A 248950-nucleotide genomic window follows, 5' to 3' on the forward strand; every position below is an offset into this window, starting at 1 on the left:
AATTCCTCAGGAGTGCTTTAGAGTTTACCCAGTTCTAAAGACTGAGTAATTAAAAAAAATAAAGTAAGGTTTTGTATGGTTGTCCACTAAGTTAATTGCATGACAAGTTTCAACTAAAATTTTACACAATAAAAACAATTCATGTTTTTGCTGAAGTAAAATTTTATGGGAAAGTTACTTCATCTGTTATCTTAGAAAATTTATATTTAAAACTTGTATTTTTTTTCTACCAGAAGGTCTCTAATTAGACATTAACCAATTAAAATCTTACACTTGATGTTTGATTTTTCCAGACTAACCAACAGGAGGTATATATTTGATGAGGATAGGGGATTATTTCACCACTTTAACAAGTGGCAAGAACTATCATGTGCAGATGCCTTACTCACATGGATAAATGGAAGTGTCTCAGATTCCATACAATAGAGTACTACATCTGCAAAAGTTGTTGCTATCTTAGTGGAGTGGAGCTCCAAAGAGCAGATGGCAAATCCTTTCTGGGAATTCTGCCACAAAAACTTCAAGCAAGATCTTTATTTTATTTAAAATGTTCAGAGCTAAGCATCAAACATTCCACAGACAAGGAACATAGAGAATAGTTGGGCTTCTGCAGCTACAGCAAGTCAAATTCTTTCTCCTGTACATATATATAATTCTAGTAATTCCTATCTGTCAATCTTGGTGGAGCTTTGCCTGTATACAGAAGAAGCAATATCTGATCTGGGTACTTTTCTGCCTTTGTTGTTGTTGTTGTTGTTGTTTTGTTTTGTTCTGTTTAGTTTTGTTTTGGTTTGTTTTTTTTTTTTAAAGTGTTTTTTGTTTGGATGGATAAAATATCTGATGGATGGTTTCAAATATCAGAAAAATGCTGTTTAAAATATCAGGCAACTATATTGTCCATTGTAGTATGATATTTCCAATTGGGATTATTTCAAAGGAAAAAGGATTTTGAATACCTCATGGAATCAGGCCCCTGTTGATTTGTGAATCCTTAGAAACCTAGCCACTTTATAAATAAAACAGTCATAGCACCATATTAATTCTGCTATATTTTGGACTTTATTCTCTCATTCACTTTTTCTAGTACTCAAGTTTAGCAAGTAATTTCAGCTGGAACATATTTGTGTTCACATTTTACTCAGTTCCTGTGAAAGTCCATTTTGAAATTTCATTTAATGACCATTTTGGCCTGATTAAAAGAAATAATTATTTTATTGATTATATCTGTGTTCAGTAACGGTCAGCTTAGAAACCACTGTCTATCAAACAATGCCTAAAGAATTTTCTTACTACTCTATTTCCTGAAGATTCAAACAGATATTTGAGCAATCTTAGCAATTCCTATGAATTTGTACCACATAAAAGCTTCCTGGTACAATGAAAGCTTTGTCACCCAACTTTCAGAAACTCTGTTTATAAAATGTCAGTAATTTCACATGAGCAAACAGCATATAAAGCCATTCACTGATAAGACAGCCCAGCAAACTTGTCAATCAAATCCAAGCCAGTCTCGCTGCCAGTGAGCTTCAAGACAAAGTTTAAATCAGATTTTCAGAGAAAACAGAAATTCTAGCAGAATTTCCAAATGACCGAGATAATTTCAGTGTGAGCAACAAAACACTGCCACCTAGGGAGCCAAAGGAAAAGCCAATTATCAGACATTTAAAAAAACCAACCATGAATGGCAGCATAAATTTAACTGGTGTTAAATTTAACTTAATGGAGTATAATTGTGATTTTTTTTTTTCAGTTACAGAGCCTCCTGATCCATTAAAAAACAAAAAACCTGTTATATTTCAGTGCATTTTCTTTTGAAGTTATTTTCTTTTTCCATATTTAAAATAAGGGCTACATCACATGCTGTGGGGATCACAGTGCATCCTTGCACAGACCACCCAGCTGGATTTACCTTGCACATCCAGTTTTGATGATGTCACAACCTTGCAATAAGCAACCCTGCAATATTTACTTTACTAATTCAGTTTAGATGTGGGAAGTGAGGGCCCTACTAAGTGCCAGTTCTGCAGGTTCCTCCCTTGTACCATCCTGCAGAATTGAAGGACACCTTTTTCTGGGACGGAGAGCAGAAGGCCTTATAACTACTTTTTTAGCAGTCTGAAAGCCTCTGTTCACGTGCAGCCCTACACAGCTGAAAGAAACAGTGCTGGTTTCAAAGAAAGTCTATAAAGATAACTCCTCTTTTTTTTTTTTTTTTTTTTTTTTTTTTTTTTTGTTTCATTTTTTTTAATTGGAAGACACACATTGACTTTGAATAAATATATAGCAGCTATACTGAGTTAAATTAAAGCTGCACAGACAGAACAAGATTCTTAAAATCTGGCATAGGTTGTCCTTTCGTTCTGTGCCGTACTCATCATCTCCTTAGAGGCACTTGTGTTCACTGCCAGCTGTCAATGTCCTGCAGAATTGAACTTCTGGTTCTGTTAAAACCCAATGTGAACATCTTCAGTTTGCATAAGAGCCAATGAGTGGAGGAGGTGTATTAACATATTTACATCATGATTATTTGACAATATGTTCCAAATCAGTACCCTCCAGTAAAAACTCCCAATGAAACAAACAAACAACTTATTCCAAACATTGTTTATTTCATTTCACACAAAACTGAATTTGATCTCTTCTTTCCCAGGGCAGCCCCTTAGAATACACTTTAAGTAAGAAAAATTCATCGATAAACATGATCATTCAACCAACCAGATCTTTCATCCCTAGAAACTCTAAAGTCAATAGATTCCAAAGGATGGCTTCGTTTTAATCATGAAGCAACCAGAAAGTAGGTGCTATTTACAGAATTGTTGCACTACCAAGTTAGCTCTTATGGATGGTCCTGCACTTAGTGATGCATCTGTCATCAGGGTTGCTATTTTTGTTGCTCTTTCCCCACTGATGCTCCCGGTGATAATGCTTTTGAAAGCCATTTCCTTTTCTGCTGATGCTACAGATTCTGCTGAGCTAATGAAAATACTGTGGTCGCTGCTAATGGCCCTGAACAGTACCTTCTCTCCCTTTCCCAAGTACTTCTATTTTTACTCTGATTTTACACCCCCGAGGGTCCTGGGAAAAAAGAAAATGGGTGGCACGTGGGTTAAGTACCTCACGGCCCCAGTGACCACAAACGACAGGGGGATGATTAGCGGGGTCTCTGCAGCTCTCCGTGTGCTCCAGACCGTCCCGGAGCAGGGACAATTCCTCGCCCCGCTTCCTTCCCCCAGCACCACAAAGGGGAAGCGCCGGGGCGGCTGCGGCTCTGTCACGCCGTAGGCGGCAGAGCTTTCCCTGCAGCCTGGCAGAGCTGGGGGTCGGTGTCACGGGGACTGGGCTGGCGTGCCGAGCCCCGGCCGAAAAGCAGGAAAGCTCCCAAAGCTTTCCTGCCTCACCCGGCTCAAGCTGGAGGAAAGGGGAGAGCGAACTCAACTCCCCTCCCCGCCTCGCCGCGGGCACCCGGGCGGCGCCCCCGGGCACGGCGGGCGGCGGCAGGGAGGGAAGCGGGGAGGGAAAGACGCAGGGAAGCGGGCAGGGAATCACGCAGGGAAGCGGGGAGGGGCGGCGGAGCGGCGCCAGCGCTGTCCCGCCTCCTCCCGCGGAGCCCAGGCTCCCCTCCGCCTCCATTTCCCGGCGTGCGGCGCGGGCGCGGGGCAGGAAGTCCCGTGCGCCTGAGTCAGGGGCGGCCGGCGATGGCGCTGGAGACCCTGTCCCCGGACTGGGAGTTCGACCGCCTCGACGACGGCTCGCAGAGTGAGCGCCCGCGGGGGGCGGGCCGGGCCGGCGGGGTGCGGCGGGAGTGCCTCGGGGCGGGGGGAGGCGCGGGCTGAGCGGACCCTGCTCCCCCGGACCGCCCCGCCGCATCCCCGCCGGGAACGGGAGGAGGAGGAGGAGGAGGAGGAAGCAGTGGCGGGAGCTGAGCGGGGTCGCCCTCCCCGCGGACCCGCCCCGCGCCCCGGCCGCCAGCCCAGCGCTGGTCCCGCTGCGGCCAGGCCTGCGGGGGTGGGCGGCCGCCGTGACCTTCTGTGCTCTCAGCGCCCTCTCCGTAGCTGCCGGGGTTGTTCTGGGGTGGGGAAGTGGCTTTTCCATCCTTGCCCCCTCGGGGGAGTCGCCTGCGGTGCCCCCCGTGCGGCGGGGAGGGCCAGGCTGCCTCTGCCGCCCTCTCTTTTCTCGCACGAACCGGACTCGTCGTGGGAACGGTGTTTCTTATCTTCCCGGGCATCTCTCGTGGCTCACGAATTTTCGCAGTGGCTTCCTTGGTTATCCAGAGAAGTCACATCAAGATATGTTGTGAGCAGTTAGTTGTATACTCAGCTTTCATTGGTAAAGGCTCTCTGTCACTGGAGGCGGGCGGTCACTTGCGGTTTCACCTTTAAAATAGAATTGAGTAAGATCTTCAGCGATGCTGAAGTCTTTCACGGTGGGTTCGTGTGCCCGTCAAAATCCACGTTTTACTCAGCCTGTGGAGGTGACCTAGTTTCTAAACAGGGAACTTATATGGTTGTCACACTGTAGTACACGCTGTAAATTGAACTGTGCCTAATTAATTATACCAGGTATTGCTGTGAAAATATGTCACTCATGGACCAACTGTTATCCCAGAGGATGATACTGTTGATGCCATGTTCGTTTAGTCTAGATTTCAGTGGAAACTGAAGTTGTCCTGAGCAGAGATTTTTATCAGTTTTCTGATTGTGGAAAGGAAAATGTAGCTTTTACTGAGAATGCCAGATCTCCGTTAGTTTGACCAGGACGTGAAATGAAACTCCAGAAAATTTCTGTGATTTAACATGCCCCATTATCACCATCTCAAGGGTGAAGAAACAGGCTGATCTTCCATCCAGAACAGCACACAGTGCTCTAGAGAAAAGCCAAAGAATAATTGTGTGACTTCAAAGGCATTTTTTCATTCTTCTTGTCTACTTTCACTTTGTATCGCTAACATTTAGTGATTACGACTTTCTCTTAGTAAGTCTAGTTTGTTACATCTCTGTCCTAGATATGTATGGCTATGGCACTTGCAAATCTTGCTGCCAATGAATATTGCCATTGAATATTGATATTGCTGATTTTGTGGAAGAAGTTAAGATTAAGTTGAAGGATCTGTGCTGCTGAGTTGACCTCTTGCACTGTTCCAACTATAATGCTTAAGTTTTATCACCTGAGGAGAAGCTAAATCAAACTTTATTATAAACACTTTATACCTTTTGAAGTATGTATGCTGCTCTGAAGAAAAGGATGATATTTGCTTTCTATTATTTAATGTTCTTCCTCTGCGTGAGTCAGTTTATTTAGGAAAAATGTTCTGCATCTTAGAAAGTTCTCTTATCTCCCAAGTAATTTTTTATTTGTGCAGCTGCCTATCTCTGTCTAGCTAAGAGCTTCCACTCTCTTATCTCACTAAGAAAGTGAGAAATTATTCCTGTTTCTTATTTTATAGATGATCAGTAGAAGATAGCAAATTGATCGCTGTCAATAATTGTTTGGAAGTATTTAATGACCTGTAGTGTTGCCCAAATCCATCATTTGTCTGCTGGAAAGTTGCTGAATCTCTAGCAGAGTGCTGTTGTGAGGTTTTGTTTGAGAAATGCTCAATATTTTTGTTTCATAGAAACTGATTTGAACAGCAGTGCCAATTTCCTACTCTTGTATGACTTAGAAATTTTTTCTGTTCATCCTTTAAAACTCCAGTATCTGTAGTTTTTTTTTGTTTGTTTGTTTTTAGTTTGTCTTTTGTGTGAAGGGAGGAGATATGAGGGGGGAAGTGCCAGAGTGTACCTCTTTAATGTCTTCCCTGCTCCAGCTTTTGTAGCAGTAAAGCACTGAAGCTGACACAGTGGCTGGTTAAAACCTCTTCAGCAGGTCTGTGCATCTATCAGTGTTTTACTGGTTTGCTGCAGCAGAGCTTAGGGAGGATACATTGGAAAGAATCTGAAGGATGAGATGGACTTGATGGAATAGAATAGTACAATAATACAGTTTAAGGGCTGCACATCAGTGCCTGGAGTGCAGCTGATGGAGAGTGTTTTATTCACTTTCTTCTTCTCCTACGTGGAATTTGGTCTCCTGATCTTGCCAATGCCTGTGCACTGTCTAGGCTGCAGCTACAGCTAGAACTCAATGGCACTAATGCCATTAATGTGGGAGAGTGTGCTGTGCTCCTTGGGTAGGCTTTACAGTCTGTGTGCCTTTATGGTTTGCGTTGCCACTGCTTTCAAAGTACTACCTTAAAATTAATACAGGTCTTCACTGCAGTCATTTCTCTTTCTGAGTCTCAACCTCCCTGTATGTAGTCCTTTTCATCTTTTCCTTATCAGTTTGTCTTTATTCATTCTTCCCTTTCTGCCTGGTGCAGTTTCTCAGTCAGATACTTTCTTTCTGCAAGGAATGTTCCAATGATGATTGACTGAGCAGTGCTCCCCCACTGAAGTAGCCATCAGCTACCATTTGGCTCAGTTGTTTGCAACGACAATGAGTAAGAGGTCGAACATGCAGAATATAAGAACAAAAGAATATGTTATTTTTAACTTTCTAGGCCAGTCTACTGCTGAAATGCTAAAAGGGCACATATAAAGCTACGTGACAGCTGAATTCTTGTGTAAGAAAAGTTCAGTTGTTCAGCTGACCTTCATTCTCTAACTTTTTTAAGATAATCCTGTTTTCAACAAATAGCAGAAGATCACAAGCTGTTAGATTTGTTGCCTAATTATGGGAAAGACACTTTAGTTTTCACATGAAAAAGGATGGTACTTCCTGAGTGTAGAAGCCTTGAACTGTAATAATTTACTCTGTGGCTCAGATTGTCCAGCAAAGTCAGTAATTGTGGATAATCTGGGGAGGAGTGGGGAGCATCTTAATATGGGAAATAAAAAAGATCGGGATAGAGAGCATGAAACTTTCTTTTGCACCAATTGCCTTTAGATTTACTTTGCTATTTAAGACCACTGTTGCTTGTGTTTGACCAGCTGAATGTTGGCCTTTGAACCTGTTTTTCCCTTTGAACCTACTTGCCCCTGACACTAACAGGACAGCTGTGCATTTCAATACCCAGCAGAAGAAAAATCCTGCCTGAGAAGGGTGAATTTGGAAGTGGGAGGGAATGACTAAAAGCCATAAGGTTTCCATGTAATGCTCAAATAACTCACTGAGAGGTACCAGGGAGAAATGGAAAGAGGATTGCTGGAAATGCAACTGCTACTCAGGCTGAAATGATTAGACCCGTTGCCTCAAAGTTCTTATATAAATGCATCTGTACTGGTTCAGCTGATGGGTAGGGTCACCTGCTGTGCTACAATTTCCACAGTAATTTCTTTGCTCAGCACTTTATGTGATTGTTAAGGTTTTAGTTTTACAATACATGTACGTGAAAAAAAAATTTCTGCATACTGCTTAGATGTTTGATACTCTTCAAGTAGTATTTGAATTTCTTTTAAACCAACAGTAAGTTATAGAATTTGTTTTTAAACAATAAGAACTTTGTATTTAATCTGCATTTTATTAAAGAAAAATGCCACAGCAAAATGAGGAATATAGGACTAAAGCTAAATAGCAAAGGATTAAATGTTTTTAATAATATTTTTTGATATTGTAGTTTATTGAATTGTCCGTAAAACTGTACAAATGTTATCAATTCTCAGAAATTCATGCTGAAGTGCAGCTGAAGAATTATGGAAAATTTCTTGAGGAATATACATCTCAGCTGAAGAGAATTGAAGATGCATTGGATGACTCTGTTGGAGATGTTTGGGACTTCAGTCTTGATCCCATTGCTTTAAAGGTCTTCATATATTTAATATACATTGCATCTGTTACTTTCCTAGTTTGTCCTTTCCTTCAAAATCTCTGAAGTAAAAGCTTGATGCATTTGTGCTCTTAAAAGTTTGACTTGTGAGTTTGAGAAAACCATCCAATACTATTTTAATTATCAAGTAATTAATAAGTTATTAAGTAATAAAACTATCCAATACTTTAATTATCAAGTAATTAATAAATTTAATTATCAAGTAATTAATATATGAGAAGAAGTTTCCACATTACTATGTTCTAGTCTTATGGATTCTAGCAGAAGTTGAATGAGTTTCTAATTCTTCATGTGTCAAGAAGGTTGGTTTCAGTAGACTTCTTCCCTGTGACTGTTAGTGTTTTTATCTGAGGGCTGGGGTTCTAGGAGAGCTCACTAATAGTTGTAAAACTGCACAGTGAATTATGTGTATATTTATAGGTTATGTTTTGACCTAATGGCCTTGGTAAAGTATTGGCTGTTTTCTTGGTCACAAATTCTCTGTGCTCTGTGGAGCATTAGCTTTTCCTCTTCACTGAATTTGCAGACGTAATTTAAAAGCACTTTTGTTGCCATGTGAAACTTGTTTGTGCTGAAGGTGCACTCTCAAGCAATCATCTCTCTGAATAATTTGAATAAATTATGTGTAGGGCCACCACAGTACTGCATGTTTATGGACTAGTCAAAATCAGGCTGACTTAAGATACAAATTGTCAGTGCCTGCATACAGATGTATTTTCTGCTTCCTGTTTCAAGTGTTTGGAATTATTAATTCGTGTTTTAGTTTTCCTGAGCTGTTTTTTTCTCCTACATATGCAATAATGATCATGCTTTTGCTTTACAAGTTTTGTAAGTAAATTGTTGTAAATGCTATGTAATATACTTGGTTATTTGCCTGTCTGCCTAAAGTGAAAAGAAAGGTATTTCCATGTTAAGGTGAAGAGTGAAGAGTTCCTGCAGTGCAGGTTGCTAATAATGTGCAATTGTGGCTCTCTGACCCTATTTGAGATTAAACTGGGGGGAATACTTGCCTAGTTGGATAAATGTATTTTTGACTAATGTTTTCTAAAGTTGCCGATATGTTTTTTTTCGTTTGATTGTTTTATGATTTTTTGTTTGCTTTTTATTTTAATTCTAGCTCTTGCCATATGAACAGTCCTCCCTACTGGAGCTCATAAAGACAGAAAACAAGGTAAGCACTTTATGCTAAAAGGAAAAAGGAAAGTTATTCAACCTCAACCCAAGCCCTCTAAATGTGAGCCTGTTTGTAATCTGTGCTATTTTTTTCCTCACTTCGAGTCTAGGTTCTAAACAAAGTTATAACAGTGTATGCTGCTCTTTGCTGTGAAATCAAGAAGTTAAAATATGAGGTAAATTCAGCTGACTTTTATTATTGTATATGAGACGGTTTGCAGTTTGGCATGCTAATCTATACATTTATTTTTATCAATAAAGAAACAAGATATGTCTGAATCTTGTAGCTTGACAGCTGAATTTTATTATTGTATATGAAAAGGTTTGTAGTTTGGCATGCTAATATATAAATTTATTTTTATCAATAAAGAAACAATATATGTCTAAATAATTTTGTAGCTTGATTACATATATCCTATTTATTAAAAAACAAATTTCTGCTTTCATTGTTAGGCAGAAACTAAATTTTATAATGGCCTCTTGTTTTATGGAGAAGGAGGTAAGTAGCTCCCTTTACTGTAAGAGCATGTAGTTTTATATTATTGCTTCAGGTTATATTAAATGCTACAATAACTGTGATTTTATTGTATGGATACATGCTTTCTCTGTGATGCACACCAAATAGAGAACTTGGAGGGTGTAGGGATCTATATTAGTGTCTTGTAGCTGTCCTGAGTTAGCTTAAGATGATAAGGTTTATCTGGAAAGCCCTACAGTAAGTATTGTTACATGAACAGGAATTTTTGTTGCAGCCTTATTTACTTGGGAAGTAGGGAGTGTGAGCTCCCTACAAACAGCTTGTCTACTGTAGCAGCTATTTTGCAAGGTATGGCATTGAAAACATATTTTTCACATGTAAAAACATCCTAAACTGAATTATTTCCTTTTGGGACTACATCTGACATGGGTTGTCATGAAACAATAAATCTGTGATTTAACTGCAGTGAACCAATGAAACCATTAATAAATAACTTGGCCCAAGTCCTGCCCTCTTCACTTATGCAATTGGTATTCCAAGACAAGTTGGAGTGTGTTGATTTCACGTCCCCTTCCAGTGCAGGTAGCTCACTCTACGTGTTTAGACCATGGCATAAGAGGGCCCAGGTCATTGTAAGTCAGTTCACAAATCATGAGACATTGCTTTAGGTGACAGCTTTTTGCCTTGGAGTTAAACTGGTAACTCCTGAATGACTGGCCTTAAGCTTCCACCTTAAGGGATACTAGTGTGGGAATAAGCACAGATCTTGGTCATAAGGAGGTGTAATAGAGTGTGACACAAATATCAGGGAATGTGAAATCTTTGAGCCTCGGACTGTTCATCATTCTTTTAAGTGCTTAAGGTTGTGCTTAAGGGGCATGGAAAAGTGGGGGATTTGCTAGCTGCTTCTGTGGGAGGTTTTTTGGGGTGTGTGTGTTCGGTTTTTTCCCCTTTTTTTCTTAGCAGACTTTCATGTCTTATCAGATACAGTTTTAAGTATTTTAAAGTCATATGCTGCCAAAATGATACTAGAAGATCCCTCAGAATTTTGCATGTCTCTAGAGTGAAAAATTCAGAGTATAGCAGATTATTATATTACAGCAGCAATTTATTCCTGATGGGTGTTGTGCAGAGAATGCTTGGGAATGGCAGGAACTGAAAGGTCAGCCTTCTGAGGGTTAGGTAGGAATGCAGAAATTATGTTCTTTATTTCCATATCCCTACTGGTAGTATTTTCTTTGATAACAGCAAACTTGCTTACTTTAAACAACTGGCTAAGTTACTGGCTCAAGGATGGTTGAAATTTAAACGTATACTATGCTGTTTTTTTCCATCTATGAAAAGAAAACATTTTTCCCCATCTTGTCTTTGCAGTAGCTAGGACTGGTCTAGGAACTTCAGGTAGTTGGGTAGGGTTTTCTGGGACATACACTGAAGAGATTCAAGGTTGCATAAAATGTGTAAATGGGAAGCAAAGCGATGTTTAGTTTAGTATCCTGTCCCAGAGCTCCATGTTAGAGAAAAATGGAGACTCCTATAATCTCTGACAGCTGTAAAAGAATATATTTTATGTAGCAAGAAGACTTGCATTTCTTAGGCAGGTAAACTTGTAATTTTAAGTGAGCTTTTCTTGCTCAGAGTGACCCAGAAGAAAAATCTCAAATCTATAGCATCTATCAGTTGTCACATAAAAAAGACAGTATTTCGTCAGGTGCTGTTCAAACCACTCCTGATGACTGCAACAGTTTGGCATGGCTGATGTGATTATTGTATTTCTGTCTTCTGTGTCATACAGATAATGCTGTGAAACTATGGTGGTAAGCCTGTTCTTTTGTGCAGAAGGATATGTAGGAAAAAGAAAATTAATTCTTTCTGGTTAATCACGTAGTATATTCTCTCAGGAAAAAAACATCTGGATGTTTCTTGCAGGATAAATACCTAGTATTTTAATGCAAATTTCTTAAAAATAGAAACATTTGTATGAAGTTACATAATACATATGCCCTTAAAGAATTATGGGGTTTATTATTTTTCTTTCAGGTGAACAGATTTTTCCCAGCTTTGTATCTAATTTATAAATGATGTAATTTTTAATGAAAAAGAAACTCCAAAAATAAGTCCACCACAGGAAAATTAGGAGGCTTTGAGGCTCCATCAATACACTTATAGTAGTGCACTCTGCTAGTATGAAAAATAAATGGCTTGGAGGGCAAGCTTCAATGTTAGTTTAGCAGGTACAACACAGGCTTTAGAAAGTGTTGACAAATGTTTCTCTTTCAAGCCACAGATTCCAGCATGGTGGAGGGAGATTGTCAAATACAGATGGGAAGATTTGTTTCTTTCTTGCAGGTAGAGTATGTTTTGATTGTTTTACTCCAATTATAAACTTAATTTTACTTGCAAAATGGATTTAACAGTCTGCCATATCCTGTTTGCATTTTGCTGAAAGGCATAGCAGTCATTTGATATGTCACTATGTTTTGCCTGCAGACCAGCTGATGTATCACACATTGTTTGGGGATTTTTTATACTTCTCTCTGGAAGTCTAATGAGAGAAGGAATTAGCAATTACTTTAAAAGATTTTAGTAGGAGAAGATAAATTGAGATTGCTTTTATCTGTAGTTAAAGATAGCTGTTTTTATGAGTTTGGTTAGCAAGTTCTGGTGTACACTGAACATTGGAAATGGGTTAATTGTTTTGTATGTTTGAGGTTTTTCAGCTGGTAGAAGAAAACAAAATCAAAGTATGTGCCTGAAAAAAATTGCTTGTGTCTCTTTCAAACATTTTTGGAAGAGCACTTATTTCTTATACAGTTTGGTTGTTCAGGATCCTTTGCATGAAAACAGGATCTGTTTTTATTCTGAGGATTTCGTGTGCTCTTAGGTTTCAGTCTATTGTGGAGTTTTTTGTCATTAATGTAACTTAAGCAACTGTTCCATTCCCAAAAATGTTTCTATTTTTATGCAATATTACATGTAATGAAATAGCTGCAGTGAAGTAGAGAATATAGAGGAAGCTTCCATAATGTTTAAACAAATTTGGATTTAACAAGAGTTAAAATTTATGTTCTGATTCCGCAGCATGGCACTAAACATTTACTGTGTCATGACAAGACAATGCTGTAGGAAGTAATTTCTGAACTTCCTTTACTGTGCTAAGTGCAGTGAATTGTTAGGATCTCTTGAGTTTTCTTTCTCATTTTCCAACCCCTTTGTCATATCAGCTTTGTAGGTTTCATACTTCTCTGTTTTGCTTATGGAGTTTGTTCTTTTTCAGCAGTTGGATTCTCCTAAATCCATTCAGTGTTCTACATCCCTAGATTAGGAAATGCTGTTCTGGTCAGTGTTACAAGCATATCCCCAGGGGTGGTGTGAAAATATGAAGTTAACAAAATGGTGAAAAGTTGCTTTTATAGAGCTAATGACCATGTGTTGGTTTTTTAGCTCTTCTGGGCTTTCTGGATTAGCTAGATGCAGTAGCTCAAATTTGCTAGGTCAAAAAGTTTTTAAAAAACATTATCAAAATAATACTCTGAAATACTACTTTAAAATTACAATCTTGTCTGTATAATGTAGCTGCTAATATGCATGTGCTGTTGAACTGGACTACTTTCCAGAAATTTTAAAATGGCAGCTAGTGCTGCTTCCCCAGGAAACAAGATATAATCTGTCTATTATTCCATCCTTCTGGAATCTGTTGTCTTATTTCAGCTGCATTTGTTAGAGCAGTACAAGTATAAGAAGTAATGTTTTGTGTAAACTGGTGACTAATAGGAGGCAGAAGCACAAATAAGATCTATTTTTGATGGAGGAGAAGATAGAATTCAGCTGTTAGCCAGTCTCCTGGCTGGCTGACTGTTCAGCCAGCGTGGGCTGTCTGCTATAAAACCATCTGTGTGTAGACTGGTTAGACTCATCACACGCTGACATCTCCCTGATGGGATTTGTAAGGTAAATTAATGAGCAGATATTACTGCAGGTAGGGGAAACTCATTAATTTATCCTGTTGTTCAAGGACTGCCATGTTAAAATCCATTATGGAAATTAAGATACTTCTTTACATGGTCAGAATTGACATGTTCTTACTCATTTTGTGTTACATAACCAAGCCTAAGTTCTGCCTTTGTCAGGCAAACCTTTCAAAGACATTGACTTTCTTTGTTTGTTTTAAAGCAGTATTCTGTGGCTTATCACTTTTACAGTAGGTACAGGCTTCTGTAGTAATTTCTAATTTGAATTTGGCTATTACCAGCATCCAGAGTGTGACTCTTGAATCTAGTGGGGAAAAAAGCACAGCCTCTACTGCATATTGTCCCTGAAAGTACTTGGGCTCTGTTGTCAAGTCACTTCTTTCTGTCTTTCATAAATTGAACCAATACTATAAATGGTCAGAGTTGTACTGGAAGCTTGCGTTTGGTAGTTTCTTAGCTTAGTCCCAGTTCCTTTTTCAGATCTGTTAGTAGGATGTTTTTAACCTTGCTGTAGATCTGTCCACTGACTTGGGTTAGGGATATAGTTGGAGCTTCAGCTGCGTGTTCTGTAGTTTATGTTCAGTGTTTTTGGTGTAATGACAACTTGTGTATGAGGAGGATCTATATGTTTATATTCATTTTGTTTTCTTGTATTTCAGGAGCTGTCTTGCTTTGTTACCCGATGTTATGAAGTGGTGGTGAATGTAGTGCATCAGCTGGCTGTTCTGTATACCAGCAACAAGTAATTATTCCCTAAAATGCTGTATTGTTATTGTGTAGAGTTAAATGTATAAAACAGAATGTTCTATTTAAGGCATAGTCATTTTTGGAATGTTGTTGTCTGGAGATATAGTGCTTTGCTGTGCAAATTTGGGCTTCATAAATGGTTATGGAAATGGTTTTGTTTTGTTTTCAGAAAACAAAGTAGTGCTTGTATATAATGAGATCCAAGGATGTTAGTGTTTGTCATTTTTAGTCTTTGTTTGAGAAATATTGCTGATTTTTTCATCCTTGCTCTGTTTGAGAGGCTCCTTCTTTTTCTTAATACATAGCTTAAAAATCAAATCACTTCTACAGTCTTAATTTGAAAATGTAAATTTTGGCATATATTCTTCACAGAACAGCCATCTGAAGCTTAGCTGGGTAAGGGCTGTTTGGTTTAGCTCCTTTGAAAACTGTGAGGAAGGTTTAGTTCTGGACAAGATTGTTGGAGTTAGCTTTGAATACCTCTGCAGGACTCTCTATTGCTTCCCCATCCCCCAACAGATAGCATAATTCTTCTCAGTTGTATTTGTTGCTTTGTTTTTGGTTTATACCACAGCACAGGGCAGACTTCCTGTGTGGTGCTGGATGTGTAGCTTGGACATGGCTTGAGTAATACAAAGTGATTTTATTCTCTGGGTGTGACAAAGCTATTTGCATAGCTGAACTGGGAATTGCTGACACACGTATACACTGAATACACTTGGTGGTTTTAACCAGCCACATGCTGTGTCTTTAAAAATACAGTTTTAAATTTATCAGATTATAGAGATTTGACACAGTATATACTTTTCATCAGTTTGATGTTCTTTTGTTTCCTGAAGTTACTATGTTAATGAAGAAAAATATACCCAGAAAACAGAGAACATGCCATGATACAGAACTGATAAATATGATCTGTTCTAAGGATTAAAAAAGCATTAAAATTTTTATTTTCTTTACAGGAATGCACCTAAAATTATAGAGACATCTGGAGTTCATTTTCAGGTGGGAATGATTTGGAACTCTTTTGCTTATGTTAATATATATAGATCTTGATGATTAATCCTGAGAAAAACAGCATGAAAGTGACTTTACAGTACAGTTTTCAATTTAAAATTTTTATTTTATTAATCAGCTTTTTCTGGCCTTTATATGGGAAAGCCTGCTGTCTCCATGTCTGTCTATATTCTAAATTTTCTTAGCAACAAAGTGTTTGCATGCTCCCTTATTGCAATGCATGCCTCTGCATATAGGCAGTTTTAAAAATTGTGTCTTTAGTGTCAAGATAGATCAAGGAATTTAGTTTGTGTGCAGACATCCCTTTAATCTTTCTTATGTCAGTACAAGTCAAATCTTTAAGCTGCCAAACCATAAGTTCTCCTGTTAACTCTCTAGCTGATATCTTGTTGGCTGAAAATATATTGAAAGGAACTGAAATTTTATGTGCCTCATATGACTGCAGTAAACTTTCCAATAACTACAATCCTTTTCTTTCTTCTTTTTTTTTCTTCCTTCACAAACAGGCAATGTATGAGCATCTAGGAGAGTTGCTGACAATCTTGATCACTCTGGATGAAATAATTGACAATCATGCCACGCTGAAAGATCACTGGACCATGTACAAGAGGTGTGTCTCTGATATGAAAAATACTCCCACAGCCTAAGACATAAAAGCATGTGCATCTGCTTGTGTTCCAAGAAAGTCAGTGTGGGAACATGGATTTTGGTAGTCTCTCCAAAAATTTCAGATAAGAGCAGGGCTAAGCTCCCATAGCATCCTTCTAAGGGCACCAGGAAATATTTTATGTATTTGACTATGAAATGTTGCATTTTCAGTGCAGGGTAAACATCTTGGCAAACAATGTAATATTGGTGGGGTTTAAAGAATATTCAGTAAGAAATTTAGTTGTGTGAAGAACTGAGGTATGACTGTCCCTGTCCATATTGATCATGGGAATAGGCATACAGCTGTAAGAAGGGATAGCACCTTAATTAAAAGCCGAAGAGTCAACAATTATAAAGGTAGCTGAATTAGTGGAATATTAACTATGTCCTTGAAAACCCAAATAAATGGAAGTTACTCAAATGCAATTTGTTTGTACAGACCTACTGTATTTTTGGGGTTTTTTTTTGTTTGTTTGGGTTTTTTTTGTTTGTTGGTTTGGTTTTTGTGGATTGAGGATTTTGTTGTTGTTGTTTGGTTTAGGTTTTGTTTTTTTAATTTTGGGCTTGCTGCTAAGGGCAGGAGGCGGGGGAATCAAAATTTCTTATCAAAATAGTGCAGGATATGATAAAACTGTGACTGTATTTTAAGCGTGCTGTGTGTCCCCCACACGTACTCCTTACAGGCTGCTAAAATCTGTCCATCACAACCCTTCTAAGTTTGGAATTCCAGAAGATAAACTAAAACCATTTGAAAAACTGCTGTTAAAACTGGAATGCCAGTTACTTGATGGAATGATATTTCAGGTAATGAACTTAATATTCCCCTCTATGATAGAGGAAGCTTACATGAAAGCAACATTCTTTTCAGAATGGTTGGTTTGTTTGTTTGTATTTTGTTTTTGTTCCGGTTACAGTGATGTGTGAATTTGGCTCTTGCATCTGTGCCTGGGAGAAAAAAGGCTCTGTTGTAAGATCCTTTCTTGCTCTTCTCTTGTGCTTAAACAGTGCCAAGCTTTGAATGGTAGCAGTAAATGCTGACTGTTTTGCTGAACTAGAGAAACACAGACAGCTTGGCATTAGGACTATGTATTATCAGAATTCCACTTTTGTCCACATAATAGTGAGCAGGTTTACATAGCACAGGTCTTTATTTTAGCTGCAAATTAATTAATTACCTCTGTAGTCTTTAAAATATGTTGAGTATGACCTGTCATTCCTTGCATACAAGACAGGTTGCTGTTATTAGAGACCACTGTGGTGGGAAACGTGCAGAGACATAGGTGGATGAGAAGGATTTTATTACATTTTCTGTACAGTTAAATTAAATGTGTTCATACAAGAAGCCATTTCTTTAGAAAAGTGTATATTACAGACATTGAAATGGGATGTTGTGGCATAGTGGGCAGAGGATAATGTTGTTGAAGCCGGTCAAAGCAGAATCAGTTGCTCAGGTTGTGCCATTACATCTTAAATAGCATTAGGGGGAAAGGGCTTGTTCTGTAAAAGCCTTCAAAAAGGAAATTGTAGGTAAATAATTAATCACAGTTTGTCTTATTCTTTCAAAGGACATTGCTACCAGCTATCCATTTTTCCTGTTGTATTTCCCTAATGCTGTATAAGAACAAAGACTTTGTTATAGGTTTGAGACATCAATAGGATTTGACTGGAATTTATTCAGGAAGTTTCCCTTCCTGTCCTGCAAATGCCTCTTCCTAAAAAAATTAATTAAAAATATTAGATGCAGTTCTAATAAAGACTTTTCTTATCTCTTTGGCAAGTATGGATTGTGTCTCTGTTTTTTGACTGTCATGGGGTTTTGGGAGCTTTTTTAAACTGCCAGCAGTAGTGTGTGATTTCATGCTGCAAGGTCATGAGCCACATCCTACAAGAGACTTGTGTGATAATATTGATTAAAAGACAGTTAGTAACACATTATAATGTGATAATACAATATGCATCTAGTTTCTTAGCACTAGCTCATCAAATGGCGTCTTTAAAAATGCTCCTTAAAGCAAATGGAAAAATAAATAAAATGAGAGTTGGAATGTCAAGTGTAAGAGTGTTTTAATATTTTCTGGTTTTATACTTAAAAATGTAAGCATAACTAAGAATCTGTATGTTGTAGAAGGTTAAGGTCTACATTAGGTTGGTCTTAAATCAGTGTGTTCTTCCATTATTCTCTTGAAAACCAGTACTCTTTCAAGGTCCAAAACTCATGGCATTATCTTGATATATTGATATTTTCCCCCCCTCTTTTTATTCAGGCGTGTATAGAGCAACAGTTTGATTCTTTAAATGGTGGAGTGTCAGTGTCAAAGAACAGCACATTTGCTGAAGAATTTGCTCATACTCTTCGTGCAGCTTTCTCAAACGTCGAAGCCAAACTTGGTAATGCAAGCTCATGCTTTTCCTGCCAGCTTCACTGTTCCTCAAATTGTTTATATTGTTTGTGTGGGAGTAAAATTCACAGGGGTGTATTTTTTCAGGTGAACCTTCAGAAATTGACCAGAGAGATAAATACGTGGGCATCTGTGGCCTCTTTGTACTGCATTTTCAGATTTTTCGGACTGTAGACAAGAAATTGTATAAGTCATTATTGGATGTTTGTAAGAAGGTAAATGCTTTATTCTTCTGTCTTTCAGTAATGAAGTAGATAATTTCCTGAGTTGCATAGTGTAGCACAGACTTGGGAAAAGAAAGAGCACAAAAAAGTCTGAAAAGAGAGTTAAGAATTTTCAACTTTTTATAACTGCCCCCTGCTGTTTTCTTTTGAAGGTGGTCTAAAATTTGTGCACTCGCATAGCAGCAAGGTAAAATAAACTTGCCATTTCTATTAGAATTTTTCTTCTCAAGATTAATATAGCACTGAAGATAAAAATCTCTTTGAGTTATGAATATTCTGGTGCTTAATAAATGCTGTGGGTTTTGGCCATGACTAGAAACATTTGTTTTGGAAGACCTCTAAGTGCAAAGTTGACTGGGATGTTTTCATATTGGATGGCATAAAGAAATTAATAAATTCTCTAATATTGTTTAGAATCACTGAGAGGGATTATAATTTCGCTCATGGTGTCCTTAGTAAACATCTAGGGAAACTTTTTAAACATCAATGTAATACTCTGTAGAAAACAATTACATAGAAATAAACTGAACTCTGTTAATTGTGTTTATTGCTACTTGGTAGTATTTTCCCCTCCTTTTTCTTTTCTTCCCAGGTACCAGCCATTACATTAACAGCTAACATTATCTGGTTTGCTGACAATTTTCTGATTCAGAAGATCCCAGCTGCAGCCAAACTACTGGACAAGAAAAGTATTCATACAGTTAAAACACAAAGGGAGAACTTTCTACAGCAGAGGGCACAGTCACTTACCAAGTATGCATCCCAATAACGCCTTTGCTATTTGGCAAATAGTTTTTAAGCATATGGGCTTTTCCATTCAGTATAGTAGTATATTGTGTGGTGTCTCTGTGGTGTTAGTTATTTGTTCCACTTCGCTGCAGCAGTGTGTGTGTGTTCATGTTGCTGCAAAAATTTTGGTCAAAACTAAGCTGCTTTTTATGTCACGCTTTCAGAAAAATATATAGTATTACATCAAAATAACAATGTTCCTGACAGTTCTAAATATATGTTTCAGTTACTTCTGTTTGCATATTTTCAAATTCCCTTCTGTTTTTTTAAACTAGTGTCTAGTAACCTGGGCTGCTTTGTTTTCTATTAGGGCTCTCTGCTTTCTATGTGTTTATGAAGGTAAGTTGCTAGTAGGCTGATAGTGGAGCTTTCCTCTGCTTGGTGATGCTACTTTCTTTACAAGCCTCTCTTTCTCTGTGGCTGTTTTTATTGCTTGTTTAATGGTCTTTGAAATTATCTGTATTTGAAGAAAGCCTCCCTTGTTTTCTGTTCTGCATGTAGTGTGCAGCTCACTTCTTTGTCTTCTAAAATATGCTTAAAGATGAGATGGAGTATTTTTAGCTGCTACTTTTAGGAACAAGTATCCTGCATAGGAAGATAACAGGGCTAAGGTTTCAGAACAAAACAAGAAAGTGTTAACTGGGGTCTGTGGAATGGCAATAAAAACTTATATTGTCTTCCAACCTGATAAGCAAGCGGGCAGAACTGAATTGGAGGGGAGGAGGGAAGGGGGGAAAAAGCAGCTCTGTGCTTGATTCTCTGACAGATTCTTTTCACTTCTGCCCTGTTTCTTTTTCAGTCCACTTTTTCCTGGCCCTGGTTCTTTCCTGGGCTTTAATTCCTAGATAGGGCATAATTGCACTGCTGTTTTGCTTCTGGTCTTGAGCAGTGGTACAAGTCTTAAGGTTAAGAAAACATCTTATTTTTCATTTCATTTCATAGAAACATAGAATAATTGGACAAGGCCTGAAGGATCACTAGTTGTAGCTCAGCAGTGCCAAGTTCACCACTAAACCATCTCCAAGGCCCTCATCTACACATCTTTTAAATACCTCCAGCAATGGTGACTCAAGCCTTTCCCTGGACAGCCTGTTGCAGTGCTTGATAGCCCTTTTGGTGAAGAAAGTTTCCCAGTCTTCAATCTAAACCCTCTCTTGTGCAACTAGAGGCTGTTTTCTCTTGGCCTTGTTACTTGGGAGAAGAGCCCAGACCCCACCTCACAAAAGTCTACTTTTGGGGAATAGTAGAGAGCCGTGAGGTCTCCCTGGGCCTCCTTTTCTCCAGGCTGAACACCTTCAGCTCTCTTGAAGGCCTTATGCTCCTTCTCCAGCTTGGTTAACCTATTCTGCATGCACAATTTTGAGGATATTTTAATAAAATCCAGATTTTGCATCTGCTGATTTGAATAGTGCAAATAACCTTTTCTTGCTTGTTTACAAATCTTTGCACTGCCTTTGATAATTGGACTGTTCCCTAAATTTGAGGACTCTTCTTAAAAGTGTAATATTTGGTAACAGCATCAATGACCTAAATACTTTCCTGCTACAACTGCTGGAAAAAGTTGTATTACAGTGTCACAATTCTCTATTTAACTCTACTTAACCATTTATTAAAACTAGTGTAATTCACCCAGATAAACATCTATAGAATTATGTTACTTAAGAACAGTCCAGTCTGGCATTATTGTAATGTCAAGTTATACTTGTTTGTGTGTGTGTGTGTAAGCAAGAAAAATTCAAACTGTGATGAAAAAAGGTAGCACCAATGTTGGGCTTTTCTGTCTAGTGTTTAAAAGCATTTTCTAACAGTTTTATGAAGCCTTTTAATTTTAGGAAGTGTGATATATGCACTGCTAAGAGGGCCATGTGTTCTCTTGAAAAGTAGATGATTTTTGACTCATTGTACAGACATAACTGGCAGACTAACTAATCCTTACCTGTAGAGAATTAAAATGTAAATGAATACAGGGTTCTGATACTTTTGGGAAGGTGAGTTATTTTGGGAGCTGAAGGTTTAAAATATTTCCCTTGCAAGACTTAAAATTTTGGAAAGAAATGAGAAAATCTTCATAATCTTCTTATTGAAGTGAGCAACGTTCTCTGATTCCTTCCCCAGAGATATGCAGTCATATTATGTTCTTGTGAGCTCGTGGATGACAAAAATGGAATCTATCTTGTCCAAGGAGCAGCGCGCAACGAGGTTTTCTGAAGATCTTTCTAACCGCTGCAATGTCTTCATCCAGGTGGGCAGGCTTTTAATGTGGCCTTGCAGCAAACTGATGCTTTGATGCAAGTTGTTAAACATAAAAAGAAACCACAGGAGTTCTGAGATCATTGGCATGTAATTTGACCGTTTTGGAATTCTTGTAAAGCTTTTAATACCCAGTACTCTTCCAAGAAAATCTTTAAAAAGCCTTTTGATAAGGAATGTGGGGAAAGGGAATCTGACTAAATATTTAGTGGCTAGAATTTTGGATTTTTCTCTTAGCATAGGAAATCAAGAAAGCTTCATCTTCTCTGTAGTAAAGGTTTTGAGTTTCTTTCCTTTTAAGCCATGAGGTACTTACAGTGGACTGGACCAGTGTCTGTTTAGTTTTATTTAGGACAGTACATACTCCCATTAAAGGTTTTGTGTTGTTTCATTGTGCTTTGCCTAGTGATGGTACTTCGTAAGAATCTTACTACATTCTGAGACAGTTGGGGTTTTTTTTGACTTACAAACAGCATGTAGTCTTAATGTAAGATGCATCTTATTTCTGAATTTATTTTTTGCTGGTTTTTATAATTATCTATCTATCTGACAGAAGTTTGATGAGTTGTGTGAAAGAAGTATGATCTTCTTTAGCTAAAGATAGGCATGTACTAGGACCTGTGGTTTTTACATTAAAATTAGTTGTGAACTTAAAGATTTGCTCCATACCTAATTGAATTTCCTGCACCACTTACTGTCTCCTCCTAGTCTCCTTTTGTTTTTTGTATTTTTACTTTTTCTTTGAAGTAAGTTTAATAATTGTTTGTCATGTTGTATGTAAACAACATTGTTTAAAAGCTTAGCGTATCTTGATGTAGAAATGATTGGTATCTTTATTGTGGGATGGGCTTTCTATTTAGAAAGTGTAAAACAGTGTAAATACTGTCAGTGTATTTGTTCCACAGAATCTGGAAGGTTGAGATTGTTTTTATGATGGGATGTTTCTTGGTGAGATGGAAATGGTCTGATGGATTGGTTTCCAATAGACTGAAATTACTAGACCTTTGAGGCTCTGTAGTTTGACTCACTGTTGATCTTTGACTCACTAAACTGTGTTTAATTGGAATGGCTTTAGAAGAGGTCATAGGCAGTTTCATGGTGTCTGCTAATAAATGGGTCTCATTCAGCTTTGGGAGCCCAGGCTTGCTTAGTGTAGTGGAGTGGTAGGCTCTGTTGTGCAGGGGCAAAGATGTCTGTCATGTTTGGAACAGAACAGAGAACACTTATTTTATTGACATGTGGAAATACTGATTTTCAATTATTCTTTCCCTTGTATTCATTTTATTTTTAGGGTTTTCTTTATGCATACAGTCTTAGCACCATCATTAAAACTACAATGAATCTTTACATGTCAATGCAAAAACCTATGACCAAAACCTCAGTAAAAGCCTTGTGCAGACTTGTGGAGCTTCTCAAGGTAGGTCACTGGAAGAAAACTTTTTTTTTTTTTTTTTTTTTTAGTAGCTTCTAACTGGCTTCCTTAGTTGATGTCACAGAGTGTTTGAGGTTGGAGGGGATCTCTGGAGTTCACTGGTCTAGCCTATCCCTGCTCAAGCAGACACCTAGATCCAGTTGTCCAGAGCTGTGTCCAGATGACTTTTGAATATCTCCAAGGATGGAGACTCCACAAGCTTTCTGGTCAACCAGGCTGTGACAGTGCTTGGTTACCCTCATAGTAAGGAAGTGTTTCGTGATGTTCAGAGGGAAACTCCTGTGTTTCAGTTTGTGTTCATTTGCCCTTGTTCTGTCACTGGGCACCTCTGACAAGAGCCTGGCTCCATCTTTGCACCCTCTCTTGTCATTTTATTTATGTACAATGACAAGATTCCCTCCAAGCCTTCTCTCCTCTGGCTGAACAGTCCCAGCTCTCCCAGCCTTTCCTCACATGTGAGGTGCCCCAGTCTGTGAATTACCTTCATGGCCCTTGGCTGGACTCTCTCCAGTGTGTCCATGTCTCTCTTGTACTGAGGAGCCCAGAATTGGAGCCAGGACTCCAGATGTGCCCTCACCAGTGCTGAGCAGGGGAAGATCACCTCCCTTGAGCTGCTAGCAAAGTGTTGTCCAGTGGAGCCAAAGCTACTATTGGCCTCTCTGGGACAAGGGCACATTGCTACCTTGCACTCAACCTGCTGTCCCAGGAAAGGACCCCCCAGGTCCTTTCCTTCCAAGCTGCTTTCCAGCTGGAGGATTCCTGGTATGTACTGATGTGTGGGAGATTGTTCCTCCCCAGATGTGGCACTTCACATTTCTCCTGGTATTTTTCTCCAAAAGGAAGATACTCTTTTTCAGGATAACTTCAGAAAGCAGTGGTGAACAAAACTTAAAAAAAAAAAAAAAAAAAAAAACAAATCAAAAAACAAAGCTTAGCTCAGTCCTGAAACTTTCTTATGCTCCTGAATATTTTTATTTTCTTGGTTTCTAAGGGTTAATTGTAACTGCTAGTAACAGCACATTACAAAATGGAAAGAGTCTGCATTTTCAGTGTGGATGACTCACACAGCTTAAAGCCAGATTCCTAAGGCAGCAATTTTGGTAACTACATGAACTAATGTGTTTTGGGATTGACTTCAGGCAATAGAACATATGTTTTACCGAAGAAGCATGGTTGTGGCAGACTCTGTGACACACATCACTCAGCATCTGCAGTATCAGGCTCTTCACTCTATCTCTGTGGCCAAGGTATGTAATCCAAGTTCTAATAATTAATCTCCCTATCTAAGTATTTTTAATAATGTTAAGTTGAATTTAAAGTATTTTTTGTATTTTTTCAACATCTAGTAGTATAATTTTTTCAACATGTGGTATGATGCTCTATCATAATCCAGAGATGTCTAAGCTTTCCAGTAATTCCAAGCTTTTTCCTAGAAAACTGTACAACATAGATGGTTACCTGGTTTTTGACTGAGAATGGTTCCACTCTTCCTCTAAACTGCTGCATCTCTTACCTTCTTCTTGTGTTCTTTTTAGATTTTATATCTATTTTCTGTGAAAATTCTAGTGAATTTTCACAAATTGACCTTTGCTTACCTCTTTCTGATGCACATTCACAAAGCAATCTGTTGCAGGTCTAAGCAGACAGGTTGTTATTTAAATCTTTGTCTTCTTGGCAAAACAGCAGTACATGATGGCTTACAGGAGCCTACTGTGGGCATAAATTCTGTTTCACTGTGGGATAAAATGGCTTCTTTTGCTTGTCAAACCTTTAAGTTCAAAATTCAGGTCAAAGGGGAAAATGAGACTTTACTATGCCTGTTCTGATGTATTATTGATTGGTTTTGTTTTTTCATCACATTCAGTAGCAGAGTTACAAAGGATGTATGCTATTGTTACTGGTGCAACTATGATGTTTCCTTTCTATTTGGCTGTAATCTCAATTTATGTATCTGGCATCTCTAAATTTTCTAGGGTAAGGAGAAAAAAAGTTGCATCCATAAAAATTTATATACATATAGTAGCAGGAGTAGCATGAGCTGAAGAATTTCCAAACTTCAAAGTCACTAAGCAAAATTGTATATCTTCAAACACTTCATACATATATATAACATTCATAAACTTTTCATATTATATCTGTAATTACATTGCAATTAATTTTATATGAGTAAAAATATGCTAAAACTTTTGCATTGAAGGATATTGAAAAGACCACTTGTGTGAACAGTTCTTGATATTTTGACTACTTATCAGAAAATATGTAAAAAGGCAAATACTGGTAAATAGAAGGATTCATTAGTTTGACTTAACCTATGTCCATGTTGGCTGCACACATCCCAAGAGTTTAGACAGGTAATATCACTGAATTGGCAGACTAAGTGAATCTGGATTCAGTTAACTCAGTTCACAAAACATAACTTGTTTGCAGAAATACTCAATTTATGACAAGTCCACAAGCTTTGGGAAGGAAGGAGTAGTAAGCTGTTGCCTTTGGACTTGGATAACTTTTCTCTGAATTCCTGTGTCTTTTTGCCATCAAGAAAAGGGTGATTTCTGATAAAAAGTACAGTGAGCAGCGCCTGGATGTCCTCTCTGCTCTGGTGTTGGCTGAGAACACCCTCAATGGGCCAAGCACAAGACAGAGGCGACTGATTGTTTCCCTTGCACTGAGTGTGGGAACACAGATGGTAAGTGCCCTCCTTGTTCCAGCCCTTCATTTGTTTGGTGGAGTGTCTTATGAAAAAAATACCAACTTGTAATCTCATGTTAGGATTTTTTTTTTCTTCATTTCTACAGAAAACATTTAAAGATGAAGAACTTGTTCCCCTTCAGTTAGTTCTGAAAAAACTGGACTTGATCAGTGAACTTACAGAGAGGTAAGCATGACAGCAGCATATGGAAGGAACCATAATGTCTTGGAGGAGCTGGATCCTCACTTTGTGATTGGCAAAATCTGATCTCTGCATGCTGGTGGTGACTTTTACATATTTTGTAGACCAGGAATGAACAAAGAATTCCTGAGTTAAGCCAGAAGCTCACTTGACTTTGGGCAAGTCATATTTCACCTGGCTGTTAATTGTTTAGAAATTCTGTGACTTCCTTAGATGACTTGGTTTTAGATAAGCTGAAATGTTTGTCTTACCCCAACCCCAAAATTTCTGAGTTAGTACCAGTCTGTACTTGGGAGATTGGGCTGCTACTTTACATGTGAACCATGTTTTACTGCTGCTGTAGTTTCTGTGCACACTCAAGTTACATCATGCTGGCCATTTGTAAGCCAGGTAAATATCTGAGTTCCATGCCGTTTTTAGGAGAGAGACAAACTCCTTTAATGGTTTACTCACAAGATACAACCTATCTGCATTTATCCCAGGATTTTATCAGGAGTGGCCTGTTTCTCTTTTAACTTACAGGAGAAATTTAGAATATATGTTTGATCTCTAGGCTACTAAGTGCATGTAATACAAAAACAGTTATTTAGGACTTTTCTGTAATATAAGATTTAAGTCTTTCACAGACTTAAGTTAACTTTTTCTCAAAAGCACTTACCTTTTATTTATAAATAGGCTAGGGGAAAAAAAAAGATAAAAAGTTATTTAATAAAATCTTTCTTCTGAAGGTCAGTGCGTCTGGAACATTAAAGTAATGGGGTAAAACTTGGGCTTGAAATGCACTTGTCTTTAGTTTAAAAACACTCACTGTGTTAGAAGAATGGTTTTTTCCAAATCTGTGTCTAACAATTAATCTTTTATTCCAGAGTTCGAGCACAATGCAACTGTTGTTTCTTATACTGGCATCGAGCTGTCTTTCCAATCTATTTAGACGATGTGTATGAAAATGCAGTGGATTCTGCCAGACTACATGTAAGTAATAATGTTACAACTCACTAACTGTTGTGACAGATTCAGATGAAGGGATGATAAACCTCAGACTGAAGCTCTTGAAGGAAAAGCTCAAAAAGCATATCCCTGACTACTACTGAGTCAGGCATTTCTTCTCGTTCTGGAGGATATAAAAGCAATCTTTGTTCTAAAACAAATTATTTGTTCTATTAGATATCCTTAAAAAAATCTCAGATTGCTATTGTTAACTCTGTGTCTGTGTCTTTGTTCCTCTATTGATTCTAATTTGAAATTAACACCTGCTAGACTTGAACATTAAAAGCCTTTGTTCCTCTTTGTGGTTACATATTTCTAAAGCAGATATCACTGTGTTCAGTGATTCTGTGTTGGATAGTTGTCCTGTAGATTTTCCATCCCTCATGTCTTCTTCCCTTGTGGAAATAATGTGTACCTGCTGCAGATGTGAATCAGGCTTTGGCATGATAATCCTGATAAAAATCAAACATCTGTTCCAGGGTTATACAGTACTGAAATTAATAAAATGAAAATAATTTCTGATTAAATAGCTAATAATTAGGATCTTCCAGTCAGTAGCAAATAATACCTCAGATTAAGGACAGGACACTTCAGTAGGGTTTATGAAGTCCATTTTTAATAAAAATAGGAAGACTAGTGAATCTGGTTTTTGTTAGCTTTGAACACTATTTGAGGTGGTGGTGACGTATCTGTCTGTTAATAGTATATATTTTTTAATAAGTATATGTTTAGTGCACTACGGGACTGTGTACCTGCTATGATGCATGCAAGACACTTGGAATCTTATGAGGTTCTTCTGGAGTGCTACGACAAAGAAATCATGGAAGTGCTCAATGAGGTAATTTGTTGTGCTTTGGGAATTAAACACACCCCTGTGCTTGAAATATCTTTAGCTCAGATTAGCGTCTGTTGTAGTAAACGTGATATGGTCTGTAAAAATAGCACAGAGAACTTTGGTGTGAAGTGTTTTAATAAAAGAGTGTTTGGTTTGACTGACGATTTTGGTTATTTAAGACTCATGTTTAATGGTATCTGTGTTGGCCAGGAACATGAAAATATTGCACTCAAAATTATGTAAATTAACAAAACCTCAGTTACAGGTTTGACTGTGCAGAGAGAAGAGTGCTTTTTGTCAGATTAGCTTCTGTTTGGATGAATGCCTAAAATAAATGCTACTGTTCTTAGTGTGCAAGCATGGCTTTTAGTAGTGAAGGGTTTGCAAATACAGATGGCCTCTTGACTGAATTATTATCTAGAATTATGAAGGAGGTTTGATAAAGAAAATGCAAATTTGTATTTCCCAAGTCTTGGTTTTTAACCTTTGAAATATGCTTTTTATTTGACTAGTTTGACTAGAAAAAACATTATGTATTATTCAGAAAATCAGATCAAATTTCTTATTGCAAGACTCTTCTTCATTGAGTTTATCATTAGTATTTAGAGAGATAGCCCTAAGCTTAGCTCCCCTTGAAATGAGAAGTGAGAATATTTGAATGTAAGTTGTGTTAAACTCACATGTGGAAGTTTTAGTCATGTAAAAATGGCATTAGGTAGGTAAACTTTTACGTTTTCTGAGCTGTGTAGCTTTTTCTTGCTATTTGTACAATAAGCTATTTGTAGAACAAGAACACAGGAAATCAATATCTTTCTGGTTCCCAAGTATTTATTCACTTTGACTTGTGTGGCCCTACCAAAGCAAAGCTTTCTTCACTAGTTTAATCAGTCTTACACGCATCTGTGGAGAGAAATGTTGATTCTGCTAAGAGAGCACTGTAAATGGACATTGAACGTGACTTTTTTTTTGTGCATTCTTTTTTTTTGTGTGTGTTTGTTTGGGGTTTTGGTGGGTTTTCCTTTTTTTTTTTTTTTAAACTTTCTTGAATAGCACTTGCTGGACAAATTGTGTAAAGAGATAGAAAAGGACCTGCGTTTATCAGTTCACACCCACCTGAAGCTGGATGACAGAAACCCCTTCAGAGTTGGCATGAAGGACCTGGCTCACTTCTTCTTTCTGAACCCAATACGTTTTTTCAATCGGTTCATTGACATAAAAGGTGAGGAGTTCTACATTTGCTTGGTTCTGTTACTTTTCATCTCTTATACTTTGGCTTTGTATATCTTTTCACTTTTTTCCACACTCTCCTAACTCAATAGGTAGAATAATTTTAGTTCATCCTTTGTGTTCACAGCTTATGTAACTCATTATTTGGACAAGACCTTCTACAACTTGACGACCGTAGCCCTTCACGACTGGGCCACCTACAGCGAGATGAGAAACTTGGCAACCCAGCGCTATGGTTTAAGTATGACTGAGGCTCACCTTCCCAGCCAGACTCTGGAGCAGGTACAGTGCCCACAGGGCAGGAATAGAATTTAAACCATTCCACTGTCATAGGCCTGAGTCACTGAAATGAAAGTATCCAAGAGCAGAGAACTCTTTGGAAAAAGTGACCTTTTAATTTCTGGTTGAATTGTGAGGCAGGATCTTTATCTGCCTTTGGAGATCACACTGATATCCTTTAATATTATGTTGGACTTTAATTGTTCATTTTTTAACATAATTAAATTAATTGAGTATGCAATGTCAGAAAATATTTTCTTGAAAATTCAGTGTCAACAGTTTGGCAAGCAGTAGATCCAGACAACTGTTGTAAGTCTGGAATGACCTTTCAGTGGTAGGTCTTTTTCCCTGGTTTATTGCTAGCTTTTCAGCGAATTCTGCTTAGTGGTGATCAAGAAAAACTATTTCATAGGCTGGAGATGGAGGACTTTGGGACACCTGTGAATAGAGTGACTTAGAGCCTCCTAAAAGCTGCTAAACATGGTGACATTAAGAATAAAGTTGTGTCATCAAGTTAAGGGTGAAGATATTCACTGTTGCAGGGTGTACAGATCGCATAGTTCTGAAGAGTTTCCTTCAGAGTTTATTATCTTGGATGTTTTTGGCAGTTTGTTTCATTTCCTCATTTGGGTTAACACATTGGTGAAAACTCTTAGAAATTTGGTCCCTTCTTTTATGTTCATGATGGCTGTGTCTTCCTAAGTTGAAAGAAGGCATAGAACTAAGAACTTCAGGTTGGTTTTATTTGGGATTTTTTTTTTTTTTTTTTTTTTTTGGCATAGAAGTGCTGTAGATCAGTTTCTGTTTCCAGCTTTTGTTTTCTCTTGGCCATCTTTGATCAGCACATTGTTACAAAGAATTAAACAATTTCACAATGTTAGTTTCATAACATTCATTCTGGTATGAGCTTTACTTCAAAACAAAGACACCCAACACTTTATAGCCCCCCCAGCCTCTAAAGCCTGATAAAATCCCTGGCACAACTGGAAATAGGGTATGTAAATTAAATAGTCGTCTCTAGGCACCATGATAATTAAGGGACTCCTTAGGGGAAATAGTGTAAACAGTTTTAAAATTTATATTGTAAATAGCAAACATGAGTCCTTCATACAGATTGGGTTAACAGTATTGAAAATTAGCTAGTTCCTTATTTCTCTGAAGACATATATAAGTCTGTAGGCATCTTTAAGTCAAGATTCTATATTTTAGAATCTGAAAACTGATACATTTCCATTTTATATTTTTTTTTATTGTTTAACTGTGCCTTGTGGAATAGGCTGGAGATTGCCTTACTTTCAGGGGAAGCTGGGGAAACAGACAGGAGTGCAAATGTTAAAGCATGAGCTGAGCTGCTTTTTTGTGCTCTTTTTTTCTCCTTACAGACACCAAACAAAAATTAAGAGGTTCTTCATTTTGCAAAATAAAAAACTGCTTTCTAAAATACCTTAAAATAACTGCAGAAACAGTATTTCTGCAACTTAGAAGTTAGGCTTGTCAGTTGTAGTGCTTGAGAAATTTTATCATAGTAATTCTCAGTAAATAATATTGTTTCAGGGTCTGGATGTTTTGGAAATCATGAGAAATATTCATGTTTTTGTATCCCGCTACCTCTACAATCTGAATAATCAGGTAAGGTATAAACCACATCTTTCCTGGCATTTGGCTCCAGATTGAAGGGATTGCAAAATGCAGAGTGGAGTACATGTAAGAAAAGGCTGGGCTGAATATGCATAGTGAGAAGCTATAAAAAAATAGGTGCTCTAGGAAAATATCTTGTGGGATGCCATGGGTTGTTCTTGGAGAATGTTGTGTAGCATATTTTGGAAATGTTTTGCCAGTAGGAACACTCCATGTCAATTTTCCAGTGAAGCTAGAAGGCAGCAAGGATAATTGTCTGCTCTATAAGAATATACTAAGTATGTAGTGATTTTTGAGCTTGAAAAATGTGATTTTTGAGCTTGAAAAATATGTATCTGAAAATAGGTTATTGGAGAGATGAAGCAGTGAATGACATGGAGAATGTGGACAGGGAACAAACCTTTGAGGTTTCTCACAATGTGAGAATGAGGAGCCCACTAAAAAGTGAGCAGCTTCCTGAAAGAAAATAAGTACTTTTTTTCATAGCTTTTAATTCAGTAGTGGAATTTATTGCTGTGCTATATGTGGGGTCAAAAGTGCAAACAGGTGCCAAAAGAATTTAGACTACTTAATGTAGGATATAATCTCAAATGTGGGAGTCTTTAGTGCAACATCTGCCTTAGAATTGTTGAATCACAGCTATGTAGAAATTGGAAGAATTGATCAGGTGACATTCATTGTATCCATGCTGTATTTTCTTGGTTCTTTCCCTAATCACCAGTTATCAGCTGCTTTCAGGATATAGGCTATTTGGATCAATAATTTATCACAGAACCAGTTTTGGGTATTTAACTTTATTTTTCCCTCTCTGCCTCCCAGATCTTCATTGAAAGAACAAGTAATAACAAACACTTGAACACCATCAATATCCGACACATCGCTAACTCAATTCGAACTCATGGAACAGGAATCATGAACACAACAGTGAGTATCTTTTGCACTGCTGCTGTTGGGCCATTTGTTTGTGATGGTGCACAAAAACCTCCTCCTTGCATCTCCTAATAGTTTATTTGGTTATGCAGTTTTAAAAACGCAGTAACAAGGTTCTGTGTGAATTAATAAAACAAGCGAGTTCTTGGATGTGGACAAATCAATATCACAAAGTTTTGAGGGTTATCACTTCCAATTAACAAAATGTTTAGAGAAGAGATCTAAAACTACATCAAAGGAGTGATAGATGTTCTGGTTGGACTGTTCTGAACAGTGTGCCATGATTTTCTCCTTATTGGCACTTAGTAGACAGATACATCTGCTGCAGTTAAAGTCTTGAAAAAACGCAATGTTAATTTTTCTAAGTTCTTCTTGTAATTGTTATGCTTAAGAAATACCAGCTGTTCAATTTTCAAAATAAAGCTACAGACCTCTCATCACTTGTTGGAAAAATGAATTCTTATTTCAAAGCTTTTAATGATGTCTGAGGTATAGATGGCCATTTTAACCAGCCAAAGGTATTTGCCTCTTTGCAAGGCAAACACAAAGATGTGCATTGTGTCTGCTACAGCAGGAAGTAATCAAGTTTGTATCAGTATCAAGTTTGGATACAATGATAAAGGTGTTTTCAGGTCAGTGCTTTCCAGTCTGCTGCTTAAGTTCCACCTTGTTTCTGTTTCCTTTTTTCTATTATTTTGGCTCTATTAGGAAAAAAAAAAAAAAAAAAGGAACTTGCTGAAATATTGAACCCACTCTCAAGCCATTATTTTAGAAGTGGAAATTACTGAAAATAAAATTTTAATTATTTCTTTCACTTTTATTCTGAGAGTGGGAGAGAGGGGACTTTCTCAAAAATGCTGCTACTCCCATTATTTTTGGTGATGTAGATTTACTCACTTCTGCTTGTGAGTTAAGTTGTTTTTGCAGACATGAGATGTATTGAGATGAGAAAGTATTTTAGAAAACTTTTTGAGGAAGTGAAAAAGTTGTGTCAGGAGGTTATGCAGATTCTACGGACTAAGGAAATTTATAATGTCCATCTGTTTCCACTTGACATTTGTATTATTTCAAAAAGGACAGTTACAGGATATTCCAGATAAAATAATGGCTGTGTAGGGCAGGTGATCAACTGAAATACTAACCTTGACACTTGGTCCTTTCCTTCCAGAAGAATGATTTCACTGTTTTAAAAGAATAAGGAAAAATGAAAAAACAAAGTTGAGAACTTTCATTAGAAGTTACACAGGCATATGGTGAAAACAGGGTGTTAGATGTCTTTGTTACTTTGCTGACTTTCTTGATTTGACTGGTTTTTTTTTCTTTTTGCCTCCTAGGTAAATTTCACTTACCAATTCTTGAGGAAAAAGTTTTACATTTTTAGCCAGTTCATGTATGATGAACATATCAAATCCAGACTTATCAAAGACATCAGATTCTTCAGGGAAGTCAAGGATCAAAATGATCACAAGGTACAGTGTTTTTGAAGGCTGAAGAGAAATTTTTTAAAAGATTTGCTACTTTCATGTGACTGAAGGTGCACCAAACCATAACACTGCTATGATTTAAATGTGTATCCCCAGACAAGGGGACAGCTTTTCTCCTGGCAAAATGCAGTGTTACCAATGTCTGTATTCAGGAGTGTTTTGTTTCATTCTGTCTGCTCTGTAAATATGGAGTTGGCTAAAATCATTCTCTCAGTGATTTAAGGATGATTTGATGGAGTCGTAGTCTGTTCTAGGAGGTTCTAAACTTCTTGTTCAACTCATGCATTACAGTTTTCAGTTTTGAATAATAAGCTTACTTGAGTGGAATCCAAAATGCTGTGATCAACTTGCAGAAGTGACTAGGTAAAATGACTCTTGTGAATTATACAGACAAACAGGTATATAATTTATAAGAAACCAAAGCTGTAAATGTGGTGTAAAACCACATTACAAATAGAATTTTATTGATGTGATGAAAAACTTTTTTTTAAGGGTAATTATTACAAATAATTTATATTTTTTTCTAGTATCCATTTGAAAGAGCAGATAAATTCAACCGTGGCATCAGAAAACTTGGAATAACCCCAGATGGCCAGAGCTATCTTGACCAGTTCAGACAACTCATAAGTCAAATTGGTATGAAATGCTATCTAACCTTTTATAAATGTTAATAAATGGAAGAGATCTTCATCACCTACTAACTGACATTTTAGCTTAGGCTAAAGCTAGATTTAATTCCAGTCAGATGGAAAGTAATTCACTTGTAGCCCATGCTAAGTACATTCTTTCATTTAATTATACAGAAATGGCCTTTGCATGTCTTAATCTAAAATACAGTTATAGCTTGCATAGATTCCCATTCCCTTTTCAGTTCTTTGCTTTGTTATGGAACTGATTTTTACCCATGTTGAGTGTATTTCCTCCTAAAAACCTATTACTGTTAAGTTCATGTATTTAAAAAATGGGCCATATATCCAGCTGAAGTATCCTTGAGTGATGCATGATGTGACAATGATATTTTCAGCCACTGATGCTGTGAATGTGCAGAACTGATCTGAACTTAAAAATGACCCAAACTCTTTCCACTGGGCACATTAATCAAAGTGAAGAAAACATTGCTTGATGATGCATTTTTGTTTTATTTCTCTACATAGAGTTTTGATAGCAGGGTTCAGTTTAACTTCTATAACTTAGCTTTCAGAGCCAAGTTCTGTGCCAGAACTACATGGCAACTTTAATTTACATTTCAGAGCCTGTAGGAACTATGAAGAGTGTGTGTGTGTTTCAGTTATTATAAATTGCTTCCTTGTTTTTTTCTTGTTTTTAAAGGCAATGCTATGGGTTATGTACGCATGATAAGATCTGGTGGACTTCACTGCTGCAGTAGTGCCATTAGGTATTTTTACAAATATTTCATTTTTCTCTTAGCTCCTTCTTTTCCTCTTGCTCTCTATTCTTCCTGATATTCCCTGTGCCCTTATCTAGTCCCCATAAATTTGAAAAGCTCTATTTATATGCTCTCATTCAAGTAGAATTATTGAAGACAGTGCTGAGATTCAGCACTGTACATTGATGGACATAAATCACAAAAATTAAAACAATTTATATGGAAAAACATGGCAAAAAAGTTAATGGAATGTACACATTAGTAAGACATTAGTCCATAAGCCAGCAATTCGTGATGTTAAATAATTTCAAGGGTGCATTAAGGAAAAATAATACAAACTTTGAGGAACTGGGAAAACACATTCCTTTCATGCCTTTTTCTGTATAGATTTTGTCTACTTATGAAATATATATTTTGTCTATTTATTGTCTATTTATTCAGCTTATGAAAGGTCATTAAAACATAGTAACTTCTACATAATAAGAAATGGTTTTCTTGCAATAATAGTAAACTTAGAGTTATCAAAAGTATCAAGTGCTAGAGAGAGATGATAGCCCAGTAAAAACAGAAGTGTATGTGTTTAGAAATGAGGTTAATAAAGCCTGGATGAGAATATATGACAGATATGACATAACTTGAACTAAGTAGTTCAAGCCCAGAAGATTAAACTAAGTAAATTATAAATCAGATTAGATACTTCAATGAATACAGAAGTTTAGCATAATCCTAACAAACAGTAAGTTTTCAGGTTTGTTCCTGATCTGGAAGATATTGTTAACTTTGAAGAGCTGGTGAAAGAAGAAGGACTCTCAGAAGAAACACAAAAAGCAGCAAGGTACACTAACATCATGCTTTTGAGGTCTGGGGCAGGGGTAGGATTAGAAAATTTCCATTTTATGTTTATAAATGCAGCCATTAGTTTTTTGTGTGTGTGTGTATTAAAAGTTCTTGTGCCTTTTTGCAAAAATACTTGTTTCAAAGCAAAATAAATAGAAACAGTTATTTTGAAAATGTGAAGCAGCATTGATAGTAACAGACCTAGAACCTGATTTCTTGAAAAAAGTCCTTGTTTAAAAGATAACAAGCTTTCCTCACTGTGTGCCTGAGCTCTACTCTTAAAGTTTTCAGGATCTTGGATAAAAAAGATGGAAGTATTCTATTCATAGGCCTTTTTTTGAGACAATGAAATCAAAAACCACTATTCAAATGGGCTGTAGAGGGCGGGTACTCTCCCAAATCCTGGATTGTGGATGTAGGCAAAGGGCAAAGAAAGGGTTGTCATCCCAAGAGGTGGCTAAGCAAAGGGATTTCCAGCAGAGCCAGGTAACTCATTGCTCATCCCTTGCAGGCAGCTGGACTCTGTGCTCAGTGACCTGACCCGGAACTTTGCAGAGGGAACAGAGTACTTCAAAATGCTGGTGGACGTGTTTGCGCCCGAGTTCCGCAGCCCGAAGAACATGCACCTGCGCAACTTCTACATCATCGTCCCCCCCCTGGTGAGTGTCTGCATCCAGAAAGGTCTGGTCAGGTCAGGGCTGTGTTTAAATGCTTCGTGTTAGACTGTAGTGTGCGTGTATGACAATGCCTTGTGACATTTGTGAGTCTCCTTGTGATTCCAAGACAGCCTTTCATTTTTTCAGACCCTCAATTTTGTGGAGCATTCAATCAGTTGCAAGGAGAAGTTGAATAAGAAGAACAAAAGTGGAGCAGCTTTCACTGATGATGGGTTTGCCATGGGTAAGTTTTGGCACCCTCGCTAGCCTTTGGGTAAGCCAACATAATGGACATTTGCAAGAAAAGTTTTGTTTATACTTCGTCTGCTCCCATAATTAAAAATTCCAGAATTTATTTGGATTTATCCTTGATTCAGCACAATGGATTTGAGAGTTATGGTTGTGTTCAGAATTTCCTAACATACATTGGAGCTTCCAAATTTCTTTCCAAGCTTGTGGTTCTCATCCAGATGAGACGGAATGCAAGTATTTGGAGAAGTGATGTTTAAAAAAATTTGAGATTGTTCTTTATTGTAATTTTTCCTGATAGATTAATTGTAAATTAATTTGCATGGAATTATCCACTTAAGCTCATCCATTAAAGACACTCACAAAATGTTTTGCAAATTGCATGTTGACTTTAGTACATGATTTGTTAATGACTAGGTGTGGCTTACATTCTGAAGCTTTTGGATCAGTACCAGGAGTTTGATTCTCTGCACTGGTTCCAGTCTGTTAGAGAGAAGTATGTGAAGGAAATAAGAGCAGTAGCTAAGCAACAGAATGTGCAATCCACTAATCAAGATGAGAAACTACTACAGACAATGAACCTTACCCACAAGCGACTGGAAGTTTGTTTACAGGTACAGCATGGGCCTGGTTACGTGTTCTGGTAACAATTTCTGTTCTGTATTGGCTTCTGCACTTACTTGTCACAAATCATGTAACTGTTCTGATGGAGCTCATTGAGAGCCAAATCCAGAGTACTGTCTACAGCAACAGTGCAAAAAATGCATAAAGCCTTGGGGTGTATGACCTGAAGGGAACGTATTTGGTTTTTGTGATATTTGAAGACTTGTTTCTTTGGAATTCTTTGTCCCATGGAATTTGAAATCTAATGCAACTAAACCATAAATGCTTGAAAAGGAGAGAATATCTTTTGGTTAAACTTCTTATAACAAAGATTACACATAATGCTTTGAACCCTCAGAGCTTCCCGTGTGTTAATTCTGAGCTGCTAAATTGAATGATGCATTAGCTATCAAACAGAGGAAAGGTGCATTTGAATTTTGGAGCACAGCAGCTCAAGTTTCATCTGTGGTGTGGTGCTTTCTATCTCTTGACTGGAGAAGCCTATGGGACAAATCTGTCAATGGCTATTTTTACAGCCCATGATTACATTCTGTAATGTCTTGTTGGAATAGATAAAGCCCTGTATGCCCTCATGGTTCCCAGAAGTGTGCACTGTTTGGTCCTCTGTTAAAAAAACCACATAATGGAACCTTGTTCAGATACTGCTCAGGCTTGTGGTTTTTCAAACTATTGGCTTGCATGATTTTCCATGGGCATGTTGCTCTAAGTTCTTACTGCAGCTACAAACCTCATTTTCAGCCTCAGAAGATCAGTGTTAGATTTATTGCAGTGATGCTTTAGTTGCTTTAGTTGCCATTTAATGTAATTTGACATTTGCTTTGTAAAATGCATTTGAATAAGGTAGAAGGGAGGAAGATTTTTAAGAGCATTTAAGTGATTTAGATACCGAAATCTAGGAGCCTGAGATGCTCATGAAAAATCCCATTGATATTTGTCTACAAACTTGTGATACACTGGTGCTCCTCTTTATCTTTTCCCTTAGGAATTTGAACTCCTTTATTTCTCACTAAGTAGTGCAAGAATTTTTTTCAGAGCAGATAAAACTGCAGCAGAAGAAAGCCAGGAAAAGAAAGAAAAAGAAGGTGAGTGAATCCTGTATGTAGAACATTTAGGCTACTGAAATTGTATGCCTTAATAGAGGTTTTTTCCCATGGCTGCTTTCTTGCTTATTGAGCCTGATTGAGTATTCCAGAGAGAGGTTTATGTGGTCATGGGTGATTTAGACTCAGCAAGAAGAGATCAAGAAGTCCTTCTTTGGAATAGGTGAATTTCAAGATGGGCATCTCTGAGGTATGGAAAAAAAAGCAACACCACAGAAGACCCAACTGATGAAAAAAGCCTGGGACAGGCAGAATTGCATACTTGCAGTAATATTAAATTCAGTAACTTCAGCATCATACTTACCTCTTCAATTACCAGTATGACAGCCTTAGGTGGTGTAAAATAAAGTGGTTTTCACCTGTTGTACGAGCTGGCTTTCAACTTACATAGCAGATGATGCAGTTACTGTGGATATTCAGATGTTTGATGCTTGGTCTCCCATTGAATTCTATATTCAAAGGGTAAGATTTTAATTTGTGGTGTGGTCTCTTGACTAGGCAACATTAGTGTTTTGCATTTCTATTCCTGGTTTTATATTCTCCCTCATTAATTCTGAAAGATTCTCTTGGAAAATTATTTCCAAAGAAATGAGAATGCTCCTAAGGATCAAGATAAAGAAATGCAGTTTGATCATAAGTTACTTAGGATTTGAGGGGGTTTTGTTTCAAATAGAGTATTAAATATGATCCATGCCTTTTTTTTATCTTTGTAGAAGAATCTGGTAAAGCAAGCAATGGAGATCTTTCCAACTCTACACCTGTGGAGCCTGTTGTGAAATGACATGGCTGGTATGGGTGATGATTACTTACTCAAATATCTCATGTCCTTGTCTTTATCAGTAACAGTGTGTAGGGGCTAAAGCACTAGATATTATTTACTTGCTCTGTTAAATCCAAGAGAAAATGTACAGTAGTATACTAGCATCCACTGAGGCTAGGTCTGTGTTTGTCTATATTTCCTGTAGAAACTCCTATTTTTCAGGAGTTTGCATTATTTACAACACTTTCTTTAGATTGAAAATAATTTAATAAAATGATGACCTTGGAGGTAGTTATTTTAAAGTATAAATGTGCAGATTAAAAAATCCTTATTAATTTCTAGATGCATTCTCGCATCTCTATGATTGCATTTAAAAAAACCCAAACTCATAGGCTGTTGGTCCAAGATTTGAACTGCCATCTCTTCAACCAGAAAAAAAACCTGAATCCAGTTATTGGCTGTATCTGTTACCCAAAAAATAATTGAGACATGTCATTGTGCAGTCCTGTTGCATTTAAGGCAGTGACAGATTACACTGTGGGTTTAACAGTGTATGTTGTGAGTGTATGTTAAATGTATTACACAAAGTGGAAATGCTTATTACTGTTTTATTCTAAATCCCCTTGTTATTACTATAGACAGTATTTGTACTGTGGGAAACTTAGGATCCCATCAAACATTTATTTCCCCCTGTTTTTGTCCCCTTATCAAAGAATGGGAAAACAAGAAAAGCAGAACATAACAAATTACTTCTCATTTCATACTGAAGGTCTGATTTGCATCCACAGAAGTAAGGAAATCCAGAGCCAAGACAGAACCACAATCAGCTCTTCCTTTTATGACCAGACACTGTGATGGGTGTCTGTAACTATTAAGTGATCTTACAGTTCATTAACATGTTGTGCCTAATTGAAAGTTTCAGCCTCAATTCTGTATTTCCTAGCCTTTGTAGGTCTGTTGTACCATGTGTCGTTCATACAGTCTTACATGCCTGATTATTAACAATAATTGCACTGCAGGCTCAGAAACTGCTGAACACTGTGAGAACTCTATTTAACATCTGTCCATGCCTGCAAGTAGAGGTTCTAGATTGTGCAAGAATTACTTGGATTCCTAACTTAAGTAGTTAGACTTAACTTAAAAGAAAATACCACCTTTATTAAAATACACAGGTGTGTTTTAATCTCCCAGAACATTAACACCCTTCTAGTTCTTACCAACCAGAATAAACTACTCCAGTCAGTCCAGCTGAGAGAACTACCCTTGGTGGGGGTTTTTTTGCACTCTTAAACTATTTTTAGACCAAACTTTCTTTAATATTTGTTTTAATGGTTCAAATTGTTCCCCCCACTCTTGGATCATTGGTTCAAACAATTCCTGACATACTTCTGATTTGCCCTTTCCTGCCAGTCACTTCAACATTCAAACAGCAAGGATGAATGTTTTGTTGCAGCTGGAAAGACCAGACTGATTTGAACGTTCCATTTGTTGTTTCTGACAACACAAGCTTCATGGGCTGTTAAAATCAGCTGGGCTCATTCAAGTTTTTATTTTTAGTTCATTATAACTGCCCTAAAGGATGCTGCATTACTTGATTTACATTTTTTTGCTTTTTACTTTGATACAGGGTTTTTTTTTAATTTGCGTACACTATTTTGACCAAACTGTGCCCACACTGAACTCTCAGTAGCATTGCTGAGATCAGCATTCTTGCTGCTGCTTCCCATCCTGCTGCAGTTGCTATGGACAGCCTTCCACATTCCCATCTCTGCTGAAGTCACCTAAGTTCGTGGAGTGGAATGGCCAAGTGCTCCATTTCCTTCTTCCACAGCAATGGCAGAATCACCCATAGATGGTGTTCCTTTCCCCAGGATGGCCTTGCTAGGGAGCTGTGTGCAGTCAAGACACAGCCCACACTCTAGTCTGCACTTGTATTTTCCCTTCTCCATTTTTTTTTTCTTTTGGAAAGACATTATCTTGCTAAGGTAAGACTTTGCAGTTGAACATAAAGTGAACTGAGCACTGCCTTCATGTATGGTGGTTAACAAATTAATATGGTTCTGGTGATGGAAATTCTAGAGGAAAGACATAGCCTATTTTTATAGATGCCTGTTTAATCTGGGAGAACTGAATGTATACTCTATGTGGCAAAAATATATACATACACAAATATGTACAGTGATAATAGAGCTATTCTTGCTAACACAGGACTGTAGTTTGTATTCCCTTCTTTCTCTTTGTCATGTAGCAGCATAGACATGCAGAAATATTTTTCTCATCTGAAATCCAAGGTGGGTCCTGGGTTTGGATATCATGAGTTGCATTAAATCCTTTTTTCTCCCCACAAGGATATGGAAGGGGGGCAAAATTCATGCTGTGGTGCTACTACTCTTTCTGTTGCTTGTGACCTCCTGTTGCAATTACAGGAACTAAATTGACCCTAACTGGTTGTCTGGAGATGAGACAGTGGAGCTAAAACAAAAAATCCCCTAAACTGAATGAAACGTGCTCATTCAGAAATCTCCAGGGGTGATAGAAGTGAGGATGATGAGCTTTCTGCAGGGACATAAAAACACATGTAGGAATTTTTCCTTCAGGACAGGGCTGAAGGCAGGCTCTCACCCCCAGCAGGCAGCTGTCACCACTGCCCTCAGGTGTTCAGCCTTGTGCCAAGGCTGCTGGAGAGCAGCAGCTGCTCTCCAAGGGGTTGTGGACACCCAGCTCCCTGTCAGCCCTGCCATCATGGGTTTGCATGGCCCCAGCAGCACCCAGCTGCTGCAAATTCCTGGTGCTGAAGGGCATATTCTGCAGGTCCTAATGCAGCCTGGAACCAGAAAAAAATTTGAGTTGCATCAGATGTCCATCAACAGCTGTTTTCAGCTTCTCAGGTACAAAGGACCAAATGTAATACTTAATGTTTCCTAACTCATTGTGCAAAAGGGCATTTTGTTACTCCGGTCTCTTTGGTTTGTGAGTAGAGAACATTATGTACATAAAACTGTGTTAATAAATGCAATTTTGAGAACCTCACTCCCAGTGTTTTCAATAACACCAGTTCAGTGGATGTTAATTTTTTTAATAAGACAGCTTCAGCTTTTATTTACGAAGAAGTTTTTCTATCAGTTACTAACAGTTTTCTTCCACAGCACTTTTTTAAACACTCAATAACCAGTTAAATTAAATTTATTCCACATCAAACACTTCCAATCTGGGATCTTTCAGATACTGTTGCACAGATTCTGCATATGGAAAATCTAGTTTCTTGGTCACTAGAAGAGTTAAATTAAGTTTGAGGAATTTCATCTGTTTTTTCTAGGTACCTTATCTTGATTAATAGAACCTATACTACAGATTACAACGCCCCCCCCCCCCCAACAGCTCTTTATTTAGTCTATTTTGCAAAGTAATGTTGCTGATGTTTTCAGGATGGAAAAAATATGTAAACTTGTTATCCAAATCTCTCTAGTGTCTAATCTCAGGAATGTATTATGAGACTTGTCAATACATTGTAGACTTATAATCTAATGTTTTATTGCTCAGTTTCTTAAAACCAAAGGTTGCTGGTAGACTCAGCTGTTGCATGTCACCACAATGTTAAAAATACAAAGAATTCTTACTATAAAAGTACTTATTTGTCCTACTATCATCATCTCTGGCAAGAAACCTAACCATAGAAAAACTGCACACAGCTAACATGCCACATTCATTGCCTACTTTTCAGGTTTGCATGTCAGTGGTGTTTAGAATAATAAATCAAGGAGGTACAATTTGTCCATTATTTAATTACAGAATGTGAGAGTGTGGCCCCCTGGAAGGTAAGAGTAGGCACTTAGATTTGTTTTGTAAGCTTTGTCTAGATGCAATATAAAAATAGATTATATTAATAGGAAAAATTTAGTGTTTAACAAATTGTTTTGTAAATAGGCTAACACAAAAAGTAAATCTTGTTACACATAAACTAGACTAAAAATAACTTCATCTGAAATAAAGTAGATAGTGCATTTTTAACCTTCATTCAGATGCACATAATCATGCAAACTATAAAAATTGACTATGGTAGGAAATTTGAGGCCTGATATTTGTCAGAGGAGCTGGCAGCTCACACGTATTTCAGTGGAATGAGAGGCTGCTGGCCCTGTAAATGTAAGAAATGCCATTAACCCTCGGTGGCTGACAGCTGTGCTCTCCTGCCCACCAGCAGCACTGGCCTCCAGCTCAGGACTGTCAGCTCCCCAGCCACAGCTCCACCCTACACACTGACAAATGCTGAATGCCTGAGTCCTGCTGTGCTTCCACTGTAAATCCAGAGGGGCTCTACTGCAGAGACACCACTGCTCTCCAGCAGGAAAGGGCAGCTGGCCTCAGGTGTGTGCAGGTGACTGAAAACCAGAGATTCTTGCAAAAAGACTCCCTGCTTTTCTACTCCCACACAGGCTGCAGGAAGTGACAGGAGCTGCTTATGCTTCTGATTCCTCCCCTCCTTCATGCATGGTTCCATCCTCTTCTGACACATCATTCAGAAGCATGAACTTCCCATCACTTGTTAATGGCACAGACTTCATTAGCTGAGCTAATGCTTCTGGATCCTGAAGAAAAAGAAGAGAGGTCAGCAAGCTGCAGCAGCCTTTGAGGAACATATGTTTCCAAATGCTTCTTGCTCAGCTTTGGCACCTTTGGTTTTTTTTAAACAAGGTTTAGAATAAAGATTTGAAACATAAATAATACCTTTCTGGGTATGTAAAGACAACCCTTGAGTATTTAAGAAGAAAGAAAAGTAATTATTTTTGAGTCTTTATTTTGTTGTGCTTTAGTTATTGAAAAGAAAGGAGAAAAGTAACTGTCTCAAGAATTTATTATACACATGCTTAGTAGTTGTGACTAAAAGCTCACTGCACAGCTGGTTCTGAAACCTTAGCAGCAAAAATATACAGCAAATAATAATGTCACATCTATATAGATAAAATATATCTACAAAGGACAGGGTAACTCTGCCATTTCTTTTAAGTGGAAAAACACTGATTTTCATCCCTAGGTGGGGAAAGAACGAACATTTCTAGAAGTGAAACAGCAGCGTGTGTGATTTACACATCATCCCAAAGAGTTGGTTTGGTTTTTTCAAAACTTTGCTCACAGCTTTCTCTCTGACATGAACATTTAGATTTGTGTAATTTTGAATTTGAGTTGAGGTGGCACATTTTTTCTCAAATCACATTACTATGAAATTAAACAGTTTATTTTTGCTGTGTTAAATAATGTCTGCAAAACTTTGTAGTTAGGAGGAGTAGCAGGTGGTTTTGGTTTTTTTTTTTAATGCAAATCAGAGGTACCTGGACAGTGCAGCCAAAAAGCAGACCATGATGTATCATACAGATGTAGAAAATGAAACAAACTTACCTTCTGTGCCGCAATAATTTCTTTTCCCAAGCTAATGGCATAGCAAATCTAGAAAAAAGAAATACATGTAAAGTTTCATTCAGTTCTGTTTTTTTTTTTTTCTTGCTTATGAGTAAACCACATGACTGTCAGTGCAGAGTTAGACTTAAAACCAGGCCTAAAAGCAGAGGTGGAATACCAATCTGCTGTGCTAACTACTGATAAAGAAAACTATCTCAGGTTCAACTTCAAAGCTCACAGGGGCTGGTAAATCTTTGTACTCATCTTGGTCAGTTTTAGTCACCAGACTTTATTTCCACACTTGGGGCAGTGTGTGTAAATGTTTGTAGGGACAAAAGTTCTCCATCCCACTCCTTATTTCTGTTACAGCAGGCAGCAAACAGCCAGGGGTGTTGGCACATGTCCTCCTTGTCTGTGAAAGCTTCACAGCTGTACATGTCTCAACATAACTGACATTCCTTTTGTTAGTGCTGCTGCTGGACAGCACTTTCCCCATCTCTCTTAATGCTGGGATTAACAATCCCATCCTTTCCTCCTTACATATGCTGCTGCATTATCTGTTAATGTGGTCCCTTTTAGACATAAGCCAGTAAAGGCTTGCATGTTAACATGGGTTTTCTTGGCCAGAAATTGAGCTGCTGTTGCTTTTATAGCACTGTTTCCCAGATGTGTAAGCCAAGAAGCCCCAGACCTGTTTTCTAAACAAAGAATTTTATTAAATGTTACACAAACCTTTTCCCCTTCTGTGTTGCTCTCAAAAACATATGCACTCATGGATTCTTCTCCCAGAGGTTCACTAAGGTGGACCACAAAACCAATCAGCCTCCTGTTCTCCTGATGGGCAGCGAACTGTGTCACAGTGGCGAGTTCAAACTGGAAAATTAAAATAAATAATTTGTTTTAGCCAGCTCAAGTTAGCAGGTTAGCTCAGGTTGTTGGGACTAAGTAGTCACTGGTGTGATAGAAAAAGTTACTTACACTTGCTCGTGTAACTTGGGTTTGAGGATCTATTAACCTGCAATTACATGTTGGGGAAAAAAAAAGAAAATTATTTTAGAGTGATTCCTGGTAATTTCAAGGGCCTTTATAATAGAAAGGCAGTAATTCCAGCAGTTTTACAGATGAGGAAATCTATGCACAGAATCAAGTGCTTTAGCTGTGATTGGCACGGTTCAAATCTAGGCCTTGACTCTCAGCTGCCTGACAGGTACAGGTCAGAGCACCTTTCTGAGTCACTTGGAGAGGATCCTGAATGCCTGGACTAACACAAAATGCAGAGGGACATAAACACACCACAGCTAAAGGGAATGTCTGACATCAGCATTTTCTAGTGGCACTACTGTCAAAGGACACTGTTAGGAAAGAGAATTTTCCAATCCATTGTTTTGCATCATTTTTTATATCTTTGCAGGGTCTTATACCCCCACTACATGCCTTAGATAGGGCATTCTTACTACTTGGTCTGGAGGATCATTTCTAGGTACCAGAGAATAAAAAATGGAGACATTTCTTTCAAGAGTTTTCAAGAGACTCTTGGTATCTTGCTTCCTCAAAGGTTGTGTGCCTTAGGAAAACAAATCCAACAATACATAATAAATCACAAATTGTATGAAGAGAAGATAATATTGACAAGTTAAGGCTTTTACAGAACCTCAGGTTCCTGCTGGTGACCATGAGGTGGGATTCAGTCATGCGGAAGATGTTGTGAATGGCCCGAGCAGCCAGCACTTGTCTCATGGCTTCATAAATCACCTCACACGTCTCATCCGACTGAACTGCCATGGACCCCAAAAAGCGAACCACGAACATCTGCTGCAGCAGGGAGTCTGCAAGAGAAAAACCATCACTTCCTTCACTGTGCTACTTCAACTTTCCAGTAGCTCAAAGTATCAATGGAATTATTTTATTCACTTTGGAAATTGAAGAGTAAGCCTGTGATTGGTGACTGTCATGAGTGGTGGCTTTCTGCCATGAGTCACGCAGTGCCCTGACCCAGTTTCAAACCGTGAACAGGCAGCAGTGTGGAGGTGGGGAAGGAAGTTACTGTAGTTGCCTGGAAGCTTTAAAAGTATGACTGGTCCTTTATGCTTCATTTGATTAGCTAGTAAAATTCTCTGGCCTATTTTGCTATTGGGTGCACATAAACTGTGATGAATTTAGGACTGTGCACAAGCCTTGGCTTCCATTAAGCCTGTACATTCTTCCCTTTCTTCTGTGTCCTTCTGACCTTCCATACATCTGGGCCCAGTGAGATTTTCACCAAATCCTTCCTTGCTCCTTGACTGTCGCTAGAAGATTTAATGACAACTAAGCAGCCATTATGTAGCAAAGCCATTGATCAGGCTCCATTTATGGCCAGTTATGAGCAAGGGAAAGCAGGGCAAATGTTCAGAGCAGGAGGTACTGCTTTGGTTCTGAGAGCAGTTTTCTGACAGGGCTGTGGGTTCCAGGCACAGGGGAAGAGAAGAGCCAGGGCTAAGCTCTGCATGTGCTAGTACAGGAAGGTCACTTTACTATGGATTTGTTACTTTGCTCCATCGTGTCAGGTGCTTTCCTTAAGGGACACAGGGTAGCTAAAATCATGACTGATTTTATCTGGATGAAAGAAGCACTGACCTTCCTCCTCATCTTTACTGCTGTCTTCAGATTCCCCAAATGGGTTTGCACGCCTGTGAAATAAGAATTAAAACTTGAATTACAGACTCTGGTCATCACCACTAACAGATGCTGCAATACTTCACCTTGCCTGAAATCACACTGTTACAGTGATGGATCACTGTCTCTGGCCATACCTGCCACCTCTGTTCTGGTCCAGAAATTCCATGGCGGGCAGTACGATATCAAATTGAATTGGTGTTCCAGGAGCAATGAGTTGTGTGGAGTCTTGAATGCCAGCTGATCCACTGGGAATTATTTTGTCATTTTCCATATTCTTTACAGTCTGTCTGAAGTGCAAATGTAAAAAAATTATGTTTCTATCCATCAGCAACAGCCTACCTTTGCTCTGGAAAGGAGACAAGATTATCCAAAAATCCAAAGCAGGATTGAACCACTGTACAGACAGATAAGGTATTTTCCTACTTACCTGTTACTGAGAACTCAAATAAAATATATTTTTTAACCTAGTATTATTTAGGACAAAAGTCAACATTGGTATATTAAATCTGAATGCAGATAACTCAGCCTGGGCTGACTTTAAGCAATAAAGTGGCTATTTGTCTCCCTGCCCCATCCATATTCAGAGCTGCATTATCAGCAGAGACCTGGACTTGTATCTACACTTCTCAGTGACAACCCCAACATCTTAAGACCCCTGAGCCCCAGGCTCAATACAACTGCTCCCTGCAGTTGTATTGAGCAACACAGTCCCTGCTCCATGTAAGAAAGAACATTACCTGGGGTGCTGAACTTCGTGTTTTTTTCCCAAGCTGGTAATGGGAGTCACTGCTTGCAGGGCTGTCTGATTTAATTTGATTGCAGCTGCCTATGAAAACAAGACAGAATAGCTCTTTTAGACATGTAGTTTACCTTAGCATGTTGAAGAATAATGGGACAGCAAGTTGAAAAAATGGACTGAAAGATGGAAACAAGCTCCCACCTCTGGATTGTCAGTGAGATAGATCTGTCTGGAGATGTTGTTGATGGCACATATCCACTAGAAGGGAAAAATGAAACTGAGGTCTTCAAGTTTACTTGTATGCAAGAATAGTAACTTAAAAGAAAATATTTTTACCTCCTCGTATTCTTTCTTGCTTTCTGCTTGAAGGGTTATACCCCTAAAATATAAACACAGCATGTAAGTGCTAACAGTGGACACCAGGACTGCTAGACTGCAGTGCTTATAGTAATACCACCATGCTTTACATCCATTAACTACCACAGGAACAAGAATCATGAATAAGCTGCAGCTAAAAGACACCACATGTGCCATTCAGGCACTTGTGGGGGAGTATTGGAAGGAATATGCTTTCAATTTGGAAACACCCTTCTGGAAACCCAGAAAAGCTTACTACTACAGCAAGCAAGTTTTACAGGAAAGAGCATCTGAAGGGGTAGGTGTGACTGGCTGTCCTCAAACAAAACCTGTCTCATACGCTTTGCCTGTAGGAGTAGTGATCTGAAAGCAGTATCTTCTGTCTTCACAGTCCACAGCCATAACAGAGCAGTTATCCAGGTCCTGAATCAATCCTCCAGCTACTGCTCCCCTTGGCTGACACATCAAGTTGCCACCTTGAGTGAAGAAATAGAGTCTTTCCCAAGTTGTAGTCACCAGACCTGTTTTACTGATGAGAAGATGCAGTGGGTCATTACTGCTTAGAAGCAACAGGTATGAAACTGCAAACATGTCCTGGTGCTAATCAGAACTTTATGTTCACTCTGGCATTTTTCTTAATGACGGGTGTCTGTTAAGAAGAAAAAGGAGCACCTGTTCCTAGCCGAAACGAATCCTTAATGAAAGCTGATAAATTAAATTAATTCCAAACATCCAAATTAAAAATCATATATTCTAGCTAAGGAATAAAAGAGTATTGACATGAAATCCTATGAGTGGTTTCAGCAAAAAGAATAATAATATAAATATGCATCTACTGCAGTCGTATCTCGGAGTCCATCTCTTTCTTAGCTACAGAATCCTATTATAGTGTAATCCAGCTTTTGGAATACCAAGAGAAATTACTAGATGTACACTCACAAAGAAAAAAATTACTGGATCAACAAAATAATAAACTGATATTTAATCAATCACATAAATAGGGTTATTATATGCCACCAATATACCTAACTTCTGTGGAAGTTTATGGAAAATGTGTAAAATCTGCAGAGGTAATTCTACATATGATACAAATTCAAAGTTGCAAACTTGCATTGTCCATAAAGCTTTTATTTATGTAAAAGAGGTTATTAATAAAAACATGTATTAACTACAAAATATAGCTGCTTTTGTAAACACTATGTCTTTTTTAAGATCTGGGAACAATCTGAACCCAGTCTCATCAGCTTCTAATTTTTAGCCACTTGAATGCAGGAAATTTTTCCTGTAGGTACATTCAATCAAGAAGTAAAATTCTGTTTTCAGAAAAATAGTCTCAAATGCCTCTAATTTGGTTAAAGTTTCAAAAACACATTTCCAAAGATGACAGAGGTACTCAGAGGATGAAAAGTAGAGCTACCAATCCTAGGACCCTCAAACATTAATACCTGAGGAGTCCTTATGACTCTCCCCCCAAAAATGTAGCCACTAAACAAACCAGCAGATAACAATCTTCTTACTTTCTAAGATTAAGGTAGCCAGCCTTCTGGATGAGATTTCTATTGATGGTAGGTGAAGTTACATCAGAATCTGGGGTGTAAACAGATTCATTAACTGCAATTAAGTCCTGCTGGGATATTCTCATTTTTTCAGCCTCGGCATCCAGCTCTCCCTGTATGCTGAAAAAAAAAAAAAAAAACAACACAAAAAGAAACCCAAAGCCATCATTAACCATTTATACCAGGACACAGGTAACATCTGTAAGCCAAAATGAACAAAAATACCATCTTAGATTACCTTGGAGGGTAGTTCAAAGATGAAATTAGTTTTTCAAATAGTCTTTATAGGAAATACTCTTTTGTGATACTGAAATGAGCACATGAGAAATGTTGGAACATGTTGAGAAAGTAGAGTTAAATTTATTTTTTGAGAGACAGCTTCTAAAAGTAATGCTTCTATGAATCTACACTGCTGAACACATACAGACATTACCCTAGTATAATGGCATAGTTCAAAGCAGGCTGTACTACAGGATCTCTTGGCTTTCTTAGAACTTTGTCTAATGCCTCCAAGGCTGTAACACACAGGAATTCCTGCCTTGACACCACCTATTAACTGGTCATGGATTTTCATTAGTTCAGAACAATACAGCAGCAAAACCTGTATCTCAAATCTCACTTTAGTTTTAATTTTTTGTTTATAATACTGTGTTCTGCTTTGGTGTGATGCAGAAAATATCAGATCTGAATTAAATTAGGCCATATTTTGCAAGCCAATGCCTTTCTAATCCATCATGAATGTCAAAATAAGAATTATTTAAATTCAATTTTTAAACTCAGTGGAACTATGCTGTCAGTTTTCATCTCAGAGTTATTTCAATCAATCTTTTGATCTGTCATTTTTTGTTGCACCACAAAATGCTTTTGACAAAACCTCCCTGGCACATTCTTGGTTTCTGAGGCGTATTCCTCTTCCTAAGATGTGCTTCTTCCATCTCCGAGGTAGGAAGAAAAGTGCTGACAATTCTTATATAGTTATATACATTTGTGGCAATTAGGCCAAGTGGTCACTGAGAATGTGTTAGTATTACTATAGATATCTCCTGTGTTTTTACAACATTAGCAATAGTCACTGTATAAATGAAAATGCTTTTAAATACCACTGAAATTCTGTAGCTGCACAATAGGTCACATCAGCTTGTTGTTCCAAAAAAAACAAGTATGACAAGTAAAAAGCTTTTAGCTTGACTAGCAAGGAGATCTGACTCACTGAGGCCTTGTGATCCCCAGCAGTAAGGAAGGAGTGGAGTGGGCAGCAGAGTTTTCAGTGGCTGTGCAAACTGAAGTCACGAACCCCTGTCCTGTGTCAGTAATTCTGTGCAGCACAGAACCATTCCGAATTCTACACGCTTCTCTTTTGATTTTTCCACAGACATCACACTCTTTTACTAGTTACATTTGTGTTGGACTTCCAAGCTTTACTGTGTGACAGACTTTAAATGCAAAAACCAGACTCATCAAAATAACTGAGCAGCCTATTTTTGTTTCCATTTACTACTGTACACTGTCCAGAACTCAAATTCATCTGACTGTGGAAAACAAGGGCTTATTCTATGGTGAGGATCCAATGGCAGGATCCTCCCTGTGCCTGCAAGACACAAGTAAGATGCCCTATACTTTGTAAATAAGACACTATTTCAATGGCATTTAAAATCTGTACAGTCCTCCAGTCTGCACAAATGCTGTGTAGACTGTGTAGAGGGATTAATTTCCCAAGTGAGCAAAGATATAGAAGTATAGAAGTACAAAAAGTAAAAAATCATTTAGTGAAATAATCTACTGTACAGAGCAGTTGTTTGTAACATGGTTCTCAAATTAACAAGTATTAATTATTTAAAGTGCCACTAGAGTTAGAGTAAATAATGACTTGGCTACAGCTTGATACAAAAAGAATGAAGGATTAAAGTCAAGGACTCAGCTGGGCTTATATTATCTTTATGGTCCATTCCAATCCCTTAGCATTTTATCATTCTATGAATAATATTCTCTCTATTAAGATTACATTTCAAGTGTAAAGTTTACATTTACAGGGACTTAATTATAAAGAAAATCTTCACTACAAGTAGAGGATGTAGAGGGGAGGTGAGGAGCATGTAGAGGAGAAAAATGATCACAAAATTAGGAGTACAAAAGCAGCTTACTGAAATTTAAAACTTAGTCAAAGTAGGTTGAACTCTGGACTAATACAACCTACATTGGATGCAATGTATATATTCCCTTGTTTGCCTTGTGTAGCTACACCATCAAACACTTTAGGCCCTAAATCCTTATTTGAGAGGTTAATGGGTTATTGTTGCTGTATTATTACAGAAGACCCAGTAAATATAAATACCTATAATTCACAAAGCACCTTAATTCTGTTATATTAATACTGTTACTGTTAACCAGTTTCTAGCCCAAATGCCATGCTTTTCTGTTCATGAAGAGACACGGGTGTAAGAAACCATGTGAACACTTTACAGTATATGGTTTCTGACTATACTGTAAAAATACTCTCTTCAGTGTACAGACAGCATTTTCTTTTCCATGTTTCCTTTCTATCTGTTGCTTCAACAAAATATGTCCAACACTGCAATGTAAGCATGGAAGGAATCTCATTAGAAGGAGAAAGAGGCACTCTCTGGTATGTGCTGAAGGTTAGAGCAGTACTGCTCGGACTGCAATGGAATGATAAAAGCAAACAAAAGCACTGGGTTACCTCTGAACCATGTCTGAAACAGATGACAAAAAGCTGTCCATCCTTTTGGAAAACATCTCTGCTCCTTTCTTAAAGAAGTTGATCTGAAAAATACCAAGAAAAAGGGCACTGTAGGTTCTCTTGGCTTTGGCAGACAAGTAGCAGATTGTGGGAGTGTTAACAGTGCTCCCATTATGACTGCAACTTTTGGCGGGCGATCAAACACATGGGCGAAACAGCTGCGTTGCCTTTCTTGCTACTTCCCACTTTTGCAACTCTCCACCCTTTCACACACAGATAAGCTGCTGGCTGCTGACAGGTATGTTTCCAAAGAACTTGCCAAATTACTCAAATAAGAGAACAGGTAGCTTCTCCCACACCAGCACTGGGCAGGGCTGGGGCTCGTGGTGTTAGGAACTGCTGTGTGCAATGCCATCCTATCAAAGGGAATGGGACACAAATCATCCATCAGATTTAGCAGTCCAACCTGAACTACCAACTGCACAAGGGAAGTTTTCAAAGTGCTGTAGCAAAGTCAGTTAGGAAAGTATAGCTGCGCTTGCAGAACTCTCCAGGGCAATTGGTTGTATCAACTAGTTTTATCATGGGTTTTGTTCTACTGAAGGAGCTAAAAAAAAAGCTACTAGGGCCAAAGTGCACATTATGTAATAAAAGATTAATTCTCTTAGCTGGTATGTCTCAGAAGGCATACAATAAAGTAAAGCACTTGGTGTAGACTTGACCTTGTATTATCTGCTGCAGGGCATAGTCATCATTAGAGCCTACTGGCAACTGCATGAAACATGCATATAGACAGGATGTGTGTGCAATTAATTAGGGAAAACACAAAAAATCAGTGATCAACTCTGGGAAGAGATTTATAAGAACTTCTTGGATGTTAAGCTATTTATTAGCTATTTCAACCACTTTTACTTGTGATTTCACTCCCTTTCCCTAACCTTGGGACCTCGGATTCCCAAGATTCAGATTTCTGCAGCCATGTTATAGACCACAGCCTCCCTTTATAAAGGAGAGAAAGAATGCCCTCCTAAATAATGATTCACCTATTCTATTTCTGAAGCCTGCTTCAGGAGGAAAGAGCTGTAAATTCCACTGATGATAAATGCTGATGCCAGTTTTCAGCTCAGGTGAACCCTCTATTAGCCACTGCTTCTTCCAACATTTCCTTTTGACCTACTAATTTGTTGGAAATGTGAAACTGAATACACATGTTTGAGTAATTAATTAAGAAGATACATATTTGTGCTGAAAAGCAGTTCACAATATTTAAGCATCAACTGGATTCTGGTTATTCAGTCATTCCATGACAACCTGACACTTCCCTGTATAAAGCACTGAGATAAGGCAGTTTTGCCAGATGAAGTACAGGGAAAGAAAGTTCTGTTTGGCTTCCAGTAAAGGAAATCAGTGCAGTTATTTTACTTAGGATAATTGCATCAGAGAAGCAGTGTGAACTCCCATGGTGGAGAAAGTGACTGAATCCTCATTTACTACCTATTTTAAATGAGGCACATGGGCTGCAAAAGACAGAAGGATGCAGATGATGATGAGCCACACTACAATCTCAAACAGAACACCACATCCGCTTTTCCTCTTTTCATAGCCCAATTCTTATTTTCCAAACACTTTCTTTCATCAAAATCGAAGACCCTTAAAATGGGTGATAGTGAGAATCAAGTGCTGTGATAATACTGGTTTGTTGATCCTCCTGATATCCTGGAGGGTCAGACTATCAGACTTGAGAAAAGTTCTATCAAACTGCTGTTAGAACAAAAATTAGAAAATGGATTTTCCAGCCTTGTGCTCAATCTTCTCTACTGTTCTGTCCTTCCAGCTCTCCAGAGCATGCTCTGCTCCTCATCGTGCACACTCCTCATCAGTATGCTGAACATTATGTGCCAGGAAGGGAACTGCTACATAGGAGAGTTTGTGCAGACTGAGTAAACAGTGGAAGTAAATGCTACTACATTTAGCTCAGCTGTGAAAAACCCCTAGGCTGATTTTGCATAGAAGTGTATTGGATTTTCTTTTCATTTTTTTCTTTCCTGAATATCTAAACATTCAACTATCTGCCACAAACAAAATCTATTGTTATAATCTAGGCAAGCTGAATGCAAATTGTTTCTCCCCCACCCTCATTGTAATTTGTCAAGTCTCAAAATAAATCCAGAACCACAACATTTTACCTTTCCCAGGAACACATCTAAGTGATACAGACACTTCACTGTCAATACCTGTCCTCGTGTATATCCTAGCATAGGTTCCATCATAGCCACTCTCTTCCTGTACTGCAGAGCATTCAGGGCACAGTAATATTGCAAGGATGAAAGGTGCTGCTTTCTTCTTGCATTTGCCACTTCTTTTGCAACTTCTGCCTTAAGCTGAACAAAAAATAATAGAGAGGTTGATAGAGTGTTACTGAGTATATGGATATATTTACTGATCATCTTTGAGTTATTTTTGAATCACTCTCATTACAGAACTTCTCCAGGTTAAAATGAAGGATGAGAAACAAAGAAAGCAAATTGAAAACCCAAAGCAAGTACTTCCAACTCTTCTCTGTCATGATACTTAAACATTTAGGAAGCCCCTGTGACTAGAAACTATGTAACTACCACCACTAAAAATCTGGATCAGATCTCTGTGCAAGAAATTTATTTGCAGCTGAGATCACAACACAAGCCTGCTAGTGCAGAATTCAGAGGTGAGTAATTCACAGTATGCTATATCACATTGTGCTCTGTAAGGCATTTCCTTTCAAGAACCATCCTGTAGAACAGATTCACTCTCAGGACAAGGCCAGCCATACACTTTTTGACAAAGGGATGTATTTTAGAATAGCAGTCCAGCGGGCAAAGAAGGAGGAATGTAGAGCAATCCCACCCAGAGAGTTATGGGCATTGTTAAGGTGAATGACAGGCCACACAGAGTAATTGCACAGGAGGGTACATGCGAAGAAATGCAGAGCTTTAGGAACAGCAGACACAAGGCTTCATGGCAGCTCACAATGAATTGTTCTCAGTGATGCTGCATCACCACCTCAGCTGTACAACACTAGGCCTATACAAAGCTATTTATAGTCACTTGGATTGCCTTTATCTGAAAAGCTCCCATGGATCTGGAGGGCTCTAGTTGAGCACAATATTTCATCACTTGCTTAACTTGGAGAAACCAGGTGTAAGTGCTGAGTTGATGTTTAAAAGCTTTGTGTCTGCTTGGAAATGAAAACACAAGTATTCTTGAGCTACTGTGAATTTAAGCAATGAACTCCCCAAAGTTCACAATGAACAAGGATGCAGACTTGCAGAATGGCTGATGAAAACATTCTATTTGCCCTTTCACATTTGTTACCTTTTCATTTTCTTTCCTTTTCGGTAACCTGCTATACTTTGCCATGGACACGTCATGTTCTGTAGACAAGGAATATTATTTTTTTTTAAGAAACGTGATGTGTATGTGCACAGATTACACATGTCTTCTTTGCTCTAACAGCTGCATATGAATAGAAACAAAAAAGGGACACATACCATTGCTAGCAAGGCCAAAGAGATCCTTCAGTGTGCTTACTTCTGGAAAAGAGAAATCAAATATTCAAAGTAAAATCAGCTGTGAACATTTTGTTCAACTGAGACCTGTTATGGCATATTTACTGCCCAAGTCACTCCAGCCCTTCCACAGCAGAGATGCATACTTTGTGCTTATCTTGAAAATGCTAAAGTAGATCAGCTGCTAGAGAAATGAAAAGGCAGCTAGCTAATTAAGGGTGGAGTGAGTTTATTTTACTGAGCAAGCTGCCACTCTGAGAAAGATGCCCTATCTGCCCATGTCATTTCTCCAAAGAAGCACCATTTGACTATGTTTATTCTGACAAAGGCCCACCACTATCATACAAGATCAGCCGTTCTGAACAACCTGACAGTGCTTATGTGATACCAAGCAATTTAAGACCCACGGATGTAAGAATTAAAGCCTTTTTCCTGTACATGGAACTCCCTCACTGTGGACCATTCTTGCTAAGCTGCTCTGTGAAAAGAAATCCTTATCTAACACACCTGACTGCTGGATATGATGCTTGCATTACAAACACTGGCCATGAGATTCTGATACAGATAGGGAGAAGACAGACTTAAACAGGCAACATAACTTCACAAGTGTTGGGCACAAGTTACTCTTAAGTGTCCCCACCAACATATGCTGCAACTGGCAAAAATTCACTGAAAAAGCTACAAAGAAAGCACATTTACATGAACAGACATTATGCAACTGTAAAAATACCAAGGGGAAATTGTAAGATGTCATCATGGTCTCTCGATTATTTTTAACATCCTACTCATTAATCAGTTTCACTCCACCATTTTTCCCCCAGAATGCTTCATTATGACTCAGATGCAGAAAGACAGAAGACTTTTCCACTTGTAACTGATTTGTATTTAGGGGTTTCTACAATCTTCAATGTATAGATGTAACAGGATCAAAAGTAAAAACAGTAACACAGTTAATTCTTCCTTGCTTCCTTGTTTAATCCCTCTATGAAATTCCAGTGTGGCCAGGTCTCTACTAAAAATGCTCTTCTACAGACTGCATCAGAAAATGTGATGGATAGAATTTAAAAAAAAAAATTGAAAAAACTGACATCCAAGGACGTAGAAGAAACTTTCATTTTTTGTCATGCAGCAGTTGAAGCTTTGGTTGCAGGCTTCATATGCATTTTTGTATCTTTTTTAATAAACAAGAGGGAAAAATCCATAAATATGGAAAAATAAGTACTATATCTGAGGCCACATGAAAGAGGTGAGGAAGTGTTTATATCATCAACATCTTACCATCCAAATTCTGCTTTATATTTCACAGTATATGCTAGAAAACGTATTGTTAGACACCTGGATGGCCTCACAATTTCCAATCAGATCCTATAAGGAACTTAAACCAGTCACTATTTTGCTGTAGTCATTTTGTCTCACATCAAAATGATGTCTACAAGAAGAACATAAGTGGGACTGCAACAACTGAAATGAGCAGTGGGAAGAGAGAGAGACAGAGAGAGAGACAGAGAGAGAGACAGAGAGAGAGACAGAGAGAGAGACAGAGAGAGAGACAGAGAGAGAGACAGAGAGAGAGACAGAGAGAGAGACAGAGAGAGAGACAGAGAGAGAGACAGAGAGAGAGACAGAGAGAGACAGACCGAGAGACAGACCGAGAGACAGACCGAGAGACAGACCGAGAGACAGACCGAGAGACAGACCGAGAGACAGACCGAGAGACAGACCGAGAGACAGACCGAGAGACAGACCGAGAGACAGACCGAGAGACAGACCGAGAGACAGACCGAGAAAGAAATGCTGCTGAAAAACCTCACATTTATGTTGCATAAGTAGGTAAGACTGTCTTTGACCTTGAATATGAGCTTTTTTCTTTTGTAATTACATCAAATGTTTTTGCTACTGCCTTGCTGTTTAAGTAATGAAATCCCAGGATCGTGAAATCAGGTAACTTGCATGGAACTGACCTTGCATGGCAAGAATTTAAAGAGGATTTATTCCTTAAAAAGGAAGGAATATGCTATTCTCTGAAATTAAAACAACATTCTTGCTTCTGCTTGTCAAACAACCCCAAACTCCTGAAGTGGAATAAACACTGTTTGTAAGCCTGATTCACTGCTAAATTTCCCTTCTGGCAATTTAACTTCAGTGACTTCAGTGAGATTACAGTGGTATAAAAGCACAGTGACCCAACAAAGAACAAAGCCTGTGTATTTTTAAACTTGCACCATATGGTGCATAAAATGTTATGTGGTGAACTTGGTTTTGTCTGAGTAAGAGCATGCACCTGTCAATGAAATTCTGTAGCAGAAAAAAAAAACCACAAACTTTTCTGTGAATCATCAAAGAACAAATTAATACATGGCATTACATCTCAGTTTATAATGAAATAAACAAGAAGGAGCATATAAGGAAAACGGAAACTTAGAATAAAATTTACCTGTGAGATCTTTTTCTCGAAATTGTATTATTGGGAGAACCATTGTATCTGCAAGCTGTTTTGCCAGTTCAGAATGAAGAATATTGAGCTGAAACAGAGAATTGTTCTAAGACCCAATGTAAATAAAAAAACCCAGACCACAGAGAACATCAAAACACACCAGCCATTTGTGTCCAGTGGATATAATGTACTTCAATGCTTGAAATACACTTCTCAAGGTATCGGAGACAGGTGGGGATGTCTCCCTAAATGCTTCATTCCTGCCTGGTACTTCCTAAGGATCCAAGAACTTCTCAGTTCCCACATAACGGATTAGGGCAATTCACTTGACCATTAATTCTAATGCTTAACTCAAAAGGATTTAAACTGTAATTATCCTTTATTAACCTGTTTTTGTTAACTCTCAATGCCATGGAGTTACAGTCCCACCACCACAACTATAGTGTCTTTCCTTGAACAAGGGTTAACCAGGACACAATCACAACAGGGGGCAACTGCAACAAAAGGTCCCATTCAAATATTCTACCATCACAGCAGTTCCCCACTCCTGTTTTTGTGTTTCTAAACTTCAGCATACAGCTGCTTTAAAGCACCTGTGTGGCACCATTTAGAATGACAAGGCTCTCATGACAATAGTGGCTTGCTAAGAATATGAGATGGGAGCAGGTAGGACAGCTGGACATGTGGAGGTAACATCCTGCTTGTTTGCTAACAGGTGACATCCTGCCAGTGTCCTGGATGCCTCCAGGCAGCCTCATCCCAGGTAGGGATGAACTAAGGATTTCCCACAAGACAATACAATTCAAAGCTGATAGAACAGACAACTGAAACAGGCACAAGGGGAAGCTAACACACAGAGGAGGCCAAGGAACAGAGCAAGTTCTTGTGAGGAAAAATATGACTGACAGAGCTGAGCAGAGGCTTTCAGCTTACTGCCCCCAAATGGCACCATTCTCTTGAACCTGGGAAGGAGAAAGTTTTTGTTTTGATCTCTCTGGAGTTCACATAAGTAATTACAAGACTTGTGATAAATGCTCCTTTCAAGTATCCTCAGAACACATGCAACAAGAAAAGCCTAAAAAAAAAAGTAAACCCTTGGGATTCCTCTCACTACATCCTCAAAGTTATCCATGGGCTCTAAAATTTGTGACTTACTTTTTGTCCCTCTCTCCTCTCCCACACAGCAGAACTCAGTACAGCCTTTTGCCTTCTTAATCAAAGTTGGAAGTAGACCAACAAGAACAGACTTTTCTGATGGCACAGCACTGCTCACAGCAGAGAGTGATTTGACAAATGAAACCTAAGCAAGGATCTGGATACCAAGGCTATATTGAAATATTATATGGGTAGGTCTAACAAAAGCATTTACAAACACTCCCAGTACCGAGCAGAAACATCCAGGACATGGGGGTATTCACTGCACACAGCTTCACTGTCTTCACCACACCGTACTGCAGCCTTCCCCAGACATCTCAGGATCCTGCATGATCTCACAGCAACTAAACTGCAAATCTACCAAGTCACAGCTGCCCTGCATCCAGACCTGGCAAGTTTTGGCTCTAACTCCAGTGTTTAAAGATTAGAAATGTGTCATTTTAATAGGGAATTATATAAAAGATTGCCCTAGCCTAGATGACATGTCCTGTTTTAGTCTCTCTATAAGTTCCCTTAGGAAGTTCAGCTTTGCTCTAGGGATAGACTATATGATGAAGCCACAGAAACAACTCTAACCATTATGGAAGGGTAGTATCAAACTTCTTTATCCAGAATTAAATGACTCTAAAACTCAGGCACAATCTAGCCTTCAATGGGAAGGCTGTGAATCAAAAGGAGAAACACAAAGAAAAAACTCTAATATTCTGTATTGTAAAAAGAGAATATCAGCAATTTAATTTACCTCATCCACAACTTTTGAAAAATAATGGAGTGTGGATATCATTTCTTCATCTCCTTTACCTAAGGCAAAATGCTGGAAATAGAAACATACATTTGGTCCATAAATCAATAAAGATAAATATAAAATACAACATATGTTTTACTACAAATCTAATGAATATTTCTACAAAATGCATAATGGAGTGTGGATAGCACTTCTTCATCTCCTTTACCTAAGGCAAAATGCTGGAAATAGAAACATACATTTGGTCCATAAATCAATAAAGATAAATATAAAATACAATATATGTTTTACTACAAATCTAATTAATATTTCTACAAAATGCAACAAATTATAAAAATAAATGTATAAACAGAAGCTCATAAATATATATTCTTTACCCTGCACTTCTTGTGTTAAATGAATGGATTTTGGACAACATTTAATTCTTATTATAGTAATTTTAAAGTCATAGAACTGGAACAAACTGACTTGTATCTTCATAAATTTATTAACTCAGATTTTGTACCTTTTTAGGGTTTTTTTTAATCTGGTTCTTCTCTTTTTTTAAGATTCTCAGAAATGACCCAAGTCCCTTGAACATCCTGGGGAAATTCATAACTGCCTTCACATGAAACCAAGTAAAGCAAACGCCTGGAGCACTTCCAGAAAACACAGTTTACAGACTTTTTCATGAGTGTTGAGGGAGAAAAGAAATCAAAGTCATGTCAAAGCTGAACCTACCTGCTTTTCATAGGCAAGGAGCTGCTTCGAAAGCTGTTGTGTGGCAAGACACATTTCATTCTACAAACAAAAATGACATGTTAATAAAAATAATCAAAGGTCCCCTGTGCTGCTGTTACCACTACTTTGTAACCAGACTCTTGACTGAATCTGAACCTACTTACAACCCAACATAACACAAACATTCAGCTGTGTGCAAACAGTAGTCCCAAAATACCTGCACCAATGTCTTGCTTTCATTTAGATAGAGTTGATTTCTCCTCAGCAGCTGTTACAGTGCTGTGTTTTGGATTCAGAGGAAGAATGGTGCTGAAAACACGCTGATTTTTTTGATTTTTGGGAAGTTGTGTTTATCTTAAGTAAAGGATTTTTTTCCTTGTCTCAGCTCTGCCACTGAGAGGGCACACAAAAGAAACTGGGAGGGAGCACAGCTGGGACAGACAACCCAAAAGGACCAAACGGATATTCCACACCACAGAACATCATGCCAAGTAAATAAACTGGGGCAAGTACCCTAAAGGGAGGCCAGTCTGGGTTCAGGAGGGGAGCTCTGCCATCAGTTAGTGGGCAGTGAACAAATACAATGTGCATTTTTTTTTTCCTTTTTATTACCATTATTATATTTTACCATTATTATTGTATTTTACTTTGTTTTCAATTATTAAACTTCTTTTATCTCAAAATACAAGTTTTACTTTGATTCTCCTCCCCATTCTACTGGGGTGAGAGGAATAGAAATTGGGTTGAGCAAGCCCCACAGATGGGGATGGCAGAATTTCCAGCTGGGCTTAAACCATGACAACAGAGAAGCAGCAGTAAGAGGTATATACTTCAGAGCTACAGTTTAACTACTTTAAATAGCGCTAAGATTTGGGGATTTGGTTTTAGCCTTGGGTTTCCCCCCATCACAAGAATATAACAAAACTAGAACAACCTCAAGTACTTGGGTTGGCATACCAGCATAAGAATGTTTCATACTGGTTAATCATCTCTCCCCAAAACCTACATCAATAAAGTGAACCAGAAGAGTTGCCTCCATAATGCATTCATGCTCAGGAATGCTTACAATGTACCAATGTAATTACAGCACTTTAAGTGGCTACAGGAGCACAAACCGGACCATCTCTCTTCTCCTGAAAATAAACACACTTAAGATGTGCTTACAGCAGGTAAGATTTGTAGGGAAGGTGTATAATTTTACTTGACAGCTGGAAAAACCAGACAAGCACTTGGATATGTCAATCTTTAATTAATGTATTCCTAACACTAGCATATCAACTGCTCTGTCCCTGATTTGTTAACAAGGACTCACAACAATAATAAAAGAAAAAAGGGAAGGGGGTAACTGACATCTGTCTTAACCCCTATCAGATCCTTCTCATCCTCAAAAATGCAGAGAACTAGTAACTTTAAATTAAATTTTAAACCTTAACAAACTATTCCTGTCTCCAAATATATAAGGTGATAGAGAGTTTGTAAAACTAGGAGCAAACCTCTGAACTGCTTTAACAGAACCCTTTATACTAGGGCTGATACAGAAAACCATTAAAACTAGGACAGAGCTTGTGTTCTCTTACTGTCCCTTGTCATCCTGAGCAAGCAGAGCCCAGCACAGTGAACTATCTGGGCCAGAGACCCTGAGACACCCTTTGCCTTGGCCTGCTGCCACCTGTGACACACTGCATGGCAGCCTGGTGCTCCTGCTCTGCCTGGGCACGCCAGGAACGCGGCTCATCCGGCAGCAGAGCCCAACATCCAGCCACTGTTAATGTGTGCTCAGGTGCTCAGGGGAAAAGCCAAAAAAGCCAAACCAAACCAGCCACAGCAGCTACCAGCTGCTGCATGTGAACACAGGACAGGAAAAGCTGGACAAGGTGATTTTGACCGACTTAAAACACCACGGTGGTAACACTCCCAGGCAGGAGGAGGTGGCACAGCAGAGGCTTCCGAGGCACCAACAGAGCTCAGAGCTGAGATGATGTGAGCCCATGCTCAGATCATGCACGCCCCATGACTACTCTCACTTCACAGTGACAGATTAGTCTTATTTCTTGTCCCAGCCCAATTAGTAATAAGCACTACACTTCCACACAAAATAATGCCAATGATTCCTGTAAGATCTGCAGGTTGGTTATGCATAATATATAGTTTTTAATGAAAAGGCTTTACACAAATACTTGGTATTTAAGTATTTCCCAAGCTAGAGGATGGAAAAGGGTGTTCTGCCTTATGATAAAAACCAAACTCTGTTAAGGGCTCAGGCATGGATAGGAATGAGCCTTAATTATTTTTCCCCAAGCAGTAACACCAGAGAGACTTTGCCACCTTCAAAGCAGTGAGTTTATGGCAGGGAGGACAGGACACCCTGCAAGCATACTGAAGACATTAAAAGGGTTTGTTTGTATGCATGTGGGAGGAAGTTAAGATTACAAAAAGAAGCAGAGGTTCTCAGATTTGGCACCTTTTTCATAAACATAATCTCAAAGATAGTCTTCTTGCAGTTCTTACCCAGCTCTACGTCCTCACACAGCGACTGTGATGCCACTTGTTAAGTTGTACAGCTGGATCAGGGTGAGAGAAATCTTTTGAAATAAACCAAGTATCAGAAATGTGCCTCTTTTCCCCATTTGCTTCCATTTACTTATTCCTGCCAAGTCTGCAGTTTTGTGCTCTGCTCTGAATCTGGAAAATACCTGCTTCTGGTTTAAATCTGCTAACACTAAAAGAAGCTTCAGAATAATGGGCTGATAAAAACAAACAAACAAAATCCCCAATCCCAAAAAAACCCTGGCTAAAGACACCCTGTTCTTTTCTGTTCACCATCCACAAAGCTTCTACCAGTTTGGTTTTTAGACTCAATCCTCAATTTCCTCACTTAATAATCAAAAGCCATCACTACTCGTCTGTGTAGGGCAGTTTGAAGATGGGCAGTGTAAAGAAGTGTGTGAAATAAGCATCTTCCAGGGATCACCACTCCCCAGGAGTGGTCTCCAGTATGTGACAGGATAATGAGAGAATACGGAAACCACCAGAATCTCAAAGGGGTGCAAATGAACAACATCTTACCAAATACACAACTAGCTAACAACAGTTAATTAGAGACCCCAGACATTCATAGCCTACTACTCCAGAAACAGAACAAATTAAGAGGTGTGCCTGACACAAAGCTTACTTTGGGATTTCATGCTGATTTGGGGACAACAGTTCCATGTATTACTCACAATCCACTGCTGCCAGCTAGTCACATTTTTCATTTATTGGCTCAGTTCTTTGTGCCAGAACACCACAAACTTGTTACTCCATCTCTACCCATGTGGAAAAATTAATCCTGGGTCCTTCATCCTCCCTCCTAACACCTGCCAGACTTCCTTCCCATTAGATGTACAAAATCATTCATTGTATCATTTGTGAAACAAACAAAAATCAAAATGAAACAGACACACACCCAAAAACTGTAAACAAATCAAGTTAAGCTGGCAAGCTGAAACACACTCCATTGCATAAGGAACAGGAAGCAAGCAAAGTGCTCTGCTGACCTAGTGGTAATACTGCATTGCTAAGCACACTAATCTGGGAAAGTTTGGCTTAATCCTCCTCCTGTTTCTTCCTAATCAGCCTTTTCCCCTCCCCCTGCCCTGCTGCCATTCAGTTCCAAGACTCAGAAGTTATTTGCATTGCTTCAGTTGACAGAGCCACTAAATCCAGGCCAATTATTTTAACAGGTTTTAATCTATTTCCAAGGCATTTTCCCATGGATACAGCAACACTGATTTCCTTTGTCCTGAAGTGACTGCAATGCAATACACCACAGCAAAAGGAAAACTACAATACATTCCTGACTCCACATTTCTTCCACATTATCTTCACATTTCAGAATTTGTCACACATTTATGGAGTGGGACAGCTATCAATGAGATGATATCAAGCAAAAACTCCAAAAAATCCTGAACAGAAATTGAAGCCTTCTAAATAAAGACAAACTTAACCAGTACTGGGCCTTGCAAATATATTCATTTGCACTAGATGATTTTACTTAATGGGGAAGACATCTCTGCAGCATTAATGTAAAAAAAGTGTACCAGAACGAAGAAAAAACCACATGTAAATAAGAATAATTAAATCAGTAGTGATTACAGAAGTGCTTTTTTTATTCCTTTTCTCTAACCCTGGCTTGCATGATAGCCCTAGGAATAAATTTCTGTAAGTCCAGTTCAAATGGATAAGATAATGAAAATGTGTGTTGATTCTAGCATTAATCCACCAGAAATTAAATACAGATAGTTTAAAAAATACTGTTTAATTTTCAAGTTAAATTGAAAAAAATATGAAGGCTGACCCAGCCTTCAAATAAGACAGTGAAAAAAAACCCATCTGTCTTACTTCCTGAGCTAGTGCCCACGATAAAGACATGGCTAATTCTACCTTCTTCATTATCACTTTTACTAACTAAGCTGTTCATATCATCAGAAGAGACTGATTTTTCTATAACCTCTCTAATAAAATATCCATGCCATTTACAATTTTCCAGTGAGGCAGTCCATCCATTTTTAGGATCTCTGTATTTTTCCAAAATAAACTCTGAGGACTAATCTGCTGAAATCCAAAGATATTTCTGCAGACAGTTGTCTAACAGACTACAGATTTGAGGGCATGTAAAGGATTAAGCTGAGCTATAAACTAACTTCTAAAGACAGAACTATTCCAGCACACCCAGTTCCAATCCCACTATAATGAAGCTTTCTGCAGAACAACTTTCCTACTCCAGCTACAGTTGGCATTTTTAAAACTACAAGGAACTATGACACAGAATGGCCAAAGGCTGCTTCATATAAACAAGCAAGACACTAGTAAAGGTATTTATCCATGCACTCTGCACGTGCAGAATGACACATAATAAATTTTGGCTTACATCTGGGAAAACTTAAAGCCTCATCAAAAAGAAAAAAGACCCAGGTATGTGGTTGAAGTCAAAGACCAGGAGGCAGTTGCAGCCTGTCCATCCCTTCAGAACTAGGCAACACATTTACCTTCAAAATCAGGCACAGCACAGAAAGAACTGGGTGTTGATACAACAATTTTATGCAGCTGCATTTACATATGCTTATCTTCCTACAAAACAGAATTATCCAGCAATCTAGTAAATGGCACAGTCCTACAGGCTTAGGTTTGCATATTAAATGGCTTGGAAACGTGAACCCAGGGTTGCAGAAGCTAAGCCTTAGCAGGGTGCTCAGGCTGCACAGCACTTTACAAGATCAGGCTAGCATATGGCTTGTCCTGGTGCTGACTCACAGCATGGCATCCCATCCTAACAAATGGGAACAGCTCAGCAAAGGATCATCCAATAACTCCAAGGAATAGAAGCCACCAAAGTTCTGCTGTAAAACACCAAAAGCAGCTACAACAGGATGGTTAGCTCAGTACAGAAAAAACCTCTTCTGTCAAAACAATTACTATCAGCAGGGTATCTATACATCTGTGCTGCCTCAGATCCCCAGATCCTCCTTAGCACAATGTTAACCTGCTTCCAGGCACGGTGACAACTCCGGCTTTATAGGCAGCACTAAACCCAACTCCCATGCCTTTGTAGATACATTGGTTCTCATGTGGTAATCTTGCTTATCTCTGTCAGCAATATATGGTCAACAGCCTCAGGAAGATAATGCAAAGTATGAAACAAACTTACGAGTATGGAATAATAAATAATACACACAGTATTTCACAGAAGTCAGTGATGACAACCGTAATTTATTGCAAATGTTTGTCCCATTCTAATACTCTGTTGAAGCTTCTCTGTGTTGAACTAAAAGTTTATAAAATGCTAACAATTTTTAGTTGAGTATCTTTTAGGAAAACATTTTAGGAAAAGGTCTTATAATTTGAAAAGGCAACACAATTAATTGTTCCCTTAAATGTGAAAAGAAAGCAATTAAAAGAAAAGTTGTATCAGTGCTTACTTGCTAAATAAACAAGAATTCTCAGCGCTTGCGGTTAGCTATGCAACATAATAAGTATGAAAGTCTATGTATAGCCTAAAAAGCCTGACACCCCACTACTGAGTTACAGCCTCCTGAAGGCAATACACCGGAAAATTAAACAAGCAGCACTGTTGGAAAATGCAGACATGGGGAACCATGAATTTGCAGAGAGAAGTAATGCTTATAAAGCACTACCTAAAGTAGCTTGACAGATTGAATCTGTCCTGACCCCCATGTACTGTGGTACCAATAAACCAAGACTATTCCATAACTGTCAAAAGTTTCTCTAAGAGTCTGGACATAAAAAGGCAGTGAGCCACAGAGGTTGCTGCTGCTTTGCCTGTGTGCCTCTGCAATCACAAGACAACTGCTCACAGACACAGAGATGCTGAACAAAATCATGCTTCACAATTCCCATGCTGTTCCCTCTCCAGATATATTGATAAAGACAACGTGTGTTTATTTTTACTCCTCTTCTGACATCACTGCCCCTGTATCTAGATAGGTTTGTCAGGACTCACGAGATGAAACATCTTTATAATGACAAAATACTGCATCTTACTCTCCCCTCACCTGCTCAGCTGTTTATCCCTTCTAATAATCAGTGGAGACACAAGAGTCTCCTAAGTTTCCTAGTAAAACTTTTGCTTCAAGTGAAGATTCCCAGCTTAGCAATTTCTAGAGCATGATGGAGAATTGGAAATGGTAGTAAAGCTCTGAAAACAATTTATTTTGACAGTGATCAGGAAGGTAAACTGGGCACACTTTACTCATACACCATTGCAAGAACCTCAACATTGTAAATTAAGCAAATTAAATTTTCTAACATCCTTGCTTGCTGCTGCATTATAATATTGCTCAGGTAATAAACATCCAGACTGACAAACACAACATTCACAGAAATCAGCAGTAATGCCAGATGCAACATCAGGGCTTGCATGCAAGAAGGAAGCACAAGGGGAATAAACTCTGTAAGGAAGATTTCCTGTATAAGACCACTACTGTGGTAACTATTTCAGGGTACTACAGCACAGCTGGGAGATCTACAGCAGGAAGTATAATATGTACTCACACAGGTACGGTTTATTTGATGAATATAAAAAATGCTTCACTGTGCTTCACTGCATTTAATCACACTGGTTTGCCAGATCAACCAAACCTCACTCCTCCAGTGCTACTTTTGGGTTCTGTGACTTCTCTTTAATCAGGGCATTAGGGCAACCTCACTCCTCTAGTGCCACTTTTGGACCCTGTGACTTCTCCTTAATCAGGGCATCACACACTGCATCTGCCTTGTAGCATCACAGCCCCTCTTGCACTAAAGAGCTCCATGTGCAGAAGAGTCACCACCTCATCCCATGTGGTGTGGGTGCCAGGGAGGTGAGAGCACTCTCCTCATCCTGCAGGGCAACCAGAGGCTTGTAAAGCACTGAGGGCCTTGCAGCCAAGGCAATCTGCTACCCATGCACCACCCAGCTGCAGCCCAGGCAGCAGAGCCACGGCTGCACAGCATGCTGCACATCCCTCCTTACACCCTTTTTGAAGCCCTGCTCGAATACATCTAAGTCTGAAAAGATGTTTTAAAATATTCCTATTTTCCTAAATGTTTTTTTAAAAAATATGGGCAAGGTTTTCTTTTTCACACTCCTTTCAAGTGCACAGATCCAAGTGCTTAAAGCAGTTTGAGCTGTCACTTTACAAATTTAGTGTGGCTCTCCACACAGAGCAGTGTTTTGACACAGCTATAGACAGCTATATGCATTTATCCACACAGTTAATTAACAGCATGCAGTTGGTACTAATTGCTACTCCCCTGAGACTTTGCACTGAATCCCTTCAACTACTGTTATTCTACCACAAGCTACAGTGGTTTGAATTACATAAAAATCAGAGTTTTCATCACCAAACTTCTAGTAAGCTAGCCCAAAATAACCTTGAAAACATGGTTAAGACATCTGGGAAATGTCAAGTTCAGAAAAAACTATGGAAGAAAACAAAATTAACATTTTTTCAAACTACTGTGTATTGAGGGAGCATAAACCCTAAATTTTCAGTACTGGTACAGTACTGATCAATCAGAACTGGTTTATTATCAGTTTATCAGGATCAATTATCAGTACTGGTACAACCCACTGATGCTTTTTCTGACTGCCTTGACAGTGATCCCAGTCATTTTATGGCCATTGCTTTAAAGTAGGTCAGTAACTGTAATTCCTATCTTACAGACACAGAAATCAGAGCAGGAGATGACAATGACTTTATAAAGAGAAAATTTGACTTTGCAGAGACAAAACTTAAGTCAGGAAAATAAAAAGGCAAATTCAGAAAGTGGCTTCTCAATACTCTCAGCTTTTACAGGGTTGGTAACACCTCCTAATATGCTACTATTGAGGCCCAGATTACACATCAACAAAAGTGCTTTTTATCCCAAATTGAGATTAGGCAGCCAAGAAATATCACACACATTTTTCTTAACTGTCCATAACTAACTTTATGTTTAGTAGGCAAGTCAGCATTACCCTTCTATTTCTACATCTCAAAACTACATCAAACTCGAAAGACCTATTTTGAAGAATATATCCAATATTCACAAGCAACTGCATATTTACATCAAACTAAAGCAGTGTGCAGGAAAGAAGTGGTGAAAAAGTGCTGGAAAAATGAAGTATACTGAGTAGTACTGCAAAATATTGATGGGTAAATGTACTGAGAAAATGAGAAGAAAAAGGAAATGTTATTGTGGTGAAACAGAAATGGAGAAGGCGAAAAACCAAGATGAAAAGGAAGAGGTAAAGAAAAGCAGAAAAAGCATTTTTTTCCTTGAATCACATAGAGCAACCACTTCCTAAAACAGGACAGCAGAAAGGGACATGCAGTCCTCAAGCTGGACATCAGATTTCAGATTTCAATCTGATTTATCTCCTGATTCCCTTCTTCATCCATTTCAGTCCTACCAAGTCTTTGCTGTCAGATTCCTACCACACACTCTTTGTTACTCTCAAAGCACAGTGACTCTACCAAAATGCCAACCCCTGACTTTCAGCGCTGTTTTCATGTCACCTCTCGAGCCCTTGGCCATGCCCTGCATTATTTCCTATGTGCTGCAAGCCTCTGGCTGCTCTACATTTGCATGACTTCCAGGACATGAAGACTCTGAAGCTCTCTGGATCTTCCAGGTGGAGGCAGCCAGATCCTCAGCAAATGGTTCTTCCATCTCAAACTATCAGTCACCGAAAGAGCAATCCCAACAAATGGACATATACTTGCTTATAGCAAATCTTATAGCTGAGCTGACCTCTAATAAGTAGGATCACGCACTCTTCAGGGAAATTCAAAATACCCCTGAGTTCTTAATCTCTCTGTGTACTCTGATTTACTGGTTTAAGAATAGAAAAGTTGTTTCTAGTGAACTCAGGAATTTAACCTACATAAGTACTTGCAAAACTTCCATGAGACACTGTGTAGGTCTTTAAAGACCCAGATATGGCATTTTGAAACACCTAATTTTATGCACATGGGAATCAGATTCACTGAAAACCACTGAGATTTACGCTTTCCAAAGCACTGGATATAATTTCTGTTACAGGTTTTACTTTCAAAGGGATTTAGTCATCTAGGTCATGTAAACACTCTAGAAAATGTTATTTTTTCTGCTCCAACTCTTTTTTTTCACATCTACTGTAGCCACTCGACTTTAGGATAACCCATGAACATCTATCTGCTCTGTAATCAATGGACATGGGCAGTTCCCTCCATGAGGTGAATCACAGCATCAAAGTTAGGTGCCCAAACTCAGGGTGCAGACCTAGGAATTGTATCTACATTTTGGCAAGGAATTTTGTCAAGGCTGGCCACCCAATGTATCACAAGGTAAGGACACAATACAGTTTTACTTTGGTTAATTATTTGGAGACAAAGTAAATAACTTTTTTTTTTTTTAAATGAATACTACTTTTCTGAGCATCAAGGCAGGAAGAGGTTGAGCTATCAGATGAAAAACACCCACAACTCCTCTTAAACCACAGAAGGTACATATACTTAGCAACTCTACTGTAAATAACAGCATCACAATAGCAATTTATCTTCTACTCCACATTGAACAAAATAAATACAAATGAAAAATTACCTGGGCACCATAGACTCGTTGCATTGCCTGAAGCAACTGGTTTGTGTATTCTGTAAGGGTTCCTGCATCTTCTTCAAAGACACTGAGCAAAGAACGAGTCTTTAACAAAAGAAAAAAAGCAAACAGTGTTTAGTTTTGAGTGGAAATCTTAAAAATAATCAAAAAGTAAAAAGTAAAAAAACAATCAGAAATAATATGCCCTTGACTTGCACAATTCTATTTATTCAGATTCTTTTATTATGGATAGGTAAACTGAGGCACAAGGAAGCAAACTATTAAAATGCTACAGCCACATCCCAACTCCCAGGCTCTTGCTCCTACTAACAGACAGTCCTTCCAACATAATTAGGAATGTAAAAAATCCTGAGTATCTTCCTGCTGACGACAGTAATTCAAACCATGTTAAGGACTGGGGGGTCAAACACCACTGCTTGCTCACTTTACTTCTCCAGTGTCAGACTGCACTGAAAGCACCCCTTTCCACTGAGATAATTTACACTCTGTTATTCACTCCCCACTGTCTTGAGCAACTCTTAAGGGGCCACAGCCAAAGCAAGCTGATGTCACTGGACCAAACAAGTGTTCATCTCCAAGAGGCACACAAGGATACGCCCACTCAGAGATACCCTGTACTTTCTTCACTCTGCTAACTCATCTTTGGCAGCAAGCAGGAAGGGGAAGGAAGAACTTGTGTTCTCTTAAAAGACACAAATTCCCTTGGTTTGTTCAGGTGGAACCATCAAGAATAAAGAATTATGTTGCTGACACAGATCCCAGGATGGGAAAGAAAAGGTATTTCAGAATAATGCTGGGCTCCAGAATTTGCTAGATCTTTACAATAATTAAAGAGGAAAGATTGTCCCATTAACAAACTCATGATCCATACTTAGCTTAGATAAATCCAATCTATTTGAGGCTATCTGGAAATGTCTCTCCATCTGTACAGCTAATGCATATGACATTAATGAGCTTCATCTGCTTACATGAGGGGCATACATAAACTCCAGTACTTTCACAGACATGTCAGTCCTGTAAAAGAGCAAGTCCTTTATTTTTAAGTCCCCCTCTTACAGGAATCTCTAATGTACCTGAAGTATCCAGGTTCAAATTTGAGAAATTTATTTTCAAAGGTTTAAGGTACTCCACTATTTTAACGGAAGGCACACACATTTTCCAAGGCATTTTTTCTTCTCTGCAAAACTCTTTGCCCAGACTTTTTTTGTCCTGGAAAACTCAACACCAGCATCTTTCAATAATCCTAGACTATGATGAACTATCATTTCACCTCTGCTGAGAAGTATGCAACCCAGAAACTAGTGCTGCTCAGTGCTTAAAATACACGACCTGGGAGTCAGTCTTTGGGTTCCCTTCAGAACCTTCCTCCTCTGAGTAGCTTTAAAAGCTCTCAACAGCTCACTTGGCTGATGTACTGAGCTGCTACAACACCTCACACCTGGGAGATGCTGGCAGTTTGGGAAGCTAGTTTGAGATCCTAGCATTTAAAGGAATATGCATTACAAACTATTGCTTTCAAATAAAAAGAGCATAAAAACCAGAGACTGGAGAGAAGTCTGAGTCAATGAAATTGATACCAGGAACCCAAATGTTTAAAGCACCTTTGTACAGAACTTCCCTGTAAGGACAGTGATTTTGAGAGTTTTCCACATTAACATATTATTTCAGTAACTGCAAACATATTGATTTTAAAAAATCTGGTTTCAAATGTTTTATCTTCAATGATGTAAAGCAAAATAATGTCAATAAACTATTTTGTATCTATACAGTACTCAACTTGTGTTACAATGGCACCTGTTTTGTGCTACAATGGCACATGAAAAGTACAGTGTACAAAAATGGTTAAAAAATAAATCTGGGGAAAGCAAAAACTATAAAACTTGACACAATGCTTATCAAGCCAAATGTCAAGCCAAAACTCAATGATTATAAAGAAATTGCCTAAATTGGGCTACAAATCACATACTTCTGCCTGCTGGAAAAGGTTCCCAAATACAGGAATGTCAACTGCATTTATAAATTTTAGTGAATTTTTGCAGACTCAGATTTTTGGTTTGTCTAAATATGGTTTGAGGTAGAACAGCTCCAGAAACCAACTTCTGAAAGTCTTGACCTCTGTTATTAGCACATTGTTCAAAAATAATAAAAACAATAAATTATTCAGACAGTTTGGAAGTTATTGTTGGAAACTTTTACATTTAAGAATATGAAATCACTGTAACAAAATACCAGCATATATGTATTTTCTTTGTTGCTGTTTTGACAAATTTTGGAATAGCAGTTAATTCTGTTGAAATAAACCAGTGATCCAAATATTAAGCTAACATTTAGGAGGCCCCATTATTCACAACATTATCTCAGCTTCTGAAAGGATAGGAAAAAATTTTCTAGTTTCATGTAAGTACTTCCCTTGATTTTAGCATGACTGCTGGCATAAATTTTTCTCTATTTTGTAGCTAAACACATCAAAATTAAGACACTTCTTACGGCCTCTTCAGCCAGTGTCTAGAGACAAATCAAGACAAAAGTACTGTACTGATGGGGAGAGATAAATGAAGTTCTAGAAACCTGATGAAGAAATAACTTTGGCCTAATTCTCCTCGGCCTTGCATGTAAATCACATACTTCCCACAGATTATAGAAAGTGAGGTTATATCCTCATTTCACCATCCCTTTGCACTCCTGTGACTGCACAGAGCAGGAGAGAATCAGGATCCTTCTTGCAGAAGTAACTGGTCCTATAAGATGCTATACTGCTTATTTCTGTGGAACAGAGACTAACTTTTTGCTTTGATTTTGTGAATCTAAAGCTCTCCCCAATGACAAAAGTAATAAAAATATAAAAGACTGAAAAACCCACTCCTGCTTCCTTGCATAAAAAGAGTATATTTTAGCAACACTGGGCCATTATAAAAATTAAACGTCCCTCACTCTGAAAGCCATAGAACTTGAAGAAAAAGCAAAAAAATCAGGGTAAAACATCTTGCCAATACGCAGGTTTATGCATTGCCTGGTATTCTAGTGATGGCAAAGGAGACATTGACAGCCTTCATTTCAGGACACAGGTAAGATGATTACCTCCAAATTCAGTTCAGTGCATTGCTCAAATGCTTTCAGACGGTGTTACATTTTTAATCACTGAGGGAAGTGTTGACTGAAGAGGTAAATTAGCTCACTTCTCCTGCATGTAAATTTCTTCAGCTTTAGGACACAGTGGGTAGGTTAACAATAAAAATGTTACTAGCTAGCCATAATTAATCTGGTACATTCTGGTAAACTGTGGAACGCAGAAAAGCTCAGTCTGGTAAGGAACTCCGCAGGTCACCTAGTCCAACCCTCTGCTCCAAGCAGGGTTGACTTTGGTGTAACTTCACATTACTCAACACTTCTTCCAACACAGTGTTTAAAATTCCCAAGGATGATTACAAATACGCCACATCAAACAGATGATGGAAATCCTTCTTACTAGAATGGGATTTCATGAAATTACAAAAAACCAGGCTAAAATGAGGCAAGTAAGATCTTAAGACCCGAGGTTCATTAAGTCCTGACAGGTGCACTTCCAATCTTTCCTTCAAGATGTCTCATGACAGGCTCTGTAACACCTTGCAGCAATCTGCCCTACAGCTTACCTATTCATTCCTGCTCCTGATCCACCAGCAGACACGTTGGGATTACAACACAGGGTTACCTGGGAGCTGTACCCATACTGATCCGCCCTGCCCTCGTTTGCTTTTCCCCTGTTCACCAGCTACTTCTGTATCTCGCTCTGCACAACGCTTTGTTCCCAAGCGCACCTTCCGCATCCCTCAGTGGAATTTCCATTATTTCCCCTTCCTCTAACTTCTCTTTTCCACTCAGCCAGCCCCTGAACATATCAAGACACACGTTCTTCTCTGTGGGCCTCCCCCAGTGCCGGGTCCGCAGGGCAGCCGGGCACACGGCGGCTCCCGGCGGCGGGGCACGGGGCGCTGCGCCGGGGCCGAAGGAGGAGCATCCTCCCTGCACTCGGGAAGGGAAGGGCAGCCACCGCCTCTCCTCGTTCTCACAGCCCTTCAGAAGGTCATCTTCGGTGGGATCCGCCTCACCTATCCTCATGGGAGCTCCTACATGGGAACTGCGGCCCTTGAGGAGCAGGCACGCTGGCGGTGACACTCCTCCAGCCCATTTTGTCAGCGCGGCCAGGTGACTCACCGCGCACAGGTGTCCCTTTCCCTCCGGGGGAAGCCAGCGCACCGAGCCCTGCCCGCCTGTCCTTCCCCGACACCCTCAGCAGTTCAGGGCAAGCCTTACGGCCACCGAGCGCGCTCCCACACGGCACGGTGCGAGCGAACAGCCGCAGCAGTCTCCCTGCCCGCGCTGGGGGAGTCCCTCGCCCGGGGGACAAGAGGAGCAGACTGCCTGCTGTTCGCCACGAACACCAGACCTCCCCCGGCCGCACGGCCGCTCAGCGCATCCCCGCTCCCCGACGGCCCGGACAGCCCAGCCCGCCCCGAGCGCTGTCCCCCGCCCGCCCGGGCACCCCTCTCCCCGCTGCTCCCCGGCCCGGCCGGACCCGCGGGCTGCCCGCCGGCACCGAGCGCTCAGGTGCCTCACACCGACGGACGGACGGACGGACGGGCTGTCCCGGCAGCGGGCGCTACCTGCGGGCTGTCCTGCAGAGCCTCTTCCAGGAGGAGCTTGTCGACGGCGGGCATGTTGGTGCTGCGGCGCGGCGGAGCCCGGGCAGGAGCGGGGAGCGCGGCGCTGGCACGCCCCGGCGGCGGGGCTCGGCAGCGTCCCTCCCTCCGCCCGTCCGTCCGTCCGTCCGTCCGTCCCCGCGGGGGCGGCCGCGGCGCTCCGCAGGCACCGGGCACGGCGGGACGGCTCCGCTGGCGGGGCCGGGGCCGCTCACTCCGCCCAGTTCCCGTCCGGCGGAGGAAGCGAGTCACGGGAGGGCCGGGGGAAGGCTTCCTGCCGCCATTCGCTCGGCGGGGCGGAGGGCGGCCCGTGCCCGTCTCCCGTGCCCGCCTGCCCAGCTGCGCTCCCCCGGGGCAGGGTGGCGGGAGGAGGGATGCACAGCCGCCCTGGATGCCCCCTCAGCCGGGAGAGGCTGTGAGGGTGCGTGGGTGTGATGAGCACCGGGGGAAGTTCAGCCCTCCAGCCTGGCTCCTGGGGCTTGGGGACCTCCAGATGCAGGCGAGCCCTTTGCTGCGCTCTCCTCAGGTGCGCGGCGGGGACACTTCTGGCATCAGCACAGCCGCTTGCTTATCAATTCCCTCGTTTGTTCTTGTCCGTGGACAACTCTGCAAGTGAAACAGACCTTGTGCTCCAGACAGGCAAATCCCCGCACAGCCATGGCTCCTAACACCATAACCCCGTAACACTTGGGGGGTTAGAAGGGACGCATTTTGAGTTGTTAGTCACATGAAGATGTGCTGAGCTATGTTTTTATAAGTCTTGATGCTGTCTTAATTGTGTTGGATAACTCCAGCATTTGGACGTTAATTTGGATGCTTAGTTGAACAAAATTAATACTTGCAAAATAAGCACAGCTTGATCTGTATTTGATTATGTACATGCTTTTGAAGGGTGTCCATTGCTTTTAGATGCCTTAGCTTCTCCAAAAGTCCTTGGTTATAGATCTTGTAGGGAAGTTGCTCCATTCTTGTGAGCAGTAGCTTTTGTTGCTCCAGTGTGCCTTTAGATAAAATGGAGATACTCAAATCCAGAATCTCATTTAAGGAAAAAAAAAAAAAACAAACAAAAAACACACACACACAAAAAAAAACAAACCACAAAAAAAACCCGCAAACAAAAAAACACACAATAAAAAACCCAGAAGAAACCAACAAAAAGACCCCCAAACAAATAACCCAAACAAAACAACAAACCCCAAAACCTACTTCTGAAGATTTTAGGAAGAATCCTGCCAATGAAACAGAATATGCAAACAACCATACTGGCTGTAAGATGCTACCATCTTTGAATATATGTCACAATTTTCAGATAACTCGTATTGCTGCCTTCTTTTAAAAGAAGAAAAATAATTCTAAAAAATGCAGCTCGTGTTGCAAGAGAGCTCCAAACATTAATATCAGCCAGCTTCTTGCATCTAAGTCCCAGTGGATTTTTCCACTTCTGGCATTCTTAAGTAATAGCAAACATTTCATATGACAAGGTGATTGCTAATAAAGATTGAGGGGTATTTTTTCTGATTAAAAGACTTTTTGCAGATTGGCTGGATGATTGTTTGCTTTAATTATGAATGAGAAAAACCACTGAACCCTGTAATTTTGGCTAAGGTATTTCTGTGTGTCTGACATTGATTGGTATTGCTTCTGAAGCTTGTGATGGGACCTTTAACCCAATGTGCCAAGCCATAACAGTGGGACTGCCCCACCAGTCCTGAAGCTGGACTCTCTGTTCCAGGCCTTTGAGTAAGAACAGAGGTCTCACATTCAGTTCCTTTTCCTGCCTGAAAGACACTGAACCATAATAAAGATCTCTAGCTAATACCAAAAATACCATGGATGACAGTATGTATTTACATAAGGAGAAAATAAAAATAGATACAGATTTATCATAATAATGTTTCCAAAGAATTTTAGAATGGTGAAAAGAGGTCAGAGATTTTTTTTTTCCTACGGAATATGAAATAGGGCACCAATTAGGCATTAGGCTTAAGAATCCATGATCACATCTGAGCCAATTTTGTCAGTCTGTATTAAGTCTTATTTTTCTTTCATCAGAGACTTTGAAAGCATTACTTGAAATTAATGTAGAACAAGAAAACCATGCTTCATCAGATTTTCTGTATCTGTTAAAGTAGCTTCAGGGCATTTTTTAGTATTTACCAAATACTTAGTTTTAGTGACAACTCTTGCCTTTCTTTCCCCCTCTTGTCTTGAAATAGTTCAGCAACAGCTCTTACCCATTAAGTTAAAGTATTTCCTTCACCAGGAAAGCATCAAGGTGGTTTGTTTGTGGTTTTATTTCATATCAGTGCAATAACCTGGAAGGTTTTGTCTTCTTCCTTTTGATGTCTTTGTTTAGTCTGAGGTTCAAGAGTGGAAGCCTGTTGTCATTATAAAGTTCAGGATAGTTATTTCCACAACAGGTTCTACTAGTTTTATTTAAATAAAACAAAAAGCACTTCATTAACTTACTGAAAGGTGATGCTTTTTACTAGTTGTCATTCTTTGTTGCATCATTTCCTACACAGCTATAAACTTGGCAGATTGCTTATTTATAGTGAACAAAATGTTTTTATTGAGCTTTACCAATTCAGTCCAGGTGGTTTTGAATTTGCCTATTAGTAATTGAAATTAATTTCCCAATCACTTGACTTTATTTGGTCTCAAGAATTATTCTTCAGTTTTGGTAACTCCAAATAATGTTTCTAAAACAATTAAAATAACCCACAGTAAAACTACCAAACATTTCAACAACAGATTTATACAACATTAGCAGTATTAGAAAAAGAAGTTAGATACCTTGTTCATGGCCAGTCCTTTGGGTAGAGTTGTCTCATTCTTTGCTCCAAGAAAACACAGTTTATGGGTTTTCTGAGTTTCCGTGTTCTATATCCAGGTACTGAATGCAATATACTCACCTACTACAAAGAGCCATGCTAATGGAAAGCACTCTTACAGCCATTCTAGGAGCACTGAACATCTGGGAAGAGAACAGGGAAACAGGAGATACAGTACTCACAATCCTGACTGCTCAAAAGACCTGCCACGGAAGTGTGAACTGAGCTGGAGATCACTTCCAGGGAGCAGCCCAATTCATTTGTATGTGTGTATTCCATAACCTACAGATGACTCGATTGTGTTAAGAAAAATAGCTCCTAGAATGTGAAAACTTTAGGGGAAAAAACTCAGAATGGCTACAATTATTCTGATCCATACTGCTTATAAAACTAGCAAGAGATCATAGTATCAAGTAAAATCAATAAATAATTCAGCATTGAGTATGAAGTAATTTATTATGTAAACTAATTGTCCTGCTTCTAAGAAAAGATGATACTTCCTTCCAGCAAAAGCCAAAAAAATCTCATAATTGGGAGAATAATCAATTTCAAAAGAAAGAAGAAAGTTTGAATTCAACTGGAATTTCAAGATTTGTCTTCTAAACAAATCTCTTGGCAAAATGACATAAAATCTTCCATTATTACTGTAGTTCCACAGAAACTGGTGCGTCTTCAAACCTGAAACTGGGGTTTTACACAGGACAGTCTTGTTCCTGTTTGAGGATGGCCAGGAACATCCCTTGGTAACCAGCCAGTCAGGTCTGGCCATGTGACAGGACAGGAAGGACCGTGGTGTGACTGGGACTGTGTGGTCTGCAGGACTGAAGGTGTCAGTGCCACGCTCCCAGCTCTGCCCAAGTGCTCTTCCCCTAACTGCCCAGCACCAGCTCAGGGCTGGAAGCAGAGTGACAAGCCTGGATGGTGCTGTGCCTCAGTTAAAAAGCCCTGCCAGCTTTAATTGGCCTGTTTGGAGACAAGGCAGCTGTTGTGCATCCTTAGCCTAATTTATTTCCAAATTTGATAATCCACTCAGTATAAATGGAGAGCTGACTGTAATTATTTTTTTCTGGTTAGACTAGTTAAAGAGTAAGTCATACTGCATTGTGCTCTCTTTCTTGTATGTTCCATTATAACTTTAAAGAACTTATTGCATTATGCTTCCTTTTTGGCTTCCTACCTTATACTTTACAAGAAATTTCTGAGCAGTGGTGTGTTAGTCACATGTTTGCTAAGTCAGCTGAGTATATTTAGACTTTTAACAAAATGTCTCATATTCTTTTTTGTGCTCAGTAACAAATCTTTGAGATACAGATGACTTTTAGACATGTAATAATTTACTGTAAGTTGTGCAACTTTTATATATATATATAAATATAGGGGGTATGTTATATGATAGTAGCAATAAATTGCTTCAGATGAATACAAGTGAAAGATGTGAAAAAGACTCTTAGTACTTTCACTACCAGAAGCATCCCAAAACATTTTTTTAAATAGTATCTGAATAAATTACTGGTTAAATTAATACTAGGGCGTCTGATGTACTGGACATGTCTTGGACACATAAGAAATGAGTATCATGTGATTTTGTGCATGACCCATAACATAATACTGGGCTGAAATAAAATTCCACTGAAATTATTAATTGCTATGTGACCAAGATGTCGTGTTCTTTGTTTTAACATAAAACACATGGCTTTGTTTATTTCCATTAAACACGTTAGTAATATGCCGAAATGGATATGCACAGATGGGCTGGCTGGTGGGATGGATCTAATTAAAACCTCATTGAAGGTGAAGAGTATAACTGCCATCTTTAATTTCATGTAATTTAAAGACAATTAAGTCCCCTCCTGTAAATAAGCACAGCAGCAACCTCCACCCAGATCCAGAATAAAAATATGGTTTCAGAGGCTGGAGTCACTGATGGAAGCACCAGCACTTCCTCCACGCCCGCCTCTGCCCTATGCTGTGTGGGCTCAGTGTTTAGTGTGGCCATGGCTTTTTGTTTTGGGGACTATGTGATGGAAGGCGCCTGATTTAACAGTTTGCATTTGCTTTGCAAGAAACAGAAACAATGAGAGAGTGGGTAGTTTGTTGGAGAATTAGTGGAATATTTTAAGCTAAAATTTTTATATTTTTGTGGTACAAACGTTAATACACAGGCTCTTTCCTCCTTCTAGCTGTGTTTTTTGTGATGTGTGTTGTTCCCTAACCTGCTCTAGGTGATGGTCCAATGGAATTCAGGGCTGTCTGAGGAATGGTGAAAAATCTTTGTATGAAATACAAGAAGCGACAGAAAGAATAATACAGGTACTTCATCAAAGAAATGCATATCTGGTATGATTCTGTACATTAATATGAGACCTCTAATGCCTGACATAGGATTATGAAGTGCCAATAAATAACCTGTTAGGCATAAAGGTTACCAAAAGTCAGAAAATCACATTCAAATGCAGGCTGGATCCACAGAAAAGACTGTCAATTTAGTATCAGAGGGAACCTGCTCTTTTAGTCTTTGCAACATCAATACAAATATTACAAGCAAATGCATTTAATGTCACTGTGTCTAAAGCCAACTCTTAGTCTAATTTCTTTATCATGAGATCACATGAACCAATCAGGCCCTGCACTTTTGTGTTTCTTTCTGAACAACACAACTGAGAAATTAGCGTGGTCTTAATTCTGATCACTCCCTTTGATTCACTTTTGTTCATCTTTCCACGGCTGGTTAGGCTAAAAAGCTGAATTATGATGTCTTAACATTTATATATAGCAGAACATACCTTAAGGCCTATTAGAAGTCCATGAAAGTTTGCCAGCATGATTATATCCTTTTTGGTCTTGCTGTTTTCAGTTTGGACTCTTTTTGTTCTCCATGCACAGCATAGCACAGAGGGGTCTGGGTACATAACTGAGGCTGCTGCAGACCACAGAAACCCCGAACAGCTCTGCTGCCAGCTTCCCCCTGAGCAGAGGCAGTGCTGCCCAGGGCAAAGGCAGAGCAGGATGTGGTGGTGCAATAGGATGTCATTTTGTATTTTTAGAGAAACGGCAAAAAACCCCAGAGGATGATACAGAAAGCATTAAGGAAACTCTAGGCAGCACCCAGATGGGCACAGATACCACAATCTGTTTGTTTCCTGCTGGGCAATGACTCCTCCCAGTAGGCTGCCTAGACAACATCAGGAGCACAAGTACACGAACAAGTGCAGTCATACAAGGAAAATGCAGTGCTGCATTGCTGCCCGGGCAGCAGGTCTGTGCACCCCCAGTCCAGCTCAGCAGGAACCCTCTCGCCCTGGAGCTCTGTGCTCCTCCACACCGCTCAGATGCTTCAGTGTCGCAAGATCAGATGTTTCCAATTTTTCTTCCTGCGGCGGCTGCTTAGAAGTTCTTCTGCTGTCTGGAGAAAGCCAAATACTGGGAACCCTTTCCTGTCATATGACTGGACCTTCTGCTGCAAATGAAGGGCTTGCCAGAAAGCTGGAATTCTGCAGCATGTGCACTGAGGCGTTCCCTCCAGCATTGCTGCTGGAGGCAGGGCTGTCGGTGTGGTGAGCTGGCGACTTGCTTTAGTAGGGGGCAGTGAGGAGTGTGAGGAAAGCAGAGTTGAATCATTATAGGAGAGATTGCAAGCCACATATTGCCTTTTGTAGCTTTGTAGCTCTTGGAGTGTCTTTTCAGAGGTGTGCTGCCCTTACAGCATGGGTGAGGGAGCACAGCCCCTAGGAGGCTGACAGCAGGGTCTGACTGCTGCTGTGAGCAAGATAATTCTTCCAGTTGGCAAAGCTCTCTCTGTATTTTCCTAGGATAAAGGTCACTTGAGCAAGGTACAAGCAAGGTGAACTATCTCACCAGGCTGTGGGTAGCTTTTGGGCTATAAACTGCCTGCCATATGTGACTGAACTTGTGCAGAATTTGCCTTGCAGCCAAGAATCTGCCCCACCCTTTTTCTTTCCATCATGTGATTTTCCATGCAGGCAGGTGGTTTGTACCCCTGCAGCAATGCCATATGTTACCTGTGCACTTGACAGCCCAGCTCTAGTCCTGCAAACGTAGAAACTTGTGTTTAGCCCGTCAGACTCCTGAAGATTAATCAGGCACATGAATGTTGGCTGGATAAGTAAATAGTTTCCCAGTTCTTTCAAATTCATTTATGGTAACACATTGCTTTTCCTTGTTTTTCTTTCACATTTTAAAACCAGAACATTTAGTTCAAGGGTCACATACAGTCATTATCTTTAAATACTCTGTAAACGTAAGTCCTGACAAGATCCTAGGTCAGCAAGCATCTCTCAGTTGAAGCATAAAGCACGCAGACAGCATGTACTGCTGTCAGAGTCAACAGCACCTAGTAATGTGCATATTTTTTTTCTTATAAGGGACCAATGGTTTCTAATTAGTTTTTTTTCACCCTCTCAAATCACACTTCTATGAAATAGCAAAAAGGAAAAAGCCCCCTCCCCCCCCCCCCCCACAAAAAAGAGCAGTATCATATCTGTTACTGTGAGAACATAAATAATAATGCAATGGAAAATGTTCTCATCAGTGTTTAAACTAACTTAAAAGCTTTGAAAGAAATCTGTGACAGAAGAGAAGTTGCCAGAGTTTTTTGTCCCTCCCCTGAACAGAACAGCTTGTGCAGTATTTCAGAAGTTCTGTTAGATTTGATTTACATTGCGTTGTAGCATTGCCAAATGGAGCAATGTTCAGTACTTTGAAAACTAAATCAAAAAAGAGTGCTCTGGTCATTGTTAGGTTTGAGTCCAGATCTCTTCTTGTTTTTGCTGTTGCACATCTGGACTGGTGCTGCCAGCACCTCTGGTTTCACCATGTTTCAGCCTTCTAGGGCAGGTTTGCTGTGAGGGGCTACCAGGCTGTCAGCTCCCCATCAGACCTTCCCCAAGTGACATGTGCTTCTTATTATGAAATGGGAGGGATTTGGGATTGCATGGAAAATGACTGGCCCCTCTCATTCTGGAGGAAAGAGAAAAGCAAGTCCTTGACTCCTCAATGCTCACTGTTGGAAATCAAAGGCTTAAATCTCCACAGCAATCATTTTAAGCTATGTTCATTATTTTCACACAACTCTGTGCATTTTAGGGGCCCCAAGTCATGAATTTCGAAATGCAACGCAAATACTAATAAACAAAATACCAGTGTTTTGGTAGCAATTCCAGGTACATATTAAGGAACAGATAGTTTGGGTGTGTTGCATCCATTTTGCTGTTAAACCTGGAAGAAATGAAACTAGATAAAGTATTTAATGCAGAAATTCCCAAACTGTCCATTTCTGTGTCTGTCTCTACCATTTGCCTCTACTCATGGATCCAAAAGCTGATTCTGTGTTTAACAAGGGTGAATTGCTTAATTTTTATTAATATAAATGAGAGGCATTTGTCACCTTTATGTAAGTGCTGAAAGGATATCTCCTATGAGAATATCTGAGGACATCACATAACTGCTATTGATTGCTTACAGTTGGTTTTATTTCATGGGTACAAATATTCTGCTCTTACAAATATTTGAAATTATGCATACAAGAGCCTTCCTTGAATGCTTAGAAATTGCTAGTACCTTATCTGTCAATAACTACATTCTGTGTGTTAAAAGCCACCAAAGCACAATATATAGTTGGTATTTGTGGGTGCCTTTTTCTTTTTAATGACCTAACACACACTGCTTCCATATTTCTAATGGTAAGAACTTCTCTTTACTGTATGCCTAGTATGACAGAAGTTTTGATTAATCAAAATTGTTAGTATCCTCTTGTATTAAACTCATATTTATATAGAGAGATGCTGTTTTGATGTACATTTATTTTTTTCTTAGTCTGGCTGTTATTTGCTGAAGCAGAATTCTATTATTTCAATAAAATGTCACATGCAAGTTATGAAAGTCACAGTCTGTGTGAATTATATATAGCTACTGTAAAAAGACGGGCAAATTCTAGCTTCCTTAGATTTTCAAAAGCTAAGGTATTAATTAAGCAGAGGTGGATAAATATACAGCTTTGATGAAGACATTTTTCATCATGAGGATGTCTCTGCTGCTTCTATAGTCTTCAGGCACACTGCATGCAAAAACAAGGCAGCGTCTGTGCTGGTTGGCATCATTACCAATATAGGGCAAAAACAATTATTATGTGTGGAAAACTGTAATGGAAATTTGTATCAACAACTGAGGAAGAATTGGCATCTGAAAAAGTGCAATAAAATAAAACATAATAAAGCAGGGATATCATCTTCCCACAGTACTGCACAAATAAGAGCTATGTGTGCAGAAGGGCCTCTTGAAGTAAAAGTGTGAGACTCCAAACAAGAGACATGCCTTTCTCATACACAGTTCTGAGGCAGTTTCCTCTCATGGATCTAAATGCAGTTGTCTTACACTACTTGAGAACTAATTTAGACTTTTCAGGTGGAGCAAGAGTGTTTGAGCTACACATGTGCCTGAAGTGATGCACACACTTTGTTTCGGGAAGATGCAGTGCTGCACTGACATCTTCAAGACAGTGAAGTATAAAGGTCCTTTCTCTAGCATTTTGCCAGTTTTTCATATTTTCATTTTGTGATACTGTCACTGGAAAAGCTGATTTAGCTACATCTTGCAAATTAATTTATGAAGTGAGAGACAGGGAAAGAGATTAATCTGTCTGCATAGTACATTAAAGTAAGAGAGAAATATGCTTTTTCTCCTCTATTCTGAAATATAGCTTTGGGAGGCTGTTTGTAGAGATAGTAAAATGAAGCTTGAGGGATCTCAGAGGTAAGAAGCACCCTTACTTATCTCCTGTATTTTTGTGAAACTTCTAATAGTAGAATCTGACACATCATATATCTCAGCCTTTTGGGCACAGAAAGGATTCCAAAGTGTTTCTTAGTATCCAATTTAAGCATTTGGCCATTTTTTATTTTCAAGGGCATCTGAAAATAACTCTGAAAGAGAAATCTTTGCAAGGAGAGGTAATAGCTGAGCTCAGTAGCGAATCCTTCAAGTCTGTGTGCTAAAATCCAGACTTTTTAGGAACAGATATAACACTGATGTAAACAGAATACTATTGAATTACTACTTATTTCTTCCCCATGAACTTATCTTTGAAAGTTTTAGTCTTGAACTCCATTTCTACATTGTGAATCAGCTAAGAATTATATGCCCCATAAGCTTTTAAAAACAAGGGGAGTTTCATTACTATGGACAATAATCACATCCAGAAAGAATTACTGCAAAATTAATTGCTATTTATTCTGTCAGAGATTGGGGAGGAGGGGGGTGCAGAAATTTCTGTAAAGCTGGCACATCCACTAACAGAATTTTCACATTTCTTTGGCACTTACTGACTGGTTGGTGGGTTCCTTTTTAATTGCTGACTAGATGATTAAGGAGAAATCATTGCTCTTGTCTCAATTAATGTCTGATTTGGCCCAGTAGTGAGAATTTTATTAGTGACTTTCATGAGAGCAGGAACAGATAGATAAATTAAAATCTTGACTTAAGATGAAAGAAAACCCTTGGTCTTGGCAAATACTCTTTTTTGTTTTAAAGTGAGGTATTTAAATCACATTTTTTAACTTGGCTTCCACAGATCATTATAAACCTACATGTTCTACCATTTTATGGATTTTTTTTTTTTAATAGAAGGAGTCAGAGTGTAGGGCTGGTGCTGAAAAGCTCCCATGGTGAGTGTGGGGCTGCCAGGCAGCCAGAAAAGGGACAGAGGGGCATGTAGAAAGTTCTCTACCACATTTTCTCATTGCTAACAAGGAATGCAAGAGGGGACACACTGCGTGGATTACAGTAAGTCTATGATGGGCAAAGAAGTTTGGCTGCTCCCTCCATGCAGGTCCCTGCACTGCTTCTCATACAAACTTGGTATTACTAGCAGAACCTTGTCTCTAGAATGGGTTTCTAAATCCTTTCTCAGAAAATCTCTTTCCGAGTGTTTTAACTACCTATTGATCCACTGCCAGAAAATATCAGTTTGCTATCACTGCTGCTAAGTAAAGGTGAGGGTAGGGGACATGGCATATTGATTCTTTGGTGTTCATTCTACTATGAAGAACAAAAAATCAGAAATGTGTGAGGTTGGGAATTGATTCTTTAGTGCTTACCCTGATACAAGGAACAAACCACCAACAGCTGAAGTTGGCAGGGACCAGGCTCAAAGCACACAAAAGCAGGATCTTCAATTCAATTCCACGTGGCTAGGAGGTGGAACAGAGTGCCGGGGTCTTACATGTGTTCAAGGGTTGGTGGAACAGGTTCATAGAAGAGAAATGCGTTAAGGGTTGCTAAACACCTGGCAACCACATCTGCCTCAGGCAGACTGTGACCTGCAAATGGTGAATGGTGGGAGATTTCGAGGGGGCACATACCAAAAGAGTTTCCTATGTTCTTTTCAGCTGCTGTCAGAGACAGAATCCTGAAAAAGGTGGCTCTTTCCTTCGACCTGATATAGCTGTTTGTTTTTTTTTTGTTGTTGTTCTTGTTAGGCACATCCATTTTATAAATAGTAATGCTATCTCACTGCTTCGTACTTTGGCTTCTCTATTTTCTCATCCATCAGCTATTTCTTGTCTTTCTGACTGCCAGCAAAGATGAACATTCTTGATGTGTCCAGATAGAACCTTGCACTGTTGGGGTCGCTTGGTGTGACCAAGTGCTTTCACAATATAGCCAGAGAGTAGAGAAAAATGGGAGATTGTAGGGGTTTTTTATTTTTGTTGTTCTCTGGGTTTTGTTATGACTGCCATTTGGCTTCTGTAACCCAAATCAAATTAGTTAACCCTTTTTTGTTAGGAGTGAAATGTTCCCAGCAATATAGTGAACTTCTCAATGTCTCCCTTTGCCATGTAGTAAGGTAGAATAATGGTACCTTTTACTAAGAAGTTCTTGATTTTTTCCCCCCACTTTCTATTAATGTAAATTAATAGTATCTTGATGTATTGATTTTTTTTATTGATGTGTAAAACAAACAACCCCCCAGTTGACACAAGAGTGCTTTTGTTTTGTTTTGTTTTGTTTTTTTGTTTTGTTTTTGTTTTTGTTAGACTGGGCTTGAACTACTGAATTTTTCAAGAAGAATCATCCTTGCAGGCTTACTGGGAAATTGGGTCATAACTTTCTGTCCCTTACTGGCTAGGTGTTCACAAGCACCATCTATGCTGTACCATAATATTTGAACAAGTCAGTGAAACCTACAAGCCCATGTTGCCAGCTATAAAACAACAGTGCTCTACCAAGACTGTAAAACTGGACATAATACACGGTAGCCTGAAAACGTGGGAACTAGAACTTGTAAACAGTGGAATTGAGAATCAAGCATAAACCAGGTAGTTGCACTGACAAACCCTGACCACATATTTTCAGTACAACTTACCCCTCTTAAACAGGGCAAGTTCCATTTAAATTGAATTCCAATTGTAGATTTGATTAGGAAAAAAATTATCTCACAGTGGTAACTACTGATGAAGAACTGACATTTTTTTCAGGACATTTGCAGTTTTGAGAACATCCATGTCTAAGAGACACTGTTCAAAAGAAAATACTCAGAAGATGCTAATTAGCACTAGATTTTTTTCTATAAAATCACAGAATATCCTAAGTTGGAAGGGATCAGTCATCAAAGTCTAGCTCTTATACTTGCATAAAGTGAGATCCAACCCTTTGTAAGTAAATGTTTTTTTAGAAAGAAATAATGGACGCATAATGTTTCTGTGTGGATACTTACATTAAAAAAAAAGGATTTTGAAAAGTATATATTATTGAGCAAATAAGAGCTGTTCCCTAGGACCCAGAAGTAATGGGTTTTATAGATCCTTTCCACAGACTTGCATACCAGCTTGACAGACAGTTTGGATTTTAAGCACTCAGACCAGCAAAAATGTCCAAAAGGGGAAAATCACTGTAATTTCAGATTTGGATAATCCCATCAATCAACCTGTTTTCTCAGCTGGGTAAATTTTCTGTTAATTTAGGGAAAGAATAACAAAATCCTTTTTTAATACATCTTCTGAAATACTTACAGAAGTTCCCATCCATACATCTCCCAGTCTTCCTCAGAGGAGATGATGTACACAGGATGTGTGATGGCAGACACCAAGAGTTTGCAGATGCAGGGAACACATTGCTCCTTTCCCTTAATGTCAAGCGTTCATTTAATTAACTTGCTTAGGTGACTCTATTTTCATACCAGTTATTTCCAGTAATAAAGTGAAATGCTCTGTTTGTGTAAAACACAAGTAAAGTTGAAGCTAAAGTGTGTCTTCCCATTTGTAGTAGGAGGCAACTACAATAAGCTGCCAAGAGAGGGGCTGACTCATCCCAGTCACTGTATAGAGGAATACATCACATTTTCTGTCATAAGTCCCCTGAAAGTGCTACTAATTCTAGCTTTGGATGGGTGTGCGGGAAGTTTCTTGCCTTATCGATCTTAGTGCAGCCCTTAGTTTGTGCACACAGGGTGCTTGGCTTGTGTGTGATACACTGAACTTGTAGGAGGAGTGAGAGCCTTTAGAAGTTAAATTTACCTTTCTCTCATCCTTAACACCACTGCAAATTTCTGAACCAGCCTCATGTCTTCTCTTTGTGGCCAGGGCAATGCCTTGGTGTCAAGGCATCTCCAGAGGAATTTTGCCTCCCAGCTGCTTCTTCTAACATGTGAGGACGTGACTCAGTTTCTTTTTTACAACTGCTTCCTCCAAGGTAAACTGCATATTAAAAACAGCTCATAGATACTTCAAAATGTGCCAAGCCTATGGTCAGTGTGGGTTGCTGGGAGGTTTTTTTGTTTGTTTGTTTTTACATTAGAAAACCACACAGGGCCTTAAGGAGCATGTCTTTCATCACTGCTTTCAGAGCATGCTTTCTTCCTTCTTAACTCTGCCACTAAAAATTTGCTTTGGGCTGATGCTTGGTGCCAAAAGTTTGGCCTGAGGGTTCATTTTTCAATGTGTGAATTTCAGAAAACTGGCCATGAAAAAGAGGTGGTTTTGAACCTTTTGAAGATTTTTTTTTTTTCCCCTAAAGAAAAATGCACAGATTTGCACTGTCTGTCTGCTGCAGGACCAGTGATGGTGAAGGAATTGTGTGGCCAAACCTATGTGCCCATTAGCTGTGTCCTGTTAAACTTTGAGCTGATTGTTCAGGTTCAGGCAATTTGTTGGGAAGGTATAGACAAAGATCCTGAAAATACTGACTTTCTGCAATTGACATGAAAATAGGTGACCACTCAGAGGAGTGTTCTGAGGTGGACATCACTGAGCCCATGCAGGTGTTCCGCCGTAGGGCAAAAGCCATAGGAGACTGGATGTGATTGTCTCTGCTGTTTATGGAGCTACTTAGTTTTAATGTGTATTTCTTGGGAAAACTGTAAGAGAATTGTGATGTCTTTTTCCCCCCCACGTCACTGAACACACTGCATGATCAGGCAGCAGCACTTTATATCTGGTCCTTTTGTAGAAGACAATTATCAGTCATGCATATGTGATGCTCATACTGGTGTTTCTGTGACGCCCCTAAACACCTTTCTGAGCCCTTAAACAAATTTGTTGCAGCAGTAGTCTCTATCTATCTAGAGTGTTTGCAGTTGTATCTAGATGTATCCACTGGATTTCAGCTTCCTGCTCATTTGAGGATGGAGGAGGTGTAACCAAGCCATCAAGATTTTAAAGTATTTTACTCCTTTGCGTGGAAGACAGGTTAGGGTTAACAGAAAGTCAAATTCTTTTTGGTAAATTACACAAATGTTGAATGAAAATTGATTGCTTGAAAAATGTGTAAACTTATCTTTCATGTTTCTCAGTGCTGCTGCTATTACTTGGGGAAAGTGGATCTGAAGCTCTTCTCAACTCAATGGGTCTTCAGTTTCACCATCATGTTTCTTGTAAGTAAGGAAATACCCAAACCAATCATAAAGATTTCCTTCAAATGGCGAACAGGATGTTATTGATAGCAGATACAGGGTTTGCAGCCCGGCCCTGTGGTTACGCCTTGGCGAATGAGGGGTGTCCCGTGAAACGCGTGAGCCCAGGAGCATCTCCAGTGCCGGGGAGGCTCTGGGCTGGTTGCCTGCGGCTGGGGGTCGTTCGGAGTCCTGCCGGCCTGAGCCTGGGCTGAGCCATACCCCCGTGCGGGCGAGGGGGCAGCCCGGGGTGCGGCGCTCCCCGGGGACGAGCGGGGGGTGCGGTGCGGTGCGGGGCCGGGGCCGGGGCCGGGCGGCGGCGCTCGGGGCCGGCGGTTTCCCGGGCGATGGGTGGGGAGAGGAGGAGGAGGAGGAAGAGGAGGAGGAGGGGTCCCCGCGGCTTTATCTCCCACCCGGCTCCGCCCGCCGCCGGCTGTCTCCCGTGACCGCAGCGCACCGGCGGCCCGGGCAGCGCCCATGGGCTGCGGCAACTCCACGGCCGGCGGCGCGGGCGGGCGAGGTAGGGCGGCGGGCCGGGCCGGGCCGGGCCGGGCCGGGCTGGGCGAGCGGCGGGGCGAGCATCCCCTCCGTGCTGGGCAGCCCTGCGGGACTGCGGGGGCGGCGGCGGGCACGCAGCCGCAGCCGGCGGGATGCAGCCCCCGGCTCGGGGGATGCCCGTCCGAGCCGCGGGAATCGCTGCCCGCCCTCTTGCAAGAGCATCTTCCTTTCCCAGTCTGATCCGCTTGCTCAGGGGAGAGAGGGTGATGTGGCCTGCCGCGGGCACCGGCGGCTTTCTGGTGCCCGCTTGTCGCTGGAATCGCCACCTCCGACAGGAGCTGCCCAGGGCACGGCGAGCCCAGGCCGGGAGCTGGACCTAAGGATCCCGCCGGGGGTGTCAGCTCCATCCTCTTCGCTTCCCTATAAGGCCACGAATGCCACTTCTGAAATGAATTTCTGCCACATCTTTGCCTTTTGTTTGTTGAAGAAGTTGGAGGATATTCCACGATTGAGGTTTCATGCATGTTAATGTGTACCGCTGGCTGGTGCGTCCAGCTGGCTCCCTTATTTGTTCATTGCTATTTTCAAAAGAGATAAGATCTGGGAAGATGGTGCTGTTGTGCTCTTCCTCCCCCCTGCCCCCGCAGAATAGGAAAGTACATGGAAACTGATAAGTAGACCTTCACCCTGTAGTTACAATATGAGCATTTCTCAATCATTTTTCATCCTAGCTGCACTTGGCAAACATTGCCACCTGTTCCAGTACCTTTATCAAGTCCTTCAGATGCACTTGTGAGCTTTCAGCTCTTGAAAATATGCAAAATAACGGCTGGACAATTTATAATTACTGGATCCCCATCTCTTACTGTTTTGATTTGATTTGATTTAACCAGAGTTTCAGTGGTGCTGTGGGTGGTGCTAGTCCTGACTTGGTCCTGCCTGTGAGTGAGTGATGCTGCCTTTTCTAGGGTGTACATATGTGTGAATGCTTGTGGGGTGTGATGCTGGTTTACCTCTTGAGCTCTGCACTACAGACTCGGAGGAGAATGTGGTTCTGCAATTCCCTACTTGGTTTCTGTTAAATGATGATAACTTAGGATTTAGGTACTGTGTCTATCCATCAGAGACCTCTGTCACCCATAAAGAACATGCTCTGTATGAATTTACTTGAACATTCAGTGCTCTTATTAGAGCTGTTCCGTTTGCACAGAGAATTCTCTCCCTTCAGTTGATTCCCACATTGCTGTGACTGGAAGTTCCTTCTGTATGTGACCAGTCTAGCTTCATACCACTGAGGTGATGCTTGTTCACATCTTGTTTTTGTTTGCTGGATAAAAGCACCAGAGAGGTTCAGATGAGAATGTTGAGTTGATTATTGGTCCATTTGTGGTAGTTTCTAAGTTAATGTTGATTTGACTGCCCTGTGGAACCTGTACCAGGGTACAAATGGGTAAATGTCAAATAGACTAACTCTGACAGCAGTATTATTTTGAACTCAAAGTTTGTTTAGATGTGTCCCTTTGCATTAGAGGTAGTTGTCTTGAACAGGTTTTGGCTTGTACATACATTAATTATTTTCACTGATGGTCTGACTTCTTTGATAGTTAAACTTACTTATATGTTATACAAAAAATATTTGAACTTGCAGTTTTTGGTAAACTTTTGCATACTTTTTGGAAATATTCCACAGATCTCTAAGGGTTTAGTGCAGGTAAAACCCAACAATGCCACATAAAACCTATCATTAATATAATGGAATTATTACTGTTGCACTGACAGACCTCTCCAAATCCAATGCAGCTCTGAAAAGTCCAGTTCACTTCTCACTTTCACCACTGTCAGTCAGGAATTACTCTGTGCAGTCTAGGGTCTTAAAATAACAAACAGCTGGTAATAAAAGCAAGATGTCAGATGTCTACTATTTATTTACTTCATTTAACATTCCTTACAAAGTGTGTCTAATAAAAATAAAACTATTTTATAAAGGGTAAAGAAAAGCCTTACCATTTTTATTTGAAATCCTTGAGCTTTTCAGGAAAATGCAAGTCATAATTTTACCAAAAGATGTGAAGACTATGTAAATACAAATAAATTCTGTGGCATGCACAGCATGACTACATTTTTAATGCTAAAGTTATGACTATTCTGTAGTCAGTAATGTCAAAGCTAGAGGTGCATAACATGTAATTAACCTGTAACACTCTCTGTCATACCATATGACTAAGTATAATATTGTAGCATACTTCACGGAACACATTAAATGTGTTATGCCAATTCCCATTTTCTTACTCTGGTATAATTCCTGTTGTAGCCTAATTTAATTTTTCCTAAGCAGATGTATATATGGTGATAGTTCAGCTAATTATATTATCTTCTGTTGCATGGCTGGAATGACATCAGAGCTTTCAGCTCTATGGTCTGTGAGATCTAAACTAATAGACATGATCTAGAATAACATTTCAGTCTGTGGTGCAGTACTCCAGAACACCAATGTAATTCACAGCATTCAAATGTTCTTTCCAGAGTATCAGATAGTGGCAAAAAGCTCTCCAATTGAGAAATGGCAACTTCAGTTACCCAAGTAAACTCATGTGTATGCATCCTTCTTAAATTACCTAGCTATTTTATGTATTAACTATAGTTACTTGTTTTTCTCAGCTTCTGTTTTCCTTATGTTTTGTGGTCTCGTTTTACATATCCTTCTTTCATGTTATTTCCTAGAGTTCTAGAAGCTCAAAAATAGCTCTTCTCCTTTTTATTTGGTGTCTTTTAAAAGTATACTCTTAAACATTAATTTGCTTTTTTTTTGCCTGAGTCAAGGCATTTCCCTTCATTCTAATGATTCTTCATTAAAAATTTTTAACTACCTCCTCCTTTCTGTATCTATTATTGTAGCGATGACAGCACCTTAAATTATTATACTCTTTGGAGGCTGTCAGTCTAGCCTTAGTTTAAATATATAGAGAAGCTGTTAGTCTGTGGAAAGCTTCAAGTACAGTCAAGTTATGATGAAGAACTTTCACACCAAGTTTTAACAGATTTATTAACTTCAGGTTTGGTGCAATGCCCAGGAAGTCATCGTGCCATTCTATTTATTGGGTTTAATCTCTGTATGGAACTCCCACTTGATGAGCTGAAGAAATAATCAATATGAAACAAATTGATGATATTCTATCCTCAGTTACAATGGAGGTATAAATAGAATAAATTCATTGATGTTAGAACGTGTTTCCTTCCTGCTGACTGTTGGAGCACATCAGAAAGGAGCCTGCAGTAGAAAACTCATTCTTAACAAAATGTGTGTTTAATTTTGGGGGGGGGGGTTTATTTGCTTTTTGTAACAATTTGATGTGCAAGAAAATGTCATAGGCCATTGTTCATTAAAAATATTAGGAAAAAGTTTAATAATCTGCTCAAAAGTCAAGTCCTGGCATTTTTTTTTAATCCATTTTGTTCATGTGAGTGGTTGCCTCACATGCTTTTTATGTTTTTCTGAAGCTTTTGCCTCTCACTTTCACTCCTGATGCATTTCTCAGCACAGAGGAATATCATCAGTGGATATCAATGTCTCTCAACCATCTTTTGCATTAGGCCTGCATTTACGGAAATCCTGCTGTTGTTCTGAAAGAACAAAACCCCATCTCACCTAGTGGATGATGGATGATGCTTTGGAATAAATCCTCTTCTTTTTGACTTGTCACTGTTAAAATGCTGTGGGGTTTTTGAGGGATCACAGCTCTAGTGCTCTAGACAGAATGTTTTTCTTCTGTAATCACTGGGGCTCAGAGCAATGTGTGGCTGAATGGGACATGTTTATTTGCAGGCTGTACTCATTCTTCTCCTTCTGCAACTCTAAAATGCCAAAATGCACCCATGGTCCTACTGTGTAAATGGTGTGAGCAGAGAGGTCATTCAGGACAATTCAGTATTGCCTATTTTTTATGGATGTGGCTTCATAGCTACTCTTTAATGTCTTGCTGAGGTTAGGTTAAAAAAACCAAGTAAACAAGAGCCTATCAAGGCAAGGCTTGTAGGGCCAAGTGCTGCCTTTTTTTAGGCCAAGCTCTTACAGTGGAAAAAATGGACAAGCTTTATGTATGTGAGCCTTTTCTCAAGTCATTTCTGGAAACCATCATATCTATGAGAGCACTAAGCCTTGCTGCTATAGAGCGAGCTGTAGAGTGTGGATCAGTAGTAAACAATATTCTTTGGCTGAATTTCTGGCAGAAGGAGCTTCAGCAGCAATAAAATTGTGTTGTTCACTAAACTTGCAAGAGTTAGACAAATATGTCAGTTAAGTAACAGGGTGAGGGTGAATGGATTGGACTTTACAAATAAACATGTCTGTATGAACTGAGATGTTTTTGGTTCCTTGGGAAATAATATCTAGTGTAAGGAAATTCAGGCTCCCTAATGAACAAAAACTTTGAAGTTTTTACACAGAGATTTTTTTATAGTACACCTAGCAAAAGTGATGTTCATTTGCAAGCTCAGAACTCTTGAAGGAAGAAAATTCCTTTGTTAACTGGAGACACAGATCTATTGTCAGGTACCTTAGTGGTACTTGAGTGTATTTGAACCAAACATTTGTTTCACTTTTGCTAGTGAAAATGAGAAATAACCCCACTGAAATTAATGGAATCCCATCAATGAAAATGAGGATAAACTGGTCTGCAGTGCTTATAAAAAAAGTAGAAAACAATGTATTTATTTTTATATGTAATTTTTATATGTATTTTTAAATTTATTGTAAGAGTAAAACTGATCTCTTAAAAAGTGAATTTGTTTTTATCATACTCAGTTCTCAAAGTTTTTGTGTGAAATGCATTTCAAAACACATTTCACACGCAGTGATTTTTCAGCAGTGTACCCTTGCTAATATTCCAAGGAAACAAATGCTGCCATGTGTGAATGTTAGTGGCATATTTCCAAACACGGGTTTTTATAGCTCTACACAAAGCCCGGGCTGATGGGTTTGAGTGGCATCTCCCATCTCCTGAGTGAGGATGTACCATAATGCATTGAAGACAGGCATGGCACTGAACATGGATATGGCACTGAAGTGCACCCAGTGATTGACTGGAACTTGATTGTCACCTCTGGGGAGTGCAGCAGTGCTGTAGGCACACAATTCTTCTCCCTTGGCTTGAGGTTTCAGTTTGTGTATTAAACACTGTACTTTTGCTGTACTTCCTGCAAGCAAGACACATTTTTCAGATGGGCATCCAAGGTTCTTAGAAGAGTCTTGGCAAAGGCCTCAAAAAGGGCCATAAACCTTTTTAGAGAAACTGATTTTGATTGCAGGGAGTTTAGACTAAAAAATAAAGTCATGGCCCTCGTGCAGAACAGGCACAGCAAAGGAATAATTTTCTTCTGGAATAAAATTAAAAATCCTGCTAGCTCCAGCTAGGCTTTTCATAACACATGTTTTCTGAAATGTTGCCGATGCCTGGGCTCTGTCTGGGGGTACAAGGGGGTGCCCTGAAGGCTCATTGCTGAGCTGACTGGATGAACTGGCCTTGGTGGCAGATGTCTCCCCACATCAGCAGAGACTGGGCTTGCACAGCAGTGCCAGCCTTCCACCTGGACACAATTAATCTGAGAGGTTCACATGCTGTGCCTCACAGATGTGCCCTCAAAGTCTCAGGGCTGCCTGGTGGAGTAAGGTTTTAAAGGAAGGGCCTGAGCTTATTGTGAGCAGAGATACTCCCTCCAACTTACTTAAGGCTTTTCTGTAGCCATACTGAGATTTTGCTGACTCTGGAAGCAAGACTAACAGAAGAAATGTGTACAATCTCATGAGTCTAGTCTGTGTTGCTGCTGGGAAAAGGAGGGATAGTCAAGTTATAGGAAATGGGAATGACATTATATTCAGGAATTAGCTGTAAAAGGTAATGTTTTCTGCCATTCAAGCAATCAATTCAGGTAGACAGAGCGAGAAAGCCTTGCATGTCTATTTCTTCCTCTTGTTTAAAATAAGAATGCAAAAGGCATATTCTTACATATCAAAGAGAGATGAAAGGTATTTGCTATTTATATATATTTTTTTTGGCAGCAGAAGAGATAAAAGTTTTCCAAAAAAATGAAATACTATGGAAGAAAAAACCACAACCTATCTCCAAACTCAAAAAAATCTCTGGGATTGGCTACTTCCGTTTCTTCAGAGGGAGCTCTGATCACCTTTTCCAGCTAAGTGCTAAGAGGAAAGGAGAAGGGAAAGGTTTTTCTAATGTCTGCCCTAACTTCTGTAATTAATAGAAGGGATAATTTACTGGTTACTCAGATGAATTATATACTAGCAAGAGCAACATAACATGAGTAACTTGGGAGGAACAAGAAAGAGTTTGTACTTGGGTAAATATTTGTCTCCCAGCAAGAAATATCCAAGTCACCAAAACAAAAAAGTCAGCCACTTATACAAGGCAGCCAGGTGGCAGCTTTTGGCTCTTTGGTTTTTTGTTAAATAGCAAGATGAATTAAGGGGTGGTTGATCTCCTTAGGTGGGGCTTTGGATGGGTTGCGTCCCAATGTTTATATTAGTTCTGTCTAGTCATTTTATAAAACTTTGTTTATCTGGCAGGAAGAACGACGTAGCATTTCACACATGTGGTGCCACCTGTACAACTGCATCAAATGGCAGAATAATCAGGCATTTGGGAGTAACTGCCTCTGGTTAGTTGTGCCAGCTTTGTGGCAGACAAAACCACCAGAGTTCTGAGCAAATGAAATATGAAATATGAAATTCAGAAAGATTTTTTTTTTCTTATGTTGCTCCCATCTTGAGTGACTGCACTTGGGCACTGGTCCACAGCAGCATAATTTTCACACACTGAGAGTCTGGCCCAGATGTGATAGATTTAAGGGATTTTGTGGATAGTCATTAAGCATAAACTGAACAATCATGAGAAATGTGTTTTCTTACAGTAGCAAATTTTTGTTGCTATTTCTATGCTGTTTAGGACAGAAAGGCAGAAAAACAATTACTGCACTGTTGGTTGATTTAGAGGATTATGTCATTACCTGGTAAACATGTTTTTTTTGTTTTTTTTTCCCCTAGGTGCTACAGGGACTACTAAAGATGTGTAAGTACTTACTCTACTCTACTTTTTAAAATATATAACCCTGGACATATTTTCAGTCATACTAGCCTTATACTAGATTTAGTCATACATGATTCATCTGGCTCCTAACATATAATCAACACAATCAGATGTTTACTGCCTTTAGTGACAGCTTCCATCTCCACAAAACAACTCCTTGTCTTGTTTACTTTTCTACAGACTTCTTTGCTTGTTGTTTCTCTAACAGAATTATTTTTTCTGCTTCTGTTGAGACAGTTGTCTAGCAGAGCTGGTTATGTTACTTCAGACTGCTCTTTCCCATGTGCCCGTGCACCTTTTTCCAGAAGCCATGTAATAGTATGAAGCCAGCACATAAATTTCCACCAGGCCCAGTGAAAGATTTAGAAAGCTACTGAGACAAATTCCCCCTCTTTGCATGAGACCCACTAATCCGTCCAGCTTCCTTTTCAAAGTGCCCACCTTCTCTAGGTGTTCTCTGCATTAAAGATAGTATCTATTTGTTTGACACAGGGTAGCAGAGGGCAGTCCTACCCATCCTGTTTTTCTCTAAATGTGCAAGGTCTTTCATAGGACTATTCTTATTGCTGATACAGGAATGCACAGCAACAGCTTTATTCAGCCATAAATGTATTTTTCTAGCAAAGAAAACCATAAAGAATTCCTCACAAGGTCTTGCCTTCTCCTATTTCATGTGACTGGTATTTGCCACTAGACTTTGTGACTGAGGGACCTGGGAAAGATTGTCATGTTATGCAACAGGAACATCCTTCAGTTTTATTTACTTCACTTACAATAACTCCTCTAATTAAATGGAGGAATCCTGGTGTAGAAATGAGGGCAGTCAAGTCAGATAAACAAGTGGAGGGAAGAGCTTAACAACAGGCTTGTCCTTGCTATTACAGAGCTAGGACAGGAGAACTAACAACAGGTGTCACTTGGCTGATCAGCACTGTTGCCACAGATACTCTTGAGATCTGTGTTACCTTTTTTGGTCTTGCAGTGCCCGACAATAAATAAATTACAAAAGACAATCTTATAAGGAACCTCTTCTTGGTGCAGCCTGCAGCATCACTGCCCTCAGTACTTCTGTATTTACAAACCCACTGGATTAATTTACGGCAGGGCCTTATTTATTGTTCAGTTTAGATGATTTAAGAACTGACTTAGAAATGCATCTTTCTTTTTGCTCATTAATAATTTTAAATTTCAAAATCACATGCACTGTTGAATTATGAATGTTGTAGGCATGTTCCTGTGCTTAAAGATATGGGGATGTATAGAACTGTGTCTATGTACAGAATTGTGTTTAACTGTGTGTAAGCATTTTTAGAGCCTGGCTGCAGGAGTTAAAATGGGAGCATCCTACTTATCAGTGTGAGTTCATCTGTCGTGTTTCAAAATAGTATTGAGATAACTTAGAAAAAAATTAATTACTAGAGTGCAGTCTTCAACAAAGTGAAAGGGTCAATCCTGGAGCTATTACTCATTCAGATTAAGGATAGTGGAGCCAGCCAAACCACCCATGTGAGTAATAGCATGGTTGAACCTTCTCAACAGATGTTAGAAACACACACCTACTAATGAGGAATGGCAGTGATGCCCCAAAAGCCCTAATCAGGCATTCTCATGCTTAACAGAAGATTTTTATGAAGGAAGTCAGCTATCAGAAAAATTACTTTCATTGTTTATAGAAATGAACAAAGCAGATTAATATTAACTAATACTATAGATTCACAAAAGCTTTTTACACCTTTTTACTTTCATCAGCTAAATCCTCTCTTTAAATTACCCTCTTTTTTTTTTCTTTTGCTATCAAATTTCAGTCATATCAGTTCTGATCCAGAAAAGAATGCAGGTGTGTCCATCCTTACATCCTTTTGGATGCCAAATCTTATTATTCTAACTTGTGGTTTATCATTTTTTGACTGTGACTCGTTGCAAAGTACCATGTCTCCTGGAGTGAGCAGCCAGATGGAAGGGGAGAGGGATGGATCCTGCCCTGAGCCCTCCTGGGTGACTGTGGGGAAGCTGCTTTGCCCTCTGGGCCTGGAGTTTCTCCACCAATAAGATAGGGGTGATGATATGATCTTCCTTTGAAAGGGTTTTTCCTCTCTGAGCACTGTGTGGTGACAAGGACACATGCTCTGAGAACGTGTCTGCCCTCTGTGCTTCAGCCCAGAATCTGCCAGCCAGCAGCCATGCTCCTGCCCCACTAATAAAGAAACATTCATCACTGCTAATTGGGAAACCTAACTGTAGAAGAAGTAAAGGATATGCTAGAAAGTAATGCAATGCCTGCAGTATTCAGTGTGTGGCTAAGTCTGGGGGAGGATTAGTTACAGTAGGAAGGAAAGGACACAACAGTTTGAGCCTGTTTCAGAATACTGAGACGAAATGCTTGTGCAGGAAATACAAGAAACACCAAGAATCTGAGGAGTAGTTGTCTGTCACTTGTTCGAAGTTCAGTGAATCATTTCTGGGCTACTGAGCACAGCTAGAAATATAATGCTCGGCACAAACAGAGCCATAAAAGCTGAGATAAGAAAAATGTGGATGGAAAGAATTAGTGTGAATGCCTGTCATCTTGACATTTAAAATATGTGAGAAATGGCAGCTTCTTTTACCATCAAATGGACATAGGACTGATGGATGTAAAAGCTGACAGATGAACAAAGTGTGTTTTTCAGACTTTGGGTGACAGGAAGACTCTTGGGACAAACGAAACCTTACCAAAAGAAACATTTATTCAGCTCTAAATAGAATGCCATTTTGTGGATTTGCTGTTAAAGCTGCCCACTGGCTCCAGGACTCTGCCCATGCTACCTGCTGAAAACCGTGCTCTCGGTTCTTCTGCGGATGTCAACAGCATCTGAGGCAGTGACACAGCAGCCGGTCAGCACGGAGCTCCTTGGACTGTCAGGTTCCTTTTGTTGTCTATCCCTGCTGCAGAAAACCTTATCCTGGCTTGCTGTCCCTGGAGGACTGCTGGACTCCTCCTGTGTCTGTGAGCCCAGGAGATGTGGCAATGGGAGCACTGCCGAAACCAAAGGAGCTTCTCTCCAGTCTCACTCCCACGTGGTTGAGCGTTGCTGTTGTGGCTTTGCTCCCTGGAGCCACCTGTGTTCACCCAGCCTGGGCAAAGAAGCAGCACCTGTCTCAGTGGCTCAGCAGACACTAAACATGCAAAATTAGTGGGCACCTTGCAAAAGGGGGTCTCGAGCCATCATGTGTGAAGGCAAGAGGTGTGTGAATATGTGTAGTAAATAAACTGGGGCAGCATTCTTTCCTGAGCCCCCAGAAAGGTGTGTAAAATAGCTTATTCCTTGAGTGCCATCACCCAAATTTTTCTTTCTTTTCCTTCTCACAGTTCCATGTTACTCCTGTCTCTGCTCACTCCCTCTTTTCTGGCAGGGGTACAAAAAAAAGCAAATTACAAATTTGCCCCCAATGATTGCCCAGCCAAGAGTTGTCATCTGTACAATCCCAGATTATTTTTGCTATCATCCATTTGAAGAAAAAGGCATTGCAAAATTACTACTTTGATTTATAGCTAGTAAGAGGAAAGGAAGAAAGTGAAATGTTTACAAACCCTCTTGTCTGCTTAATCATAGACCTGAATAATTTGTTTTAGTGAGAGAATTACAGTAATGGTCTGTGATGCCATATTACAAAACATTTCTGTAACAGAAGAAAATGGCCCTGTTTCCTACCAGAATTAAAAAAACCAAACCAAAACAAAACAAAAACCCTTGACATTAATTTCCTGTTGGACAATATTGATTATTATTCTTACAACTCCATTTCAGAGGCTTCAAGCTGCGCATGAAGTTGTTGGTGCTTTTAAAGGACTCTTTTCTCTGGACAATGGTTAATCTGGATTATAGAAAATGTTCTCAATTGTATGAGAAAATCAATCCTATGACACATTTGGTTGGTTCAACAGAAATGACTGCTTGTGATCTTTTGGAACCCTAAGTCCCTTTCTTAAAGTAGATTTTTTTTTTCCCTAAAAATTCATCCTCATTTCCACCCACTAATATACACAGGCTTTCCAGTTTCTTCAGGAGAAACTGGCCCTCACTAGGACAGAGCAGCTTCACAGTCCTCAAGAAAAAAATGTCTCTGCATTCTCTGGCTGTGTGTGTGAGGACTGTAAGATGACTTACGTGACTACACGGGGTCACAGGAGGTGGGAAATGCCTTCTGAAATGTCTCTAATTCCTCCAGGAAGGGATGGCAGGAGGGACAGGGAATAAAGAGTTTTATTTATTGATCAGTCTTTCTTGAGTGGTAAGACATAGACAAAGACAGCAGACAAGGAGTGCTATGCCCTGCATAAATATAATTCAACAAAATTGCAGAATAATAAGATTTACTCCAAGTCTCAACTATTAAAAGGACCTGTGTACCCTTACTCTATGGTGATGCAGAAAGGATAGTTGGTAATGTTCTGCCCCTTAGGAAGAAGGCAGGTGTCAGAAAATTTCCAGGCTGTAGCAGTCTTTTTAAGGCATTTTCTGCCCTCCCAGGAGTTTTAGGGACATCTTCTTGCACTTAAGACTGCATCTTGCTATCAGCCCTCTGCTCTTCAGGGCAAAATCCCATTGACTTCAGGGCTCTGTAAGGGCATAGAGCCCAAACAATTAAACAGTAGGGACATCAACCTTTTAGAATAAATAAATTGGTTGCAGACCCAGCTAAAGTGCAGCTGCTTCCCCATCCATACCCAGTCATGGAAGTAGAGCTCAGAATCCGAATATTTATTCAAAGATGGGCAAGTGATTTGTGTAATGACTGATGTTGGGATGCAGACTGAGACTGCAGCACAGGCACTGCACACTGAAGGAGTAAGAATAAATTCTTTAATTGTTTTAAGAATAAATTCTTTAATTGTTTTGTATTACATTTCCCTTCCCATCAGTGCTGGTTACTTTAACCCGTGCTCCCATTCAGCTACACAGAGCACTGCATAACTGGGAGGACTCTAACCTCAGCGACTCTATTGATTTACAGACTGACCTGTGATTTTACCCTAAAGTTAAAGGAGAAGTAATTGCCCATTTATATGGGATTAATAACAGCATTTGGTTTGCAAACAATTGAATTCAGGAATTGCAGAGCCTCATTTTATAGAGAGGCCCTGTGACAGCTTCTGGCTTCTGGGTGTCTGTGCTGGCTGTGAAAGTTTCTCTCTCTTCATCCCCATTCTTTCCTCTTTTAGGGGAAGAGCAGTGCAGGCTTGTGTACATGCAGAGCCTTAATGTTCCTTTTATTTGGGGGTAGTGTGGGGACTCACTCAGGAATAGTGTTAATTCATGTGTTTCTGCTCCCAAATCTACTTTCAGATCTCACTGGTGGGGGTCATAAAAAGTAAGCTGCATCTTTTCTCAATCCTTTATTTCTTCTGTACCTTATATTGGAAATCTGTCCTTTTTTTATACCTGTGTGAGTACTTTGTTGAATGGTGGATGTCCTGAATTAAACTGGGGTCAGTAATACTTCTTCCCTTGCTTCTGAATTTACCAGATGGTCATGGAGCACCTGAAAGAAACAATCTGCTAACATGCTTTGTATCTTTTGATGTTGCAGAGCAGAAGAATCCATATCCGATGATGACAAAAGGAGGTAGGTGCTCTGCTCAGCCAGGGTTAGTTTTATTTGCAATGGGCTGCAGTGAGGTCTGCCGCCAGTTCTGCATCCTTCCTTCCCTCCTCCTAACTCCCAGCAACACCAGCAAAGCAGAGGAGAAACGAAAAGAGAGGAGGAAATCTCACACAGAGTCGGGTATTGATGAGTCCACCCAGGCTGTTATTGAGCTGGGGAGGTGGGAACTTTGTGGCAGAAAGAGCACATTATCTCGCAGCTGTAGGTGGTGTGCTCGCTAAGGGCTGGTGGCCTCTGCCTTCGCAGCAGCACTGCCACAGGAGGTGCCATTAGCGCTTCTGGGAGATCTCTGCTGGGCTGGAGGCTGAAGGAAGTGTGAGTCTGTCATCAAGCAAATTACAAATTGGCTCAGAACCCCAGGAGCTGGAGGAGGTATGATTATTTCACCTAACAGGGCAGAGCAGTGTAAAGGGAGTCTCTGCAGGTATCTCCAGGCACAGTAGAGACTAAAGGACCCAGTTTTTTTACCTCCCTTCATCTGTCCCTGCATTTCATATGGGCTCTTTGGAGCCGGCAAGTATCCTCTGCAAGTCCATGAAGGGGAGAGGGTTGGGTGTGAAAGTACCTAAAGACACTTGTGCTCCCTTTTGCTATCAGTTTTCTCCAAGTGTGACCCTAAACAGGGGCAGGCAGGTTGCATTTATTAATGAGGTCAAAGTGCTATTTAATTGGTGTGCACTGTTTGAAGTGTGGTGCTTTGGTCAAACATCAGTGTCAGATTAGCTCTGTCCTCAAGCTGGATGTACTCAGAAGAAGCTGGGCAGGTGGGGTTTACTATTGTCACAAGACAGCTGGGATCTCATGATAAACATCAGGAACTTGAGTGAAAAAACCAGCTCCTTCAAGGAGAAGAGTCCCAGCTGAGCTCTGATGTGCCTGTAATTGTTTCTCCACCAGGAACTACGGCGGGGTGTACGTGGGGCTGCCGTCGGACGCGGCTGCCATGGCTCCCAGTCAGACGAAAGCTGCACCCAAAGGTACTGGCAAGTTGTGGATTTATCTTCTCCTGCTTTCCGGGGATCATTTCATCTAGTAGGATGTACGTCCTTTAAAAATCAATTATTATTTCAGACAGACTGGCTAGCCTTGAAGCCTCTTAAGGCTGTGGGGTTATTTACACTTGTCAAAGGGATTGTTCCCATTTATTTAAAATTTAACACGCTTTTGCAGAAGGATCCTAGAGCAGATACTGACAGTGTAGGTACGTGGTCTTCTGAACATCTTCTCCACTCCCTGAGTGCTCTGTGAATTGAAAGAAAACAAAACCCTGTTAAGACTAAGAGGCTGTGATAGATGCACTTGCAGGGCCCTGGTGCTATTTTTAGTTTTGAAGGTATTTACTTGCATTGTGGTGAATTCCAGTAATAACAGTAAGTGCTTGCTTTCAGGTTTATTTCTGTTCTTAAATGAAACCCAGCAGAAACTGTTTCTTTTCCATGTTATATTTTTGAGCAGTGGGGAAAAGCATTAGATCTATAGCTATTTAATTGACAAGTCACAAACATGTAATTACAAAATAATGTAATGTTCTTTTGATTTAACACAAAAAATGCTGCTGTCACATATGTACAAGCACAGAATTTAGTCACTGACTGGTGCTTCCAAAATTTGCTGCAAAACAAGAAAATGAGAAACAGTAACACTTTCAACCAAAATAAAAGTAGCTGGTTTTGGAACAGTACTAACTTAGTCATGTTTTTGGTTTTTTTTTTTTAAGATTTAACCATCTCTGTCTTTTGTTTTCTAATTAAGATTAGAAGGAAATAAAGACATCAAGATGCAAACAGCCCGAGGTACAGTATGTTTTGATTAACATTATGTGCTTGCCATGCATTTGTTGAACAGAACAAGGTAGCAATGCTCCCTGTGATGCTCTAAGTTGGTCAGGGAACCACCAAGTTACATCTCCAGCTGCATCATAACATCTAAAGACTGGACCAGGGACCAGTTCTCAGTGGGTGCAGATATAAATTAGATAGTGCTAAAGTCGTCTTTGTGGTGAGAATTGAGAAGCAAAGAAACTCTGTATTATTTCATTTGGGAGCAAATAAAAATCAAATGTCCTTAGTGGTACTCAGACCTCCCATGAGAGGTGAGGTACATCAGCAGTGCTTAGATCAGGATCTGCAAAGACAAAGATTTTTCCAGGAATGAGGATTTTGCAGTTAGAAAACATCTCCGTTTTTGAAAGGACCTTGAGGACCATGGTGTGTCACCCACTAAATAATGTATTGGAGCTTTCCCCTTGCTATGGGAGGATCCGTGGGAGCTTCATTTTCCACCAGCTATAATAGGACATTGAAGCTTTATATGCTCTATTCTTGAAGTGAAGAATTTTGACTAACTAAGTTTAAAAAAAATGCTTTATAAGTTCATATCTGCAGAAAAAATAAAAACAAACTAAGTTTCCATTCAGTACTTGAACTAAATAAGCATTGACAAATTTTGATGGGGAACTGTTTTGATGTCTAGGCAGTGGGGAACTGAAAATTATAAAGCTGCCAGCAATTTCCATAAGAAGCAGAGCCCTTTCCTAATTTAGGTGAAAAGTCAGAAACAGTTTTGACTGGTCTTGGTGCTGGATGCAGGCCTTGTAGAGCAGAACACATATAATAAGTGTCCTTATTATATGAGTGGTTAAAGCCCCAGAACTTTTCTAAGAGCAGTCTTAAACAGGGAGAACTTCAGGTGGTCTTCACAGCTAATTTCAGTAACCTGGCTGAGATGTCTAAGCTAGAAACACCATCACCCTTGACCAGGCCAAGGCTCAAGCACCATCTTGAGATTGCAGCTTTCCATCTGTGGGTTATGAACAGAGTCTGAGTTACTTAGGTCCTTGTCTAGGTGCTTTAGTTGAATGCCTGAGGCTGGATAGAATCAATCACTTGACTTTTTTTTTTTTTTGCTATTTAAAATAGCTGAAAGTGTGCTTTGCCTTCATTCATGCAAGATCAGAGCTTAGCTGCTGACTCAAGTCTTACACAGAAGAGCAGCTTCAAATCTGCAAAGGGTCCTCTGAGCTCCACAAGTTTATGTGCCTGTGTGTCTGCAGTTCATGGATTACAAATCTCTCAGCTTCTAGTGATGACCTAATTCTCTGGCTTATGTATAGAACATTCCTGTATTGCTTTTCCACTATTGCTTTACCAGTCTACCTAAATCTGTTCTTTTTTTTCCTTTGAACAGTCTACTAAGACCAGTTGCCAGTGCTTTGGAGGGAACTGTCTTTGTGCTGAAGATTTTGATATTTACACAGCCTTCCGGAGGGCAAGAGAGATCAGAGCACCAAAAAATCCAAACTGTTGCAAATTCCAACTACGGGTAAAGCTTAAAGTAGAGCGTCCAATCTGTTTCCTATGATAGTTGCATTATGGAAATCTCCTGCTGTTCTCCAGTGAAAGATGAAATTAGTGAACTCATGGTGGATGTTTCTGCACAAGAGCTAACTTTGATGATCTGCAACTTATTTCTCTGTGGCCATATTGCAGATTCCATCAGCTATCAGCTACGCTTCGTATATTTCCTCCAACGAGTTTGATAGATTTTATATAGAAAACCATCACCACTGTCCACTCAATAGTTTCTATGATAGGTTCCTGTAAATTAATTGTTCTTTTTCTTCAGAGTAATATATTTGACAAGTTTGCATCTTTTTGGGAATACTGCAAATTTTAATATTTTTGCTGTGAAATATTAAGAATAGGATGAAATAAGCTTAAGACCATAAGGTTCTTTATAATTATTACTGTCCCTTTTATACCATGAGACAAATATTAGTGTTTAATTTTCACCTTGTAAAAAGACGTTGCTCAAGGAAATTGATTTGAATAAGAATGATATACTTCATTGTATTATTTACATATCTGTTTATATTTTACTTTAGCTATGGCTCTTTTATAAAGCATTACATGTAAAAAATTACTAACAAAATAAACTATCATGTGTTCCATTCCATGTAATAATATGTCCTTTCATAAGGATGAAGTGATAGTATTTTCAGAGATAGAGGGACTAAACTCCAGTGCTGCATCCTCCTAAGCTGTAGAGGATTTTTGATCACTATTAGAGTTTTGTATTCCTGTTTCATCTGTAAGCATTTCCAGTATGGCAAATTGAAACAGAATGAGTGTTATTACTACTTTAGCAAATTGTTCAGGTTTTAAAATTCATTAACAGCAATTGTAAGTTTCACATAGAACACATAGATTGTACATTTACATATGGCTGAATGAGTATTTAAACTATTAAAGCCTTTTGCATTATTCTTTAGTCAAACTAATTTTAATGGGACTTGATACACCATACACTTTAAATAATCAAATAAACAAACAAACAAAAAGTTCCAATCTGCACAACGTTAATATATTACTGTACATTCATGACCATTGTTAAAATTAAAAGAAAAGAGAAAACCAGAAAATTTGGACCTAAAGAATTAGGCTGCTGTGAATTCCTGCTCTTTTAACTGATACCTAGTACTACCAATGAACTACCATTGACTGATTTCCAGTAACTTGCAGCTTTCACTTTTATATAGTGGTAGTTTGATGTGAGGCATGCAAAAAGAGATATTTAAAAGTATTCCTTGCTTGTCCTCTTTTAATTATTTGTGACATTATTTATTGCTATTCTCTAGAAATCTGCTACTTGGATTATAAATGATTTCAGGCTTCAAGCTCCTGAAGAAAAACACGCATCTCATTCTTGACCATCGACCTGAAACCAAGATGAAATAAGCTTGAAGATTAAGATGTGGTGTTAAAATATCTCTCAATATGAATGAAAGTCTGTAGATTATATCTTCAGAGTCTTGTTCTCGCAAGCCAAGCTGGTGAGGACTCAAGTAGGCCCTGGGAGATAAACATGCAGGCTTTTTTCCTACTTGCTTACTATAGCATGGGGGTGTAGTTTCCACTTCACATGTTCCACAAACGGCCAAAATGGTTTGCATAGCACAAATTTATTTAGTACAAGGCAATTAGACCCATGCCTGACCTGATCCTGATTGTCTTTCCCAAAGCAGGAAAAGCACCAGTCATCCTAGGCTACATCAGTGTTCAGCTTGTGCTAACAAAGCCATCAGAAGATGCCAGTAATCAACCTTGTTTATCCACTTCTATCCTTCACTTGCTGGGAACGATCATCAAAAAGGTGGACAGGGCTAAACTAGAACATTACCTGTTCTGCTGCTGACTTCTGAAGCCCCATGTGTGGGCAGAGGGAGGAAAGAGGTGATTGCAGATGAACAGCTCCTCGCAGCTGGTGGTGGGACAGTTGCAAAGGGTACTTTCCTTGGTTCACATCATTGCTTGTTTTTCCTGCACAGAGCTACAGAGAAGCTTGGAGCACTTTGCACTATTGGTCTTTTCATCCTCTGACTGTGTGGGAGGTACAGCGGTTTCTTAATATTTTTGTTCCTCTGCATCATTTAATCTCAAAAGTTTACTGACCAACTGACAAATGTGCAGCATCATGGACTGGAACATCTAAAATAGACATACATTCATTTATGCAGGCCTGTGCCATCAAACTAAAGAGCTAGGGCCATGCCCTTGTCTTCAATTTGCAGATACTTGTCTTTTGTTTTCCCAAAGATCCATGAATCTAGAAACTGTGTGACAGGATGTTGTATTCTGTCCTGGCCAAATCCCACTTAGGGAGCTGATTTTCTGCTCATGAAAAGTCCTCTGTGGTGAGCAGCCTTTGTTAATAAAATCACATGTCATTTCATGGAGAAATGAGTGCATCTGCTCTTTCAAAACTTACAATCTGTGGATATTTCTGTTAGGAGAAGGATCATAAAAGAAACCCTATATGCCAGCTGCCAGGTGTGCATGTGACAGCATCCTTGGAGAATATTTAGGCACTCAAATGATAGTTCAAGGGGAGAACTGAGAACAGAACACAAGGAGGCATTGAATGACAGTTATTATTAAGGAATATACTTTGGTTTTGTCAAAACATCTTGAATTAGCATTTGTGAAAAATGAACATTTAAATGTTGGGGCTGTAATACCATTTTCCTTGCAGTGGTTACTGTTTCTCCAGCCAGACTGAGGGGCCAGTGGAAATAATCCAGCAGAGTTGATTTGGGCTTTATAATCTCAGAATCTCTGATCTGAAATTCTTTGACAGTCCAGAAATACTATGATTGAATTAGTCAATGTTGAAAAATTCTGGAGTAGGAAAGCATAAGACTGAAACTACAGTTTGTGACCAGCTGAAAAATACTAAAAATACCTTATATTGCAAATTTTCGTCTCATACAAACTATTTTACCTCAAAGACAGCTTCTCTTTTGAATTACGCTAATGAGACAGTGCGTTTATTTTGCTTTCTACTTAATGTAGGAGCTTTATTGTAAGGGCCCAGCTTCTCAGTTTCTGGGTAGTCCAGACAGAAATACTGCCTGTCTTTTACGTGCTGTACACATCCTAGTGTAGTTCAGATGATGTGACAACTCTAAGCCTCTGTGCTGCTCAAGGGTTAAATCTTGTCACTAAGAGTTGCAGAAGACCTGGTAAAAGCCAATGTGATCTCAGTTGGAACTTCATTCACTAGAAATTAAATCCTTTCCTAGCAAAGAGTCCACACAAGGCTGAAGCTGAAGAAACTCCTAAAGGTGAAATTTGTCTCTGATGAACACAAAGTACTAATTTACTTGTTTTCATTCTGCATGTCTGGCAGAGCAAATTCTGCTGTATGGGACTATGGTTGAAATAGCATCACTATTCCCTGTCACCCACACAAGTCTAGCAATTCTCAATAATCATGCTTCCCAAGCAGTCAGTGAGTCACTGCTGATCTGTTTTCTGCAAAGTAGACCTCTGTTTGGTTCCCATGGTGATCAGAAGTGACAATTATTACGGGCTGCTACTACAGTTTCTCAGTTGCGTGTGCCCACTAAAAGAAGCTCTTACTTGGTTATAGTCCCTGAGTATTTTGCAGTACATCATCATTGCTTCCTATTGATAGCAATTTAAATGCTTCAGGTGAATTGGCTTTGTGGAGAACAGGCTGAAGGAGGGGGATTTGAGGAGTATTTTTGTTTTGCAATGTATTTAGAACAAGACAAAGAAAATAACAACTCTGTAAACTTTCCATAGAGTAGCGGTGTTCCAGTATTGCAGGAAATTTTTTGAGGCTGGACTAAATGACTCAACCCTTGTTTTAAAAGACAATCAAGCACAGAACTTAGGTTTATCATCATAGGAGCTATTTCATTTTACCTGATCTGACAATTTTTGCTGTAACTCAGGGGTTTTCAAAGACGAAGTATTTCCCAGACAGCAGAAACCTGTCACCCCTGTTGTGGGACCTTCTGTGTACTGGTCACTATCTGGTCACTATTAAAATATTTATAGCTGAAGATAGGACTCAGCTCATGAACCAGATCATTCTGTGAAGCGCAGTGAAACTCTTATTAGAATAACTGCACTAAGAAGAGAATTAGAAAGATACCACAAGATGTAGCCTGGATAAAAGTGGGCTTTGTGTGCCAGAAAGGAGAAAACATAGGCAAAAGGAGAATGAGGATTATTACGCAGTGAAGACAGACGTAGAAAGAGGTTAGGATCAGAAAATGGCGTAAAAAGAGGAAATACCTTAATGAAGTATCCACTGCATTTCTCTGTGATTAGAATCTCTAGAGAACAGAGCAAGAAGTAGACAGCTGCCAAATTTTTTTAAGACTGAAGAGAAATGGGAGTTGGCTTCTCAGGTCATTCCAACCCTCAGATGTCTGAGACTGCAAACCTTTAAGGAAATAACTTGTCTCATTTTTATTTGCTTAAAGTCCAGTGTAATGAGCCCATGCACCTTAAAGGTCCTTTTGGGTGTTACCAGGATAAATAAATATCCTGCAGTCTCTTTCAAAATTTCTTTTGGTGTTCCCTTAGTTTATGTCTCTCTATGCAGACTGAGAAAATACCCAAGATATAAAAACAATTAACAGGATTAGTATAAGAATAAATTACAGAACATGCCAAAAGGAAGCCAGAGTTTAATCTGGAAAACAGTAGAGAGATAGAACCTAAGCTTTGGTTTGGTTATGCCATGTATTTTAAATTTCTGAATTAACTAATGAATCACTGTGCAAGTGTTTAGTTTGGTTCACAGCACCTTATTGGTAGTCTAGAATTACCTGTCCACTCACAGAATTTTGTTTCTGGTCTTTGATTCCTATGTTACAGGAGATGGCAGTAATGTGAAATACTAAATTCCACACTTCACCTTGGTTGCCCACGTTTTGTGATTTCTGAGTCTCAGTGTTGTCTGCAGGATGGCTTCATCTCCATAAAAGCTGAGGTTGTGATTCAGAATGACAGCTAATTAGAAGCAAGACAGATTTGATAGCAGTTTTGTGGGGGATACCAGACTGCTGGAAAGTGGAAAATTTCATTGCAGTTAGGGAGGTATTCAAACTTTGGAGAGTCGACACTGCATCACTATCAAACTTGACTAGGCAGTATGCAAATGTAAAACCAGACACATACATAAACAAAATCAGGGAGGTAACACACACCTTCAAGCTTATATAAAATATCATATTTATGGTTATATATTACTGGAGTCTGACTGTAACCTTGAGCTGTGAATATTTACCTTACCTACAGGTAGGTTTGCATTCCCCAAAGGATATTGCTGTGAGGAAGCCTTGGAAGAACTCCCACCACCTGGTTTGTTTGTAGGAGCCTCACATGCTTATGGGAAATCAACCACTAGACTTTCTCTAAACTTAAAAGATTTAATCAGATCATAATGTATAAATAATATCAACTTGATCAAGCTCCAAGTATCTGGTTATTAAAACAATGTACTTCATATTTGAAGTCCCACATGAAATCAGCTGCCTGCTTCTTTTTTCTCTTCCAAATTGTGAGTTACCTTAATAAATAAATAAATAAATTCTTTTGGCTTTACAAGGAACTGCTTCAGATCATCAGACAGAAACAAACCATTTTTGGCAGGGCATTAATTTGTAATAAGGAAACTGTGCCAGCCAGGAGAGATGGAAGGCTTATAAATTCCAAATTATTTTAATAGGATGAATAATAGTTGGAGAATTTACACAGCACTGTTAAAGACCCTTTGTTTAAGACATCATTCATTGCTTGTGTAAGCATTGCTTCTTAAGAAACCCAAGATTTCCAGTGAAAAGAACCCTGAAAATCACTACTTGAAAAATAAGTTTTGATTTATGCTAATATTTTCTCAAGAGCAGCATTATATTTTTCTCCTTGAATTTCAAGAGGAAGCCAAATTGCCATTGGAGCCAGTGAGTAAACAGTCTACCTCTCCTTGCCTGCAAACAATCACAAATAATTCTCATGCAGAGGTACAAGAAAAAAGATAACTGGTAGTAGGAACATAAGTGTTCATACACTTGAAATTAATCTAAATCTCTAACAAAATGGTGTAGATTAGACTAGATTTCATGCTTTCTCCTTTAAAGTATTATCATTAAAACATGATACTTTTTTTTCTTGTTGCTTGAAATAATCCCTAGCAAAAATATTTCTTCCATGTTTGTTGCAAGAATATGTAATTCTTTATAATTTGCAGTACTTCTTGCACTATTTCTCATTTTTATCTAGAGTTCAACTTCTGACATAAAAAACCTCCACCACAGACTATGTTTTCCTAAAGGGCTAGACTCACACCTCTGCTCAGCTGAGCATTCCAAGTAGGTGCTGCTGGAGTTTTTATCCCGAACACTTCACTACTCAGCTGTCTTTCTCCACTTCAGTTGAAACAGGGAAAATGTTCCTGATCATTCTCCAGGAGGAATATTTACTGCATGTATGACTGTGTTATCTTGAGATCTGTACTGGCACAGTTTGAGGAGTCTTCATTATCCATGAGGATGTTGAAAACTCATTTTGGTTCCTGCATGACACCTACGTGAGATGGTTTAACCCCAACCAGCAACTAAGGCCCACACAGCCACTCTCTCACTCCTCCCTGGTGGGAGGGGAGAGAAAACTGAAAAGTGAGCTAACTCATGGGTTGAGAAAAAGCAAAAGCTTCACACACAACCAAAGCAAATAAGGAATTCATTCACCACTTCCCATGGGCATGCAGGTGTTCAGCAATCCCCAGTAATGCAGGGCTCTGGCATGCCAAACACTGACTTGGGAAGACAAACACTCTGAAAAGTCCTCCCCTTTGTTCTTCTCCCAGCTTTATATGCTGAGCTTTGTATGCAGGTATGGAATGTCCTTTGGGTCAGTGAGGGTCAGCTGTCCTGGCTGTGTTCCTACTCAGCTTCTTGTGAGCTCTCAGTTCACTTGCTGCTGTGATGGTGAGAGGCAGAGATGGCCTTGATTCTGTGTAAGCCCTGCTCATCAATAATGTAAATATCCCTGAACACTCTTTCCAGCAAAAATCCACAAAAACACAGCCACATTTGAGCTACTCCGAAGAAAATAAACTCTTAACCCAGCCAAAAGCAGCAAGCTCCTTCAAATTTTGTGTTACAAAGTTGGAAGGCACAAAATGGTGGGAAACTGTCTCCATCACATTTCAGTTTGTGCAGTGATGTGCAGAACAAGAGTTAGCATCACTGGTAAATTAGTTGATAGATGACTTTAGAGTAGCTGCTCTTTGGAGTAGCTTGAAATGATGACAAAAGGAGCAAAATAAGGAATCAGTATCACAAATACCCATATTAAACATTGCAAATGCTAGCAGTATCTGGTGTTCTGTCCTGTGAAAATTTCACCTGCATGCCCTATAGATAGTAAGGGAAAATACTCCCTGTAGAGTTTTTACCCTAAAAATTAATTCCTCAGAGTGGCTGATCATTTGACCCATAGGTTTTTTTTTGCCTAGGTCATGGGGTCTGGCTGATGAACACAGAGTGTAGCTCTTCATAATCTGGAACCCCCACTCTGCAGCCTGTTGGTTTTGTCACTCGGCTCTACAGTGCCCCTCCATGCTGTCTGCCCATGTGAATAGTCACAGTGGCCTGGAGAAAGGGCTGCTTGGCTGCTGAGGCAGAAGGACACATCCATGGCATGCTCCCTCTGTTGATCCCACTGCCTTTTTGTTGCTGTCGGCGAGGTGTGGCAGCTTCACACCCACCGAGGGAGGAAGCACATGCTGCTGATTGTCCCCAGGCCACTGCTGTCCCCATCTGGGACAGCAGGCCAGCACAAACGCTGCTGTGCTGGAGAGGCTGGGCTGGTCTTTGGCTGGCCAAAGTCTTAAGCAGTGCTGGGGTTTGTTTTTCTGCACCCCTTGCTCTCTTAGCAGCAGAATCCAAGAAACTGCTCTGAGTTTCCTTTTATGTGCCTCCTGGACAAGCCTCATGTTCAGAGCTGTGCTGGTGACAATCAAATTAATCATCATCCCATCATCAGTTGCACAGTGCCAGGCTCTCCCAGCAGTCTCAGAGTCTCATCCCAGGCTCTAGGCTGAATAAATCCTTGACCAAAGTAGGTCAGCAAACCATACCTGGCCTCGAGAAATAGCTTTGATCAGGGACAGCAATCTTCTCACTGTTGCTCATAATAATTTTCTTCAATAGCAATACTTTTCTTTCAAATGGGAAAGAGCTTTACAGACCTGGATGGCAATGACAAATCCTTGAAACTTGGATCCTCTGCTGGTACCTTACAGAAAAAGCGTTCTGATGAGAGAGAATCCCAAAGCAGGGGATTTACGATTAAAAAAACCAAACTAAAACTGTGTAAGGAATTCTTTGTAATGAACCTTGATACACCTCTGGCATTTCTGTAATATTCAATTGCTCATTTCTTAAATGCAGACAATATCTGAAGTTTTGTTTTCATAATACCTATACATGTAATTTTAGCAGCTAAAAACTTTCCTTTTTCCAAAACACTTATTTCAAATTTTGAAAAAAGTTTCTCTATGTCTTCTGTGTCTACTATCCTGATTCCCAAATGTATCCAAATTCCCAGATTCCCCAAATTAATTAACCAATCACTTCAAAGCTTGTGGTAATTTATTTTTCACTTTATTGTTTCATTTTAATAGCTAGACTCAAGTGCTGGTTTTAAAATGAGGGGTTATAGCATTTTACAAAATATTTAGCAATGAGAATGCTAAAGGTGCTACTTTTCACTTTGGCACTGCCTGTGACAAAGTTATAGTTTGTGGACATAACTTAAAAATCAAATTATTTTAAATTACTGTGCCATTAAAGGAGCTTTTAGGTTAAGTCCCGAAGAGGATATAAAAATGATGCATCTGGGCTACTTCAGATTGTCCTCTAAGCCATAAAAATACGTCTCTGATGTTTTTTTCTATAGAGAAATTCTTGCTGTTGTCCAGTGATCCATTAGAGCTCTGGTCTAGCCTCTCTACAGATGTTACTATTATTCTGCAATGAAAAAAGGCAACCAGACATTTCTGGGCACTCTGTAAAGTCTAGAAAGCAAGATAGCTTAAAATAAATGTTTGTATCCTGCTGTGTTCTTATGACTCCCAATGCACTTTGGGCACTACTAAACTATAAATAAGATATAAATAAGAACAAAAGATTCACTCTCTCACGCTCAAAAAAATTCAAGAATACCAAAATTAAGCTTCCTGATATATTTGTATTATGACACATTTTCTGAAAATGTGAACAATATTATTTTTATGCTACAATAGATTAACCTAATTAGATATCAATGTAAAAGTATATTTTCTCTTGAAATTTTGCAGATGCTTGTTTATACATTTTATAATTGTTTTATTCTTGCTTTGGGCCATTTGTTGGCTGGGATTATGCTTTCCTTGCCTGTGTCCAAGTTTGATAATAAAAATGCAATTGTTTATGTCCTTTCTTATTTTTGAACTACTGAAATGTGGTTCTACATCATCCAAAGATGGAAAATTAATGAGGGCAACATCCCCCAATGACTGTCTGTTGCTGCCTAAATTGCAGAATGAAAATGTCAAGTCTTCAGATTGCTGTAACCCAAATTATTTTGCTTTGCCATTACTGTAATTTACTGGGAACTCCAAAGCTTCCATCGTGCTGCTGAATGGGTTAAAATAAACTTCAAGAGAAAAAGAAGGGTGGTACCCTTTCTGCTTCATGAAAACTAGTATAGTGTAGAGAGATTTTAAAAGAGAGCCCAGCACCTGCCTTTGGGTTGACAGTCACTCTTTGGGAGTGTGATGTGAAAGTCTAAAGTTTCCCTAACCACACATATGACGAGCCTGTGAAAACAGTTAATCACTCATTTATTCTCTCCATGTCCTGTTGCTGCTAATATTTCTTAAAAGCAGCTACCTGTAGAAGAAAGCCCAAAGTGCACAACTCCAATTTTCCAGCAGGTTCTGTGTTGGTTGCCTGGTTGGTTTTGCTTTTTATTGTTTATCTGATTTTAGAGCTAAAAATAGACATGAGGGGCTGGGAATCAGAAACTCCAGCCTTCCTTATGCCACAGGCTTGTTAGTCTTGGCTGAATCACTTAGGTGAAATCCTTCAAAAACTGTTTTTAAACTTGAATGCTCAAGCAAAGGACTTTTGTTTGAGCAATGTCTCGAAAGTCCTTCTCCAGGGAAAGCTGAGCAGAGTTAGTACCAGTGATGCTGTCTGTCAGGCTCTTGGGACCACCATCGAGGCTGGGAGTCCACACATGGCCAGCCATGGGAGAGGAAAGCTGATGTCCTGAGAAACAATCGGATGGGTGAAGGGATGGGTGTTCACATCTTTCAAATGGGGCTTAATGCCCCTCCTGACTTAGGGCAGGTTTGCTGCACAGCTCTGACAGCTTGGCTCCTGGGACAGACAAGGTCTGCACAAGCCTGAGTTTCTGAACTTTGGGGTAAAATAGTAGATTTGCAGGGGGATACGTGGTAGGTGGTTCTGAAAGGCTGTACCTTCCCTGTACCTCAGCCAGCGGAGAGAGGAAGAGGGGAACACATGGCAAGGAGTTTAGGATAAAAGGAGGCTGTGCCCTCCAAAAACTTGAGAGAGCAAACAAACCCCGTGGGTGTGTTCTCCTGTGGAGTCACTCCCTTTATTTGAATGAAGTTGTAGGATTCCCTGGTCTCCATTTTGGACGTAAACCTCTGGAATTTGTGGATTTTCCCAGTGCTTGCAAAGGGCTGGGTCTCCCTCTCTGCCCTCTCCCTCCTTTCTGCTGCCCCCAAGAAGTTTCTCTGGAAAAACACAGTCCCAGCGTGTTTTACATCATCTGGAGAACGAGAGTTCAGCATCTCTTATGTGTGTGCTAAAGATGAAGGAGGGGGCTTTGGAAGTGAGCAGAAAAGCAAGAGAGTGTTGTGAGTTGCTTATTGTTGAAATGCTGGTCCCCACACTTCTTCAGTGGAAATTACTCTTTTCTAGATGGAAAAGCAACCAGTAGCTTGACTTCATTACAAATGCCAAAAAACATTACTCATGTTAGCAAAACAGTTTTTTGTTCTGTTTTTTTTTTTTTTTTTTTTTTCTCTTTAAAACCTCAGAACCTGTTAATGTTTCCAGGAACAATTTGGACATGAGAATTTTTTAAAAAAATTTTTGAAGTAGAAAAGCAAATAATCCCTGATTTCATTCTCTGTTAAAATGAAGCAGTATTTGTATTTGTGAATTCTCAATCATGTTTGCAGCTGGACACAGAGCAGCAGACCCAAGCTCTGCACATGCAGGGGTGCTGAGGTGGTGGGTAAATGCTTTTTTGGCTTAGGGGGATGCCTGTGTCTGTGCTTCTTTTCATTTGAAATCATTAATTCTAACAATGCCCACTCTCAGAGCTGAACAGCTGCCAGTGCACCTGTACAGAAAGTCCTGGAAGCAAGCTTGCATGTTTTTTGTATGGATTTTAGCAAAAATCCAAACATTACAAGGACTCCAAGTGAGTTTTTCATCCACTGAAGAAGATCTGACTGAGTAATCAGGTGGGTTTTGTCTCACTTGAAACTGTCATTTCCACCCATATTAGCTGCTCTTCCCAGTGATTCATGTGCCTTAGCATAAATCTCTTCTGACTCCAGGCACAAATGTTAAATTGGTCACTTCTCTTCCTTTGACATCGACCATTAGCAGAAAAATCTTGGACTCTTTCCCTGCAGGGGACACACTTCAGGTTCATAGAGTAGGGGATTTAAGGAACGACATCTTGACTGAGAATAGAGTGGCAGATTGAGTTTCCGGCCAGGGAAAGGGAACCAGACAGAGGGAAGTGGGGGCTTGGTGCTTGCAGAGCCCCTCAGTGCAGACAGGTTCCCTGTGCAGCAACACAGAGGTGAGGGTAAGAGCAGGAGTCACAAGATTCTTTCCATGACAACATGGAAATCATCTCCTGGATTTGGCTGGTTTGGTATCTCATCCAGGGAATGGCTGAGGAAAATGTGAAACACTGAAATCTCGGGGGTATCTCCTTACTTCAGCAATTAGGGGTGAATTGAAGAGTTTTTCTGTGATATGTAGAAATCACGAAAGGCTTGAGGTGCCTGAAAGTGCAACTAGATGTAATTCAGTGACCAGACCCAACTGTACCTGTGAGGCTGATCCCCTTGAAAGCACTCCTGAGTCTCAGGGATGATGATCAGCACAATGAGACAGACTTGGGATCTCCTGTCTTGCTTCAGGACACTCCTGGAGTACTAAAACATTGAAACCCAAATAGGTAGTGGGGGCTGTTGGAGGAGCTGGGCTCAGTGGAGCAGAAATCCAGCCAGAAGGAGGTCAGAGACTTGGCCCCACTCGTGCTGGGAGCCAAGAGGAGACAAAGGCTCCAAGGAAGAGTGGACAAAGCCCACAAGGCAGGCGAGGAAGGTTGCAGCGTTTTTCTCCTCTGTGTGTGTATCTGTAAGAGAGCCAAACCAGCAGCACCCTGGAGCCTGTGAAAGGGTGACTATTTCCACATGCTGAACTCTGGCTTTGCTCTCCTCCTGCAGGCTGGAAGGGGCCTGTCCGTGCCCGTGTCTTTGCAGGAACGCTGTGCGCGGTGCGCTCGGCCCCGAGCGCTCTTTCCGCGGCGGGGACACCGCGGGCTCCCCGCAGCCCGGGCCGCCGCTCCCGCCCCGCAGGGCGGCGCTGCCCGGCCCCGGCTCCCCGGGTGGAGCGGCGCTGCCCGGCCCCGGCTCCCCGGGTGGAGCGGCGGCGCTGCCCGGCCCCGGCTCCCCGGCGGGGATCGGCGGCGCTGCCCGGCCCCGGCTCCCCGGCGGGGATCATCGGCGCTGCCCGGCCCCGGCTCCCCGGCATGGAGCGGCGCTGCCCGGCCCCGGCTCCCCGGGTGGATCGGCGCTGCCCGGCCCCGGCTCCCCGGCGGGGATCGGCGCTGCCCGGCCCCGGCTCCCCGGCGGGGATCGGCGGCGCTGCCCGGCCCCGGCTCCCCGGGTGGAGCGGCGCTGCCCGGCCCCGGCTCCCCGGCGGGGATCGGCGGCGCTGCCCGGCCCCGGCTCCCCGGCGGGGATCGGCGGCGCTGCCCGGCCCCGGCTCCCCGGCGGGGATCGGCGGCGCTGCCCGGCCCCGGCTCCCCGGCGGGGATCGGCGGCGCTGCCCGGCCCCGGCTCCCCGGCGGGGATCGGCGCTGCCCGGCCCCGGCTCCCCGGCATGGAGCGGCGCTGCCCGGCCCCGGCTCCCCGGCGGGGATCGGCGCTGCCCGGCCCCGGCTCCCCGGGTGGATCGGCGCTGCCCGGCCCCGGCTCCCCGGCAGGGAGCAGCGCTGCTCCGCAGCCAGCGCGGCCAGCGCCGCCCGGCCGCCGGCAGCGGCTCCCGCGGGCCGCAGCGGGGCCGTGGCCGCGCCCGGCGAGCGGCGATTTCCCCGAGCGCCCGGCGGGACAAGGCCCGGCAAAATCACTGCATGGAGGGCATTGAATGGGAGGGAAAACAGCCTGGAATGAAAAGCTTTTGGTCTGTGGAGGTCAGAGCTTCTTCTATTCTAGCGTGCTCCTTAGCATGAGAAGAATTCGAGTTCTTCACTTCAGATGCTTTCCGTGAGAAGTTGTAAGACTTCTGGCGCTGCAAGCGGTGAGAGGTGCCCGGGTCAGTGCCATCAGAGGTGAAGGTCACCTACAAATGGAACCGAGCCCAGCTGGGGTCTGGGCCACAGAGACTGGCACCAGCTGCCATCTCCAGCTTGGTCTCTGCCAGCCTTTGGAAGCTTCTGAGACCGTGTGGTTTGTCAGGAATGACTCTGAGCTGGACCTGCTCGAAGCCAGCTGCTGATCCCACAGGCTGTGAGCTGGCAAAGTTCCTTTTCCCAAGGCCCCAGTGAGGTATGTTCAGTGTACACTCAATGTTTCCTCAGAGCCCACGATTCCCTCTCCTCCAGGGACTGAACTGCCTGGCAGAGTTGTGGTTTTGCTGTGGAGAGCAAAGCAAGAGCTGTGTGCTGGGGCAGGGCTGGTCCTTTGGAGCAGCCCCACAGCATCAGAGGGGCTCAGCCCCAAGGCTGTGTGCGTGTGTGTGGCTGCTGTCCTGGGACACGGCACAGCATGGCCAGTGGTGGGACAGACACCACTGCCCCAGGAACAGCTTCCACCAGGATCAACAGGAAATACCTGAGGGCACTGGGGCGGTCTCAGTGGCCCTGCCTGACTTCACCTGGGCACCCCACCCACACCTTGGGCTTGGGAGCTCATTTCAGGCCAGCCCAGGGCCCATGCCTGTTTCTCCGTGGGGTACTGGAGGGCAGGTCTCCAGCTCTGCTTCTGGCTGGACCCTGGCACTGTCTGCCCTTGCAGTACAGCAAAACCCCTTCTGCAGAAGCAGAAGTCCCAACAAAAGAGGCTTTTGCCCTGACCAAAAACCATTACCACTGCTGTATGCAAAGTTGTGATATATTCTTTTCAGAGGCCTTTCATCTTCAGAGGGACAGCAGAGAAGGAGGATTAAGAAAATCTTTCCCTCTCAGCTGACATAGGTATGATATAATTCTCAATGACTCTTAGTCTTAAAAGGCACTTTTTATTTTCACTGCAGTAAAAAAGTGTGAAAATCAAATGAATTTTTTTGCACAGCAGCCTTGAGGCAAATAAGGAAGACTGTGTGCATAGTGACTGAGCCTGTACCATGTAAACTGCTGCACTCTTTAAAATCTCATTGAGATAATAGCTCTAGTGTCATGACAGTGATAATTTCTCTGCTGACAGGCTGACACTCCAGCAGTAGCTCAGCTGTAACTCCTGGAATTAGGAATTCCTGCTGAGATCCAGTGGCCATACCCCAGGCTGTGTCCCTACATCTTCCTGCCATTTGGCTGATGTGCTACCCTCCTCCTGCCAGCGTTATGACTGTAAGAATGGAGCAGTTTTACTCTTGAAATAGCTGAGACCTGTTGCACAGCCCAGTAAAATTGCTGTAGCTATTTTTATGGATTTCAATAGGCTTGGCTCTACATGAAACTTGGAAGAAATCTTGAATAAACAAGCCAGGCTTGTATTCTGCAGGCTAATCGTAACTGCCTAAAGAACAAGATAAGATGGGAGATGGCAAATATGTAAAAAAATCAACAGCCATTATTTTTAAAAGCTTTATCTGAAATTATTCAAGCTATCTTCTGTATGTGTACAGTAAAACTCAATATAAGTGCCAAATTTAATCTCTGAGTCTCTTGCAACTGGATGGATCTGTTTCTCTGTCCACTAAATTAGAGTGCACATGAAACAGATGAGCAAACTCTCTAAAAGGCTGAACCTGGAGCAAAAATTTGTTCTTAAGGAGCCTGCTCCATAGTGCATGGAAGACAATGCACTAGTGTCATTGTGGTGTCACTGACTTCTGTGAACTTTGGCTTCAGCTCCAAGTTCTGTACTAAAGCTGGTAAAATTTTTTCTTTTATTTACTTGTGGTTTTGTTGTACTTTTTCTGTTGAAAGCAACAGTCAGATTTCTGAAGAAGACCACCTGAACAATTAGAAAAGGTGAACCTTTGCTGGGAATAAATTGCCACTAGAAGCAGTGCTTATGGCACCCAGGAAATGTGGATTAGTAGGGAGTAGTTAATGGGCCTAATTTGGTGCCACAAAGGGAACATCACAGGTCTTTGTGCTCTGACACAAGCTGAATGTGAATGAGTCCCCAGAGGTGTTTGCATGTGGCTTTCAATTACTGTAACCACATGCATGGCTCAGCCATGAGCATTTACCCAAGCAATGGCCAGGGTCTGTGAATCCTCCTACCTTTCCCTGTTGTGACAAGGTGTTGGTGCTCTGAAGTGTCAGTGACAGCATTTTAGTGTTAGAGGCCTGTGCAGCAGAGGAATAAGAGTCTCATCATCCCTCTGAAAATACCTTGTTTATTGTGAATGACATGCACAGCGACAGAGGCATCCTGAGACTTTGTATTATGATAAGAGAAAACAAATAAATGCCCATCTTTAAGTATAAAGGAAGCAAACTAATCCCTCTGTGTACTTAAAATGGTAGGGGCAAAGGGGAGCCCTAGCTCCTAGATAGGGAGAGCTGGAGCTCCTGACCAATCCCTGTGCTGGGTCAGTCTCTCAGAGCAACCTGTCTTACTTAAGGGTACATGGCACCAGCTTGCTAAGCACAAAGATGAGGGCTGAACGTGAGGCAATGTACACTGAAAGAGAAGTGATGCACACACAGCTTCCCTCTCTTTTCTGATAGCTCCTTACACACACAGGTCCTGCAGGAGCTCAGAAGGGAAACAACAGGGATGGAGTAGCTTGACCAGCCAGTATTGAAGGGGGGCTTTGCAAACTTTCAAAGGTTTCAGCTTCTAAAAGAGAAGGCTGGATATGCTTTTGGAATTGGACATGTGCTAAAAAGAGTGGCTCCATTGCCACTGATGCCTTCTGCATACTCAGCCATCTTCTATTCTGCCTAGTGCAATACTGTGAATGTAGCTGGGCTTATAACCAGTGTTTCCTTATTCATTGAATTAATCTTCTAGGACTGGAGAACCTGGAAGTCATGGCCCTGTCTGAACTGCCTGCTGCCCTTTCAAAGGAGCCACTGACATAAATAGTGTTTGTTACTCATATGATTTTAATATACACCTCCAGCATAAAAATAAATCTTACTAGCATACAGACTTTTGAAAACACTGTCCTGAAGGAACTTTAATTTAAGAATTGCCTGCATTTATTTTTAAATTTCAGTAAGATGTGGTGAAAGCTGTGCCCTGCTGGAGCAGAAGAGAAGTAGTTTTGTCTTCTGTGCACACATGTTTCTGTGATTGCATAACCCCACACTGGACATGAATAAATTCTGTTGCCTAAGGTGGTAACATTGATGGACATATTCATCTGTACGGTCCAGTCTGAAAAAAAAGTTCCTTATACCATAGTTGATAAGACATCTACTAACTGGTTGTCTCTCCCGTCAGGAGACCAAACTCTCTATCCATAAATATTCACCAATAAAAGAAGGTGGAACTCTATGGTACTGACCCACTTCAGTCACCTCAGATGACAAGTGCAAATTCTATGGCTGTGGTCAAACTTCAACTAATGCTGAGTGCAGAGAATGGATTTCAACATCTAGGAAGAAGTTCTGAACAATTATCTTTAAAATGAAGTGAGTTATTAAAATTGAATTATTATTATTATTCAAATTTTCAAATGTTATTATTAAAAAGAGTAAGATGGGTTGTGACTGTTTGGTTTGAAAAGCTATCCACTTTGAGAAAAGACAGGAAGTTCCTTTCAATCTTGTGTGCCATGTTTTCCTCAGCCATTAGGTACAGACAGAGGTGAAGAAAAAATGTTTTTTTTAGGTCAGTATACCTTGTTCCTGTAAAAAGAAATAGGGTTGAGATAGATCCCACAAGCTGGTCTTAGATCTGAGGGCACATTGCTGGTTGAAGACACAGAGGGAGTGGGTGAGGTACATCAGATCTTAGGCACATGAACATGACCCTGGGATGTATAAAAGGCACTTGGAAACACCAGCAACTGGATTGTTGTCAATTCCTTTTGGACACTCCTCAAAATCTACAAAAAGATAGAATTGTGGCTTTGGTCACAAGGAATTAAGTATCTTATGAAATTGCTGTACTTAGAGATGAACATTCTCTAAAAGAAAAGCCAGGGCTGGTTAAATCACAGTGGTGCCAGCCTGGAGGGTGGATGAAATGCTCTCCTGCTCTGGTAGATGGCAGCAGACAGAGACATACTGGGTCTTCTCCTTGTAGCCTGGGGCTAGAGCTTTCAGTGGCTTTGTCTCCTTGGAATGTGCTGTGCATCCTTAGGGCTACAAGAATAGAGAGAGGGGAGCTGCACTGAATAAATAAGAGTGAGGCAGGCTGGATGGTGTGCATACCCCAGGATTTCTGTGCAGGGAGAGAACCTGGGCTCTCACAAGGATGGAGCAGTGCTAGGCTGCCTCCACTCACATGGATGGCATGTTTATCTTTCTGGTTTCAAGGATTCTGTAATTTGAATGTTAATAGACCATTCCTGTGGTTTGCTTTGTTCCATGGAATCTGAACAGTGTTTTCTAAGTCACTTTGGCATCTCTTCCAGTTGGATGAGAGAAGCTGTTCCAGTTGGATGAGAGACTTGATGGAGGGCTGAAAACTGAAACATACCAGAGAAAATGCCAGCCAGAGAACACAATGGGGATCATGGAAGAGCCAGTGTGCTACAGCTACAGGGTTAATGCTATTACCAGGGCTAAGAATCCTCCAGGCTGCTCATTTTGAATGCCTTTCTTCTCTGTGAAACAAAGGGCTTGCATCCAAGTCATGACATGTGGGCATAAAGGAGCAGGAGCTTGAAACACAAACTCCTGAACTGATCCATTCATGTCAATGTAGCAAAACAAGATAATATAGCTGTATTTGCTGCAAGTATTTGCATACTTGCATGTAGGGCTGTATTCAGTGTTTCCAGGAGAGGCCTGTTGGATGCTAACCTCAGGAGCTGGCAAGGGATGCAGCACTTTGGCCCCAGTTCAGGACAGCAGAGCATTCAGCACTCAGGAAGATTTACTCACATGCTTAAAACCCAGCACATGTTTAAGTGTCCTGTTGGCCCAGGCCCCACTTGTGCAGCACCTTGCAGAACCAACTTGAAAAAGGTGGAGTGGGCAGAGCAGCATTAGCTCATGTTATTAGCTCATGTACACAGAGGGGGAAGCCCTTCTACAAAGAAAAGAGTGACTTGCTCAGCCAGAAATGCCCTTGGTGTGACGTGAGGGACTGGAGCTCAGTAAGTCTTCCAACTTCTGCATTGTGAGTACTAGGCAAAACTTTTTATTATTCCTTCACTTGCACAACAGGATTGAAAACCCCACCAGAGGCCAATAAAATTTGCTGATGAGTAGTGGAACTCCGACATCCCCTCCCTGGGCAACCAGTGTTGAGCTGAGGATGGCAGCAGCAGACTCCCCTTTCTGACTGCTCTCTTACTGCTGTTCAACATGAAGATTAAGGAAGATCTCAGAGCACTTTGAACTTACGCTGCTGAAGTGATGTCAGTAAGAGTAAGATGCTTATTACCAGGATCACAAGTAACCCCACACAACCAGTTGATGCAGGACCTGAACTTGTGAGAGTATTTATATCCAATCTCTTCAATCACAGTAGCTTTCCCTTTCCAGGAGAAGTAGCAGGACCATCTTTCCTTCCAGAAGTCAGAACACCAGAACTAGGAGCGGTACTACAAACGGGATTTCACAGAAGTTCTTCATGGATGAAACCATATCTGTAAGTAGATTGAATGGACTGAAAGGATGCAAAGCTCAAAAAAACAGCATTTCAGTGGAGGTAAATTAGGTGGGTACTCTGTTGAAAAGTTTTCTCTCAACAGGAGAGTTTTCAAAGACTTATGGATATACTGCACACTGCTGATTCAGGTAGACAGAACTGGAGGAGAGAAGAGTTGTAGAGGGAAGTAACTTTTCTACAATGGGAAGCTCCCCATTGCTTTCTCATATTCCCTGATCCCCTTGACAGTTCAGAGCATCATCTTTTCTAAACACCTGGAGATTAAGGTAACCCATTACTTTTACCTAGGCAGAAGAGAGAGCTTTCCAAAGCCCACAGGGATTGCAGCTTCAGCTCAGTGTGGACTGGGTAAAGCAGGGCACAGCTCACACCAGGAGTGCTGCCCAGAACCCAGCCACAGTAACTTTCCCTCTCCCAAGGAGTGCCTGGCCCCTGCTGCTCCCCACACCCAGCAGACCCTGCCCAGGAGACAGCAAAAAAAGGGCAGACACAAATGTTCCCTGCAAAGCATGGGACCTGCTCCGTGCACACAACCCATTTACAGCCCAGCTCCCCTAAATTCTCAGGTGGCATGGGATTCCTACATCCCTCCACTGCACAGGCAGCCTGGGCACCAGGAGGCTGGGACAGAACTGCTGGGGGATCACAGGAGCATCCCCTCGGCTGCAAGTGCCCTGGGCTACTTTGGCCAGTGCTCACGTGCATTGCAGCAGCCTCTCCTGGCCCTGGAGATGACTTGAGCCTCCCTTCCTTCAGGATGGAGCCTTACATAAACATGGGCAAGAGGAGAGGACCTCAGAGAGTGAGGGAGGCAGAAACCACCTCAGCATGCCTTGTTTCCTCCTCAACATTCTGATTTTGCCTCAAACACTGTGCAATGAGTCCCAGGCTCTTCTTGTCCCCTTGGAATGACCTGAGTGCTGGCAAGGGGACAGAGTGACAGCCCAGATACCATGGCAAGAGAGACTCCCCATTTCTGGGAAAGGAAAAGGGGCTATCCCTAGAATTTGAACACATGTGAGATTTGACTACATCCATGTCCATGGAATCAACTTCCCTCATTTCTGCTGCAACTTCTTGAGCTGCTCCCAGTTTCCCAGTCCTCACGGGCAAGATAAAGGAGAGTGTTCTCTAAAGACTTGCTGTATCAACTTTCCAAGGTCCCTCATTATTACTGTTGTATAAACAGCTGAAAATAGAAATTAATCTCTTCATAGCCACTCACAGCCACTCAGATTTTGACAGAAATGGGAAGTCACAGCTAGAAAATCTAAATCCTGCCTTTCTTCCCTAAACTTGAAACTACAGATTAACTTGACAGATGTCTGAGCCTCATTAATATTGCTATTGTCTTTCTCTGAATAATGAGCCTGATGATCACTGTGCTCCTTTGGGACAGGCAGGCTCTAATGGTACCCTCATTACTATGAAAATATGAAGACCACAGTAACTGTGGGTTTTTTCACACAGTCATGAAAAATGCATTTGAAAGGGCATTTTGCAGTCTTACCAATTTTGTTAAAATACGCTAGAAAAAAAAGGAAATACTTAAAATCTGTTGCAAAGGGATTGACATAACTGGGAATGTTTTCAGCTTCTTTTACAGCTTTGTTCATGGCAAAGCTCATTCAACTAGCCAAGGACCCAGTGGCACTGTGCCTATGTCACAGTGGCTGTAGCAGGAGGAATTCCTGGGGGACAGGGCTGCAGCCAGAATTAACGCACATGGGCTCTGTTCAGGGTGTCTGTTTTGGTTTCGGAATGAGGCCAGTTCAATTAGACTACTTGAAGTTCCCAGAAGATCACAGGAAGACAAAGAAAAGATGGCTCATGCAAGATTTTCAGGCTTCTCTGGATATCAAGATCACAAGGCACAGCTCCTGCTTTCCTGGCACTCCATTCTCCACTTTTGAGTAAGGGGACAAGAATCATTTCAGGAACTGAATGAGCAAGTCTGGGGGAAAAGTAATTATCTCTCAGACCCAGTCAAATAGGTTTGTCTAATTTTTCATTCCAATCTAATCCCTTGGGAATGACTAGGCTAAGATTGCCACTACTACCACCACCCAAGGTATACTGACTCCCATTCTTTCTCCCAGATTTGCCAGAATTCTCCCTCTGATGAAGCTTTCCCCATTTCTGTCCTGAGGAGGATTCCATTAATATCTCCCATCCTTTTGCTGGCAGTCTGTTCCAAAATGCACAATCCTGATTTCCTCAGCAGGGGTAGAATATCTTCTCTTATTAAAAATACCAAAACACAAGCCTAGCCAGAGGTGTGTTTTATTTGACGTGAAGAGATGCAGTAAAAATGCTTCCCTGGGAAAGCTTGTGTTTCAGCCATCCTGCAAGGATTTGGCAAAGGTTTCCAATGTTCTGCTGGACTGTCGGCTTGAGACTTTGTTAACCCCTCTCAAAAATGGCAGTTTCCACTCTTTCCGAGTGCAGATGGATGGAAATTTCCAAGTCTTTTGTCTGGAGCAATGGCAGAGGCAAAGAGAAAGCCTGAGTTTCCTTTGATTAAACACCGGGGAACTGAGTGGAGAAGGATGATTAAAAGCTTCATTTCTAAAATTGGCTCCATATGTGTTTTTCAAACACACAGTGACCTAAATCAGTGACCATCAAAATATTCCTTCCCATCATCATGCATGGGAGGGAGGTTGACCTGTTGGCGCTGTTCAGGAGAAGGCTACCAAGATGATCCAAGGTCTGGAGCACCCTTCCAATGAGGAAAGTCTGAGATATTTGGGATTGCTCAGCCCATAGAAGAGAATGTTTTGTCGCATTTCAGTCCTTCAAGAGAGCCAGTAAGAAAGATGGGGACAGACTTTTTTGCAAGGCTTGGCATGTACAAGGCAGAATAGTTTTAAACTAAACGAAGATAGATCTAGATTAGCAGGGAAAAAGTTTTTTACCATGAGGGTTGTAAACACGAACAGCAGCAGGTAGAGGTAATGGGATGTCTTCACTGAAGGTGAGGAACGATGATCCCAGGACTCTTCCATCACCACAGTGGTCATTTTGCTGCTCATTTCTTGAGTGGTTGGGCCAGCCATGAGCTACCTTACACCACACTCATGCTTACATGCAGCCTTCAGGGAACATCACAGGACTTAATAAGTCAGCAGACTTAATAATTTGATAATATGATTAAAGATAGGTTATTTATGGCTGCTGTAGCAAGCGTACAGTTTTCTTTCCCATGTAAACCAACTCAAGGATAAGAATTGTTCTCAAATGCTCAAAGGATCAAAACCTTCACCAAGTGATTATGTGCAGTGCAAAAACACAGAGAATGAGAAGCCAGGGAGCTCTCTCACCTCAGAGGAGAAACCAATTGAAGCAGGTTCTGTCTCTCAAAGCCCAGTGATCATAAATAGTGAAGTTTGGGCTTGTCAGTGCTAGAACACATTCTTTTTCTATTTAAAATTCTTGAAAAATGGGAAAATTACATTAAAACACACATCAGTAAATGGCATTGTAAAGACACTTCTGGCAAGTAGGAGTCAGTTCCTCCTTGGGTTATCAGCCCTTTGCAGGATTACACACATGTTATGTGAAAGTGTATCCAGAAGACAGAGTATTTCCAAATGGAAGTGTCTCAGAAAACAGGTTGTGGCTGGCTACAGCTTACAGAAATTCACTAATATATGAACAAAGGCTGTCCTGTTAGTGGTAATTCAGCGCCCCCACAGGGAAGAAAGAAGATGCTCCAAGCCTCAGTTCCATCATTTGCACTCCTGCCAGGCATAATATGCTGCAGGGAAGAAAGCACTTCTATCGTACCAAAGCAAGAAAATTCCCACTGGAATGAAAGAACGAGAACAACGATTCCACTGCAGCTTGTGCCTGCTCCACCAGAAGAGGAAGGATGAATTTTTAGCTTCAGATTCACAACATCACAGGACCCAAGACATAAGTGCCTGTCATTGGGGAGGGTTTTAATGTTCTTAGATTGCACATAAGAGATCTGCCACAGTCCTGGAGTCCAAGCCTGTCCACAGCCACATCTGCCTGAGGAGGGGTGGGGTGGCACTGCCAGGGGGAGGCAGGGAGGGATGAGGAAGATGGCCCAAGGCTCTGCCTGGCTGCAGCACCTGGGTACAGAGGCATGGGCAGTGCTCTGTGCCCAGTTGCTCCCTGCAGCCTGCAGGAGCCAGCTGTGGCAGAGCACAGCATCCGAGAGGCCACAGGACAGCTGTCAATCTCCCACTACGATGAAGGGACATTTGCTGAGCTGCTGACAGAGATTTGGAGCCACCAAAGCCTTTCCCTTGTCACAGGATCCATATTCATGCTGGATAGACCCTCAAGACCAACAACCAAACTGCAAGATCTTTGCACAAGCCTGCAAGATACAGGGCTTGGTCCTACAAGAACTTTTCCCAAAACAATTTGGAAAGTTACCAGGGAAGAAAAGAAGAAGAAAAATAAAAGAAGAAGAAGAAAAAGAAGAACAGCAACAAAAAGAGCAGAGGGCTTAAGGCTACAGCACCCCAGTTATTTCCAGGCACTGGAAGTAATAACATGAGCTAATGCTGCTCTGCCCACTCCACCTTTTTCAAGTTGGTTCTGCAAGGTGCTACACAAGTGGGGCCTGGGCCAACAGGACACTTAAACATGTGCTGGGTTTTAAGCATGTGAGTAAATCTTCCTGAGTGCTGAATGCTCTGCTGTCCTGAACTGGGGCCAAAGTGCTGCATCTCTTGCCAGCTCCTGAGGTTAGCATCCAACAGGCCTCTCCTGGAAACACTGAATACAGCCCTACATGCAAGTATTTGCATACTTGCAGCAAATACATCTATATTATCTTGTTTTGCTACATTGACATGAATGGATCAGTTCAGGAGTTTGTGTTTCAAGCTCCTGCTCCTTTATGCCCACATGTCATGACTTGGATGCAAGCCCTTTGTTTCACTGAGAAGAAAGGCATTCAAAATGAGCAGCTTGGAGGATTCTTAGCCCTGGTAATAGCATTAACCCTGTAGCTGTGGCACACTGGCTCTTCCATGATCCCCATTGTGTTCTCTGGCTGGCATTTTCTCTGGTATGTTTTAGTTTTCAGCCCTCCATCAAGTCTCTCATCCAACTGGAAGAGATGCCAAAGTGACTTAGAAAACACTGTTCAGATTCCATGGAACAAAGCAAACCACAGGAATGGTCTATTAACATTCAAATTACAGAATCCTTGAAACCCAGAAAGATAAACATGCCATCCTTGTGAGTGGAGGCAGCCTAGCACTGCTCCATCCTTGTGAGAGCCCAGGTTCTCTCCCTGCACAGAAATCCTGGGGTATGCACACCATCCAGCCTGCCTCACTCTTATTTATTCAGTGCAGCTCCCCTCTCTCTATTCTTGTAGCCCTAAGGATGCACAGCACATTCCAAGGAGACAAAGCCACTGAAAGCTCTAGCCCCAGGCTACAAGGAGAAGACCCAGTATGTCTCTGTCTGCTGCCATCTACCAGAGCAGGAGAGCATTTCATCCACCCTCCAGGCTGGCACCACTGTGATTTAACCAGCCCTGGCTTTTCTTTTAGAGAATGTTCATCTCTAAGTACAGCAATTTCATAAGATACTTAATTCCTTGTGACCAAAGCCACAATTCTATCTTTTTGTAGATTTTGAGGAGTGTCCAAAAGGAATTGACAACAATCCAGTTGCTGGTGTTTCCAAGTGCCTTTTATACATCCCAGGGTCATGTTCATGTGCCTAAGATCTGATGTACCTCACCCACTCCCTCTGTGTCATCAAACTTGTGATGTACCCACAGCTTGAAGGATGCATCTTAACATTATTTCTGTCCACAGGAATAAGAGCTACTGGTCTCATAAATATTTCTTGTCTTTACCTCAGACATCTAGCAGCATTATTTGGGGGCTGGGTAAAGAAACCGCAAAAAGCTTGATGCTCTGGTTTGGAAGTTAAGAACAATCATGATGCACCAGATTCCATGAGAAGACTGGTGTTGTAGTTCCATAACATTTTGCTTTTTAGGAAATTCCAGAGTAATTATCTCAGAGGTTGTTTGTAGTTACATGGATAAGAAGCAAGATCTTCTGACGTCAATAACCTTTCCATCTCTTACAGTTTTGAATCACATCCTTGAAAAAGGGGAAGCCACTGAAGAAGAAAAGGTATTCTTTCAAGAATTTGTTTTTGGCTACCAGAAGATGGTTTTTGGTGTATTTCCTTCTGTTCCTCATATAATGTCATTTACTGCTGCTGCCAGTCTGAGTAGAATTTCCCCTTCTTACACCAGATTTAGTATGGCTTAACAGTCTATATAACTTTTCCACATAGGACCAGCTGCAGTTTCAGCAAGGAAGTTCCAAATATATGTTGTTTGGCTACATGTTTTGCAATGTGTTGCTTATTCAATACATTTGAAGATTTGGACAGCAGGGCACTATCATAAAAAGGGCAGCCTTGTCCAGAAGAAAAAGTCAGCCTGGTAATTGAAGCTGCATAAAGCTTACTGAAATGTGTCCCTGTCCACTCATATCAGCTCAGGCTCACTTGCTGGGACACATCTTGGCCTGTAATTTGTCTTTTAAGGCTGCACTGCCAAGGCTGGTTTAGAGTTCTGCCATAAAAATACTGACATTCTTCAAAAGCCTACTTGTTCTTTTTTGGTCTACCCCCTTTAAAGAAACTATTTTTTGACAGAAGTCTTTTTATATAGGTGGCATTATGTATGTACTATAGGTTTGTGAGAAGCAGGGCACACAAGACAGAAGGGGATTCCCATTCTTCTTTCTGCAGTGGATACCTTCCAAAACCAAACAGGGGCACTCACCAAGGAATTCACCTCATTTTACTTTTCTTTTTAAGTGTATTAATAATAGCTGAATAATTTTAATAAAATAACAATTGAAATAATTAAAATTTAATAGTTCATATTATTTTTATTAATAATTATGCAGAACCGCTTGCTAGATGTTGAAATCCTGTTTCTGTACACAGTATTAATCCAAGTTTCACGAGATCCACAGGATTTGCACTTTATTTGTCATCTGAGGAGAGTGCTGTGGGTCAGACAGCCCAGGCTTTTGCCTTCCTTTGTTGGAAAATGTTTATGGACGGACAACTTCGTCTTCTGAGGGGAGAGACAGACAGCTAGTAGATGTCAGGTTGACTATGGTGGAAGGAAATTTTTTCAGCAAGACTCAGAGGGATGAATGATTGCAGTCATCCATGACCCTGAAATTCCAACATATACAACTTTCCACATGGCTTTTCAGTGAAACCAAATATTGTCACCTATTTTCAGTGACAACAGAAGTACATGGAGTTGTTTGTAATTTAATCCACTTTCCAGAAGGCCTTCCACAGAAGAGCTAGAGCTAGAAGGAAAGGTCTCTGCAGTTCTTTATTCTATGTCTTTGCAGGAAAAGCAAATTTATCCATGTCAAACTCAAACCAGGCCCTACAGATGAGTATCTCCAGTGATGACAATGTCACCACCTTACTCAAAAGACTCTACTTGTGTCCTGTGTTGGGTTTGGGTTTTAAATTAAGCACTCACAGAAACATGTATGCACACTGACATGCACAAACTTCCTTTCTCCTGCTCCAACCACAGCACTGGTTTCACTACATCGTACTGAAAAGTAAAAATGAATGCAGGCAGTTCCTAAACTGAAGGTCCTGCAGGCTGGTATATTCAAATATCTGTAAGCTTTATTTTAATGCTGAAGGTGTATATTAAAATCATATGAATAACAAACACTTCTATGTCAGTAATGCTTTTGAAAGGGCTTCTCAGATTTTCCTTCATTCTATTTGTGCTTGCAGATAACCAGCATTGCAGTAAATCCTGCCTGCAGTTTCTCTGCAAAAAGACCAGTCTAGAGATCTGAACAAGTTGAATGTACTGACAACTATTTGTTTGCCCAATGCCCAGCTTAAGGAAAGACACAGGCATCATGCACAAGACTCCAAGCCTATGTGCACTAAAAACTAAAAGATCAATTCCAACAGCCTTTTGGGCAGCCTTCCAGTCTGGCAACTTGAGGGGATCCATTTCAAAACAAAAAAACAAAGTGAAAATGAAGATGGGAATTAAGGGCTTTGAAATAGAGCCCCTGCAGCAACCAACAGGTCAATTATTTTGGAAGTTTTTTGTTTTGTTTTGTTGGTTCTTTGGTTTGGGTTTTGGTTTTGTTTTATTTTTTTGGTGAGTTATTTCACCTCTCAACCTTTGCCAGCAAGGGAACATACATGAATCCAAAAATGGGGTGAAGAAAGTCCTACAGTTACATTCTAGGTGCAGCTAAAAAGCTACTGCTTGAAAACACTTACATGCTTGGAAAATGTGAAGAGAATTTGAAAGAAAAGGTATCACTTTAATGTGGCTATGGTATTTCTAATACTTAGACAGGGAAAGAGTCAAATATGACTGTGGCTGATTAACTGAGCTACATCTCAAGGATGTGTAAAACTATTTAAAAGTCTTCCTTATCTTGGCCCCCAGTGAGGTTGGGGCCTATCACTCATAGGTCTATCCCTATTTGCAAACCTGTGAACACTGAACAAGACGGATTAAAAAACAAAGCCTCATCAGTGTTCTTTCCCTTCCTTTTGAGGCTTTCCTTTTGGAAAGGCTCAAATTTGCCTTTCCAAAAACAAGAGAGGATTAGCAGCGGTACCAGTAAGAATTAGCAGATCAGCCACTCTAAAAGTAAAGAGAATCTATAAGGAGGAAAGAGGCAATTGCTGAGTTATGTGCCTGCAAACAAAAATTTGTAGAAGATTTTAAGGTTTGGTTTTATTCCAGTTCTCTCTTCCTTCCCCTTAGCTCCAATTCTGGAAACATCACACTACAGGAAAAATTGGCTGCCACTGGACGATCTGCAATGCCAAACTTCACACCACATGTGCTTGTCTGAGATCTCACATACCTGTTGTCCACAGAGGAACCAAGGAGGTGTCCACTTCTCATGGCTTGGACAGACCCATGCCATGTATCAGATTTTGGGTGCTTTGTTTTCACTGCACAGCTGGATTCCTTCAAGTTGAGCCAGACTGTGGCTCTGTCATATCAGTTTGGGAACGTGGGTGTTGACACAGGGCTTGAATGGAGAGATCTTGAGGGAGTTTGGAAGGTCCTGCCAACAGGACTGAAGAAATGCCAACAGACATTGCAAAGACAGGGAAAGGCAGGAGGATTCACAGACCCTGGCCATTGCTTGGGTAAATGCTCATGGCTGAGCCATGCATGTGGTTACAGTAATTGAAAGCCACATGCAAACACCTCTGGGGACTCATTCACATTCAGCTTGTGTCAGAGCACAAAGACCTGTGATGTTCCCGTTGTGGCACCAAATTAGGCCCATTAACTACTCCCTACTAATCCACATTTCCTGGGTGCCATAAGCACTGCTTCTAGTGGCAATTTATTCCCAGCAAAGGTTCACCTGTTCTAATTGTTCAGGTGGTCTTTTTCAGAAATCTGATTGTTGCTTTCAACAGAAGCAGTACAACAAAACCACAAGTAAATAAAAGAAAAATTATACCAGCTTTAGTACAGAACATGGCGTTTACACTTTTAGCACTTTTAGAACTTGGAGTTGGAGGCAAAGAAGTCAGTGACACCAGTAAGATTGTCTTCCATGGGTTATAGAACAGGGTTCTGTTCAGCCTTTTAGAGATTTTGCTCATCTATTTCATGTGCACTCTAATTTAATGAACAGGGAGAGAGATTCTCCAGGCCTTGTTTGCATGGAACACCTTGGTGTCAAGACGTGGACCAGTTCTGACAAGCAAGTGCTCTTTTACACACAGACTACATATCAATGTCCAATCCAGTCCTGGAGAAAGGAAGTAATTTCTAATAAAGAGACTTCCCCCTTAAGCTACATCTAGTTAGACCACATTGGTGCCAGTCTTTCATATCTCATTCATCTCTCCCACCTCTCTTAAAGCTGCTTCCCTGAGTCCAATTTCTTGCAAGCACAAGGAGAGGGAGCATGATCAGATTTTAATTTGTTACATTTCACAATGTTTTACCCTTCAAAGGTTAAATGCCAAGAGCTCTGTCTCCTGTGACACATCTCCTACCCATCCACTTCTAGTACATTTCTCTGGCCCAGCAGCACAGCAGCCTCCTAAACAATTTGCTCTGTGGACAGAGAAGCAGCATCAGACTCAGCACTACTTTGCTGCCTTCTACAAAGGATGGATTCATTTGATGAGGGCTGGATCTGAGGCTCTATAATACTGCAGTAATTTAATTTACAAAAGTTGTGGCGAAGGCCAGTCCAATTTGGAAAACAGGCAGTAAGTGCTACAAGCATGACTGACCTCCACAAACACGAGAATTATTCATCACCACCCTCCAAAAAAAATCCCTAAACTAAATCACATTGCAATGATTCAGAAAATTTCTGGGCATTTAATAAAATTATTTAATATAAGCAAAATTACATAATTCACTCACATACTAATTAATTAATTTCCCAAGGTTTTATGCTACATGCTCTTTCCTGACTGTGAATCTCTCCCATTTAGCATATTGCAGGTTGTTAAAGAACTCTTTGTACAAAATACCTCTTTGTACATATATGTGATGAGTGAAAGACAGTAGGAGCACTTTTTTTATTGAAAGAACACCACGTCATTAGACAGCAGTCAAAAAACCTTTAGAAAGCCAAGATTTTATTCCAAGTTATAAGTGAAATGCAGGGTGGGCCCCCTTTACCAATATTTTGGCAGGTTAACTGCAGTCTAGTGTGCTCACATTATATTTTAAAACAATACCAATGCAGGAATGGCCATGCAAAGTCTCAGTGCTGCTTCAGCATGCTTTCTCTGAAGGAAACAAGGACTAGCTGCTTTCAGGTGTGGGAACTCAAAATGCCTCTCAGACATTTTTAGAGGCTCCAGGCCGTGGTCAGACGCAGTCTGGACCCCAGCAGGCAGCTGGATTTAGCTGTGATTTCGAGTTTGAACCATGGAATGAATTACCAACTTTGAAGGTAGAACAAGCAGTCACAAAGTGCTAGATAATATAGTAAATGTAGTCACAAAGTAGGGGGAAATATTTTTTGATAGTGTACAGGGGGGTTTTAGTGCATGTACAGGGGGGTTTTTACTTTGTACATGGGGGTCAGAAGTTCTAAGATGGAGGAAAGTGGGCTGAACCCATCCTCCTTCTTTCTTCTTCCTTGCCTCCATGTTCTTGGTGATGTTGGCACTCACAGATTGGTTTAGAATAGAAAAACACTTGGTAACGTAGGTAATAGGTATTGGGGGATAATTGTAAACATGTTATACGTAATATATCTTATAAAAGATAGCAGCAGCCCTGGGCGGGGAGAGAGGAGAAGAAGACACCGGACAGTCAGGGTGTCAGGAGTGTGTGCCTCTCTGCCTGGGCCGCTGACCAAAGGGCCGCAGCCCGAGAACTTAATCTGTTAGATAACTAGCAATAAATCATCTTGAGACCGAACAAGAAGAGACTGTGGAGTTTTCCTTTGGGAACGCGGGTTGGAGGAGAAGCTCTACCACCACACAGGAACCCCAGCCAAACCCGGGGTTCCGACATCAGGAAATGGCATACAGCTTCTAGTGGCTTTGCTTTATTTTAAGGACATTCAGCACGAGTTTCAAGCTAAGTTGTCTAAGATGTCTATGTGTCAGTGACCTCTGAGAAGAGCACAGCCAGGCAGAACTGATGAAACCATCAAAGCTGAGCCTGGGCCCAGGTGCAGCAGCTCTGGACCTTTCAGAAGAGTAGGCAACAACAGAATCCATCAGCTCAAGGATGGGGCCAGGCTGGCACACAGCAGCAAGGAACACAGCAAGGAGCAAAGGAACAGCAGCATGGGATGTCAGAGGGAGTGGCGGGAGCAAGGGCAAGATCTGCTGCTAAAAGATCTTCGTGTCTTGTGCTACCCTACAGTTACTTCCATCTTAGCCTGAGCACCAGACTCATCTCTCCAGGAGTTTGAAATTAGCAAAGGAAGGCCTAAGACAACTTCTGCTCTTGGCAGCTACCTTGCCTGTGCATCAAGCTGAGATGCCACAAGACAAAAGCTGAAATTTGGTGCTTCCTGAGTTTTAGTGTTAAGACCGTATACACATAGAAAGACAGACACATCTATTTCACCAAGTTAAAGCAAGGCTGAGGTAGCTTGGATAATTTCAGATAAAGCTTTTAAAAATAATGGTTGTTAATCTTTTACTTTCTGTATCACACCTAATCTTGTTTTCCAGCAGCTAAGATTACCCTGCAGAATATTAGTTTGGCTGATTTACCAAAGGTTTCTTCCAGTTCCACGTTGAGCAAGAGCAATGCTGCCGATGCCTAGAGCCAAGCCTATTGAAATCCAAAATAAATGCTTCAGCAATTTTACTGGGCTGTGCAACAGGTCTCAGCTATTTCAAGAGTAAAACTGCTCCATTCTTACAGTCATAATGCTGGCAGGAGGAGGGTAGCACATCAGCCAAATGGCAGGAAGATGTAGGGACACAGCCTGGGGTATGGCCACTGGATCTCAGCAGGAATTCCTAATTCCAGGAGTTACAGCTGAGCTACTGCTGGAGTGTCAGCCTGTCAGCAGAGAAATTATCACTGTCATGACACTAGAGCTATTATCTCAATGAGATTTTAAAGAGTGCAGCAGTTTACATGGTACAGGCTCAGTCACTATGCACACAGTCTTCCTTATTTGCCTCAAGGCTACTGTAGAACAAACAAATTACCTTTACACATGACTACTGAGGGAAAAGCCCTGAAAGTGCCTTTTAAGACTAAGAGTCATTGAGAATCAGATCATACCTATGTCACCTGAGAGGGAAAGATTTTCTTAATCCTCCTTCCCTGTTGTCCCTCTTAAGATATAGCAGAAGTTCTTCCTCCATTAGAAGGTAGACTTCTCCATGGGATACAGCCATTACCAGTGACTGGGAAAACATCAAACAGGTTTTACATCTGGTTAGACAGAAAACAATGGCAGAAGCACAAGTTCAGAGGACACTGGGCATTCCCTGCACTGCTCTGGCCCCAGAGAAATCAGCCACCTGTGTGCACAGCAAATGCAAGACCAATTCACTTCCCACTGTGTTCCCAGCCAGCTCAGTAGCTCTGCATGGGTGTAAGGCAAGTTCTGCAGTGTCCACATTTCAACACATCAGAAAATCTCATTTTTCTCTCAGACTTGGCCTTGGACATGGGTTACCACATTTCTTCCACTCTTCTTCAGAACAACGGCATGTTTATTTATCTGCCTGATTTTATTCATCCTACATAGGTACAAAAAAATAAAAGGTATCTACACGTCCTCTAATGCACCACTGGGAAGCATAGTTAAGCCTGTTCTTCTCTCCCTGTCTCAGCCCTGCAGGAGAACCGAGGCTGTGGCATTTTCCTCTAGCAGGGTTGTTTGTGTTGTACTTCTGGGTGTCTTGGTGCATTGAAAAAACCTTTGAAGTCAAGCCCTGCACAACATGAGGACAGATGGAGTGATGTGAGTGTGTAATGACAAGTGCCTAAAGTGCCCTGGGATGTCTCATACTCACCATATACAAATCACTCCAAAGAGAAACTGGAATAGAGCCTAGGACTGGCAACACAGGATCCAAAAATCTCTCTGAAGTGCTGGGGAAGGCTTTGCTGTGACACAGCTCTCCCTGCACTGAAACAGGCACATAAAATCTCTGTTAGCCTGATCATCCACTGCCCTCCACAGCTGTAAAATACACCAAGACAAATTACATACTCTGCACTTAGTCTGTGCTGATGTAGAAATAATCCTTCTCTGGAATTCTTTTTTTATGACTATGACAATATCACCCCCAAGCAATTACATTCATGCCTTTACTGTGTTGGACTGTGGAATTCTCCTGCTGGCAAAAGTATTTTTTCCTAACATAACTAAATATGTATGAAAACTGACTAAAATAGCATAGCTTCTTAAAGAAATTGAAGGTCAGAGGTGATGGGAAGCATCAGAAGGAGGAACATTCCTGAGCCCACCAAGGAGAGCTCAGTAGGACAGAGGGACAAGGACACTGGGTTTCTTTGCTTCCGGATGCCATTTCAAACCCAGCCCAAATGAAGAATAAGCCTAAAGTGACTGTCCATGAGAAATGAACTGGCACTTGAAGGTAGCTAAGGGTGGAAAAGCATCTCCAGCACCAAGCGCACACACAGCCCTGGGGCTGAGCCCCTCTGATGCTGCGGGGCTGCTCCAAAGGACCAGCCCTGCCCCAGCACACAGCTCTTGCTTTACTCTCCACAGCAAAACCACAACTCTGCCAGGCAGTCCAGTCCCTGGAGGAGAGGGAATCGTGGGCTCTGAGGAAACATTGAGTGTACACTGAACATACCTCACCGGGGCCTTGGGAAAAGGAACTTTGCCAGCTCACAGCCTGTGGGATCAGCAGCTGGCTTCGAGCAGGTCCAGCTCAGAGTCATTCCTGACAAACCACACGGTCTCAGAAGCTTCCAAAGGCTGGCAGAGACCAAGCTGGAGATGGCAGCTGGTGCCAGTCTCTGTGGCCCAGACCCCAGCTGGGCTCGGTTCCATTTGTAGGTGACCTTCATGTCTGATGGCACTGACCCGGGCACCTCTCACCGCTTGCAGCGCCAGAAGTCTTACAACTTCTCACGGAAAGCATCTGAAGTGAAGAACTCGAATTCTTCTCATGCTAAGGAGCACGCTAGAATAAAAGAAGCTCTGACCTCCACAGACCAAAAGCTTTTCATTCCAGGCTGTTTTCCCTCCCATTCAATGCCCTCCATGCAGTGATGTTGCCGGCCCTTGTCCCGCCGGGCGCTCGGGGAAATCGCCGCTCGCCGGGCGCGGCCACGGCCCCGCTGCGGCCCGCGGGAGCCGCTGCCGGCGGCCGGGCGGCGCTGGCCGCGCTGGCTGCGGAGCAGCGCTGCTCCCTGCCGGGGAGCCGGGGCCGGGCAGCGCCGATCCCCGCCGGGGAGCCGGGGCCGGGCAGCGCCGCCGATCCACCCGGGGAGCCGGGGCCGGGCAGCGCCGATCCCCGCCGGGGAGCCGGGGCCGGGCAGCGCCGCCGATCCCCGCTGGGGAGCCGGGGCCGGGCAGCGCCGCCGATCCCCGCCGGGGAGCCGGGGCCGGGCAGCGCCGATCCCCGCCGGGGAGCCGGGGCCGGGCAGCGCCGCCCTGCGGGGCGGGAGCGGCGGCCCGGGCTGCGGGGAGCCCGCGGTGTCCCCGCCGCGGAAAGAGCGCTCGGGGCCGAGCGCACCGCGCACAGCGCTCCTGCAAACACACGGGCACGGACAGGCCCCTTCCAGCCTGCAGGAGGAGAGCAAAGCCAGAGTTCAGCATGTGGAAATAGTCACCCTTTCACAGGCTCCAGGGTGCTGCTGGTTTGCCTCTCTTACAGATACACACACAGAGGAGAAAAACGCTGCAACCTTCCTCGCCTGCCTTGTGGGCTTTGTCCACTCTTCCTTGGAGCCTTTGTCTCCTCTTGGCTCCCAGCATGAGTGGGACCAAATCTTTGATCACCTAAAAGCAGAGTCCTACATTAGATGTGTTATGATAAAAGCTTGGTTTGACTATAAAGCTTTTAAATAATTGGTGTCTTCAAGGCATAAATATGGGTTTAGTAACAAAATAATTCAAGAAAGCCATGTACAAACAGTTCAAGCTGGTGCAGTCGTGTGAAAAACCACCTGTTCATGCTGTTCTCACTTAAGTACCACTTCTGTCTTCCTCATCAGTAGCAAGACTGTTCTCTTCTGGGGGCTTGCAGAAGTCAAGTTGAGGTCTCAGGATTTATGGTCAGGGCCAGGCTTAAGTCAGGGTTCAGGTACTGTTGGGACAGATATCCTGCACTGAGGTCAAAATCACTTGTCAGGGCAAAGGTCTGGAGTTTGGGTGAGGAGTCACTGCTCACTGGTCAGGAGTTAAAGGTCAGGGTCAAGGATTACTGGTCTGTGGCAGTGGTTGTGGTTTGGTGCCTAAGGTCAGAGGTCAGTGGCAAAGGTGGGGGCAGGTGCAAAGCTAGCATGTTGGGGATAGTGGTAATAGTTTGGGGTCAGGTGTCAAACTGGGGTTTAGGGTCAGAGCTTGAGGTCAGCAGTCACCAATCAGTGTCAGGGGCCGGGGGTCAGCATCAAAGGTCCTGACCTCAGGTGTTGGTACCAGGGATCATGGGTCACCAATCAGAATCAAAACTCAGGGCCTGGGGTCAGGTGCCATGGCCTAGGGTTTGGGGGGGTTATGCCTTTGGGTAGGAGCTTAAACACCCATTCTGATGGAGGTTTCTGTTTGGCAAAACAGAGATTGTGTTCTGCAAACCATATGTTGGAACTCAAAATGTCCATCAGACATTTTTAGAAGTTCCAGGCCTTGGTCAGAAGCATTTTAGACCCTGGCAGGCAGCTGGAAACAGCTGTGATTTTGAGCTTGAGCCGTGGAATGAGTTACTGACTTTGAAGGTGGAACAAGCAGTCACAAAGGGTTAGATAGTATAGTAGAAGTAGTTACAAAGCAGAGGGGAAATTTTTTTATTATTGTACAGGGGGGTTTTAGCACCTGTACAGGGGGGGTTTTACTGTGTACATGGGGGTCAGATGTTCTAAGATGGAGGAAAGTGGGCTGATCCTATTCTTCCTCCTTCTTCTTCCTTGCCGCCCTGTTCTTGGTGATGTTAGCACTTATGAATTGGTTTAGAGTAGAAAAGCACCTTGTAACATAGGTAATAGGTATTGGGGAAAAACTGTAAACATATAACAGGTAATATATCATATAAAAGCAGCAGCCCTGGGCAGGGAGAGAGAAGAAGAAGACACCAGACAGAGAGGATGGCAGGGTGTGTGTGTGCCTCTGCCTGGGCCGCTGACAAAACAGCCACAGCCTGCAAAGACAATCTTTTAGATAACTAACAATAAACTGCCTTGAGACCGAACAACAAGAGGCTGCAGAGTCTTTCTTTGGAAGCACAGGATGGAGGAGAGACTTTACCACCACAAGGAACCCCTGAACCAGGCCGGGGGTTCCAACAACCATAGGCAATCATAGCAAGACTTATCCACTTTGAACACTTGCAGAATTTCCTAGCTTGGAAAATTGTTCAGGAGGAAGTTCAACACCAGCTGAATTACATCTAAGAGACATCTAAATTAGCAGTGAGAGAAAGAGCCTAGCAGTTCATCCCAGTTTCCATTCAAGTCAGTGGAAACACTCTCAAGGTTGTCACTGAGAAACAGTAGGAGGCTGAAGTACTTAAACAGGGGCTCTCAGCAGAAAATGTTGGCTTTGGGACAGACTTCTCTGGCATGTCACTAACGTGTCTTCTTTGGGATAGCCATACCATGGTGCAGAGATCTCATCTATCATACCATGTGGGAGATCTGCTTACTCCTCTCTCCCTCTATGCACATGATGCTGTGCTTGATAAACCCAGAGTGTCGGGGAGTTCAGAAACACTCCACTGAACATTTGTGCTTTCCCTGCTCCTGTCTTTTTCCCTTGACCTTGTACAGATGGGGATCCAGCTGTCTCCTGCCTCTTCACAGTGAGACTGCAGCATTACAGGCTGATGATGGGAAGGAACACTTTGGTGGTCACTGCCTTTTTGGAGGCAAAATTCACTGCATGTTTGAAAAATGCTGCTGGAGCCAATTTTAGAAATGAAGCTTTTAATCATCCTTCTCCACTCAGTTCCCTGGTGTTTAATCAAAGGAAACTCAGGCTTTCTCTTTGCCTCTGCCATTGCTCCAGACAAAAGACTTGGAAATTTCCATCCATCTGCACTCGGAAAGAGTGGAAACTGCCATTTTTGAGAGGGGTTAACAAAGTCTCAAGCCGACAGTCCAGCAGAACATTGGAAACCTTTGCCAAATCCTTGCAGGATGGCTGAAACACAAGCTTTCCCAGGGAAGCATTTTTACTGCATCTCTTCACGTCAAATAAAACACACCTCTGGCTAGGCTTGTGTTTTGGTATTTTTAATAAGAGAAGATATTCTACCCCTGCTGAGGAAATCAGGATTGTGCATTTTGGAACAGACTGCCAGCAAAAGGATGGGAGCTATTAATGGAATCCTCCTCAGGACAGAAATGGGGAAAGCTTCATCAGAGGGAGAATTCTGGCAAATCTGGGAGAAAGAAGGGGAGTCAGTATACCTTGGGTGGTGGTAGTAGTGGCAATCTTAGCCTAGTCATTCCCAAGGGATTAGATTGGAATGAAAAATTAGACAAACCTATTTGACTGGGTCTGAGAGATAATTACTTTTCCCCCAGACTTGCTCATTCAGTTCCTGAAATGATTCTTGTCCCCTTACTCAAAAGTGGAGAATGGAGTGCCAGGAAAGCAGGAGCTGTGCCTTGTGATCTTGATATCCAGAGAAGCCTGAAAATCTTACATGAGCCATCTTTTCTTTGTCCTCCTGTGATCTTCTGGGAACTTCAAGTGGCCTTATTCCCAAACCAAACCGAAATCCCTGAACAGATCTTGCATTAATTCTCCTATTTGTCTCCCAGCCATGTCTCATTTCCCTCAGTAAATTCCTGAATTGATCTTAAAGGTAGACCTCCAATTTGTAATTATTTTCTGAGCTCCACCAGTTGTGAGACTTTAGAGTAGAAATGGTCTGATGTCAGTAGTACAAAGGAAATTAAAGAGCTACTGGATCCAGACATGCTTCAGGTTCTGATTTTGCAAAGCTCTTGAAGGAACCAAATAACCACCAGAACATGGAAGTGCACTGGCTGTGGCCAGATTCCCCCAGGAATTCCTCCTGCTACAGCCACTGTGACATAGGCACAGTGCCACTGGGTCCTTGGCTAGTTGAATGAGCTTTGCCATGAACAAAGCTGTAAAAGAAGCTGAAAACATTCCCAGTTATGTCAATCCCTTTGCAACAGATTTTAAGTATTTCCTTTTTTTTCTAGCGTATTTTAACAAAATTGGTAAGACTGCAAAATGCCCTTTCAAATGCATTTTTCATGACTGTGTGAAAAAACCCACAGTTACTGTGGTCTTCATATTTTCATAGTAATGAGGGTACCATTAGAGCCTGCCTGTCCCAAAGGAGCACAGTGATCATCAGGCTCATTATTCAGAGAAAGACAATAGCAATATTAATGAGGCTCAGACATCTGTCAAGTTAATCTGTAGTTTCAAGTTTAGGGAAGAAAGGCAGGATTTAGATTTTCTAGCTGTGACTTCCCATTTCTGTCAAAATCTGAGTGGCTGTGAGTGGCTATGAAGAGATTAATTTCTATTTTCAGCTGTTTATACAACAGTAATAATGAGGGACCTTGGAAAGTTGATACAGCAAGTCTTTAGAGAACACTCTCCTTTATCTTGCCCGTGAGGACTGGGAAACTGGGAGCAGCTCAAGAAGTTGCAGCAGAAATGAGGGAAGTTGATTCCATGGACATGGATGTAGTCAAATCTCACATGTGTTCAAATTCTAGGGATAGCCCCTTTTCCTTTCCCAGAAATGGGGAGTCTCTCTTGCCATGGTATCTGGGCTGTCACTCTGTCCCCTTGCCAGCACTCAGGTCATTCCAAGGGGACAAGAAGAGCCTGGGACTCATTGCACAGTGTTTGAGGCAAAATCAGAATGTTGAGGAGGAAACAAGGCATGCTGAGGTGGTTTCTGCCTCCCTCACTCTCTGAGGTCCTCTCCTCTTGCCCATGTTTATGTAAGGCTCCATCCTGAAGGAAGGGAGGCTCAAGTCATCTCCAGGGCCAGGAGAGGCTGCTGCAATGCACGTGAGCACTGGCCAAAGTAGCCCAGGGCACTTGGAGCCGAGGGGATGCTCCTGTGATCCCCCAGCAGTTCTGTCCCAGCCTCCTGGTGCCCAGGCTGCCTGTGCAGTGGAGGGATGTAGGAATCCCATGCCACCTGAGAATTTAGGGGAGCTGGGCTGTAAATGGGTTGTGTGCACGGAGCAGGTCCCATGCTTTGCAGGGAACATTTGTGTCTGCCCTTTTTTTGCTCTCTCCTGGGCAGGGTCTGCTGGGTGTGGGGAGCAGCAGGGGCCAGGCACTCCTTGGGAGAGGGAAAGTTACTGTGGCTGGGTTCTGGGCAGCACTCCTGGTGTGAGCTGTGCCCTGCTTTACCCAGTCCACACTGAGCTGAAGCTGCAATCCCTGTGGGCTTTGGAAAGCTCTCTCTTCTGCCTGGGTAAAAGTAATGGGTTACCTTAATCTCCAGGTGTTTAGAAAAAATGATTCTCTGAACCGTCAAGGGGATCAGGGAATATGAGAAAGCAATGAGCAGCTTGTACAAAAGATGCTTCCCTCTCCAACTCTTCTCTCCTCCAGTGTTTTAATAGCCCTAATCCTACTTTGGTTGATCGAGCAAAGCCTATGGAGTACAATGAATAAATCCTGGCAAAAAAAGCCTTTTTCATATTCATAATGAATTATGTAAAAAATTGTTAACTAGTTGTCCAAACTAATTTAAATCAATATAAGTACAACCTAATATTTATAGGAGCTGGAGGACTGCAATATTTACAATCAGGATCATAAATGAAAAATTAATTAATTTTCTTTCTTAGTTTTTAAGTGCTTTTGTACACTGAGATCAGCTGCTCTTCTTCAGTATGATTTCCTGAATAGGAGACACCATTTTTACACATTTCTCAGCTCTAGAAACAATTTATATCTAATCCTCCTGACAAGCCAAAAGGCATAAAGATAACTCCTGGCTTGCTGAGTTTTTGCCAGCAATCAGTAGCATTGCCTCAACTTGGCAGTCAACGCAACATTTCATTAACCTCTTTTTTAGTACATGCTCAGCTCCACTTCTGCTCTGCTAATGGCATTGAAAGTTGCAGGTAACATATTTTTCTTAATAGAAATTATTTTTTAAAACACTCATTTCACAACCAGAACAAGTGAATCCACCCTTGCTGTTGATCCTAAGATTTAATTACAAAACCAGCTCAATAAGGATCCAATAAGTTTGCAGCACCAAGTGTTCACCTTAGAGCAGTGTTTACATGATTTTCTTGGAATTAAATCTAAAATATTTCTGAAAATTTTGCCATAAAAGAGGAGTTGGTCCCTGGATACACATTTCATTAAGCAGGATCTGACTTTGCAAAACTTTCCTCAATAGCTTTAATGTATCTTGAAATATGAACTAGATAAGCCTACCTCCAAGTAGAGGCATTTTTAGGAAAATTCAAAACAGGACAGCAGTTTTTCAGCTATATTTTGAAATATTTAAATATTTTACTGTTGTAGTATCAATGTTTGAGCCAAGACTATCCAAGGATATAAATAAGGTAAAGTTTGTAGGAAGGGACATTAGGCTATTGCCTCTCTCTGTGGACCTTGCTCTGTTGAAAGGCTTTAATTTCTGAGTTGTTTCCATACAAGCACGTCAGGCACGACCCATACCCAAAAAGAAGTCTGTACTGCTATCAGGTGACACAGCCAGAAAACTGCAGTAATATCCCTCTGTCCTAAATCATATTGTCTTCCATACTACCCTAAAAAGGATCATCTGTAACTGGCTTTTTTCTGCTATAAGTCTGTACCAAAAGGTTAAGGAAGTTGCATTCAAGTACCTAGAGCCCTAAGGAAAAGTGAAAGTGACTTTCCTAGTGAAAGTAGCTACTTTCGGTGTCAGGCACACAGATGGGACTTAATTTCAAGCAAAACATGCTTTGTTTCCTCCATCCATATTATTTCATTTTAGCAGAAATCAGGCTTTTTATTTCCCACTCGTTTGACATCCAAGTTACTGCTGGTTGCCATCTACATGCCACATACCTGTGTGGTACAATGCAAGAGCATTTTTTAAGATGCCATGGTTCATCTCAAGGAATTGCCTGTGTACAGGAGTCATCAGCCAAGCACACGAGAGGAACTGGACACATACAGCTATGGTGCAAGAGGAATTTCTTGCTACCTGCACAATTAAGGCAGATACAAGAGATTTCATCATTGGGTCACTTGACAATCTGAGGATCAAAAGGGAAGACAGGGTTTTCCAAAGACCTATTTTTGTTCTCCTTTGTCCACAGCATACAAAAATAACCAGGGAGCACAGTTCTTAGGGACTTGCAATGAGGTTTGTGTCCTTGTGCCACTAAGGGGCAGATCCACACAAAAAATGCTTTTGTGAAGCTTGTTATCAGTGAGCTTTGATATTCTCCCTCCGTGTCCTTCAGAGATCCTTGGACACTTAAAAACTGAACCGGATCATGAGCTGTTTGGTGTCATCTATCTCGCTAATCACTGTGATGAGGTGTCCTCATCCTCGCTCCCCGCAGTGACTCCACAGTTGATTGTGTTCTGTGTGACCTTCTCGGATGTGTCCCACAGCCCTCCAGGCTGATTCCCACGGGGCTTCAGAGTAAACACACAGGAATGGGCACAGTGATTTATAGAGTGCTGCTGCGATTCCAGGACTACTGGCAAGTGACTAAGCAAGTGTGTTTCAGAGGGAGAACAGAAGCAGGGAAGGGGAATAGGCTTATGACCCTTGGGCAATGTGTCATGACCTGTGCTTCAAGAACTTCTGGCTTAAAATACCACTGGAATGTACAAGGTCTTAGTAGGTATGTTAGAAGAGATAGAAGATAGTTACATGTTGGCAGCAAGGAAAGCAAGCATTATCTCACACTGGAAAACACACTGAAAAGAGATAATACAAGTCCTACAGGCACTATAACTGCTTTTGCTTCTTGAATCTGTCTTCAATAATTCTATTGCCCTGAGAGAGCTTTGGAAGAGGTTATTCGATAAGGAGATGAATCCCCAGAGCTCAAGGAGAAGGAAAAGGGAATATTAGGATGTATGGCATTCTGCAAAGTTTGAATACTGGGGGAAAAAATTTAAAATTCTGCCGTGATTGTACTGATAATAAACTAGAGATGAGGGTTTTTTAGAATGTCAATTCCTTAGTTGTATATGTCATCCTGAACTCTGGTATTGTCTGTGTGTAGCTTTGAACTCTACAGCCCAAGGGAATTTTGAAATGGAGGGACCCAATGGTTTCAGTGAGAACATGTCCACCTACTGCTGAAAGTGGACAGTGGAGCAGATCTTTGTTCAACTGATGTGGAGGATTGGAATCTGCATGGGACCTCTGTGGGATGAATATATATCCAAGCAGCAAGTGTAGCCTATGTGCATAAAGAGAATCTTGTGAGGTTGAGGTATGGATCAATTTCTTGTTTTACCTTCTACATTCCTGTGTATTTCAAATGGGGAATCCAAGGAGAAAAAATATCAAGGACCCACAGATGATCACAATTTCTCTGTGCTGGCTAAAGAAAACCTTGGTTCTTCCAATCAAACCCAGTGGCCTTAAGCTGGCTTGATGTGTCGCAAATTTCCTTTGAACTTCCAGAGTCAGAATTATACTGACATTGATACCAATTTGTGGTTTTGGTTTTATATTTTTGTATTAACATCAGAACAATTTTCTAGAAATAGGACAAAAGTTCTTTGAACTGTAAAAGACTGAATTAATCTTCCCTCTCTTTACCTCTTTACAGACTATAACATTAATATCCAATTATGTAGTGTTAAAGTTCTTCTGTAATTAGTTTGTAATTGACTTTTGGGTTTCTAATGCCTTTGTTTTAAATTATTTTCTGTCTCACAGAATTTGCAAGTCTGCCATAGTTCTCTAGGCAGAGCTAATAAGTAAGTTTCAAAGAGACATGAGAAATTCTGTGGAAATACACAGAAGTATACCATGAATAGTAATTGAATTAACATCAACCAGACAAATGACTTTTTTTTTTTGCAATGGATCTTCTTTGCATATCTTAGAGAGGATGTCTCCAGCAGTTTTTTATCATGTTTAATATTTCATATGGCACCTCATTTTTTGGCCTCTTGTCAACTTAATGGAAGTGAATTTTTCCATATATGAATATAGAGAAATTGAACTGAGGTAAAAATGCACAAATAAACATTTATTCATGTTTTCCCAGCCATGAAGAAAAGCTTTAGTTGCTGTCTGTGCACAGAGATGCATTTAGAGTAATTTTTTCTTGAATGAGCATCTGCATTGAGTGCATGACCTAATTTGAAGCTCACCTAGATTAAGGAATGATTCCATCTCTTATACATAGTTTAAACCAACAACCTCCACACCCTCTACTTTCCATTTCCCTCCTACTCTCATGCTGGAGTTTCTCTTTGTGAAATCACCATCGTTGGTGTCTCTGGAGCAGCACTGATTGCCTTTCTGCTGGGTCAGATTAACTCCAGCACTGGTTAACTAGGCAGAACATTGGGCTAAACAGGAACTCAAGTGACAGGATCAGTATAGTTCCTTTGAATTTTGAGCTGAAAAATATTCACTTTACAGTATTCGTTCATCAGAAAAATCACATCTGTGAAAGCCTAAGATCCTGGTAATTAATCCTAATGAGATATGCTTCTGATTATTTATTTTAGGTTTCTGGACCTAGGCACACTTAGCTGTATTTTATTAGAAGTGCCATTACTCAGGGAATCAGAAAACACATTTTCATGATGCATTTGATACCCATGGTGAGCATGAGAAATCTGTCTCATTCCCTGTACATTTTTAGAAGATGACAGTTTCAGATCACCATGTGCAGTGGGCCAAACTGGTTATATTAAACATATAGGAAAATAACATTAAGATGTATTTTTCAGCTACATGACAGCAAGAAATACCTTCAAAGAACCCTTCCTGGAGTTTCTGGTTTTATCAGGGTATTTGGTCTCTCTGGTTCAATGCCTAGTAAAAATAGTCCAGCTTTAATAAAGCACAGATGTTGACATATTCACTCACCTTCATCATTGCATGGATGCATTTCATACTGAATTTCACCTAAGGAATTTTAGACTTTACAGATAAAAATCAAAAATACTTCTTGCTTCCCATTGGGATCATTGCTGTTTTTTCAGATCAAAGATACCCCATCAACATAATGACTTGAGATGGAAAGTTCTGATTTTTTTTTTTTTCTCTGTACTAATGGGAAGATTAATGTGGCTTAAGTATGGTAAGTTTAGCACCTTTGTCCCTTAACCTTGTTTAGTGCTTATGCCACTAGACCATATTTTTGCAATTCCTTCCTTAAATCCTTCTTTGTCCTTAGCTATCAGCAAGGGTAGTCATCTATAATAAGGTTAGGATTCTGTTTCAATATAATTAAATATATTTTCTGGCTGAATACATTCCAAGCATTCCTTGGAAATACTTCCTTTTTCATGTTGAGAAAGCCCAGTACGTTTAAATTTCAAACAGTACCATTAGTGTGCAATCCAGTACTTTCTTTCTAATGATACATCAGATCTGGAAATTCCTCAGCCAGTTCAAGACAGGCAAAGGGGCAAGTGTTCAAAGTAGCAAGCTGAAGGTACACCCTCAAAATCCATGTAATGGTTAGCAGATTTTTATACTTTAGTCTGAAGATTTATCCCTTTCATACTGAGCATGCTCCATAGACCATAAGAAATTGTTAGTACTGATTAAAAATAAATCCCTTTCCAAAAGCTCACCTACCTTTAGAGGGAAGAATGATTTAGTGTGTTTATTTTAATGAACAACTCTGTGAGGAATAGCTGGAAAGATAAAGAGAAATTATCCGCTTCTGGAATCATGAGAGATTAGGATGTTTTACTCTCTGTTCTCTTAATCCCTTGCAATCCCTACATACTGAATTAGAGGGGATCCCCATGAGACGGTGGAACAAAGGATTAAATATGTTAATGACTTAGGTGTGTGAATATGGGAGTTCAGCCAAAAGAATAAAGCAGATATGAGAAAATTTTTTTTACAAAAGTATATTTTTAAAAAAGTTATGTGTGTGTGTGTGGGTGTGGTGTGGGTGTGGGTGTGGGTGTGGGTGTGAAAGAAGGAGCACTGCTGGAAAGAGTGTTCTGTTCTGTTTTACCTTTGGATAGAGTGGTTTTGAAGGAGGCCACAGCTGTAGCACTGATGCTATCACTACCATTTATCACTGGAGCATATAACAGCTTTGCTTATTTTCATTATTTATTGTTGTTTTTACAACATTAGCAGGCTCTACTGACTATGTCTTGGCTCTTTACAAAATATGTTATGTTCTGTGCAATGCTAGGTTTGTAATGCAAGAGACCACGGAGCCACCAATATCAGGAAACTTTACCATATGAACATGGAAATTTTCTTTCTCTCATGCATATTTATCACAGAGACCAGGAAGGATCCAGAGTGTCTTGAACACATACAGATTCTTTTTTAAAAAGTGGTTCTCTTCTTCTTTCACAATTTTGATGATTAGGTGAAAAGATTAGTTGTTCCACAACTAGCTGAGAGTTAAAATTAAATTGAGAATGTATAATTAAGTAGAGTCTTCATAGGGCACAATATTACATGGGTGAAACAAGACAGGTAGACCCTAGTACTAAACACAAGACTCAAGATTACCTTCACTGCACCAATGCTTGACCAATGCAATATCCTTAAAATAAAGAGACAGATATTGTCATTTTCAGACATTGGTTTCTGTCTTGTGCTTCCTTTAATTTTTCTTTTGTAGGCTGAAATACAAAGTAAAATGAAACAAATGTCTTAGCCTTCCAACTATTGACTTACGAGGGTCTGACACAACTTCTCATTAATGGAATTCTTTGGGATCAGTCTGTAAACGTGGTATTGTGTTTGTTCTACTTATTATAATTTTTTTATGCATGTCAGTGAGGTCTTACCACTGATATGGCATGGCTTCAGCAGAACTAAGAAAGCATTTGGACAGCATAGGACTTTCAATATAAAACAGCATTGACTCCAAGTATATTCAAGTAGAAATAGTAATGACAAATAGTGAAGGCTATTATCCAGGACATTAAATTCAAATAAATTAAAGGAGTAATAAAAAACCCTACAGATCACATCATCTTAGAAGATGGAGTTGTGAGTGTCCTTGGGAGGTCTCTTTCCATGTGAGGTATGACCATGCTCTTCTCAAAAACCTGTGCAGAAAAATACTCCCCACTTTTTCTGGCAGGCAGTTCAGTGCTTTGCTACCTTTCTATGAGAGATGTCAAGAGTCTGATCAGATTTTGTTGCTGCAGTTTAAGCCTGCTGCATCTTGGTTTAGTATTGTTGGAAATGGAGAATGGGCTTATCCTTCCTGTCATTCCACTGTCTTTCACATAGTTGAAGGCTGTTAACACGTAGTATTCTATTCTGCCATCCCCTTCCCACAGTTCTCATTTCTTTTTATGAATTATATTTAGACTAATGACTTTTGTTGCCTTCCTGTGCACTCCAAAATTTATCTGAATCTTCAAGTGTAGTGCCTAAAACTAGACATAGGAACCCTTCTCAGGCTTCCCAGTGCCAAGCAGAGTAGATGATTTCTGTCCTGCACCTTGAATCAGAATATTCAGCTTTTTGGTGTTGCTTGTAAATTATTTCTTTCATTATTCTGACAACTGAACAAAACAAAATCTGTGTCCATTTATTTTATCCTGAAAGAGTAGGAAACTTCTAATGAACTTTTAAGGGTTCACATGCAAGAAAATTTAATAGCCATACTCTGTTCTCAGAAAAATCTTCAGAAAATTAACTATTCTCTATGATGTGAACAAGGTTTGGCCCCGAGTAGACATTAGTGCTTGATAAAATAAATCAGTTCCAAACTCTGTAATTAATTGAAGTGCACAGCAGTTTGCAGGCTCATGTCTAACCTTTTGTTTTATTCCCCAAGAAGAAACTGAAGTCGGATGTGAATATGTAGCTCACAAAAGCATGCAGGCCTTGGAATAAATGCCTTCCTTCTAGGAAAATTAGAATAGGTCTGCTTGAGAGCCAGTCTTTTCTGCTTTGCAAGGAAAATCCTAGCCTTGGATCTATAGGCTGTCCCTTGCAAAGAAGCTTAAATTTCCCTGACTGTGTAGTCCTTTACTTTGATCATGTTCCATGTGTACAAGACAATCCAACCAATCTGCCATTTGTGACTTAAACCTTGAGTGTTATAAATAAATGCTGTGCAACCGCTGGCTAAGGGACAAATCAGAACATTAGGACGATTAAGAGAAAGCAAAGCATCAGTCCAACTACAATAAAGCTAATATCATTCCGTCCACTGTAATTTAAAACAGCTGTCAGCTAGTCCTGGCTTGTGATATAACAGGCCAAATTCTTGGACACTGAGTTATTCTTAGAAATATGCATACAGGCATTGGCAACTCATGCTGCAAATTGCCTGTTGCCAGTATCCTGTCAGTTATATGTGCCAACAGATATAAAAGCTATTGTTCTAGCTCATGAAAAATAACTTGAAGATTTAATTTTGAATTACTCAATGATTTTGGGGACATGGGAGCCTATGAATTTTAAGCTAAACCTCACACAAATGAGAAATAATCTCCTAAATGTGTTTAATTCATCCCAAAAGGTAAAGGACATTCCATTCATTCCTTGTAATGAGCAGTGTGGGACCCAGCCTGGCAGCATCAAGTGAGGGATGGGAAAAAGAGAGAGCAGGACAAAGCTGCATGCCCCAGAAATGAAAGGGGAAAAAAATCAGTGCAAAATAAGTACACATTATCATGCTTTTTATAAAAGTCATAATACATGTTATTTTAAGTCTGCTCTGTTGAAATGTACACTCTCACCTATTTCATCTACCCTCTCTTTCAAAGATCCATGCAGCTACCGGCATTTCCTGTGTAATATCACTTAGGAAAGTGAAAACATAAGTGGAATTTTCAATAAAAAATGTTGTTTGATATGAAGTTCAGTTATTTCCATGTTAGACCACGCTTTTAGCCTCAAGAGCAGAACCATTGCCCTACTGAAAAATTGTATTGGGGGTTGGAATTTGTGGTATATACTATTCTTCTGTTCATGGAAACATGTGATTCACATCTTTGTCTCTTCTCTTTATTTTCTCCTTCTCTCGTGTTCCTTAATTGGATGCCCATACTTTCACAGATGGTGACTAGTGTAGGTAATTTGGGAAAGAAGGATGGCAGGAACATATATCATCATAATGTTCACAGGACATGTTGATGAAATAAACCTCTATTCAGGAACATTGTAGCTTTTATTGAATTTTACACGTGAGATGGAATGGAAAACTGCACTGGTTGTTAAAAAAATAATTTGTTATTGCATTTTGTGAGGAGTTCAGACGTCTTGCTTATGTTAGGAGTTCTAAAACTGCTCAAGCTTATCCTTTCAATAAACAGAAGAACACAACAGCATCTTTAGGTGTGCAGCAGATGGAGTGGAACTCAGTCTTGTCAAGGTTGTGACACCCAAGTGCATATATGAACTCCTGGGAAAGTCTTAGCTCAGAATCTGTGGGGCTGTTAAAGTTTAGCCAGCTCTCTGGTAGGCAGTGGTTAATCTGTGGTATTAGGGATGCATTTTACAGGCCTAAGTCCTCCTTTGTTGCTATGTCTAAATGCCAGTTGAGTTGTAATAGAATTTTTATGTCAAAGTAAATAAATGGATTAAAATTTGTTTTCTGTGTACCTAAAAATTGGTGGTTTTTTCACACAGGTTTGTAATTACTTCATGCTCTGATTGCTTTGGTGGTTTATTTGCTCATAGTTGATGAAAATCTTATCTTTTGTTTTCATCTGTTTTGATCTAGGTTTTAGTTTGAGCACTAGACTTGAACAAAACAACTCACTTGTTGCATTTCATCTGATCTTGTCTTCTGATACAAATATTTTGAACAGCGGTGACTATGCAAAAGTCATAAATAAATTTGTGGGTTCTACAGTCAGGCTGAGAAATAGAATCATCTTGTGGATGACTCAGAATTCAGGTACAAATCAATTAGTTGCTCCTATTCTGCTCATTTTATGGGGCTCCAGCAGAGGCCTTTGGATCCTTACAAATTGCAGTACTACATACCAGGGGCCACAAAGAAGCTCATTTTTCAAAAGACAATAATTATTCTGGATATATAGCTTGTGGGTTAGCAAGATCTATTTGGAGGTAGAACAAGTGTCAGCAGAAGTTGAATTATTTCTATTTCAGAATAGGACTGACAGTTAGTAAATGGCCATTTGCAGTGCTGCACTGGGGAGCCTTACTGCTTCAAAGGTGTCTGATAGAAGACTCAGCATAAGGAATTGCTCCTATTTTACAAATGGCAGAAGCTGGGGGTAGGGAAGTGCTCTCACAGGAAGCCTTTGGCAGAGCCAAGTAATGAGACCTGATTCATGGCCTGTGCGCTATGGTTGCTTGATTACATTTTCCTTTTCTTCTTTCCTTGTTTGCTAGTGAATCATGATAGTGGGTTGTTGGGAAGGATGGATAAATATAATTATTCATAAATAATACAGCCAGGATGAGAACAGTCCTCTCTGCTAGCTGGACAATGCCCTTGCCTACGGATGAGTCCTGGAGTCAAGTGGTCTGTTCCATCTCACTCCCCAAAATGTATGATTCACCCCACACCTGTATCCCTCCCTAAAACATCAAGTGTCTGTGACCCCATTGTCCTGAGCCTTGTTCCAGCCCACCTTGAAGCCCCCTGATAAGGGGGCTCTGATAGGCCAGACAGCCTCTTGGAACTTCCCCTTCTCTTGGAACTTCCCCTCTCCTGGAGCATCCTCCTGTCTCTCCTCTCCCCCATCTCCTTAAGCCTCGCGCCACGTGCTGTGTCTGGCAGCTCGAAGCAGGACCTTTCTACATCCCTAATAAACCTCATACCCCAAGAACAGCCTTTAGAGATCTCACTCTCCATTCACCTAAACCATCCTGGAGCAGCAGAGCTCACTACAGTGAGTGACCCCAGTTCATACTGCAGATGGTAGCATTTAAATCTCATGGAAGTCTTAATCTAGTGAACCTTTCTTTTCAATCTCATAATATCTTTTTACAGAGTTTGAACTGAAAAATAAAGAATTTCTATGTAGAGTATCAGGATCTACTAGTTTTACAATTTGAGCTTGGCTAAAAGTAAAAGCTGGTTTTAGAAGCTGGGAGTGGGTTTTTTATAAAAAGTTTTGTTTGGTTGGTTTTCTGCCCCCCACCCACCCTCCCCCCCACCCCCCGTCCCCCCCTTGATTGTGCTTCCTGCCTTTGTTTTCTTTCTCAGTTTTTCATATGGAAACCAGAATTATGGTCATCTTGTGTTCTGCCCATATAATGTTTTAACACTGATTTGCCCAATTCACCTCAAAATCATTATCATTCACTTAACAATCACCTTTAAGGATTTGTCTCTTTTTTCCTCAGATATTGGTGTAGCAACAGTAAACTCTATTTTAACTTCCAGTTTGATGGATTCAGCACTACTGATGACAATTACTCTGATTTATAATTACCAGGTGATAAATAGTTTTTTCCTAACCTGGAAGTACTAGGATGGCATCGGAGTTGATTCAGATTGGATCTATACAAGAAAAAATACTCACTGCGAAGATGGAAGTGCACAGGCACAAACTCACACTGTGAATGCTTCTTATGAGCAGTACAGGCTACTTCACATTCTTGCTGTCAAAATCCTGTGGTTTTCTTTGGTAAAGGGGGGCTGTCTATTTACTTTATAAAACCTATTAACTTATTGCAAAGAGAAAAAAAATTATCAGTGTGGAACATTTCTCAATAACTTAGTGGGAGAGAGTTTTTCCTTCACAAAATGTTTTTTTATGGAAAACTGCAAGCCTGATTACAACATAACCACAGCATGGAGGTAGTCTACGGGAATGCTAATTATCAGCATCATTCAAACAAGGTGTTGTTTCATCCTTACAGTCTTTCTGAGAGCTGAGAGTAAGTTCTTGTTTACTGGGTGTCTGAAAAGCAAAATGAGCATATTGGCTGCACCACAGCTGTGGGGCAAAGGAGGGTTTAAAAGGGATGGGGCCACTCTGAAATTACTGTTAATCAGGAATTGCCCTGAGATAAAGTAACCATCCATTCACTTTCTAATTCTCTTTTTAAAATCTGTAACATAATGGAGGGAACAGTGGACATCAGGATGTTGACTTTCACTGTGCCACAATTCTGCTTCTGATTGTAGAAGATGGGAAATATTCTGGGGAAAGAGAATTTCCAAGGAAACTTGTAGGTCGGGAACAAAGTTTGTATAGGAGAGGATTTGTTGGTGGGCGATGTAAAGAGAGCAAGAATCATCTATTCTCTGTGTCCTTGCAACCAAGAATTTTAATCGTGACAGGCATGACTCAGATTAGACACCAGACAAAACTCTCCAAAGGCCAAGAGACCATGACAGGGGAATAGGTTGCCCGGGGGTGTTGTGGAATCCGGTGTGGAGGATTTTTGAGCTGTTAGACAAGCCTCTGTCAAGAGTGACAGTAAGCGTAGCTGATGCTGCCTCGGGGCAGAGGGATGGGCTAGCTGACCTCTCAAGGTCCTTTCCAGCCCACGTGGTTGTGATTGAGAGAAAGGTCCAATTACTTCTGATGAGAGTGACAGAGTGAGTTGACAGCAGAGGAAATGCATGACGAATGGTACCTTATCTTGTTCCCTTACTGCTTTCTCTGCTCGCAGGCATTTCGGTACAGTGTGATTATACATTTGATTGTAGTGCTTTATTCAGCCACCATAGTTCTCTTTGGTTTACATAATTAGAGAGAAAAAGTCACCTTCTTTATTTTTTCTGTACATTTGGGGGTGGCGTTTTACTTGTCATGCTAAATATCTTCCACTGCAGTTGATGTACCATGTACTTTGAAAGTCTGTTCCTTGAGGCTATTAGTTGGGGGCTACAGAAATGTACACATTTGTAGCAGCTGATCAATGACACTGAAAACTTTAATAGTTTTTCTAATGCAAACAAGTACCAGTAAAATTAATTTGTAGACATCCAGTTTATTTCTCTAATGTTATTAATATAACAAGGAAAAGACATCCAAAAAACAGGCTTTGCTCTGTAACTGTTCTTAAAACTTCTCTGAAACACAGTGTGCTTGAGAAAGAGAAATCTCTTTCTTAAAAGAAATATTTTTCCAGCATTTGCAAGATGTCATAAACTGTTTTATGAAGAGAGAAAAATGGAACATCTGTGCCATTCATATTTATTTTCCCAACATAACTTACCAGAAAATAAAAGAGAAGGGGGAGGTTTTATTTTGCAATTTCTGTGCAGCTGTTTGTATGACTGTCAAGGGCTGCCAAAAAGGAAACTAAAAGAAACAATCAAATAACTTCTAAGATTTAAACAAAATGGAGAAAAATAATTTAGAAAGAAGAAGCCAACATTTGTTTTCTAGCTTCTTGTGTGATTTATCAGAGGGACTGCACAGACCAGCTCAACTGTCTGTAGCGCTTTCTGTTGGAGTGCAGAGAGCAATTCTGGGGAAGGTCTCTAAAGAGATGACTGGGTGACCTTGGACCTGCAGATTAATTTCTAATGTTCCCACATGAAAGAATTGTCAGTTTAGTCTTCCCCATGCTCCCCGAGCCCTCACACCTGTGATAACTCTATTACAGGGTTGTGGTGAGACAGTGCCCTCCTTGAAGATTCCTCAAGCCTTTTGATGTTAACTGAAAGGATTCACTGAATAATTCAGCAATGAGATCATCGAGGCAGAACTCGTGTTGTGTTTGGCAGTTATATGTGCTGTCCATGGGAAAGTCCTGCTTTCACAGTGACCTAATTCCAACCTGATGGCTCTTATGTCCACTTTCATGCTGTCTCACTGAGGCCTTAGAGAAGTGAAGCTCTTTCTAATTGGCTCTGTAGCAAACCATGGCTTTCAGCCTGGGGCTGGACTCATCCCATCTCCTGGAGGAGGAGTCTCTGACTTCTCCCTGGACATGGGCAGGTGAGAAGATGGCTGGTGAGAATCCCACGCCCAAGTCAAAGCTTGTTGGAAAGGAAATGGCCTCCAGCATCAGCCCTTTGGTGGCTGGACAGTGGGGCCATGAACACCTCCATGAACACTGGAATAGCTTTAGTTGACAAAGGACCGAAGTTGGAGCAGTGTGGCTCCAGACCTGAGTGTCTCATACACAGCTGTAACTTTACACCTATTTTCTTTCTAGGTAAGGGCAAAGGCAGCATTTACATGGGGTAGGAAATGGCTATTAGATGAGTCTCGGAACATTACTTAAATAGTCTTGCCAACAGTTCAGGAGCTGATTTTGCATCCAATAACACAATAATATTTCTGAAGTCCAAAATAGGTAATATTTGAGAATGAATCATTATATCCACTTGTATAAAAATTGAAGAATAAATAACCATGCCTTGAGAAAGACAACAGCATCTCCTCAGAGGCACACCAAGAAGGACAGGGAGAGGTGGACAGTGTAGAGTCCAGACCTACAAAACCAGAGGTGGTAAGAAATAGGAGCAAAAGATACTTGCTTAGACCAAGCTAGCATAAATTTTCAGGAACAGAGAAAGCATGAGGTGACAAGACTGAAACTGAGAAGCCAAAGTGGGAGTGAGAGACTGTTTCTGCTGTGACTGAAAAAAAGAGTTGTGGTGACATCAGTAACTTAAAAAATGCAATGGGCAGGAGGGGACAAATTGAGGTAACAGGAGCTATTTTAAATTACTCAGAAATGGCAGAAATTAGTGGAAATGTGGAGACCATATGCAGCTGTACTGCAAAGAAACGCTCATAAAAACGATTTTTTGGTGCATTAAGGCACCATCCAGTAATCTAGCTGGCAACATCAGGGATTCAGGCCTCTCCCCCAGGTAAGTATCTGCCTGAACTGGCCTGGTTAACTGTATTTTATTAGAAAATACTATGTTTCTGAGGCTGACATCCTGAGGGTGAGATTTTATAAATTGAGTTTCATACAGCCCTTCTCCAAGGCATAAGGGAGGCATAAAGTGGAAAGTAAAACTGAGACTCAGCATTCTGTTTTGTTGATTTCAGTGAGGAACTTCTGTTAAAACTGGGGTTTCTGAGAAACTTCAAGGGTCTTGTTTGTTTTTAGGACAGATGGTGGGCTACACAAGCCAGAAGGCATGGAGTATATGCAAGAATCACAATTGCTGCCTGCATCAGCTGCTCCAGGTGCAGGGATGCACAAAAAGGAGGCAGCAGTATCCATGGGTGGCCAAGTTCCCTGTAGCTAGAGGCAGAAGAGAGATGGAGAAGAGAGAAATAACTGTTTTCTGTTCCCACATTGCACACACCACTGTAAGAGGGTTGCAGCACTCTGGGAGAGGTGGCCCTTGCACTCTCAGGCACAGGTCTGGTACTGTGATTGTTCCTCTCCAAACAAAGAGCAAAAGCAGGTGCCCAGCTCCACTGCTGGCTGCTCAGTCTCTCCCTGGGCACTGCAATGCCCAGGGCTTCAAGCAAAGCCACCTTGTAGCTCCAGCTGTGCCAGCTGGTTTGCCCTTTGTTTTCATGAGATCTTCACATAGGTAAAGAATCACATCACATTATGTCCTCTACAGATCTGCTGGTGCTTTGTCTTTCTGCATGGCAACCTGCATGTTTAGACAAAAAGCCTTAAAGAGCATACATATTTTTCTTCTATAAAAGCTTAAATAATAGGTCCCAGATGTTTCTGAGTGATTAAGAAATTTTCTGCTGTGTTGTAAGGACAGGAATAGTGCAAAACATTCTACAGTAGGAGGCAAAGACAAGGTCCCAGCCTTGGAGCTGGGGTTCCAGCACTCACATGGCTCTGTGAGCTCACGGAGTCCCAATGGCTTCAGACCAGGCTCTGTCAGGGAGTGGATACCTGCCTCGGGACAAAATTTGGCTTCAGTTCTCTGCCCTAAGAAGACTGAAATGAGGGCCAAGATGAAGATAATGTAAAGGAAAGTGAACCCACAAGCTGTGTTGATTGAAGCCCTGAGACTGATAGCAAAGGAAGTGTCTGATAGGAGTGGGAAGATCAGCAATAGGAAGAATAAATAATCTAATTACAGCAAGGTTGGGATCTGCAAACCATACCCAGCTGCCAGAGCAGTATTAGCCATTCATTCAGTCTTTTGCATCAAAGGGTAATTTCCATTTGTGTTTTCTGAACCCAAACCTTGCTAAGGTTGGTGATCAGCAGAGTCCTGAGGGGAATGCATGTCACAGGTGGGAAGGACTTGGTTCCTGAACAAGGCCAACAGCACCAAGGGGGTCTGACCCCACTCCTCAGCCTTACTTTTCTTAAAATTCAATTTAATTTCTCTGAGGGCAGCTTGAAAAGAAACCCAGCAAGAGGTTTTAACACTGCTGTGATACAGCCTTCGAGCTGTTTAGTTTTCAGAAATTATTGTGTGAGGAAGGGGGAGATTAGGTAATGGCAGTCAGCCCTCACCCTGACACAAAAATGTTGTTATCAGTGCTTTTAAGCAGGCTAATTGATCACTTGTTAACAGTGGCCCTGACCATCAAGGTCTGGGAGGGGCAAACTTGTTAAAATGCTGGCTGCTGTTTGATATTTTAATTTTTTTTAGATAAAGCAAATTTGCCCATGACACAGGGTTTAACATGGTATTGTTTTGAGAAGAGCTGCGGGATTATTGGTGACCTCCAGGGGTCAGACCATGGTCATTTTTTCATGTCGTCTGACAGGGACAGACCTCATTAACACACAGTCCAGGCAGCTTCTACCAGGATGTTAAATTAATGACGATATGGAGGCAAGAGTGCTATCTGCAAAAGGGATACTGTAGTTTCCTCTTGTCGTTTCCTTTGCCATCTCCTTCACAATTTTCTTTAGCCTGCACACATGTGACAGAACCTGCAGAGGATATTTTAAAGCTGCGTTTGCACTCTTGTGCTCTTTGTGAAGTTTAAGGAAGATTGAAAATTGGGGGGACTGCAATAACTGGTGGTTTTGCTCCTCTTCCCTCACCACTTCTAATTATCTGAATTGTCAAGGTTGGGATCTTTCAGTCTGACAGAAGTGGTGATGGGAGGGGGGAGGCTTAGCAACTTGCTTACATTCAGCTCTCCAGGAATAATCAAATGTTGGGTTTGCTGCATCTTTTACATGTTATTGTTTGACTCAAAACAGTGGTCATTTAAGTTGAAAGCAGTGGCTTGAAAACAAACAGAAAATAAGAGCTGTAAACTGACCTAAATTCCTCCTCTTGACTCCTGGGTCATCCCACCAGCCTCCAGGTGCCATGGGCTGTTTACATTAGACTTAAAAAATGAAGAGGAGAGCTTGCAGGGATCTATCTTTGCATCTGCAACAGTGTTTGACCCAGTCTGAAGCCTCTGTTCCCTGGTCAGAGAAAGAAGAATGCTTACTAAGTGGCTGCCTTACACTGCTGTGCCTGTGTGACAAAGTGTCTGAAAACCACTAAAACCTTGACAGGATTATACTCAGGTGAACCTTATGATAGGAGGGGCCAAGCAGTCGTTCTCCTGCAGTCACTACTGTCAGCTGCATACAGAGTTTGATTTTTATGCTTGAAGAGGGAAAGTGAGAGGCATGGGGCAGGGGTGAATATGCAGAAGTCTGTCCTGTGGTTTCAGGAGCTGGTGAGCAGTGCACAGTTTGGGATCAGTGGCCCTCCTTCTCAGTTGCTGCTGGCTACACAGGTGTGATACAACAGAAATGCCTCACCCCTGTCAAAGCCTCATGGAGCATAAATCAAGGAAGAAAGTAATTCACACAACTGCAGAGAGTAAAGGACTCACTTTTGTAGAGGAAGTAGGAGTAGGAAGAGAAACCAAAGGCAAATCAGTTAGACAGGTAAAGGGAGAGAAGGGAGGGTGTGACTGGTGTTGGGGACAGGGATATTGCAAGGAGGGAGATGGAGCAATATGGAGACCCGAGGTGAGATGGAGAAAGAACAGAGTAAAGAGATCAAGCTTAGATGGACCAGAAGCAGAAAAGTCAGCATCTGTGGGGCCTTGTTCTCTGTTGCAAGCTTATCCACCAAAGGAAAAGAAGCCTTCAGCTCCCTCCTCTTCACAGCAAGGGACAGCACAAGGAGCCTGGCTACTCCCCCACTGATGACTCAGTTAAAGGTCACAGTGATTCCATCTCCAAATGCAACAGGCCTGAGAGGTTATCTGGACCATCCCTCTCATGCTCTGGCTGGAATTCATTGGTATGCCTGTTTTCTCAGATAGTGTTTTAAAAGCTTTGCTAAATGAACATCAAATATCCATTAGAGGAATGCTGTATTTGCTGAGCTGTGCTCTTTCAAATGAGTCAGTTATTACCAATCTGCAGCCTGAGTGGAGACCTTGGGGAGCCATTCTGATGCAGTGTACTTGCAAGATCATATGGGTCCTGGTTGGTTTTTTTCCTTTGTTTTTTATGTATTGTTTAAAAATTCTTGATTGCAAATCGAGGGCCATGACCAGAAACTCAAGCCATCTCCCAAAATACAAATGCTTTAAAGCCTGCTCCATTTACATGGTACAAAAGGGTACACAAAAATATATTAATAAACAGAATAAAGAAGTGCACTTCCATCTGCCAGGTGTTTGTGTGTATCATGTCTCTTACATCAGGGCATAAACAGTCCTGCATGGAAACACGGGCTCCTTTTTCAATAGGGGATTTCCCACCAGAGCCCTGCAAGACTGTGTGTCCTTGTAGTGCTCTTTCTGAACAAGGACTGGCAACAACAGTTGCTAGGAAGCTTGGACAGCTTTGTTGAGGGCAGGTATTTATGTTGCAACCTTTAAGAAGAAAAATGTTACAGCAATGTATGAGAAAAAAGTTGCAATTATTCTGTCAAACTTGTGCACACGCAATGGATTATGTGATTGAAACTACAAGGTATTTCAAGATGTAATAACTGTCCTTGCTTCTGGAAGACTGGTTGCAAATTATCGTTTTAGTTCACTGTCTTAAACACAGATATTAAATGGACCAAATCCAGAGAGATGGAGACAAACTCTGGTGACCAGGAGACACCCCACTCACTAAGGTGCCATTAAGAAATGCACATGGTAACTACAATACTTGCTTTGGTGAATATATGCTCATTACAGTACATTAAGTGATTTCTGTGTCTCACTGGGCCTCATGACAAATGCTGGGTATTTGAAGTCTTTTGGGAAGCTCATAAATCACTGAGTACTGTATTGTACTTATGAGTCAGCTCTTATCGCTGTCCCCCCAGGCCCATCATTACACCTTAGGAAAGACAGGTTCTTCCTTCCAAAGTCATGTACTTAACCTTTTGTTTAGCATGTCCAAACACTTCAGCATCACAGTGCTTTTACATTTTGGGAAAGGTTGTTTATAGCTCTCCAAACTGGGCAAATCTTTCCTTGTCTGACAGTTAATATTTGTATTTATTTTCTTTAAGGAAACATACTCACAAACAGCTGAATGATGAACAGCAAAGAACCTTCTCTACATGTAGATAAAAACCAAGCTCAGATCTTCTCGTGCAAGTTTTTTCTCTGGACAATCAGCTCAGTCTAACTATACACATTGTGAAAATACCCCAGATATCAGAGTGAGTAGCAATAGACAGAACTTGAAGGTGAGGGCTTGGGTTCAAGTGAGGAGATCCTGTCCTGCATCCTGGCACAAACTTGCTATGGGGCAATAAACAAGTCGTTCACCTCAGCACAACCCTTTTCAATCCACCTCCCTCTTGTTTGAGCTTTCCTGGGCTCTGTCTCCTGTTTAACACAAATGGTCCCTGTACCTCTTACAGGAATAAAGCTCCTCCATCCTTCCAATAACAGTTTTTTAGGTAAAGAGGAGGATGTGACTGGAGGCACAGGGACATGGTTGTGTTGCAAGCTCCTTCCATCTCCTCATTCAAAGACTGCAGTCACTCACAGAGTCCTAGAATCACTGAAGTTGAAAAAGGTCTTTAAGATCATTGAACCCAGTGATGAATTTAAGATGGCCAAGTCCACCACTAAACCTAATCACCACACCTACACAACTACCTCCAGTGCCTCATCACTTAAGGTCTCAGTATGTTGGAAGAAAGAACATGTTCTATTCTCATTTGTATGTCCTTAATTTTATGGAGAAGAAAATTCCTAACCTACTTGAAGGTATCACAAGAGGAATATTTGCAGCTCACTTCACACACGTCTCCTTCAAACTAATCTCTAATAATGGACTTCCTTGCAGAGAACAGTTTTCTGTTGCACTGAGGACAATTATGCAGCCCTGCTTGGAGAGGAGGGTGGAAGGTTCTGCTGTCCTTGTTCTACAGTCTGCTACTCAGGGATGACCTTAATAGGGATGTTACAGGGATTAAAACATGAAAAGATAGCTCTAAGTGAGACACTGATAGAAGCAGACAGCAGTCTGAAGGGGTGACAGAGAAGCAGAGGGTTAGTCAGTGAAGCAGAGATTTAGGAGAAGTCCCATTAGGGTTAGGAAGATGTTACAATTTAAAATGGTGATGCAGCCGTCAGCTGAAACTTGTTCTGGTACAGTGATCAGGACAGCTCTATCAGTAGATCTTTCATAGTTCAGGGTAAGGAATTGCTGAGACAGTGAGGATGTAACATGATGTCCTGAGCAAGAATGGAGATAAGAGAAATCTGTGTGATGATCTCTTCTTATACAAAAAAAATCTTCTAGTCTGAGAGACTTTGATGGTCAAAGTCATTGACTTACTAGTGAAAACTTGGTAAAAATATTGGAAAACACTAATGGATCAAGAGAGAATTAGACTGGATCAAGAATTATGTCCATAAAGAAGAATGAGGACAGGAAGTATTTAAATTTAATTCCAGCAGATACTGGAGGCTGACTGTGCTTCATCCTTGTGAGAGATTCAGGTGGATCTTTCATGACTGAGTTGTCCAAATTTGTTCCACTTTCTGGCATTTCTTAAGGTGTCTTTAAACTCTGAATTTATGGAATTTATGGCAATGTAAGTGAGCCTTGTAAGTAGTGTGTGGAACACTTCTAACACTCCCTCAGACAGGGCTTCATCCTCAGTTGGTGCAGCTTTGCTGGCTGGGAGGCTGCTCTAGAGGTGGGATGGCTGCAGAAGTGACCTGTGGAATTTCTTAAATTTTACAGTGGAGGTCAGATTACAGGTTTTCAGTGCATTTTAAAAAACCTTCAATTTGAGCAAAAGGTCATTGTTTTTAGAATAATTAAATGGACAAATAGGGAGTGGAAACAGCAACTTTTGGTTGCCTTTGGTAAAGTGACAAGTGCAGAACTTTAAATGAGGGCTTTTGTGGGGCACACACCTCCTTATGTCAGCTTCAGATGAATTTATGACTGCAACTGCTCCAGTGAAAAACAAATAGGCAGTTGAGAAAAAATTTCCTGGTGACAAAGTGTCTGAAAAACACTGAAACCTTGCCAGGATTATACTCAGATGAATCTTATGGTAGAGACCTCAGTAAAAATTATTCTGTCTTCCCAATTTTTGATGTTTTAAGCAGATTTGCACTGCTCTCATTCATCTGAGCATGGCTATGTGCTTTCTCCAGCAGAGCAGCTTACACACAGCAGCCTGTCCTCTAATCCTGCAAGGTTCTCAGAGGCCTGCTGAGAGAGGAAACGACTTGTGACTACTTTTGCTCACAACTACCAGTGCAGAGTTAGGCCTACAAAGCTGCAAAAACGAACACCCTGCCCCTTCCCGGGACGGTGCCTGAACTCAGTGACATTTGTGGAGGGCAATTTGACAGCGACCAGCTGAGTTACTGCAGACTTCTTTCGACTGTCATTGAGTCCAGCATCTCCCACTCAACTGATAATCTGTTGTGCTTTGCCTTACTTGTCATTTTCAGTTATCTGTACCAACAACTGAGGAGAGCACTCAAAAAGCCTGTTTGGCAAGCTGATAGCGTATCTCAGAGGAAGCACCTATGAGATGTGGTATCCCGGCAGAGATCCTGGGATAAGCAGTTCCAGTAAAATGTATCCCCATGTTGACATCAAGAAATGGATATATGGCAGGCCATGGGTTTGTCCATTAATTTCCTCAAGTGCCACTAAGATTTCAGAGTGAATTCTAGGTTTTGTTCTTGTGGGTGATTTAGCCAGTAAATTGCAATTTGAGGGTCTTGCAAAGATGGAAAGGAGAAGTCTGCCACTAACACAAAGCAGTGAGACAGACCTGTGATTTTCCTGTGCATTTCCCAGGTAAGACTGAAGGGGCCAGTCTATGTCTCACTCAAAGCTGGCAGAGCTAACACCTCAATCACCGGGAAGAAACAGTCGTAAATCTTTATGTATCTTTATGTAAAAAAATCCCCACCCCACATCATTTAACTGTCAAAAGCTTTTACAATCCTGCTCGAGTGTGAACTGCAAGAGCCGGTTCATGTCTATCCGTTGGTTAGTCAAAGGAAACGGGCTGTATTTTAGAGGTTCCATTGTCCTTCATTCCTGCATTTATTTGCTTTCCTCTGAAAAGCCCTGGAAGTGATGGATAGCTTGTTGACTTCTGAACTTGAAGGTAACTATTTGAGTTGCATCTCGTGTTGGAGGAAAAGCATGCAAAGAGGAGCAGAAAAGATTTTAAAGATTTTGTGCAGTGGAGGTTAGCAGCAAACCATTAATTACATGCAAAGGAATTAATAACAGATGGATAGGCTTTTTATTTTACTTTTTTTTTTCCCCCCAAGTTGAGCTATTGATCTGATATGAATAGCTGTTGCAGAACAATTGCAACCCACATAACCAACCAGGATTTTACAGTCTTTGTATACAAAGATATTTTAAAAGATTAACACAGCTCTGGTAGGATACATTAGTATGCTGGGATAAAAGGGCTCTTTGGAAAGTTTTGGAAACATCTTCTCACATTACCTCCAACTTATTATTTAGAGAGCACATTAAGTGCACACTATGGATTGTAACAAAGTTCCCTGAGCTAAAGATTTTACAAGTCTGAGACTTTGACCTAATACCTACTTAAATCTGTGGGAGTCTTTACCTTGATTTCAGTGTGGGTTGAGTCAGATCCTCATACAGCATTTAATGAGAATTAGCAACAGTTCTTGTTACACTCCAGTACACCCAGTTAGCTCACAGCAAACCCATGAGCAGTTCCCTGCAATGGTCCTGATAAATGCAATGGGGACCTTAACTTGTGGGTGAGTGAGCACTTACCAACCCCGGCCAATGCAGCCCTGCTGGGTGAGAGGACAGACAGTGGAGGTGATCACTGTGCTGGTTTGCTCCTGGCTTTTTTAGCACCAAGAGCAGCATGAACAGCTGAAAACCACGCTAGGCTAAAATTCCTTCCCCATGATCTCTGCCTGAGTGTGAGCTGTGCAGCCAGCCTCAGTGGAAAATCTCTGACGGGATTCCCTCCACATTCTGCCACAGCCACCTTCCAAGTGAAAGCTGTGCATACACAGTCTTTATCCCAACTTATTTAGCTACTTTGACTCGCTCCAGCTCACCGGGGTAAGGGGAATTTACAGCCCCTTTTCAGCTACCACAGCACCAGGTCTGCCAGCATCCAGCCTGTCACAGATGCTTGTGCGTGCTTGTTTGAAAAGCTGCTTGTGTGTAATTTTGCTTCAATGCAAATGCTTTAGGCCTCAATGCAGCAAAGTAATCAAGAATATGCTTGACTTTAAGTCCATGAATGATCTCTGAATCTGGGCCTTTGTACTCAGAACAAAACCCTTTAAATAAAGGAATAGCTTGAATGCCAGCAGCCCAGCTGTTTTTGAACAACGCTCCAGTAACAAACCCAAGAGCATTTGCATGGGTAGAAACAAAAGTTGGATAAGGAGGCTGATTCATGGTCTGGCTTCTGGAGACATTTTATAAATAGTGCAAGAAAAACACAGGAGTTTTTTATTATTAGTAGTAGATAAAACATGTTGACAGAATCCTTTTCAGGACTGTAACTTGGGGGCAGCAAGTCTTTTTGGACAGCAGACACATGGCAAACAATTTATTTGCTGAAGAAAGCCAGATGCTCCGTGTCCTTGGCAGGCGATTTGTAAGATTAAGGAAAATCAGGCTTGTGACTAGAGTGTGGTAAATAAGTAAAATAAATAAATAAAGCAGTTGCATTGCCCACAGAAACTCTTCTGTCCTTTTTGGCAGGACGGCTGGTTTTCAGCTACTTCTCCCCACAGTAAGTGACTGACAAGGAAGAGCAGGCCACCTGAGGGGAGAAGTGCTTCTTGTTTGTCAGCCACTGCCCTCTCAGCACCGTGCTGCTGCACGAACAAGCTCAGATGCCTCTGTGGACCTTCACAGCATGTCCCAGGCAAGATTTATGGTCACAGTGATGATCGGCTAAGAGGATGAAAGGCACACACGAAAGCCAATACAAGGGCCAGGAACATATGTATTGAGCATCCTCCAGCAAGAAGTTGCCCAGCCTTCCTTTGAAGCTGTTATGCAGCAAGCAGACACCTCTGGCAAACCTAGGGTGGATAATAACCCAGAGATCAAGGGCCAGAAAACAGGAAATACAGTATGTCTTCTACATGTAGGGCTCAATTCATAGTTGACGCAGATTGGCATCATGCCATTGGGAGAAGACTCTTTGTGTAGACTGAGACCAGCTGAACACCAGAATTCCCAATAAAATAAAGTAGTTCTGTGAATAAACAAAATATTAGTGGAGGAAAAAACAGACATGATAAAGTTTGTGTTGTTTATGCTTCACACAGCTGGTCTTTTCTTAATTTTTCTTCACCAGATGTTTGTGCTGGCACAGCTTAGAGATCAAAATACTGTACTGCTTTCAAGCCGTATTGAGAGGGCAGGAGTGGTGCAAAATATCCCCTGGGCTATTAGAGTTTATAAATGAATGTACTAGAGAGACCATGCAGCAGATTTTTGAATGTCTGTCTGAAGCCTCTGAATTCTGTATGCTTTTACCCCCACTGTCCCTCCTTTCATCAGGCTTCCTTCTCAGTCAAAATAGTGACACTACTTCAAATACCATTTGGATAATTCCTCTATAATGAGGATCATAGGGAGGATTCCCCCATTTGCTATTCTCTCCTGTGTGCACTTTATAGGGGACAGTGTCCAAACACCTTCCAGTAATGCACTGCCATGGTGGCAGTATCGGTTACTCAGTGTTATTCTCTTTCCTTCACTCTCATAAGAGACTTGTGGGTTCAATGAAGGTGTCAAAGGAAGTGAAAGGACTCAAAGAAAAAGGAAATCTGTCCCCTATCATGGGGCATCTCTTTCATACTACTCTTCTTTCCCTTTTGTGCTAGTACAGGCAGCAAGGAGAACTGAATTACCTTAGTGTCATCACATGAAGGTAAATCAGAAATATTTTTATAATTGTTTTTACTATTAGAATAACATGTAGGGAACTCTGAAATAGTTTTGATTTATACAAAGAATTCCCTTCCCTGCCCAGACAGCTAAAGCCAGCATGTACAAAAGAGAGAGTGACATATGGACCATGGTGAGCAGCAGAGTTGCTCAATGCTGCCTAAATTTCCCTAAAGCACAGGAATTCACCACAAAAATGTAGGTGGCCATCCCAATGTGATTTGAGCTTCTTTCTGAGAAAGCTCAGACTCCCTCCACCCCCTCAAATAAGAGATCTAATCTGACATTCCTCCTGCGTGTGGGTGGAGACCTCCCTGTACCTTTCTGGTCTGGCAGGGTCAATGTGTGACCTCTCACAGCTTGAAGATGACAACAGATGAGTAAGGGCAATGAGTGCTCCGAATGTGAGGGAGGGAGAGGCCAGTGGCTGAAGCCCTTGGAAAGACCTTTGTTTTTTGAAAGTTCTATTTTTAACGACTATATTATTCTATTAATATTCAGGGGAGATATAATTAAGACATTGTTTCTATTTTGAGATTGTTTCTGTCTGAGTATTGGTTTGGACTGCAAACCAGCTCTTTGGCAAACTCCTGCTTTTGTGTGTTATGAGGCAGCAGTCTTTGGCTGTACCTAGTGAGATTAGAGTCAGCATCAACTGGACATGCTCACCCCGTCAGCTCCAGCTGGGCACTTGGTACGATTCTGGGGAGGCTGACACCACTTTGTCTGAGTCTCAAGTGTTTTCAGTTGCTGGAACCTAAGGCTGGGGATTACACAGCAAAAGATAAAAGAATACCAATAGTCAGATGTTGGGATTTTGAAGTGTGTTTAATGCAACACTTAAAAAATGTGTATGCTATTTCATAGTTTTCTCTGATTTGTCCACAACTAATCTGGTGTGGGCAGTGTTTTCTTTAACTGTCTCCCAATAAAACCACCCTGCATAATCATGCACCAGACTATTTATTCCTGGGAATGGCTTGCATCACACATGAAAGAATTTAATAATGACACTTGGATGGAGTACTGTTATTTATGGAGGAGAAGGTCGTGTTCTGTGCCTGCACCAGCAGTGGGTGGCTGCAGCCTTGGGTAGCAGTGTTGGATCGCTGTGCTGCCAGCAGACAGGGCAGTGTGCCTGGCAGCCGGCTGCTTTTGTCATCGGCACAGAGCTGGGGCATCATGCTCCTCAGTTCAGGCTTTGTTATTTACATCACTCTGTAAACAAAGCTCCTGCCTTTTCCTTCTGATAAATAGTGAAGAAGCCAGTGCAAGCCAACATGAATGGGGAAGTGAGTGAGTGAGTTTATCATACTGCTGGTATATGCTGGTATCCCCGTGTCTTCTGTTACGCAAGGGAGAAATTGGTGGCTGGTTTTTGTTTTTATTTCTGGAAAGTGATCATTTTTAATCCCCAGTCTTTCTCCCTTTTCATCCAGCTCCCATATTCCTTGCCAAGTTTTCCTTTCAGACGTTCTAGGAACACCCTGCCGGCTGCAGGAAACTGCAGGGCCGCCAGCATTGCTCTGCTCTGCCCTGTGCCCAACTGGGAGCTCATCTCCCCCCACCCTGCTCAACTGGGTGCTCCCTGGCTCTGCAAAGGAAAACAAGGATGTTGTCCTGCTCCTCCTGACTCTGCATCTCTTTATACCTAATGTTTTCTCAAACTATCACGGTAATTCCATTTCCTTTTGGCATGGGCCTCTAAACAGAGCTTCAGCCTTTTCATTTGACTATTCCACTCATGTACATTTATAACATAGGATATCTGACACAAATAGCCTTGGAGAGACACACCATCTCTTTCCTCCTGGTCATTCTTCATTGATTTTTGTTAAGAAAATGAACAAACACATCAAAGGAGACATTGTGCAGTTTAAGCTTTAAGAAAAGTTCAGGAAGAAAAGAGAGCTCAGTCTTTAAAAAAAGAAAAAGAGAAAATGTATACCATTCTAGAGGTGCTATATGTCAGTTGTGCTGTGTTGTGGACAGAACAGCAGGCCTTTTGGAAAAAAAATAGCAATGTGGAGTTCTGTGTTTACAGGGCATTGCCAAGCCTGGATTAAATGTGGTAAATGGAGAAGGGTAGAGGATTTCTGTTTCATTCCCTATGCTCACTGCTGTCACTGCCAGTCTTGTTGGCAGAGCCTTGCCACTGACAGCACGGACTCTACTGGTCACAGTCTTTTCTTGTTTGCAAACCCCTTTTTTTGCATTTTCGGACTGCCTGTTGTGACTCCATTGGCTGTTTAGTGCTAACAACAATAAAAATTAATGCACATAAGGTTGCTGGAGTAAGCATGGTAGGTACTGAATATGCAGGAAAAGAAGTTTTTTTACAAAGTCACTTCTGTAAGTGGAAATGAACTTCTGGGGGAGAATTGATCCTCCCGGTTATCGTCTGTGGGGATGAAAAAACCCATGTTTGGTCTTGAGCTCTGAACTGACATGCATTTTTGTGTGTGTGTGGTCTAGACTCCCATGCAATTTAGTCATAGCCTAGCCCTGATTTTCCCATTGTTTTACATTTAAGGCATACTCAGAGCTTTCCAATCTTTTTGCCTTTCCTCAGCAATATTGGTAACTTACTACCTAAAAAAGATAAAAATTTAGAGTCAGTTTTCATCTCCCCTTCTAGGTGACCTGATGGAGTACAGTCTTGCCATCACCTTATAAATCAGCTGTTTGAGAGGGGGGGAAAGGGACTGTGCAGATAATGACTCTGAAAAACTTAAAATTATCTATGCCTGAAGCAGCTGGAAAGACTGCTAACACAGTAGAATATTTTGTGTAAGAGAAGCAGTGAAAGGTTACACATATCCTTCCTCCTCTTCCCAAACACTTGCAGATGCTTGTTAATACAGAAGTGACATCTTGGAGCTGTCATGCACCTGCATGGGGCCACTGGCCACTGACAAGTCCTCTGAAGTGTGACAGGCCTTTGGAAATCCCAGGCAGGGAAGTGGGTGCTCCTTTGGTTCCTGCTGTTAGAGCTTTTCAAGGCAACAAACCCCATCTGGGCCCAGCCCCATCTGGGAGTGGTGGGGCAGTGTCTGGGTCTGCCTGGCACACCATCCCTGTGCCCAGCTCCATGTGCTGCCCCTCTGCTTCACTTTGAACTTTGATCCTACTTTATTTTCTCAGTGATTGAGTTAAGGGCGAGGATTTGAGCTAGTTGGTTTAAATTCAAGCCATATGAGACAGAAGTGATTTTCTTGGACAGGAAAAATAATCTTGGAGAGTTTATAGGACTTACAATTGCTCTATATTTTCATGGAGTATGAACACAATTTGTCTCTCTACTTCTCAATCTCAATGTCTTATTGGATCTTATTGGATTAGCTTGTTGTTCTTGGAATTTCAATGTACTGGCATGGGCTCAGCAAACCTTTTTTCACATTTGGTTAGCCTGGAGATTGCTGTCTTTCTTTGACAATATGAATTTGCTTGTACAGATGATCCCTGCTCATCTCTTTCTCCTAATTGTGTTCAATACATGTCTCTCCATCCATTCTTCAGTCCTCCTTGGACCCAGGCTGGCCTAAGCTAAAATCCTGGACAAGCACAACCATCCAGAGGAAGATGCTATTAACACTCCTGTCATTTGCTTACTAGCAACAGTTCCACAAAGACCTGCACACTGGCAAGTGAAGAACCTGCTGAAATTAAGAATGATGTGGTAGTAGGACTCTTAGGGATTGTTATGAAGAATTAAGAAGCCTGTGAAGAACCTTTCTGCTTTCCAGGTATGATGAAGAAGCATCTTATCATCTTACTAGAAAATTCCATACTCTTAAATTGCATACCTTGAGTGAGACACCAGTCTTGCATAGCTGCAGCACCATCCTGCCCCCATGCTTGCACAACAGAATGCCTGTAAATCTTTGTACAGAAGTCAGACCCTTCTAAAACCCAGGAATAATTAATATTCCCATCAAAATCTGAACAGTGGGGTTTTTCCATCAACAGTTTCAGGCTATCAGTCTCAGCTGTGAATGAAAAATTCATCAGGCAAAGGCTAAAGAAGTCACACCTGTCAGCCTGACACACTGTTTATCTTGAAGACTTTACTTCAGAAAGTATAAACAGTAGAGTATTTGTTTTCTTTCCTGCCATCTATGAGGTTATTCAGCAATTTGAGTGTGCTCACACACAGCTTTCATGAGCCAACCTTAATTGCACAGCAGTGTGCCATAAAAACAAAGATTAGGCATTATTATCTAGGAACCAATTTTACATTTTTCTCCTCTGACTTGAACTGTTTAAAATATAGGGCACTATCTCATTTTGGCTGTACATAAATATCTCAGTTGTCAAACTGCCCTTACTCAAGCAGCCAACTTTTCTTGGTGGTTGAAAATCATAGTGTTTAATTGTGTCAATGGAGGTGAAAAATGTTATTGGTTCGCCACCTGGCTGTATCATATAGTTAAAAAAATGTTAAGAAACAGAGTGTGGAATTTAAGGGACTGCAAAAATTCTTACCCATTAAGAAATGAATGTGATGCAAGGACAGAAGGAAGAAAACAAGCAGATTTCTTTATCCAGGTGCATTCTTGTTTTCTCCTTTCTAGTGACTTTGAATCCTCCAAAGAGTGTGCATATAAATAGGGTGTAATAGGGGCCCAAGGCATCAGGAAGAGGCTTCTGCCAGATTTCTATAAGCTTTCAATTAGTCTGTGACTGCGCAGTCTTGAAATTGTTCAATGGCCACTGCCACCTACATGAGCAGAACTGATAAGTAAAAAACATAATGGACTAAGGCAAAATTCAGTTTTCCTGGACTCAGTATTTACTGTAATTCTGGTGACCTCATCTGTCTTACAACTGAGAGGAAAGCTGTTCAGTGTAGAAGTACATAGAAAACTCCTTGGGTGCAGGAAAAAAAAGTCACATATTAATTTATAGCATCCACTGAGTGCTCTCCATGCTGGACAAAAGTTTTGGCAAACAGTGTAAGCCATCTGCTCCTAGGAATATGTTCCAAGGAGATGGTTTATGGTTCATGGTATTTGAAATCCCTTTTGTGTAACTCTTCATCAATGAAGAGTGCAACCATGGCATTACCTTTCCAATTGGAATCTCACTGAGAAAAGGCCTGGAGGGGAACGCTGTCCTGTATCAGCTATCATTTACAGACAATTGATTACCTTCTGTGTAATGCACATATAATGTGATGGTGTTTTTATCAGGATGAAAGCTACTGAGGATTTTTTGCTAGCTGAACTACATAAAATCTCTCTCATTTATCCCATATAGATGTAACCAGATGTGCAGGATCTAGCAAATATAAGGTGAAAAGAGAGAATTAGATAGATGCATTAGCCTCTTCTCCTGCATAGTGTAGGCTATAATGTTTTCACTCAGCAATTCACACTCTAAACCGAATACTTGTCTCAAACAAAAGCAAAAAGCCTCTTTTATGTGGGAGTAAACGGTGTGATAGACTGAACTAAGTACAACTTGCATTAACATGTATATAGGTGGATGAAGTGCATTCACATCTTCACAGGCTCTTCTGTGTAGGTGGGAACACTGCTGGTTCCAAGAAGGAACCAAGAAGGCAGTTATCAGCATGCAAAGTAAGGAAGGAGAGCTGTGATAAGCAATCCTTTGGCCAAGAAAGGAGATTTAAGGAGCAAACAGTGATTCACAGCCCCTGTCAAAAGTTTGCAATGAGGCTCAGCTGTGGATATTGGAAGAGGGTGGGACACCAGGTACAAGAGAAATCTCTATAGCAAGGCTGCTTGGATGCACAGAACTCGCAGAACTCAGATTCAAGCTAAGTAACCTCTGGTCTGCTCACAAACACTCTTTTATTATTTGAGACCAGTGGAGAAAAAGGATGTGGAGACTATGAATTTCTATGAGGGTTGCAGCCTTTATTTTTCTCTAGGGTCCACTAAGACAATCCCTAATTTGCCCAGGAGCTGTGGGTACTGCTGAGGTGGCATTCTGAGAGTGCTGGCTGTACTTTGTGTGCCCAATGGACACCAGCTTTGCTCAGAGCTGCCCTCTCCTGCAAGGAGCTTGTCTGTGGGAGGGTCCTGCCACATTGGTCCAGGCAACCAGAAGGGTTTGCTGTGGCTTGAATGTGCCAGCAGAATAACCTAGTGATGTGAGCAGAGTTATAGTCCCAACTCTCTTACTTTGTAAAAGAAAACTACTTTCGTTTATGTTCCCCTGACCTCTCATTGGTAAAATCTTCTTCAGTTCCTGCCTGTGTTGTATGCTGTGTGCCAGCCCAGTGGAACAGGAATCTTCTTTTCCAGTCCTAAGGCAAGTTTTTCTGCAAAGTAAAGAGACTGCCCAGCTCTAGTTTCAGCATATTGTGCTAGTTACAATTCTCTGAACTCTGTCATTCTGCTTGGTCAAAGAGCATTTCCTCCTCTCCCTCCTCCTTCCTTTCCTTCCTCCCTCCCTCCCTCCCTGCATTCCCACTAGCCTCTTATGAAATTAATAAACATAGGTTGTTTGTTGATTGGGTGGAGAAATTGCATTCAGATCACATAATATCTGAGGCCTGGCAAGTCTTTGTGAATCTGTTCTGATCTTTGCTAAATGGAGCAGGGTGCCCTCCAGTCTAGTAGCAAAATCTGAAGGGGAAAAGAAAAAGGCAAAGAAAACTCCACTTTGTATTGCTATTAATTAGAGCACCAGGTCAGTATGATTTGCAGACTCTTAACCGTTCTCTCTCTCTTTTTTTTTTTTTGTTTTGTTTTTTTTTGTTGTTTTTTCTTTTTTTAAGAGACTGTGGTCATTGTAATGGCAGAAAAATAAAGTCTGTGGTTGGAACCACATTACATAGTTGTCACCAAAACCTGGACACTTCTACAGGTCATTATAATGTGATAAATATGTCTGGGCCAGGAATTTTCTAGAGTCTTATGGGTATGCACATATCAACCAGTTCCCTTCTCAGAGAGAAATTAATGCATTTACATGAGCACAGATGGGCTCCCAGACCAAAAGATAGAAGCTGTAACAATTCCAAATATTTCTCTCTCTCAGCCATTGTGACAATCTGCAAACTTCTGTGTCTCCTGTAGGAGATCTTGAGCTGTTTAATGCGTCTGGGGTCTCTCCCCAGTCCTTGGCCCCTACATCTGCTGCAGAGACAGTTCTGTGCTACTGTACTGGATCAGGTTCTCTAAGACTTGTCTGGCAGGGCACCATCCTCAGTAGGCCTGGCAGGTTCTGTCTAAGTAGGTGCCTGGTTTGCTGCTTCTACCAAATTACAACGTTTCCCTCGACCCTCTATCAAAGACCAGCAGCACATGCCTTCCTGTTTTTTTATTTGTGTGTGTATGTGTGTGCCTCTTCTAAACACGGACAGGAATTTCCTTTCCTGAGTCTAGACATCAGCACTCTCTATTTCTGCAGCTTGCTAACAGACTGTCTGCTGCCCTGGGCCCTTTGATTTTTCCCATGAGAGCAGCAAATTCGCTTTGGGCTGATAGAGGAGGACTTGTGTGATACTCTGGGTGTGCAGCCTGTTTTTTTCCTGTGGTGTTTCAACTGCATTAACAATCCCTGTAAAGCAAACCTGGCACCTGATGGGGGTTGTTTCTCTGCCTCCTGCTACCAGGGTCTTGCTACGCTGGTGTTGCCAGAGCACTTCTGCCTCAGGGAGAAAGAGAGATGGGGTGATCCCAGCCCAGACTGGTATGACTGTGAGATGTTTGGCCAGATCCACACTCTGGAAAACCCATTGTCCAGGCAGCCATGTGGTAGCAGGCAAGTCAAGGTGAAGCTCTTCCAAGACTGACATAGGTGTCCACTTCCCACTGAGTGGAGTCACCTCAGTGGCATTCTGGGGCTTTTTGCACTGATTTTCAGATGCAGCAACTCTGGGACTGTGCTTAATGTAGCATGGTCCCAAATAAAGCTCTTGGGATGCTTTCTGGGTTTGCAGACTCACAGGGTGTGAGCTGCTTCAGAGGACTCTCACATGGAACCTGGGTACAGTAAGCCGTCAATTTTTTTGTAGCTTTTCTCAGTGTTTCCGGTTATATGAATTTACAAGGAAAAGAAATCTTTCAAGAAAAGTGGCTACCAGAAGGATAAAAAAGCTAGTAGGGTTTGTCTCAGTGTGCATCAAGGGTGAGCACCCAGAAACTTCACAGCAGAGATTGTAAAGTAGAGGAGAAAAGATTGGTAAGGTGCTGAGAGCAAACTCCCACAAGACAAATTATTTATCTCCTTCCCTTTTTAGCCTGTGACTGTCCATCTGCATGAGTGTCTGCATGCCTGTGTGTCATTCCTCCTCCCCTCAGAAACTTTTGAAGTGGTTGTCTTATTTCAGCCAAAGTAACTGAAGGATAAAGACCTCAGCATTACTAAGGTCCTGGGATTATCTGGAAAGCAGACATCTGATGTGGAACAAGAGACTCAGTGCTCCTCATCTGCAAGAGAGGGTGCAGGACTAGCTGAATCCCTGAGACATTTTGTGGGATTACTGTGGGTCCACAGGCAGGCATGATGGCAGAAAATCAGACTTCAATGCTAACAGTTTTCACTAATAGGCTTATCTGTGCATTCACAGGAGCCTGCTGTGAATACAGGTTATATGACACTGCAGGATGAAAGAAAATTAGATGTCTGGATGTGAATTCAGTCACTGCTGAAGTGCTATAGCTTTGACACAGCCATCCCTGTGCCTCCCCTGTGAAACATGCCTGTGAAATTCACATCCCAATGGCTATGTGAGCCTTTGGAGCCAGTCAAGATGGACTTTTTGAGAAGTCTGTCTTCAGACTCCATTTTCCAGCTAAAGCATCTCAAGGGAGATAAGGAATTAAGAGAAATAAGGACATAAGGAAGCAGACAGAAATAATAATTAATTCATTATATAAGCTTTCTTTTGTAACAGAGAATATACTAAGCTTCCTGGTGAAGTGTCATTTCCTGGCAAATACATAGACAAAGTCAGAATGGCATAACCAGTGCTATGCAGGAAACCCAGTGGTGAAAAAACATGCTTTTCAAGAAAGAGGAGGAATGAGAGATTAGGCAGACAAGGAATAAATGCTGCAGACTGGGTGAGGAAGCAGTGTGTTCCTGGAAGCAGTGACAAGGTACAACCAGGCAGGTGAGTAATCAAAGTGGCCTGATGTGGCAGTGGGACCTGTGCAGTGTGACAGGGCCGGGCTGTGTCCAAGAACTGCTCAGGAGCAAAAGTGTCCCACCCTGCCCAGTTCTACGGCCTGCTGCACTGATTTATGCCCTCAGACTAAAGGTTGAGAACCTGAAGAGATTTCAGAGAGGAGTTATCAGAGAGAATTTGGTGTTAAATTCACTTCTGACAGCTGAGGATGTGAGCAGCTCCAGGTGGTGTGTTTATCTGAGCAGGAGATGGAGAGGCCTTCTGGGTCCCAGCCTGAAGATTTGCATGGCATGAAGGTTACTAAAGAGATCTCACTGTGCCTTGACCACAGCAGGACAGAAGACTTGAAAGGTGGAAAATCAGAAAAATTCAAATTGCAAATATCCTAACCATGAAGGCAGCATATGTCTGGAATGGATAACCAAGGATGTGGTAAATTCTCCAGAGCTTGGAGTCAAAAAAAAAAGATCCCCTGGAATTCCCGCAAGGTACAAGGCTTGATTCAGAGATCAGAGAGTGAAATGCTGCGGTGCACATTATGCAAGAGGCCAGACCAGATGATCGGTCTGGCTTTCTCTGGCCTTCAGAAATATGAACCATTGTTGTAGAAAGGATCTAGGAGAATTACCATGAGACAAGAAAGAGAATAATTAAATAACCACAGTATTTTCAAGGGCACATATAAGAGTGGACCTTTCTTTTAAGCAGCAGCAGAGATTGGGGGAAAATTGTGGGGAGTAAGGAGGTTGCTTTTTTCCTATTTGGAAACTTGCCCATTGTATGACTTCGACCCCAGAGATAAAGTTGGCCTTCTGGAGGTTCATGAGCTCATTCAGACAACATTTATTGGAAGATTAGTGGAGTTTCTATGTGGACTTATCCTAAAGTATTACTGGCTTCCAAAATGCATTCATCAGTCTTCAGGGTGCACTAAGGCATGGTCTTGCACAGAACAGATTTACACAAATGGCTTATTAACAAAATCAGGATTAGGGCCAAACAGATGTCAGTATGACTGATTAGCTCAAAATAAACACAGTTGTGAGATAAGAAATAGCTGTGTTTTTGCTTCGTCTTCTTGTGGTTGCATACTCAATAGATGATGGGAAATGACATGTTAGGTATGAGGTAAAATGACTCATCCACTCCTGCAACTCATAGAAGGCAAAGCAGAAGAATCCAGGAATTTTCAGACCATGGGTATAAAATAAACAATGGCCCTGATCCAGAAAACTCTGCCATGGACATGAATCCCCCCAAGGTGTGCAGCCTCCCTTTCTCAGGATTGTGCAGGTGTGGGTTTTTATTTTGGCAGCTGAAACTCCCTAAGCACTGAAATAACTATCATTTTCATCATGCCACATGCATTAAAGTTGTGATAGACAAAAATAATAGGAAAGAAGTAACAGTTTTTCCTCTCATGAGATATTAAATGTTAATTGATTTGGCTAAATGTAGAATACAAACACTTTTAATGTGTTTAAAAGTGTTGAACAAACACTTTCTCATTAAAATCTGTGTTACCTTGCTTTGGTCCATGTCATCGACATGTGAAGTATCAAGAGGTGTACAGACCAAATCTAGTGCTAGGGGTCAGAGAATTATATTAAACATGAGCCAGCCACATTCATCTATGCACATTGAAAACTGTTGATCAAGTTCATTTGCTACACTGCTTTTCAGAGAACCAGCAAGTAAGACTTAAGGCATGGAGATGAAAATGGCAGCAAGAATTATTTTGATACTCCCTTTTGAACAAAATGTGATTGCTCATGCAAACATGGAAGAAATTCTCCAATTTTTAATGTTCTTAACGAGAAACTGGGATTTGCATTACAGGGTACTATGCTTTCTTTGATAACTGTATAGATCCATGAAAGAAATTTCTAATGATTCAAACAACTGCATTGTTACCATTTTCTAAGTGAAGTATTTGGGTTTTTCAGTTTGATTTCTAGCACTAATTTTTCACTTCAATAATTTAAGAAGTTAGTTGTCCAAACTACTGCTGAACAAATCATTGTAGAGAACCTAATAAAATAATTCCTCTTCTCAACATCCATTTTCATTGTGAAAGTTAAGCAGCTAGAGAGAAGGAAAAACTGTTTCTGATCAATTTGAAATTAAAGTATTCTTTCTTAATACTTCGTACAATTTCTATTACAGTAGGTGAAGACACCAACACAGCAAAAGCTCTACACCTGGGCATCTCTGAAAACCTGATGCTGTTTTTCATGGATTGCACTCTAAATAATTTAATTAGCCTTTCAAAATCCTGCTAGGATCACTTTGCATCTTATTTTATTCATTTCCAAGCTGAAGATGATTCTACTAGTTTGCACAAAGGAGCATTATGAGAATAACATTCTCTCTTGTGTCTAGTGCTGTCATCCCCTATGTTATCCAGGCAAAGATATGTGCAGCCATAATTCTCCTCCTGCCCGACCCTGATCTGTGCTCTGACTCAGTTACTGACTGATCTCCAAAATCAAGGGTAACATTTTTTGTATTTTTTGCCTTTCTATGTGTTGTTCTCTGCCATTTTACCACAGTGTGGCCTCTGTTTTCCCTCTCTGCTTTTAGTCAATAGCAAGTGTTAAGATAAAAGTTCATTATTTAGCATACTCCCACTTCTTGTTCTCCCTGGGACCTCTAAACATTTTCATATCATACAGATGTTACTGAGAAGCATCTAAATATCATCTGGGTTCCCAGAAATGCATGGAGTTAATTTTACATATTTGCACTGCTTTTTATGAAGCAGGTCTGATCTTTGAGCTAGGGAAGGCCTGCTTTCTTAGCAAGAATGTAAGCAGTCTTGAGGGGATGGGAAGAGAGGATTTAGTAGGATTATGTTGTAATTATCTCATCCCCTCTTTAGATATCAAGCTGAAGTGTTTAATTTAAGTGACTTGTTGCTCTAAAGTCCTATCATATCAAGAAGGATGAAAACAGAGCATTCAATAGATAGTTCAGTTCTTACCTTGACTTAACACCATAATTTCAAAAAGTAGTAGCTTGGAATACACCTCCTTAGCAAGGTCTCCAGCTGACGCAAATGGTGGGTACCTCTCTCAAGGTTGGTGGAATTGTATCAGCTTTTGCAACTCAGGCTCTGTCCTTGCAAACTTTGCTGTGGGTAAGATTGGTCCTCCTCATTTTTACTCTCCTCAGTCACAGTGTTTTTGCTCCATGAATGCAATTTTCCCTCTCATATATCGTATTCTACACTATGATATTCCAAATTCCATGTGCGCCCAAACCTGACAAAAATCTATGGTGACTGCTCTCCTCTATGTGCCATGACCAGATTTCACTCACCTGCTGTAAAGGGCTGAGGCAAACTTGGGGGCAGCAAAGTCTTGTTTGGCCCATGAAGGTGGGGGTTCTTTGGGTGCAGTTAGGGCTAAAACATGGTCTTGGTGTTGTCCTTCACAGGGTGCTGTCAGAGAGGAGATAAAAGTCACTTTGTGCAGGGCAGAAAAAAATGAAAGGCCTCTGAAAAGAATTTGTCTCAAATTTGCAACCAGCAGTGGTAATGGTTTTTGGTCAGGGATTATCTCCATAGTTCTGTGAGTGAAGGCAAATTTTCCTTTCAAGGTACTGTATATTTAGTTATTTAATCAGGCTAAATTATTCTCTCCTCACCCACAGTTAGATCATGGCACAAAATAAAGCTTAGCCTTTCATTCCACCTCTTCTTGCCTCTCTGCTTGACCTAGACTTTGGGGAGCCATTAAGTTGTCTGAGATATTGATTTAATAAGGGCAGGAAAATTAAAAAGGACACAGAGACACCTGACTAATTGGCATTTCCAAGAGTTTTTTGCAATCAGCCAGTGGGGATTTTATAAGGTATGAAGTATTTGCTTTCACATAAATTTCTTCCACATTCTTTCTCTTCTGTTTGCTGGGTAAACTTTCTGGAATAAAGTTCACATCTTCTTTTTAAGCTTTATACTTGGGAGGTAATTGAGTTGGCTCTTTGTTATGAGAGCATGTACTTATTTAATTGCACATATGTGTCTGTGAACACACTATCCCTGTTTCTCTCCTAAATTTGATTTGGAATGAATCCCATGAAAGGCTGTTTTCCAGCATTAATGGATAAAAGGTCTTTACCGAGGGGAAAAGTATTAAAATACTAAATTTAATAAAGCTACATTTAAAAGTTGCAGTTCTGAGAATAATTCCTTTCTTCCCACTGTGATTCAAGTATCTTCTACTGATTTTGTGATTTGTAACCAGTCTATTTTTATTTTGGAAATAAGATATAATAAGATAACAATTGAGTGGCATATCAGTAACACATTCATACTGTTGTCAGTTACTTGTTACGTCTTGCCTTGATGTGCTGAGCAGCAATGCACAACTTGGGGAAGATAAGATCCTTACAGGAGATGAAAATAAACACTGTGTGTAAACTTTGTCCAATTTCTGGACTTCAGGTGCTGATCTTAAGGTAGTGATGCAAGCAAGTATTCATCTTCTATATGTTGCTGTCAGGAATAGCAGAGCAAAGTGCTAGGAGGAAGGTGATGTGAAGGGCTGCAGATCTGTCCCTCAGGCTGAGTAGTCACATTACTCAAACCATGTTAAGCAGCACAGATAAGGTAAACTCTGCTTTGCAATGCAGTGTATCAGTTTGATAGATGATTGTCCTCTGGGCTTTTAATCATTTTCCATTAATTTGGATTTTATTGTATGCCAAGATTTAGCAACTCATTGTTATGAGCTGACAACCTGATCTTTTTACTCAATTTAAACTTAGCATTTGTTTAAAACTAAGTCAGATAAAATTACCAAGAAGTGAGTTCTGCTTGAAGAAGGATGTCAGGATTAGGGTCATCCCCTGGCTGTTAAAAAAAATGCACCGTTTTGTTTTCTGGAGAAGTCGGTGTCATTCAATCAAAGACCAGTCTCTTCAAAAGCAGATATTTCCATGTTTTCTATGTCTCAGGGCACCAATAAACTGGTAGTAGTTGAAATCAATTAATTAAAGAATTGGAAAGTAGTATTTTCCGAAGAAGATGAGGACTATCTTTTATAGTAGTCTTCTCTAAAAAGAGCTGGGGTCATAACTATAGAACAGGCCATAAGGAGAAAAATATTTATTCGTGTCTGTCTTTCAAGGTGTTGGGATTTATGTGCTAGACTAGATTCATGCCTTCTTTGAATCTTGGCTTATACCTAAGTTCTGTATCCATGGTCATAAAATGGCTGCTGCTGAGGTATGAGTAAAAAAGCAATGGCACAGGTATTTTTTTTTCAGTTTACCCAGGTGGAGTCTATCAAAATTTTGCTTTGTAACTTTCAGCTTTGACAAAGAATTGGAGTTTCTGCAATATTTCAGTACACTCTGAAGTGTCTACAGTATATGGAAATATTTTTAATATTTTTTTGCTCAGAAATAAACTGAAAATTGACATTTTGAGTCAAAGATGTGAAGTGTTAAGGTGCTCTGAGTTGTATCAAAAACCAGATTTTTTTCCCCCTCTGAATTATTTTCTATGAGCACATTCCTGCTTTAATTTGCTAATAAATTTTTCATATGCATAACAAAGAGTAATATCAGCCAAGTGACCTGTACATGGACCTGGCACAATTGTTTGCCTTGTATCAGAAGGGAAACCAATTAGGGAACCACTGCCTTGCCTAGACAGAGAAAAAAAAATAGAATTGTGGTTATATACTTTGCCTGAGCAGTCCTGGGATGGCATAGCCTCAGGACAGCAGCAGATGGAATAGATCCTCCAGAACTCATCTCAAGACTGCAAGGATTTGGTCTTTTCTTTCCCCTGGACTCATTTTCATAAGCTTGATAAAGCTGTTAATACTCATCTTGTGTCAACTGGCCACGGTTCTTTTTCATCAGAGGAGGCATCCAAAGAACAAGGTCTGTTCTTCCCTTGCAGAGTGAAGAGCCAGAAGGGCCAAGACAATCCAAACTAACAGTGTCAGCCTAATTACAGAGAATATCAGACCATCAGGTTCCTGAAACCCAACAGTTTTCCAGAGGGCTCTGAAGATGGGTCAGATGCTTAGCGAGGGCAAATCCACATTGCATCTCTGATTTTGAGAGATGAATGCCCATTTATGCCAGTGAAGAATCTCGATCTTGTTCAGTGCTATCAGTACTCATATGGAGATGCAGTAAAGAATGTCAATTCAGAACATGAGGCAAAATAGAGGGTCTGCTTATCTGCTAGGCAGTGCATACCTTGTAATTTATGCAGTGCAAAGCCTAGTAACAGAGCTGGGGAGCCAAGTACCTCCTGATAACCGCACCTCCTGGAATTGTGCAGTGCCACAGATAATAAATCTCAGTGATGGCACAAAACTAAGCTGGGAAAAAAATTAAATCAGCCACTGAGGCAGCTGAACAGCAGTCTCAGCTGTGCTGATTCACCCAGAATGATGCACTCCACGGGGTTTTCACCGCCTAAACAGATGTTCCCCTTGTACAGGATGCTTTCCATTTTTGTATTGCTCATGCTGGATTTGTGTGTTGCAGATCAGATCTTCAGCTGCTGTAACCAGACCTGTCTAGTCAAAGGCTGTCAGGACAAGGCTGCCGCTCCCAGACCCCGTCTCCCACTTCCGTCTGCAGTGTGAGCTCCCCAGCTGCTGGGGCTCCGCCAGCTGCGTGGCGGCCTCGGGTTGGAGCAGAGCCACGGCGCTGTGCTGCATGTGGCACTGTGTCTCCACACAAGCTTGGCTGGGAAGCCTGTCCCAGGTGTCAGGAACATTTGCCCAGCTGCTGACACCCATTGCTGGTGATGCTGGGATTGCACAGCTGGTTCCATGTGGCCTTGGTGCCCTGAAAGTCAGTGCAGCACCAGGAGATAGGACAGCGAGAAATGCCCCGTTTGCAATACATCCATACAGATATTGCTGTCACAGCATCTGCTAGTTTTATTATTTTGGCTCTTCAACATCCAAGTTGATCATGCCCAAACAGTCTTTGCCCTGCTTAGCTCTGTGAAGAAGACATAGCCTTTTTTTTACTTTTTTGTTTTGTTTTGTTTTGTTTTGTTTAAACAAGTGGGCAAGTAGGGCATGCTGAAACAGAAGAGAATGATAAGGGAAGGCAATAAAATTACTGCGCAGGTAATATTGCTATGGCTCGTTGAATTTATCCTACATAATCTTCAACTTTCACTTCATTCCATCTTATAAGAATGATTTTGTATTTCAAAATTTCACAGAAACGTCTGATATTTTCCCTTCACAGTATTATGTTAGATCATTACTGAGAGGTGGAAGGAGGGGAAGAGGATCATGCAGTTTAAGTCTTAATGCAAGTGTGAGACTTGTACAATGCCAGGTTTACTGAAGTACTAATTCCTGTGTGATTACCACTGCAATATAATAAATATCATTAGTCTTTACACAGTAGCAATTCCAGATTTCTGTCCATATAGGGGCAATGCCTTTAAGTCAATGGTACAGTAGTCTCTTCTTGCTTTGGGCTGTGCTGCTCGATATTAGGGAGGTCTAGTCTGCTAGACTAGAGAGAGTTAGATCTCTTGGGTCCATCTTAACGCTACATAGAGCATGTGGACAAATATAATGTTGTGTTAGTAGAAAGTGCCAGACACAAATTCTGAACAAAATGTGAAAATGCTGTTCTTAAACTTGGCAAAACATACTTGAAGGTGTTTATATGTATGAAACCAAATGAAGATCTACATGCTTAACCTGGGGAATCCGCTGAAATGCAAGCTGAAGACTCACCCCTGAGTTTCAGTGTCATGAGAAGAAGAATATGCCACCTATATCATATAGAAGAAAGGCAGAAGTCTACATAGAATAGTCAGTATTTAGTAATGGCTATCATACAGTGAGAGATTCTGGGATTTTCCCTAGTCTAGATATGGGGGCTAGGAGGGTTTAAGGGAGGAATAAGTGATACTGGTGTCTCTTAGAGCACCATGATCCCTGGCAGATGCTGCCTCAGCTGGTTGCCACTGTAGCACTAAATGCAAGCTGTCAGTGTCCTGTCCAGGGACTGATGGCCAGCATGGCATTTGTTGTTAGGCCAAGGCTTTTGCTAATGAGATCAAAGCATGAAGTTACTGTAAGACGAGGATTAGACCATTGACACCTTTGCTTCTGCTTTGAATATTAACCCATAGGGAGGGGAACTGTGGGGGAAAGTTCTTGCACAGAGTATCAGTGGAAAGCCTCCTTTCCCCCCCTACTGTATTAGATACCTTGCTGTCTTCAATGAATCCCAAAACTCAAAGGAAGACTTGCCTACAACTGCAAGGACACATCTGCTCTATACTGGAAGCCAAGGAAAGCCATTAATCATTTGAGAGTTTCTGAAGTATTTGGGAACTGAGCACTCCTGAACAAGAGCAGAATTTCTAGAGAAACCTGAGCCCAGGTAAGTTTTCTTTTGTTGATTTTTAAAATTGAAGTTATTTTGCACCGCCATCCAATTTAAGTAAGTTCTTATTGGTCAGCCTTTCTGTAGCCATCTCCTACAGAAAATGGGACCTCCTCTTACCACACAGTGATGGCAGTAAGGGTAGTACTTGATGGTACCTACAAGACTGATGAAATGAACAGTGAATAACAGTATCTATGAATTTCCTTGAATCTCATCTCACTTATTGATGCGATTGTTTGCTATATAAAATGCTCAGAAGGGATATTGGTCTTTATAAAAAACAGCCTTTTCCTGTGCTAGTTCTTGTAGTCTCCTTTTGTTTTAAAGAAAAACACAGAAGCTCTTTATCAGTTGGAGAAGAAAGTCAGAATCATAATATTCCACTCAAATGAATATTCTGGAGAACCAAAATTTCCATGTCATTGAAAGAAGATGAGCAATCTCTTTCTGCAGTGTGCAGCAGGGCCCTTATTTAACTTACAATAATAGAACTAAAGCTCTTTAAAAATTATTTTTAGCTGTGGATATTTAACAATATTCTTCTTACTTAATTATATACCCAAGCTGTCCAATACTGACAGATACTGACACGTAGGAAATTATATAGTAAAGCCAGTGACCATCTTCCATTAGAAAGGAAAAATGAGGCAATTATAGCCACACATTCAAGAGATTTTTAAATCCAGGATAAGTCATGGTCATCCTCTAGTCTGACCTCCTGCATGACATATCTACAAATTTTATTGCAGCACCTCATGATTTTTTCTGTTCATAATAATGGACAGCTTATAGCCTTTTTGTAGAGACTGTGAGACAGACAATTCAGTTCATTGTGTTCAATCCTTATGCCCTTCACAGCTGAGAGAAAATATATGCCCTAAACTTCAATTTTGTCCAGCTTTGGCTTCTACCTAATAGATTTTATTATGTCTTTTACACTAGATATGACACCTACAGTTAAAAATTTCTTTCTCATAGTTGTAATAGTTACTCTACCATCTGGGTGCCTGTGAGCTGTGATCATATTACTGCTTAAACTTCTCTGGGATAAATCAGATTAAACTTCTTAGTCTCAGTCTGATTTCCAGACCACAGATCATTCTTGTAGCTCTTTTCTGAATCCTTTCCAAATTTTGAATGCATTTTGTAAAGTTTGGATGCCAGAACTGCATGTGGTATTTCAGCAATATTCTCACTAGAGCTATTCACTGACTCTTTCAAACTCCCCTGCTTATTTATCTAAGGATCAGAATTGCTCTGGCGGGTCATGTTCAGCTGATTATCTAATGTGACCATGAAGTTTTTGCAAAGTTAATTATATCTGAATCACTGGTTCTAGCTTTAAGTGTGCCATAAAGCTTTTGTTACAAGACGTATGACTCACATTTGGTTCTGAAAATGCAAGTAATAGAAATAACAAGGAATTAATCCTTATAACAAAATTGTTCCCCCATCAGTTTTATCATCCTACACCCCTTCGGTGTTGTCTCAAACGTCTACCACAGTTGCTTTGTTTTTGTCTACACTGTTGGTATGTGACAGGAGTAGCTGACATGAAGAATAGAACCCCCTCTAGACTCCAGATGGAGCACCTCGCTGAATGAGAGTGATTCTGCTTAAAATACTTCCAGAAATACATTCATTAGACAGCTTTTAAGCCATTTAACAATAATGGATTGTTATGTGGGAGCAAGCTAAACACCTTATAAGATCTAAATATTTTTCCTTATTGCATCTACTCCTGTCAGCCAAGCTGGAAATCTTCACCAAGACTGTAATCAAGTCCTGCAGGTTTACAAATGTTGTTATTAATGACCGCTGTTTAACATCATTGCTAATTGCCAGTGGAACAGTAACTATCAAGTGAGATTCTGAATATGTCATCCTGCTTCCTTCTGAATCTAAACCAGAAACATTTGTCAAATACTTCTCCATTTCCCACATTATGATTGATAATTATGCTATTTTTTACTAGTATTGGATCCATCCCATACAATCCAAAACCAACTTTTCCACCTGAAAATGATGCTTCTCTGGAACTTGTTGAGAGAATGTATCTGTTTCAACTGCAACACAAGCAGAAAACCTTCCTAGTTTGGTAGAGGAATTGCAGGAAAGGAGAAAATGAGTCCTACTCTGGAGATGCCTGATGTCAACTTCTCAGCTTTCTCCAGTTCTGGTGGGAGGTTGTCTGTGTGGGGGCCTCCATGATGGGGTAAGAAGAACAGAAGTGCTTGTACATCACTTTACATGATGATTCTAGCACACTGGCTGGATATATGCTTTCCAATGGGTTTCCTTTCAGAGAAAAGGCCCCAGAAGAGGCAGTTCCCCCAGAACTGGCTGAGTGCTTCAGCCTCCCTCCCACGCCTGTGTCACGTGCGAGAGCTGATTGATCTGCCAGTAGTTAGGAGGTTTCCCTGGATAGTGCATCCCCTTGCTCTGATTTGGAGTGGGTCCCTGGCCACCAAGCTGCACTGGCCATTCTTCCAGTGAATACTTAACTGAAATCAGCTTCAAATCAGATTAAGCAAGAACTTGAATCTGCAGCTCCCTTTTATCTCCCAGGAGCTTCCTAACCACTGGACTGCATACTCTCATTCTCTGTAGCTCTGTTCATATGTAATTATTTATGTGGAGTGGAGAGGTTCCAAGGGAATGGGGGGCAGTAAGTAAGAAAGTTAGAAAGAAGTAAGAAAGAGAAATAAGAAAGAAAGAAGAAAGAAGTAAGAGAGTTAAGTAAAGGAGTATCGGGGGCAGGGAGAAAACCTGGCCACCCTTGCCTTCTGGCGGGGAGTCCAAGCTGCCATCCCTCTCCTGTCTGGCCATGCTTGGGAGCTGGGAGCCAGGTTTTCCCCTCCAGAGGGGAATCACTGAGGCATCAGCCTATTTGTTGCTTGGCCTCCATTCTCTTTCCTTTCTGGGCCTTACATGTGAAAGTTTTGGAAATACAGTGGTTTTGTAATGGTTAAGTGGATAAGTGGATAAGTAATGAAAACAGATTTTAAATCTTGAAAGAAAAACCTTCTTTCTTATTCCTCCCTGTGAATTGGGAAACAAAAAATCTTGTTTCATGTCCCACCCTGAGTACCAAATCTGAGAGGCAGAACTTGAAGCAGAAAGACTGATGATGAAGTCAAACCTGACAAAACCTGACTGTGCATTCCTTTCCCATTTGTCAGCAGGCTCTTCTCCCTAGTAGATAAAGACTTTTTGGACTATGCTCATACTTAGGTTGAGGTATATTATTTTATTCATCCCCTTTAGTCATGCTGTGGAAACACAGCTCCTATTATTTCAGCCCAGTCCACTTCCCACACCTCCAAGTGCCCAGCCTTGTGCCAGGTCTCTTTCTGAAGGATAGATCAGAATATATCGCAGATGGTTGTTTAATGAAACAAATCAAATCCAGCTCTTCTGTATCTTCATTATGCACCAACCACCTGGTTCAGGCGTGGCTAAACTTGCACTTTCTATTTTGAAGTACTAGTTTTAGGAATCTCTCCATAGATTGTGGGGGACAATCTGCAGGAGGAGAAACAAGATGTGGAAGAAAAACATCTTGAGGGCAACATAATCTTCACATTGATGGGTGTTGGCAGGCCAGGCCTGGGGTGTATATTCACAGCTTTGATGCACTGATGCAGGTCAGCTCAGCCCAAAGGTGAGGCACCAGCCTCAAAGCATTGACTGGGATGCTGAGCAAGCACCCACAGTGCAGCAGTTTTCACATCCCTATTACAGCTCTTAATGTAGAGAAGCTGGATTAGCACAGTGAAGAAAGAGAGCTTATTGCCAGAAACTTGAAACAGGATATTTGAGGCTTTCTCAAAGCAACACAAACCATCCTATGCAGTGGCTTCACTGACTTTTGGGACTTTTCATATTTCACACTGCATTAAGGCTGCAAGCCTATTCCTGTCCCTCTGTATTTTGAAGAATAATACTGAAGGTGTTCAAAGGTATTCAAAGTGCTGACAGCACTGCTCTACCTTGCCTATAGCAGAGACTGAAAGTGCTGTGCTGGAAAATTTATCATACAGAGGTGTCCACCAGCAAATACCTGCAATAGGAGCTGCATCACTTCTTTCATTTTGTTTTTTTTTTTTTCTGACCACTTTATTCTTCCCCAGAGTCTCTACTCTATTCCCAAATACATTCTTCTAGCTTATCCTTGCTTATGACTTGAATTGGTCTATTTAACTGAATTTTCAGTACCACACATACCTTTTGAACATGTATTTTAAACATGTAATAAGATATTTTTCCCACAGAAATACTTATTTTATTTTATATGGCTGAAAGGATATAGAAATAAAATTGCTGAGTCACACTGGGCAAAATGAGTAAAATGTACAGTTTTGAGTCTTAAGTGAAGAAGCTATGCTAAAAAGGAAAAGCTGTAATATAATATTTCTTAACTGCAGGGCCATTTTCACTCACTGGAAGAACTAGATAGAGTCAGGATCATGGAGTGGGGAGGTTGCCATGGGTGTCCTAGACTGTTAATCTTGAGGGACTCTTTTCCTTCACAGTTACTGCAGCAATGCCATAAACCTGGCATTGCTTTTGAATAAACGCTGGTATAATGCTCTGGGCACAGTAGGTGGTGTGCATGATCCTTGGTGACAGAAGTGATGTTAACTATGAAATCCATCTTGCCTGGTCCTGTCTCACATCCCTAAACATTCAGGACTGGAAACAGGCTTTACTCAGAGATTGTTATTTTAGCAGCAACACAGAACAGTTGCCTTGTGAAATCTGGCCTTATTCTAAATGTCTCCATGCACCTTCAGTATATTGAGTTATGCTGCATCCACTGCAGGATGATTGGAAATCAACTCAAACCTGGAGGTTGATGACTTGGTTCCAGGCACTGTTTTATTACAAAGAAAGAAGCAAATGAAAATTTCAGTTTTGTGCTGAAGGCATTGTGTAGCCTGCTTAGTAGAAACCTTCTTAGTGCATAAATCAAAGCTTAGCTCAAGCAGTAGGTTAGCTTTGCCATTGAGTTTTAATGTTTATAAATGCTTTTTGCAGCTTAAGTTATGTCAGCCTTGATATTTATGGAACTGTAGAAGTACCAAGTCAAAAGCATTCACATTAATAAGGAACTGCTGGGAACCACTGGGCTGATGGCAGCGTCCACCAGTGTTAATTAAGCTAAGAAGTTCTTTGGCATGGCTGAGCCAGGGAAGACCATACCAAAGTTATCTCGTATGGATAGTCATTTGATTCATGGCTTCTGATTCACATCTTTGTCTTGGACTGAAACCACCAATTCTTATCAACCAGCTAAGAAATATTGATTTTTTTAGAAAGGTTTGACCATATTTTCAAGAAGGGCCATTCATTTAACAGGAATGTATCTTAGTAGCAGCCAGTGCCTTACTTATATGTTACTGGTTTGCACCTTGCTGGAAACACCACCTCTGGCTGGTGAGAGTTTAAATAGTGAGATTTATTTCTCTGAGGCCCTGCACAGATTGCAGAGTGAAGCATTACAGCTGCTCTCTTGTTCCAAGGGGTACCTGGCAGAGATTGATTGTCTACAACTCTTCCTTTTTTCCATATAGTACTGCTGAGAAGATTTGGGATCCTGGGTAAATACAACAGTTCCTTTGCTTTGGTTGTCCCCAGGTGGTGCACTAAGAGAAAGATGTCTCCTATGTATCTTTGAAGTGTCCTCATCAGAAAAACCTAAGAATATGAAAATAAATTGTTTCACCAGTGTAGCTTTATTTCAAAATTATACTTTTTACATAAAGTAAAAGTTTAAAAGTAACTGGTTTTCATTGTTTCTGGTAATTACTATGGGTTCTTTTCCTTGGAATGGGACATGTCTATTTATTTATTAAGGCTGCTATAAGGCAGCTGCAGTTTCTGGGTGACGGGCAACTTACTGCTTCCTTTTGGATGCACCTCCATCATTGCCCACATGTGTTTTTCAGCAATCTCAGAGCTTTGTGGCAGGATGCAGGAGAAGGTATTATTATTGCAATTTTGTAATACAGCTATGGTCACACAAGCCTGGGGCAGATGGAAGCTCTCTGAGGTTTTTCTATTTGTGTTTTGAAGGTGGTATATTTCCTAACCTAACATACTCTGCATGTCTCAGCCAGAAACACCCAAATGAGAAATTAAGAATATGAGTTTCACCTACCAAAGCTGACTGAACAACCATTTAAAGTAAGTCTTGTTGGTCACCCCATGGACACATGTAGAAAATCCCTTTCATAAGAAGACCCTAACATGCTCACTGAAACCTCAGAGGTTTGTGTTTGTTTTCTTTTTTCCCAGTGGTACATACCATTTGGCTGAAGAAGCTTGAAAACACTGTGGGTTGGGACCTTCTTTATGCTTAATCCATCCTCAGGTCCCTCCACCCTGTCAGGAAGTTCCTGGGCAAATAGACTCAGTGTCAGATGAGCGGGGAAAGGGCATAAACTTTATTGTTATGAATTTTAGGCAGAGATTTGTTTGAAAAGGAAGGAAGCCCAATGTTCTGGGGAGAACAAAAGGGAGGCTTTGGTGAAGTGGTATTTGCCACAATTACAGGGGAAGACTTTTGGGGTTGGATTCAGCTGTTGTGTGGATGGGTGCAAATACAGGCTAACTGATGATTACAGCAGAGCTGTGCCAGATGTGCAGCAGCTTATGAGAGTGTGCAGCTTCACTTGCAGTCTTTTTATTCCTGCTCATGGCAGGCTGTTTTTTCTCTTCTTTCAGCTTTCTCTTGCTAATGTTTGTGATGAACATGCCTGCTCCTTGTTATTGGAAGGACATTACAAGTCATGGATCCCATTGTTGAGGTAAACCACTTCCTTGTCATGGCTCTTATGCCCTTGCTTTGTAAGAACAGAATAAACTCTGTTTGGCATCTGAAAATAGGATAACATCAAGATTCTGCATCTGTCCAACTGAGCATCTGTAGGGTCTATTGCGCAGATACATTTAACCTGGCCTGGCACCAGGAGCGTTTTCTCTGTCCCTAGAATGGCCTGGGATGTAACTGGATGTCAGATCCCTATACATTACACAGACTCAAGCAGAATACTGCAATTTGACACAAGCTTGGATTGTCTAGTCACTTTAAAATGAAAAGCTAGGATTTTGCTTTGTGAAACTTATCACACCCAGGGATGAGGCATTTACCATTTTCCTGGACAGCCTGCTCCAGTGCTTGACAACACATTTGGTGAAGAAATTTTTCCTAATACCAAAACGAAATCTCCCCTGGTGTGACTTGTGGCTATTTTCTCTTGTCCTATTGCCTGTTACTTGACAGAACAGACTGACCCCCACCTCACTAAAACCCCTTTCAGATACCTGTAGAGGAACTGTGCTGTGGGGGCTCTGTGCTGACAGCCAAACATCCCAGTACACAAATGCATCAGGAGAGTGTCTGTGGGACATCTGCTCTGCTCCTGCCAGTTCCCCCAGAGCCCATCAGCTCCCTGGCCCTTCGAAGCATGGGCACAAGCCCTAGAACAGAGTCTGCAGTGGCACAGGGACACACCCTGGTGATTATAAGGCCATTTTATTGACTTGCTCAATAGAGCTTCAAAACAATACACTGTCTTCTAAAGACTCTTTAGGAGCAGTTATGGGCTGCTCACGTGATCCACAAAGCTGTGCTGCTAACATAATATTTCAGGTCCCCAAGTCACATGTGACAAGGATACCTCAATCTGCTGTGGTCTGGTCAAGACTTGAAGACCATTCAAGTGAAATTAAATGACACTAAGGCTTTCTCAGCAGAGCTTATCTTACTTCCCTGATTTGAGGAAGGGTTGCATGTGTAAGGAAATGAGACTGACATAAATGGATGATCTGTTCCTGGATCCCTGTCTGTAGAGTTGTGTTTGCACTGTATATCCCCTCATAATGGTTTGTCCCTCCATATCCCCTCTTTGAACCTGTTTAGTCCTTCCCAGCTTTCCCATCAGTACCTGTATGTCCATCAAACCCCAACCCATCCCCCTGTCTCCTCCCAGGTGATGTGTCCATCACCTGGTGACCCTTCCCCTTTGTCCAGATCCTTCCCCCAGGGTCACCAGGTAACTGGACCCTGGCTGGGGCTCCTCCCTGACCCCTCCTCAGTGGTCATTCTGAGGCCTTGCCCCCCGAGAGCCGCTCCCATGTCCTTCCCCCCCTGGCTGTTCAGTTTTCCCCACCCCTCTATATCTGGCTGCTCCAGGCAGGGACACCCTCTCTCTTGCTCTGGATGTCCTTTGAGGTCAGATGTGGCCTGGGATCTCTCCAGGCCCTCATTAAATTTTGGAACTAATCCTGAGGGAGAGCGCCTCTTTCCTTTGCTTGTGGCACCAGCTCGTCTTTGGACTCACGTGGGAGCTTCTCCAAGTCCCCCAGGATCCAAGGAGAAGTTCCTTCCCTCTGCCCGCCTCGCCCCACTGCCCAGCTGGCCGGGCTCCACAGGGGTTTTGTCCTCGTGGATTCGAGGGAGAGACACAGCAGGCTTGGCGCCCAACATGGGGCCTGAAAAAGCTTTTTCTGGCCTGAGAGTGAAGATTCCAGAGGTCCGAGGGACCATGGACTTAATATCTGGTCGTCAAGTCGCCTTCGGAGAGAGCACGTTCTGTTCTAGGAGCTGTACTCCCAGAGGACAGATCTGGTAGCTCCTAAAGGCACATTAGGAGTCAGATTTTCCCACCAGTTCCACACCACCGAGGTGGGTTTTTTTTCCTGCTCCTGCCTTTCCTTGGATGACTTAAGGGTAAGTTGTTTTCAGGGGTTTTATTCTTCTATCCCTTTTTGGTGGTTTTCCTCCTCCCTAAGGGTAGGGGAAGGTTTTCCTCGTGGCAGGTCTCCTTTTCCCTAAAGGGAGGGAAAGATTTTCCTTTTTGGTGGGATTTCTTGTTAACTGCATTGCCCACACTTGAATTTCTCCCTTGCAGTTAATGCATCTTGAGTGCCACTTTAGGCCAGGCAGTGAGGTGTCCCCCTCCTTTATTACATAACACCCCCGGGGTTCTCTTTTTCTAAATCCTGGAACAGCTGAATCATGCTATTATTTCCCTGTAGAGGATGGGAGAGTGCTTCTGCTGGTGCTGGGCACACAGGGAGAGTCCTGGCAAGACAAGAAAGGACTGCTAGTATTGGAATGGCATTTGTGTGTGTGCACCTTCTGACAAAGGTATATTATAAGATGATGAACAGTCCTTCAGTGAGCTGGACCCTGGACCAGTAATCCGTAGCTAAAACACAACTGATTATAACCTACAGAGCACAGTTTAGAAGTAGCACTTAAATTAATGGCATGTGCTAATTGCTAGTCATGTTGATTTCACAATGCAGGCAACATTTCATTGATGCTCTAAAAGAGAAGGGTAAATAAAAACAAGCATAAAGCCCAATGTAGCAAGACTAATTCTGCAGAATGACTGCTTGCTTTTTCACTTCACCAGTGGAAGTCTCTAAAATAAACAGAACAACCAATTTAAAGCAGATGCATGGAACAACAATCAGGTTTCATCTCTGGTTTTAATCTTTTTAAACCACAGTGTTTGGTTCTCAGAGCTCAAAGGAACTGCAGACTGAATCAGAAGTTGGCTATAAGTTAACAGCATGGAGGAAGCAGATTTGTGGCTGTTTAACAGGGAGACATGAAAAATCCCTGTTTAAACAACTAAATTATAAAAAAATATGCTAGTGATGGAATATGGAGACAAATATCCAGAACTCCTGCCTGTAAACTTGTTATCAGCTACAGCTTGGGGACAATAGAGTTAATCAGTAAATGGCCAACTCAGGCACTGCTTCTTAAACAATGAAACAGTAAACTCACAATTTTTATTGACAGTTCCTATCCTGTGTGCCATAAAAAAAATGAAATGTGGAGTGAATCAATATTGTGTGAAAATAGGGCTTATTACTGAGGAGTAGTATGATCACATTTTTACTTCCCTTTGTAACTTTTGGGAGGGACTACATAACGAAGTAGCAAATAGAAAAAAAGCCCTCTGGAAAGCCACATGGATCTGATTTCCCATTTCCCTGCCCACTGTGTCATCATTTACCTCAGAGGCTTTGCATAACTGTGTGTGACTACCCACAGCTTCTGATCTCATGAGACTGAAGTCATTCCTCAAACAGCAGTCAGCTTTTAAGGACTTGGTGGAGGGGGAGTTGATGCTGGGCAGGACAACTAAGCTAAGACAAAAAAAATGTTTTTCAGACAGGGGAGCAAATGCTGGAAACTCCCTGGGGACCAGTCTTGTGACACAGTTATACCATTGCAGACAATTTTTCAAGGCTGTGGGTGGGTTGGGTAGGGTTGGGTACCTCTTGCCAGCCTGGCTCAGACAAGTTGAGCAAAATAGGGGCACTTACCTGTGTGTTTGCACAGGGCTAGCAGGACACTTGCTGAGAACATAAAAAACCCAAAATGGGTTTGGGCTGGAGGGAAGTTTCACAAACTTATTGGAACCTCAGTAGGGTTGTCTGTTTTGGTTTGGTTTTCTTTCATGCAGTTTGATGGGATAATTTAGACATTTTCCCACTAGCAACTGTTAGCTCCAAAATCCTTAAGACTAAATCACCCTTTGTCTCTGGGTGCATTGCAGTGTGGCTGTGACATGCCACTGCTTGGTGTGAGGATGACCAACCATGCTGGTAAGAGCACCATGGGGAGAGAGGAGACAGATCAGTCTGTGCCCACAGGTGTTATCCTCAGCTGCAGTACTCATATGGATTGGGAAATGCAGGTTATTTTACCTGTCTTTGCCACGTTTTGTGTTGCTGATGCAGAGTCACCCAGACACAGGGGGAGATATGAACAAGAGAGGTGGTGTTGTGGCTGTAGCAGGCAGGGAGGTGCAATGAGTACTACTCGAGTGCTTTACATTAAGGTAGGGTCTAATCCATTACTTAGCAACCATGTTGTCTCTCATTTTTCAGTCTTCCTCATGCTTCTGCTTCTTTCTTTGCCTTTTTTTTCTCCCATTGTGAGTTATTTATCTTTAATTGATTTCTCTTTAAGGGCCCCTTAAGTAGATATTAAGTAGCAGCAGAATCTGCAGGCATCTATGACACGGTGCCTGAAGAATCACCGCTAGCACTCACTAAAGACATCTACCATGTTCATTGAAGGCTCCTATCCTGATTCAAAAGATCCTACTGATCTTTTTTTCCTTCTTACATTTACAGTTCCAGACTGTGAGATCACAGGACAGCCTGATATTTGTTAAAATTTCCAAATGTGGAGCGAGTACCTCCCTCTCCCTTTTGCTGCTCACATACATGTAATTAATTTGTGTTCACAGCTTCCCATTCTGATCTCCAGTCTTATTTTAAAACAGCTCCCCCCTTCTCCACTCCTTATGTTTCAACATGCTTTGGTCTGTGTAAAAACACTCAAAAACAGCACCAGAAATTATGAAACCACTTAAGCTTTCAGATTAAAAAAAAAAAAAAAATCCAGAACTGCTTGTTTAAACAGTTTTTGCAATTATTGCTTCCTCTGGTAGCAAGTTTAATTTTAAAAAAATTGAATTTAATTCCAAAAGGATAAATAGGACAGCAGATATTTACAGAAAAATTGGATTGTTGTTATGAAAAGAGCATTTTCTCTACAGCCTTCCAAATGGGATCTAAACAACATCTTACAAAAGACTAAAACATGATATATCAGTCTAGCATAGAAAAAATATAACCCCAAGCATTCTTGTAATAACAAAACATTACCAATAAACAGAATAAAGACTGCAGGGCCATTTTTCTACCCTCTATTTCTGTTCTATCCTATTAAGCTCTTTCTGCAGCACAATGAGAGTTAGTGTTACGAAATGGGTTAACTAAATTCTGCATAATGCTCTTTAAAATGCATTAATTAAGAAAATGCATGTGCTTTGCTTGTAGAAAAGGATCTTAGACCCTAAGAATCTTTGAAGAAAGGTGAAAATGTGGGATGATGAGCAAGATGTCCAGCCCAGAGCTCGCATGCTGCAACCCTGTCCCTGTAGCCTCCCTTTGAAACAGCAGCAAATATTCCAGAGCATGGCAGGAGGCAAGCAGCCATGTGGATGTTTGCATATTTTGATGGACATGATGACAGCCTTGGCAAATGATAGGAGCTTTACCCTGAGTCCTGCTGAGAAATACCAGTAATGAAGGAATACAGTATTCAGATGCCACATGAATTCATTTCTCATCTTCTTCAGAAACAATTAATGCAACTAAGGACAAGCCTGTCTTCCTGGTTAGGTAAAATTGGAAGGAGAGTAAAAGTCATCACAACTTCCAAACTAATGGGGTACAAAAGCACCTTTTCTGGCTACAGCCGACTGCTATGATTTAGTGATGGATTCCACCCCCAGTATTTCAGTGTTAAATTCAGTTTGCTGCTTGTTTTCCTTCTCTAGGAACTGAAGTATCAGACTGATTAAAATATGACAAAATATACAAGAGGTGTTATATTTAGGCAGCTTTTCTATTGGGAGAGAAATATATGGGAAAAAAAACCCAACAAAAAAGTCAGACAATTTATCATCACACAACTATGAGCATGGTGATAAATAAAAGTAGTTAGACAGAAATTAAAATATACTTTTATCCCTAGTGATTTTGACCACCTGCAAAGTCATTAGGCACCCATAAAGTGTGGCCTTGTCATTAACCCAATATGCCTTTGACAGGGAGAGTGTCTTCATTGAAAAGGCATTTGACCATTTTATGTTCAGGGCCAATCCTTATTGCACCTCATGACATCATTCCAAATGTTTAAGGGGTTACCAGCTGTTTCGCTGGACAGTAAAGGAAGCTGATCAAAGCTCAGCTCCAGAGACATGTTGATGATATGGATTTTTTGTAGTGCTTCTCCCTAACCAAGCCCTGCATTTGCCTCCAGAATCAACACGGGTGTATGCGTCACAGGTCTGCAAAGGGAAATGGCTTTATTTTTGATTTTTTTTTTCCAAGAAACCAGCTTGCTCTGAACATATCTTTGTCCTAAGCACTACAAGAACTAAGTGTTAAATATTGCATCATGATACCCTGTTTCTGCTGGGAGAGTCTTCACAGAGGGAAAGGAGGACCTTGGCATTCTGTGCATTCCTGGTTTGCAGTCAGGTCAGCTTGAAAAGATAAAGTGCAATCTGCTGCTTGCTATCCATCATGAGAAATGAAGCCTGATAACTTCAGAGTAATGTTTAGCTTGTCATTCTTGGGTTATTACACTGAGTTAGGAGTGCTAGAAAAAGGGATTTATTTCCTTCTCTCTCTCTTACTGTAATAAGTCTCAGATTAATAATGCTACAGGCTTCAAAGTCTGTTTTGTTCATAGCTTCTGGCTGGGGAAAAGGGGAAAACAAAGACCAGATTTGCAATGATCTGGGCATTAAATCCCTTCAAAAAGTGTCTTTTGGCACCATGGTGAAGAGCTATTAATGACATTCCTGGATGACTGCAGAAAAATAACAAGTTTTTATAAATGGCTATAACATCTTGGATTAGCTACCTGACAAATAGGTGTTTTCAATTGATTTAGGGCCCAGATCTACTTTCTCCTAAGGCTTTCCTATAAAGGTTTTTTCCATTGCTGCTTTATTGGAGCATGAAAGGGAATCAGGGCCCACTTTAAATGGGCATCAGCATTTCAGAATGCAGCCACCTTCTTGACAAACAAGCAAGTGTGGATCACCATGCCCAGAAAATAATGTGAACCAGCAACTGCAACATTTTATAGCATCTGCAAATACAGAACATTAAAAAAGCAAGGAAGCAAGCAAACAAACAAAATCAACCAAAAAGCCCACAAACAGTTAAAAACTCTAAAGAAAAAATAGTAGGTGAAGTTGGAGACTCTGGCTGGCTCAGAATAAAAAGTATCTCTCATGTGTGAGTATCCAAAGTATATGTGTAGACTGCTGTGTTAACCTCACCACTTACTAATGGCTGACCTTCCTGGAAGAGGACTACTGGTTGCTTTTCCCAAGTAAGTCAGGCAGAATTTTGAAACTCATCCTGGAGGTTTCATTTTCAGGCTTGCTTGAGGTCTTCTAACTTTTGAAGCATCATTCCTTGTGTCTAAATATAGGAAAGTGTGTTGCAACATTAAGAACCTTTTGCTGAAGCTTTTCCTGTGACTCACACGTGTGCTGTTTAGGTTACTACATTCACTGCAAGTGCCTGCTCCTGACTGAGATGGCAGCAAGAGTTGCTTAAACCAATTCAGACTTTTCAGTTTTGCAGAACATCATCCAGCAAGTTGCTGGTGTGTTAGGTGCTGACTCTGGGAGGCATCAGTCCCTGCTCTCAGGGCAGTGAACACTCGTAGTAGGTATACTGATAGTAGTTTTCTAGCTATGCAGATATTGAGATCAAGCAAGAGAAAAATTGGGTAGGGAACAAGCTGTCTCAGAATTTAAATATTTCCTTTTATAGTTTGCAACACCCAGAGGGTTAAAGACCTCAGGGATAAGCATAAAAGAAGAAGGAGGAATATCATGCTGCTCCTTCCTTTTTTTTTTTTTTTTTTCCCCATAATTTCCAAATGATGCTGGCCAGGTAGACCCACCACCAGAAATCTTTTCATTAGAGGAAAAACTGAATTTTTGAATGCCATCTCTGTGTATGCAGTGAAAAGATTTATTACAAAAAAGCAAATTTATGCACACATGGTCCAATGAGCCAATTTTTTTTTTTAGCAGAGGACTCATAGCAGACCAGAGTAGTCACAGGAATTAGGACACAGTTCAGAGGGGAAGTTCTGGTATTGCCCATAGCTGAGTGACAGCAACTGGGAGGAGCACCAGAAGGTCACAGAGTAGTCAGTTTTCTAAAGAGGGACATGCCAGAAACACAAAGCCAGGCAAGACTTATTGAATGCACCCTTAAAGGATTCTCTGCTGCAGGAATTCTTAGTGGGGGGTAAGAAATTTCTTGCCTCATCTTACTGGAAGAGGTGGGAAACAAGGACATTTGTGGGAGTAAAATGCACTTGATCTGATCATTTCCTCATGTCACTTGTGGGTCCTCTCTAATCCTTTTCTCTGGCAATGTTGTTGTCCATCTGTGTTTATCTCTACTCTGAGTGTCCCATCGGCTTTTAAATTTGTGGATCTGCTCCAGATATAGTGATGAATTTGGACTTTATGATATTTATATCTCCACCCTTGACTGTTGCACAAGATTACATACTGGAATTTTTAACCTCAGGTTTTAAAAGACATGTCATTGATTTAGGGGAGGAAAAGAAAAAGAGAGCTTTCTTGTCTTTAAAAAATATAGAGAGGAATAAAGTTGAGGAGGTGGTTAACTTTTAACTGTGTTCAAGAGAGCTTGAACCTCATCAGACTGTGAGATCTGTGAAGTATGACAGGATGAAAACATGTTCCCATGAAAGTAGGTTGTTGCAACCGGGAAAAGAAGTGAGGAACAAATACCAAAGGAGCATGATCCTGAAATGGGAGAAGCAAATCTTGGACCCATTCCTAGGAAATAAAGATGCTGCAGCTGGTCTTACCAGCTGATTGTATAGTAGGTAGCAGAAGAGAAGAGAAAGTGAATGGAGGTGGTGTTTTCCAGATGAAGTATGTCCCATGTGCCAGGACAGTCTCTCCTGTGACCCCAGCTGCCTTGGCAGGGAACAAGCAGTCTATGCTTCTGCCAGCTGTGGCTGCCCCAGGGCCCTTAGCAGCTTCCCTGAGATATAGGTGTGGTGGGGCTGCCCAAAAGGACTCCATCTCCCTTCTCCTTGGAAATCCCACTGCACCCTCTGAGCTCCTGGTCCTTCGGTGGTGCCCCATGCCCTGCAGTAGCTGCTGCACATCCTCCTCCCTACCACCCACTGCCGGGCTGCCAGCCCTGTTCTCTCCTCTGGGAAATCAGGAGAATCAGCTTTTACTCCTGCAGGACTTAATCATTCCTTTCTGAAGATAGACTTAAGAGTTGGAACCATGACTAGCAGTTACAAACTTCTGACTGAATGTTTTCATTCTTAGGCTGTCACAGACCTCTGTTTTTAGTCAACTGGAACAGCGGCAGGATTATCAGCATTAGTAATTTCTGGTGTTTGTGATGGCATTTTCAGAATCTTACCCAAAAGGAAGAATTCCTTTCGAAATATTTTATTTCCTCTATTAAAATAATTTAGTGAAGTTTAACTTTCACTTTTAACTTTTATTGTGTTAAATTGCTAAAGCCAAGAAAACCACCAGCAACTTTTGTTTGGTTGCTTTTTTTGGTTGTTGTTACAGTAGAATATTGCAGGAATCAGACTGATCAACAGCAAAGAGCAGGACTTTTTTTTTTAACAGTATTGAGCAAGTTGCACAACAGTTGGCATCTTTAAGGGACTGAGCACACTTCAGTTATTATTGAAATTAATGAAGTTTAGAGCTTATCAGTACTTTTGAGAATCAGACCTTATATCTCTCTGCTTTTCTTGAAGTTAATTGCACTTTGATTAAACTCTGGGGTTTCTTGAACATGACTATATCCTAGGAGCATAACAGGAATTAATCCATGACTCAAAACACCTATTGCTTTTCCCTGAACAGGGGTGACAAGGAGCAAAACAAGCAGCTGCACATGGCATCAGCTTTCCTACCCAAGGTTGTTGTGATTACTCATTTTTGTGCAGTACATGATGTTTTACAAATGGTAAACACTCTGCAAGAAATTGATTTTTGTTGTTGCAGAAAGAGAAAAATGGCTTCATAAGAATTAAAGATACTGAACTATTGCATCCAGAGTTAATGAGAATTCAGGTCTCTATCCTCAAACATATTATTTATTTAGTTGCATCTAATTCTTAGCTCCAGCTAAATGAGACCGTCTTTCTTCCATACAGCTCCACATTAATTTAAACTCTGGTATAATCATACCAGTTCTTGAACATTTGAAGGTCTGGCCCTGTGAATAGTCATTAAAAATTCACATTGAATCCTAAGAAATCTTGAACAGATGGTAAGATTTGCAGTGGTAAAATGATGGCTAATTGACATCCATATCAGGTAATCTGTTACTTGCTAGAAAAATAACATAATTAAAAGGCAAAAGCACAAGACAGCATGAGTGTCAACATGTGGACGTGAGTCTGCACTTGATATTGGAGTGTTTGTAGCTTCCCTATAATTTTTCATATGACTTTCAAAGCAGAATAATTGTACTTAGTGAACTAGGCACATGGAAAATAAGATGCAAAACACAACAAGAAAATATTTTAGGTTAAAACTGCTTTTGCTTGATGTCTCATTTTGCTTTCAGTATAGCAAAGTTTTAGAGAAAGCAGCTGTCAGTAACAAAATCCTTGCTGATAAAATGCACTGGTTTTCCTGTCCATCTGACTGATGTGTATTTCAATGCCATTAAAATTCCTTCTACCTCACTTTTTACTTTTTTGGCTAAATGTTTTTTGGTGGTTTTTTTTGGTTTTTTTTTTGTTTGTTTTGTTTTGTTTTGTTTTGTTTTGTTTTGTTTTGTTTTGTTTTTATTTTACCATGCTAGAATCTCTGCAATTCACTCATTTCAGCTGCAAAGACACAATGTGATTGTCATGTGCACTTCTCTGTGGCAAGTTGCAGGTGCACAGCCTTTCTCCAGTAACTTGTAAGTGAGGACATTTATTACAAAGCAAGACTAAGTTATTCAAGGAACTCCAGTAAAAACATTAGTGACTAGGTCAAAACCACTTGAAAAGGTCTGTGAATATGAGTAGATGCCTTTTCTGCAACCACAACTTCAAGAACAGTTTTGACATAACTTGTGCCATGTGGCAGCATTTACTACAGGCAGAAGGCATTAGAGGCATCCTACTATTTCAGGGAACAACATTCTTGAAAGTTAATCCAGAAGTTCTTTTGAAGAGTCGCCTTCCCACCCCACTGGTCTGGGGGGTTAATCCTCATTGCACACTTTGCATTGACACCGCACACTGTTGCTTTTGTTTAGGTGTGCAGCCAGTTCTTTTCATTGACTGCATTTCTGCAAAGTGCTGTGCTGGGAATGGCAGAAGTAAAAACCCAGCAAATCTGCAGAAGGAGCCAGGCTATTGAAGAGTACAGGCTAATGTCAAAATTCTTTTCTATGGCTGCTCTTCCCTCTTTGTGGGGAATATAAAGTAGCAGCAGTAAAATTCAAAGAATCAGCAGCAGCACATAGGTGCATGCCAGCAACATGGGTATTTGTCATCTATACATCAGGTGCTTAAAATACCACAAGAGACAATGCAGAAAACAATGCAGAGGGCTCATGGTTAATCTGGACTGTGGCTTCTTCACAGTTCATTGGCATTGAAAGGAGCAGCAGAAATGCCGAGGAAAATGTTGTCCACTAGAATACAGCTTCTGTTTTACAGCCCAGGCTTTATGGGTTGCAAAACACACACAAAATTTCTAACAACAATTCAAATCACTTAGAAGTCATTACAACGTCCCTAGCAAAAATAATATGGCTGGTCTACTTGGAATTGAGTTAAGCGACACAGAGTTTTCATTCCAAAAGCACAGATTTTTAACAGTGGTTTCAGAAGTCTTTCATCATGTAGGTCCCCCCAACAAAGCAGGGCACAGAGCCCTGGTCAACCTCTAAAACTCTGATCTGTCTCCATAGAGCAGGGACACATGAAGGTATTGGCTCCTGTCCCAGCTGCAATATAGATGGCTTTGTGTGAGGCTGCACCCTTTTTTGAAGCAGGGCCAGTTAGTAATTATATAGCATTCAGCTCTGGAAATAGGTGTCTCAGTGCTCTTTGCCTCAATACTCTTTGCTGGGTGCAGACATGCCTTAAGTCACAGCACAGCACTGAAAAGGCACTGACTCTTGTGCTGTTTTTTTAAAGTTATTTTTGAAATCATGATGGGTGTGTGTACATGCTTCAGTTTATTTAATTTTCCATTGAAATACATTGCTTGAGGTCCTTCATCTTAGCACATTGTCCCTGTCCAACAGATGAGTCATCAAGGCTTCCTGTCTAGGAAGCAAATGGAGCTCTCCTGACTCACAGGCAGCCTGATCTTGCAGGTAGACACACAAGCAGGTAAGCCATTGCAATAGCAGATCCAAGAAGGAGCAAGGCAACCCAGGCAGGAGAGGAGAAACAGGACATTCTGCTCCCAGTTTCCTCTTTTCAAGGAGAGAGAGAAAGGACCAGCTCATTTTGTTGCAAACCACCCTCATATAAAGCATGACCCAGTTTCAACTTTTGCTCCAGGCCTCTGCAGTCTTTGCTTCTCTGTAGTTGTTTCCCCATTTTAATTTTTATTTCATTTTCTGATTTCCCCAGGCCATCAGCACACCCACCTCAAGAAGGAGGTCTGTGGGCTGGCTGAGAGCAGCAGTGCTCGTTGCCAGCACTGTGGTAAGCTGTGCTGCAGGGCTGGGGAGGGTCCTGCCTCAGCCCCCAAAGGCTGGGAGCTGCCTCAGCTCTTGACATCTGTTCCTTTTCTGCAGTAATCACTGGGAGTGGCCTTTGGATGTCAAGTCCCCTGTTGCTGCTTGCAGTGTTCCCACACTTACAAGCTGAGGTATCTGATTATTTTAAAGGGCATTCACACATATAGTTCCTACATTGTCTTTCTTACTGTGAACTTTTAGTCTAAGGGAATAATCTCTCTATAACTGCTCTCAGCTTTTTGACAGTGAAACTGAAAATACTCATTGTATAATTGAGTGAAAGATGCTGTATCTTCTGCTATTGTATTTTGCTCTCCTTGGTGAAATGGCAAAATTATCTTGATTTTAGTGTCACTGTTACTGCTGACACAACCCCAGGTTTCCTCCATTGATTTTACTTATTTACTGCCGTGCCAATTGTTTTGGGATTCTCTTCAGTCAACAAATTTTTGACCCTGAATTTCTGGTCATTTCTACATAGTTTACTACTCAGTGTTTTTCACTAACTGCTTTTGAAATTGCTGTTTCTATTGTTGAAGCTGTTGAGATGGGAGTTTTCTCTTTCTCAGCCAGGGTTCTCCCTCAGCTCAGGGAGCTCCTAATCCCGTGTCTCTGACATCACGGTCCATTGCCATGGCAATGGCTGAGGGCTGTGAAGCCAACAGCCTGGTTTTCTGCAGGAAATGTACATGTGAAAGGATGAAATCAGAGGGAGCATTAACACTCATGGGCTGTGTACTCATACAAATGTATGTAGAAAAAAAGAACTGTAGAAGAATGCAAAAGCTGTGTTTAAGGTGTGGGCTTGAAGCAGGGGAAAATTCTCCTTTGTTCATATCATAAATTCCTAGCTCTTGGTCTCTGCTGGACCAGGGTAGCATGACTTCATCCAGCCAGCATAATGCCAGTGCCTTCTATTCATGGATATTTAGGTGGTGGTTGGCATGGTTTGAGGCTGTTGCTGTTCACAACTTTGCTGTGCTTTTCCCAAATTTAGATAGTTGAAAGGCATGAGAACAAGGCTCAGAACAAGACTCCTTGTCTTTTCTCCTCTAGATGTTCTGTGGCCTTAATTTTCTTGTAAACAAATAAAATCCCCAGGCTGTGGAATGATTCATTCAAATTATATTGCACTTTTCCTTTCTTCAAACTTTCTTCAGGTTGCCACTGAATTGGAAATATTCAGTGATTTTTAAGATAATTTTTATATGCACTTAAGCGTCCTTCTCTGAAGAGCACTATCTATCATCTAAGGAAAAATGCTTGTGCTGAAACCTGCCCTGTTAGAACAGAATTTCCTTTGTTAAACTGCACTGATTTAATTGACTATGCTCAAATGAAACCTATTGCAATTAGTCACATCTCATCCATAGCTAATTTATAGAAGGAGAGTCTTTTGTCATATGTCATTTGGACATAAATTATGATAGTGGAGCTGATTATATATTATGGTTTCCTGATTCACAATACAAACTAATGTTCCATCTTTAAAAGAACTTTATTTTTTCACTTGTGAAAGTGTTTTTGCCTGTGGGAAGCTAAGGAGAAGGACAAGTATACACACTCTATACTTGTAACCCTCTCATCATGACCAATGTGATCCTATTTGACGCTGATATTTGAGTGAATCTCCTGAAAATGAAGGGTTGGCATAGATGACCTGATGTAAGCCAGTTGCATAAAATATGCCTGAACTTGGAAAAACTAATTTATCCTTATATAAAAAGCCAACCTGCAAAATGTGCTTTTGCCTGGTAAGGCAGACCACTCTGCTGCATGAATTAAATGCACAATTTCCTTGATGACAACATTTTGTTTAAGGTGGTGAATTACTCTCTGCCTTGCCAAATTATGACACTATTTCCCTCAAGGCATCCCTTTAGGCTTATCTGCTTCTGCCAAGATATGTGAATTGAATCATCTGGTAGTACTTGAGCTGCACATCTCACCCCAATAACTGGCCGATGGTCAAGCTGACTCAGCTGCTGCTGTGTGTTATACCCCTAAGCTTGTTACATTTACTTAATTAATTCATTCCTGCTTTCAGACTTTGGAAACTGATAAGGAGAGGTTGCCCTTAGCTCAGTTCCTATTTCTTAACTTAAACATTTGATTAAATGTAATAATAAAATTACATTAGTCCTTTGAACTCATATCTACCCATGATTCAGAGGATTAGAAGAAGTTAATCCAATCTTTTAAGGAGGTTTTTGAAGTTCTGAGAGTATCTTTTATCTCAGGGACACACATTGTTGTGTTAGCCCCCTTTCTTTGTCATTTTCTGAAGGTCACCTCTAGCTTTGCAAGGCTGGAGGGAACGGCTGCAGCCATCTCATCTGCCAGCTGCCTGTCTCGGGCCCTCGAGCTGGGCTTGCCTGTGGGTTCCCACACTGGAGGGGCTTAGTCTGCCTTTTTTGAGTTCTCCAACAAAGCTCCTGCAAAATAGCTGTGCTGTGGAAGACAAATATATCATGTGCTTCTTGCTAATGTGCTCTTTCACTTCAGCAGACTGACAACCATCAATAAGCCCTGTACCTCAGTCCAGTCCATGGATGCCACCGAGGTCATATTGTGTTGGCTAAGCACAAGAGGTTGAATATCCCTGAATTCTTCAGATGCCTGATGAATTAACACAGACAATTGACAAAAGAGAGACCTTTCCCTCCTCCCACCAAAAGTCACTTCAAAACCTGCACCTGGTCTAATCTTTTCTACTTGAACTAATTGCTATTTGCAGTGGCATATGGAAAAAAGCTCCTTTGCTCAATAGTGATATTTTAGGCTACAAATACATTTCATATTACTTGTTCATTTTGGAAACTGCCTACACATTGCAATCATTTTCCTTTGCAGGGAAAAAAGAAAAAAAAAAAAAGGAACAGATAGCAAGTGACTCTGAGAATGCAAGGGAATTTTCATATTTAAAGCTTCCTGAGAGAAGGACCAGAGAACATCACACTTCGCTCGTCTTCTTGAATAATTCATATATACTTACACAAAAATCTGAAGGAGTTTCTAGTCTATGCGGGCAATGTGTAAAAGGGGAAGCTTTATTTATTTTTAAGTAGATTTGTCAAATTGAATTTCCTTTTGATACACATGGTATGTGATGTTGTTAATATTTTACCAATAAGCTTTGAGAAGACAGTTGATGGCTGTCATGGCCACAAAGCATCAATGTTTTCAGCCTCTCAGAAGCCTGGTACCATAAAATGTTAATCTGGAAAATTAGGCAGAAGAGGGAAATACAATTTCCAAATATGTTTGTACAGTGGCTTATTATGTTTATAAGTGTTTATGAAAGCATTCAATCTTGCCATGAAGATATAAGGAAACAATTAATCTATCTTTACAATACCCTAAAATGTGCAGTTTGTGGCTGTTCTAAAACAGAATTTGCCATGCTTTCCTTACCCTAATGTTTATCTGCTTTTTTTTTTTAGAGGAACAGATTTATGTCCTTGTTCATCAACAGCTTGGAGATACCAGGTCTTAGCAAGGCACATCCAAATCCCTCCAGATGGTATTTGGATCTGCACCTCTCATCTCCCGGGCAAAGGCTCTGATCTGCACTTGATCTGGAACAATCACAACAGCCTTTGTGGATACATGCAAGCATGGGACATGAAAGTTACACTTTCTGTAGAGAAGTTCAAGGTTTAGTGGATTAAAGGCAACCTCTCTTCCTGTCTAATGTAGTTCTGGTGTTTTCTGAGGAACTGATTTGGGTGGGGAATTGAAAATACCTCTTCTCCTCATCCATTTGAGCTATAACATCATGGGGAGATAGGGAGCTTCCTCCTGTGCCCAGCCACTGTTGAAATAGTTAAGTAAAATAAGACAGAGAAGAGGAACAACATTCAGTTGTTACATCATGAGGGTGGATGCAAAATAATGTCCCCAGGCAGATGCTGGAACTGTAACTCTCCTACATGAACAGAGATTAAATATCTGCCAGGCTCAAGGTTAAAAAGCAAGCAGGATTTTTTCCTATCTTTTGGAAGACAAAAACAGCTTTGGTTTGTAAATCAAAGAGCCAAAGTCAGGAATCACTAGCAAAGATGGGCACTTCCCTGTGATTTGGTTCGATCTGGTCAAACACAAGCAGTGGGCTTGCTTTTCAGGTCTTTGTTCCTCACAGGCAAGAGAGGTAAGCATCATAGTGCTGTGCTTTCTATGAATCCCACTATAGGACTATAACTGTAGGAGTATATATATAGGTGCATCTCTTGGAGTTGGTGATTATGTTTTTTTTTAGTGCAGAGCTCTTCACTTCTTCCCTGTATATTGTCTATCTACCCCAGGGAGAAAACAGTGACTTGTGAGACCAAGTTTGCATGGTGAGTTAGGCTGCTGGCACCACACCCTGCTGAGTAGTACACTACCACTGGCTCATTCAAGGGAGGCAGTGGTATGAGGAACAAAACAAACAGTGCCATAATCCCTTTTTCTGCATTTTGTGGTCTAAAAAGTCTCTTTCAACTCAAATTTCTCTGACTAAACATGTGCACAACCAAATCCTGCTCTTCATCCTGAGTGCATGCCTCTCCCATCTGGAACACTGGACACCCATCTCACATCATCCCACCAGACTGCCTTCTCTATATTGAGCTCTACATCTCTTATCTACATCAAGTAAATTTAGACTGGTCAACTCTCTGAGGCCTTTTTTTACTGAGATAAGAAGGGAGAGAGGGGCATTAAGTTTATCTGTCCAGCTTTGCCCTGTATTCCCTCCCAGGCAGGAGGTCCATCCCCTCTGCACATTGGAACAATTTGAGTTTAAAAGGCTGAAGTATCCCTTGTTGTGCAGCTAGTGTCAAGGCTGACATTACATACAGTATAGGGATTATCTTGATGTTTCCTATAATCTAATATGCCTTTCTGATGTAAAACAGATTAGTCTGATTTCATTTCCCACCTTCATTACAATGGCTGTCCAAACAGCACCACAGCACTCCTGCATGGCGTCTGAGATCCTTGCTGTAGTAATTACATACAGCAGTGACTGGATTAAATTTGCTTATTTCTATGATTCACCTGTAACAATGATCTTTGTCAGCACTTTCTTTTTTAGTGGATCATTTTAAGCATTACCTAGGCCATTTGACCTGCAGAAAAAGAATGCCTGTCATCATTAACTTCATATCAAAAGAAGAGGGCTGATAATATAAAGATTATAGATATATCTTTGTGGATTAGGGTTTAATAGAAAAAAGCTCACAGAATTCCTTATTCGTTCCATCCCCAGTCATGCAAGGAACTAAGCAAAACTGTATCATGTGGAAACTTCTGTGCACAGGAAAAACAGGAGACAATTTAGAAAACATTGGCACAGAGCTCAGTTCAGTGTCTGAAAGGGAATGAGATAGGCTTAGTGGGGCTGAAGAAGGAGCAGAAGAACTATGCAAGTTCATGGCCCACAAAGAGATGGGGAATTAACATGTTTTAAAGGTAGGTTTTTAAATCCCATTTGAATATTCCTCCATGGGTGCTGGTTTTGTTCAGTTCTCAATGGATCAAAAGGAAAGGTTTTTACTGACCTCACTGGGCCTTTAAGGAGGGGTATAACCATTGGATATCTTTGATGACTTCTTTCCCTGCCTGAAAACTGTATTTATTAATGGCAGCTTTTTTTGCTCTCTGTAGGCTTGGTGATTTGTAAATATAAATGTGAGGATTGAAATTGGTTAGTATATAACGGTGAGCCCAGAGGCCCAAAGATCGATAAATAAAAGACAAGAGGAGGCACTGTGAATCTTGCTACAAACCTGTTTTCTGAGTGACTTATGTATCCCATGATAGCTGTGGAAAGCTAAGACAACATTAGAAACTCTGATAAAGTATTTGTATGAAGAATGATTCTCACAGTGTTTGTAGAAGATTGTCATGGCTTAAAAATGCAGTGGCAGCCCAAGAAGTGGCTTTGAGTGCAAACATGAGAATCCCTCTGTATATGACACCAATGGCTGTGCATGAGGAAGAAGGCCAAAAAGTATTCAAAATAGTAATTTGAATAACAGCAAGTTAGAAATTAGATCAGATTAGAGATAAGTAGAAAATAAACACAGGGCAGAGAGTAAAAGCAGAGTGATGCAGAGGAGGTATCCAGCAAAAGAAACTTTATTTTAGCAGGGTGTCACCTTTTGGTCTGAGAGTTATCTGAGGTGAGTATAGTCACTCTGCATTGTGGTTGCAGGCTTTCTACAAAATATGAAAATAATTCTTTACATGTTTCTTTCTAAATCCATTTCACTGGAAAAGTACTGTTTTCTGGGTTTCTTTAAAGAAAAAGTAAGATTGAGGACAGCAGTTTTATGTTGGAAGTTTAGTTTTGTGTTGCCCAACAGCTATATGCATCCTACCATGGATCTTGGCTGTGCTAGACTGAAATAAGTAACAGAACAAGAGTACATAGCAGATACTGTGCAGGCAGACCCTCAAAGGTCTCTATAGCACCCCACAGATGTGCTGGTCTTGTCTTTCCTTCCAGCTCAGCAGCATTTCAAAATCACATGTTTCTGTCTGGTCAGTTCTCTTTGAGGTACCACTTTGGAATTCCTTTAAAGTATCTCATTCAACATCAAGTTCCATACAAAGACAAAAGATATTGCTTCTTGAAGAAACAGTTTTCCACCAGGGATTACATGACTGCTGTTATTACCTCTCCTCCGACAGCTCTTTCCCAACATCATATTTCTTGTAATGTTTTAAGGGGCCTGAAATGCTAGTTTCCACTTTGACGTATTTGCAAAAAAAGTTGATGCTATAAATCTTTGTTCATGAATAATGAGATCATGAGACCTAGAAAGGTACTACTATGAAAATGCCAGATGAGATCAAGGAGGTCTAGGGGACCTGATTTTGGAACATTTTTCTTCCTCTTTTTAACAAGGCTAAAACCAACAGAAGTTAAAATTTGACACAAACTGTGAGGAGTTAGTGTAAGGCATCAACTGGTAGTAAAAAAAATAAATCTCTCTCTGGCAAATATCTGGTATATAAATTGGGAGAAATCAACAGACAATTGAAACCAAACGTGTTGTACATAGTTTCCACTGGGTTTTTATGACTGAACTAGCAGCACAGCTGAGTTCAGAAAGGAAAAAGCTTGGAAAACTGTTAATATCTGCCCCCATAGATTATTTTTAAAAGATATTGTGTCATCATCACAATCTCCTATAGCATCTTTATGAAAGAATTGTTAGTGGGTTTTGGAAAGAATTACCTGGCAAAATATTACTGCAAAATAATATCGTTACATTCACTAAAAAAGAAGAGAACTGTATGTTCCACTACAAAGTTCATGTCATCTACTGAACATGTTAGGAAGACCCTTCTTACTATTACTGTCATCCTGGTGCCTACAAAGCACCAGACCTTACCTCAGACCTGCTCAAAGACTTCCTGCAGCCAGTTTCAGTGTTACCTGAATGCAAAAATCTACATTTCAACATTTCAGTGTGATGCTTTGCTGACAGTAGGGAAGCATTGCAAGCCTGCTGATACCTGGCTGCTGAAGGGATGGAATGGTCTTGCCACCAGAACAGGGCTGTATTGTCAATAAGAAACAATGTTCTCAATAAGAAACATCATTCTGTTAAGCAGTTGGGTTTTCTGTGTTCTTTAGTGGGAATTGAACATCACCTCTTTTTGATAGAAAGATAAATGGGCCAACAGCTCTTGGCCGTTGTCATGTGGGAGTGAGCATACACAAGGCAGACACAAATTATATTTGTAAAAGTTATTATATGTAAAAAATCTTCTTCTTTATAGACTAGTCTGTGTTGTTTCATTCCTCTTCTTTCTCTCAACAAGGAGTTTACTTCAAACACAGACAGCATGTGTGTGTCCATTTGGCTCTAGCAGTGACCTGTCTTTTTATGTAATTTAGCAGTGCTTTGAGTCAGATCTAAGAGTTACAGTTGGGTTTTTTTGATCAAAAAACTTATTCCTGGAAAAGCAGTTGGTAACCAATAATCAGGCATTCCTCTTTTTCAAACCATAGAAGCTGAGAACTGCCATAAATCAGAGGCATCAGCTTTTATCTGAAATAGCGTCTACTCTGAAAAGCTGTGATACTTTATTCCAAATGTAGGCTTGTCACCATAGAGATAAGATGAATTCAAGGATTTAAGACTTGCCAGAAAATATCATGTACCATATTTAGGATAAAACTTTGCTTGCTTAAATCAGCAGTGCAAGCTGAAACTGAAAACCAGCATCTAACAAAGATTGGCCAAAGAAAAGAAAAGACTCACATTGTTTAAATAAAAACTATCTGTTTCTAACTAAGAAGAGTGTAGGTACTGAAGCTGTGTTTGTCCTCAGACCTCTTTAATAACTATGGTTACTGTGTATTTTAGTGACTGAGACATGTAATTATTGGATTTTTTGGGGTGTTTCTTCCTTTTTCTCTACCTTCAAAAATAAATGTTTGTTTTAGTTTTATTTTAATTTATCCCTTAACATATTAAAATCTATCTAGCCTTTTTCTCAGGAGCAAATTAAATCTAATCATTTCTTTCTGATGATAAGGTGTTGTTTGAGATGCTTTTTTGGATTTAACAGTACCTCTGTTTCTAGAAATTCCTTTACTGCACCCAGATTTGAGCTAAGTATCCCCAGATCAGAGATATATTTCTCTCTCCTATTACCCATGAAAGAACAGCTAGAGTTTTCAGATATGTCTTGGGAACTGAGACACTGCTGTAACTGTGATTCATGTTATTGAAGCCTATTCATGGCTAAAACATTTTTGAAAATGAGCTTTCTTTTGAAAATTATGCTTCTGAGGAAATTCAGTGCTCTGGAAAATGTTGTGCCATATTGTTATGCTGCCCCTCAAAGTAGAGAAGAAGCTTTAATGCAATGTTCTCAAGGAGGATCTGGGAGTGATGGAGACAGCATCATCTGTCCATCACAAGAAACCTCTAGTACCCCCAAAAAAGCCACGGTGTTCAGTGGGGATTGCTGTAGGCTGAGAAAAGTTGAGCTGCCCTTGCAGGCACTACCTGTGGCCACACCAATTGCTGCTGGGGAGAGTGGTCACCACTCAGTTGCCTATGCACAGAAGAAAACCAGGGCATCCTGGGGCCAGTCCCCTCTGTCCCAGGCCCTTGATGATGTATTTGGGGATTGCCCATTATCCCCAGCATCAACTGCTTGGCCAGGATCATGGAGGAGAGCTGCAGAGTGAGCAGGCACACAGCGGGGGCTTCTGGGCTCACAGGGCTTGCTTGGCATTACTGTTAAAAGCTAATAAAATCAAAATTACTAACAACAATAACAACAGAATTCAAATTTGTGTTTTTAGCTGTTGCCCATCAGTGCCATAGATACTATAGTAACAACACCAAGTATGATGAAGTCCCCACATCAGAACTATGGGCTCCCTTTTTAATGACAGTAAAGACATTTTAACAACCTTTGGCAAACTCAGCAGCAATGCAAACACTCCAAGTGGTGCAATGTGTTTAGGAGAGGGGAGAAAGAGCTTAAAATTAATTTAAATTGAAAAACAGCAGTCATGCATTTCTTGAAATGATTGTTTTCAGTACCATAAGCCACATCCTTTCAAATTTCCTCTGCTCGGCCACATCATTGAAATGAAGTGTCATACTTGGTTAAGTCACTTTGACATCATCCTGATGATGTGTCAAGCACAGGAAATTTAAAAGGACAGGGCTCAGTAAGGTCTTACTCTAACTTGCCTTCTTTTGACAATTCCTCACTCCAACCCCACACCCTCCCTGCTCCTTTTTTCAAATTCAGTGTTTCTGAGTTTGGTTAACTCTTAAAATCCCTATGGTGAGGCTAATACTGTCAAAAGTGTGGAAACAGCACTGTGCACGACTCCCATCTTCCTTTCAAAGCCAGCATTTTCAAGGTGTCCAAATATTTATGATGATGGGTCATAAAATGCATGAGTTACATTGAATTTGTCAGAAAATAATTGGAAGTGAACCTCAGCTGCGAAGATGTGTGTGGCTGTAGCTCTAGAGAGAAGGAGTGGAAGAGCTCCTGCAGGCTGTGAGCCTTCAGCTCAGATACATCAGGCAGCTGGTGGAAGTAGAGTTCATTGCATAAACTGATTCATAACAAGCTAGTGAGGTATTTTTCTTTCCAATACAGCTAGTGGGAAACTGCTCCAAAAATTTACATTTCTGAGTAGGAAGCAGTGTACACTGCTCTCATGCCAGAACTGTCCGTCAGCTCAAATAGCTCTTATTCTCTGGTTTCCTCTCTACACCCACAGAGTACTTAGTGGAAACAACCCTACCTTTTCTCAAGCTTCATCTTGATGACCTAAATGAGACCTGTTACATTTGCTCAGGAAGTAGTCTCTCCACCCTTCTGACAAACCCTTCATTTAATTATTTGCAGTTTCAGTGCTTCTTTCTTGATAATAGGTGAGCAGAAAAGAAAAGATTATTCCCTCTTTCTAAAGGTTCAAACTAGCCAGACAGATGGAGGCAGACCTGTGTCTCTGCTCCCTCTGTGCAAGGGTGTTGCTCTCAGTTCTGTTACACATGATCTCATTTCTAGTGCACCAGTCCCCAAGGTTATCTATTTCTTTCTTTCCAATTCTTTTAATGCTTTCCAGTTTTATGTCATCAGTAAATATCTCTCATTTGCTACTTTTTTCCGTGCCAAGGTCGCTAATGAAACTATTAAGTGAATAAGTCCTAAGGTCAATCCATCAAACAATAGATTTCCTCCCACCTGATAATCTCCCTTTCAACAGAAGCTGTTGTGAGGCGCCCTTTAGGCAGTTCCCTGTTGACCTTATAGTTATAATACTAATTCTCAGCTTCTGCACATAATGTAACCTTTTTCCCTATGTCTTCATATGTAATGTTTACCTGGAATTCAGATGAAATACTGCATTCCCTTTGTCTATGAAAGTATTTTTATAATCTAAGAAATATATTTGCTTATTCTTGCATGATTCAGTTTTGTTAAAGCCATGCTCCATTTTATATTGATTTTCATTTCTCTTGACTTAGACTTTCGTTCAACATTTTTGCCTATATTCTGTATTCTATTGAAGTCAGGTTAGTTGTCAGTGGACTAATTCCTTCTTTTCATGAGGATTTCATTAGCTATGCTCAGCTATAATGCACCATGCCAATCCAACGTAACCAATACAAAAATTAATACTCAATTCTCAGTTTCTTGCACTGGCTCTTTCACAGTTACAGGAGCGAGATTGTCTGGTTTGGAGATTTCTGCTCCAGTTTTAGCTCTGTGTATTTTCAGCTTGAGGCTTTCACTTCCATTACCCACCCTACTCTATTTTACTGTTTTTATTTTTAAAAAGGCAGAGTTTTGAGACTTTACCTGAATTGCCATTGATTTCTCTACCATCTTCACTCCAGTGGGGCTTTACTTTTTCTTCACTATTATACATATAGTTAAACAGGTTTTTGCTTGTTGTCTCAAGAGATTTTTTCCAAGGTATAATTCAGATTGAATTTCACTGATTCTCACTTTACCTGCGTGTTTCCTGACATTTAATGTAGCTCATTTTGCTCATCATTCAATTTTCCATCCTGAGAAGAATTTTTAAAAAACTTCAATATATTCTTCAAGGTGGGTATTTACTACTTTCTGTCCAGAGTGCTTCCCCACAAGTTTACAGAGATTTTTCCTTTGTTTATGATACAGAGTTCAAATAGGCTTCATCCCCTTGACTTTGAGTAATTTTATGTTTCCTCTGCTCTCAGGTCCTTGATTTCTTTTGGATAGCTCACTAATTAGGTTCCTTCATTTATGAGCCTTTATCCATTTGAAATCTAAAACCTTAATTACAAAGTGCCTTTGTTTACAGTTAAATTGTATTTAAACTGAATCAACCCATAAAACACTTGAAACAAATTTTAATTACTTATCACTTATAAAAACAAAGTGTAATTAAATGCACCCTCTTGTTCAATAAACTTTATCTTAGTTGATAAAGAAAATTCTCTCCTGTCATACTCAGGAAAACCTGGACCATATCCTTACTATTAATATTCATATTTCATCCTATATTTTGGCATAGCATAACAGAGAGTACATGTACTCCAAATGGTTTTATCAATGCTTAGTGATTGCTTACTCCTTTATAGTCTATTATAGTACAGAATATAATGTTACTCCATCTCAGGTTTGTCTTAAAATACTTTTTTTCCTCACAAGCACTTCAATATACCCGCTGTCTCATCCTTGATAAAAAAAATCTTAGATTTTTGGTGAAAGGTGGTTTAAGATCCTCAGATACATAATCTGTTTTTCCTCATTTTCAAAAACAACCTGGACGTTTGAGTTAACTCTTAATTTCCCCTGGTCTAGTAAATGGGCTAGAAGCTGTCCTTTCTTTAATAGTGCCATCACTGGTATGATTCCTTTCAATATGAACTTCCCAGTTTTCCTCCTTTCCATTCTTTCCTTCAGAGACTGGGGAAAGTATTTTTCTATTTTTATAACCAGAGTCTTTATGTCTGGGTGGTCAAAAACAATGAGCCCGTAGCACATACAGCATTTTGTCCTTGTTACCAGCACTCCTCAGCTCAGCCCTGTGGCCAGCTTAGGGTTTCAAACAAGTGACTCTCTCTGGGCTTGCTCTTCATCCTGCACTGATACACTGCTACTGTGTTCTGCTGGCAGTCACTGACCGTGTATAATCTCATCCTTCTAGGTTTATATCCATGTACCAGCTGACTTTTCTTCAATGATTTACTGCATCTACCATCAGCTCAGCAGAGTACCCAAAACAGCCCTGAGTCAAGGACATTTCCAGATACAACCAAGTGGAAGATACCACCAACATAACCTTCAATGCAAGAGATGGACAATGGACCAAAAGATCCCTTTATTTTTCTACTATTTTGTACTGTTTACACCACTAGTTATTTGTAATTTTCACCAGTGTGAGAGGTTAGTCAGGGCCACTGTTTACCCTGAACAGGGATATTGCAGGCTCTAGTTATAAGTAACATATAGCTCTAGCGTAGCTTCCCTCTCTTTCTCTAATTATTTCCAATTACATTGTTAAATAATTTAATAATTTTGATAAGCAGGCTACATTCAGCCCCTGTATTCAAAGTGCCCTCTGCCTGAACCCTTCGAACCTGGCACAGAAATTTCTAGTAAAATTTACAATGCAAATGGTTTATGGAAATAAAGTGGCACTAGGAATGTTTTGACTAACTGTGCCAGTTCAAACCCACATAAGTCATACAATGGATTGTTATGGTTTGAAAAGTGCTGTTTGCATTTTGTTTTTTTTAAAGCATTAATTAAATAATATATAAAGCTACTAACATCTTAGGTCAGGGAGAGTGCCAAAATGGACATTATGAAAATGTTCACTTTGGTATTAATTCTGTGTTTATGGGGCGTCTCATGTCTCTAAAACCTCCCTAGACCACTATTAATCATAACATATCAAGTACATTCATCACATATTTTTCCTGTCATACCCCAAAGAATGTCTTATTAATTAAAGGGGTGAAAAATTGGAAAGCTTCCCTTTCTACCCTATTGTTTTGTAGTAAAGGAAATTACAAAGTTCAAACAGTAAATCTGCTCCTTTCCAGAAAAATGTTCTTATTGGGAAAGCAGACTTTTGTCACATTAAAAGCAAAACATTTTGCAAAGTTTGACCCAAATCTGGCTTGGATTGCTTGCTCATCTAGTTCTTCTGAACTCAGTTCACTGCAAAAGTAGGATTTGGCCTTTTAGCACTTGTGCTGCAAAATCCATGACTGTTATTAAAGGCATTTTAATTAATCCCAGCATTAAAACTACATTTTTCTTTCAAACCATCTATAACCAATAATTAGCAGCAAGGGGTTTTCAAACCTCAAAAGAATTTGTTTGGGTGATATGCTATACATGGTTTATAGATTTAAAATCCCTGGGGTTTTGTTTTCTGGGAAAGAGAAGACAAATCTCTGTCTCAAAGTTAAATGCGTTGAGTTTTCTGTTCATTCCCTACTGGACAGTTGTCCACATCTCAAAAGCTGAACATAGCCTTAATTCATGACAGCTGTTTTCTTTACAATAGAATTGAATGTTATATAGCTCCATTCATATTTGAGGTGTCCCAAAGCATTTAACAATAAGGAGTCATTGCCAGCTTTTGTGGCCACTACAGCACATCAGAGTTTTGCTTGAGGAAGGTCCCTGGGATTTAGGTCTTTAGCTCTGGGTGAGGCTTCAGGCATGGGGACCACCAGGGTAGAGATTTTGCATTCAGCAGCCCCTTTCCCAGCCATGGGAGGCAACACTGACAGGACCCTGGGGTTAGGTTCATACCAATCCATAAAGCATAGCAAAATCCCCTTTCCTTTAATATTTCTGAGCAATGACACCCTTGGCCAGTTCTACAAGCATCACTCTGCTAAATTTCTGTGCTTTGTATGCTTTTCATCCAAAATGTGAGCCAACAACATTCTACCTTGGATCTGCTGCAAAGGCTGTCTTGCATTAGTCTGATTGCATCAGATCTTTACAGCAGAGCAGACTGAGCAGAGCAGGGATCCTTCCACCCTGAACAGTGGTGATGCCATCACACCACAGAGAAATCCCAGGTTAGTTACTGCCTGCTTATCAGAGCCCATCCATGCATATCTGCTAAGTATATCTGGGTCTCTAAGATGAAGCATCCATCTTAATCCTTGTCAATAGATAACAACCTGAAAGCTGCTGTTCTACATCTCACATGCTTCATTTTAGGCACTGCTTTCAAATGGGAACAGCAGAAATATGGATGTAAATCTTGAGGTTTTAAGGCAAAATAAATCAGACCAATAGGTATGGAAAAGAAATTTTTCTTAGATTAATGTTTACTTCTCGTTAGGGTGTCATTGTAGTAGAATAGTTCTGTGGTCACACAAAGTAGTATTCCACAACAGAAATTCCTGAGAACACAGGTAATAAGTTGCTTCTGAGCTCACCACCAGACCCTTGCTATTGCAGAAAGTCACACTATAAATCAGCTGTCCAAATAAGGAAGGCAATGAATACTTTAGAAAGACTAAGCCAACCTATCTGTCATCTACATTCACACAGCTTTCTAAAACAGAGGATTGCCCAAAATCATAATCATAAAATTGAATTAATCTAGAAAGATGTTTTCTTATGAAAATGTCACTAGTGAGTTTTGCCTTTGAAATAATGAGCTTTTCTAGACACTCAGAGTGGGGTAGGGCAAACTCTTTCAAGAGAAATACATAAAGTACAGATTCACAAATGACATCAATAAACAAGTTGTACCAAGCTGAGCTCTGGAGTAGCATAAACCCAGGGGCTCTAAATTCCTTCCTTCTGTGATTCTGTGAAATCAATGAAATTGCACTAGGGCTTTGTAATATCAGTTTTATTGCATTGGAATAGCTTCATCTTCTTTAGAGGTCACAGATGGATTTGAGCTATCATGAAAAAAGTAATTTTCAAGAATGGATGTCCAAAGGGAGCTTTCTGCAAAAGACCTGAAGAGAAGCTTGGATCACCATTATGTGTTCAAAATAAATCAACATGATAAGGAACATGATTAAGGGTAAGTGCAGAACTCATAGTGCCAAAAAAGATTTGGAGACCAAAGTCACATGTGACCATGAGATCATAAGAAGGAGAGAACAAGAAAAGGAATATACAATGAACAGACACCAAGTAGTTTCATGACTGGAAGAATCAAGATTTTATTGTCTGACCTCCAACACAACCCACTGCAAGAATACAGGAGGGGAAATCACAAGTGAGAATGAGCTGGGAGAAAAATAAGAGGAAAGCATGAAGCTGCTCTGAGTAAACAGGGTAAGAAGGCAGCAGGGTCTCTGCAAAGACACATGCTAGAGCACCTTCCAAATACACATATTGCCCAAGGTTGATGCTGTTTTACAAAAACCTTTTTCCCATTTCCTGTGTTAAGCTGAAGGGTACAAAATGCGCTTTTAATCTTAAAAGAAGCCACTTTTCCTTCCAGGAACAGAGTAGCCCAAGTTTGATTCAAAGACTGCGAATTCTTTTTACTTGTCCTGCTGTAGGTAGGAATTAGTGGGTGATGACATTCATCTGTTGTAGCAAAGTATAAGTAAGGTTGTCCATTCCTATTTTTCTCACAGGAAGAAATACAGATGTGCATTCTTAGTATTATCTTCACCCTTATTCCAAAAAATTCCCTTTCACCTCAAAAGTTTGCTCAGCGTACACAGGGTAAGGATCCAGAGCATGTCTTAACAGCAATTTAATGCTGCAAACAAGCAAATGAATGGGGAGATAGATGCAAGTGAGCTGTCACTTATTGCAGGGCTCTGTTCTCCTTTGCAGTTTGCTACTCACTTTAACCACTGACTCATGTTTTTGGTCTCTTTGGGTGGGGTTTGTCACACAAACTGAACTATGGTCATCCCAGGCTGTTTAAAATCTCTCTGTAGAAAGATTTATCCATCTGTGAGGAGTGAGTCACCCCATTCCACTGGAGATAGCTGGGATACAATGCCCTCTGGGGGTACTTATTTTTCTCTGCTGTTTATAAGGGAAACTTGGATAATTCTTGATTATACAAAGCTGAACAAGATTAATCGCAAACTTTGTAAGCAGATATATTAATACAATCAAGTGAAAAAAAAATTGAAGTTGTGCTATATATACATTTCTGTCTTTTCCTGTCCTTGGCTTCTCATTTCTTCAGTGCTTAAGTTGTACATCTCAGGGAAGAAGTGCTGGTAGTCTCCTAAAGAATAATGAAGTTCACAGCCAAGCATGTGGTTTGTTAAGTATCCATTAAAAATAACAGTTCACTACAACTTCTGCTGTTGTGGAAATAGGTGGCTGTTTTTCATGTTGTTTGGGGCCTTATCTATGTGCATTAAGTTTTCTCAGTCTCCTCAGAGTTGCTCACAGGTCTTAAGGCATTCAAGAATTGTAGGGTAATGACCTCCATGGGCTACTGAATGTGGAAATACCCAGTCCTACAACTTCATGGCCTTTTAAGCTAAGATCATAGCCTTAATAATTAAGATTAATCTTAAATCCCTGGAGGAAATGGCAAAGGGCAAAGCAGCAGAAGTCTCCCTGTTTGTATTTGGATCTGCCCATGCGCTGCACTTTTCAATTCCTTGGCATCTAGATCCCTACATAAAAAAGCCTGTCCTTAATCCCAAATCCCGTTGAAACCAGCTGACAGGGATGTCCCCAAACATCTGCTACTGAGTGCTCTCTTGGGCACCACAGAGGATGACTTGGATTTCTGGTCTGACTCAGCATCAGTGCTCTTTCTCTCTGCTTTAGATTGATTTTGTTGATTTAGATCTTAAGGATATATATAATGATTTACCTGCAGCCAATGAGAGATGTGTTCTCCCTTCACAGTGGGTAATTAAAGTAATTCTCCTAGCATAAAGCTAAGGTTCTGGATTAAACCCAAGTGGCAGGCAGCATGATGTGATGTAACTTAATTATCTTACTGCCAGCTGTGCTTTACTAAGCATCTGGTCTTCGGTCTTTCAGGTTGAAGCTCCAAGTTAATTACAAATACTGTCAGGACTGAGATGTAGCCTAATTACACATACCTCCTAAATATTGTTTAATTGGTTTGGAAACACTAATCTATACATCATAAAGTTTATTGGTCATGGCTAAATCTGTCAGTGGAAAGATGGAGGGAACAGGATAATTTAACTAGACAATAGAATTTAAAAATCCAATGGCCAGATAATCCTATTGTTGATGTCATAAAGTTTTAGTCTATCCTATTCCTTTTAAAAACATCTTTACAATTAAGATTTGTTTACAGTTAAGACTGATTATTGAAAGGCTGATTACTTTCAGTGCTGCAGAGAAGATTTTCCTCTCTCCCTCTCTTCTTCCACTGAAGTGTGGCAGAGGCAACATGAAATGCATTTGTGGATTCAGAAATGTTTATAGTAGGCAGAGCCTTCAGATTAGCATGACACATGGAATTTGTGAGCTGTTAGATTTGATTTCAAAGCATTAGGCTAGGATTTCACATTTTGTTTTTATGAAATGCAAATAGACTGCAGTTGTTTTGTTATTAAGATGAATTTGAAGTGCTAGTCAGGGAGCAGATATGGAACTCATATCCCTTACACAATTCTTGCTTCCTGGAAGGGGGTAGTTTTTTTCTTTTTTTCTTTAGAACTTCTCCCAGATGCTAAGTAAACTGCTACTGTAAGACAGGCCAACTGAAAAGCCATTCCCAAAAAAGAAAAAAGAGGTAAAGAATTAATGAACTCAGAATGAGGGCACACAAGTTATTTTCCAAGAACTTGCATGAAGGAAGAGAAATCCAGTTCACACTGGCCACAGAGCAGTCACTAGTGCATGCAGAACTCCTCTGCATTAGAACTTAAAGCAAATGAGATGCCCTGTCTGGCAGCAGAGATCCTTCTCACTCCTGGGCATCACACTATGACTCCTTGAGCTAAATGCAGGAGTCATTGTGGGTGTAGGCAAAGAAATAGAATCCCAGTGTCTATGGCACAGGGAAGCCAGGGAGCTCCAAAGCCCAGTGCCAGCATTATTGACTACCCTGAACCCTATGGTATTCCTTGGGCTACGAGGAAAGGACCTAATGGTAAGTGTTCCTGACTTCTGAAGGTATCCTCAAAGCCAGATTAGCTGTGTCCTGAGAGCAGGCATCCCTATGGATGCACTGCAGGAAGGCTCTCTCTGGAGGACAGGCAGTCTCAGGAGTGAGCACACCCAACAGCTCCTTATCCTTCCACACACATCCAAGGAGATTTGCAGAAGTCTGCTATAAATAAATGACAGACTGTCAAACAGCTGCAGGGACAAGAGGTGGGGAGGTCCCAGGTGCTCCCAGATTGAGCCAAAAGAAGACGGTGGAGTGGCCTTTATGGTTACTTTGTGCTGTCATCAGATTTCTAGCCATCAAACTGCAAGCAACACATCAAATGTAATTTAAGACTTCAAGTTAGCTTCTAACTGGAATCTCTGAGACAAAAAATTCTCAATCCAACAAATAATTATATAACCCAATTTTCTAACAAAAAATACTAACATCTGCTAATAAAGAGCATTTCCATGCTTTAAACTTTTAGCCCTAGTTTTAGTCAAATATTTTGGGAATGTATGCACACATCTGTGGATTGCCAGGAATTTCAGAGAGCTTTCAGCATCCTAGGTTACCCATTGTAATACATGGTAAACAGGAAAGGTAGAATGATCAATTGAATTTCTTGATAACTGTGCCTATTAATAAAACAACTAATACTTTTTTTTTTTTTTTAATCCTCCCTGCATATTTCAGACACGGTGTTGGCTAAAAAAAGGCTGGACCAGCCAGTAAGGCTTGCTGGTGCATGCTGACATGCTTGCAGTGGGTTAGGAAGGAAGTATGACTGAGTGTTTCTATGGAGATTAGAAAGAACAGGCCTTGTTTCCTTGGCATAGCCCTAATTAGCAAATGCTTAAAGTTATGAAGATCTGTTGTTTCTACAAGGACATTTTGTCCCAGCAGAGGTTGTGTTTTTCTCTATTTGCTCAGTCTGTGAGAGGCTGAAAGAGCACAGGAATCCAGAGTAAACAAGAGCTTTCTGTCTTCCACATCCACAACACCTGCCAGGAGGTACCACACTGCAGCAAGACCTGGAGACAGAGAATGCTGCTTTGTCACAGCAGAATTGGGTAAGAAGGCAGCAGCAAAGACACATGCTAGAGCACCTTCCAAATACACATATTGCCCAAGGTTGATGCTGTTTTACAAAAAAAAATTTTCCCATTTCCTGTGTTAAGCCAAAGGGCACAAAATGCGCTTTTAATCTTAAAAGAAGCCTGAGATTACCCCAGAACAAAACACATCCTTTCCAAATCAAAAGTGTGATTTCTCAAAATAGAAATTAGGTTTTTAAGATATACTTCTTTGGCCCTCCCCTGAAATTACCCAAAGGAGAGAGAAAGGCTAAATAAAATGGAATTCGATGCATCTATGTACTTACAGATATTTCTGAAAAGATGCATAGACGTATATGCAGATATAGACTGTAAAATTAAGAGCATAACCTCATAACTTATTTCACTTGCAACATCAACCAACATTTTGTTATCTGTTCTTAACTGTGAATCTTGTAGCATGGACTGTGCTGGGCTGGAGCAAGTGATCTGAGGGAAGGGTTGTCCCTTGAAACCTTGATGCCAATTCCCTGAGCCTCATGGAATGGAGACAGCATGTCCTTAAACCTGAAAAATTCTTCTTCCCACTTCAGCTGTGGTTTATTAAACCACTTTCTGATGCTGGGTCAAGATGGAATTGGTTATGTTGGAATGAGACCCGTTTTCAGACAAAACTTTTATTTTCTCCATTTTCCCTTTCACAGCAGATTTACATCCCTAGCCTTTAGCTTGATAAAATCATTTCTACCCTTTTGCTTGAGCTTATAAGGAGTCACTTTCTCAAAATTCAAGTCCTAACTACTTTTTATAGCTCCAAAATGCAATACAGATTCTACTTCTGAGCATTGAAGTAGTATTTTAGCAGAGTGGGGCAGAATTCCAGTATTCAAGTGAATAGAGAGATGTATATGTAGACCCAAGCTGTTTGTATGCTCTTTGAAGTATGCTGAGGCCAAGCCAGCCTCTTCTAGCTGTCCTGTCATTTCTCTTACACTTTATACCCATGCTGAGGTATAGGGAATACTGACATTAAAAGTTTATAATGACACTCATAATGGCTCTCATTGTTACTTCTAAAGTTCTACCTTTCCAAAGTCTTCATGTTCAGCCAAGCTTGAAAGATATAGATGTCTTTTAAAAAAAGTTATCCTATCCTTTCCTTCTGCTTCTTGGCTGCATTTCCTAACCACTTTTCAGGGAAATATAGAATTTCAAATAACTCACAGAAAAAAATATTACTCTTCCCAGACTCCTGAGGCTGCTTTCACAGGTTGTCTGCTGTCTATTGCTCCTTGAAAGGAGCTGAGCAGTGGGACCTCTCTGACTGACCCAGCATGAAGAAGTAACAGTTAAGGCTCAATTGCATTTATAGATGTGGTTTTGGACTTCATGGTAGACCACTCAGAAAATGGAGCAAGTAAGCTTGTCTAGCCACATCCTTTAGTACTGACAGTGATCAAGGGACTACAATATTTTTGGCTTCAGTCTGTAGGCTAGCTTGTATCCCTGTACTGCTTTTGCTGTCCACTAATGGATAGAAGTCTATGAAGTTCTACACAGGCAGTATCTGGATCTCTGCCCATGTCCCATTCCCAATATCCTTTAGCCAGAGCATCAGTGCTCTGTTGTGACCTAACCATTGCTGGCCCTGGAATGCAAGGAACTTCCTGCTGTTTTTTATGGGACTCTAAGGAGAAACCCTGCTGCGGGATGATAACATTAAAGTGGGATTCCCTGGGGACATTGTAGTCACAGGTGCCAAGCAAATGACCCACCACACTCCTACTTGTGTGACAAAATATTTTACCTGTGAACTTTGCAGACTGCTTTAATATCTCCTCTTTCATCTCCCCCTGCTTTTTTTTAAAGCTATGTGGTTTACCTTCACAGGACATTTGTGGGTAATAGGTGGCCTATAAAAGGCAGGAGGAAGTGCCTAAGGATTACAGGACTCAATTCCACTGCCATCACAGATTTCATCAGCTTCAGAGCCAAAGCAGCAAAGCTGTAAGACCTTGCTCTCTTACCAGTGTTCAGGCATAGGTTGGATCTGCTGTAACTTTATGTGATTCATATTTACCTTTCAGATGTGCACAGTACCATTTCCTGCTGGTCTTGTGCCCAATAGGCATAAACTTGTACAAAAAACCAGGGGTTTTATTCATATTCTCTGCCGTGAGGTGCAGAAGATTTTACTGTGCCTATATGCTGGGCCATAGCTAGGAGGAGGTAGTAAAGGAGAAATCACTTGCCATGTGGCAGAGAACGTGTACAGCACTGATTCACAGAAAAAAATTTTCCATTTTCTCTTTCTCATGCAGCACTTCTGCTTTTCTTTTCTTTGTCTTAGGTGCAGGACCCTAACAGCATCTCTGCAAATACAACTGTTACATAATGAATGCCAAATTAAAAGAAAAATGGCAGAAAACTTTGGTAGACTTTATTGGTATTTATAAGTCATCAAGGACATGTAGCTCCAGTATCACATGTGCAATATGCTTAATAAGAGACCTCAGGGCAAAGGCTTGACTGCAGCATCTCAGCCTGTGGTGTAGTGTGAGCTGGATTATGTCTTGCAGGAAACTGTCCTTCACTGAAGATACTGCTATAGACTCCTAAGCACGTTTCCACCCTAAACAAAGGCAGCTCAGGAATTTAAATATTGTGGGAAGACTGGCTTTGTCTGGGTAATATTTTGGTAAAGAAATATGTGTGGGTAGATGAGAGGCAGTACAGGTGTGAAAGAAGGAGAGAGCATGTGGGAAACAGGCAGTGATGCAGAGCTGCAGCACAGCCAAGTTATGTGGATGCCTGTCCTGGGAGAAGCCTGAGAGGCTGGAGAGCTGGCTAGGAAAGAGCTGCTGCTGTGAGAAGAAAAGTTGCCTCCAGTGGTTTGTGTCCTACTGTGTTTATGAGAGCAGACTCTATATTGTTCTACATAAAAAGAGTTGCATCAAAAATGCTGGTCTTTGCTATTAATATCTGTACTTGGAAAAAAACTTTAGGGCCTGAATTTTGTGCAGATGGAATGGTGTGGGGTTTCATTTAATTTAATGCTGCATGTTTTCTCCTTTTCCTTGTGCTTCTTCCTTTTCCTGTAGCACAAAAAGTGAGATCCTATCTCAGGGAAAAAGTTGGTCCTATGTTTGTCCAAAATTTGGTCCAAAAGTTGGCTCAGCTAGTGTTGACACCTACAGAAGAGGCTGAACTTCAGATACTGAAGTCTCATCCATCCAAGTCAATGTAAGAAATCCACCTGACCAGCTGTGCTACTGATAGAGTCCTTCATCTCAGATAAACTATGTTCAGAGGGGAGATACCAAATCAAAGTTTAGTCACAGGGCTCATTGAGCAAAAACCCCCTGCAGCCCATAATCAGAATCTCTTGGATGAAGCATATTTAGACCTGAAAAATAATTCAGAGAGAAAAATCCCTGCCACCTCTCTGAGTCCTGATAATGTTCTGGGAGGTTCCACACTTTCTGCTGAGATGTTTAAAGAAAACTTAGTAGCTAGAGAGGTCACCTATTAATGGAGATGCCACCTTACTGGGCTTCTCTAACTGCAACCAGAAGTCAATTCGTTGCCATCCTGCTGGGCCTCTAGCTGCAACTGGCAGGGTAAATAAAACAGCAGCCACTGAGATTCAAAGAGCTGCATGGGATCTGGATTGTGCATTTAGACAGTGTTTATTTTAAAAAGCTATTATCTACCAGCTGTTCATAAACTATGTTGTGCCATGCAAGGGTTTTTGTACTATGTAATTGCCCCACCTCTCTCTAAATGCATATTCCACTGGTTTGAATTAGCTGCCAGCTCATAGTGATTATGGCCATAATTCATTTAGAACAACTCAAATCAGATTTCAAAGAGGTGACATCACCCATGTACAAGAGTGTCTACACAGTAGGGGGATATTGTCCTCAATCTAGGCCAAACCTGTCTTCTGTTTTCCTTCACTGTCTTACAAAGCATAAGCTTATACTAGAAAGTCTTTCCCTCTTCCTCTGTGACTAATATGTATTGCAGTTAGTGGTATTTGAGACCTTAATTGCCATTCTAAAACCTGTGACCTTGCACACAGACACCAAAGTAGGTTTGGTGTTTAAACCTGTGAATTACAGAGAGCGTGCATCAAATCTGTTACATCTGTGGACATCTCCTTCTTAGCATCTGGGACACATTACGTAATGTTTCTTCTGGCTTTCCAGTAAACGGGAACCATATGAAAGTTCAGTGTTGATGCTCCCTCAAACTTCCCTAATACCAGCCTTGATGTTAAGGCTGGACTCCCCGAGAACAATGGAAGTAAATAAAATATTGATATAGCTTGCATATAGAAGATCTCTAAGTTAATTTAAAGAGAAATGTGCATAGCTAATTTTTTTGTAAGGTGCTGTATATTGGTAGGAAAATTGAGAGAAATCTGCAAGAAATGGTGGCAAACTTTCATAGGATTTTGATTTAACTTTATTAGCACATAGATGGGAAAATTTTCTTATTACTATTTTGCTTCTTAGTATGTTGGCTGTGTTCTGACAATCTGGATGCTAAAAAACTCAGCAAGATCAGGAAAAGATCTATTCTGAAAAACATGTTCCTTCATTATGCAGAAATGCAAGTCATTGTTGCTGAATCAATGGCACCTATTTCCAGTGCAGCAAAAGCATGTGTTTGTAGAATATCTCACACTTTGCAGAAATGTAACCCATAAAGAAAAGCTGTCTTCTGGAAGGTCAGCAAAGTAAGGAAGACTTCTGGTAATGGGTGAGAAGTTCAGAGTGAACTGAGTCTAGTCACAAAAAGAGTATGCAGGAAGAAAACAGGGAATGCTATTGGATGCTAATGCAACAGTGCTGGCAATGGATTTGGAAGGATAAAAGCTATCCTAAAAGGCTTTAGCAGTTTGTTTTTGACACTCACCAATATGCAGAGACACTTGAATCTCTTTTCTAAAAGCCTGCTTATTTGAAAAAATTTAACACCTTTCCAGGAGTCAAAATATGGTATCTTTATCTAAGTATCCAAAGAGTAGAACCTTTCCAAATGTGTGTATGTTAATGTTGAAGGTCCTGCTGAACAAAATTATGTTAGTCAGTGTCTGAAAAGTAAAAATCAAAGTAAGGACCAAGTTTTTCCTTCAACTGATATGACTGAGTCAAATTTAGCTTGAGTATTTCTGGAGAAAAGTTTCCTAATGTCAACGAAATAAAAAGTTGGATGTCCAGCCTCTGATCTTGTTTGTCTTGCCATGATCTACTCATATAATTAGAGAGGCTCATTTCTTATTTGTGCAATGAATTTGTACAGAGTAAAATGAAAGTAATAGAGGTTTGAAGTTCCAGCTGTGAATTTTCTCTTTTTTTGTTGGTTTCTATCAGAGCCAGGAATGCATATTCCTCAGCTTCTTGTGATTTACAAGATTTACAAAGCCTTCCACAGAAGGCCTCACCTAAGTCTGTTTACGAGTCTGGGTTTACTTAGGTAATTCAAACAACGCAAGTAATGTTTTCCATCCAATATCTTTCTTCCAGGAAGCAGAAGCAAATCCACCCAACCAAGCTAAGTCAGCCCTTACAAGTGCTCTTATCAGTGAAATGTTGTCATACAGCATCAACCAGAGAATAGTCGGTCATACAGCACTGTAATAAAAAAAGTATTTGGCACTTCCCAGTGTATTTACCATTTTATTGAATCCTACACTACTCTGAGTGAGGACTGCAAATTCCAGGGAACAATTCAGCCCACTCTCTCTTCAAGAATGGAATTTTAATGGGTCCGATAAGAAATGGCCATCTTTCATCAGATACTGTGGTGTCTATTTTAGCTTTTTGCCTCTTCTGTGGCAACTTTGTACGAACACAGGCCTGGGGTATCAACTGATGACAGTCAGTCCTTTCAGAAGCCTCACCAAGGTACTTGAACAATCCATTATGAGGGGCAGTGTGAGATAAATTTATCAGAAACATTTGCACAGGACTTCAGCAAAGGAAGTGGTACACTCTGTGTATTTTCTGCAGGCTTGGTTGGGAGCACCATCAGGGTCAAATGATGGAAAGATTTGGTTTGAAAGAAGAGGTGATTCCCTCATTCAAGTTTGCTTGAAATTTCATCAGTGTAAAATCAGTCTACTGTGAACTGGTGCCATATACGGACATGGATATAGGGATGAAAGGAGTGAAAGACTCAGCTGTGTTTAACTTTGCTGTATTTGCTACATTTCCTGTCTCTTGACTTCCTAGAATTTAACCCCATAAAGGTTCATGCAGTTGCCTAAGCTGACATTCCACTTGCAGCCCAGTTCAGGTCATTGAGACAGAAAAGAACAATGTGTACAGATCCTTATTTTTACAAACATTGGTCATTTCATTGAAGGTTATACTATTTGTAACTTCTCACATTTCTAGCCCAAGAGTTGACCTGTCACATCAGATGCTCACCACAGTCTACTTTGAAAATGAGTTTTCTCTTACTCTTAAAAAAAAGAAAGAGATACTGTAATGGGCAAATCCAGGATGATTTTGTCATGACTTTTATTCAATACATCTACCATTGCTTCCCAAGACAATTTGCTACAGCTTCAACAGTCAGATGTGTATGTCACTGAGACATCCAGTGCTTTGAAGCAAGTGTACCTTTGATCAAAAATATGTATATACTCATGAGTTTTGTGTTTACAATTTGTGTGTCTGAATCTGGAAGAAAGGTGGAGCCACCATCCATGGCAAATAAGTTGTTTGTTGGGAAAAGCCTTCTCCCAAACTGCTAGTTGGAATTGATCCTGTGTTTTTAGTGGATGATATCTTATGGGACTGGAGTTATTCTTTCTCTGCACATAAATTCAAACCTCCTCAGAATAGTAAATTTCCCCCCTTTTAAAATGCCACTGTGCTAAAACAAATGCAAAGCTTCCCACAGGCCAAGTGGAATTTTCTTAAAGTCTGCAAGACTACTCATGGCCAAGATGTAGGATGCAAAGATGGAAGCCAGCTGAGGTCTGGAGACATGTTCTCGGAGGTTGTGTGCTTTGCCTGTGGGAGTCTCTATTGGCCTGTCAATAGGCCTGTTTAAAGTTATGATAATTATATCCTTCTGGGATACTTCTACAGAATTGCATGGTGGAAGCTCTGGCAGGGTCAAAGTGCCTGGTTTGACTGAAAGTGTCATCTCACCTGCACTGCTGAGAACCCTCCATGACCACCACAGGCTGGAAGAGTTCCCCTCTGACCTGACCAGAAGCTGGCTGAAGAGTGTGCACTCACAGTCCCAGCAGCCAGGGATTTGGGTCTCCTTAGTGTTATTAGTAATAGTATTTCTAAATACTCAGGAAAATACTAGAGAGCAGAATTGGAGGTTGGACATCTTGTTTCTACTGACTTTTAATTGCAATACTTGTCCTAGCTGCTCCTTTGGAAAGTTCAGATCATAAAAACTAGAATTTCCCAATGACCCGAAGCAGATGGAGAACTTGTACAAAGACCTACATTTATGTGGTCCCCTGGAAATCCTCTCTTTGTTTTGGTTACAATTTTTGTGATAATTCATTTTTTCCAAACATTGGTATAGAATTCTTAAGAAAAACACAATCTGCTCGATTTTCCAGGTGGATTTAAGCATTGAGTATGTGAGCCATGAACTCTGGAGAACACTCCCTGAAGGTCGGCAGCATTGGGTCAGGCTCTGCAGAGCTCCATGTGAGATGTGGGATGCACCTGAGGTTAATGACTTGCAATTGCACACAGCCATCCCTAAAGCTTCACATATAGTTAATGTGTATCAGAACTCAGCAAAACTATTCAAATTACTTCAATTTCCCAATGATTTATGATGTAAGTTTCTGACATCCTTGGTTATTTATCAGTCCTCCTAGTGCTGTGAGCCAAAGCAAAGAGGGGAGAAACAGATGCAGTAAAATTATGCTTGAACAAAGTGTCAGATGTTTTCAGAGACAGTACATGTTGGATAGAAGAGTAGTGAAGGACCTGAAAGTCAAAAACCTAGAATAGACATCAGTCCAGTCCAGAGTCAAAGAAAGTGAAAGGGTCTTTCCTCATTTTTATTCTACAAAGGATCATTTCCTGATTCTGAAAGATGGATTCTATTCATATAAATAGTTTTCCAGGGTGTATTTTATATTGCAGACTGGAAGTTTTTTACCCTATGCCACTTATAAATTTTCGTAACCCTAAAAAGCTAGGCTTTTCAGTAGGAGAAAAACCCACTTCAGACACAGCACTTACAATAAATGGGCCAAATTCTGTTCTTAGTTACATCTGTGCAACCCTCATCCTTAGTGCAGAAATATTTAAGCTTAGTAGAGGTTGTGAATTAAAGACCTGGAATTCCAAAATACACCCTCAGATGCATGTGTGTGGCTAGGACTGAAACCAGTGGGACACCCATATGTACATCCAGCGTAGACTTTGGCTTGTGATTTTTATTGTTTGCACTATAGGATAAAATTGATTCCAGTGTTACATTTCTCAGTCAGAGTTATTTCTACATCATCATGCATCAAAATGTTGGCTCTGATCTCTTCTTCTTGATGGTAGCTTTGAGGAGTATTTGTTTTCTGATTAGTTTGGGCCCAGCATTAATCATTCTCAGGCTTCCTCTAATCTTTTTTTTCTATTATTTTACTGATGGCAGATTTAACTGTTGGCTCACCTTTATTTCCAAAACAGATGAATTTTATTAGTCTCTAATATTAGTCAGATCCAACTAGTTGATAAAGTTAAACCAATGTGGGCCAGATGCTCAGCCACAAGCTGCAGCCCTGTTGATGTGGATACCCTGTCTAGAAGAGTCTGACAGGGTGCCCGGGAAGGAGGAGAGCCCCAGCTCATATGTGCAGCCATGTAGAGCTGAAGGTCTGGTTCCTTGGCTCCTTTGGGTGCTCTGAATCTGATTCTGCAGAGTGGATGAAACATCTGGATATTTAGGAACACCTTCTCTAACAGCTTCAAAAGCAGCAAAAGGAATACTACCTCTTTCAGTGCTGCTATGTCAGTAGCTGTTACAGGTGCAGCCTACTGCTGAGCATTCATTTGTGCACTTTGAAGTAGGACAGACAGACCTGAATACTTTTAAAGTAGACATGAGGCTTATTCAAACTAATTAAGCTGGATTTAAGAACTCCCAGTTCTCAAGTAATTCTTAATTACAGGATCACAGGAGGATTCAAGTCAAAGAAGACTTCAGATAGTCTCTGAGCAGGAGCCTCCTGCTCAAAGCAGGGTCAGCTATTGTCTGGGTATTTGGAAAAAGTAAAGATGACTGAAAATACTATCTATCAAATTTTAGTTTTAAACATAAGTGTGACTTCTCTCAGAGCTCATAGAGACCTCAAGAGAAAGCCTTGAACCAAATCTAATGAATTTATATGTATTTCCATGCCTAGAAGTTGTTTTTTAGAACAATTTGCAGTAGAATTGTATGTCATCTTTCGCCTGATGTGAATTCAGCATTGGGCCCTCAGTGCAGTACAACACCATTCCATGGCTGAGAGCAGGCAGGACGGACATAAGGCTTCAAATTAAACAGAAGCATGGCATTGGTTCTGATATCTTTTATGCATTTCTTACCTTCACTCAGGAAGCCCAAGGTAAGGCAGAAGGACACATTTGTCCCAGAGTGATGGATCTGCAGGTTGCCAAGGCAGTGACAGGTTCTGCACCCATACACAGCAGTAATTTTGCTATTGGTAGATTTTTCTTGATGCTTATTGGTAATGAAAATATTTGTGATATGGAGGTTAAGTCCTGCTGAATTAATCACAAGAAGATCTGCGGATAATAGTTTCCCTCAAAGTGGTTTTGTCGGTAGTGCACATAACCATTTCCATTTTTCCTAAAAAAGACAATAAGCTCTTTTCATTTTCCCAGTTTATTATGCATTCTTTGCCCTGTGCCTTGGTCTGTTTGTGTAAAGTCTTATGGGTCTTTGTCCATGGCTTCTGAACTGAGCTATGAGGTCAGATCATAGACTTCTAGGGAGAACAAAAGGTGCTTTACATGGAAGAGCCCTGTGTTGGATTGGGTTCCTTGAGAACATGGTAGCAGTGCGCTTCACAACAGAGCTTGGTACTAGTGTGCCAAAATGCTGTCTGCCATGGACAGATATACTATAATATGAAGAAAAGACCTAGGGAAAAAAGATCAAGCTTTTTGGAATATTTGGGCTCGTGGGACTTTTGAATTTGGTATGCAAACTTGGCCACAAAATTATCAAGAATAGCTTTAGCTCAAAACTTCTCAACAGGTGTTACTAAGCTCTGTTTCAATCAGTGCTGCTTACCTGTGACACCACTTATTGTTAAAGAAGGATTGTGACAGGAACAGGAGTGACACAGGACACTGTGAGTTACGTCAGGAGCATCAGCTACCAGCATATCTACATTGTGCTGGCCAGAGACTCGGGGTAACACCATGGTGCACACCAGAGCTGTCCTTGCACTAGCTCTCCTGTTATGCCTAATTATTTATTTAGGATAAATGCGGTCCTCATACAAAATGTTTACAATGCATGTGAGGGTTTTATCTATAAATACAAAACCCAGAGAGTGTTGCTATTTTCAAATTTTATCAGGGGAATGCTGTGAAACTGAGTTGTTTCCAACCTCAGATGCTTCTAGAGCCCAGTATCCCAAGCATTGTAGCTGCCGCTGTACTTGAATGGCCAGCTTGGACATTTTTATATATCCTTCTCCCCAAGCAGGTCAATGGAGGACAGTTTCACATACCTTCATTTATCTCAAAATATTTGATGTTAAAAACACAATTGCACAATATCTTAATGTTTATGTGCTTTAAAATCTACTGAAAAATTGAAAAAGAAAAAAATGCAGTCTAATAATTACATGCAAGAACCATGCATGAAGTTATTCTCAAATAATATACATTAGCTGAGCAAAAATGACCTTGTCATTCAGTTAGGGATTAGCTCAGTGCCAGCATTGCTCAAGCAATGGTAGATCATTTGGACCTTGATTGTATCTTAGAGAATTAGGTTACCGAAAGATCATCCTTATCCTTTGTCAATAGGGAATGAGAGCTCAGGGCTGTATAAATAGTGCAAAGGGAATGCTGCACTGAACAGTGTAACTTGGAAATAAGCCTTGGAAATAAGGTGTGCCCACATGGATAACCAGGCCTTTTGGAAAAGCCATGGATGAGCATTGCTGTTCTCTCACTGCATATCGTGCATTGTCACTGGTATGCATATGGAGAGAGGAATAAGTAACCAGTAGCAAATACCATGTGTGTGAGTAACTTCCCTGATGCAGTGTAATTCTGTCACTGTCGGCCTCCTTTCAGTTCTCTTCAGAAGAATTCCAGAAAATCAGATGGATTTTAAGCCAGGACTGATTACACAGCCGTCAAGTCATAAGAGTAAAGCACTCTGTAACTATCCTCAAGAATCCATTAAAGCCCTGCTGAAACATGACCTACACTGATTAAAGGCGATTAAAAGGGGGAGGGAGAGGTTTTTGGGTTGTAATGCACTGAATGAAAGAGATCAATAAATGAAGCAGGGTGATCTGAGAATCAGCCTGTCCTTGCAAATGTTTTAGTTTAGCTTCACTGGGAGAAACTGCATCCTGGACTCTTCCCATCAGCTCCATGGGAATCAGATCAATTTAATAGGTGTGCAGGGAGGGTGGGGAGGTTAGCACTGTTAATGGAAAATAATGACAACTGTATCAAATGCTCCTGCTAATTCGAAACACTAGCAAAGTCTTCCAAAGTAGTGTTTCACCTTAATTGCCTTAGGGAATAATTTAGCTGTAATTGGAGAGTAGCTTAAAGTTATGTGCATTTCTGAAACTAAAGAAGGAAAAGGAACGCAGCAAGGAAGAAATGCCCATCTATTCAGTCTATAGGGAAACCATTAACTTGGCAAAAACACGGGTGAAAGTTCAGTGATTGAGCAAGCTGGCAGCCTGGAGTCGGAGAGTAGGGGAATGGAGAAGAGGGCAGTGAACCAGCCTGGTCTTCAGAGATAGGGTTTGCACTGAAATCAGTGCTGTGCTGGTGAAGCACAGCAAAAGCATTTTTCAGACAAGACAAAAAAGAGAGATGAATGGGAGTAACAAAGAGGCCCCTCGGAAAGTCCAATGAATTGTGAGAGCTAACAAAAGACATGCAGGGTTGAATGAGGATACTGAAGGAAAGTGATCCTAGGTCATGTGTGCTTTTCTTACAAGGTACAATCAGCCCACCAGGATGTCAGCTCTTGCTGCCTGGGAGATAGTGCCCTTGCTGAAGTTTTCATTTTGTTTTGTGTCCAAGCTGGGAATCCCACAGAGAGCCTGTTACCCAGGGAGCTCAGTGCTTCCTACATGTGGACTATATCTTTGAGGTTTCTGACTTGGAGTACCCAAACCCATTATATTCTGCTGCAAAACAGTTACTTCCTTTCTTGTAGCTGAGAAATGAAAAAGAACAGTTCAAAACAGTATTTCACAACTGCTTGATGTCATCAGTTGGGGTTGATCTGTTTGATAGTGCTGGTACCACATTCAAGGAGGAGTTATTACTGCAAGGGCATATTTGCTGATTTAGAAAATGTGAAAGAAGTTGAGAATGACAGAATGTAATTTTTGATGCGGCATTCAACTATCTGTTTTTTCTCCTAATTTTTCTTTTTTTCCTTAAGTACTGATGCTGGTCACTTTTAATGAGCAAGACATAAATAAGCTATGAGACCACTGGGAAAAAGCACTGGGTTTTGAAAACATGCAGTCTTTAACCTAAACATGTTGGTGGTAAAGGAATTAAGCAGGCCTTGAAATGCCAGATGTATTGTACTATATATATATATATTATTATACATAATGTCTTTTAAAAGTAGTGTTTTCTGCAACCTCAGAAAGAGAATCAACAGCAATTTTACATGGAATAACTAAAGTAATAATGACTTAGAAATTATTCTAAAGATTATTCCAGAAGATAAAGTGATGAGTTGGCATAGGTTTCTTAATATCCTGAAAACAGAGATTAGTGTACAACAGTGTGCTGCTGGGATTATTCATCATTCACCCTTCTACCAGAGATAAATATTGCTTTGAGGACATCTTATTAAAGAAATGTCATGTCATTTCTACTCTTGTCATGTTCTTTTATTGACAATGGCAACTGCTTTGAAAATAACCACTCTTAAATGTGTAAGATATTACATAATTATATAACCTTTTAAAATCTAAAATGAGGGAAAACACTGCAGAATGACACCTCATTATTTGAGAGTCTCTAGGTCCCAAAGCCATTGACAGAGGGCATTTCATTGGTTACAGCATCATCAGGAACCATCCCAGCACTGGGACCACAAACCCAGTGTCACAACCTGAAATCTGTTCAAACATTTCTCTCAGGATTGTACAGACTCTTTGAAATGCTGAGATGTGGAAGTCAGCACATCTTTCCAATTCAAAGATCAAATTGAATTAATTAACCAGCATATTAACTAAGATACCTTTCTTCTCCATTCTCAAATGGCAACTAGAGGATTTGATTGAACCTGTACTGTGCACACAGAGAAAAAGATAAAATTATGGGAAGGATTGCTGTTCTCTCTTACCTTGCCAGGTTCCATAAACTATTTTCTTTTTTTTTCCTTCAAGTCCAAACCCCACAAAAAGGCAAATGACCTGCATTGCACTAACTTGTTTAAAAGATACAGCACAAGCCAGGAAAGCATGCAGTAAAATAAGCCTAATTTCAGGCTTAGCTTTAAAGATCTAAACCTCCTGACAGCATTGCACCATCTGAAGTAATTTCCCAGTATGTCTTAGTCAGATTGAAGCCAGGAACCCTGCAGATTTGACAGCTGCACAGGAGCCAACAGAAAGTGTGCCTGAAAACAGTCTGAGGTATTGAAATTATCAAATTCTTCCAACAGTCCTAAAGACTGGTCTGACTTCAGATAAGTGCCAACTTGTTTCACATCTAAGTGGCTGTCAAGGAGGTGAAAATTTTGTAGTTTTGTCTCATCATGTGCTACTTTTTTCCTTTTTCTCCTTTTGCAGCCTGGGAGAAGACCCATAGCAAATAGAGATTAAGATGGCATCTTAAGTCTAATTGACTTGGAAAATTTTACTAATAGGACTAACCCAGGAGACACTCAGAAGTTTGATATCAAAAAGGATGCACATAGTGTTCTTTCTTTTCTCAGCCTCTTCAACAGATCTCTAACTTATTTAAATATGTTGAAATTTTTGTAACTTTTGATTACTACTTAATATGAGCCATTTCTGATCCACCTAGGAATGGGAAGTGATTTGTGACTACCATGCCAGCATGTGCTCTTGCAGTGGCACAGGCCTTGTGTAATGAGATATCTTCCAAGGAGTAGGAATGGGTGAATTGATCACCCAGAGCCATAGCCTGTAACTAGTTCTGATTTTCTCTTCAGGGGTTTGGTTTTGTTGTTGTTGTTTGGGGTTTTTTTTAAGAAAAAAAAAAAAAAGAAAAATCCTGGCCTCAGACTTGTTGCCCTAAGAGCACATTTGTTAATCTAAAATAGCAGCAGATGAAACAAACTCAAATTGCAATAGGATACATTTTCAGTCAGTCAGTGGTGCAAGAACAGCTCAGGTGTTATATGTACCAATTATATAACAGCCACTAAATAATTGCAGGAAAATATCAGTGAGCCTTAGGCAAGTGAATACCAACTACTTGACAGAGCAAGCACTGTCCTGTGGTGTGACATCCTCCATGGCATGGTGCAGTTCAACCCCATTTACTGGGAAAGAATTATGCTGCTTGGCACCAGCTGAGGACTGGGCAGTGCAGGCTGCCCAACAGCTGCTAGAAACAAAAGGAGAATTAACCACATTTCTAGAAGCTGAAGTGAAAAATCTCCTGTTGCAAACACAGGTATGACCAAATTCAGACAAGAACCATTTCAATCTCTGAGAAAGAATTGCAAGTAATGATAATTTCTGAGTAGGAGTAATCACCTAGGAGACAGCTTCCTCACAGGCTTGGAAACTAGCAGTGGCAATGGCAGCAGTAGCAAGAGTTTTAGGCCTCTGGTCCCTGCTGTTTGCAAGAACTAGAGGATACATCCTTCTTTTTGCTGGCCATTTGCATCCCACTGAATGGTAGCTTCTGTGTCAGTCTGCAAACCTCTAGGTAGAGTGTTAGTTGTATTAGCTCCCAGAAATCACTGCAAGATGAGCTATAGAAATACATATTTCAAGGAGAAATAATTGTACAGAAGAGACCATATTTCAGAATTATTTAAGGACTTTTAGTTGCAGAGGGTTACTTGTGGGTTTCTTATTTTCACTGTCAGTTAATTTGATACCCAAATGGACTACTTTTTTGAGTAAAACCTCTATATCTCTTCCACAAAGGAGATAAACAGACTCCTGAAACTTCCTGAAATGACAAACGCAAGGATGTAGTACCTCCAGCTTAGTAACTGCTGTCCTCTCTATGTAGATTTGAAGCTGTAATGAACAATTACAATGAGGGAAATACATGCCAAATAATGTTGGGAAAGAGCATCTGTGGGATTCTCAGGTCGGTTTGGCATTGCCTGGACACAGTTTCAATGAACTGAAAAGCAGGTGAACCAGTGTCCGAGGGCACTGCATATTTCTTATGGGAAATGTTGAAAAGAAGCAGCATGATCAAGAAACAGCAGTCTGCAGTCAAAAGAAATGAGAAAGAAAATCATGACTGCTTGGGATTCCAGACATTTAAACAAATGTGAATAACATTTCTAAGCAATAGAGAGATAGAAGAATGAAAAGCATGAGGAAATGGCATACTGTGATTTAAAAATAGCCCTACTGAGTGTGGAGGGAGCTGTGCAGCTGCAGGATCACTTCTGCCTTACATGACTTGGGGCATGCGCCAGAGCTCCAAGTTCTTCCTCCAAGTCTGGGAACTTTAATGGAGCACTGCCGATAAGGATAGAGGGCCACGTTATGTAGTTAGAGAAGAGTCAAGACACATGTAACTTCAGGCTCTCTGGGATGGAAGAGGAAGACAGTGCAATTTCAAAGGAATCACTAGTGTGGAAAGAATATGTGGAAATTCCTAGTTCACAACTGGACCTATGTAAAACTTGGCCCTTGTTATTTTCAGAGATTTGCTGTTTTCTCTTTCATGTCAGCTCATGCAGGCTTGAACCCTCTGGCTTTTCTTTTTGGTTCTGGGAATTGAATAAACCCTGGAAGTAGTGAGAATCATCTGGTCTCAAAAGCTAACCATGCAAAATCCCCTGGCTGGAGTGGTTTTGATGTGAAATCATAAATCAGTCCAGATTCACACAAAGTGTTTCTGAGCTGTAGCAAACTTTAGACAAATGTGAATTTGGTTTGTTAGTATTTTTATGTAAGTTTTTCTCTTAATTTCATCCCTTCTGTGTTTTTTTCATTAACAAACATCTGGAAATTGCATAAACTGTATTAATGGATCATTATCTTCTCCCTCTCTCCCCTCTCTTGGTGTATAATTAACTTTTCCTTTTGCTCTCTCCTTTTCTGTTCCACACACAAATAGACTTGAAAAAAGCCTCAAGGAAGATTGTTGTTTGAAGTACTACAGTAGCTTTAGGACTCAGAAAATAATGTGTTCACAGGTCACACCAAGTAAGGAGCTGAAGTAACCCTCTCTGTGAGGTCTAATTTTGGTATGCTTGAACTATCAACTGATCTTATAATGAAAAAAAAAAATTGAATTACAGTTTTGCATGAAGATCACAAGGATTAAATACATTCCTTTAGGTAGACCGCTGACCAGTCATTAATTTTACGTATTGCTTTTCTTATTGTCACAGTTCAATCAAACTCAAAGCTCAGCTTATATTGCACATTCAAAGAGCCAAGAGGAATAAAGTGGTAAATCTGATCTAGTCACACTTTTAAAAAGCTTTTAACAGAGACCTTCACAGAACACTACAGATGCTTAGATCTGTGAGCAAACACAGCATCAGCAATCCTGTTCCAATGTGGTAATGAATTGTGTGGGGAGAGAGTGCAGCGCGGTGGAAATGGCTGGGAAAAGACAGACACTAAGCTGCCAGTGGCTCAGTGCTGGGTCCAAGACTTTTGTTGCCTTTCCAAATGCTGAGTCATATAGACAAAATATTTTTGTTGATTTTCTGTGTGTTGTTAAGCACCTGTTACAGATTTTATAAAAATAAGTAATGCAGAAAAATTTAATGCTGTGAAAACATATTTTTAAAGCAAAATTTCATTATACCAAGGTCTCTTCAGACAATCTACTGTGTTTTATAGCCATCATGTTTCTATTTGTCTGATATATAAGGCTGGTGCTGATGTATGAAGAGGAAGAAGAGTAGATTCCTATGAAGAGCAGCCCAGAGACAAAGTCCTACAAGTCTCCCTTCTAAGAAACCCATTCCACATCTGTATCTGTAATTGCTATAGGTTCTGTAATTTTTTAATCAGTCTCTTTTATTATGTTTGGGTAGTTTTGTCTCTCTCTTTTCCTATTTGAAAAGACAGAAGCAGGAATGTGTCTGGCAGACTAGGATGATACTTTAACAGAAAAACCAAAGTATGCTTTGGAGCTTTGTGGCTTAGCACAGATTTTTCATTTTATACAGAGATGCTATTTTTGTATTACTGGTCAGGCTTATACTTCTGGTTGTTGGGCAGGACAGTTCAAATTCCCTTTGATTCTGTATTACTTGATCTTTAACTACCAGTTTTGAAAGATTGTTTGGTCCTGTAATTTTTTTCTCCATCTTTTTTTGCATTCATTATTATTTCTTAGCCATTCTACATTACACTGTGAGGCACAATCTTCCTCCATGTGTGCCCCCATACTTCAACAATGCAAGGACAATAATCATAATAATATCTTCCTTCTTGCAGTAGACTATGTCAAAGGTGTTTTTCTAACATTTCTAAGTCTGGCTTGGTGAAAGAGTAAAGAAAAAAGCTGTTTGGGGTCAGTCAGGCCCTACAGCCAATCTTATATCTTTGTGCAGCAATGGGATTAAATCAGGAAGAAACAGCTTGGAAATGCTGGCACAGAGAAATCCTTCTCTGTTTAATTCATCCTGCTTCCCCTGCAGCTTTCAGCTCATGTGTGCTGTGGTTTGTCCTAAGTCCTCCACGCTTCCTTCTTGCCTGCTAAAAAAGTAAGCCATTGGTGGCCAGAGCTCTCCTACACTGAAGTGTAATTACAACAGAAGCATTTGGAAGCCTGTTGCCTACTGTTGTTTTGTGAGGCTTTTTTAGTGGGGGTGGAAGGAAAGATTGCACAAAGTTTGGGAGTTAAACTGGGTTTTTTGAGTTGCTAAAGCATTTTGAGCCTTCTTATTTACTTATTCACTGGAGGAAGACACAAGACTACACCTACAATAAAGGCATTTATATGTCAGACTGCCCAGGGAGAATCCTTCACTTTTCTCTTTGTAATTCAAAGCAGCATTTGCATCCTTGCTGGAAGTGGAGCCCTTCTCAACTTTCCCTCACTCTGGGGAAAGGAAGTGCTGAAGGATGGAACAGTTAAGCATACATGAACCCAAGCATCTCCTGTGCAGGGGAATTTCACAGGGGAAAGGCATCTGTTGTGCTGAAGTAGCTGCTCTCCAGAGTTGATATTTAAAGCTGCAGGCTGTCTATCACTCTTCTGAGATTTTGTTTTTCCTGTGAAGGAGGTAACACCATCCTATAACCCAGATAACAAAGATTTATGTGGGGTTTACAATATATTAAGCGCTATGCAAAGCTGTTTGCAAAATTCTTCATGTGCATAATAATTTTATTAGAGTAAGAAAATCCTTTTAGAGAAGTTTGTTTTGTTCTTATTGTTTGCTTGTGAGTTGGTCCTCACTAATGCCTTAATACAGAAGGAGAAACAAAAATATTTTTATTTTTATTTTTATTTATCATGGACTCAAACCTCAAGCTCAGTAATATTAATATTAGTTCATAATGGTAATATTGCTTCATTGGCCCAAATATACCTGGATCATGGGTATATAACATCAAAGAAAATCATCACTTTGCATGTAGGTATGAAAGCAAGAAGCTTTCCAGTCCACTACCAGCAGAGCATTGGTCAAGCACTTCCCATTGACTGGGGCAATGCAAAGAGCATTTATGTCTCTTACTCAAAAAATTCACCCACATTTCCTCTGTCAGTGTTGATAGAATTTATGTTAAGATTAGCACAATTTACCATGAATTATGAAAATCTATTCCCTCCACCCTGTCAGACAGGGTATAAAGGGTTGCCACACCTTCCCAGTGCTGAGTTATCTATTTATATCCTCCTGTGTCCTGCATTATCAGATTTTACTGGTCCTATTAGCCATCTCTACAACAAAAGTTATTATAGTTTCATAACATTATGCATTTCTTTAAGCTCAGATGTAACATTTGGTTTAATGACTGATGCAATTTACCACTCAGTTTTTCAGAATGGCTTAATAACAAACTACGCGAAGAAGAAATCCACTTTTGTTGGGGCTCATTTGTACTGAAGTAATTATATCAGTATTCCTCTTTGCAGTCTCAGGAGATAATAACATAAAGGAATTCATGCTTCTTGTTTTCAACCTCTGATAATTTAGAATGTGTTAATCAACATTCGTTTTTCTTTCTGAACAAATCACTTATATTTTGCACCCTAATATGATGGCTCAAACCGTGCATTTACTTTTGATTTCATTGCCATTTCACTAGCATATCTAGCCTCCTTTATGTTTTGGGTTTTGATTTTTTTTCAGTTTAAATAATCAAGGTCCAATTCACATATCTTTTGAATATGATTTTTTTTTTAAAGTAATATAGTAATATAGTCAGTGAAGATAATAAGGTCCCATGGAAAGGTACTTGGGTCAAGAAATCTAGACTTGGTTTATCATCTTCTATTGATAATGTGGGAAGCTTTTAACAAGCCACCATATCTCTTTGTGCTTGTTTCTCATTCCACTCTGAAGAGAAACTGAGGCACAGTTGTGGTTTCTTTCCTTTTAAGTGTGAGGGAACAGAAAACTTTTTTTGTGGTTTTATAATGCAAATGAGCAACATTGGAACAGTCCAGTGCCAAAATACTCACTTTTCTCTATTGGGAAAAACAATGGAGAGTCACTTATGTTGAACTTATCACTGTACATGTGTGATTAACAGGACCAACAAAGCATTCTTGGAAAAACATTTTTCACATCAGTAACTCACAAGTGTCTCAATTTTTAATCAGATGGACAGTCACAAACTTCCTCACAATAAATTCCATCTGGTCTTTCTTGGCCTCAGTCTCTCCATGAACCTCAGAAAAGCTATATCATGAACAATGAGCTGAGGAACAGAGAGAAGGTGCAGGCAAGCCCAGAGGAGCTTGGACCCCAGGTCTGCTTGCCTGGCAGCTCACAAAATAAGGGTGCTCCTCACCAGCAGCACTACAGAGAAGAGCACCTGAGAGCAGCTCTACTGATAAATGTGGGGATTTAGATTACCCCCCATCCTTCCTGCCCAGAGTTGAGCATTGTCTCTCTGCTTTGGCTCAGTTCTTTGCTCTGAACCAAAGAGAGCATTTTTACAGTAGAATAATCAGTTAGTAGCAGCCACAAAAAGTCCTTAGAAACACTGTTTGCCACCTGTTATGGCTGGCTCTTTTCAGGAGGGCATGTGGGCTGGGCTGGGCTGGAGTCATGGGGAACCTCCTGAACTTCACACAGATTTGTGCCCTGCAGCTCTCCCCTCCAAACATGATGCTCTGCCAAAAGCAGCATGAGGTTGAGGCCTTCCCACCCCCACATCCTCTTCTGAGTCTGCAGGCTGGGAGCTGACCTCCAACTCTTTCAAGCTTTGGGAAGCCTCCCTATGCTGAGCAAGCCTCTCTTGCCCAAATTCCAGCTGGTGACCTGTAAGTGAGAGGTGCTGCAGCGGGGAGGCGGGGAGCTGTGTACTGTCACTCTGGAAATGGGATCTCCTCCAACCAGATAAAATTCTGCAATCTGGGAAAACCTGGTTTCAGTTTTCTCTTTTGTAACAGCAATCCGTGTTGTCAGTTTAGATTATAAACCCGAGTGGTCAGATTATGTTGTCAAAGGCTTATTTCTGAGAGGCTCTGTTGAACAAACCAGGTGTTGCACCTCCTCTTGTTCTTTCCATAGCTCTTCTAGCTGATATTTTACACCCTGCTAAGACTGAAGGTGGCCTGAACCAGACTTGAACAGCAGAGAGAAGGACTAACATGACTCCCAGAGTGAAGGATTGATGCTGACTGGAC

At 40.7% G+C, this 248950-nt stretch overlaps 3 protein-coding genes and 2 long non-coding RNA genes across 12 annotated transcripts; 2 read left to right on the top strand and 3 right to left on the bottom strand.

Annotated features, from left to right (window-relative positions):
* Positions 1 to 3681: 3681 nt before the first annotated feature.
* On the top strand, positions 3682 to 72703 carry WASHC4 (WASH complex subunit 4). Of its 6 annotated transcripts, none has more exons than XM_085569605.1 (34): positions 3682 to 3756; positions 7641 to 7780; positions 8922 to 8975; positions 9088 to 9153; positions 9431 to 9476; positions 11737 to 11804; positions 14086 to 14168; positions 15133 to 15175; positions 15694 to 15797; positions 16519 to 16639; positions 18100 to 18223; positions 18322 to 18449; positions 19051 to 19211; positions 21363 to 21489; positions 22789 to 22914; positions 24069 to 24176; positions 25469 to 25615; positions 25725 to 25804; positions 26686 to 26791; positions 27528 to 27644; positions 28692 to 28860; positions 28996 to 29150; positions 30702 to 30776; positions 31605 to 31709; positions 33050 to 33184; positions 33727 to 33835; positions 34529 to 34595; positions 35335 to 35421; positions 35935 to 36082; positions 36227 to 36323; positions 36746 to 36942; positions 37935 to 38034; positions 38766 to 38841; positions 54695 to 72703. In XM_085569605.1, the coding sequence occupies exons 1-33, from the start codon at positions 3696 to 3698 to the stop codon at positions 38831 to 38833; spliced, it is 3522 nt and encodes a 1173-aa protein (XP_085425731.1). In that variant the 5' UTR covers positions 3682 to 3695; the 3' UTR covers positions 38834 to 38841; positions 54695 to 72703. The 6 variants fall into 6 exon arrangements, 5 of the variants coding, with proteins under 5 accessions (XP_085425731.1, XP_021391786.2, XP_077639497.2 ...); XM_021536111.4 differs by lacking the exon at positions 54695 to 72703 and adding an exon at positions 39526 to 41837; XM_077783371.2 differs by lacking the exon at positions 54695 to 72703 and adding an exon at positions 39582 to 41837.
* On the bottom strand, positions 40430 to 75777 carry APPL2 (adaptor protein, phosphotyrosine interacting with PH domain and leucine zipper 2). Its single transcript, XM_085569607.1, has 21 exons — positions 75576 to 75777; positions 70918 to 71016; positions 60814 to 60873; positions 60091 to 60162; positions 58194 to 58281; positions 55742 to 55783; positions 55566 to 55624; positions 54449 to 54595; positions 52215 to 52297; positions 49478 to 49636; positions 48301 to 48489; positions 47940 to 47982; positions 47805 to 47861; positions 47602 to 47690; positions 46999 to 47151; positions 46823 to 46875; positions 45858 to 46032; positions 45185 to 45221; positions 44939 to 45079; positions 44207 to 44254; positions 40430 to 43398 (listed from the first exon to the last, which is right to left on the bottom strand). Exons 1-21 carry the CDS (start codon positions 75627 to 75629, stop codon positions 43270 to 43272), a joined length of 1977 nt encoding a protein of 658 aa, XP_085425733.1. The 5' UTR covers positions 75630 to 75777; the 3' UTR covers positions 40430 to 43269.
* Positions 75778 to 76460: 683 nt separating this feature from the next.
* On the bottom strand, positions 76461 to 82950 carry LOC116183164 (uncharacterized). Of its 2 annotated transcripts, XR_014952171.1 has the most exons (4): positions 81229 to 82950; positions 78408 to 78588; positions 77846 to 77989; positions 76461 to 76612 (listed from the first exon to the last, which is right to left on the bottom strand). It is a non-coding gene; the product is annotated as an uncharacterized LOC116183164 (long non-coding RNA). The 2 variants fall into 2 exon arrangements; XR_014952170.1 differs by having other exon boundaries at positions 76461 to 77989; positions 81229 to 82949.
* Positions 82951 to 90778: 7828 nt separating this feature from the next.
* On the top strand, positions 90779 to 107540 carry C1AH12orf75 (chromosome 1A C12orf75 homolog). 2 transcript variants are annotated; one of them, XM_085569631.1, is made up of 6 exons: positions 90779 to 90867; positions 97903 to 97927; positions 103517 to 103552; positions 104489 to 104630; positions 105349 to 105384; positions 106778 to 107540. In XM_085569631.1, exons 1-4 carry the CDS (start codon positions 90825 to 90827, stop codon positions 104622 to 104624), a joined length of 240 nt encoding a protein of 79 aa, XP_085425757.1. In that variant the 5' UTR covers positions 90779 to 90824; the 3' UTR covers positions 104625 to 104630; positions 105349 to 105384; positions 106778 to 107540. The 2 variants fall into 2 exon arrangements, with proteins under 2 accessions (XP_085425757.1, XP_021391764.1); XM_021536089.3 differs by having other exon boundaries at positions 104489 to 104568.
* Positions 107541 to 123362: 15822 nt separating this feature from the next.
* LOC146763407 (uncharacterized) lies at positions 123363 to 141032 on the bottom strand. The gene is made up of 2 exons (XR_014952172.1): positions 140537 to 141032; positions 123363 to 139842 (listed from the first exon to the last, which is right to left on the bottom strand). It is a non-coding gene; the product is annotated as an uncharacterized LOC146763407 (long non-coding RNA).
* Between the last annotated feature and the right edge of the window lie 107918 nt (positions 141033 to 248950).

Source organism: Lonchura striata, chromosome 1A (assembly GCF_050655825.1).
Source record: "Lonchura striata isolate lonStrDom1 chromosome 1A, ASM5065582v1, whole genome shotgun sequence".
Classification (NCBI taxonomy): domain Eukaryota; kingdom Metazoa; phylum Chordata; class Aves; order Passeriformes; family Estrildidae; genus Lonchura; species Lonchura striata.

What these genes read in the sequence shown, in the direction of transcription:
- WASHC4 (XM_085569605.1), top strand. Translation starts at nt 3,696, where the DNA reads ATGGCGCTGGAGACCCTGTCCCCGGACTGGGAGTTCGACCGCCTCGAC. An exon ending in CAGGAATCATGAACACAACA is followed by an intron (nt 31,710 to 33,049) that starts GTGAGTATCTTT and finishes TTTGCCTCCTAG; the next exon opens with GTAAATTTCACTTACCAATT. An exon ending in ACATCATCGTCCCCCCCCTG is followed by an intron (nt 36,083 to 36,226) that starts GTGAGTGTCTGC and finishes TCATTTTTTCAG; the next exon opens with ACCCTCAATTTTGTGGAGCA.
- C1AH12orf75 (XM_085569631.1), top strand. Translation starts at nt 90,825, where the DNA reads ATGGGCTGCGGCAACTCCACGGCCGGCGGCGCGGGCGGGCGAG. An exon ending in ACAGGGACTACTAAAGATGT is followed by an intron (nt 97,928 to 103,516) that starts GTAAGTACTTAC and finishes TTGATGTTGCAG; the next exon opens with AGCAGAAGAATCCATATCCG. An exon ending in TCCGATGATGACAAAAGGAG is followed by an intron (nt 103,553 to 104,488) that starts GTAGGTGCTCTG and finishes TTTCTCCACCAG; the next exon opens with GAACTACGGCGGGGTGTACG.
- APPL2 (XM_085569607.1), bottom strand. Translation starts at nt 75,629, where the DNA reads ATGCCCGCCGTCGACAAGCTCCTCCTGGAAGAGGCTCTGCAGGACAGC. An exon ending in CTCTGCAGGACAGCCCGCAG is followed by an intron (nt 71,017 to 75,575) that starts GTAGCGCCCGCT and finishes CTTTTGTTAAAG; the next exon opens with ACTCGTTCTTTGCTCAGTGT. An exon ending in GCAACACAGAAGGGGAAAAG is followed by an intron (nt 44,255 to 44,938) that starts GTTTGTGTAACA and finishes TCTTTTTTCTAG; the next exon opens with ATTTGCTATGCCATTAGCTT.